This window comes from Leiobunum rupestre, chromosome 3 (assembly GCF_980474605.1).
Source record: "Leiobunum rupestre chromosome 3, qqLeiRupe1.1.hap1, whole genome shotgun sequence".
In the NCBI taxonomy this organism is placed as follows: domain Eukaryota; kingdom Metazoa; phylum Arthropoda; class Arachnida; order Opiliones; family Sclerosomatidae; genus Leiobunum; species Leiobunum rupestre.
Window position 1 is genome coordinate 39,260,114 of NC_143386.1, and position 288,358 is coordinate 39,548,471.

Genomic DNA, 288,358 nt, shown 5'->3' on the forward strand with positions numbered 1-288,358 from the left:
GGAGCACTACGCAGTAGGTAGGAGAGCTTCGGTATAGCCAAGGAGTTCTTAAGCAGGAAGAACCTATGAGGAGCCGACACCTGTTGGAGGTTTCTAGCCATGACCGAAAGGGCGTTGGTTTTCTGGGCAAGACAGGCAGAAATCGCCTCATCCGAAAGTGGCGCTCCCAGAAGTATGTCATTAGCTGCCAAGTCAAACGTGTATCGAAAGTGATCATCGTCGTGATCGCCCGAATGGAGGACGTGAAGCTCACATTTTGACGGGTTCAATGACAGGCCGGCATCGAGTGAAAGCTCTTGTAGAAGGATTAAGTCATTAAGAACTATCGTCTAGGTACCAGATATTTAATTCCGACCTCATACTGGATGCCACGCGCTGGACTAGGAGGCAAAAGAGTGCTGGTCCGAATTTGTCACCTTGCTGAACCCCACGCTCCGAAGGTATTAAAGATTCTCCGTAGGAGAGATGCGAAGGAGTTTTGTAGCATTGGCGAAGAAACAAGTACAAATCGGGAAACTCGTTGTACACGCGTTCCCAGAGGCGATCGCGACGAACCATGTTGAAAGCATTTAGGAAGTCGATTTTGAGTAAGACTCTCGCGTTCTGATGAGGGTGATTAACATATTGGCGAGCGGCGTGGGCTGCGGCTTCTGCTCCCCCACGGGCACCGAAACCAAGCTGCGTCGTGCGAAGAAAGGGAACCGAAAATATGCCAAGCAAAAGAAAGTAGTACTGGAGACTAACGAGAAAATTAACAATTGAAAGAAGAAACTGGCAGTAAGTCTCGAAAAACTAACACACGCTACCTCGAGAGTCCCGCGGCACGCGTAAAATGTACGTGAGCCAGAAAAGCTGACGGACAAGCGATGAAGCGTCGCACATATAGCACCTTATCGTAGAAGTTTCACAAAGAGACAAAAGAAAGCGGATACCGGACATAAGAAAACCATATTAAAGCGGAAATAATTAAGGGAACGCGGCACACGAAAGGGTGGGAAATAAGGATTTTTTTGAAAGTGGACAGGTGACCAGTGGCCCCCCTGGCCACTGCGCTATCCGGTAATCTCAAGAGAAAAGAGAAAGATAGAAGGCTTCCATGAGAGTGCGCCATTTATTATAAAAAAAATTTAAACTTTAGTTTTTTTAAATAGATTTCGTGCTCCCCCAAAGAATACTAGTGATTCCACTCTCATGGCAGCTTTCTTACTCGTACATCTCACCACAGTTTAATCTTGCTTCTAGTCTCAATTCTATTTCTATGGTGCGAGTTCTCGAACATCATCGATTACTCGGCATTTTTGAAATCGAGTACCCGAACTGAACCTCGTATAAGTAATTGGAAAACACTCGTCGATTATCGAGTACCAAAAAATAGAATAGTCGGGTATCCGATTACTCGAATGAGCTATTGTAAGTTCAAAGACGGGTTTTTGCAACTTTTTGGGGTGAAAATAATAAACGGTACCTACACGACGGACAAACAACAAATGCTTTGAATGACCTTCGGGATGGATCACGGTTTTTAATACGTAGTGCGCCTGCGCTGTTTTTCTTCGACAAAATTATTAAGTTTTGGTTTTGGTTTGGAGTGTCACTTCACGAATTCGGATGTCCGCTGGCGTTAGAACTTAGGAGTCTTAACTTCTTAAGCAATATACGGATTTAAAAAAATGTATTGCTATTTTACTATTAATTACTATAATTAGGCTAGTAGCCTAGTATACTAGTCTTTTTATATCCCACTAGTCACTATAAGGTTATTAATAGAGGTGTGCAAATACCATTTTTTGGGGATCGAATCGAATATCAAATATTTTTTTCAAAGCATGGCAAATACCAAATCGAATATTTAACACGTCAAATAATTTGGTCGAATATTTTTAGGGCAAAAATTTAGGCCAGTTAACTGATCAAATACCAAATAGTATTTCGAATATCAAATTATTCGATGTATTTGGTTTTCAAATAGCCAAATAGTTTGCATGTTTGTCAAAAACGTAATTGAAATCACTGTTCGTTTTACTTGAAAATAGTAAAATATTAAACCAAATACAGTATAGCCCAGGGAACTTTGTTCTAAGCAATCAAAAATTCGAAACAGAAAAATCCATAAAATTACTTACTTCAACTTTCCTCCCGGTTTTTATTTTTTATTTTTTGGACTTGGCTTACGTTTTAGACTCAATTTTAGTTTTACTTGGTTATTCTAGAAAATTCCATGACGAAAGAGAACACGCGAGTAATCTAGCCAATAGGCGCTAGAATAAACAGCTTCTTACCAGTGCTTCCACTTCCAAAAGATAATTTTACAAAGACATTTGCTGAAAAATACCCACTTTTACCCATTCCAAATTTTAAAAATAACCTTAAAATTCCCACAAGAATCAAACAATAAAATACCCACTTTTACCCATTTTAAATTTAAAAATACTCTGAAAATACCCATAAAAAACAACGATTTAAAAAATGTAGTTAAATTATCACAGTTTTTTCTTTAATTTTTACAAAGAAAAAGACATTCATATTAATGGTAGGTATGCAATTCGTTTACTAAGGGACAAAAATAATATTTTTGTCTGCTCCAATCAGCAAAGCTGACAACAGAGAAAAACCTAAAAAGGTCTCGACATAAGCAAAACCAGTTTTACACTTACGGCCAGCTTAGTTACACTTTGTAAAAAAGGGATATTATATTTCCTGGTAGATTATTTTAAAATTTTTTAAATACACTCAAATTTCCCATAAAATGTTCAAAATACCCTCATTTTACCCATTACCCTCAATCTCGAAAAAAAATCCCTCTAAATTATAGAGGTCAATTTTACGCGAAATAGGGTAAAATACCTTCAAAGTGGAAGCACTGCTTCTTACTTTCGTTAAGAAGTTTTAATACAAACGGTATGGGTAATGGACGTGCAAGCTACTCTTTATATGGTCCTTGGCGCTGCGGCCTAAATAGAGGTGCCAGAAATAAGGACTAGTTCGGAGATTTCACTGCGCTCTCCTGGGATGGCCTTGAAACTCAACAAGTTAGAAAAAGACCCACGGTTATTCGACCAGTTTGCAAACTATTTGAAAATACCAAATACTTTTTCCTTATCTTTTCGAATATTCGACTATTTGATAAAAATTCAATTATTCGCGAACTTTTCCAAGCGCTATTCGATTTGGTATTCGATCGAATTATTTGGTCTGACCAAATATTTTGAACACCCCTAGTTATTAACCACTGGAAATTGTGGTGAATTAAAATTAAAGGAATATTTTTCAGCATTGAAAGTTAGTTTATACTCATTTTAAATTTAATTTCCAAATTACTCGAATAATACCAGCTCCTAATCAAGTATACTCGATAACCCTACTCGTTACAAATTTTACTCGAGGTTTTTCTGATTTACTTGACTTGAATAAGAGAAAATTTCCCCTTAATCAAGTACTCGAATACTCGATGAAAAAAATTTCGAACTCGATACCCGACTCGATTGCCTAAAGCCACTACTCCCACAGTCCTAGTGAATTCGCATTGGAGTGTACAAACATGCCACAGCCGTCGTTACACCGACCTTCAAATCCAAAGACTAATAATATAACATTGGACCTACAAATTGCAAAATATTCAAGCAGAATCACTAAAAAAATTAAAACACCTCGAATTAATTTAGTGGTCCCGTGGACCAGTAACCCCCCCTCCAATTTAATTAATAAACTGGTCCGGGCAATATTTAAACTGGTCATTTGCCCACTGCCACCGCCTTATTTCCCACGCTGGCACACGATACTTCTATAGATAGACCCGGATATGATAAAAACGATATGATGAAAATAAACACGGGGAAATACCGGAAACCCCCACTAAAGACGCGAAAAACCGGGGCGAAATGAACACGTAGCAGCTAGTTTGGATAAATATATTTAAATTGGGTATATTTAGTTAAATATATGTAAATTGGTTAACTAATTGGGTAATTAATTTTAGATACACGTAAACTGGAGATATATACAGGTAAATCTACCTAAATTAGTATTTTTGGTAGTTATAATTGAATAAATTAGGTATTATGCTGCTGCAAGTAAATCTGGATAAATATAAGTAAACTGGGTAAATTTGGGTAGATAAATGTAAGCTTTGCTAGGATAAAGAAACAAATCCTTGAAATGCAATTACCTAGAGTTAATTCAATAATGACAAAGAAATAAATTACAATAACTTTTGTATCTCACAAGTTAAGATTAATTTTTAATTTCTCAAGTCCCGTGTTGTCTTAGTTTAAACAATATTTACATAAGATGGTACTTCAGATATTGGCATATCACGATGAATGTGAATCCCGTAAACGATGTCTATTGTTTTACTGAAATAGAAGAATTTAAATTTCCTTCAATAATTTTTTTAATTGGTTATAAGGAAAATGAAACACTTTTTGCCAGAGAAAATTTTAATAGTATGTGCACTATATCCATGGAATGCTTATCGTGGCAAATTTTCGTCTCGATGTGGCTGAGGGTTTTGTTTGACGTCACTATGTTAATTTAACAAACTAAGTCAGAGGGTCGCGCGCAGAGGGGATTTTTTCTCTCGTAGGCGGGGCCAAAGACGTCAGAGTGATCATTTATATTTTTTTCTGCTATTGCTGTAACACGTATCTGTTAAAAGTAATCAAATTTATAAAAGTTTGGATATTAATTAATTGTTTTATTATATTCACGAGGATAATTCAAAATTTACGCTTTAGGAATTCTATTTCATCTACTATGGCGTCATCGGTTTTAGTTTTCAATGATTTTTTTATTGCATATGTCTATTGGTGTGCTTTTGTTTGTTAAAATCCATAATTACCATCATATTTAGTCGATTAGAAAATTATTTCCGTTTTTACTGTCGAAAGACAAATTTTAATGTTTGGTTGTTTAGGTACGTCCATATATAACAATTGCTTTTTCACGTAGCCTACTGTATCCTACAATGTTATTTTTACAACTTTTGGAATTTTGGTATATTGACCATGTAGTTGGTCGCTTGTTAGCTTATAAAGATAATTACTCCTAATTCTACAAATAATTCCTCTTCTAATACAAAGTATTATCAACCTAATTCAATTAAGGTAAGCAAGATTATTATTTAAAATTTTATGGATCAATTCAAAAGATATGTATGGAAATTACCAATATTTAAAAAAAAACTTGTAGCCAACCCTTGGTCACGAATATCGTTTTTACACACAATCCTAAGGATTTGTGTGTATTAGTCTCACCACGGCCAACTTTGATGTCTAGCGCATCTCTCGCGCTACAGCGGCCATCTCATTCGTTTACGTTTCTGTGTTAACCTATGAGCAAAAGATGTGTTCGACGTCAGCGCCCCTAGCCAGTGGCGTAGCTGAGAACTCAGAGGCTCCCCCGCAAAAATATCTTTGAGGCCCCTCTTATTAATTTTTTTATGGTTAGCGGGGCCCCTCCCCGAAGCTCGAGGCCCCCCCGCACCGCGGGCCCTGCGGACCATCAGCTACGCCACTGCCCCTAGCGGATTATTATTTTTAGTATAGTTTTTACTTTGAAGACAATATAACCAAAGAGTATAAAAACTACGTAACCTAGAGATATAATGACGGTCGAAAGCAGTAAAGGAAGTTGTAGCAACCGGGGGGGAAGGCACTCAGTGAATTTGCACTTCAAATTTCGGTACCGCAGCGCCACTACGGCAGTATTTAGTACAATAAATAATAAAACCGGAGTAAAATGGCAGTTACGGTGTTGCGGAGGTGCTAAATTTGGCATTTTGGATATTTAATTGTCTAATATCTGTCAATTCAAAAAAGTGACAGTAATTGGTTACTGTTTCGTGATTTTTATAGTTAGAATTTGTGGATTCGTTGTTTCGGTGTTTATTTTCAAAAAGTGAAGAATAAGGCGTTTGTTCTCTAACGTTGTCAAGTCCTAAAGGTAACCAATTCCTTAAGGAATTTTCAAGAATGTTGAACTAAATCAAAATGATTGCCACTTAAAACTGCCGTAGTGGCGCTGCGGTACCGAAATTTGAAGTGCAAATTCACTGAGTGACTCCCCCCCTCCCCCCCGGTTGCTACAACTTCCTTTACTGCTTTCGACCGTCATTATATCTCTAGGTTACGTAGTTTTTATACTCTTTGATATAACAACCAAGCGTGGCGCTGACCTCCTACACATTATAGTAGAGTTTATAGGGGGAAAATCCTTGCTCGCGGAATTTCGACGAATGTGTTGGCCGCTGAAGCGTGAACAGCGCGTGATCAAAGTTGGCCGTGGTCTCACGTACAGTGTAGCCGTTGCCGATGCGGATGGCGCCGTGTCGCGCATATCTCTTCAACGGTTAGGGCTAGAAGAGTAAATAATATCTCGTTCGAGTGTACATGCATCGCCATTGATAGCCTTTCATAAATTTTTGAAATCGAAGCCCAAGAAGTTGGGCATTTGCCCAATTTACCGTTTCCGGTGGTTGATATTTTCTTTAAATTTAAGTCCGATAACGTTAAAAAATATTATTGGATAGATTAGGATCCAACGGACCTACAACTTCGGTTATATCAGTAAATATTAATGTTTAGTATGGTTTTCGGGGTAATTTAAGGGACCCCAATGTTCGTGGTTTTATATTTCCGCCTGAAAGTCGACATAACGTTCCTTAATTTAAGTCCGATTTTCATGAAAGTTATATTTTTGAATAGCTGTGGTTTCCATATAACCTAGAATTTGCATTTTCCAAGGCCGTTCTAATATGACCCAAAGTAACAAATAAGTGTGACACTTATCGGAGTAATACGCGAAGCTTACAACGTATGACCTGAAGTAACAAAGAAGTGTGACACTTTTCGGAGCAGTACGCGATGCTTGCAACGTATGACCAGAAGTAACAAATCAGTGTAAATACAATTATGTGTGGCCGTGGATATATATTGGTTGTGATACGGGCGTTGGAGGTTACTGTGAATAGCTCAAACAAACTTAACACATTAGAAGGATTGTGTGTATTCTGACCGTCGTACGTTGTAACGAAATGTGTACCTTTAACTATTAAACTAATTAATAATTAGCTACGTTCTCAACCTTCGCTACATTAATCGAACTAAAAACGACTGGCCCGGGGGCTCGCGTCACTTTCACTATTGGGGTGAGCGAGGTTGTTAAAATAGTCTAGGGGTATTTGTAATTAGGGTTAGTCTGTCTAGGGGTATGCTTAAATCTAGAAAAATGTAAGAGGTAATGAGGTTTGCCATTAATGATTTAATAAAAACCATTGCATCATGAAATTAGTGGGAACAACTTTACGTACGTACGGGTGTAATATAAGGGCAAACTTAAATATTAAATTGAAAGGTTACTTATATACAGACATTGAAAAGGTAATACAGACAAGAAAAATATATAAATAAATTTACGACATCGTTTGGAGTCCTCCTGAAGTTCAGATACGGCGATGCCCGTTAATCGTTGATTGCGGTTCCGCGCAAGAGTTCACAACACACCAGTCCTGGTGAAGCACGTTCATAGAAAACGTTGGAATTTTCCACACATTGACTTATTTGTGACGGACGAACCCGGTCACCAAGCAGGGACTATGTCCCGGTTAAATCGCGGAACTCGACCCGATCGTGAAATCTATCGCACGTCTTGTTTGGTTTTGATGTATTTCAGGTCTCCTACCGTCTCCAGCAACTCCTCGTCCAACTCTCTTAGAAAATTTGCTGAGTCCCGTTTTTAAACTGGCACAGATCACGTGGCCGTCCAAGCGTCATAGCTTTTTGACCAATCGTGACCCGTGTCCCGGAAACTCTAGATGGTCACTCTCCAAGGGAGATCGTGAGAACCAAAACCATGGTCCGAACACTTCAAACGTTTGCCGCACTTCTCGCGGAAATAAAACTGACAAATTATTTTTGACGAAGGTCGCCGACGTGGCTAGCACTATAAATCACCACATATGAACAATACACAAAAATACTTTGACAGGGCAATACCAATTTGGAAATTGCCCTGGGAAAAATACAGAGCCATTCCCACGAAAATATATTTCCGTGGAAACACAAGTTAATGGCTTCAAGAATATGGCAAACCTCAACTTATGGGGATAAATTTAGAATATGGGTTTTTACTCTTAAAACATCAATGGAAGGGATAGGAAGATACCAAGCTAAGCCCAACAACTACGGTGCCGTGAGTCGGCATAGATAAAGGACTCGAAGGGGGACCATGGCCCGTGTTCCCAGGACGACCCTCTATTAAACAAGGGGGAGACCCATCAACTGTCACTCGGGCACCAGTGTCCAGGTAGTTTCATGGGTTTCCACGAATTGGAAATGACTAAAAGAAATTGTATGGTACAATATTTCACGGACTTGCGAAACTGCAGAATTTATAGAAATATAATATTTATATTTTTAAAATAAACGATTTAATTAGGACTTAGGCTTACTAAGGCTTATTTTGCGTTACAACGTCTTGTTATTCTAAAGATGCCGTATCAATACGGTGTTTTCATTTTTAACGGGAAAAGATTGGCGAGTTATCTGACAGGGTTCGTACACGACCTGGAGTACCTGAAAAACCTGGAAAAGTCAGGGAATTTGAAAATGTTTCCAAAAGGTCAGGGAAAAGTCAGGGAATTTGAAATAGATTCCAAATGGTCAGGGAATAGTCAGGGAAATTTTAAAATGGTCCAAAATAGTAAGAGAATTGTAAAATGATCCCAAAAAAATCCGACCTATAAATTTTTGAAAGATGTATTAAATTGTGTAATCAATATTTTCCAAGATTTTACCCTTAAAACATTAATTTATTATACAAAAAATGGTCAGGGAAATTTGGCCATTTGGTCAGGGAAAACCTGGAAATGTCAGGGAATTTAATTTCGGAAATTTTGTACTAACCCTGTGCTGGGTTAAAAATATTTCCGTTCCCCACAGTTAGTCCTAAAGCTTTGAATTTTCCGATAAAATTAAATGTGGAATTGGAAAATACAAAAATAGAAACGTTTATTTCCAATTAAGTGTTCTTATTCTAGACTAGTCTAGAGGCTTAGATTTACTTTTGGATTCGAAAAAATGTGGCGAAAATGTCACGAAATTAAAATTTGCGAACAATATTAGGCTAATCATGAAATGAAAACCTTTCTTCTTTTCGGAAAAATACGGAAATATTCCATTAAAATGATAAAACCTACCAAAGGAGTTATCCTGTAAAAATTATAAATTTTTGGGAATTTACGCTGTGGAACAGAAACGTATCTATGCGGTTTCTGACTCGTGTTAGCCAAAAACATCGATTGTTACAAATGTTGGCTCGCCTGAGTTGAACATAAATGTTTTCATTGAAATCTTACTCTTACGAGAGCTGGCCGCCCAAACAAAATATTTTATAATTCCTTTTTATTTAAATTTTACTGTATTTCAGGGATTTCTAGAATTGGTTTTATCGATAACGAACAATACAAGACTTTCTGGTTGTATTTGCGAATCAAGTTCAAAATTCCAAAAGAAAATTTGAACCAAACTTGTAAATCGTGATTGTGGCAAAATGAGTGGCCGAGAAGACAAGAAGTTCCAGTGCACAGAGTGCGATTACGCTACGAGCCACGAGTGTGCTTTGATTCGCCACCAAAGAACTCACTCCGGTGAAAAGCCATTTCAGTGTGACCAGTGTAGGTACGCGTCTGCACAGGTGGGTGCTTTGATCCTCCACAAAAGAACTCATTCGGGTGATAAATCATTTCAGTGTGACCAGTGTGAGTACGCTTCTGCACAGAAGTGTAATCTGATTGCCCACCAAAGAACTCATTCGGGTGATAAACCATTTCATTGTGACCAATGTAGGTACACGTCTGCACAGAAGGGTGCTTTGATTGCCCACAAAAGAACTCATTCGGGTGATAAACCATTTCAGTGTGACCATTGTGAGTACGCGTCTACAGAGAAGAGTAATTTGATTGCCCACAAAAGAACTCATTCTGGTGATAAACCATTTCAGTGCGACCAGTGTAGGTACGCGTCTGCACAGAAGGGTGATTTGATTGCGCACAAAAGAACTCATTCTGGTGATAAACCATTTCAGTGTGGCCAATGTAGGTACGCGTCTGCACAGAAGAGTTTGATTGCCCACAAAAGAACTCATTCTGGTGATAAACCATTTCAGTGTGACCAGTGTAGCTACGCGTCTGCAACGAAGGGTGATTTGAATCGCCACAGAAGAACTCACTCTGAAGAAAACCCATTTCATTGTGACCAGTGTAGCTATGCGTCTGCAAGTAATATTGGTTTGATTCGCCACAGAAGAACACACTCCGGCGAAAAACCATTTCAGTGTGATCAGTGTAGCTACGCGTCTGCGACTAAGGGTAATTTGATCCGCCACAAAAGAAGACACTCGGACGAGAAGCCCTTTGGATGTTCAAAGTGCCTATATCGAACCAAACATAAATACATTGTACTTCGCCACAAAAGAGCCCGTCACTCTCAAGTGGAAAAGACCCACAAATGCCCCTGTGGCGACCGGAACTGCGCTACCAATAAAACCCTCCAAGGTCCCCTTCGAGTTCATGGTCCATCTGGAAACCAAATTGGCGCATCGAACAGTCACCAGCCAGAACTAGCCTGCCAATCACAACCACGTCAATTTGACTCCTCTGGTCGTCAAAAGGGGGGCAGGTATTGTTTGGTGCTTATGCGACGTGTGACGAAGGAACAGATTGAATCTCTCACTGAAAAGACCCACCGCGTCCATGCCGTGAAAGCGGAAGTAGGTGAACCTAATGCTGACACCGCAACCATAAAGAAAGAAATGGTTTCCGGCTCTGAATGTCTCGACATCGATGTCAGCAGCGTCAAACGAGAGCCTTTTTTTGGCTTCATCGACCAATTTCCGGTTCCTTCAGTCGTAAAGAGACAAGAGTTGGAATATTGCCCAGTTGGGGACATTAACGAGGGGGTCCCAAGGAACCCAGACATCAAGATCGAGGCTCCTCCCGAAGACGAAAATTTGTGATTTTTTCGGACGAAACTAACGAAAGTCAATTATTCTTTTTCATTCCGGGTATTTGTTTCCAACTGATTTACTTTTCAAAGTATATTTGATCAACTTAGAAAATTCCTTCAAAACGACTCTTTGGTGGACGTTTTCATAGAACTATTTTCCATTTATTTACTCTTTCAGATATTGTACTATTTGATTGATAAAGTATTTTTGCTAATAAAATCAGTATTTTGTTCAAAATACAAAAAAATTATTTAAAATATAATACTAAATACATTTCTTTAAAGTATATGAAATAAAATGTGAAACACTGAAAAAGTATTTTAAATATAATACAAAATACTGAAAAAGTATTTTAAATATAATACAAAATACTGAAAAAGTATTTTAAATACTACCCAACACTTACAATATAAATTAATGTTTAATTTAATCTTCCTTTCGCACTAGAAACAAGGCTAATAGAAGTGTAACAGAAGCCCGGGATTCAGAAATGATTTTACATAATAAGAGAAATTCAGATGAATCTTTGGGTTTTTAGATAGTTTCTATAAAATTAAACAACCAATTGTCATTGAGAGTTCAGCAAACTTTGTTACTAGAAAAAATGCTAAAACACGAATTTGAAGATGGATCAGGTAGATTTATTTCTAAATGTAACCCCAAATATATTTAAGTAAAAGTTATTTACCAATTATTGTCTAGGAAAGCTTTAAATTATAAAGCGATAATACAGAAAAGATTTGATACATTATGTAAAACACTATCTATTAAATGCAAGGAAGTTGTTGATCGTTTTCCTGCAACAATGCTACCAATGAATCGTATTTTTGGGAAATGTCGTATCAACCATGCACAAATATGATGGATGAAAAACCACTTGTAATTGATGTTAAAGGACGAGTACATAACATACTTCCTCTATAGGCCAGGACAGATAAAATAAAAATGGGCCGTATACGGGGAATTTTAGGTAAAAGCTGGATTTTGGAGTAGAAATAGTACTTACCATTAGAAACAATATACTGAAAGTCCCAAGCTGAAGGACGCTTGCGTTCCAAGATGGCCGACGCGCGATTTACTATATTGCCTATAACTTCGGTTCTAATTGTCACAATATATCAATTAAAAGCTACAACCATGCACTACATTTCATTTGGTATAATGTTATTAGCTATATGTAGCCATTCTTTAAAATCCACGCTTTTTAAATTTACCCACCCACTTTTCTTTTGACAATTTTGAATATTATTCAAAACGCACATATAAATTAAAATATTCGTGTCCATTGACATATATAACTAAAACATATCTTTGATTCGAGATATTGTGTAAGAAAATCCAACTAACAGGAGGAAAGATATTTTAAATATCATTTTTCGAAATTTCAAAAACAAGATGGTCAAGACCTAATTAATAAAGCCGGTTGATTAATTAATTAACGAGTTAATCCTCCTAGAGATAACAATGACGAAATAAATGCCAAAATTGATACTTTTATGTTAAGTCTTTAGCATTCAAGTTCGCGTCGTCGACATTTTCCAATATGGACGCTAATTTACGCTAATATTTTGGAAGCGAAAGTCGCTAAAAATACAATTTCAGTTGCAAAATTACTATCGAATCGTTTTTTCGACGCCTTTTTCACTTTTGGTTACCTAGCTGGGTATCTTTTACCAAGGTTTTGCGATTTTTAAGGGGAATGAATTTTAAAAGGAATAGCCCGGCACGGTAGTGACGTCTGGCGCTCAGAACCTCATTTAAATTTAACGGCCATCGAAAGGGGGGTAGGAGCGCAAGAGGACGCCGACTAACTTATTGGGGTTACTGCAATTAGCGAAGTGCAAAAAAAAATAATATTCCTGTCACCAAAGTCTGGCCCTAAATGGGTTAGAGTGTGCAATAACGGGTGGCTTTACAGTGGAGTCGGGCTCTTGTAACCCATAAGGCCGGTGGTGCGCTTGGAGATGATAGCTCTGATCAAATGGTCCTATCGGTCAGGTTTGGGCTGGAGAGGGTCCAGGCAAACTGGCCGCCTCGGCGGATTGGGTAGCCTGCTGTGGGGCTGCGAGCCTCCATATGAGGGCACGGCGGTCCTGTTTCCCGGCCTTTTGGGGTCCCACCGGGATCTCCGGTCCCAGCTGTGCCGGGTTACTTGGACTGCTATGCCCGTCATTCCCCTTTAGGAGCTCTTTCCAAAGGGTTTGACTCCTTACCTACGTAGGTAGGGTGTCGGCTGGAGTTGCTACAGCATCCACTCTTACTACCTCTGCTGTGTGCGAAGTGGGAATTGATCCGTCCATTGCTGCACCTTCTGCTGGGTTGAGTGGCTTGCGTCTAAGGTGCGACCATTAGTAGTAGGGTTCTGCTACCACTGCTGGATTTGTCACCTGTCCGGGCTAGGGGGACGCTGGCGTAGGGCACTATGATGATGGTCTTTGTTACTAGGTACACCGGGCTATAAATTCAGCCACACTGGTTCTGACTTCATCGAGCGTGTTGCGGGCCCCGTTGATAATAGAGATTCGATACTGGTCCTAGACATCACCGGGTTTCATTGCGGGCCCTATTAATAATTGAGCTTCTTTAAGGCCCTGTACATCATTGGGCTTCGCTGTGGGCCCTATTAATACCGATATCATGGGAACTCGTTACGAGCCGGTATCATCAGAACGTTTTATAGGCCCCTGATATCATCCAACCTCGTTACGGGCCCTAGAAAGCTTGGAGCATCGTTGCAGGCCCCAGATTTCATCAAACCTTGTTATCGGGCCCCAGATACCATTAAACCTCATTACGCGCCCCAGATAGTATTAAACCTCATTACAGGTATTTCGATGTAAAATGATCTGGTTCACACTTCTCTAATTGTAACTAATCTAATTGTTCTAGTAATAATTTATACTGACCTCCCTGTAAGCGAGCTATGCCACATGAATAGTTAAGGTTTTTCGTGAATTTCAATATCGCTTGTGGTAGTGCCCTAAAGTTAAACAAAGACCAAATATTCTACAGAGCGGTCGTTATCTGGGAGAATTCCCCCCTCTGACGTCGGAAAATGTCCTCCCCCCTTATTTAACTTTCTTTAATGAATCGATTTCCGTTTATGTTCCCTTGTTTATAATTTTTTATGTTAAATCCTTATTTCCCTGAACTAATAGACATGATAGATGTCTGACAGACAATCCGAAAATTAGTATAAGACGTGTCCGATAATAGGGTTTTAATTACAATACGTAATCGAATTGTTTCTTTGCAATAAGAAAACGCAAAGCCATTTTTACTATAACAATTTATAGTGAAATATTCGGTATTTTCATTGATACCCAGAATGTATAATTAACAACTACTAAAGTACTTGAAAATAATATCCAAAAACCGGAGGGAAAGTAATTTCCTCTCTTCCTTCTTAATTTCACACAAAGAAAACTTAGTGACCATAGTTCGATGCTGATTTCTTCTTGCCACAGCCTACAGGGGTCCGCACCCCTGTTAACTATTCTGAAATATAAATGGAGATAGCACCTATTTAAAAATGTATTTTGTTTGGTTTTTCTTTCGCGGGAGTTTTTTGTATAATATTAAAACGAATTCTGTCCGATAATAGGGGGACTGACCCTAATAATCTCGCTTACGTGGAACGTATTTCTAATTACATTTTGAGTGACCTTGAAGACCTGGTTCAAGGTCATTGACATTATCATTGTCATTTGTCCTCCTGAATGCTCAATGCAACCTAAAAATTTCAAATTCTTACATAAAACTCAATTTGAGTAATTGGCTCTGTATGGTTTTCTAGTTAACACCCTGTATATTAATTTTTCCCGCCAAACCGTTAGAGATACGGTTTTTTCATACAGTAATAAATGGTAGCTTTGGCTATGACCTTTAAAACGAATGATCATTTATCTCTCTATCTAGTGCCGTTCCGAAATTAGTGTATATACATAAAAAACGATGATTTCCCAACTTGAGGGGGGCGTAAAAGGGGGAGCGGTGCTCGGAATCATGGGGACTTTTCAGGTTTTGCTTAAATCGTAAATACAGCAACTTCAAACAGTTCTGGCGAACATTGGATTGTTTTGTACTTTTCGAGTGATAAGAACACGGAACATTTCGACTCCTTCGGAAACAGTTCTGATATATTTCGCTTCAATGACTTTGTCGAAAGAAATAGCAAAACTGTCATTTTCAATTCATTGCAACTACAGGGAAATCTCAGTGCAACGTGCGGGGGCTTCTGCGTGTAAAAATGTTTGATATTGTGATTAGATTTTCAAGAAAGTAAAATGTTAACGATACAATGATCAAAGAATTTATGTATTCCAAATATTCAATAAATATACAATAATTTTTATAAGTTTGTTTATTTCACAACATTTAATAATATTTTAATATCAATCAAACATTTATTTTATTAATTTTATCCACTTATGACTGTAGGACAGAGCACTCACACCATCGCCTAAAATGTACTTTTTGTCATCGCAAGGGTTTAGCGCTATTTTATTTTGCGAGATAGTAAATAGTTTGTTTGGAACTGGCAATTCTTAACATGGTGCTGGTAGTAACTACATTTTGAAATAACGAATCACAATAATTGGCGTTTGCAAATTCCTTTCGCGGTTTTCTTTTCGCCTTTTTCAGATAAGATAGAATACATCTTCGGCCGGAGAACGCAAAATAGGGACACCATCCATTTCGTCCTTCATTTTTCCGATGACTTTTTTGTTGACGTTGCTGAAGAGAGGGTGATCAACAGGGTAGCCCGAAAAATCAAACAGTTGGGAATCTTTCTGAGAATCCGTGTAGACATCTTTAGTTTGTATGTCGTACGTGAGGCTATCCGTGTCGGTGAAAAGGAGTCGTGCCCTGTTGCCGTAGGTTTTTCGGATGTACTGATACATAAATAATTTTGAGACACCGAGAATAGTGAAACCGGTATAGATGGGCCTATTCAACGTCAGCGACTTCTTCATTTGAATGCCCACCAGATCGTTATGAAAAATTGTGAACTTTTCAAATGCCGGAGAAGACGCTTTTTTGATGGCCCGTTCCGGTGTTTGAAAATTCTCCATCGTTTTACCTAAAAAATAAAAATAAAAAATTAAGTTTTTTTTAATTTTTTTTTAATTTAATCAAATTAATTACCAAACACGCTGTTATTTTGGAGCTTGAATAGGTCTTTTTCAAAATCATTCTTAGCTAGTTTTCTTTTTTTCCGTGTTGAAATTTATGAAAGGTTGGAGCCAGGGTTCTTGGTTGAAAGATAGAATTTTCTGAACGACCGTTAATTTCATACCCTTAGACATGTAATACTTCAGATTCCGATAGTGGAGTACATATCTTTGTTTTTTAGATAAACTTGGGACGGGTTTAGGAGGGGTTTCTTTCAAAGGAAGGTTTAGTTCTTTAAGCATTAACTTGTAGTAGTTGGAAAACATATCGATAGTAATTGTTTTAGATTGGGGGGCAAGTGGGTAGCAGTTGTGATCTTCATGCAGTTCCTCTGGATATTCCAAGTCAACCTCCAAAATGAATCCGTAAGACGACTCGTCTGATAACGGAATGACGTGGTTTACGGCGTTGGATAGTAGGTCTTTCACAGGTACCCAGACAAAGTTGCTGCTTGGAAGATAATCAACCATGGCGAAACCGTAGAGATTGTTCATGTCGAGATACATATTATAGTTAGAAGGCTGATCGGGATTGAATGTTTCGGGTATGTATTGATTATTGGCTTCTGCATAACGGTGGCTGATTATAGACACACCCCCTCTTATTCCACGTTCAATAAAAAGGTGCATGTCTATGTCTTGAAGAAGCTCAAAGCTTACTTTCGTCATGTGTAAAGCCGATTCCCAAGCGAACCCGGGCCCTGTAAAGGCGTGCGCGCAATCTAGCTTGTAGTATTCGAAACACATTTTACGAAATTTTTCGAACACGTCGGCTATTTGTAAACATCTGTCTGAACATATAAATCGTGCAATTCACCTGAAGGTAATAACAACGTTGACAAATATGTATTTCTCCACAAGCTATAGAAATTACCAAGATTTTTCAATTGAAAAGAATCCCACAAGTTTTGTACATTCTTATAGTTTTCATCGAAAATATGTTCGTCGGTTTCTCTTCGAATTGGCTCAAACTGATCATATAATCATATGGGTACGTAAGTTTCTTCAGCAAATGCCTCACTTGGTGGGAATGATAGAAAGTGTTGAGAATTGGGAATTTTCCGGCACCTCCTTTGGCTAAGTTGGAAATAAGAGTTTCGAGGGACGCCGGCATGAAACGAATTGAGTCAAGAAATCGGAGTCGGCCGAAGCTGAAACTTATGTATGTTTCGGTGTTTGAAGGAATAGTGGAAATGTTTTCTTCTTTTAGAAGACCGATCCTTTGCATGATGAGATGGGCATCGTAACTGCACATTAAAAAAAACTAATTCAGTTGATTACCAAATATAGTCGAATAAATTATAATAACGTACCGTGATAAGTTGTGCATATTTATTGGAATGAATTTCCCAACTCTTAGATTCAAATTACAACTATTATGGGCGACTCTACGAAACCGTTCTGAAAAGTAAATTGTTAAAGCACGGATACCAACTGATAGGATGAAATTAAAAATACCTGTAAAATGACAATGGTCTTTTACAGGCGGATCCTTCAAACTAAAACTGTCCAAACAAACGTAGCAGTGAGTTTCTGTTCGACACTTTTCTATTTCAGCCGCGGTTAAATCCATCGCAATAAGTCCGATATGACTTCTTCTTCCATCATAAAACTTTCCAGAAAAACGTCAATAGCGTCAGTTCCACGGTATGTGACTGGCGCGTTAGGCGTACCTAATTACGATAACAATATCGGAATCAAATGACTAACAGTATTTTAAAAGATAATCACTTTACCGTCTGGACCGACCACTACGTAGCTAAAGCCACACGCTATATGCTCTGATAATTTAGTGGTAGATGAGAGAGAAGAATCAGGCAAACACGTCTTAATTTTATCGATAATAGATTCGAAATCTGCGTAAATCACATAGGGGACCTATAATAATAAATTGCAAATTGATATCGGAAATTTAATAAGTTATACAAAAAAAAACCACCTTTTGCATCCAATCGTGTTTGCTGAATTTCAAAATTTTCTCATCCTCTTTGGGGATTTTGATTAATTGCGGATCGTGAATACTACAATTTTTTACGTGTTCCCGGTGATTTATTTCAGCGCGTGCACCTGAATGTAAACAAAACTGGCAGACGTAATTTTTGCCGTTATGTCTCGTGAAATTACATAACAGACGACTTAAATCTCGAATAAGGCAGAAATGTTGACTTTTTTCCGACACGAGCAAGAGAAGATCAATTAGTCGTTCTTCGGGCGCTTTGTTTTCCTAGCAGATATGCAAAGGGGGAATTTCATTATCAAACCCGAAAACGTTAATAGAGAGTTTGTTCTTTTTTTTCGAACTTTTTTAGGGTCAAAGTATTTAGAACAAAAGGGAAAGAAATCGCGGAACAATCTAGTTCAGAATCAAACCGCAAATATTGTTCGACCCTCGATCGGTTCAATTCAGTCGGGTGAAGTTTGGCCAAAATACACCAAATAAAACACTTTTCATCGTCTGATTTAAAAAAGTAACCCGCTTCCCACCGGTATTTTCCGGCGTTTCTATTGGCTATGGCGGGGGGTGGAGCTTATAAAAAAGGCGAAAGATATGAGAGCGGTAGTTAACGAATTCTTGAAAAGTTGTCTCTGGAACGCGTTTAAGATTCGAGAGTTCTCTTCCATATTATACTGGGGGCCTTCATTTCGCTGTTCAATCTCATTTTTTTCTTCCGTTTCCGAATTTCCTGGGGGCTTAGGGTTGTTTATGTGTATTCGAGAACGTCGTGATAGTCCTTGTCTACGCGCAAAACTATATCCACAGATAGTCCACTTATATTTTACACCTTCGTGTTGTTCTCGAACATGACGATTTAAATTGAACTTTTTCGGCCGTATTCTGCATGACCCCGCAAGTAAGAAGGGAACCGCCTACTTGCTTCGGCCCTACCATTCGACGAGAGCTCACCGATTTCCCTCTTCTTTCCCCTCTTGCTTGGCCAATTGAAGGGTTGCTTTAGTGTGACGTATTACTTGTTTTTAATTCCCAACTTCCGGTTAAAATTTTCCGACATTTTTAATATCATTTGTCAAGTGAATTTTGCCGAAACTGCAATGGGAGTTATTGCTGCTGTCGTGGGAATTGAAACGATAGGCTTAGCGGAAGAAGTAAATTTTTTTAACGAAGGTAGCATGGAATTGAGAATGTTTAGCTAAGCGCATCATTGAAGAAGCAGGTATTTAATATGTACTTTACAATCGTTGAACATAAGGTTATAATTAATTGGCGTTATTTTTTACAGATAAGGCTCTTTTCAACGTGTTTTGTCTAGTAACCACGAAACTGGGCTACGTTCAGTAACGCTCATCAACACAAGCGGCTTTCAGGTACAAAATGATAAAATTGAAGAGCCAATGGTACAATACTCTTTGTAAATTACGATTACATTATAAATTTGGAAATACAAATATTTTTATTTGCAGATGCATCCTACCGAATGAACATAATTAAAAATGCTGAATGTAACAATTATCTCCTCGCATATTACCACTCTTTATATATTCCAGATTTTTCACAGAAAGCCCCTATTCAGATGTAAATACTACAAGGTACTCCTCCGTACGACACTTATTCAATAATATGTACAAGTGTTTTATTTTAAGTGGTTCATTTTTAAGTATGTCTGGATATTATCCGTTACCAGTATTGTTATTTCTTGCATCAGTTTTTAGGTTGTTCCATTATTTTCATATCAGATGAGGAAATTTTGGGAGCTAGCAAAGCAGATTAACCACGAGTGCAACTGTGTCCCATCGATTATTCTGCTTATAGTTATGAGCACTGCTTTTATGCCGCTGAAGCTCTTCACATTTGGGTTCATTAAGATGGGGAATAGAGGCTTCCACTTCCTCCACAGTATATGAAGGGTCTTCATCACTCATTTTTAAACAATTGCTTAGTGCTTAACAAAATATTTCACAAAATCGAATTGAGTCAAATATTTATTTCACAAATTTCTACACATTTTCCAAACAATATACTAAAAACCTTTATTTATTTTTGTGATTGGGAGAAAAAAACCTGTAGGGATGGCGAATGGTTGAGCAGTTATTTTCATAGGTGGATTTAAGAGCCATCCCTATTTAAATACAGCCAATTATAGCAACATAAAAGGTGTAATTATCACCACTGCCTACATTTGGCTGTTGGAACAGAGCTCCAGCCGCTTAGTAGCTACTGATAATACAATCACTAATTCGCTACTCCTACAGGTTCCTATTTCGATATGGCTTATAGGTGCCTAATTTTATATAGCCTACAGGTTCATATTTCTTGTTAGAATTTAATTCCATAAAGTAAACAAACTAAAGAATATTCGTCACTTGTTGGAAACTTCACGAAGTTCTTCCGTTTTTCACGCGCAACTGAGTGGTCAAAGTTGGCTGTACTTTTATGTAAATTTTATTCAATAAATTGTTCACTAAAGCTGAATATGTAATAAAAATATTGTAAAAAATAATTATTTTTATTCTGTTTTAATTTCAAACAAGATTCAGATTACTATGGAAGGTTATTTTTAATTATTGTTATTATCATAAAAGATGTTGTTCTAAAGTTAATGAAATTTAAAGTAGATGGCATTGTTTTAGGGCTATTACTTTTTTGTGTGTAAGAAGATGGCATTACAAAAGTTTTGAATAAAAAATGAAAAATAGATGGCATTGCAAATTATCTTCCCTAAAATAACACTAGATGACACTGTACGCTTAATTTTGGTGTAGGGGGCGTTTTAACGTTATTTCCGGAACATTGGTCGTCAAGAGTCACGTCACACTAGTGACGTCGCTGCAGCCCTTCAATTGGCCAAGCAAGAGGGGAAGAAGAGGGAAATCAGTGAGCTCTCGTCGAATGGTAGCGCCGAAGTAAGTAGGCGTTTCCCTTCTTACTTGCGGGGTCATGCAGAATACGGCCGTTTATTAAACTCTTTCGAGCATACGTCACACGAAAATATGACAAACTCTCCGCTTAGGGGCTCACGATGAGAGACAAAGTGAAAGTCGAACTTATATACGCAATATCACGACCTTGTCTCCCGTATTAAATTTCAATCTCATTCCATCTGTCAGTCTGCTACGTAATTTTACACCTCCAAACCAATATCACGGTGATGTAGAGTGAGCTTATTATTAAATTTTTATTTTCAGAATGATATGAGTGAATAAGCTTACGGTAATTTAGTATAAGTTACTTATTGATACGAAATAAATATAAGGAATTTATATTTTATTTTAAATCATTCTGGTTATACAATTTTATTTACATGTCATAGCTTCCCTCCCTTGCGTCTTTTACTATTTGTTCGAAATCTATTATGTCTTCTAAATCATTAGTTAAGACTACTTTCTTCGGCTTCTTCTGGTGACCTGTCACTGTAGACGAGTTCTTTTTCTTACGCTTTTCGGTTTTGGAAGCTGCTGGTCTCGACGAAGATGAGCTTGAGGTGGAAGCCGTCGATACAGAGGATGGTGAAGTGGTGGAGAGGGCGAACGGATGATAACGTCAAAGTGTGTCAGAATTTATAGCCCGGTGTACCTAGTAACAGAGACTATACCACCGGAGGCCTATCATCATAGTGCCCTACGCCAGCGTCCACCTAGCCCGGACAGGTGACAAATCCAGCATGGGTAGCAGAACCCTACTACTGATGGTCGCACCTTTGACGCGAGCCACTCAACCCAGCAGAAGGTGAGGCAATGGGTGGACCAATCCCCACTTCGCACACAGCAGTGGGATTTAGAATGGATGCTATAGCAACTCCAGCCGACACCCCACCTATGGAGGCAGGGAGTCAAGCCCTTTGGAGAGAGCTCCTAAAGGGGAACGACGAGCACACAGCAGTCCAAGTAACCTGGCACAGCTGGCACCGGAGAACCCGGTGGGCTCCAAAAGGCCGGGAAACAGGACCACCGTGCCCGCATATGGAGGCTCGCCGCTCCACAGCAGGCTACCCAATCCGCCGAGGCGGCCAGTTTGCCTGGACCCTCTCCGTTAGCCTGGACCGAAGTTCAGTATCAAGCCCAAACCTGACAGAAGTCGGAGGTGGAGATAGGATCATTTGATCAGAGCTAACATCTCCCAGTGCGCCACCGCCCTAATGGGTTACAAGAGCCGGACCCCGACTCCCCGGTAAAGCCATCAGTTTTTGCACACCCTAACCCATTTAGGGCCGAGGACGTCAAAGTAGGAGCGACTGATTGCCGAAGCTGCGACGGATGATACCGATCCGAGAGATACCGACGTCGATGCGGAAGCGAAGGTTGAGGCGGCCGGTGCGTCATTGAGGGAAGAGAGGAGCATTGAAGCCATCAGGTCCTCCTCGTGGGAGATAGAAAGATCCCGCTTCTCTATCTGTTTAAGACAGATTTCATTTATACAGGATCTGATATGCAAAAACCAAAATTGTAAACCATGGACATTACTTACTGTTATTAATTGCATTAGGGAGGGTCCAAGTGCATTTCGAATATTCCCTATATTTGGGTGATACGCCAGGTGTACGTCAACGGTACACTTCGCTTCGTCCTGGTGAAAATTAACCCAGAACCCCTTGTAATGCTTTCCTAGAATCACCTTGAACATGCGAAAAGAAACATCGAGAAGTTCGGGTCTTCCGGGAATAGGTCTGGTGTAGCGAAGAACTGCGACGGCTACTTTTCTGTCGACATTGCGAATATAATTTTCCATATCTTGGCACGGGGCTTTATACTCTTCGAAATACATTTCGTACCAAAGGGCATAATGTGTTATCCTAGTTAATTATTTACCTATGAACAAAACGTCGATGTATTTATTTTATGACGACAAATGATCTCGGAATTATAAAAGCTTTTAATTTAGGTTGATTATTTTCTTATTAAACAATTTGTAATAGAACCCTCGAGACTAAGCACTCTCTTCCCTGGCGACATTAAAGCCTCGGTCACACTTACACCATGAAAACCCTTCAAAGCGCTTTGAAGCGCTACGTTACTGGTTTTCAACACTCGCTAAAAATCGGAGGTGGTTACGAAGGTGTAAGTGTAATCGAGGCTTAAGTGGTAGCATTAGAAAGAATCAAAGTTATTGATACTATATATAATTTGCTTTTTATGTCTAGTGAGATACTCCAATGTTTTTTTTAATTCTAATTTCATATATAAGTATTGGTGATTTAGGAATAAAGAAATAGTTTCTGATCAAAAAAATTATTCGCTGAAAACAATGTTTTTTCCATACAGATAATTTACAGGCTTTGAACAATGCACAATTTGAATTGTTGAAATGATATTTAAAAGGTCAGAGGGCATGAGTCCAACAATTGATCTAACCTTGGTCAGCTCAAGTTCTCAATATTGATAATTTTTTTATTGAAATATTTCGCTAGAATTGAGGACTTTTGCTCGACTTTAGTGTAGAACTTCGAGGCTTTCCCCGGGATGAGAGAGATAATGTCTTTTAATTCACGCGTGTGATGGTCACCGTCGTTCCACAGTAAACCGCAGATACTGCGAGATATCCAGGAACATGGTTTTTTGTCTTGACTCTCCAGCTCGTGATATGGGAACGGGGGCTTGAAAGTGTATACGCCATTTTCTTCCGTCTCCACAATAACGTAAGCGAGTTCTTTTAAGATGTATTCGCCGCGTGCTCTAAGAAAGTTAACTTCAAGAATACACGACTTCTCTCCCGACCTTCGATAAATAATAAAAAAGCTAAATAATTAAAACAAATTCCAATACAATTTATAACATAACCCAATACTTACATTATTTTTTATTCGTGTTTCACGTAGCGAAAGACAATCAAGGACACTTAGTGGGAAGAAATTTTGCTTTATATAGTACTTTCCCACACTTTGCTCCCGTATTGATTAATTGGCCGTACCTTTATTGAGTTACATTTTTATTAAATGAATTATTCCCCACCATTCTCTCAAATTTAATTTTAAATTAATCAAATCGACCATATTCCTATTTACGCCAAGCGGTGAAAAGGGGGAAGCTCATCGGGGGACAATGGAGTTTTTGTGCGGGCCTAATAGGTTCAGAGGGCTCTGGCCGATTATTGAGTAGTCTCTGATCGTAGATTGTTAAAATGGCGGCGTAGTTACACTCGGCGTTTGTTTTGACAGTTTTTTCGACGGTTTCCATTACGAATGTTTGTCGTACGATAAAGATAAGTTATTTATTTTATTCTTTTATACTTGCACTTCACTTGGAAAAAATTCTAGAGTAAAATTTGATTTATATCGTTTTTTCCCCCGAGATATTTCCCCTAAGCCTTGGCATATAATGCATTAAATAATTTAAATTAAATTATTTAATGCATTATATGCCAAGGCTTAGGGGAAATATCTCGGGGGAAAAAACGATATAAATCAAATTTTACTCTTTAACTATTCAGAAAAATATCTTAAGATTTAAATATTTCAAAGATCTTAAGCCCAAAACAGCTTTATTAATTCTATTTCATAATTTAAATTAAATTATGAAATAGAATTATTAAAGCCACTATAAAACCCTTTTCGTTTTATTCAAAATCGCACATTAAGTTTTTTTTTAAACTAAGCTATTTTGGGCTTAAGATCTTTGAAATATTTAAATCTTAGATATTTTTCTGAATAGTTAAAGAATGCTGTGTAACAAAATTATTAAATTTATTTCAGTTTCTAAGTGATGATGATGTTAGGATGAAATGGGCAAAAGCTGTCAAAAACAGTCTTAGGATATAAAGAACTACAAAATAGTTTGTTTGATACATTTTGAAGAAAACTCGTGTTTGATCATTTGGTGTTGGAAAGATACCCATTCTGAAACACTATGCTACACTACCGATATTTCCCTGGTCAACTGAAAATACTGAAACTGAGCAACATTCAGACCACACTTATTCTCTGGCAGCCGAACACTACAGCAAAGCTTTGAAAGAACATTCTTATGTGTATACTAGCATGACCGATAAGTATATTTTACAAACGGGCAGTAGTGATGATCAAGGACTTGGAAAATCCCATCCCACAAGCTGAAGAACCAATTATTGATTCCCAATAAGTAGTATTGGATCTGACTATAGTACTATATCACTGACAACTTAAAGTACCAATTTGTTTTTCAAACTGAGTTAAAAAGGGGAAATTGACTTAAAATAAATTTCTATGCAGCGATAAAACAATTACATTTTATATTGGATTTCCATCCTATGAACAATTTTGTGCTTTCTACCAATTTTCGTTGCCCGAGGCAGCCTCCGTATCATACATTGGCCAGGAGGGTAAAACTAAAGAAGTGCTTGATGAGATAGCGAATGTTAAATGTGGTCCAACAAGATAATTACTCCTATGGAGGAATTTTTCATTGTAATTTATTAAAGTAAATTAAATATACATTTGGAAAATTAAATATTTTATTTTGCTTCATTTTGTACATAGTATCACAATATTTGAAAATAGTAAAAAAATCGAAACTTAAATTCTGATTTCTCAAATTTTTTTAAATATCTCTCTACCACATTAACTTTTTAATAAAATATGTATTGTGCAAAACACCAGTTGTTGTATGGCTACATTATCACGCTTCTGCCCATTTCATTCTAACATCTTCGTCAGTTGGAAACTGAAAGAAATAATGATTTTGTGGACTGTTCCCTGGTGTCGCCATGACATCCTACCACACAGCATACTTTAACCATTCTGCAACATTGCAAAATACCTTAGACAAGTTTGCAATTTTTAATAAGACAAAAAGGGTTTTATAATAATAGTAGTCCTATTAAAAATCCAAGCTTAAATAACCCTTTAGTTCATGCAATATTTGCCTAGGCTTAAGGAAAATACCTTGGGGAAAACGATAGAAATCGAATTTCACCCTAGAATCTTATTCCAAGTAAAGTGCAAGTATAAAAGAATAAAATAAATAACTTATCTTTATCGTACGACAAAAATTTGTAATGGAAACAGTCGAAAATACTGTCAAAACAAACGTCGAGTGTAACTACGCCGCCATTTTAACAATCTACGATCAGAGACTACTCAATAATCGGTCAGAGCCCTCTGAACCTACTAGGCCCGCACAAAAACTCCATTGTCCCCCGATAAGCTTCCCCCTTTTCACCGCTTGGCGTAAATAGGAATATGGTCGATTGCTATGGTATTTTTCTGCGGGCAAAATTTATCATATATTCACACACCCTTTATTCGAGAAAAATGGTTTACGAAATAGAAGCAAGGCGCGCCCTGGCAAGTTGAAAAAAAGAGGCAGGGCGCGCCCTGGAAAAATGGAAAAACCAAGGTGGGGCGGGACCCTGCTTTTGAAAAATGCACCGGGGCGACGCCCTGCCCCGCCCTGGCCCGACTACACCACTGTATATAACTCTAAGACTAACTGTGGGAAGCGGAAATATTTTTAAGCCAGCAGATAACTCGTCAATCTTTTCACGCTAACAATGACAACACAGTGATCCTACTGCATCTTTAGAATAAAACGATATTCGTTACCAAGTGTAAGCTACAATATTATTTAAATATTGTTTATTTCCATTCATATCTTTTGAATTGATCCCAACAAATTATAAATATTAATCTTGCTTACCTTTATCACAGAAATTGATAATACTTTGTTTTAGTAGATGTAATGTTTTTAGAATTAAGAGTAGTTATCTTTGAAAGTTAACGCGCGAGTCACCAGTATCAAACTATCAATATACAAGAATTCCAAAATTTGTAGAGAAAAATTGAAGGATACAGTAAGCTACGCGAAAACCCAAATGTTATATATGGACGTAAGTAAACAACCAAACAGTTAACAAATAACGGAAATAATTGTATAATTGACAAAGTATTATTTTAACTTTTGATTATAACAATATAAAAAGCACACCAATAGACAAATACAATAAAAATAAATAATAATTTTAGAAAACTAAAACCGATGGTGCTATAGTTGTTTTATGAAATAGGGTTCCAAAAGCGTAAATTTGGAATTTTCCTTGAGAAAATAAAATAAAGATCACAAATCCAAACTTTAATATAAATTAAATCAAGTTTAACAGGTAGGCCTATGTGTGACAGCATTAGCAGAAACAAATATAAATGATTAAATCTTACCCCTCTACCGACGTAATAACGCTATAATTAAGCTACACTAACCCTAATATGTCTATTTTTCCTCGTGGGTTCAGTTGTCACAATTAGTTTTTAATAATGAATTTCATGACATCATGAGGATTCAAATAAATAAAATAGTAAATTTAAAGTTCAGTAAGATACGCGAAACGTATATATGTGCGCATAAAGAAAACGTAATCCAGTTTGGGGAATATAGCCGTCTGATAACTTCGGTTTATTTACGTCTGATTACGTAATGATTACGTCTGATGAATTAAATACGTGTTAGAATACATAAATGGCTAAAATTAAAACATTTTTACATTATAAAATTTCAAAATTAAAAGTCTAATTTGGTTGTATACTATTGGACCGAATCCCGTTCGATCGAATCCCATTGAACCGACACGTATTTTCGTTTATAGCCCAACATAGCGGGATTCGGTTGAACGGGAAATTTAAATCTGGTTCGTTTTCACTTCGGGTAGGTTAGTTCAGGTTGGGTTAGGTTAGGTTAGGTTAGATTAGGTTGGATTAGGTTAGATATGGTAGGCAACTATTTCACGTCGGGTCTTATCAAGGTTATTTTCAAAAATTAAACCCGGAAAATATCGAATTTCAAGGGAAAAAGCTCTAAAAATACAAATCGGTACGAAATAATAAATAATGCAAAATTTGCCTCGTCCAAAGTGTTAATTGACATGGAATAATATCTATTTAACGGTACCTGCGAATTACTAAGTTCCAGACGGGGAAAATTTTCTTTTGGAGGTTATTTTAGCAAAAAGTATAATTTATCTGTGAAAATTTGTGACAAAAAAAATACAAGTTAATTTAAAAATTATTTTTAAAATAAATTTAAAAATTATTTTTAAAATAAATTTAAAAATTATTTTTAAAATAAATTTAAAAATTATTTTTAAAATAAATTTAAAAATTATTTTTAAAATAAATTTGAAAATTATTTTTAAAATAAATTTAAAAATTATTTTTAAAATAAATTTAAAAATTATTTTTAAAATAAATTTAAAAATTATTTTTAAAATAAATTTAAAAATTATTTTTAAAATAAATTTAAAAATTATTTTTAAAATAAATTTAAAAATTATTTTTAAAATAAATTTAAAAATTATTTTTAAAATAAATTTAAAAATTATTTTTAAAATAAATTTAAAAATTATTTTTAAAATAAATTTGAAAATTATTTTTAAAATAAATTTAAAAATTATTTTTAAAATAAATTTAAAAATTATTTTTAAAATAAATTTAAAAATTATTTTTAAAATAAATTTAAAAATTATTTTTAAAATAAATTTAAAAATTATTTTTAAAGTAAATTTAAAAATTATTTTTAAAATAAATTTAAAAATTATTTTTAAAATAAATTTAAAAATTATTTTTAAAATAAATTTAAAAATTATTTTTAAAATAAATTTAAAAATTATTTTTAAAATAAATTTAAAAATTATTTTTAAAATAAATTTAAAAATTATTTTTAAAATAAATTTAAAAATTATTTTTAAAATAAATTTAAAAATTATTTTTAAAATAAATTTAAAAATTATTTTTAAAATAAATTTAAAAATTATTTTTAAAATAAATTTAAAAATTATTTTTAAAATAAATTTAAAAATTATTTTTAAAATAAATTTAAAAATTATTTTTAAAATAAATTTAAAAATTATTTTTAAAATAAATTTAAAAATTATTTTTAAAATAAATTTAAAAATTATTTTTAAAATAAATTTAAAAATTATTTTTAAAATAAATTTAAAAATTATTTTTAAAATAAATTTAAAAATTATTTTTAAAATAAATTTAAAAATTATTTTTAAAATAAATTTAAAAATTATTTTTAAAATAAATTTAAAAATTATTTTTAAAATAAATTTAAAAATTATTTTTAAAATAAATTTAAAAATTATTTTTAAAATAAATTTAAAAATTATTTTTAAAATAAATTTAAAAATTATTTTTAAAATAAATTTAAAAATTATTTTTAAAATAAATTTAAAAATTATTTTTAAAATAAATTTAAAAATTATTTTTAAAATAAATTTAAAAATTATTTTTAAAATAAATTTAAAAATTATTTTTAAAATAAATTTAAAAATTATTTTTAAAATAAATTTAAAAATTATTTTTAAAATAAATTTAAAAATTATTTTTAAAATAAATTTAAAAATTATTTTTAAAATAAATTTAAAAATTATTTTTAAAATAAATTTAAAAATTATTTTTAAAATAAATTTAAAAATTATTTTTAAAATAAATTTAAAAATTATTTTTAAAATAAATTTAAAAATTATTTTTAAAATAAATTTAAAAATTATTTTTAAAATAAATTTAAAAATTATTTTTAAAATAAATTTGAAAATTATTTTTAAAATAAATTTAAAAATTATTTTTAAAATAAATTTAAAAATTATTTTTAAAATAAATTTAAAAATTATTTTTAAAATAAATTTAAAAATTATTTTTAAAATAAATTTAAAAATTATTTTTAAAGTAAATTTAAAAATTATTTTTAAAATAAATTTAAAAATTATTTTTAAAATAAATTTAAAAATTATTTTTAAAATAAATTTAAAAATTATTTTTAAAATAAATTTAAAAATTATTTTTAAAATAAATTTAAAAATTATTTTTAAAATAAATTTAAAAATTATTTTTAAAATAAATTTAAAAATTATTTTTAAAATAAATTTAAAAATTATTTTTAAAATAAATTTAAAAATTATTTTTAAAATAAATTTAAAAATTATTTTTAAAATAAATTTAAAAATTATTTTTAAAATAAATTTAAAAATTATTTTTAAAATAAATTTAAAAATTATTTTTAAAATAAATTTAAAAATTATTTTTAAAATAAATATAAAAAATTATTTTTAAAATAAATTTATGGATATTAGTGCTAAAACCTTACTCATTTATCGGTGAAATCTTTAAACGTTGTATACAGTGAAATAATTATCTCGTTGACTGTGTTACATTTATTATTGATTGCACAAATTTTACATTTATAATATTTTAAATATGATGTCTGAATCAAAGTAACTTTAGCTATGTACAAAAATATTTATGAACATAAGCCAAATTTTTAATTAGACCGTGATAATAACCAAGGCAGCACTTGAAAGCGAGTGTCGGCTCGAAGTGTACTAGCCCTCTCTAGCTAGCGTCGAAATCTAAACAAGATACTTAAGTACCCCTCGCGTTGATTGCCTCGTTTGTAAAATTGACAGTAACTTAAATTATAGTAAAATTGGAAGTCGAGCCGTATAAGAGCTCACAATCTAATTCTTTACCATTAGTTAGTTACGTCAGAGTTGCTCAACATATTGAAAATTGGAAACGATTATGAATGCGGTTACCGATATATTACGCTTTAAATATTCCCCCGTATTTTACAGCGTAATGCCGAGATTGGTACACGGAGAAAATTTTTAATTTGACACTACGAAAACGAAATCTTAATCCGAACTTTAATGTAAATTTAAATAATTTTAATACATACGTGTGACCGAAATAGCAGAAACAAATATAAAATATTTAAACTTACCCTTCTATCGACGTAACTGTCTTATAATCAAGCGTTCATTGCCAAACCTATGTTCAATTTACACAAATGTGTCGCGTCAAAGGTATTGGAAGTTAACCCTTATTATATTGTTATTGTACATGTTCTATCGAAGAGTGAAGTAAATTAATTTGGGGTGGTTATAGCAGAATTATTTTTGATGATCTACATTGATCCCAATAAAACGGTATTTATAGCAAAAAAAATAAAAATAATTTTATCTCGATATAACGGAGTTATAACAAGGACGTGCGTTCCATATTTTAGTAAATTGTTTTCAAATTTGACACGGTCAAAGTTAATGAAAACATAAATGTGTGTTCTTACGAAGGCCGCGAAGTCGGATTTAGCGTGTTGCACTGACTGTTAAGCTATTTCTAGCATTCACGCTGACGTTCTTCATCGTGTGACAAGTACCGCAATGAAAAACTGGTTTCTTTAAAAACCACAGTTGCTTCCCCTTTATATATCGTTTAAGATCTGGACCAATCATCGCTCAGATCCTCCCTATTCGACGGCTTTAACACATAATTAATTAACACTAAACTTATGTAGCGCGCAATAACTGAGGATTTTTATCATTTTTTCACATCCTTCGGGCTTCAATAAAGTTATCGATAAAGTTAAAAAGGATATGTTCGTGTTGATCGTTAGTCACGAGTTCAGCGAGTGGAAGTGGTGATCAAATGGTCTTACCAATGCGGGTTGAATCGCCACAATAGCGCAATACATAAACTACTTGCCATTTACCTTTTGAGCTACGGAACCTGCCGCCTTGATTCATTCCACAAATAAATTACTCAATAAGGTTTGATTGCCACGTGCTGAACGTATCGTTTCAGCTCTGAAAGGTCGGCTATTAAGCTCGAGTAATCCCGCAAAGCTTCGTGCCTAGCCAGTTTTAAAACTTAAGGTAAAATCGATGAAACGGGAAATAAACGCGCTTCTTGTAAGAGGGCGACCAGCGCCTGTGACACAATGTCATTCATCTGTTTACATTTTACTGTTTTCTTTATTTTTTTTATTCAGTGTATTTTACCATATTGTACCGGTAGATTCATTGACTCCTCCCTGTTAAAAAAGGGACCATTGTAATTTATGGACGGTATTAAAGTCATTCATTCATTCATTCATTCACTACTAGCAAAGAGCAACAAACACAAGGGGAACGCGTCTACTCTTTAAACACGCAAGCGCAGTGTTGTGTACAAATTTCATTGGACGAGCCTTTACCTTGAACGTTTTACGGATAGGAGGAAGACAATTTCAGAATTTTCCCCTTCCGACGGCAGCAGGCGCTAAAGCGGCTAACCAATGAAAATTGTAAGCGATAAAATGCGCGACTTTTGACGGGTTGCGTTTTCCTTGTGTGGGGTACTGTGTTTGTTGCTCCTAGCTACCAGCAAGAGGGAGAATATCGATGGAAACAATCAAAAGTCGGGGTAAGCATTTAAGTACGAGTAATTTTAATTCTACAGTTTCCCGTTTTATTCGGAAACAACGAAATTAAAAATTAATGTATATTTAATGGGATGTATAGAGTGCATACTGACGAAGAAGTCAACCTTTTGTTGACGCTACGGGGAAAACATCCAAATTTAAATGCCTCGTCAACATCACTGACCAAGATTGGGTCCTGACGCACTTCAATCTCATCGGAGGAGATCGGCTGTTCCTTGACTTCGAACCAACAATGACGGAAAATATGGCGCTGATCAAAATAAATGGACCATATCGAAATATTTCCCGAAGCCAAGTTGCCTCCGGAAATGACGGCTTGACGCACAGCTTTTCCAGCCAGACCGTGGACGCCTCTACTGAAAGAAATTTGTTAATTTGTTTCCATATTGCCAATGCCGAGTCCAGCTTCGTACTCATAATAAATACGATTTCATCGGAGAGCATCAAGACAATGAGCCCGCGACCGGGGGAAAGAGAACCTTTGACGTCAATCTCTCAGGGGTAAAAGACTGTTCTTCCTTCGCCACAGAGATTTGAAATTCAATAAATCGACAAACCTTCAACCAAGAACTCTACAACTGGAACGCCGATCACTCTTATCGATGCACTTCCCAACAAATAAATTTTGGTTTCACTCAATAACAAAATCTACAGCTTCAAGTGCCTAAATTAATTTGACTTTTAGAACAATTATAAATAAAAATAAAGCGGAAGTTATTAAACTTTAAAAAATCGAGTATTAAATTATTTTCAACAAAATCCCCAATTTATATCTTACATAATAAAAAGATATCAGATAAAACAAACTTTTCATTAAACGTAAAACAAACTACCCCAAAAAGAATAAATATGCACTGATCAAGAATATACCCTTCAATCTGGTAAACAGTACTTTAGGGTTTACACTTCAAAATATTTCCTCATTCGATAGAACAAGTCTTTATGTTTAAGGGTACTTTCAATCACTTTGACCATGTAAAATTTGAGTAATTTTAAGTATAAATAGGGCAGTAGTGTTCTTTTTCGATATCACCATATTAGGGTCAGTTTAGAACGTCAATAATTCTTCTGAAATAGCCGCCCCCACGTAAATTATTTCATTCTAGAACACGTATTTATAATTTATGTTTAATTAAGGGTTTTTTCAATCACTTTGACCGTGTCAAATTTAAGTAAAATTAACTTACTTTTCTGAAAATAATTCTGCTATAACCACCCCTCCTATTCGATAGAACACGTATAATAAAGTGTATTTTCCAATAACATTGTGCATGTCAATTTTTAGTAAATTGAACTTTGGCAATGAGCGCTTAATTATGGCAATATTACGTAGATAGAGGGGTAAGATTTAATCATGTACATTCGTTTTTTCTATTGCGGTCACACGTATCTGTTCAACTTGATTGAATTTAAATTAAAGTTTGGATTTTTATCCTTTTTCATTTTCACGAGAAAAATTAACGCTTTTGAAACCCTATATCATAAGACCACTATAGCGCCATCTATTTTTAGTGTCATTATAATTGGACTTTTTTCATTATATTTATCTATTGGTGTGCTTTTTTTTGGTATAATAAATAGATAGCATAATATTTAGTCGATTAGAAATGGATTTCTGTTATTTTGTTACTGTCGACAACCAATTTAAAATGTTCGGTTGTGTGATACGTCCATATATAAAAATTAGTTTTTCGCGTTGTCTACTGTATCATACAATGTTTTCTTTACAACTTTTGGAATTTTAGCAGATTTACCATGTTGTCGCTCGTTAGCTTTCAAAGATAATTAATCCTAATTCTAAAAATAATTCCTCTACTAACTACCAAGTATCATCAATTTAATTTAATAAAGGTAAGCAAGATTAATATTTCCAATTTGTTGGGATCAATTCAAAAGATATGTATGGAAATTACCAATATTTAAATAAACTATTAGCCAATCCTGGGTAAACGAATATCGTTTTTATTCAAAAGGATGCCCGAATATTAGTAATACTGTGTTATCATTTTATCGGGAAAGGATAGACGAGTTATATAGTGGTATAACATATTTTCGCTTTCCCAATTAGTTCTAGAGTTGTTAAGTTCCGATAAAAAGCCGGATACTTTCCGCAAATCGGAAAAATATATTGATATTTAAACCGGCGTCGTTCCGGAGGGGTGGTTTTCCCAAAATGAAGTTTTGAGATACAGGAGACTCGCGCCGAAGTAACCAAATGTAACAAAAATTATAAACATGACTAAACAATTCGTAACGCTGCAATAAGAGAGCGAAAATAAACGAAATCATCAAACTAATTCTTAAAATTAAGAGCATCTAATAATATTTACTCAGTCAAAATGTAATTAAAATTAGTCTTTATAAATATTAGTCCCAATTGCAAAATAAGCAAAGTGTTTGATATTAATTTGATTATTATTTATTTCAATTATTTAAAACCTATCTATAATTACATACAACAATCTACATTGATAAGCGTAGTTAAAATAATTTAAGTAATTTTTTTACCATATTTCGAAAAGATTAAAAGATTTTAAGTATTGGATAAAAGATAGAGGATCAAATTAAATACGTCATTTTTCAAAACCGCCAGGTGAAACATATCAAGAATTTAACAACTTAATCTACATTAACAAACCAAATTAATAAGACAAGAATTGGCTGTGGGGCAGTGATATTTATGGAAATATTGGCATTTTAATATCTGGACTAATTTCTTTTCTCGATATAACGAGAAAAGAGGAGTCACATTTGACACGCTTTTGACGCCGCGCCGGTGATATTACCGGGTTTTTATTCTTGACTAGTCTAGACTCTAGAGGTTTAGTTTTACTTTTGGATTCGACAAAATGAGGCGAAAATGTCGCGAAATTAAAATTTGCGAACAATATTAGGCTAATTATGAAATTAAAACCTTATTAAAAATACGAAAATTTTACAATAAAATGATAAAACCTACCAAAGGAGTTATCCTGTAAATGGACGTATAAATAAGAAATTTTTGGCAATTTACTCTGTGAAACAGAAACGTATCTACGCGGTTTCTGACTCGTGTTAGCCAACATTGATTTTTAAAAATGTTGTCTCGTCTGAGTTGAACATAAATGTTTTCATTGAAATCTTACTCTTACGAGGGCTTGCCGCCGAATCCGTTTTTACCGAAATATTTTAAAATTTATTTTTATTTAAATTTTACTGTTTTTCAGGGATTTCTAGAAGTGGTTTTATCGATAACGAACATTACAATACTTTTTGGTTGTATTTGCGAGAAAAATTCAAAATTCAACTTGTAAAGCGTGATTGTGGCAAAATGAGTGGCCTTGAAGAAAATAAATTCAGTGTGACCAGTGTAGGTACGCGTCTGTACGTAAGACTGATTTGATTAGCCACCAAAGAACCCACTCCGGCGAAAAACCATTTCAGTGTGACCAGTGTAGGTATGCGTCTAGACATAAGAGTAATTTGATTAGTCACCAAAGAACTCACTCCAGCGTAAAACCATTTCAGTGCGACCAGTGTAGGTACGCGTCTAGACATAAGAGTAATTTGATTAGTCACCAAAGAACTCACTCCAGCGTAAAACCATTTCAGTGCGACCAGTGTAGGTACGCGTCTGCACAGAAGGGTGCTTTGATCCTCCACAAAAAAAATCACTCCGGTGAAAAACCATTTCAGTGTGACCAGTGTAGGTACGCGTCTGCACGTAAGACTGATTTGATTGTCCACAGAAGAACTCACACCGGCGAAAAACCATTTCAGTGTGACCAGTGTAGGTATGCGTCTAGACATAAGAGTAATTTGATTGTCCACCAAAGAACTCACTCTGTCGAAAAACCATTTCAGTGTGACCAGTGTAGGTATGCGTCTAGACATAAGAGTAATTTGATTGTCCACCAAAGAACTCACTCTGTCGAAAAACCATTTCAGTGCGACCAGTGTGAGTACGCGTCTGCAAAGAAGGATCATTTGATTCGGCACAGGAGAACGCACTCTGGCGAAAAACCATTTCCGTGCGACCAGTGTAGCTACGCGTCTGCAAAGAAGGATCATTTGATTCGGCACAGGAGAACGCACTCTGGCGAAAAACCATTTCCGTGCGATCAGTGTAGCTACGCGTCTGCACGCAAGGGTGGTTTGATTGTCCACAAAAGAACTCACACCGGCGAAAAACCATTTCAGTGTGACCAGTGTGTGTATGCGTCTAGACATAACAGTAATTTGATTGTCCACCTTAGAACTCACTCCTGCGAAAAACAATTTCATTGCGACCAGTGTAGCTACGCATCTGCAACGAAGGGTAATTTGATCAGCCACAAAAGTAGACACTCGAACGAGAAACCCTTTGGATGTTCAAAGTGCCTTTATCGGGCCAAACATAAATACATTGTACTTCGCCACGAAAGAGCACGTCATCCTGAAGGGGTAAAGGTCCACAAGTGCCCCAGTTGCGACTGGTTCTTTGCTACCAGCAAAACCCTCGAAGGTCACCTTCGAAGTCATGGTACTTCTGGTAACCAAATTGTCGCTTCGCACAGTCACCGCCAAAAACCAGGGCATCAATCACAACAACGTCGTCAAATGGGCGGGAGGTATTGTTTTGTGCAATTGCGACGTTTGACGAAGGAGAAGTTGGAATCTCTATCTGAAAAGCCCCACATCCACGCCGTAAAAGCGGAAGTTGGCGAACCTGACGCAGTCCCCACAACCATAAAGAGAGAAATGGTTTCTGGCTCTGAATGCCCCAACATCGATGTGAGCAGCGTTAAACGAGAGCCTTTCTATGATTTCATCGACCAATTTCCGATTTCGTCAGTCTTTAAGAGAGAAGAGTTGGATTAGGGTGTCCTTAGGAACCCATACACCCCGACCAAGGTAAAGGCTCCTCCCCATGAAGAAAACTTGTGCATTTTTTTGAAACCAACGAAAGCTACTGTTCATTTAAATTTCCTGTTTTTATTTCTTTCCAATTAATTTACTTTTCAAATTATATTTCATAAACTTCAAAACAACTCATTTGATTGATGTATTCATAGAGTTATTTTGCATTTGTAAACTCTTTCAGATATGGTTTTTAAATTGATGGAGATTGTTTGGGTTTTTCATGTTCAATTTCAGTTTAAACTTGTCTCAATAAAGGGTTTTTCCTGTAGAATTGTTCTATTCAAAGCTTTTACTTTCAAAACCGGAGTTATTATGTAGTGACTCATTGCTCAACCGCCATCTCAAGATTTTTTGCTTAGCATTTATATATATTTATACAATTACTTTTGGGTGTTCAGCCCTCGGTTCAGCCTTATTGCCCCCTTTTTATTATGACCTTTTCTACCATTTCGCGTAATTTAACTGCAATATAGTTGTAGGAAATTGCAAAATGTATAACTGTATATTGTATATTTAATATAAAATCCATTTAAATTTATTGTAATTGAATTTCATTTTTTTTTGTATTGTAAAAAAATACTTTGTAAACCTGTTAAACGAAAACAACGAAAAAACCCTTGATTTCAAATAGAATTGTTACGACTTTGTTGGGACGTTTCTGGAAAATTTCTCCCAGAGAGGAATTTCGAGACTTGCATAGGCGAGTATTTCTCTGACCAATTTTCTGGGAATTCTTCCCAAGGTCGAGGTTTTTTGTTAGCCCAAGCCCATATACTAAGAAAAGAGTCCCCACCGAGGTTCGAAGCGACCCTTGGGCCTAAGGTGGTGCCTTGGGTATTAGCCTAGCTGATTATTATTATTATTTTTATTATATTAAGCGGAACAAAATTCGAAACCAGCGAAATTGGTAACGGAAAGGTTAGCGGCTGACGAAAACAGCCAAATCGAAGTAACAATAAATGTTGTCTTGTTTATTTGTTAAAGGGACGAATCCATTTTAATTTAATTATACAAAAAGATTGCGACCGAAAAATAATAATTCCCAATTTGATCAGTTAAATAGCGTGCAAAACGAACCACGCTGTCCCAGTTTTGTAGACCCTGGAAAACGCAAAAATTCTACAATAGTCGATAGGTGGTTTTTATTAACTTTAACTTATATTTAAAAACACTCGATTTGTTCGGAATTGTCATACAAGTCTGAAAACTGATACACACACGTACCCTAAACCTTACTATAAAACAGTTTAAAATATTTTACAAAATACCTATTGGTTGTCTTTTTACGAGCAATTTAACCAAATTGGTGCCAAGATCGTGTCAGTATGAGAATTATTCTCCATTTCAAAAAAACCCTTTAAGATACCCCGCATCTCGACAACTCATCGCCAACTTAATGGTAAAACGCTTCTAACTCGGGTGGTAAAGGGGGTAAAGTTAAAAAAAATTCAGGAATGATACTTCGAACAGTAAGAGGGGATATGTTCTATCATAGTGATAAATTATATTTGTTTGTGCTATTGGGGTCTGTTTATTGTCTATGGTTAAATGTGATTAAATTTATTAGAGTTTGGATTGTGATTCTTGTTTTTATTATTTTCGCGAAAAAAATTCAAAATTTAGGCTTTTGGAACCCTATTTCATCTGATAAGGTTTAATTAAATTACGGAGGACTCATGAGGCACATGAATTTTAATTGAAATTTATTAAAACCATTAAAACATATATACAACTTAGATATTACAAAGCCGGACACAACGTTTCGGGTCTTAACGAGCTCCTTTGTCAAGTGTTGTGAACATCTTTGTAATATCTAAGTTGTATATATGTTTTTAATGGTTTTAATAATTTTCAATTAAAATTCATGAGCCTCATGAGTCCTCCGTAATTTAATTAAACCTTATTACTGTAAAACCATGAAAAAAATCAGTGCCTCTATTCCTATTTAATCTGTTTTAGTTTTCAATATTTTTTTGTATTTGTCTATTGATGTGCTTTTGTTTATTATAATCAATAGTTAGCATAATATTTAATCGATTTGAAAAACATTTCTGTTATTTTATTAAAATGTTTGGCTGTTTAGATACATCCATATATAAAAATTGTTTTTTCGCGTTGCCTATTGTATCCTACAATGTTTTCTTTACAACTTTTGGTTTTTTGGCAGATTGAACATGTTGTCGCTTAACGAGCCGATAATTCCTCGACGACACCGGACTCTTTTCGTCCTATGGGAAAGCGCGTTTCAAAGGGAGGCGTGTTTTTATATTCTATTTCACCCAGGGGTACGTTCAGTAACGCGAATCTGGGAAAAATTGGTTTTTACTTGATGTTTGCCTGATGACCGCTCATCGTCATAGTGACGTAGGAAGTTACTGAACGGTGTTATTTTAGTCAGCGCTGTTTTTAAAGATGGCGGCTATAAATGTTAACACCGACGCGTTTGACGTCAAGTCATCAAAAAAACCTTCTCGCCGAGATGGTTTTTTTGATGAGCATCGGATGCCTATCGTGACGTCAAATCGGAAACGTGAAAAATCGTACAGTAACAAAATGTTGGCATCGATTACTCAGCGATGTTTTTGATGAGCGTTACTGAACGTACCCCGGTTTCAGCATGCTGAAGCCTACGCTCTCCTTACGTCTAAGTATACAAGTCATACTGATATTCGAAGCTTAGCTTCGTATGTGTTGAAAACAAGGGTGAAATAGATGTTGTACGTGTTTTGGCGGGGAAACATTGCTGTTTGAATTAAGCAAAATATTAAAATGGTATATCTCTTCGCTTTTTCGCGGTGTTATATGCGCCATATATTAAAAGTTCTAAATTTTGATAAAAATATATAATCCTAGTCTTTCGAATTATATAAAATTTCTGTTAGAAAAAATATAAATTTGCCAAAAATAAAATTTCTGTTAGAAAAAATATAAATTTGCCAAAAATAAAATTTCTGTTAGAAAAAATATAAATTTGCCAAAAATAAAATTTCTGTTAGAAAAAATATAAATTTGCCAAAAATAAAATTTCTGTTAGAAAAAATATAAATTTGCCAAAAATAAAATTTGTTAGAAAAAATATAAATTTGCCAAAAATAAAATTTGTTAGAAAAAATATAAATTTGCCAAAAATAAAATTTCTGTTAGAAAAAATATAAATTTGCCAAAAATATAAATTTCTGTTCGAAAAAATATAAATTTGCCAAAAATAAAATTTCTGTTAGAAAAAATATAAATTTGCCAAAAATAAAATTTCTGTTAGAAAAAATATAAATTTGCCAAAAATAAAATTTCTGTTAGAAAATATATAAATTTGTCAAAAATAAAATTTCTGTTAGAAAAAATATAAATTTGCCAAAAATAAAATTTCTGTTAGAAAAAATATAAATTTGCCAAAAATAAAATTTCTGTTAGAAAAAATATAAATTTGCCAAAAATAAAATTTCTGTTAGAAAAAATATAAATTTGTCAAAAATAAAATTTCTGTTAGAAAAAATTTAAATTTGTCAAAAATAAAATTTCTGTTAGAAAAAATATAAATTTGCCAAAAATAAAATTTCTGTTAGAAAAAATATAAATTTGCCAAAAATAAAATTTCTGTTAGAAAAAATATAAATTTGCCAAAAATAAAATTTCTGTTAGAAAAAATATAAATTTGCCAAAAATAAAATTTCTGTTAGAAAATATATAAATTTGTCAAAAATAAAATTTCTGTTAGAAAAAATATAAATTTGCCAAAAATAAAATTTCTGTTAGAAAAAATATAAATTTGCCAAAAATAAAATTTCTGTTAGAAAAAATATAAATTTGCCAAAAATAAAATTTCTGTTAGAAAAAATATAAATTTGCCAAAAATAAAATTTCTGTTAGAAAATATATAAATTTGTCAAAAATAAAATTTCTGTTAGAAAAAATATAAATTTGCCAAAAATAAAATTTCTGTTAGAAAAAATATAAATTTGGCCAAAAATAAAATCTGTTAGAAAAAATATAAATTTGTCCAAAAAATTATTTTCGTTGGGAAAAAATGTTTTCGTTGGGAAAAAATATTTTCGTTGGGAAAAAATATTTTCGTTGGGAAAAAATATTTTCGTTGGGAAAAAATATTTTCGTTGGGAAAAAATATTTTCGTTGAGAAAAATTAGTTTTTTGTGATTTTTTTTCTAAATTCCAATGATCTAATTGCTAGTGATTTTCACGGCAATATACCAGTGCTACCGAATAACCGAACCCAACCTAACCTATACTACGCGCGAAAGCCAAGATATCCATAAGTAACCTTATCGAAACGGTATTATACGAAAGTATTGGCGCCTTACGGCGCGGCACCACCGCAACCCCATTCATGCTAATCAAGCTGGGCCGTCTACACTGCGACCTAAAGGACCGTACCTAGCCAAATCGTACCGAGTATTGTCCAATTCAAATATTTTCTCAACACAAAATATTTTTTATCAACACAAAATATTTTTTATCAACACAAAATATTTTTTATCAACACAAAATATTTTTTATCAACACAAAATATTTTTTATCAACACAAAATATTTTTTATCAACAAAAAATATTATTTTTCAACACTAAATATTTTTTATTTTAAAATGAAAGGCGTTAAAAATAATAATTTTTGCATTGTAATATAAAAATTTTCGATATTTTTTATTTTTATTGCAAAATGTGTGGAAAAAGTCCATATTTTTTTATTTGTAATTTTGAACTGGATGGCGTTCCATACCTACCCCAATCATTTCAGTCAAATTGGAATGAACTTGAATTTGATATATTTAATTGGATGAACTATAACTCATTTTCGATAGGTTAAAACTGTGAAATATAGTTACTTTATTTATTGGCTTACTATCAAAATTGTGTTATAAAGAGAAACATGGTTTTAATTGATTTTCAAAGAGAATAGGTTTGGTGACGAATAAAGGATCTAGATGCAGAAACAGTTGAAAGTTATTTGAACCCACAACACGACATTAACTGGATCCCCATCCGAAATTTCGAGGTAGTTTTATGCACCGGGCGCAAGTGATTCCGTGAAATTGGCCTGAATAGCGGGTAATTTGATTTCAATATTTTATTAACATGGTTTCGGGTCCAAGTAGGTCCTCTATAGGTATCTAGCTCAAAACAGGGTCATTGTCGTATTTAATGGGCCTGTTTTAATCTTGAAAGGGAAGTCTCTGTTTCGGATGCCAACTTCGTACGTATCGTCAAGTGCTGGTTGTAGGCTGCCAATGGTACATTTCCTCGGACGGGTCTGCGTACCTAATGCCTTCGAGATGTTGCTCTAAATAGAGGTGCATTCAATTTCATTGTTTTTGAACATTCGGACAAGGTCTTTGGTCTGGTCCTTTTATTGGTATTATTGATAATTGAATTGTATTTTCCAAAGAAAATAGATTTTTTTATCAAAAACAAATGATGGTTTTACCAGAAGAAAATGAACTTTCTCGTTTTACGCGCTATTTCGGTCGCGATTATACTAATTTAATTGTGTTTATCTGGAATTTTACTGTAAGTGAATTAACTTTTTTTACCGAAAGTAAATGAACATCTTTTACCGGCTTTGATTCTTATGGCTTGCCAAATAATCAGATTCCAATTCAACTTCTACATAACATGTATTGCTACAAAGGCTTAGCGCGTTTTGAGTGGTATTTCGTAGCTTCCCTCAAAGGGGTTTGATATAACTTAAAATATGCTGTCGTTTGATTGATAACGCTAGTGCAGTCCCTATGTTAGTTTATGAAGGAGGTTTTCCATCCAAAAATGATTATGATGCATCGATCGATTAGTAAATATTGTACTCTCGAGTTTTAAATAATTTTTTGCACTAATGGGCCCCACAAAATTAGGTATTCTATATATCTCCACAATTTAAATTTTATATCTTTACTTTCTGCGCGCATTACGTGCATTTTTATTAAACTTTGCAAGTAAAAGCGTTAGAAAATTGGGTAAAAAAAGGTAAAACCTAACAAATTTAAAGCAATGAAAAAACATTTGAAATACTAGGACCAATAGGTCAGCTAGGTTTGTACCCAAGGCACCACCCTAGGCCCAAGTCATCCAACGACTTATAATGCCTTAAAAATTAAAACGCGAAACTCGCACCAAATAGATCTTCGAGTTGGAGCTCATCAGGTAGCGCGCAGGGAATTTGGCACGCGACTAACTAAACCGGAAAGAGAAGCTAACCCTAAGCATTAAAAATTTCAACAGGCGTTGAGTATCAACGGGTAACCAAATAGTGGGATATTGGTGGAGAATGAAATGAACTACCACAGTGGGAGTGCATGTTGATAAATTGTTCGGAATTGTCATACAGCTCTGAAAACTGATACACACTTACCCGGAACTATTCTATAAAATAGTTAATAATATTTTAAGAATATTTTAAGAAAATTCTTATTGGTTTGGTTTTTATAAGCAATTTAACCTATTGGTACCGAGATCGTGTTAGTATGAGATTAGCTTACGATTTCTAATGAAACGTTATAAGATTCATAAGAAAGGGAAGCGTACAAATAAGGTCAACTATCGTCCAATAAACCTAACTAGTCAAGTTTGTTTGAAAGAGGACAAGTGCATTCACCCGGCCCAGCACGGGTTTTTTCGTGGGAGTACTTTTACCTCTAAACTTCTTCATGCTACCTCCGACTGAGATGACTGTTTTTGTATCTGGATTTGGCAAAGGCCTTTGATACCATACCCGGCAATGGTCTTGAGGAGACTATTCACCGTTCTGGTATTTGTGGTCAAGCTGTGGACTGGCTTGTGAGTTTTTCACCGATCGAAGCCAATGAGTTGTGTATTTAAAAACCAAATGAAATTTTGTTTGTTTTGATGACGACTCAAAACTGTCAAATGAAAGGGATAATCAGCACCACCTTAGGCCTAAGTCATCGAGCAACCTTTAAGGCCATTTAAAAGTTTCCTGGTTGATTTGGATGCGGTATTCAAACGGACAAAGAGCAAGGTATGCATTCCAACGTTTCTAAATGCGAAGTACATCACCTTGGCTCTAAAAATCCCAATTATAAATACAAAATTGATCGCCGATAAATCTCATACTGACACGATCTCTGCACAATTGTTTAAATTGCTCATAAAAAGCCAACCAACATATTTTTCTCTAGGGGCCGTGTGTATCAAATTTCCGAGCTGTATGACAATTTCGAAAAAATTTTAACTATAAGGTTAGGTTAATAAAAATCACTAATGGACTAAAAAGCAGTTAAATTACGCAAAACAGTAGAAAAGCCCATACTAAAAAGGCGGCAATAAAGCTAAACCCTAACAAATATAAAGTAATTATATACATACATTTAGACGCTAAGTAATGATTCTTGAGATGGCGGTTCAGAAACTACAGATCTCCTCCTTTGAAAGTTAAATTTTATTGACTTTAGTTTAAACTTCATCTGAACATGAAAAAACCAAAGAATCTCCATCAATTTAAGAACAATATCTGAAACAGTTAACAAATGCAAAATTCGTCTATGAATGCGTCCATGAGTGGTTTTGAAGACAGTTTATGAAATATACTTTGAAAAGAAAATAAATCGGAAATAAATAAAAAACAATTAAAATGAACATTGGCTTTCGTTGGTTTCTTCTTCATGAGAGAACTCGATCTTGATGGGAGGGGCAGGGATCCTAGGGACACCCTCGTTGTTGTCCCCAACAGGGCGACATTCCAACTCTTCTCTCTCTACGACTGACGGAACCGGAAATTGGTCGAGGAAGTCAAAAAAAGGCTCTCGTTTGACGCTGCTGATGTTGAGACATTCAGAGCCGGAAACCATTTCTTTCTTTATGTTTGCAGTGTCAGCATCAGGTTCGCCAACTTCCGCTTTCCCAACGAGGACGCGGTCGATCTTTACAGTGAGAGATTCAATCTGTTCCTTCGTCACACGTCGCAGTTGCACCAAGCAATACCTACCACCGTTATGACGACCATAGGAGTCAAATTGACATGGTTGTGATTGAAAGGCTGGTTCTTGCTCGTGAATCTTCGATGCACCAATTTGGTTTCCAGATGGACCATGAACTCGAAGGTGACCTTTGAGGGTTTTATTGGTAGCGCAGTTACGGTCGCCATTGGGGCATTTGTGGGTCTTTTCCCCTTCACAGAGACGTGCTCTTTTGTGGCGATTTAAATAACGCTTTGTTGCAGACACGTAACTACACTGTTCACACTGAAATGGTTTTTCGCCGGAGTGAGTTCTTCTGTGGCGATTCAAAGCACCCTTCGTTGCAGACGCGTAGCTACACTGGTCACACTGAAATGGTTTTTCACCCGAGTGAGTTCTTTTGTGGGCAATCAAATGACTATTCTGTGCAGACGCGTACCTACATTGGTCACAATGAAATGGTTTATCACCCGAATGAGTTCTTATGTGGGCAATCAAATGACCCTTCTGTGCAGACGCGTACCTACATTGGTCACACTGAAATGGTTTATCACCCGAATGAAATCTTTTGTGGGTAATCAAATGACTCTTCTGTGCAGACGCATACCTACATTGGTCACACTGAAATGGTTTATCACCCGAATGAAATCTTTTGTGGGCAATCAAATACCTCTTCTGTGCAGACGCGTACTTACATTGGTCACAATGAAATGGTTTATCACCCGAATGAGTTATTTTGTGGGCAATCAAAGCACCCTTCTGTGTAGACGCGTAGCTACACTGGTCACAATGAAATGGTTTATCACCCGAATGAGTTATTTTGTGGGCAATCAAAGCACCCTTCTGTGCAGACGCGTACCTACATTGGTCACACTGAAATGGCTTTTCGCAGGAGTGAGTTCTTTCGTGGACAATCAAATGACACTTCTGTGCAGACGCGTACCTACACTGATCACACTGAAATGGTTTCTCGCCCGAGTGAGTTCTTCTGTGGCTAACGAAATTACTCTTGCGGCTCGTTGCGTAATCGCACTCTGTGCACTGGAACTTCTTATCTTCTCGGCCACTCATTTGGCACAATCACGCTTTATAAGTTTAATTGAAAAGTTTCTTTTGGAATTTTGAATTTGTCTCACAAATACAACCAGAAAGTCTTATATTGTTCGTTATCGATAAAACCACTTCTAGAAATCCCTAAAATAAAGTTAAATTTAAATAAAAAGGAATTTTAAAATATTACGTTAAAAACCGATTCGGCGCCAGCCCTCGTAAGAGTAAGATTTTGGTACAATTATAGTATAAGGTATCCGTCGCCATTTTCTTTTTTATTCAATTTTTTTTTAAACAATCAATGGTCAAACCAATTTTATTTAAAATAAACCCCCGCTTTTCAAGAAACATTGAGAATTTATGGTATATTTTGAAAATTAAAAAATACGTTATTCTATCCAATATAGGTAGAATATACAGAGCAAATTTGGTGGTATTTATTCATTTTGATAGATTGATAGATAGTAGGGTACACGTCGGTATTCTTACTACTTTTGGACTTAACTACGATTTAATATTTTTGCTATTCAAATAATGATTAATATTATTTTTATTTAATTTAAGGTCTTTTTTCCCAGTTTTGTCTTTTAATTCTTAGTTTAGGTTAAATTAGGGTTACGGTTAGAGATAGGTTAGGTTTGGTTAGGTTGATGTACGCGCGCCGAAGGCGCGTAGGCACCGTAGGTTAGGTTAGGTTGGGTTGGGTTAGGTTAGGTTAGGTTGATGTACGCGCGCCGTAGGCGTTTAAGCACTGTTGTATACGAGGGGTCCGACACTCAGTTAATAAGTAAAACTACCCAGAAAAAAGCTTAAACCCACCCGAAAATAAGCTAAAACGTATCCGAAAATAAAATAAAAAATACGCCTTTTTCCAAAATATTGCTAGTTAATTTTAATTTAGTAAGTCGTATTGCCCACGGCACCAAGAATTTTGGAAATTTTGTAATATAGGTGCTTATTTATGATTTACTACTATTTCTGCGACGTTTCGTCGGCCAATAAAAATGAGGTGCATTACTCCGGCTATCGTCAAGTCCAAAATGGCTCTTTATATTCTACCTATATGGGATGGAATAACGTAATTTATGATTTTGAAAATATACCATAAATTCTCAATGTTTCTCGAAAAGCGGGGTTTTATTTGAAAAAAATTGTATTGTCCATTGAGTGTTCAAAAAAAAGTTAAAAAAACAAAATGGCGACTGATACCTTATACTATAATTCTACCAAGATTTCAATGAAAACATTTACGTTCAACTCACGCGTACCAACATTTTTAACAATCGATGTTGGCTAACACGAGTCAGAAAGTGCATAGATACGTTTCTGTTTCACAGCGTAAATTCCCAAAACTTTATAATTTTTACGTCCATTTACAGGTTTAATCATTTTATTGGAATATTTCCGTATCTTTCCGAAAAAAAGCATAAAGGTTTTCATTTCATGATTAGCCTAATATTGTTCGCAAATTTTAATTTCGCGACATTTTCGCCTCAGTTTTTCGAATCCAAAAGTAAATCTAAACCTCTAGACTAGTCTAGAATAAGAACACTTAATTAGAAATAAACGTTACAATTTTTGAATTTTCCAATTCCACATTTAATTTTTTCGGAAAATTCACAACTCTAGGACTAACTGTGGGAAACGGAAATATTTTTAACCCAGCAGATAACTCGCCTATCTTTTCCCGCTAAAAATGAAAACACCGTATTCCTACGGCACCTTTTAGAATAAAAACGATATTCGTGACCAAGGCTTAGCTACAAGTTTTTTTAAATATTGGTAATTTACATACATATCTTTTGAATTGACCCATAAAATTTTAAATAATCATCTTACTTACCTTAATTGAATTAAGTTGATAATAATTTGTATTAGAAGAGGAATTATTTGTAGAATTAGAAGTAATTATCTTTATAAGCTAACAAGCGACAACATGGTCAATATGCCAAAATTCCAAGTTTTTAAGATAACATTGTTGGATACAGTAAGGTACATGAAAGAGCAATTGTTATATATGGACGTATCTAAACAATCAAACATTAAAATTTGTCGCGATAAGCATTCCATGTATATAGTGCACATACTATTAAAATTTACTTTAGCAAAACGTTTTTCATTTTCCTTATAACCAATAAAAAAAAAATTATTGATGGAAATTAAGTATTTAGTAGAACACCTATCCGAGCACTTGCTATATTATCTCGAGTCAGAATGAAGCCGATTTTACCCCCTCGTATCTCAAAAACTATAGGACGTATCAAAACAAGTGATGTATCGTTTGAAAGGTTACAGGCACGCGACAAACATATACGAATTCCATCGAACAGGGCTGAGGCGACGTTTCGTAGTAATGGGGCAAAGTAAGGCTTAATTTTTCTTCTTCTTCTTCTTCCTATTCTTCCATCTTCTCCTCGCAGACCGCTCTACAGCAAAAACTACTGAACCGATTTAAATGAAATTTCGTATACAGTTTCAAATTAAGCTCCCATTGTCTCCTGCCGAAGGAGAAGTTCATATCTAGTATAGTTCTTGAGCTATGGTGACAAATGTACAATTCAGCGAATCGATAACGAAACCATGGAGTAATAAACACATAAGAAGTACTAAACCGGAGCGATCAGCGATTTTAAAAAATTAATGCAAAAGGTTTGATGGTTGATTCTAGGTGAAAATTGGCGCTGTGTTCGAAAAAATAGTCTTAAAGGTTGAAATGCCCGCTAAGACGGATATACTTGGAAACTATGTACGCAACATTTTTACTGTGGATTGTAGGTAAAAAGGGGCGCTGAGTTCGACAACAATAGTCTGGCGAGTGTCAGGGTGGGGGTTGTCCGCCATAGGGCTTGTCGATAAATAAGTCCAGTTTATGACGTTTATAGGAATATAATTACAGATCTTGCCCTAGGGAAATATATTAAACATTCGAATGGTACTGATTTATAGGTTGTTTCTAAGTGAAAGAGGTGCAGTGAGTTCGAAGTGTCTCCAGTGCCGTCGCCAGCCCCAAATCTTTGGTAGGGTCAGGGTAAGGCACGATTTTTCAATTATAATCGGAGTTTTAATAACATTGTTTAAAATTATTTTGTTTGACTTAACAAAACCAAGAATGTATTTATTTACATATACTTAAGGATAATAATTATATAATGAAGGATTTTCAATTGATAACGCCACACTAACTCGATTCTTCTCCTGTCTTGTGCGGGGGGAGTAGGGGTCGTGGCGGAATAGTTAGCGCTTACGCCTTGCAGCAAGTGAAGCCGGGTTCGATCTAAGCTTGCTGTGAAAATCCGGAAGTAGTCCTTCTGCTTATTTTGCAAGGTCTCTCCTCACTGGTTAAAGGTGTTTTCTCCGAGATCTTCGATTTTTTCTTCGCGTAAACACTTTCTCAGGTTAACGGTAATAGTATTGAGCTGTCGGTTAGCTCGCGTGGCCTGAAGAGCCTACCACCACCCACCTATGTTATATAAACCGGCCACTGATTAAAAGGCAAGTTGACTTACATCTGTAGTGGTGACTTTGGTATTAGCATAGCTGATTATTTCAAAGCGTAACCCACGTCTGTTTTAAGGAGCCAATGATATACCGGGACGATTTGATTTATTTCAAAAAGGCGGAGCATACGGAGAGAAGAAAGGTGATAAGGTTGGAAAAAATGCTAAAAATCGTCTAAATTTATTCATTTACCCTGGGTATAACTTTTTTTTTGCAAAACTTAGTCAAAATAAAAGTAACAGTTAAATCGAACTCGAGAGGTTTGCAAATACGTTATCAAAAATGTATATTTTAGCCACTACGTCAGCGCCGCCGAGTGTGGCGTTTGAGAACGTTTGTATACGGGCCATGCAAGGGACATAATCGTACCTGGCAGTCGTAGAAATCAGAAAGTAACTAGAACGATTTTCGAAATGGTAGATCACACCCTGATTTGAAATTGGTAGATTAGTCAGTAACGCCATCTTTCAACCATATCCTTTATTCCTAACGAAGGTAGACTTTTTAAAATACAAAATTAGCGAGAGAGGCCGCTAGCGGCAGATTTTTCTTTGAAATTAATAGGGTGGGCCAATCGAATATCAGGGCGGGCCTGGTCCAGTTTCAATAGTCGCCCCGCCACCTATCGATAATGTACAGAAATGTTCGAGTACCACTAGTACGGACAGAATCGTTACAGCTAAGCTAAGAAAACTTGTCTCGGCCATCGCGCCGAAAATTCGTTCTAGCGCATGAGCGAGAGATAGCATTTTCAGCCAATAGTATGTTTCTTTCTTTCCCACAATGCTTTGCGAACATCCCAAGAACCGTTGAAAATTTTCAAACCAATTTATTTAACGGTGTATTTGATACAATGCGATTCTAATATTAGCCATTCTATTTGAAATGTTTTATGGTTGTACAAAGGATTTTAACTCAGTAAAATACTTAGGACGCGCGAGGTTTAGCATATTACTTCAGAGCACATCACTTGTCGATAAATAAGTCCAGTTTATGAGGTTTATGGAAATATAATTACAGATCTTGCTTCATGAAAAATCGGGCCACAAATGTGAACAACCAAGAAAGTAATAATTTATAGAATAGTTTATTGTGATCGAGTGCACGATATCGAAATGGGTGATAGGGCAATTAAAAAGAAGCGTACAAATCTTCGTTCACTCAAGCTTTGCTTCACAGTCGGAGCAATGCAACTCGAAACGAAAAGGGCCCCCTAACTTCGAGCCCCCTTCTCCCTCAGTTGCGGGGTCTTCTGCACCACCGCTAAACCATTGCCTCGGTGACTGTTTATCTGGGTCCGCAACACGTTTGGTAAATTAAAAATCCAGCCAAAAACCATTCGGTTAAAAATTGCAAGGTCCTTTAAACAAAAACGTCACGTCCTATATTACTCTAGGCCATAAAAGTAGTGAAATCAAATAACGGGCAAGATCTGTAATTATATTTCCATAAACCTCATAAACTGGACTTATTTATCGACAAGTGATGTGCTCTGAAGTAATATGCTAAACCTCGCGCGTCCTAAGTATTTTACTGAGTTAAAATCCTTTGTACAACCATAAAACATTTCAAATAGAATGGCTAATATTAGAATCGCATTGTATCAAATACACCGTTAAATAAATTGGTTTGAAAATTTTCAACGGTTCTTGGGATGTTCGCAAAGCATTGTGGGAAAGAAAGAAACATACTATTGGCTGAAAATGCTATCTCTCGCTCATGCGCTAGAACGAATTTTCGGCGCGATGGCCGAGACAAGTTTTCTTAGCTTAGCTGTAACGATTCTGTCCGTACTAGTGGTACTCGAACATTTCTGTACATTATCGATAGGTGGCGGGGCGACTATTGAAACTGGACCAGGCCCGCCCTGATATTCGATTGGCCCACCCTATTAATTTCAAAGAAAAATCTGCCGCTAGCGGCCTCTCTCGCTAATTTTGTATTTTAAAAAGTCTACCTTCGTTAGGAATAAAGGATATGGTTGAAAGATGGCGTTACTGACTAATCTACCAATTTCAAATCAGGGTGTGATCTACCATTTCGAAAATCGTTCTAGTTACTTTCTGATTTCTACGACTGCCAGGTACGATTATGTCCCTTGCATGGCCCGTATACAAACGTTCTCAAACGCCACACTCGGCGGCGCTGACGTAGTGGCTAAAATATACATTTTTGATAACGTATTTGCAAACCTCTCGAGTTCGATTTAACTGTTACTTTTATTTTGACTAAGTTTTGCAAAAAAAAAGTTATACCCAGGGTAAATGAATAAATTTAGACGATTTTTAGCATTTTTTCCAACCTTATCACCTTTCTTCTCTCCGTATGCTCCGCCTTTTTGAAATAATTCAAATCGTCCCGGTATATCATTGGCTCCTTAAAACAGACGTGGGTTACGCTTTGAAATAATCAGCTATGCTAATACCAAAGTCACCACTACAGATGTAAGTCAACTTGCCTTTTAATCAGTGGCCGGTTTATATAACATAGGTGGGTGGTGGTAGGCTCTTCAGGCCACGCGAGCTAACCGACAGCTCAATACTATTACCGTTAACCTGAGAAAGTGTTTACGCGAAGAAAAAATCGAAGATCTCGGAGAAAACACCTTTAACCAGTGAGGAGAGACCTTGCAAAATAAGCAGAAGGACTACTTCCGGATTTTCACAGCAAGCTTAGATCGAACCCGGCTTCACTTGCTGCAAGGCGTAAGCGCTAACTATTCCGCCACGACCCCTACTCCCCCCGCACAAGACAGGAGAAGAATCGAGTTAGTGTGGCGTTATCAATTGAAAATCCTTCATTATATAATTATTATCCTTAAGTATATGTAAATAAATACATTCTTGGTTTTGTTAAGTCAAACAAAATAATTTTAAACAATGTTATTAAAACTCCGATTATAATTGAAAAATCGTGCCTTACCCTGACCCTACCAAAGATTTTCGGCTGGCGACGGCACTGGAGACACTTCGAACTCACTGCACCTCTTTCACTTAGAAACAACCTATAAATCAGTACCATTCGAATGTTTAATAAATTTCCCTAGGGCAAGATCTGTAATTATATTCCCATAAACGTCATAAACTGGACTTATTTATCGACAAGCCCTATGGCGGACAACCCCCACCCTGACACTCGCCAGACTATTGTTGTCGAACTCAGCGCCCCTTTTTACCTACAATCCACAGTAAAAATGTTGCGTACATAGTTTCCAAGTATATCCGTCTTAGCGGGCATTTCAACCTTTAAGACTATTTTTTCGAACACAGCGCCAATTTTCACCTAGAATCAACCATCAAACCTTTTGCATTAATTTTTTAAAATCGCTGATCGCTCCGGTTTAGTACTTCTTATGTGTTTATTACTCCATGGTTTCGTTATCGATTCGCTGAATTGTACATTTGTCACCATAGCTCAAGAACTATACTAGATATGAACTTCTCCTTCGGCAGGAGACAATGGGAGCTTAATTTGAAACTGTATACGAAATTTCATTTAAATCGGTTCAGTAGTTTTTGCTGTAGAGCGGTCTGCGAGGAGAAGATGGAAGAATAGGAAGAAGAAGAAGAAGAAAAATTAAGCCTTACTTTGCCCCATTACTACGAAACGTCGCCTCAGCCCTGTTCGATGGAATTCGTATATGTTTGTCGCGTGCCTGTAACCTTTCAAACGATACATCACTTGTTTTGATACGTCCTATAGTTTTTGAGATACGAGGGGGTAAAATCGGCTTCATTCTGACTCGAGATAATATAGCAAGTGCTCGGATAGGTGTTCTACTAAATACTTAATTTCCATCAATAATTTTTTTTTTATTGGTTATAAGGAAAATGAAAAACGTTTTGCCAAAGTAAATTTTAATAGTATGTGCACTATATACATGGAATGCTTATCGCGACAAATTTTAATGTTTGATTGTTTAGATACGTCCATATATAACAATTGCTCTTTCATGTACCTTACTGTATCCAACAATGTTATCTTAAAAACTTGGAATTTTGGCATATTGACCATGTTGTCGCTTGTTAGCTTATAAAGATAATTACTTCTAATTCTACAAATAATTCCTCTTCTAATACAAATTATTATCAACTTAATTCAATTAAGGTAAGTAAAATGATTATTTAAAATTTTATGGGTCAATTCAAAAGATATGTATGTAAATTACCAATATTTAAAAAAACTTGTAGCTAAGCCTTGGTCACGAATATCGTTTTTATTCTAAAAGGTGCCGTAGGAATACGGTGTTTTCATTTTTAGCGGGAAAAGATAGGCGAGTTATCTGCTGGGATAAAAATATTTCCGTTTCCCACAGTTAGTCCTAGAGTTGTGAATTTTCCGAAAAAATTAAATGTGGAATTGGAAAATTCAAAAATTGTAACGTTTATTTCTAATTAAGTGTTCTTATTCTAGACTAGTCTAGAGGTTTAGATTTACTTTTGGATTCGAAAAACTGAGGCGAAAATGTCGCGAAATTAAAATTTGCGAACAATATTAGGCTAATCATGAAATGAAAACCTTTATGCTTTTTTTCGGAAAGATACGGAAATATTCCAATAAAATGATTAAACCTGTAAATGGACGTAAAAATTATAAAGTTTTGGGAATTTACGCTGTGAAACAGAAACGTATCTATGCACTTTCTGACTCGTGTTAGCCAACATCGATTGTTAAAAATGTTGGTTCGCGTGAGTTGAACGTAAATGTTTTCATTGAAATCTTGGTAGAATTATAGTATAAGGTATCAGTCGCCATTTTGTTTTTTTAACTTTTTTTTGAACAATCAATGGACAATACAATTTTTTTCAAATAAAACCCCGCTTTTCGAGAAACATTGAGAATTTATGGTATATTTTCAAAATCATAAATTACGTTATTCCATCCCATATAGGTAGAATATAAAGAGCCATTTTGGACTTGACGATAGCCGGAGTAATGCACCTCATTTTTATTGGCCGACGAAACGTCGCAGAAATAGTAGTAAATCATAAATAAGCACCTATATTACAAAATTTTAAAAATTCTTGGTGCCGTGGGCAATACGACTTACTAAATTAAAATTAACCAGCAATATTTTGGAAAAAGGCGTATTTTTTATTTTATTTTCGGATACGTTTTAGCTTATTTTCGGGTGGGTTTAAGCTTTTTTCTGGGTAGTTTTACTTATTAACTGAGTGTCGGACCCCTCGTATACAACAGTGCTTAAACGCCTACGGCGCACGTACATCAACCTAACCTAACCTAACCTAACCCAACCCAACCTAACCTAACCTAACCCAACCTAACCTAACCTAACCTAACCTACGGTGCCTACGCGCCTTCGGCGCGCGTACATCAACCTAACCAAACCTAACCTAACCTAACCTATCTCTAACCGTAACCCTAATTTAACCTAAACTAAGAATTAAAAGACAAAACTGGGAAAAAAGACGTTAAATTAAATAAAAATAATATTAATCATTATTTGAATAGCAAAAATATTAAATCGTAGTTAAGTCCAAAAGTAGTAAGAATACCGACGTGTACCCTACTATCTATCAATCTATCAAAATGAATAAATACCACCAAATTTGCTCTGTATATTCTACCTATATTGGATAGAATAACGTATTTTTTAATTTTCAAAATATACCATAAATTCTCAATGTTTCTTGAAAAGCGGGGGTTTATTTTAAATAAAATTGGTTTGACCATTGATTGTTTAAAAAAAAATTGAATAAGAAAGAAAATGGCGACGGATACCTTATACTATAATTGTACCAAAATCTTACTCTTACGAGGGCTGGCGCCGAATCGGTTTTTAACGTTATATTTTAAAATTCCTTTTTATTTAAATTTAACTTTATTTTAGGGATTTCTAGAAGTGGTTTTATCGATAACGAACAATATAAGACTTTCTGGTTGTATTTGTGAGACAAATTCAAAATTCCAAAAGAAACTTTTCAATTAAACTTATAAAGCGTGATTGTGCCAAATGAGTGGCCGAGAAGATAAGAAGTTCCAGTGCACAGAGTGCGATTACGCAACGAGCCGCAAGAGTAATTTCGTTAGCCACAGAAGAACTCACTCGGGCGAGAAACCATTTCAGTGTGATCAGTGTAGGTACGCGTCTGCACAGAAGTGTCATTTGATTACCCACAAAAGATTTCATTCGGGTGATAAACCATTTCAGTGTGACCAATGTAGGTACGCGTCTGCACAGAAGGGTCATTTGATTGCCCACATAAGAACTCATTCGGGTGATAAACCATTTCAGTGTGACCAATGTAGGTATGCGTCTGCACAGAAGAGTCATTTGATTACCCACAAAAGATTTCATTCGGGTGATAAACCATTTCAGTGTGACCAATGTAGGTACGCGTCTGCACAGAAGGGTCATTTGATTGCCCACATAAGAACTCATTCGGGTGATAAACCATTTCAGTGTGACCAATGTAGGTATGCGTCTGCACAGAAGAGTCATTTGATTACCCACAAAAGATTTCATTCGGGTGATAAACCATTTCAGTGTGACCAATGTAGGTACGCGTCTGCACAGAAGGGTCATTTGATTGCCCACATAAGAACTCATTCGGGTGATAAACCATTTCATTGTGACCAATGTAGGTACGCGTCTGCACAGAATAGTCATTTGATTGCCCACAAAAGAACTCACTCGGGTGAAAAACCATTTCAGTGTGACCAGTGTAGCTACGCGTCTGCAACGAAGGGTGCTTTGAATCGCCACAGAAGAACTCACTCCGGCGAAAAACCATTTCAGTGTGAACAGTGTAGTTACGTGTCTGCAACAAAGCGTTATTTAAATCGCCACAAAAGAGCACGTCTCTGTGAAGGGGAAAAGACCCACAAATGCCCCAATGGCGACCGTAACTGCGCTACCAATAAAACCCTCAAAGGTCACCTTCGAGTTCATGGTCCATCTGGAAACCAAATTGGTGCATCGAAGATTCACGAGCAAGAACCAGCCTTTCAATCACAACCATGTCAATTTGACTCCTATGGTCGTCATAACGGTGGTAGGTATTGCTTGGTGCAACTGCGACGTGTGACGAAGGAACAGATTGAATCTCTCACTGTAAAGATCGACCGCGTCCTCGTTGGGAAAGCGGAAGTTGGCGAACCTGATGCTGACACTGCAAACATAAAGAAAGAAATGGTTTCCGGCTCTGAATGTCTCAACATCAGCAGCGTCAAACGAGAGCCTTTTTTTGACTTCCTCGACCAATTTCCGGTTCCGTCAGTCGTAGAGAGAGAAGAGTTGGAATGTCGCCCTGTTGGGGACAACAACGAGGGTGTCCCTAGGATCCCTGCCCCTCCCATCAAGATCGAGTTCTCTCATGAAGAAGAAACCAACGAAAGCCAATGTTCATTTTAATTGTTTTTTATTTATTTCCGATTTATTTTCTTTTCAAAGTATATTTCATAAACTGTCTTCAAAACCACTCATGGACGCATTCATAGACGAATTTTGCATTTGTTAACTGTTTCAGATATTGTTCTTAAATTGATGGAGATTCTTTGGTTTTTTCATGTTCAGATGAAGTTTAAACTAAAGTCAATAAAATTTAACTTTCAAAGGAGGAGATCTGTAGTTTCTGAACCGCCATCTCAAGAATCATTACTTAGCGTCTAAATGTATGTATATAATTACTTTATATTTGTTAGGGTTTAGCTTTATTGCCGCCTTTTTAGTATGGGCTTTTCTACTGTTTTGCGTAATTTAACTGCTTTTTAGTCCATTAGTGATTTTTATTAACCTAACCTTATAGTTAAAATTTTTTCGAAATTGTCATACAGCTCGGAAATTTGATACACACGGCCCCTAGAGAAAAATATGTTGGTTGGCTTTTTATGAGCAATTTAAACAATTGTGCAGAGATCGTGTCAGTATGAGATTTATCGGCGATCAATTTTGTATTTATAATTGGGATTTTTAGAGCCAAGGTGATGTACTTCGCATTTAGAAACGTTGGAATGCATACCTTGCTCTTTGTCCGTTTGAATACCGCATCCAAATCAACCAGGAGACTTTTAAATGGCCTTAAAGGTTGCTCGATGACTTAGGCCTAAGGTGGTGCTGATTATCCCTTTCATTTGACAGTTTTGAGTCGTCATCAAAACAAACAAAATTTCATTTGGTTTTTAAATACACAACTCATTGGCTTCGATCGGTGAAAAACTCACAAGCCAGTCCACAGCTTGACCACAAATACCAGAACGGTGAATAGTCTCCTCAAGACCATTGCCGGGTATGGTATCAAAGGCCTTTGCCAAATCCAGATACAAAAACAGTCATCTCAGTCGGAGGTAGCATGAAGAAGTTTAGAGGTAAAAGTACTCCCACGAAAAAACCCGTGCTGGGCCGGGTGAATGCACTTGTCCTCTTTCAAACAAACTTGACTAGTTAGGTTTATTGGACGATAGTTGACCTTATTTGTACGCTTCCCTTTCTTATGAATCTTATAACGTTTCATTAGAAATCGCCAGCTAATCTCATACTAACACGATCTCGGTACCAATAGGTTAAATTGCTTATAAAAACCAAACCAATAAGAATTTTCTTAAAATATTCTTAAAATATTATTAACTATTTTATAGAATAGTTCCGGGTAAGTGTGTATCAGTTTTCAGAGCTGTATGACAATTCCGAACAATTTATCAACATGCACTCCCACTGTGGTAGTTCATTTCATTCTCCACCAATATCCCACTATTTGGTTACCCGTTGATACTCAACGCCTGTTGAAATTTTTAATGCTTAGGGTTAGCTTCTCTTTCCGGTTTAGTTAGTCGCGTGCCAAATTCCCTGCGCGCTACCTGATGAGCTCCAACTCGAAGATCTATTTGGTGCGAGTTTCGCGTTTAAATTTTTAAGGCATTATAAGTCGTTGGATGACTTGGGCCTAGGGTGGTGCCTTGGGTACAAACCTAGCTGACCTATTGGTCCTAGTATTTCGAATGTTTTTTCATTGCTTTAAATTTGTTAGGTTTTACCTTTTTTTGCCCAATTTTCTAACGCTTTTACTTGCAAAGTTTAATAAAAATGCACGTAATGCGCGCAGAAAGTAAAGATATAAAATTTAAATTGTGGAGATATATAGAATACCTAATTTTGTGGGGCCCATTAGTGCAAAAATTTATTTAAAACTCGAGAGTACAATATTTACTAATCGATCGATGCATCATAATCATTTTTGGATGGAAAACCTCCTTCATAAACTAACATAGGGACTGCACTAGCGTTATCAATCAAACGACAGCATATTTTAAGTTATATCAAACCCCTTTGAGGGAAGCTACGAAATACCACTCAAAACGCGCTAAGCCTTTGTAGCAATACATGTTATGTAGAAGTTGAATTGGAATCTGATTATTTGGCAAGCCATAAGAATCAAAGCCGGTAAAAGATGTTCATTTACTTTCGGTAAAAAAAGTTAATTCACTTACAGTTAAATTCCAGATAAACACAATTAAATTAGTATAATCGCGACCGAAATAGCGCGTAAAACGAGAAAGTTCATTTTCTTCTGGTAAAACCATCATTTGTTTTTGATAAAAAAATCTATTTTCTTTGGAAAATACAATTCAATTATCAATAATACCAATAAAAGGACCAGACAAAAGACCTTGTCCGAATGTTCAAAAACAATGAAATTGAATGCACCTCTATTTAGAGCAACATCTCGAAGGCATTAGGTACGCAGACCCGTCCGAGGAAATGTACCATTGGCAGCCTACAACCAGCACTTGACGATACGTACGAAGTTGGCATCCGAAACAGAGACTTCCCTTTCAAGATTAAAACAGGCCCATTAAATACGACAATGACCCTGTTTTGAGCTAGATACCTATAGAGGACCTACTTGGACCCGAAACCATGTTAATAAAATATTGAAATCAAATTACCCGCTATTCAGGCCAATTTCACGGAATCACTTGCGCCCGGTGCATAAAACTACCTCGAAATTTCGGATGGGGATCCAGTTAATGTCGTGTTGTGGGTTCAAATAACTTTCAACTGTTTCTGCATCTAGATCCTTTATTCGTCACCAAACCTATTCTCTTTGAAAATCAATTAAAACCATGTTTCTCTTTATAACACAATTTTGATAGTAAGCCAATAAATAAAGTAACTATATTTCACAGTTTTAACCTATCGAAAATGAGTTATAGTTCATCCAATTAAATATATCAAATTCAAGTTCATTCCGATTTGACTGAAATGATTGGGGTAGGTATGGAACGCCATCCAGTTCAAAATTACAAATAAAAAAATATGGACTTTTTCCACACATTTTGCAATAAAAATAAAAAATATCGAAAATTTTTATATTACAATGCAAAAATTATTATTTTTAACGCCTTTCATTTTAAAATAAAAAATATTTAGTGTTGAAAAATAATATTTTTTGTTGATAAAAAATATTTTGTGTTGATAAAAAATATTTTGTGTTGTTAAAAAATATTTTGTGTTGATAAAAAATATTTTGTGTTGATAAAAAATATTTTGTGTTGATAAAAAATATTTTGTGTTGATAAAAAGTATTTTGTGTTGAGAAAATATTTGAATTGGACAATACTCGGTACGATTTGGCTAGGTACGGTCCTTTAGGTCGCAGTGTAGACGGCCCAGCTTGATTAGCATGAATGGGGTTGCGGTGGTGCCGCGCCGTAAGGCGCCAATACTTTCGTATAATACCGTTTCGATAAGGTTACTTATGGATATCTTGGCTTTCGCGCGTAGTATAGGTTAGGTTGGGTTCGGTTATTCGGTAGCACTGGTATATTGCCGTGAAAATCACTAGCAATTAGATCATTGGAATTTAGAAAAAAAATCACAAAAAACTAATTTTTCTCAACGAAAATATTTTTTCCCAACGAAAATATTTTTTCCCAACGAAAATATTTTTTCCCAACGAAAATATTTTTTCCCAACGAAAATATTTTTTCCCAACGAAAATATTTTTTCCCAACGAAAATATTTTTTCCCAACGAAAACATTTTTTCCCAACGAAAATAATTTTTTGGACAAATTTATATTTTTTCTAACAGATTTTATTTTTGGCCAAATTTATATTTTTTCTAACAAATTTTATTTTTGGCAAATTTATATTTTTTCTAACAGAAATTTTATTTTTGGCAAATTTATATTTTTTCTAACAGAAATTTTATTTTTGGCAAATTTATATTTTTTCTAACAGAAATTTTATTTTTGGCAAATTTATATTTTTTCTAACAGAAATTTTATTTTTGGCAAATTTATATTTTTTCTAACAGAAATTTTATTTTTGGCAAATTTATATTTTTTCTAACAGAAATTTTATTTTTGGCAAATTTATATTTTTTCTAACAGAAATTTTATTTTTGGCAAATTTATATTTTTTCTAACAGAAATTTTATTTTTGGCAAATTTATATTTTTTCTAACAGAAATTTTATTTTTGGCAAATTTATATTTTTCCCTACAGTTTGTTTTTTTATTCATAATTTTGACCTGGATGGCGTTCCATAGGTTTCAGTCGTCCGAACGGTGGAACAAATGTTCAAATTTCATTCGTCCGAACCGCCGAAATAAAAAAAATTTCAATTTTTCGAATTGGACTACTTGTTTGTTTCATTCGTCCGAATCGGTAGCATCACTTGTCCGAATTCTGTCGCTTAATTAGTATATCTTATTGCTGTCCTATTATGTCAATTTTTCCTTTGGCCGATATAGTAAGTGGGAATTGCGTTGAATATTGTGGATATTTTAGGTTAGGTTTGGTTCACGTTAATGTTACTATTACTATATTAACAATATTTAAAAAACAACCAATTCCTAGTGTTCGAAAAACGGACAAACGATTATTCGAACAAATGAAATTCGCCAGTTAAGTTACCATAAATTGAACGACTAAATCACCAACAAAAGTTGTGACCAATTTTTCGGGCAAATGAAATACGTTTTCGGACATACGAACCTGTTTTCCGGCATTCGGACAAATGATCATTCGGACATTTGTACCACCGTTCGGACGAATGAAATTCGAACAAATGTACGCAAATCAAATAATTTGATCCAAACAGAACTGAAATCAAACTAGGAATATCTCGACTAAAGTTGGATCCAAATTTGGACATTGGATCAACTGATTTTCCTAAAGGTTGAGTTTAAATTTTGTTTTAGGAAACTAAAAAAATATTATGTATTCGTAATATTTATTTATTCAACAACAACTGCGAAGCCAAATGTTCTGGGGATTTCGAGGTAGGATAATTAGTGTAGCCTTTAGACGTCATTTTACTCCGATTCTGAGTAGGAGTGTCCACAATCTTTGAGGGTTTTCCATGTAGAGGTACACGTGGGGGTCGGCACCGGAAGTCCCCGCTTCCTTCCCCCCCTGTGTGTAAACTAGGTCACTTCCGGCAGGTGGCGACATTGTGGGCGTGGCCACGGGTGTCAGGTTACTCCCGCCAGGTGGCGCGCGCGCTGATTGGCTGGCGCGGGGACCACGTGGTAACTACGCGGCGCGGGAACCACGTGGTTACTACGCGACGCGGATACTGCGCGCTTATTGGCTGTCGCGAAATTATTCAAAATGGCGCCGATTGGTTGGCGTTTTGGCGCGAAAAGGGGTCAGTACTCCTTTAAAGGAATTCCCAGGCTCGCTATACTCGGGCATTGTTAAAGTGGTGACAGGTTTGATTGATTGAGCAGGTGTTTATCGAGGAATGCGCCGTTGCTAGGTTACCCCGCTCGTTGTTAGAGTATCAACAAATAAAATACCTTTAGTGACAATACCAAGAGAATCTCATACACATATTAATTATGTCATATTTCTCGAATTATTACGTCGAAAATTCACGTGATTTGGCCTCCATCTTTAATGTTTCATATTCAAACGGGTTCTGTAGGGTGACCATCTTTATATTTTTAGGAAATTTACCATATTTACGTCAATTTTTTTTAACGCTTTTAAACAAGTTATTCCTAACGGATTTTTTATATCGTTACGTACCTAGATGACTTTGACTTGGTTATTATTATGACATATGCATCATATATTACCGTGAAGTAATTAGGGATTAGATATTTCAAGTTTTTTAAACATAGTCAATACGTTAATAACGGGGTAAAGATATTTGATAGGGGTTAATCAACAAGTGGTCTTAAAAAGGAAATATTAATCAGTTTTATAAGCTATGTTTTATTAACCGTTAGGAAGCCCGATAAAAATGACAAAGGCTTAACATAAGTTTGTAACTCTCTTTTAACGGTTATTATATGAACTCTTAGTAATTTGTAAAATTCACGTGATTTGGCCGCCATCTTTAATGTCGCATATTCAAACGGGTTCTGTAGGGTGGCCATCTATATATTTTTAGGAAATTTACCATATTTACGTCAATTTTTTAACGCTTTTTAAACAAGTTGTTCCTAACGGATTTTTATATCGTTACGTACCTAGATGACTTGAACTTGATTATTATGACATTTGCATCATATATTACCGTCACTTAACCTTTAATAACGACGCAAGGGAAAGCTTTCTAATTTATATTCAATACATTGCCACTATACGAAATATTTACATAAATTAAACAAGGTCGCTTCGCGCTCATGAAATTTAAATAAACGTAATAAGTAATTACATTGGTATAATAACAAACAAAACGTGTTTTAGTTCTTTAACAATTAAACTACTTTACATCTAAAAAACCAACTTATACCGTCAATGCGTTGCTTATTTGAATTGATAATAAACCTTTTTTTACAAAACTCAAAAATGAATAATACAATGTTATAAAATAGTTTTCAACTCTGAACCTGAAATTAAATATGTTTGTCAAATTGTTACCATTTTTTTTTAAATTATCTTACATCCTTCTATGTTTAAAATAAAAAACTCTGATTTAAATTTAAACTTTATTTTACAACATTTGTTGTTGACACAAAGGAACTATCGTTAATAACATTTAACACGCTATCAATAAAAACCACTAACTCGTCTATCGCCTTTAAGAATCCAGTTTTTGGGGGTCGTTCCAAATGCATTTCGTGAGAATTATGCTCTTTTTGAAAATATATCATTCTTTGTGCAATCAAATCCATTTCAAGTTGACGATTAATTTTTTTCAATTCTTTATTTATATGTTTAATCAGTTCATAGTCCTTGTTTTCTTTATAAGTCATTATTCCACAACAAAAACAAAGCGAAACTAGTTTGTATAAAACGCGATGTGGTTAGTTCAGTACAGGTCGAACACAAAGGAATCTGATTACCGCTAACTATCTCTCTACGCCGTTAGAGCTCCTCTGATTACCGCGAACTATATCTCTCTCCGCGTTTATCTCCATTGTTGATTTATTTAGAACAGGTGTTGAGCGGAGAATCCCCCGTTGCTATGGTGATATGTACTTTTAAATTTTAACAGATTTGACATACATTATAAAGTCTAGCACCTTATATCCTATGAACAATATTTTTGGAAAAAGTACAGCTAGATAAATGGCCAAAAAAAATTTTACATAACCGAAATACTACATTATTATAGATAATAAATAATACTATAAATATAGAACTCAGTTAATCAAGTTATTTTTTAACGAAACATGCAAACAATTACCAGCCTATCAATTTGATATTTTAATTATTGTTGTTGGCAATTAAACTTTGGGGTAATTTCACCGAAAATCATGTTTTGTTATCACAACAACTTGAACACAGGTTTTTAACTAATGTTTGATACCTATTTAATGTAAAAGTAGCTTCATGATTTGTGGCGCTTTGGGTTTAATTTAATAGACTAGTTTCTTAATCTTTCAGGACTCTTTTGTTAGTAGATTTCTGTAGTTATTTGTCATAATATCGCGGTAAAGAATACGTTTCTCAGTATAATAAGCGAATAAGAAAAAAATCGTTGTGTTTTACGACTACCTATCGCGGACTAAAGGAGTAGAATCTACAAAGTATAGCAACCTTGTAAATTAATCCTATAATTCTTCTCTCCTACTTCAGTCTTCTGAATTGAAACGTCGTTGTCCTGTTTCTCCAACAGATAGCTATCGGGATCGGCCAGACCAGACACGACCGACTTCGAAGAACGATAAAGAAAACCATATATAAATAATGTAAAAAACTTGAAATATTCCCTAGGCTGGTTTATTTTTCCAAGACAGAAAGGGCTCTAAATATAGTTTATATGAAACTTAAGGAAAATTTATTAACACTCAACATAAATAAAACTAATTACATTTGTTTCTCCTCGAGAACGACTATAGATTTGTTACATGAATAAAAAATTCACGAAAATAATAATTGTAGAAACTGCACTGGAAAATGTTTAAAGTTAGAAAGAGTAAATAAACTAAAATATCTGGGGGTAATAATAGACAGTAATCTAAAGTGGAATGAACATGTGACCTATATCACTAATAAAATTCGACTATGTATAAATTCCGTGAAATTAAAAACTTTCTAGAAATACCGTGGTTAAAAACAGTATATTACGCCCTAATTCAATCAATTATATCATACGGAATAATCGGCTGGGGTCGTACTTATGAATCTACATGCGTATCATTAGAAATATTACAAAGAAAAATTCTACGCATATGTACGAAATTATTATTACCCAAATCAATTACTATATGATGAATTTAAAGTTTTTTCTGTTAAACATTTATATGTTAAAGAAATTTTACTATACACTTTCAAACACAAACAACTTATCGACTTGACTAAAACTTACCACAACAGATATGTAGAAGTAGGAAATTTATTTACGCCAAGATCCTATAAAACGATCGGTCAAAAACATGCTCGCTATCTAGGCCCTAAAATATATATAAGGCAAAAAGGTTTGATAAAGTGTAACACAAGATGATAAATTTGACTATTGAATAAACTGGCTGTATTCAATTGATTGCTATTTCAACATTTTTAAATTTTCATGGTTACCTTCTCTGGTTTTATTTAAGAAAATAAGATGTTAAATGGTTGCAGATTGTTAAAATGTTAAGGTGTTGGTTGCACGAAAAATCTTTAGCGATAAAAACGAATGAATGCCCTAGACGTTCATGTACACTGTTTGAAAATGTATTTCTTAGTTTTTGAATAAATCTTGGTAATATTTTAAACAATTTTATATCCCTATTACAAATTGCATATCAAATAATTGTTATTAATTTTTTTTATTTTCATGTAATAACATTTTCTTGCCATTACACATCACATGGGATAATATTTTTTCACAGAAATCAACACCTAAAAATGTGTTATTAATGATTGTAGAAGTGATATCGGAATAACTTAAATTATTAGCTGCATTTAGGAAATTAAGTTCCACTCGTTCATCCCACGTTAACATTAAACAATCGTGTTGGATTTGGGATGGATGATCAATTTCGCAACCGTTACACTTTTTTCGTATATAACCCTCAATTTGACTAATTGCGGCAAGTTTTATTTCACCGTAAACACGTTTAACCTCATTGAGGCACGCTATAACCTCATCGTACTTGTTGACAAACGCTTTCCATGTATAAACGGAGATGGCGAACCCAACCTTGGTGGGGGAAAACGTTCCGTAATTCACCCCCACCCCTCGTACCATTTCTCGGATGTTCAATATTCTTCGACCTTGATAAATACTTAAGTCAATTTTCCTGGTATTCGACCCCTCTAAAAACCACGAGGACGGTGGTGTGGATTCGCTTTCGAAAAATGTTGTAATTCGCTCTCGATCCATCCACACTTGTTTAAGTTCAAATTCCGATAGTGTAATACCAGAATCACCGTCAACCCGCCCGAGACGTATTGAGCAATCGGGGGTAACAGCGACCGCCTTTATCGGGGAAATTAGGAAAACTTTCATCCCTTCCCTGAAAACAAACACCAAGATATAAACACATTTAATTTATATTAGCTTAACCATACTCGCATTTTTAGTTGTGTTGCACCACCGTTAGTGAAGTCGCAAATAGATTTTATAGTTCGCGTCTGGGGTTTTAATCATTTTCTTTGAAGGTTCTTTGTGGCTTTTATAGCCGGAATGTGTCGACCTTTGAGTCTTTCAGATCTAATGAAAGTCACATGTCGAAATGTTGGACTGACGTTTGATACGGGTCTTTCAGATTTACTTATCATTGTGCTATTAAAATAGTTTAGGTAACGTTACTGCAATCGCAATAATGTGGTAGTCGTACACCTTCTCAGAGGGTATACATTTTCAAACAGTGTACATGAAAATCCCCAAAGGGTAAAACATTACATTTCCGTTATAATAGTTTAATGTATACGTAACCGATTTATGTACGTGAGGCATTGTTAGATTAACTTTACACCTTATCGGAGTAATACGCGATGCTTACAACGTATGACCTGAAATAACAAATAGGTGTGACACTTATCGGTGTAATACGCGATGCTTACAACGTATGACCTGAAATAACAAATAGGTGTGACACTTATCGGTGTAATACGCGATGCTTAAAACGTATGATCTGAAGTAACAAATAAGTGTGACACTTACTAGTACACTTAGACTTGAAATTTGTTTCGACAATGACATTTTTTTAAAGAGAACGTCTAGGGCATTCATTCGTTTTTATCGCTAAAGATTTTTCGTGCAACCAACACCTTAACATTTTAACAATCTGCAACCATTTAACATCTTATTTTCTTAAATAAAACCAGAGAAGGTAACCATGAAAATTTAAAAATGTTGAAATAGCAATCAATTGAATACAGCCAGTTTATTCAATAGTCAAATTTATCATCTTGTGTTACACTTTATCAAACCTTTTTGCCTTATATATATTTTAGGGCCTAGATAGCGAGCATGTTTTTGACCGATCGTTTTATAGGATCTTGGCGTAAATAAATTTCCTACTTCTACATATCTGTTGTGGTAAGTTTTAGTCAAGTCGATAAGTTGTTTGTGTTTGAAAGTGTATAGTAAAATTTCTTTAACATATAAATGTTTAACAGAAAAAACTTTAAATTCATCATATAGTAATTGATTTGGGTAATAATAATTTCGTACATATGCGTAGAATTTTTCTTTGTAATATTTCTAATGATACGCATGTAGATTCATAAGTACGACCCCAGCCGATTATTCCGTATGATATAATTGATTGAATTAGGGCGTAATATACTGTTTTTAACCACGGTATTTCTAGAAAGTTTTTAATTTCACGGAATTTATACATAGTCGAATTTTATTAGTGATATAGGTCACATGTTCATTCCACTTTAGATTACTGTCTATTATTACCCCCAGATATTTTAGTTTATTTACTCTTTCTAACTTTAAACATTTTCCAGTGCAGTTTCTACAATTATTATTTTCGTGAATTTTTTATTCATGTAACAAATCTATAGTCGTTCTCGAGGAGAAACAAATGTAATTAGTTTTATTTATTTGGGATGGATGATCAATTTCGCAACCGTTACACTTTTTTCGTATATAACCCTCAATTTGACTAATTGCGGCAAGTTTTATTTCACCGTAAACACGTTTAACCTCATTGAGGCACGCTATAACCTCATCGTACTTGTTGACAAACGCTTTCCATGTATAAACGGAGATGGCGAACCCAACCTTGGTGGGGGAAAACGTTCCGTAATTCACCCCCACCCCTCGTACCATTTCTCGGATGTTCAATATTCTTCGACCTTGATAAATACTTAAGTCAATTTTCCTGGTATTCGACCCCTCTAAAAACCACGAGGACGGTGGTGTGGATTCGCTTTCGAAAAATGTTGTAATTCGCTCTCGATCCATCCACACTTGTTTAAGTTCAAATTCCGATAGTGTAATACCAGAATCACCGTCAACCCGCCCGAGACGTATTGAGCAATCGGGGGTAACAGCGACCGCCTTTATCGGGGAAATTAGGAAAACTTTCATCCCTTCCCTGAAAACAAACACCAAGATATAAACACATTTAATTTATATTAGCTTAACCATACTCGCATTTTTAGTTGTGTTGCACCACCGTTAGTGAAGTCGCAAATAGATTTTATAGTTCGCGTCTGGGGTTTTAATCATTTTCTTTGAAGGTTCTTTGTGGCTTTTATAGCCGGAATGTGTCGACCTTTGAGTCTTTCAGATCTAATGAAAGTCACATGTCGAAATGTTGGACTGACGTTTGATACGGGTCTTTCAGATTTACTTATCATTGTGCTATTAAAATAGTTTAGGTAACGTTACTGCAATCGCAATAATGTGGTAGTCGTACACCTTCTCAGAGGGTATACATTTTCAAACAGTGTACATGAAAATCCCCAAAGGGTAAAACATTACATTTCCGTTATAATAGTTTAATGTATACGTAACCGATTTATGTACGTGAGGCATTGTTAGATTAACTTTACACCTTATCGGAGTAATACGCGATGCTTACAACGTATGACCTGAAATAACAAATAGGTGTGACACTTATCGGTGTAATACGCGATGCTTACAACGTATGACCTGAAATAACAAATAGGTGTGACACTTATCGGTGTAATACGCGATGCTTAAAACGTATGATCTGAAGTAACAAATAAGTGTGACACTTACTAGTACACTTAGACTTGAAATTTGTTTCGACAATGACATTTTTTTAAAGAGAACGTCTAGGGCATTCATTCGTTTTTATCGCTAAAGATTTTTCGTGCAACCAACACCTTAACATTTTAACAATCTGCAACCATTTAACATCTTATTTTCTTAAATAAAACCAGAGAAGGTAACCATGAAAATTTAAAAATGTTGAAATAGCAATCAATTGAATACAGCCAGTTTATTCAATAGTCAAATTTATCATCTTGTGTTACACTTTATCAAACCTTTTTGCCTTATATATATTTTAGGGCCTAGATAGCGAGCATGTTTTTGACCGATCGTTTTATAGGATCTTGGCGTAAATAAATTTCCTACTTCTACATATCTGTTGTGGTAAGTTTTAGTCAAGTCGATAAGTTGTTTGTGTTTGAAAGTGTATAGTAAAATTTCTTTAACATATAAATGTTTAACAGAAAAAACTTTAAATTCATCATATAGTAATTGATTTGGGTAATAATAATTTCGTACATATGCGTAGAATTTTTCTTTGTAATATTTCTAATGATACGCATGTAGATTCATAAGTACGACCCCAGCCGATTATTCCGTATGATATAATTGATTGAATTAGGGCGTAATATACTGTTTTTAACCACGGTATTTCTAGAAAGTTTTTAATTTCACGGAATTTATACATAGTCGAATTTTATTAGTGATATAGGTCACATGTTCATTCCACTTTAGATTACTGTCTATTATTACCCCCAGATATTTTAGTTTATTTACTCTTTCTAACTTTAAACATTTTCCAGTGCAGTTTCTACAATTATTATTTTCGTGAATTTTTTATTCATGTAACAAATCTATAGTCGTTCTCGAGGAGAAACAAATGTAATTAGTTTTATTTATGTTGAGTGTTAATAAATTTTCCTTAAGTTTCATATAAACTATATTTAGAGCCCTTTCTGTCTTGGAAAAATAAACCAGCCTAGGGAATATTTCAAGTTTTTTACATTATTTATATATGGTTTTCTTTATCGTTCTTCGAAGTCGGTCGTGTCTGGTCTGGCCGATCCCGATAGCTATCTGTTGGAGAAACAGGACAACGACGTTTCAATTCAGAAGACTGAAGTAGGAGAGAAGAATTATAGGATTAATTTACAAGGTTGCTATACTTTGTAGATTCTACTCCTTTAGTCCGCGATAGGTAGTCGTAAAACACAACGATTTTTTTCTTATTCGCTTATTATACTGAGAAACATATTCTTTACCGCGATATTATGACAAATAACTACAGAAATCTACTAACAAAAGAGTCCTGAAAGATTAAGAAACTAGTCTATTAAATTAAACCCAAAGCGCCACAAATCATGAAGCTACTTTTACATTAAATAGGTATCAAACATTAGTTAAAAACCTGTGTTCAAGTTGTTGTGATAACAAAACATGATTTTCGGTGAAATTACCCCAAAGTTTAATTGCCAACAACAATAATTAAAATATCAAATTGATAGGCTGGTAATTGTTTGCATGTTTCGTTAAAAAATAACTTGATTAACTGAGTTCTATATTTATAGTATTATTTATTATCTATAATAATGTAGTATTTCGGTTATGTAAAATTTTTTTTGGCCATTTATCTAGCTGTACTTTTTCCAAAAATATTGTTCATAGGATATAAGGTGCTAGACTTTATAATGTATGTCAAATCTGTTAAAATTTAAAAGTACATATCGCCGGAATAAATTGCAACTCTATTTTCATTCTTATTATAACTGACAATAGCGATCAATAATAATTCCCATTGAACCGTATAGGAGTGAAACGCTCAATAACTGACCATAAAAATAACCTAAAAATGGTTAACCAAGTAACTTCTAGCTCTGTATTTGACGGTAATTAGAATGTCATACTTATCGACTGCTGCTTTTTGAAAAAGTTATAGTAGCAATGTACACGTTTAACACGAATAACCGTTTAAAAGTTCATATAGGGGCGACTTGTTTAGGTAATCCGAATCCATAGATACCTGCGTGTTAAACTTTTTATAATCAATCTTTATGGACATATCTTTTAGCGACGAAAATTCAGACGTTGTTAATTATACCGTCATTGATCTATTAAAATGATGAACGGTTATTGAAATATCCATTACAAAGTCAAGTAATTTACCCTACAAAGTTTACTATTATATAAATTTCATGAGCGCGAACCAACCTTGTTTAATGTATGTAAATATTTCGTATATTGGCAAGGTATTCAATTTAATTAGAAAGTTCTGAATACTATTATGTGTTCAACACGCGAACTTATAAATGCATTATATTTACCTAACCATGGTCGATTGGTATAACTAAAAGGTTACGGTTATACGTAAACTAATATTACTAAATGTACACAATGTGGGTAAAGACATTGTATACAGTGAAACATTTATAAGGCCAGAGCTGCAAATTGTATACCAAGCTGATTCTTAATATAGGGACAACTTGTTTCAAACTGCGAGGTTAACGAATTTAACATTGAAACAATCTATAGGTATTTGTTAAGTTTGTTGATACTCAAATAAACGTCGCGCCGAGGTCACCATAGCAACGGGGAATTCTCCGCTCAACACCTGTTCTAAATAAATCAACAATGGAGATAAACGCGGAGAGAGATATAGTTCGCGGTAATCAGAGGAGCTCTAACGGCGTAGAGAGATAGTTAGCGGTAATCAGATTCCTTTGTGTTCGACCTGTACTGAACTAACCACATCGCGTTTTATACAAACTAGTTTCGCTTTGTTTTTGTTGTGGAATAATGACTTATAAAGAAAACAAGGACTATGAACTGATTAAACATATAAATAAAGAATTGAAAAAAATTAATCGTCAACTTGAAATGGATTTGATTGCACAAAGAATGATATATTTTCAAAAAGAGTATAATTCTCACGAAATGCATTTGGAACGACCCCCAAAAACTGGATTCTTAAAGGCGATAGACGAGTTAGTGGTTTTTATTGATAGCGTGTTAAATGTTATTAACGATAGTTCCTTTGTGTCAACAACAAATGTTGTAAAATAAAGTTTAAATTTAAATCAGAGTTTTTTATTTTAAACATAGAAGGATGTAAGATAATTTTAAAAAAAATGGTAACAATTTGACAAATATATTTAATTTCAGGTTCAGAGTTGAAAACTATTTTATAACATTGTATTATTCATTTTTGAGTTTTGTAAAAAAAGGTTTATTATCAATTCAAATAAGCAACGCATTGACGGTATAAGTTGGTTTTTTAGATGTAAAGTAGTTTAATTGTTAAAGAACTAAAACACGTTTTGTTTGTTATTATACCAATGTAATTACTTATTACGTTTATTTAAATTTCATGAGCGCGAAGCGACCTTGTTTAATTTATGTAAATATTTCGTATAGTGGCCATGTATTGAATATAAATTAGAAAGCTTTCCCTTGCGTCGTTATTAAAGGTTAAGTGACGGTAATATATGATGCATATGTCATAATAATCAAGTTCAAGTCATCTAGGTACGTAACGATATAAAAATCCGTTAGGAACAACTTGTTTAAAAAGCGTTAAAAATTGACGTAAATATGGTAAATTTCCTAAAAATATATAGATGGCCACCCTACAGAACCCGTTTGAATATGCGACATTTAAGATGGCGGCCAAATCACGTGAATTTTACAAATTACTAAGAGTTCATATAATAACCGTTAAAAGAGAGTTACAAACTTATGTTAAGCCTTTGTCATTTTTATCGGGCTTCCTAACGGTTAATAAAACATAGCTTATAAAACTGATTAATATTTCCTTTTTAAGACCACTTGTTGATTAACCCCTATCAAATATCTTTACCCCGTTATTAACGTATTGACTATGTTTAAAAAACTTGAAATATCCAATCCCTAATTACTTCACGGTAATATATGATGCATATGTCATAATAATAACCAAGTCAAAGTCATCTAGGTACGTAACGATATAAAAAATCCGTTAGGAATAACTTGTTTAAAAGCGTTAAAAAAAATTGACGTAAATATGGTAAATTTCCTAAAAATATAAAGATGGTCACCCTACAGAACCCGTTTGAATATGAAACATTAAAGATGGAGGCCAAATCACGTGAATTTTCGACGTAATAATTCGAGAAATATGACATAATTAATATGTGTATGAGATTCTCTCGGTATTGTCACTAAAGGTATTTTATTTGTTGATACTCTAACAGCGAGCGGGGTAACCTAGCAACGGCGCATTCCTCGATAAACACCTGCTCAATCAATCAAACCTGTCACCACTTTAACAATGCCCGAGTATAGCGAGCCTGGGAATTCCTTTAAAGGAGTACTGACCCCTTTTCGCGCCAAAACGCCAACCAATCGGCGCCATTTTGAATAATTTCGCGACAGCCAATAAGCGCGCAGTATCCGCGTCGCGTAGTAACCACGTGGTTCCCGCGCCGCGTAGTTACCACGTGGTCCCCGCGCCAGCCAATCAGCGCGCGCGCCACCTGGCGGGAGTAACCTGACACCCGTGGCCACGCCCACAATGTCGCCACCTGCCGGAAGTGACCTAGTTTACACACAGGGGGGGAAGGAAGCGGGGATTTCCGGTGCCGACCCCCTTTCTACCTGTACATTGAAAACCCTCAAAGATTGTGGACACTCCTACTATTCTGTCGTTTGGAAAAATTCGGGTTTGTGTGGCAAAGCCGGGGTTAAAAGATATCCAAAGAGAAAGTTAATACTAAATACTTTCGACGGTTCTGGTTCCAATGCAAAAACCAATAGCGCAACTGTAAACTGGACTTTCAAGCACATGGACAAATTACATTACTTTTCTTTAATATCTAATAGTGTAGAGTAATTCCCACCCTTGGAATAGTTAGAACATGCGAATGGTTTGATTTCGGGTAAAAAATTTAAATTTTTAGATCTAAAACAAGGGATAAGTTTGATTTAGTACAAAAAGTATACACTTTTAGTTCCAGGACAAGTGAATAGTTTGATTGAGGGTAAAAAGTGTACACTTTTAGTTCCAGGAAAAGCGAATAGTTTGATTTATTGCAAAAAGTGTATACTTTTAGTTCCAGGACAAGTAAACTTGTACTTACACTTCATTTAAAAAAATTGTTAATTGAAAACAATAATTGCAATAGTAAATGATGGTTACGAAGTCTATTGGATATCTCACGGGCTGTGGCAGCATGGACATGGAGGCTATGTGAGGATGTAAAAAAATATACAAAACTATCCAACAGCCAAAGGCGGTTTTACCTAGAGCATAGCGCCGAACCAATTTTCAACGGCGGCGGCGGGAACGATAATTAGTTCGGCGGCGGCGTGGCGCGCCGATTTTCAGAAAATAATCGGCGGCGGCGGCGCCTAAGGGGAAAAACTGCCCCCCCCCCTCAGAAATAGCGCCAGCCTTTTAATAGACCGCTAGAACTTAAATTGTTAAATACATTTAAAAAAATACATGTTTAATAGAATGTATTTTATTAAAATAGGAACCACTTGTTTCCAAAACAAAGAAGAGGTAACTTTGGTTACATACTATCAGATGTAACTTATTTAATCATAAGTGTGCCTGAAATAATTTTTTCATAATGATACCTTGTTGCAAGGATATGACGTTATTGACGTCACTTCCCAGTCGATGACGGTTTTATCGTCATCAAAACTAGTTCTCGCGTAGGGGGGGGGGGAGTTAAAACCAGTTTTACGCGACGTTAGTGCTGTATTTTCTTTGGTGGCTGTCAAAGACTATATAAAGTTACGCGTAGCTTTATATAGTCTTTGGTGGCTGTGAAACAAGGTCTCATTTAAATTTTTAATACAGATATGTTAAACAGAGGCACACTTATGAGTAACTATGTCACATATGATACTATTAAACTAAAACATTTACGCTAGTAATAACAATACTGTACTAATTTACTACCATTTCACTAGTATTATTATCTATACACTCTTTTTAGAAACTTTTGCTGGGCGCCGCCATTATCGTACAGACAACCAACGAGCCAGCCCTCTACCGCAGAAATTTCATCCCCCCAAATCCGGTTTTTCCCCGCGCATTTAAGTCTATTATCACAAATTACTTTATCTTTGTATCAAAGGAATTTTTAAAATGTAATAGAATAGTTATATCTGAATGCCGCCAATGCAGCTGATACGTTTCTGTACTTATTACAAAATACGAGGCGAGGCAACTCCAAAGCCGTTTTCGTTTCTCTCTCTCCTATCCCAGCTATCTGCTGCACAAAATCTTGGTGCGCGCGGTGCAGTGGTGCCAGATCTTTTGGAAATTATTAATTATTTTTAATTTTATAACGCTAGTACGGTGCACCCAACAGCCTAGGAATCGTAGCACTACCAAAAGAAAAATCTATGTAGTTTAGATCTCAAAACGTTATTATTATACTTTAATAATGGAAATTAATTCGGCGGCGAAATTAAATTTATCGTTGGCGGCGTTTCGGCGTTATCTAAATAATCGGCGGCGGCGGCGTTTGATCGGCGGCGCTATCCTCTAGTTTTACCCATATGATATCATTAGGGTTGTAGCAGTGCGGTCAGACCAAAATTGATATCGTTAAATGAACAATTTTACAAACCGCTTTTAAATAAATTCTTAATTGATGTTTTTAGTTAAATATAATAAAAATTATAATTTATCTGTTAAGAGTCTTATGTTAAAGTATTCCTTTAAGTTAAAATTACATGTTAATACAAAATGCACTTAATTTTCTTTATTATTTTTCACGGGGTTCTTATATTGTTTAAAACAGGGGCGGATCCATAGGGGGGCGATGGGGGCGATCGCCCCCCCCCCCCTTAGAATACATGAAAAAACATAACAATTTTTGAAGTTATTGTAATATATTTATTTGGTGAAAGACAATTTATAACATAAATTCTAGTTTGTGATTTCCCAAAACGCTCCATATAGGCTTCGAGCTTAGAAACGATAGCGCCATCTACTTTAATACCTGCCAACTAAATTTGTGAAGAAATAGCAGACGACTTTTGAATGCCCATGATCGCCCCTCCTTACTTGATGGCCTGGATCCGCTCCTGGTTTAAAATCAAACTATTGGTGTTATCACGACTTTCGAAAGTGTCAAAGTGTTAGATTGTTTTTTAATTACCAAAAAAAGAAAATGTATTTAACTATGTTAAAGGGCGAGAGCAAATCTGACACCATCATAGTTTCTATATTAACTAACTTATAATATTTTTAATTTCAAAATAAACTAAAGTACGATTAAAAAGTTTGGCAGTTTTTCTATTCCGTTTATAATAACATTGGACTAAACATCTTTATATTAGAGTTGTCAAACCGTTTTGAATTTTGGTATTTTCCCGTGCGAGCTCCAACAATAGGATTAAAAAATCCTAGAATTTAATTGGCAGGATCTGCTACTACGAGGCTCAGATGAAAATTTAATATAAATGTAAATTATTTTATAAATCATTTTTAAATAAATTTGAAATATAATTCTTAAACAAATATAGCTTTTTTTGGTATTTTTGGTTGTAGGTTTTTGTTAACAATTTTGACAGATAAATTATCCTTTTTGCTAAAATAACCTTAAAAAGAATTTTTTTCCCCGCCTGGAACTTAGTATTTCGCTGGTAGAAATTATTCAATGTCAATTAACACTTTGGACGAGGCAAATTTAGCATGTTTAAGAGAAAATGTCGCCAAATAAGGAGGCGAAATGCCAAGAATTATTATAAATGCTATCAAATTATACTTTTCATTTTGAAATTTTATAATACAATATTTTTTTAATTTTACCTATTTATGTAATCTAACACGTATTTAATTCAATGCGTGTAATCAGACGTAAATGAACTGAAGTTATCAGACGGCCATATTCTCCAAATTGGATTCGTTTTCCTTATGCGCACATATCTATCAATCAAATTTTACGCTTCGTGTACCTCACTGAACTTTAAATTTACTAATATCAAGAATGCATTTATTTATACTCAGGGATAATGAATATGTTAAGATTATTTTTAGCGTTTCTCCAATTCCACCCGTTGGGGCCCCCGGTATGCTTCTCCGCTTTAATAAAATCAAATAATACTGAAATTACGTTTTTCGATGCGATTAACGCTGCTGCGAGGACGCAAAAAATAAGACCACCTCCTTCCCCCTTAAGGCCTCAGTATAAATAAATAAATTCTTGCTAATATATACCAAATTTTATTTTAATCCTCATACTGTCATGAATTTCATTATATAAACTAATTTCGACAACTGAACCCACGAGGAAAGCTAGACATATTAGGGGTAGTGTAGCTTATTTACAGCGCGATTACGTCGATAGAGGTGTAAGATTTAATCATTTATATTTGTTTCTTCTAATGCGGTTACACATATCTCTTAAACTTGATTAAATTTAAATTAAAGTTTGGTTTGTGATCCTTTTTTTTAATTTCGTGAGGAAAATTCAAAATTTACGCTTTTGGAACCCTATTTCATAAGATAACTATGGCGCTATCTGTTTTAATTTAAAAATATATATATTTAACTATTAGTGTGATTTTTATGTTATGATAATCAATGGTTAGAATAATATGTAGTCAATTATAAAATTATTTCCGTTATTTTATTACTGTGAAACACCAATTTCAATGTTTGGTGGCTTAGCTACGTCCATATATAAAGTTTGGTTTTTCGCGTAGCCTACTACAATATTTATTTTCAACTTTTGGAATTGTGGAAGATTGATAGTGTAATACCGGTGATTATCGCATTAACTAAATATTATGCTTACTATTGATTATAAGATACAAAAACAAAATCGACAAACACAATAAAAAAACCCGAAATTTTATTGATTACTAAAACAGATGGCGTTTAGTAAATTTTGAATATTCGTCGGGAAAACGAAAAAAAATGATCACTATCCAAACTTAAATTCCATCAAGTTGAACAGATACGTGTGCCCGCAATAGCAGAAATAAATATATATGATTTAATCTTCCCCCTCTATCGACGTAAAAGCGCTATAATTACGCGGTCATTGTCAAAGTTATGTTAAATTTTTTTAAATTTGACACGCTCAAAGTTTTTGAATTATTTTATTATACGTGTTCAATCGAATATTGAAGTAATTTAAATAAGGGTGTTAATAGCAGAATAATTTTTCATGATCTACGCTAAACCTAATATGTCTAGCTTTCATCGTGGGTTGTTTGTCACAATTAGCTTAAATAATGAAATTCCTGACTCGTTGGTGGTCAAATTTAATGCACTGTGGAAGCTAGCAAATTATAAACTTAAGCAGACGCTTGACGTATTTAGACTCCATATACAGTTCGGCACTATGGCGCCATCTAGATCCGTTTCGTTCGCGAATAGTTACACATCAATCAATTATGCGTTGTCGTAGGTCTTCAATGTTGCAGACTAAAAAATTCATTTCTTTGTTTCATGGTTTCGCAGAGGCTACATGTACTGTTACCTAACAACATTACATTTATCATTGTATTTACAAAAGTTGTTCTAAATGGTCCCCATTGGCTTGTTGGCAAGCTTGGACGCGTCTCCGGAAAGATTCTCGAACATGACGAAAATTTCTGGCATGTTTCGGGTTGTGTCGCAGGCGTCATTTATACGTTGACGTAGGTCTTGAACGTCTCGAACTTCAGTCTTGTATACCAAGTCCTTGATATGGCCCCAAAGATAGAAATAACATGGGTTTAAATCAGGAGATCTGGCTGGTCAAGCAACAGTTCCGCCTCGACCTATCCACCTCTGAGGAAACTCGGCATCAAGATGAGCTCTAACCCGAAGGCTAAAATGAGAGGTGCTCCGAAGAGCCGTAACTAGGTGTTCTGGAGCCCTGGCAAATTGAAGATTTGCCACCCTCTCAGTGGTGTAGAAAAGGGGGGATTTTGACCCCCGAGGGCTTTGACCAGCGCGCCCCCTCTGGTAATTTCGGGTGCTAACGACCTTCACCAGCAACTGCCCGGTGTGCCCACAGGGGCGGAAAAGGCTGTGCGACCATGATAGTGCCCCTTTGTTTTCCCGTCCGGTCTGGGCCTGTCCATTAACGGCGTCGATCCAACGTTTGGAATATTATATGTAACCCTTCAGGTTCACTTTCCCCCGCAAACTTAAATTTTTTCTCCACTACACTCTTGACCATCTATAGTAATTGTTAAGTATTCGTAAAGCCCCATATATCAAATGTCTTAGAATTCAAAGACCTATTTAACAAAAAACTAATCCCAATGTTAAATATAATTAAAATTAATGTAAAACTAGAGAACTTAAATAACTTTGGAACGCCACATACGAATTAAATATAGTTAATACAAGTGATAGAACTCGATCAACTTCCGCTATAAAATATAAAATTAAGCTATTTAATTAAACTAAATTTATCTCACAATAAATTATAAACTAAAAATCCCTGCCTTCAGCAAGGCTAAAATTAAAATCCCTCGCTAATGAAAGTGTTTTCCCTCGGTCACAAAACAATGGTGCCAGACATTCCAAGCCGTCACCACTCAGGTATTTCCCAAAAACTTTCCCAACTAGACCAGTAATATCCCCTCAGCTCACAGCGATCCTATAAAATCATTAACATATTCGCTGGCCTCTAGCTCACCATCAGGTAGCAAAATCCCAAGTCCGTCGCCACCGGGTCTAAAAAGGGCGCCTGGACATTTCCGCTTGGAGTCAAAAATGAAGGTAACGTCGAGACTCCCTGAACATTTGGGCATCCGTAGTACATCTAATAGGTCACAGTTAGGGTTTTTTGGTCATCTTAGGGATATCCGAATATCTTAACCTGATATTTCTTGGATATCCATGGGGCTATTTTGTGTTTGCTGGATTCTGATCCTCAAGTGTCAGGAGAATTCTGCGTCTCGGACAAGAGAAAGACCATGTCGAAATAAATAGAAAATAACGCGCGATGAAGTCGCGCTTAAATATTAATTAAGCCTCGCTGCAACCCTCATGATCGAAATAACCGTCAATGAATACCTAGATGACCTACATCCAGGGCATTCCGACCGGAAGAGCATAATCCAAGCAACCATGAATCTGGGAAATTTGATGCCCTCAACACCCTCAAGTCACCCGTTGATCAGCCAATATCTAGCCGTTCCGAGAGAAGAAACCCAGATGGAAGAGACCGATTCCCTCGCCTAGCCGGACATTTCAGACCGAAATTCGAAGTACCTACCCCCTCGTCAGCTTGAAAGAAGTCAGGATAAAGAGAAAAAGAGGATAAGAAACCCGCAATCCGGCCGCCAAACCGTAGACGAGTAATAAAGAGAAAAATAGATTAATGAAAAGTGTGAAATGAAACGCGTATACAAGCAACCCTTCAAGACGTCCCGTTCTGTGAAGTGCGTATGTCGGGCATCTTGCGTGAACCGAGGACCGCGAAAACCCGTAAACGAAGAGACGACAACGTAGCGGAGGACATCGAGATAAAGTGTTATGTAGAAAATTACCACTCCCCCCCATTGTAGAGTACCCAGGGTCAAAATCTGAAGTAGCTAGTGAAAACGAAGATAATCATTCTTTGAAAGAAAGGATCATCTCTCACTATTGCTCGAGAAAAGGGTTCTAGACAAGTCCCCTCGAGTTGAGAGCTCATTCCGTTTCGTGTACTTATACAGTTAGGATTACTTTTTTCGTTCATGTTTTACCCTCACCTTTTTCATTTTTGAGTTAATTATTTGTCATTGTTTAATTGTAGAACCTTTAATTGAAGTATTTTAATTGTAGTGTTTATTATTAGTGTAAGTGTATATTTATTTCTGCACCCTAAGTATTTTAAACCCAAGACTCCTGAGGTTAGGAACATTGGCACCGATCCCATGGAGAATAGTAAGAGATAGTTTCATTAACAAATTTAAGGTCAAAGAGTGTATTTTATGTTTAAAGGGAATAGAACCTCCAACGCGTTCTTTATGGAAGACCGCATTAATTTCCTTTATTCCCTTCACAATCGGCGATTATCAGCGCCGCAAGTGTGAAAAGCCATGGGAGGCAGCGGATAATATTGGAACCGTCGGAGGGCGACAGAAATACCAAAGGTAATATTCCCTTTAAATTCCCCTCTTATGTTGTAAAGCAAAAAGAACCATAGTGGAGATGGCCTAACCATAACTATTTTCAAGTCAGAATTATTTACTCAATTTCACCCCTCATTTCGTTTATTTTGTATTTAGTGTTTAATAAATAAGTGTTAAATAAAGATTTTGCCATTCTGAATATCCAATTTATGTAACCCCCTCTTTCAGATTTAATTCACATCACGATAAGCCACGACTCGCATTGTGTCACCATATTTCCCCGCCTGTCGCACACTCTTAAAATAAAAAGTGAAAGTTGACGCTGCCATCAAATTATAATTTTAATTTTGAATGTTTTCCACATCTGCGTCAAAAACCAATTGACACCGCTACCGGCATAAACGGTATTGTTTATATCCATTTCGTATTATGAAGTGCGGATTCAATTTCCAATAGGTTTAAAAATCAATACCAGTGGCGTAGACAAGCGTATTTCAGTGGGTATAGCGTTGACTATAATATAGTTTTACCTTCTCCACCCCCGTAAAGAAATTTTCGTTACGCCACTGTTCTTTTCTATTTTATTTTATATATTTATTATGTAATATAATATATTTCATTTTATTATAGATGTAATGCCCAAATATTAAGTTTTTGAATATATTGCTCTTTCGTTAAGTTTTCTTAGTAACAATTATCCCTCTCACGCTTCTCCCTCCTTAAGTTTCGTTTAAAATATCTTTCCTGAGTTTGAATGCTGGCCATTCTTTCCTACGATTGTTATATTCTCAATTGGCCTCCGCGAAGGTGCCCCCAGGCATGCAGAGTCATCCCTAAATTGGTTTAGAAGACTAGTGCGCATAGTCTCTATTCCCCGACCCTTTTTTTGTCCTTGGTCCGATATTTCTTCCCCTGTTTTTCTTTTGAGGCATTGTCATAAGCCACCCGTTCCCAAATGTTAGTCCCATAAAGTTTCTTAGTTTCATTATTCATTTCGAACTCTTATTCCAGGAATTGAGAATTGACATAAAACCAGTAATGTGTGCATCGGTATCGATGCTTTCATGTTAAAGTATTTTTTTGTTATATTGCTTTTAAAAATGAATGTGTCAAAATTAAAGTGCTTATTAATTTTTATTTATGGTCTTTGACCTTGGATCTTGCGCGAGGTGTGCGGGCCTTACCGACTTCCAGCGAAAGTGTCCCGACCTCTGACCCTGGGGGTAATCAAGACTAAGAGCCCCCTTGGTCATTAGACTTGGTACATCCCACCTCGGCCTATTGGGCAATTCAAATATGGATGCCAAGAGGTTATTGGGTCCAAGTGACACTATATCCGACCCGGATGAAATAGGTCACGGCCCCCTTTTGATTAAAACCAGAAAACAGTGATTTACAGAAGCAGAACTGAAGTTGGAGTTTCTCTCTGTCTCTCTCTCTCTCTCCAAGAGAGACTGACCAACCGCTTCAAAATAGAGTTAAAATAAAGACATCGAAGTGTTCACCGGTGCTTCTCGGTAGCGGTTCCTCGACGCCAACTTTGACTATGTGCGGTCCGCGATAGCCGGAGGCAGCGATCCTCCATCTCGACGGACTACCTCGTTGGACACTGCCTTTAATTTCACTTGAGTATAATTTTAACTCATAATGGCGATTCGTCGCTACTTCCGCGTTAACCACAAACTATGGTTAGCGATGTGTAATCGGGGTATAAGCCGATAATACGGCTCCCAAAAACTTTCAATGGCCTTCGGGCGTAGAACATTGTTAGTGTAGCAATTATGCTATTTTATGCCATTTTAGTATATTGGTCAAGTTACCATTTTTTTTTATATGCCTCTTACATTAACCCTACGGGTTAATTTGTTATGTATCTCAGTGTATAACCTTTTCACGGCCTTTGCGCCATTTCTTGTTTTGTTGTTGAATGAAATTAATTTCTGAAGTCACAATTAAATTTTACCTATGGCAATTCTCAATGAATAGTTTTATTACCTTCATAGTTAAGCCGAAACACGTCCCTAAGATTTTTGAGCCAAGTAAAAGTTATTATCTCGCTAACCCCAATAGTGTCAGTTATGCGAGTACCCGGAGTAACAATAAAGTGTTAATGGGATAAGAATAATTCCCGTTACAAAATGGGGGCCCGTCCGGGATCGTGTTTTAATTATCTAGTCCCTAATTAATAATTTAATTTCTTTAAAAATAAAAAATAAAATAAAATAAAAATTAACGAGGTAATTCTCAAATCAGCGTTTTTGATTTTGAATGTTTCAGGAACTTTTGTGGAGTATTTTGGTGCTTTTACTGTTCTCAACGCTTGATAGGTTCATTTTAAATTATATTTGTTTTCATATTTTTTTTAAATATACTTTTGGTTTGTGTCTTTATGAGTAGTTCTGGGGCGCCGTTATATTCTCGATTTGATGATTTGATATATTTAGAGTACAGTCGTAAAAGCCGTAACGAACGGTACGAAAGACGTTCGGCACGTAGAAATCAGGCGGAAGAATTAGCCCTAGAAAACACAACCATGAATAGCGCAGAAGTAGGTCAGAGAAGTCGCAGGTCCAACTATCACTTATATGAAAGTTATTCAAAAGTGGTATGACATTCACAATGTAGCCACTATGAGTCTTGGATACAGGTCCAGAAATCAGAACAAGTGTCCATTCTTCTCTGTTAATGACGAGATACTGGCTTGGCTAGAAAATGATTTTCCTCAATATCTAGAAAATGTTCAAACGGACTGCGAGAAGAAAATATTGACCAAAGAAACATATGAGTCTATTAGAATAATAATAATAATAATAATCAGCTAGGCTAATACCCAAGGCACCACCTTAGGCCTAAGCCGTCAAGCGACTTTTGAATCCTTTAATTCAGGTGGACGGGTTACAACGCGTAGGAGGGTGGTGGCATTGTCTACAATATCTTGCGTGTCATACCTCCTTAAATCTGGTTTCCAATTTGTCTTAACAAGAAATTTAACGAGTGATGCTATTGAAATGTTTTTCAGCATTCTCAGGCAAATGGCTGGAGGGAATGACATGCTGGTTTCAAGAGCCACTATATTCAGTTTGGAATCCATCCTTAAGAGAGGCACTAAATCATTAACAAAACCTAAAACCTCTAACGTTCCCAAAGACAGCTTCACAGATCTATCAGATGAATTTTCAACTATTTTTAACGGAAATGAAGTGACGTTACCATATGAAGTTACTGACATACTAAATGCTTTGGATGAGTACCCAGATACACAGACTAGCAAGTATCGCATTCTTGACTGGTTATGTAGTACAAATCCTAGAAGAAAAACATTTTTGCAAATTGTGCCTTGAAAACGTATCACAGCCTAATTCTGACTCACCATAAGTGGGATTGATAAAATTATCAGACAGAGGAAACCTGAGGTATCCCCAACAAAGCTTTATCATGTTAATGGCTATAGTAACAACATTCATAGAGAGAGCTGTACTCTATCTCCGGGATTCACCTGCAATTTTAAAAAAACATTGAAATCCACTTGTGGCCAAAAATTGCTCTAAGCCCTTACATCCTATGTGATTTGAATAATAATCACCCGAATGAAATTGCTGATTTAATTTGTAGAAAGGTCGTACTTCCAATTATCACAAATATTACCAAAACTCTGTCCGCAAAATTTGAGAAAGTGAAAGTTCTTGTGCATAAGCCTCTTTCTCGAAAAGTACTCAAGTTGTAAATTGTAGTTTTCTTAATTATTCCCAACTATTATTATATTTATCAGATTTAAATACCTTCCAAGTTTCCATCACTATTTTCATTCATAGTGATCTTCCAAGTGACAATTAGTTAATTAATCCATGCCAGTATAAATTACCATTATATGTTAACTCATATTCCACCAAGTCAATACCTGTATAAATATATATATATATGTTAACCCATATTCCAACTTGTAAATACTTGTTTAAATTACCATTATAAGTTAACTCATATTCCACCTAGTCAATATCTAAATAAATTATCATACTATGTTAACCTATATTCCACATAGTCAACACATGTTCTGTATAAATTATTACACGTTAACCCATATTTCAACTAGACAATATTTGAATAATGACAATGAGCCCGCGAACTGGGCGAAACAGAACCTTTGACGTCAATCTCTCTGGGAGTAAAAAGACAGTTTTTCCTTCGCCACAGAGATTTGAAATTAAATAAATCGACACACTTTCAACCAAGAAGTCTACATCTGGAAGGCGGATCACTCTTATCGATGCAGTTCCCAACAAATAAATTTTGTTTTAATTAATTATTTGACTTAACAATTATAAATAAAAATAAAGCAGAAATTACTTAACTTTAGAAAAATTGAGTATTAAATTATTTTCAACAAAATCACTAATTTATATCACACATATAAGTAAAAGATATCAGGTATAACATATTTTTCATTAAACGTAAAAGAATTAAACTTCCCGCAAAAAGAATAAATAAGCACTGATTCAATCTAATAAACAGTATTTTAGGGTTAACTATAAGCTACTTCAATCATTTCATCACTCTATAGAGCACTTCTTTATGTTTAAGGGTACTCTCAATCAAATTTGAGTAGTTTAAGTATAAATAAGGCTGTGGCGTTCTTTTTCAAGGTCGATATCAGTACCATATTAGGGTCAGTTTAGAACATCAATAATTCTTCTGCTATAGCCACCCCCACGTAAATTATTTCATTCTAGAACACGTATTTATAATTTATGTTTAATTAGGGTTATTTCAATCACTTTGACCGTGTCCAATTTGAGTAAAATTAACTTGCTTTTCTGAAAATAATTATGCTATAACCAGCCCTATTTAAATTAATTCCCTATTCAATAGAGCACGTATAATAAAGTGTATTTTCCAATAACTTTGTGCATGTCAATTTTTAGTAAATTGAACATAACTTTGCCAATGACCGCTTAATTATAGCAATATTACGTCGCTAGAAGGGTAAGATTTAATCATTTACATTCGTTTTTGATATTGCGGTCACACGTATCTGTTCAACTTAATTGAGTTTAAATTAAATTTTAACGAGAAAAATTAACGCTTTGGAAACCCTATATCATAAGACCACTATAGCGCCATCTATTTTTAGTGTCATTATAATTTGACTTTTTTCATTCTATTTATCTATTAATGTGCTTTTTTGGTTATAATAAATAGATAGCATAATATTTAGTCGATTAGAAAATGATTTCTGTTATTTTGTTACTGTCGACAACCAATTTAAAATGTTCGGTTGTTTAGAGACCTAAATATATAAAAATTGGTGTTTCGCGTTGTCTACTGTATCTTACTATGTTTTCTTTACAACTTTTGGAATTTTGGCAGATTGACCATGTTGTCGCTCGTCAGCTTTTGAAGATAATTACTCCTAATTCTAAAAATAATTCCTCTACTACTACCAAGTGTCATCAATTTAATTTAATAAAGGTAAGCAAGATTAATTTTTCAAATTTGTTGAGATCAATTCAAAAGATATGTATGGAAATTACTATTATTTAAATAAACAATTAGCCAATCCTGGGTAAACGAATATCGTTTTTATTCAAAAGATGCCCGAGTATTAGTAATACTGTGTTATCATTTTATCGGGAAAAGATAGACAAGTTATATAGTGGGTTAAAAATATTTTCGCTCTCCCAATTATATCGAGCGATGTTAATTTCCGATATAAAGCCGGAAACTTTCCACAAATCGGAAAAATTGAAAAATATATTGATATTTAAACCGGCGTCAATCCGGTTGGAATGGTTTTCCAAAAATTAAGTTTTGAGAAACGGGAGAACTCGCGACGAAGTAACCCAATATAACAAAAATTATAAACAATACTAAATTCGTAAAGCTGCAATAAGAGAGCGAAAATAAACGAAATCATCAAACTTCTTCTTCAAATTAAGAGCATCTAATAATATTTATTCAGTCAAAATGAAATTAAGATTAGTCTTTATAAATATTAGTCCAAAATGCAAAACAAGCAAAGTGTTTGATATTAATTTGATTATTATTCATTTAAATTATTTAAAACCTATCTATAATTACATACAAAAATCTATATTGATAAGCGTAGTTAAAATAATTTAAGTTATTTTTTACGATATTTCGCAAACATTAATAGATTTTAAGTATTGGATAAAAGATGGAGGATCAAATTAAATAGGTCTATTTCAAAAACCGCCTGGTGAAACATATCACGAATTTCATAACTTAATCTACATTAACAAACCAAATTAATAAGGCAAGATTTGGCCTGGGGGCAGTGATATTTCTGGAAATATAGGCATTTCAATATCTGGAATATATCGATATAACGAGAAAAGAGGAGTCACATTTGGCACGCTTTTGACGCCGCGCCGGTGATATTACCGGGCTTTTATTCTTGACTAGTCTAGCGGTTTAGTTTTATTTTTGGATTCGACAAAATGAGGCGAAAATGTCGCGAAATTAAAATTTGCGAACAATATTAGGCTAATCGTGATATGAAAACCTTTTATTTTTCGGAAAAATACGGAAATTTTTACGGAAAAAAGGTCTCTAGTTAGTCCGTTCATACTCCGAAAAAAATCTTTTTCGATCTCTGGCTATTAAGATGATAAAACCTTTCAAAGGAGGTTTCCTGTAAATGGACAAACAAATTATAATTTTTCGGGATTTTACGCTGTGGAACAGAAACGTATCTATGCGGTTTCTGACTCGTGTTAGCCAACATCGATTGTTAAAAATGTTGGCTCGCCTGAGTTGAACATAAATATTTTCATTGAAATTTTACACCTACGAGGGCTGGCCGCCGAATCGGTTTTTAACGAAATATTTTAAAATTCCTTTTTAGTTCCACACGATATATATATACATCGAGTGGAACTATTGTTTTCGTTAAAATGTTGTGAATTGTCGTCGTCGTCGTCACATTTGCAACACCTTCCACATCTTTTTAACGGGGTGACATAACCACGCCGGTTTTTCTAAGAATACTTAATAGGGTTGCCACAGTCTACACAAGCAAGTTCCGCGGCTTAAAAGTAGATAACGGCGATTTGCCAGCCCCTTCTTTCCGACCCCCATTAAATACCTTTTTTTTTAAAATACGCAGTCTTATAATTTTGGATAAGATTGACTTTTAAATGTCGTTTCTCATTTAATCCATATTACTGCTATACACGGTATGCAAGTTTCAACTCTGTAATTTAAACGGGGGGCGCTACATCCCCCCGTTTCTGATTTTGAGCATTGATTTACGTACTCTAATTATTACCGAACTAACGACGGTGACATAAAAAATTTATTTAATTTTTAAAATACGTATTTATCTTACTTTTTATGGTGTGCCAGATTATGGCGCCCTAGAAAAATTAGGGGCCCTTGGGCGCCACTTAAACCACATTTCCGCTGGCGTTCGGTTTTGCCTTACGCAGAGTGCGTAACTTACTTCTCGAAGCCGCGTATGGCCAGAAGAAATAAATAAGTGTGACACTTACGCAGAGTGCGTAACTTACTTCTCGAGGCCGCGTATGGCCAGAAGATATAAATAAGTGTGACACTTACGCAGAGTGCGTAACTTACTTCTCGAAGCCGCGTATGGCCAGAAGATATAAATAAGTGTGACACTTTCGCAGAGTGCGTAACTTACTTCTCGAAGCCGCGTATGGCCAGAAGATATTAATAAGTGTGACACTTACGCAGAGTGCGTAACTTACTTCTCGAAGCCGCGTATGGCCAGAAGATATAAATAAGTGTGACACTTACGCAGAGTGCGTAACTTACTTCTCGAAGCCGCGTATGGCCAGAAGATATAAATAAGTGTGACACTTACGCAGAGTGCGTAACTTACTTCTCGAAGACGCGTATGGCCAGAAGATATAAATAAGTGGGACACTTTCGCAGAGTGCGTAACTTACTTCTCGAAGCCGCGTATGGCCAGAAGATATTAATAAGTGTGACACTTACGCAGAGTGCGTAACTTACTTCTCGAAGCCGCGTATGGCCAGAAGATATAAATAAGTGTGACACTTACGCAGAGTGCGTAACTAATTTCTCGAAGCCGCGTATTTCCAGAAGAAATAAATAAGTGTGACACTTACGCAGAGTGCGTAACTTACTTCTCGAAGCTGCGTATGGCCAGAAGATATAAATAAGTGTGACACTTACGCAGAGTGCGTAACTTACTTCTTGAAGCCGCGTATGGCCAGAAGATATTAATAAGTGTGACACTTACGCAGAGTGCGTAACTTACTTCTCGAAGCCGCGTATGGCCAGAAGATATAAATAAGTGTGACACTTACGCAGAGTGCGTAACTTACTTCTCGAAGGCTCGTATGGCCAGAAGATATAAATAAGTGTGACACTTACGCAGAGTGCGTAACTTACTTCTCGAAGCCGCGTTTGGCCAGAAGATATAAATAAGTGTGACACTTTCGCAGAGTGCGTAACTTACTTCTCGAAGCCGCGTATGGCCAGAAGATATTAATAAGTGTGACACTTACGCAGAGTGCGTAACTTACTTCTCGAAGCCGCGTATGGCCAGAAGATATAAATAAGTGTGACACTTACGCAGAGTGCGTAACTAATTTCTCGAAGCCGCGTATTTCCAGAAGAAATAAATAAGTGTGACACTTACGCAGAGTGCGTAACTTACTTCTCGAAGCTGCGTATGACCAGAAGATATAAATAAGTGTGACACTTACGCAGAGTGCGTAACTTACTTCTCGAAGCCAGGGGTTAGAGAAAAATTAATAATCTTCGTAGTTCCTATTGGATTTAAAATACGGGGCTCAAACTTTTAATACAGTTAAGAAGCTGAAGTCTGACCCTATGTTTATCTCTTTTAACCCGCGCCAAGGGCTAGTGAGCTTATGCGAATTTTCTTCGTAGTTCCTATCGGATTTGAGATACGGAGCTCAAACTTAGAATATAGATAAATAAGCTTACGTCTGACGTTATGCTTAAACCTTATGACACGCGCCAAGGCTTAGATAATAATTAGTTAATTCATCCATGTGGCCGACTTGTTATTTAAAATTTACTGTATTTCAGGGATTTCTAGAAGTGGTTTTGTCGATAACGAACAATACAAGACTTTCTGGTTGTATTTGTGAGACAAATTCAAAATTCCAAAAGAAAATTTGAACCAAAGCGTGATTGTGGCAAAATGAGTGACCGAGAAGACAAGAAGTTCCAGTGCACAGAGTGCGATTACGCAACGAGCCACAAGAGTGCTTTGATCCTCCACAAAAGAACTCACTCCGGCGAAAAACCATTTCAATGCGACCAGTGTAGGTATGCGTCTGCACAGAAGAGTCATTTGATTGCCCACAAAAGTTCTCACTCGGGCGAGAAACCCTTTAAGTGTGACCAGTGTAGCTTCGCATATGCCAGGAAGAGTAATTTGATTCGGCACAGAAGAACCCACTCTGGCGAAAAACCATTTCAATGCGACCAGTGTAGGTTCGCGTCTGCATATAAGTCTAATTTGATTGTCCACAAAATAACTCACTCGGGCGAGAAACCCTTTCAGTGTGACCAGTGTAGGTACGCGTCTGCACGTAAGGCTGATTTGATTTCCCACAAAAGAACTCACTCCAGCGAAAAACCATTTCAATGCGACCAGTGTAGGTACGCGTCTGCACGTAAAACTGATTTGATTGCCCACAAAATAACTCACTCGGGCGAGAAACCCTTTCAGTGTGACCAGTGTAGGTACGCGTCTGCACGTAAGGCTGATTTGATTTCCCACAAAAGAACTCACTCCAGCGAAAAACCATTTCAATGCGACCAGTGTAGGTACGCGTCTGCACGTAAAACTGATTTGATTGCCCACAAAAGAACTCACTATGGCGAAAAACCATTTCAGAGTGATCAGTGTAGCTATACGTCTGTAAGTAATACTGGTTTGATTCGCCACAGAAGAACACACTCCGGCGAAAAACCATTTCAGTGTGATCAGTGTAGCTACGCGTCTGCGAGTAAGGGTAATTTGATAAGACACTCGAACTGTCACCAGCCAGAACTAGCTTCCCAATCACAACCACGTCAATTTAACTCCTATGGTCGTCCAAATGGAGGTAGGTATTGCTTGGTGCTACTGCGACGTTTGACGAAGGAACAGATTGAACCTCTTACTGAAAATACCCACCGCGACCACGCCGAGAAAGCGGAAGTTGGTGAACCTGATGCTGTCATCGCAACCATCGACAGAGAAAGTGTTTCCTGCTCTAAATGCCTCAACATCGATGTCAGCAGCGTCAAACTCGAGCTTTTTATGACTTTATCGCCCAATTTCCGGTTCCTTCAGTCGTAAAGAGACAAGAGATGGAATATTGCCCAGTTGGGGACATTAACGAGGGGGTCCAAAGGAACCCAGACATCAAGATCGAGGCTCCTCCCGAAGACGAAAATTTGTGATTTTGTCGGACGAAACTAACGAAAGGATAATTTTTATTCCGGGTATTTGTTTCCTACTGATTTACTTTTCAAAGTATATTTGATAAACTAAGAAAATTCCTACAAAACGACGTTTTCATAGAAGTATTTTCCATTTATTTACTCTTTCAGATATTGTACTAAAATTGAAGGAGATTAGTAGTAGGAAAGTGCCGGTTCAAACAGTTGTGTCCTCCATGAGGATATGAGGATAGGAGGATATGAGGATAGGAGGATATGAGGATATGAGGATAGAGGATATGAGGATAGGAGGGAGGATAGTACGTCAACTAGAAGGATACAATGACGCAATTAAATAGTATATATATATATAACCGACATCCTAAATCAAATGACCATAAAAAGTAAAAATAACATCAAATAACCCTCAGGGAAAAAAAGACAACTATCAATGTAAGTACATTTTTATTTAATACTTTTCTTATAAGGGTTGAAATTAGATGATATTTGCCTTAGGGATAAAAAATCAATAGTCATTGACTTTGAGCTGCTGAGTGGATGAATGACGAGAGAGGGAGCGATGAAAATTGTGAAGGAACTGGCAGCTTGCTCTGCGTAATCTACACCGCGGGTAGCGTCCTGGGTTTTTTGCCTCCGTCCGCAGAGAGTGAGATCCCACTAAATACTCAGCGTCAAAACAACTTTGTAGTACAAAATATACACGGACTTCCCTGGAATTACGGATTCACCCCATACACTAATTTGAACGAGTGCGTCACTATGGCTGTTCGGGGTTATGAGAGAATATTTTGCAAGGGTCGTGAGAAGTGTTTATTTTTTATGGATATTGTAAACCGTGAGGTTATTGATTTGAATAGAGTTAACTGTCCAAAAGTGACGGAGTTCGATGAGGAACCTATGTTTTCGTGCTTGTATGAGCATAGGACAGAGTATTTAAATAAAAAATACTCGTCACTCGTGTGCACTAGAAAAAGCTACTCTATTTTCTGAATGGTTGTATAAAAATAATGAGTATGTAAATTCTAAACTAGTTGATGAATAAAAAACAAATTGAAACACAGAATTTTTTAATTTCTATCAGTTAAAAAAGTATATTTTTTGTTTTTCAAAATTTGACTTAAAACTATATTATTTACATTTTTAATTATTTCGTTTTCGAAATTATTTAAAACACTTTCTTCCACTTCCGCAATATCACGTTTTTTATGCAAATACATATATATCGCGTCTTGCACACTAAAAAGAAAATAAAAAGTTGAAACATATTTTTAAATATAATTTATAAAATGTTATACATACACATTTCCACTACAATTTATGGAAGCATATGATCCTTCCGTTGGTATTACAAGTTCTCCATTTTCGTCTCTACTAACTACAGTGATGATGTTTTTTTCAACTACATTCTCTATCCCCCTTCTTAGTTGGGTCAGGGGTGACCCGACTGGGTATTTTAAAGATTTCAGATATTCGAGAATAATATACCCATTACAATTCATTAGTTTTGGAGATATTATCTCAATATCAGAACCACCCGAAACTACCCAGTCGAGAATTTGGGATTCCGTTTCATCACTTGATTCATCACTTTCTGTTTCGTCTTCATTTCCACCATCCACCGCCTCGTATATTTCTGCCGCTTCAGCGTCTAAAGCTACCTCTCCATCTATGATAAAATTTAAACTAAAAAAAATACAAATAAAATTATATATTTGTTTTAATAAAAAAAATAATAAAACGCGTAACATTAATAAAAAAAACATACATATCATCTATTTCATATCGCGGTGGAGAAAACTCTATATTATCCTCGAACATTTCTTGTTCATTCGCCTCGTTTATCATATTTTCGCTATAAAATTTTAATTTTACTATGTATCCGAAAAATAAAATAAAAAATAAAAATATCATAACTTACATTTCTTCGATATCCATTTCTGAAAGTATGGGACTCAGCGGAACCGATTCCATTTCAACCAGGTATAGCACGTAAAGCTGCGACACTGTGTTTGGTTTTTTCGGTAGGTCATTTTATATACTGTAGATGTGAATGCGTATAACCCTACATAAAGGTAAAAATAAAAAAAGAGGGGTCTGAAAGGTTAAGTAGTAAGATATATCCTATCGACGACATCTATTCGGGTTTTTATTGGTTCGAAAGATGTTGCAAAAACACCCAGTTCTTCTAAATTTAGTCTTTAACGTACTATAGTGATGGGTTTAAGCTCTTAATTGTACGTGTTGTACGTTTCTCCCTCGCTATTGTAGTTACTAAAAGCTTACAGGTACGCGAGTGCAGGTGGGGCTTTCCTAAGCCGTACAATAGCTGAAAGGAATTAGAACTCGGATTAAACGGACAAGAAGTTTCTATTCTTGACATAACCGCCCCCTGACTTGTACGTATAGTGCAATGATATTTCAACCCGTTGTCGAAAGAGTAAAAATGACGCTTTTAGAGCTAGGGTTAAATGGACGGATCGGGACAGGTCACGGTTGGGGGCTCGGTCAAGTTTCTCTACTTGAAGTTATCGCCCAGCGTTTATTCCGCAATGATATTTCAACCCGTTGCTGAAAGTGTAAAAATGACGCTTTTTGACTGAACAAAAAAAAACGAAATTGAATTTCCAAAATCTATGAACACTTATAGGTATACTGGGTGCCTATATTTCCCAACATGGGCATCAGAAAATAAATGGTGAGGATATATCCTCCCAAAGAAAAAAAAACATGAAATCACCAAAAAACCGCTTAGGTATACGTCATTTTAAACCATTGAGAGTTTGGGGAAATTGGTTCGCTGTATGCAATTACTACAGAACCCTATATAAATAGAGGGATGATTGAACTGTTAATGTCACATTCGGACTCACTCGGATTAAACGGACAAGAAGTTTCTATTCTTGACACCACCACCCCGGACTTACACGTATAGTGCAATGATATTTCCACCCGTTATGAAAACACTGCCAAGAAAATAAAAATGGCTCTTCTTGGCTGGGAAAAAACAACGTCATCACGTTTCTAAACCAATATAGACATACTGGGTACCTATAGTTCCCAACATGGGCATCAGAAAATAAATGGTGAGGATATATCCTCCCAAAGAAAAAAAAACATGAAATCACCAAAAAACCGCTTAGGTATACGTCATTTTAAACCAATGAGAGTTTGGGGAAATTGGTTCGCTGTATGCAATTACTACAGAACCCTGTATAAATAGAGGGATGATTGAACTGTTAGGGTCAAATTCGGACTCAAGATGTTTCCATGTACAACATGCTCCGCGTCTTTTGTTCATAGAGAAAATTTAATTCGCCACATTAATACGAAACATAAAAATGTTTCATTTAAATGTCCCGTTTGCGGAAAATCATTTTCACGTAGTGATAATTTAGTACGTCATCAACGTTTTACTCACCGCGTTAATTTTGACCCAGTGGTACCGGTACAAGAAGAGGAATCTAGCTCCGCGGTACCCACTCGGTCATTTTCTCCACAACCGGGACCTTCCAACCGAATATTCCAACCCAGTACCTCCGTAAAGAGGGTTGCATCATCGAACTCTCAACTTCAAAAAAAATGAGAGTGGAAAATGGTAAATATTTTTTATTTTGAAATAAATTTGATGTAAATTTAAAAAAATAGAAAAATATAAATTATATGTTAATTTTATATTTGAATAGAAGAGCACGCAGTTCAATTCATTCCCACTACCTTTTCGATCGTTCAATCCGCTGGTCTTGAAAATCAGAATAACAAAGTCAACTTGGATATGGATAACATGCTAAGTGATGCTTATGACGAAGGGTTAAATGACTATTTAAATGAAATACAAAAGACGAACTCTACACCTACTGTTAGTGAAGTAATTGACGCCGCGTATGACCAGGCCCTGAAGGACTTGCATAACGATGTAGTTCTTAACGAAGACTATTCCTTGGGCTTTCTGGATGAACCAGTTGACAACCACGTGGAAATTTCAACACCGAGTCTGAAAATAACGGACTCTGAACACGACCGTGCTGTTGACGCCATAGAAGATATATTATTTACACAAGACAATGTGGGTCTAAAGGAGTTTATGGAGAACTTTGAAAAACAAAATATCCAACCAACAGTTTTGCTAGAAAACCCACCAGCAGTGCAGCCAGAAAACCCTCCAGCAGTACAACCAGAAAACCCTCCAGCAGTACAACCAGAAAACCTTCCAGCAGTGCAGCCAGAAAAGCCACCAGCAGTACAGCCAGAAAAGCCACCAGCAGTACAGTCAGAAAACCCACCAGCAGTGCAGCCAGAAAACCCACCAGCAGTACAGCCAGAAAACCCACCAGCAGTACAGCCAGAAAACCCACCAGCAGTACAGCCAGAAAACCCACCAGCAGTACAGCCAGAAAACCCACCAGCAGTGCCACCAGAAAACCCACCAGCAGTACCGCCAGTCAACCCACCAGCAGTGGTACCAGCTGGACAAATAGAAGAAATAAACGCACTTGACGATGCTGTATTCTCAGCCCGTATTACAGCCCCCGACGGTGTTACGGACCCAATTTTGTTCGTAAATGACCACAGAGCAACATTGGAAATGTACCTTAGAAATAAACTATCGTCAAAAAAAGGTATTAAATGGTATCTAGTAATAGGGGTCAGTACTCCCGCGGACTCGCGAATTCGGACAACGAAGTTGAAACAATGCCGTATTTTCGTGGGTATACGCACTCGACGTTATCACCGGAAACAATACCCAGACAAATTGATTCCAGCCGCGACAAAATAGCGGAAAGTATGCAACAATTTGAATCAATGGGAAGTGGTTGGGTGTTAGATAGAATTCTGTTCCTACAACTGAACATAATTCAATATCTACCACTGGTTGGTGGAACGTACTTTGACTTACCACCTGTTTTAAAAAAAGCACGCGCTAGTTAATGTAAAATCGACCGATCAAAAGTGTTTTCTATGGGCCATTTTAGCGAAACTTTACCCAGCCCAAAACAATCCCGATTGCTTATACCACTACAAACAGTATGAAAACGAACTCAACTTAAGAGGAATTACATTTCCGTTTGAGTTAGACTCGTTCAAGCTTAAAAAATTCGAAACGGATAATAACCTTTCCGTAAATATTTTTGCCTATGAGAAGGGTGTGTTTCCACGCTATGTTAGCGAGAAAACTGATGTACCCGAGGAAAGGCAGGTCGATCTATTACTTATATCGAATGGACAAACGAAACATTATTGCCTAATTCGACACCTTAGCCGTCTTCTCGGAGACATGACCGGAAGGCAACACAAGACTTATTACTGTCGTCGCTGTTTAAAACGAAACTCTGGAGTACGAGGGAAGGAAAATCACGATGAACACGTTAGAGACTGTAACGTACACGATCCTCAACGTGTATTTATGCCGAAAAAAGAGCCAATTTTAAAATTCAAGAATTTCGCGTGGCGTCAAATGGTAATTATCATTATACAATATATAATTAATAGCAAGTTATATAATTTTTTTATTGTAGGTGCCATACATAATAGTGGCTGATTTCGAATCAATTTTAAGTAATACTGTAACATGTATGCCAGACCCGTCCTTATCATCAACTACGACGCTCGCGTTACACGTGGCATGTGGGTTTTCATACGTTGTCATAGATCCTAATGGTGAGTTGGACATTTAACTTTATATGCAATTTTATCTAACGTTTTAATTTTATTTAAGGTAACCCTTCTAAACCGACTTTATACCGGGGGAAAGACGCACCCACAAAGTTTCTACAGTTTCTTATGAATGAGGAGGCTACTATACTACAGAAGTTAAAAGAAAACATTACGATGAAATTATCTATGTCTCAAGAAGCGTCATTTCAAGCAGCAACGGTTTGTTACATTTGTGGGGAAAGTTTCACTGTGTCGTCTGTTAAAGTAAAGACCACGTTCACTATAGTGGCTCGTACAGAGGAGCCGCTTGTCAGGGGTGTAATTTACAACTAAAAGCACCGAAATACATCCCATGCGTCCTTCATAATCTTAGCAGGTAATTTAGAAATTTATTTATTTAAATAAATTAAATTAATAAATTCTAAAAATATTTTTCAGGTACGATGCACACTTAATTCTTCAGTATATCGGACAAATTAAAAATAAAAATATTGACTGTATCCCAACCAACTCGGAAACGTACATCTCATTCTCCCTCGGTAAAATACGATTCATCGACAGTTTTCGCTTTCTCCCCGCCTCTTTGGAGACGTTAGTGAACAATTTGGCAAAGGGTGGCCATGATAAGTTTCCAATTTTGAACTCTGTGTTCAAACCTGATGAAATCCAATTGCTTGTAAGAAAAGGTGTATATCCGTACACGTACATGGATTCGGAAGAGCCATTTAAAGAGACGCGATTACCATCCATTGAGTGTTTCTATAATGACCTATCCGACGAATCCCTAAGCCAATCAGATTATGATCACGCCCTGAACGTATGGAACACTTTCAACGTACAAAATTTAGGTATGTTTTTCCGAGATAATATACTTAAACAAAAATGTAAATAACAATTATGGTTTCCAATATAGGCCAATATCATGATATTTACGTCGTTTCTGACACTTTACTTCTCGCTGATGTGTTTCAAAATTTCCGTAAGATGTGTCTAGAATATTATAACCTAGACTGTGCACATGCGTTTACGGGACCAGGGTTCGCCTGGGAGGCAGCACTATCCATGACAAAAGTCCGTTTGGAATTGCTTCTGGATGAGAATATGCATCTCTTTATAGAAAAAGGGATTCGCGGTGGTGTATCGATGATTAGCCATCGATTTGCGGAAGCTAACAATAAATACATTGAATCACACAACCCGAACATTCAAGACAGTTACATATGCTATTTGGGTAGGGTTGATTTTTTTTTAACTTTAATAATAATTAACCGTAATTCGTAGATTGTAACAATCTGTATGGAACAGTAATGTGCGAACCCCTACCAGATGGCTTGAACCAAAACCTAACATCGAACAGGAAATTCTAAGTTGTCCCGACGATGGTCCAGTTGGATACATCGTTGAGGTTGACTTGGAATACCCAAGTACATTACACGATACTCACAATTGCTACCCTCTAGCACCTGAATCAACAACTATAAAACCAGAAGAGCTTTCTGAGTATTCCAAAGAACAATTAAAATATCTCGGAATACCAATTAAGGAAAGTTTCCCAAAACTCACCCCCAACTTAAAGAACAAAATACGATATGTATTACATTATCGGAACTTGAAGTATTACATCTCAAAAGGACTCATCATCACCAATATTCACCGAATAATGAAGTTTGAACAAGGGGCGTGGTTAAAATCATATATTGATTTTAACACGGAGAAAAGAAAGGCAGCGGTAAATGCGTTTGAAAAGATTATTTTAAACTAATGAACAACGCGGTGTTTGGTAAGTAATTAAATTTAATTTTAATTTTTTAGTTTTAATTTTCAATTTAAGTTTTTTAATTTTAATTTTTTTTTAATTTTTTGTTTAATTTTTCTAGGAAAGACTATGGAAAACCTCCGTAGTCGAATCGATTTCAATTTGGTAACTTCAGCAGAAAAAGCTGTGAAAAAAGCCAGTTCGCCGGCGTTTGAAAAGTTTACCATTTTTCAAAATGATTTAGTAGGAATTCATTCCGTAAAAAGGAAGCTCATCCTAAACCGTCCAATTTATACAGGACTTACAATCTTGGACTTGTCCAAGATTTTAATGTATAGGTTCTACTACGACGTGATAAAACCTCAGTACGGTGAAAAAGCTAAGCTCCTGTTCACCGATACAGGTGTGTATTTTTTATATTCATATTTTATATTCACCCGGTCTAACTTGATTTGCTTACAGACAGCTTAACATATCACATCGAAACACCCGACCTATACGCCGACTTCGCCAACAATAAGGAGAAATACGACTTTTCGGGGTATCCAACTAACCACTTCTTGTTTGACGAGACGAACAAAAAACGTCTTGGTAAATTCAAAGACGAATTAGACGGTGTACCGATAGAAGAGTTTTGTGGTCTTCGTCCAAAGATGTATAGTATCCTATCATCAAAAGGGGAAAAGAAAACGTGTAAGGGCGTCAGCAAACACGTTGTGGCCAAGCGCGTCCGACACGAGCCTCCTCAACCGTAAAGTCACCGTCGAGCAAATAAAACGTATTACTAGCAATAAACACATTGTGACGACTGTCTCGCAAAATAAAATGTGTTTAAATCCACGTGACGATAAACGCTATGTTTTAGGCGACGGTATTTCAACACTTGCCCATGGTCATTACAGAATAAAGAAATAAAAAAAATATTTTATGACAAATTTATTGAGTATTTCTTATACATGAAATCAGAAATTTTACGATCATTTATATTTTTATTTTTAGAAAATCTTTTTAATATTTGAAATAATTTAACTCCGCGGCACATATTAATAGCAAAGTAAATACAATATCCACCACAGGTTTTGCTAGAATTCCCTTGTAATTGAACGGAATTGAACGTTACAGTTAAGCTATTCCGTTCTATAAAATAGTTAAATTTAAACAAATCCGGACTGTTCCCAAAACTCTCGAAGAATGTACAATGAAATTTTCTTGATATATATATCAGACACCAGTGTATTCCTTCACCGCTTGACGTATCTGTGTTTGAAATGTATAGTGATGGGTACGTTTTCACATTCGTGTTAAGTTTATCCGCGGGAAAAATGCCTCTGAACAGATATTTGGTATATGGATCGTTCTTCAGAATTTTTTCAAGTTGCCGTGAGTCCATTATGCGCTTTGATCGAACAACACCGCTCTGTTTTTGTCAATTTCGATTAACGACTGATACTCGGAATAATAAATCACGCTGACTGTGATTCTATATATTCTCCAAATATTAATTCTAATCGAACGCTTCCGTTCTTTATAAGGTTAAAACTTTGAGTTGAGCTACCGTTTAAGTCCGGGGTTAAATCAAACACCAAGAGGACATTCCCATTAGCAAATTCGTCTCTCCCAATGAAGTTTCCCTCATCAATATTCCATTGTCCAGTTTGAAGAAACAGGTTGGTGTAGGCTCGCATATACAAATTATCTTTAAAGTTTGGGGTTAAAGGCTTATGTGGTATACTTGACCCGTCGATGTATAATGCGATTTGATTTAGCGAAAAAATTTTAAAGTTGAAAGGTGACATTTTATAGTCCCCTAAAAAGGCGTTTTGGTCTACGAAACCTATAACTACCTTATTTGGTAACTGTCCACTAAATAAATTGTCTTTTACACATATCAGTAGAGGGAAAGTAAGGGCGAGACATCGATCCCAGGTTCAGGTTTAGGTTCGGGATCGAGATCCGGGATTTAAGGGGTGAAATGGGGGTAAAATCGTCGAAAAGTCAATGTATTTATGATATTTCTCGCGACGATTTGTTTTTTCGTATATCAACATATTGTGTCCAGGCCAACTTGTTCATTTATCTACGCTTATCTCGAAAGATACTTGAACGTATATCTTATCAAGTTTTATCGTACGGAATAAGTTGAAATGATGTAAAAATTGATAACCTAGGCGACGCGTGCGCAGATTACCCCGGGGGACGCGGTTAATTTGAATTTAAGAGTGTTTTGACGTCATGGAATATTCGTTGTTAAAGTAGAATGGAAATATTTTTAAACTTCATTTTAATATCATTGCAGTACTTAAATATGCTTGACACTTGAACCAATCTCACGAGTATTTCTTAAAACGAATATCTCGATCACGTTTTATCGTACGAAATAAGTGGAAATTATGTAAGTTGTAAGATACTTGATAACCTAGGCAGGAAGATAGCGCGCGCGTGCGCGGATTACCTGGGAGGCGCGGATTGCCCGGGCGCGCGGTTAATTTGAATTTAAAACATGGATTCCCTCTCCGAAATAATTCATGTACCCAAAATTGGACCGCAAGTTTTTTTTCTTTTTAGGGGAATCTCTATGGGAGTTAAACATTACAATAAAGCTAATAGCTCCAGTTTGGGGTACTTTTGGTCCGAAATGGGGTACATAGGGCCGAAAATGGTGACTTTGGTCGTTTTTAGGGTACTTTTGGTCTAATTTGGTTCATTTTTGGGTACATCAGAAAAGCAGTTGGAAAAACGAAGAGCCTTATTTTTTTTCCCACCCATCTCTAAACTCTAAAAATTTATTGCTTTAATTTATTTATCGCTTCCGTAGGTATAAAATAAGATAAAAACCACTCACCTATATTTTAATTACGGTAAATTAAAAATACTTAATAAGTTACGTTTAAAAGAACCTTTTGTAACAATTCCAATATGTAAATATAGGTAAAAGGATTGAAAAAATACTTAAAGTAAGTGGTTTTACTGATAAACTCTAAAGGAATTTAACTTTGAAGGGTATCTTAGATTATTGTTTTTAATTTTATTCAAGTTGAAAACGTATTATGAGTCCTTCAAAGTACTATAAAAGGATTTTATTTACGAACTAAATTAATATTTTCTTCAAACTTTCAATTCGCTTTTATTACTATTTAAATACGGTAAAATATAATTCTTATACACAAATATAGTCAGAAAGATACTATAAAACACTAAAATTAAATTAAATTTGTGTGGATAAGATTTGTAAATATTATTTTGAAACTAATAACTTTCATGTGAGCTCTGTTATTGAGATTGTTATTCCAATAAAGCAATTCTTTGGGTAGTGGGGAGGTTTTCCGGGAATTTTCCCGCATACGAGTGCGTTTACCGCGTATATTTCCGTATAAGGGCGTTTTCCGCGTAGTTTTTCCGCGAATGAGCACGTTTTTCGACACACCAGCGCGTTTTCCGCGTAGTTTTCCGAATTAGGGATCTCTTTTCTTGGTATGTTGATGAAAACTGAGAAATATTTGGGATATACTGATAAAATATTACTCTTATTGACGGGAATTCTCGTCACTGCTTATCGAATGTATAACACCTTTTAAGGAAAATAAATTTTTGAGACAAGGCTGCCATCTATAGAAGCGTTTTACAGTTCATTTAAAAATCTATTTTTTTAAATCATCATCTCGTTCGTAATTGCCTTTCTATCTCTCCAATTTTAAAAGTATCCTAATTAATTCTATATTTTTAACATTAACAAGTCTCCAAATTATACCAACTTTTAACCAATTTTCCCCAATTGTACTAATTTTTAACAGAATTTCCTAAATTATTCTAATTTTACCATAAGCCAACTTAATTTCAAAACTATTGTCTATTTATGAAAATTGAGTTTTGTACGTATTTTGAATCGTTTCATTTTTATCCCTAAAATGGGTGATTTGTAGGAAATTTATACTATTTTTATTGGCTTTACGATATTTCAAGTTAATTTAAAAAATTTATAAATGAGTTTAATTAAATTAATAATTAAGTTTCGTTCGTATATTGAATCGGTATTTATTTATAAAAAATTTTTCACCTAGATTATTTTTTTATCCCCCACACTCTCGATCCAGCTCCCTACTATACGTATCCATTTATAATATCAAAATTGAACCGTCATGAATAATCCATATAAACGTAAAAGACGCGGGCGTCTTGAAGTCCAAGTTTCGTTTCCACTGAATTAGAAACAACAAGAGGAAAGGGTCTTTCTGGTGACCTAACTTTTAACATTGCTGGACGTTTCATATTTATTGTGTTCTGTTACTTATAGTCATATGGATTTCCATTCATTCGAGGAAGTTAGTGAAATAGTGGAAGAGTATAATAGGACGTGGTTAGATATGCAAGAAATAAAAGAGCATTTGGACGAAATAGAAAAGCATTTAAAAAAAGTGGGAATTGAAGTTAGAAGAAGCTTGTCAAAGGGAAATTGTACTGAGAAATAAAGTTAAAGATATAAAACCAAATACAATTGGATTGAAAATATTGCAAATAGTTGGACGGGAGCAGATAAGTAAAGGTAATAATATTGTATGTCATTGATTGGCTTAAGACCTGTTATATAAAATATAAAATAAAATATGAAATAAAATAAAATATAAAATAAAATATGAAATAAAATAAAATATAACATAAAATGAAATAAAATAAAAAATATAAAAATATTAAAATTACTAATTTTTAACAGAATTTCCTAAATTATTCTAATTTTTACCATAAGCCAACTTAATTTTAAAACTATTGTCTATTTACGAAAATTGAGTTTTGTAGATATTTTGAATAGTTTCATTTTTATCCCTGGTTAAAATTTATTATAATTGGGGATATTTTGTTAAAAGTTAGTATAATTTGTGAGATTCTTTTAAAAAAAACTGCATAGTTTTGGTTATTTTCAAACAAAAATAGAAAATTAAAGCCTGCTTTTTGATTTTGGATACCTCGGAGCTTAATAACAACGCTAATCACTTGCATCTTGTAAAAAACAGTAACCTGAGATTAGAATTAAAATTTGCCAAACCGTTACCGGAGCCGATTTCCATTCTAATTTACGCTGAGTTTCTTTAAGTATTTTTTCAATCCTTATACCTATATTTACATATTGGAATTGTTACAAAAGGTTCTTTTAAACGTAACTTAGTACTTTAATTTATTTTGGAAGTTCAAAACGTATTAAGAGCCCTTCAAAGTACTATAAAAGGATTTAATTTACAAACTAAATTAATATTTTCTTCAAACTTTCAATTCGTTATAATTTGAATTTAAATGAAAACATCATGGATTATAGGTGCGTAATCTACTTTTAGACCGAACGGATTAAAAATACTTAAAGTAAGTGGTTTTACTGATAAACTCTAAAGGAATTTAACTTTAAAGGGTATCTTAGATTATTGTTTTTAATTTTATTCAAGTTCAAAACGTATAAAGAGTCCTTCAAAGTACTATAAAAGGATTTAATTTACAAACTAAATTAATATTTTCTTCAAACTTTCAATTCGTTATAATTTGAATTTAAATGTAAACATCATGGATTATAGGTGCGTAATCTACTATTAGACCGAACGGATTAAAAAATACTTAAAGTAAGTGGTTTTACTGATAAACTCTAAAGGAATCTAACTTTAAAGGGTATCTTAGATTATTGTTTTTAATTTTATTCAAGTTCAAAACGTATAAAGAGTCCTTCAAAGTACTTTAAAAGGATTTTATTTACGCACTAAATCCATATTTTTTTTTCAAACTTAGAAGTTAGTTTGTATGAAATACTTACTAATACCTGAAAATGGACTTTAGAGTGGATAAGATTTGTAAATATCATTTGAAACTAATAATTTTCACGCTTTATTTAAGTCGAGCAATTACATTTTTAAAAATGAAAGAAGTTAAACAATATATCAAGGTATTACACTCAGTTAAAAAAAATAGTTGCATTATGTTATTATATTTCTTTCTTAATTACAGTGATGCTTAAAAGCAAAGCTCTAGAAAACAAAGTTTTTTTTAACAAGGGATAAATTTATTTAAATAGATGCTTTGGTGACATCTAACGGCGGCAATGGAAAATAATAAACGAAATACTAAAAGTATCATGTGTTATTAAAATTTTAATTGCTATATTATATTTATGGTATGTACTTGAACCCATTATGGTATTTGAAATAGCTTAATATATGGAGAAAGTAAACATATTTCTTAAAGCATAGGAAGCGTTATTATTTTTATAATTTATTAATTAACTATTAATATGGTTACATTATTTACATAGGGTTCTTGGTTAAAAAGATCCAAGTACCTTTAAAGCTCACCAATACATAAATGTAATATTTAGTTGCATAATGTTATCGGTATTTATATTATCAATAAACACAAAATACAAAACCTGATACATTAAATTATGCATTTGTACTTTAAACAATACCTGCATTTGAAATTATATAGCATAAAAACCCACAACTTATAAATAAAATTACATCAAGGTTTTCAAATCAGTATTATCAGTTAAAAGAATTAAATTATTTGCATTGTGTTTTATATTCTTCAATTGTGTTGAAATCCATTCGGTAATAAGGATAAAACCGCGATAATATAAAAAGTTCTGCAAAACTAATCCTTTATCGAAGAGTCATCTTAGTATTGTTGCTATTACAGTATGAACAAAACGATAACCAAAACTAAATCCTATTCCCCATTTTTCTTTCTTATGGTGAAGGACGAGGTTTTTCTTGTAGCATTTACGGATGGAGGTTCAAAAGAAATCTGGAAAATTCGTTCGCTATGTCATTTTCTGTTCAGCTGTAGAACGAATAATCGTAATCTTATCATTTCAGGGTAATTAAAGCAAATTTAAGCTGTACCACACGATCTTCGCTCCGATAAACGAAGGTATGCTCTATCCAAATGCATACAGATGGAAATTAAATTAAAAAAAATTAGATACGCAGACAGAATAATATAGGCACGCTACTTAAATCGTTTATAATATTTGATAAAAAGTACACTGGTTGTTTGGGAAAACATCTGCCACCTTTAATTACTATAAATATTATTTATTATACAGATATTAAAAACATAATTATTTATTTTAATTTTCTATTCAGAACTGTTTTATATACAACTTACTTATCTCTTAATCATAGTTTCGTACCTTTGGAAAAATTATAAATATTGTAAATTTGTGCAGAAATTATCTCCAAATGGCTATGGACAGATTAATTTACAAACTAAATTAATATTTTCTTCAATAAATTAACTTGAAATATCGTAAAGCCGATAAAAATAATATAAATTTCCTACAAATCGCCCATTTTAGGGATAAAAATGAAACGATTCAAAATACGTACAAAACTCAATTTTCATAAATAGACAATAGTTTTGAAATTAAGTTGGCTTATGGTAAAATTAGAATAATTTAGGAAATTCTGTTAAAAATTAGTATAATTGGGAAAATTGGTTAAAAGTTGGTATAATTTGGAGACTTGTTAATGTGAAAAATATAGAATTAATTAGGATACTTTTAAAATTGAAGAGATAGAAAGGCAATTACGAACGAGATGATGATTTAAAAAAAAATAGATTTTTAAATGAACTGTAAAACGCTTCTATAGATGGCAGCCTTGTCTCAAAAATTTATTTTCCTTAAAAGGTGTTATACATTCGATAAGCAGTGACGAGAATTCCCGTCAATAAGAGTAATATTTTATCAGTATATCCCAAATATTTCTCAGTTTTCATCAACATACCAAGAAAAGAGATCCCTAATTCGGAAAACTACGCGGAAAACGCGCTGGTGTGTCGAAAAACGTGCTCATTCGCGGAAAAACTACGCGGAAAACGCCCTTATACGGAAATATACGCGGTAAACGCACTCGTATGCGGGAAAATTCCCGGAAAACCTCCCCACTACCCAAAGAATTGCTTTATTGGAATAACAATCTCAATAACAGAGCTCACATGAAAGTTATTAGTTTCAAAATAATATTTACAAATCTTATCCACACAAATTTAATTTAATTTTAATTTTAGTGTTTTATAGTATCTTTCTGACTATATTTGTGTATAAGAATTATATTTTACCGTATTTAAATAGTAATAAAAGCGAATTGAAAGTTTGAAGAAAATATTAATTTAGTTCGTAAATAAAATCCTTTTATAGTACTTTGAAGGACTCTTAATACGTTTTCAACTTGAATAAAATTAAAAACAATAATCTAAGATACCCTTCAAAGTTAAATTCCTTTAGAGTTTATCAGTAAAACCACTTACTTTAAGTATTTTTTCAATCCTTTTACCTATATTTACATATTGGAATTGTTACAAAAGGTTCTTTTAAACGTAACTTAGTACACTAATTAAGTATTTTTAATTTACCGTAATTAAAATATAGGTAAGTGGTTTTTATATTATTTTATACCTACGGAAGCGATAAATAAATTAAAGCAATAAATTTTTAGAGTTTGGAGATGGGTGGAAAAAAAAAGGCTCTTCGTTTTTCCAACTGCTTTTCTGATGTACCCAAAAATGGACCAAATTAGACCAAAAGTACCCTAAAAACGACCAAAGTCACCATTTTCGGCCCTATGTACCCCATTTCGGACCAAAAGTACCCCAAACTGGACCTATTAGCTTTATTGTAATGTTAAACTCCCATAGAGATTCCCCTAAAAAGAAAAAAAAACTTGCGGTCCAATTTTGGGTACATGAATTATTTCGGAGAGGGAATCCATGTTTTAAATTCATATTAACCGCGCGCCCGGGCAATCCCCGCCTCCCAGGTAATCCACGCACGCGCGCGCTATCTTCCTGCCTAGGTTATCAAGTATCATACAACTTACATAATTTCCACTTATTTCGTACGATAAAACGCGATCGAGATATTCGTTTTAAGAAATACTCGTGAGATTGGTTCAAGTGTCAAGCATATTTAAGTACTACAATGATATTAAAATGAAGTTTAAAAATATTTCCATTCTACTTTAACAACGAATATTCCATGACGTCAAAACACTCTTAAATTCAAATTAACCGCGTCCCCCGGGGTAATCTGCGCACGCGTCGCCTAGGTTATAAATTTTTACATCATTTCAACTTATTCCGTACGATAAAACTTGATAAGATATACGTTCAAGTATCTTTCGAGATAAGCGTAGATAAATGAACAAGTTGGCCTGGACACAATATGTTGATATACGAAAAAACAAATCGTCGCGAGAAATATCATAAATACATTGACTTTTCGACGATTTTACCCCCATTTCACCCCTTAAATCCCGGATCTCGATCCCGAACCTAAACCTGAACCTGGGATCGATGTCTCGCCCTTACTTTCCCTCTACTCATATCTTATTACCAGCTGATATAGAGAAAGAATTACACTCGGTTCTGGTAATGGGGAATTTCATTGTTGCCATTTCCAAGGTTTTAGCGTGAGATATCATAATTTCCGGAGTCAATTTCACCTTTCTGACGAATAATGAAGCGTGGTTAAAAATTACTTTACATTTTGTTCCATCGGAATGTATACAAAATTCGTTGGGGCTTTTGATAAACTTGAAGTTGACGTCAATCAAACTAGGTAAAAATCGGTTTTGTTGGCAAATGTCCGCGTGAACAACTCCAATCATATCAATAACGCCTTCTTGGGCGAATTTAGCTCGTTTCTTGAATCCATCGTTATCAAAAAAGCCGTCGAATTTCCCAGCTTGATCCTTGTAGAATAGTGAAGCTGTTAAGAAGCTCTTTTTTGCGGGTCCACCAAATGTCAAAAGTGTTTGAATCATGCTCTTGTAGGGGTATTGTTGAGCACATGACGTAACTGATCTATCACCCAGCGATACGTGAGCTTCTCCAAAAAGGCTGTGCAAAAATAGGTTTTCGGGTGCAACATTATCTGCAGGTGTTTTTGTTGTCCCGTTAGTGGTTTCAGCATTAGGGGAAGTTCCGTCAGGTTTAACAATCTTCACTTAAACTTGAAGGAGCGTGTTTTTCAAATCAATGTACGTTTCCGAGTTACCAGCAATATTGAAGATAATTGCTTGATTTTCATTTACGTTCGATGTTGGGTTATATTCAACCCATTGACTCCCGATTATTCCAGTCTGGGTATACGGCACGTGGAATAAATCGAGGTCCGAGCTGATACTATTTTGTGAACTCGGGTGTTGCAGCGACATTATTACGAGAATATATCAGAGTGAAGGAGTGAACGTCTACTCTTTCTCTTGGCTCGTACTGAACTGATGATTTTTGACGCTTTACGTTTCCTTTTACCGTTCCCGGTTAATTTCGTTACGTGTTCGGCGGCTGTTCTTAAGGCATCTTTCCCCGCTTCTCTCCCCCTCGTTTTCAACGCCTCTTTCAGGGAAACCCCGCTCGAGACATCTGATGCAACTTTGGCTCCAGCATTTAAAAATTTTCGTCCAAGGAATGTAGCTCCTTTTTTAAGTATGGGCATGGCTGATCGAAACGCCGAAGCCAATATACTTCCGAGACCGTAGCCTCTTTGAATGGCTACACCCCGATATATCGGAATTGATCCGTGTCCAATTTGATTTAAGTAGTAGTTTTGATAATCGGTTACGGAAACTCTGTCTAAATTATGCGGAGACATGTTGTACCTTCGACTCGCTTGTCGCAAATGAAACAGCGGTTTATTTTTGACTTAGTTTTATAGTAAAGTCCATGTTCTTCGTGGTCTAAAATGGAGAGTGACGTGAACCTTTCCTCGTTCAAAATGTACTGGTTGACCCATTTCGTTCATAATATTCATTTCAATAGTTTGGAAGTTGTTGTTCGCTGTAGGCATATAATGTGGTCGTGAAAACTCTTTCTCCACTGTGTCTCCATCTTTTCCTTGAATGCTTATAATTCGTAACAGCGGTACGTCAGAGTCGCCAACAGATCGACTTTGTATTATATCTGAGTATATAAACAGGGAGTGTAAACCAGCGTCCATATCGCAACTGAAAGGGGCCGTCGTTGACGTAACCACATTAACATCTTTGTATAGTATTCTCGTGAACCCTAATATGATGGCGATCTCACGGGGAAAATAAATTTGGTTCATTTCATAAAGTTCAACAACTACACGACGGTTTGGTTTGTTGTAATAGAGTTTGACTCGAGAGCTTATATTTTCTCCAACGTCATCAGTAGTCATAATTTCCAGTAAATCTTCAACCCCGTAATATCCTGGTTGTATTACTATATTAACGAAATCCATTACATCATTGAAATTTCCCGTGTCGGTGTGTTTTCCCTGTGTCTTAGATTTTTTAGACTTTGATTCTTCTAAAGGATCAGGATTGAATATAGTTTTCCAAATTCTAACTATACACTCTTCTTTAACGTTGTTCCAAGTTCTTGGGTAACTGATTTCTGCAAGTCCAACTTCATAAGCACCCTCTAGCTTAATTGGTTCCGGTAAATACGTTCTAAACTGGCTTATAGTATTGTTTTTGAAATAGCGCATAGAGGAGTCGGACGGTAAAGTAATATAGAAACTCATAATGTGACAATTTCTTGCACCCAAGAGTCAAAATCCGGACTGTAACTACGCCAACGTACTAGTAGTTCTTTAGTTCCGTCTGGCTTTGTTCTCTTCCCTAGAACCTTTTCGATTTTAAATAAACAGTTTTCGAGGTCTTTCCCGATTTTTTGTATTTCCTCCTTGTAGAACACTCCTGAAATGGGTTCAAATTTCAAATCCTCGAGTTTATATACTGGTGGGTCTCTCGCTATGCAAGGCACTACTTTGAACAATTCTTCAGTAAAGTTTGCTAAGAACCCCTTTTCGAAAGTTTTTTTATTCTTGCTAATTCGAACCAGATCTCCGACTTCAAAGGGGAATGAAACGGGAGGGGAAAAATTCACTTTCCCGTATAAATTTTGCCATATTTTTTTTGAATTTTCACTCGTTACTTCAACTGGTTTACATTTAATAGAGTTGTGATAGTTATTGTTATAAGCATCTAACAAATCCGGTAATACGTCAATGTATTTATGCGTATTGTTTTGTGTAAAATAGCGGTACATACGACTTTTTAAGGTGCGGTTAAACCGTTCTATAAGGCTACTTTTTACCTCCGAATGAGTGGCGAAAAACTTGATACCTCGACGTTTCAATTCCCGTTGTACCTCTTTGCAAAGGAACTCGTTGCCATGGTCTGATTGTACAATCTTTGGTTTTCGACCTGATTCTAAGATTGATTTAAAAGCCTTAAGTATTGTCGCACCTTTCTTATCCTTGGTTGCTACAGCGAAAGCGTATACGTGTCCTGCCGTTTTAGAAATTCCTGAACGTCATTAATGGAAACTTTAAACCCTTTTGCTCTGGCAACCCTGTAAAGATCGCGTACTCCACCATAACATCCGGGGTCCTTTACACTAAAGTATATTTCTTCGAGCTTATCCATTCCTCGTACAGTTCAGTTTCCGTTCGTGGTACCAGTACGCGAAATCAAATAACTCAAAAACGATAATAATAAATAATAATAAAAACGCCGTAACAACTTTAGGTGATTTTAAATATGAAAGAGATAAAGAGGTTGCCAGTCCAGTGGGAGTGGGGTCGATGCCTCCTTCCATGTTGAAGTCGAAAACGTAAGTGAAAGAAAATGACACGCGATATTAGTTTTTATTTTTTATTACAATTTTATCCAATTCAATAACCCGTTTCCATGCATAGATTCAGGAGTTTGGGGTAAATCAAAATAATCCTCCGAATCATTAGGTTTCACGGTATGTATAACAGGTTCATTTGGTTTGTCCGCATGATCAATAGCGGTTGTAAAAGGAATTTTATTTTTAAGGAGAGTTTTGGGTACATTTTCATTTTTAAGCATTTCGTAAAATTTTACTATCCCGACAGTATCGTATTTTGGTTTGGTTTTATGTCCTTTAACTGATTCGTGTAAAATGTCCATAATGTTAGAGCCGGCGATTGGTCGCTCTTTATATATAAGTTCGCCATTAGAAGCCCATTCAATCTTGGTATTATTATCAATCCACCTGTACAACGCAATGGCGGGTTTGAGATGTGAATCTGGAATCGCAATGGCAATTTCAGGGTACCAATCCTTCTTTTTCGGTTTTTCTACGATTTTCTTTTTAGTTCTTTTGTTGATATTTTGTTGTAGAACGTGGTTGTACAAGTCCATTTTTTGGGATTGATTGAGTTTCTGATTATTCAAAACAGTGTTGGTATCCAAGTTTTCGTTAAGCTTCGGTGGGAATTCAACCGTCGATAAACTTCCTCGGGAACTAGAATCATCTTTCTAGCCATTTTTGATGGCTCTACTTATAGCTGCGCCAGCTGCACTGCTTACAATAGATAGAAGAGGTGCTAACAGTAAAGGGAGAAAACCACCTTTTTGTATAAGAATCTTTTTTTCGTTTTGTAAGCGAATTGGGTTTAGATATTTTCCGCAAAGTTTGACGGTGTCTCTTCAATCGTTTCTTTTGAGTGTCTGACAGTTTCACGTTCCCACGTAGAACATTTATACAACATTCTACAATAGCCTTGATTGCATCATTATTTGCATACTTGATAGCTGCAGCCCTTTGTCATGTATTACACTTTGTGAGATACCTTAAAAATTCTTTGTGATTGTGAACTCTCTTCATTTTGGGACAAAAACCGCAGCTTCCTCTCCTGGTATAAGTCCGGTTCGTAGTCGATGATCGTCTGACGTTGTTGGTTTCAAATCTACCCATAAATACCCAAAGTCTCTAACACTAGCTTGATTGAATGCGTTTATGACGTATTTACTGTTCGTGGGGGAAATCTGTCGAGCCAAATGAAATATCGCCGATTTGTCACGTGGTGATTTGAAAATAATCAAATAATGTGCATTTAAATTTAATGTTCTTATTTCCTTTCCCAGATAATATAAATTTTGCATGAGTACAAAGACTGACGTATTTTTATGATGAGACCCTCGTATAAACAAATTAGTGATATCCTTGTTGTTCGATATCTCGCATAGTAAATCATCTAGAATGACAAAATTCTTGACGTCAGGGTCTAAATTTTTCACATCCAGTAACCCTTCGTGAAACTCGACTGATGGTGTGTGGTTTAACACTGAATTAAACAGTTTCGGTTGGTATTCTGTATAGCACCAAATTATTCTCTCGGGAGGGGGTGAAATGCACGTGTCTTTGTGTTTGATAAGATTAGCTACGAAGAACGATTTTCCCGACTGAGTCGCACCCGCTACGAGACCATTGAAAGGATGTTGCAAGTTGAATTCCATTTTATAGAATAACATATTTTATTCAAATCATGGGGCATTTATATACAAATGTTGTTTCGCGTTACAGACAATTCGGGCCACCAAACATTTACAAAATTCGTCGCTCAAAAATGTTTTTAAGGTAAAAATTTGATAGATACTAACGTAATCTAAATGTTTTATAACAGTATCAAAGTTCATATTAACACGTATTTCCCAGTCTTCCAGACAGTTGTGCTGCGTCTGCGAAGCGTGTTCTATTTGACACCCGTAACAACATTTACGTACACCATCCGTCAATTGAGTCAGAATATCGTCTTTTAAAAGTGAGTATACACGTCTCGCTTCATTAATGTACGTCACAACATCATTACAGTTATCCATTAAGACCTTCGTTAGATTGTATCCAACGGTAATGCCTTTCTTTGTTGGGTGAACCATACCATATAGTTCCCCGTGGCCTGGATACACTTCTCTAATATCTAAAATCTTAATGTCCTTATAGGTTCGCAGCTCAACACGCTTCGTATCGGAACCCGTGAAATACCATGTCGTTACCGAGGAATTGTCGTTCTCAAAAAAAGCTAGAATTTCGTCCTTCTTTCGGTAAAGCTCGTGGAAATCAGCTTCTTCTAAAACGATCCCAGTAGTGACGTCCCTTAAGCCTAGTCGTACTTCAAATTTTGGAGTAACTTCAATGAACTTCTCCGAGGATAAAGGAAACAAAATTTGCTCGGCCATTCTGTATGAGATAATTTATGTGGTAGATACATAGGGTATTTTCAAAAGCAAATAAAAAGTTTTACTTACATAAATCTTGTGGTTTTTTCTTTAAGTCCCTTTGATTTCCAATGTTCTCCTTCTCTGCGATTTTGATACCCTTCCCGGTGTGCTCGACTATATTTATACTTTCACTACAATGGTAATTTCATAACTATCCTCATATCCTCCATCCTCATATCCTCATATCCTCATATCCTCCTATCCTCAGGGAGGATACACCTGTTTGAACCGGCACTTTCCTACTACTGAGATTGTTTGTTTTAATTTTAACCAAGTCGAAATAATCGTTTTTCCATGTAGTTTTGTTATTAGACAGACTAGTCGAGACGTTGCTTAATTACGGTAAGGCCGTTTACCCTACGAGTTTTCTAGCGCGGGTTTAACCTATCTTTTAGTTCAGCAAGGAATCTAGAGATGGCGCCATGTTAGCCGCTTCCGCGCGTTAGTGGCCAACTCTCCATGACAACGTGGGATCGACTTACAATTGGGGAGTTTGCTACCAAAAGAAGTTTTAATTATATGTTAACATTAGTAACGAAATAAGTGTATCTTTGTCCGTGGTGATGTGATCCCAATAATCCATTCTTCTATTTGTAGTAGAGTTATAATTTATAACTCTACTACTAATTTGATTATAAATTCTAATCAAGTCCGGATGTTTCAAGTAGGACCAGCGGAAATATGAGTTCTCCATCGAGGTAACAGGGTAAAATCCGTGTATTTCGCGCTCTATTGGCCCTAGCTCCGAAAGTTTTTTCTATCATTTGTACTCTAAAGGCAAAGTTTATTAACAATTTACTTAATGCGCGCAGAAAGTAAAGATATAGAATTTAAATTCCAGATATATCTTATGCCGAATTTGGTGGGCCCCTGGTGCCAAATATATTTCCAACTAGAGTATAATACTTACAAATCAAACGATTTATCATAATCACTTGTTGCTCTAGCGGTTCCAGAGATATCGAAACTCAATTTTGTTGTCCCAAATTTATATTTCAAACGTTAGAGTACGATAATTGCAACCGATTGATGTATCATAATCATTTGTGGACCAAAAACCGCCTTCGTATAATTAAAATTTAAAATATGGGGGAAAAAAAGCCGTTCATAGAATAACTGTGGGACTGCACTGACAAGGAGCTTGATGCCCTGAAAGGGTGGACGAAAGGGGCTTCCATTTTTCCATGGCAACCGAACGTTTTTAACAACTTAACATGGGAAAATTGAAGATTGAATATTTTTCCAATATTAATAAGATTTATTAAAAAAAAAGGATTGGGAAAATTTGTGCAAATATCTGTCAATTATGTAAATTGGGTAGTTATGTAAATTATTTAAATTGGGTATATTTGGATAAATATTTGTAAATTGGCTAACTAAGTTTAGAAAGTAAATTGGGTAATTAATTTTAGATACACGTAAATTGGGGATATATAGGTAAATATACTTAAATTAGTATTTTGGTAGTTATAATAGAATAAATTTGGTATTATGCTGCTGCTAGTAAATCTGGATAAATATAAGTAATCTGGGTAAATTTGGGTAGATAAATGTAAACTTTGCTAGGATAAAGAAACAAATCCTTGAAATGCAATTACCTAGAGTTAATTCAATAATGACAAAGAAATAAATTACAATAACCTTGGTCTCTTACAAGTTAAGATTTATTTTTAATTTCTCAGGTTCCGTGTTATCTTAGTTTAAACAATATTTACATAAGATGGTACTTCAGATATTGGCATATCACGATGAATGTGAATCCCGTAAACGGTGTCTATTGTTTTACTGAAATAGAAGAGTTTTAATTTCCTTCAATAATTGTTTTTTTTATTGGTTATAAGGAAAATGAAAAACTTTTTCGCAAAGAAAATTTTAATATTATGTGCACTATTGCACTTGGAATGCTTATCGCGGCAGATTTTCGTTTCGATGTGGCTGAGGGTTTTTTTGACGTCACTATTTTAATTTAACCAACTACGTGAGAGCGTCGCGCGCGCAGATGGGATTTTTTTCTCTCGTAGGCCGTCAGAGTGATAATTTATATTTGTTTCTGCTATTGCTGTCACACGTATCTGTTAAAAATAATCAAGTTTATAAACGTTGGGATAGTAATTAATTGTTTTATTATTTTCACGAGGAAAATTCAAAATTTACGCTCCAGGAACCCTATTTCATAAGACAACTATGGCGTTATCTGTATTAGTTTTCAATAATTTTTTATATTGTTTTTGTCTATTGATGTGCTTTTGTTTGTTATAAACCATAATTAGCATAATATTTAGTCAATTAGAAAATTATTTCCGTTATTTTATTACTGACGCAAACCAATATAAAATGTTTGACTGTTTAGTTTCATCCATATTTAAAAAATTAATGTTTAATGTAGCCTACTGTATTCTACAATGTTATCTTTACAACTTTTTGAATTTTGGCATATGGACAATGGGGGGGTGCAAAGGGGCCCGCCCCCCCCCCCCCCCCCCATTGTCTAAAGACGTACTATATCATTGCCCCCTGGATTAAGAGAAGGCCTAGAAATCGTTTTTCTTCAGGGGGCGGCAAACATTTTTTACACGTTAGCGAAACACTCAGTAGATGGCGCGATTTCCAACCTTTATATCGAGACGATCAAGGCGGGAATTTTAAATATTATCGCATAAGCCAATGCCCTTAAACAATAGCAGCCGATCTTTTGCTGTCAGCCTGACTTGATGACGTCAAAATGGAAAGATCTAGGGCCATCGTTTGGCCAACAGAAGCATAAAACTAAAATTGGTTTTGCTAGTTTGAAAAATTCAATACCTGCCCATTTCTAGGCCTTCTCTTAATCCAGGGGGCAATGACTATATAAAAAGTAGTTAAAATATTTTCTTTATGTTATATTAGTAGTCAAATAAGAAACTTGAGAGTCAATTTGTTGAGAATATTTAATCCTTTTATCTCATCATGTACCGGTAACATTTGAAAATAGGCTTTGAATCTCAGTTGCTTGCTTCAAATATTCCTTTCAGTTTTCTTAGTCAATAGACATAGTAACAGACGGTGAGCCCAAAATATTTTAAATAAAACAACAATAACCGTGAAATCGTCGCATAAATATCCAAACAACGTGCATAGTAAAAGTAACATAGCGTAGGGAGTCCTACTTTACTGGTTCTTGAAAAGAATCGACACATGTGTTTTATAGCAGATCGTTATTCGTTAATCGCGGTAAATTAATAACTAAGTTGTCTTTGTATTAGTTTCAAATTTCAAGGCTGTAAGGTAAGGTTAATTCGTTTGCATAATTTAATTTCTGGACTGGGTAATTTTGTTTATAAAATTTAAAATAGTCATAGAAATCTCGCCGGTATATTTATAATATTTTTCAAGAAAATGAAGACCGGAAGGGAAGACTATGTCTTTCCAAAACTTGAAAGTTCATCACTTTCAAGTTAACCTCCTATCTTTAAACGGTTCGTTACGATAGAATAGTAACCATTTTTTTTAATTAATTTACAATGAGTCATCGAGATCGTGTTTCTATTCGAACTTGGGAGTCTGAACTCCAGACTAAGAAGTTCTACCAGAATCTTTGCTTTAAATGCTCCAGACGATGATTGTCATCATTTATGTTATTTCTTTATCTTAGGCTTTGCGAGGTGACTTAACATGTGGCCTCACAAATCTTAAGACCAGAACTGATATTGTATGTCTCGTATAAATTCGTTTTTAAGCGTTTATCTAAATAAGATGGAGGTACGTGTTAACTCTAACTGTAGATGGTGATACATGTTAGTTCTAACTGTAGATGGCGATACAGGTTAGTTCTAACTCTCTATAGCGATAGTCGCAACTCGCAATACTAGTGTCCCCCTTGAAAAACCTTTTATTTATTTCCGCCTTAAATCGAATTTAAACTACCCCTAAAAATGCTTTAGCGTCAAGATAAAATAACGAATTTCGTGTCGATCTTCCATAGAAGCGATTAAATTTAATTTTTTATCTACATTTCATATTACGTGTGCCCAACAATTAACTCTATTCTTGTCAATTAAACCAAACTTGGTGAAAATAAAATAACAAATGGCAAGCAAATATAATCTTTTGATAAAATCAATTGTTTCAAATAAGTTTTTTTTGCGGATATATTGATTTATTTAAGGCTTTTTTTAAATTTTTTCCGTTAAAATAATCCGAAAAAAAAATTAAATATTTGAGGTAAAAAATATTCGTTTTCTAAAGAAAGTTTAATTCTATGCCTATATGCTCTTTCCATGAGTGCACCCAGAGCGACCTTTCGGTGTCGACGCATCTGAACGGTCATGGAACTTACGCAACGCCATATCGCCGCCTGTTTCCATTGTCGAATCGAACCCCCGCTGATGAGTAGATCGTTCCATTTGTAGCGCTACTAACTGGCACTTTGAAGCATTTATCCTAATATCTTTTTTCTAGCCCAATGCGGTGGCTTAAGTCAAACTCGACTTTCACCCGAACTAATTTGACTTACGCTAAAGGCGGGTTTATAAGCGAGCGAAAAGCCGAAGCTTTTTGTAGAATCTGAAACTTTATCGTCGGCGCCGGCTCTCGCGTAAAGCCCCATTTTCATGCTCGCTGGTAGCGGGTAAAAATCAACAAAATCCGCTTCAGCTATACACTTTTTCACTTTCCGCGTCGATCTGTTTCAAACAGATATTTTAGCTTTATTTTCACGCTTGCGAGTGGCGGATGCGAATTTTGATTATTTTTATCCGCTACCAGCGAGCATGAAAATGGGCCTTAAGCGTTTACAAAGAAGCGAGAGCCGATTTCCTACTTGCTGCAGCAGACAGCTTACGCCGAATTCCGACGCTGGCGGCATCAAACTCCGTTTGATATTCTCGCGTGTTTTTCAGAGGTCTCGGCTCTCGCTTGAAATCACGTGGTCGTATTTAACCAATAATAAGGCAACCCTTTCTATGACCTACGTGGATTTCTTTAATTTTTTTATTTAATTTATTTATCTTTTTTAAAATTAGCAATTTTCGTTTTTGAAGCCATAATACAAAAATTGCATTCAGCACGACAATATTTTAACTTTCTTTCGTAGCCGCCATTAACTCTAAACCAACCACGTGATCACGTCAAGTTGAGCAACGTGCTCAGCACGACAAGCGCTTTTGTAAACAATAGCTTACTGCGCAGAGGCAGATTCCGAAAGCTTTTTCCGATAGCGTCGATCAGCTTTCGGCTTCATGCACAAGCTTCTTTGGATTTTCTCGCTCCTTTATAAACCCGCCTTAACGCCACAAATTTATACGTTTATATAAATGTAAATTTGACGGTGAAATTAGTGAAGCAGTTTGGATATATAATTCAGATTGTACCTGATCATGTAAATTCAGGAGCAGGTAACCAGATATATACATTTATATGTCCGATTATCATTTCATGTGAGAAAAAGATAATGGATTGATCTATTCAGATAGAAAATAGAAGCACTAGATTTACCAGTTGTTTTTGAATTCGGAAATTGGCTAAGAGGCACACCGAGAAAAGAAGGAATAAAGAGAGAAACAACCAAAATGTAGTGAGAATGATGCGATGACCTTTTCCAAGAAACAAAAAGGAGCGATCTTTGGTCCCCGGAACACCTCTTTTGTCGTGCCAAGAAGGTCGACCACTTCTATCGCACTAACCCGTTTCCATGATCGCGCAGGTGCGTCGATACCGAAAGATCGCTCGGGGTGAAAGTTACCCTTAACACATCTATCAGGGAATTGAAAAGCACCCACTCGTCAGCAACCAAATGTAAGTGAACCAAATCCTTGTCGGTACTTGAAATCGATTCAATGCCTGAAAATACACATCGGTTAACAACGGCAAAAAATTCGCCTGGGATTGGGGAATATACGGCTCTATGAGTCATTCCCCTTTTCAACATGGCGTACGTCGATCCCCATCTTGTCTTAACGTCTAAAATCAACTTGTTATCAGGTAGACCATAGATTAGGTTGAATTCTGAAAATCTGTCAGATGGCCTAATTGAAGTTACGAGCTTTATCACCTGGAAATACGAAATAATAACGTTATATATTCGTAATTAGATACAAATCTTAAATTCAGTACTTTGGCCACGGCCCCTCCAATACTTATTTCGGAATTTTCATAGCCTTCATTATATTCATTTGACTCTGTTAACTTGGAATCATATATGTTCTCATGTTTGGCATCTGACTTCAAAAATTGTATCTTGCACGACTATATTCAAGATGTGAGCGAATCATCGAACGCGGTTATCGGAAGTAAAGCGGAAACCTAACTCAACGGCACGAGTGGCTAATACTAGAGTAAATGTGTCATTGTTCCCAGCATTGTCCATGGTCACGGCTAAGACTTATATGGGGATACAGAAACAATAAGCGAGTATCTACTTAAAAAGATTAGCTATTTTTATGCATTTTTATGTCGATGTTTGCGGTGTCAGCATCAAGTTCGCCAACTTCCGCTTTCGCGGCGTTGTCACGGGGGGCTTTTCAGTGACAGATTCCATCTTTTCCTTCGTCACACGTCGCAGTTGAACCAAGCAATACCTACTTCTCGTTGAAGAATCAAATTGACGTGGTTGCGTTTGGCGCGCTGGTTCTTGGGGGTGACTGTTCGAAGCAATTTGGTTTCCAGGTGAACCATGAATTCTAAGGTGATCTTGCAGAGTTTTATGGGTAACTAAATTTCTGTCGCAAATGGGGCATTTATGGGCCTTATCCTCTTCAGAGTGACGTGCTCTTTGGTAGCGAAGTACACTTTTCTTATGTTTGGCCCGATATCGGTACTTTGTACAAACAAAGGGCTTCTCGTCGAAGTGTCTTCTTTTGTTGCGAATCAAAGTATCCTTGTTTTTTTTTTAAACCAATGTTTGCTAACACGAGTCAGAAACCGTCATTTTCACCTCATTTTGTCGAATCCAAAGTAAAACTATACCTATAGACTAGTTAAGCGTTGCCTCCGTTATTATCAAGGCCCAGGTTCGCCCTCTTTTCCACCCCCCCCCCCCGCGTAGGATGAGTACTCCGCGTTCCTCCGCTAGAGGCGCTCACTGTTCAGGGAAATTCATTTGAATTTAAAGGGAATATAACCTTCAATATTCCAAATTTCCCTGCACAGTGGCGCCAAACATTTCTAATGCCAAAGGCAAGAGCGGCCAAAGCTGCAAGCGTTGGTGTTCCACACCAAATACCTGAGGTTATATTCCCTTTAAAGGGAAAAGTCCTGCGTGTCAGAAATTGTAGTTTTAACGTGGCTGATATCCACTGGGTACTAAATGGATTTTTTCCCCACCAGTAAGCAATTTAATATTGCTTTTTTGATATGCAAATATAATTGACTTTTCAAGGTTTAGGTTAAAGGGAATATAACCTGCAAAGCCATCTTTATGAAAGACCCCTTCAATATTCCAAATTTCCCTGCACAGTGGCGCCAAACATTTCTAATGCCAAAGGCAAGAGCGGCCAAAGCTGCAAGCGTTGGTGTTCCATACCAAATACCTGAGGTTATATTCCCTTTAATTGAAATTTCCTTTTAAATTCAATATTTTTCCTTTCAAGTAAAGAAACGCTTACATGACCAAAAATAAAATATAAGTTTTCATTTGTTCCCTAATTAGGAACCATTATTGATCTTCATTGTCCCTTAGTGACAATGAAGATCAAACATTCTATGAAGAACTTATAACTAGTAAAGGAAATGCTAAGATTTGTAGCAAACAATTCAAACCATCAGATTTTAGTGTATCAACACGTCGTAAAAGATTATTAGTCTATGCTGTACTTCATCTTTCACCTAATGAATTTGATACTTCCATTATACAACCTCCAAAAACTCTTAAGGACTCTTTCGACAATTTGAAAATGTTTAAAAAAATATTAATATTTTTTAAACATTTTCAAATTGTCGGTTAGTCTTAATTAAGTTTTTCGCCTTGAAGGCCTATCGGCCGGAAGTACCGCATATTTTCCCCCAATAAAACTTAGTTTTCTCGCCCACTTCTTGGTCTCTTTACTTGTTCGCGTTTTTACTCCTAACACGATAGTAGACTCTCGCCCAATCTTACAAACAAGTGTTTTCTCGACTGTCAGGGCGATTAGGGTAAATATCATCGACTAGTTGTTCCATAAAAATATCTATGCTTTCGGACTCATTCTCTTTCAAAGATAGCAAATCTTTATATCGCTTTAGTAAGCGCTTTTTGTGTTCTTTGGAGCAGTATTCACGAATACGAAACTATCCGACTTTCCATACAAATGCTGATGTGTTAAACGATCAACTGCCGATTTCTCGATGCGATATACCTTTTAGGCTTAAAGCCCAAAGACGACTACGAACATCTTTATTCGCTAAATCATTCCACAAATTATCTTGGTCAGATTTATCTTTTTTCGTAATGTACGAAGTAATACAATGTGCAATAGCCATTTTATCATCCGCTACAAACCTATTGTCCATGTTACCTTTGAAAGCCAAAAGTAATACAGGGTTATAGTCATTAATTTGTATTTCAACCTTTGTTCTAGCCAGCGAATAGATTTTCCGGAGACATGATGTCTTACAGTGGTATATCAACTTTATTCAGTTTACCTATATTAATAAATTATCTGGGAAGATTGAAACGGCAATGCGTTATAAACATATCACCAGTTTTTTTCTCTTCAAACAAGTTCGATTGCATTTGTGCCATTGATACTTGGATACTAAATCGTTCAACATTGAGCTTTTAGTCTTGTTTGGCAACGCGCAAGTAGCCTGTTTTTGGATAAAGTCCATAACGACCTTATTAGGCGCTTCGCCAATTTTCGTTGCGTTTTTTATCCATAAAATAATATGAATGTGAGGAGCATCTCGACTTTGATATCCTACTCGCCAAAAAAAACATGTTCAACTTCCCACAAGACTGGGTTTTCTTTACTCATAATAAGTTTTTGCCAAACAGCTTGAAACCTGTTATGAAAATGTCGTGTTACGGCAACTGGGTCATTAACTGGAATTTTGGAACCTTTTTCATTTGACGGGTAAAAAGATCTCAAATGATCATATAGCAGCCGTATTTAGAGTTATAAGACACGTAGGTTGACCAGAATAAAAACACATGGTTTTCACTTCACCGCATCGCTTATACCAATTATTCTTGAGTGCCGCGCACATTTTGCATGTAAGCTGTCAAACTAGCTTCCAACTCTTTATCATGGCTTTCCATTTGATTAACTAACGAACTAACCAACGGGAAGATTTTTGTTTGCATTCATACGTGAAAAATGCTAGATACTATATGACAAACGTTGCATTTCATTGTCAAAAAGAAGATGAAAGAGGTATAGTTCATTTTTAGAGAACCTTCTATCCTTGTTTAAAATTCTCTGAAGACGAAAATCTGATTCAGACAGCTTAGCAAATTGTCTTTCAGAGTATTTTCCGTAATTACGAGTTACAAATAAGTCCGGAAAGCGCATAAAATCCAGATTTGATTCCCAAATGCTCATTCCACTTTCTTCACTTGGAAAAATATTTAAAATACCCTCCGCATTTTTGCTATTTACAGAGTGAATTGAATAATGGTCAAATAATTATTTCTGTTCAACTGAAAAGATTCTGCGAAGCAATGACTTCTCGTTAGAAGAAATTTTTATATCCTTAGCTCATTACCAAAAAGCAAATCTTCAGTGAAATCGCTAATATTTATATTATTATAGAGTGGGTGAATGGTTTTAAATTTTAGTAAAGCATTCTTAACTAAATGTATATCCACCACTGATTACCAAACAGTTTTATTCTTGGTAGGCAGCCCATTCTCTAAAATAGATAATTGATGATCAGTAGGTAAATGTGTAGGAATCATTTCCACATTTTCAGTTAAGGGAAGAGGCAAATAAACTGCAAAACTTCTAACGGCTCTCGTTAATACAGAATGGTTAACAATATTTTCCCCCTATAGTGTATGTAGACGAATAATAGTTTGAAACACTTTTACTTTCTGTATTAGCATTTTCTCAATAAAATTTAGTTTATAAATATCATTTGGCACGGGATCTACTTGAAGGCCATTAAGAAAACAGTGCGGCGGCATTTTACCTGATTTAAGATATTGCGTACATAACATGCATAATCGGTTTTCGTCAAACATAAAACGAACTCCAACGTTACCTTCCAATTCTGCCATATCATCATCTGCAATATTCACCTTTATAATATCTGCCACCATAATTTGAGGATCTTTGAATTTCCAGGCAGCAATTAAAAGCATTAAACCTTCGTTGCTATCTAAATTATGTGTCAAACCAATTTCCCACAGATTTGAGCTTGCTATTCTTAAAAAAACTTTTCACAACAATCGCAAGGCGAATCATGAAACTCGTACATCTCTTTATAGCAACTTACTAGCTGCTTGCCATACTTAGATAGCAGATCAGACTCGTCTAATGAAGGTTGCACTACGTTAGAGTCAGATTCAATATTCGATTTCCGTAAACCTATCATGAACGCCACAATGTACTTTATTAGACACTGTAGCTTATCAAAATTACCTATTTTAATAGCCAAACACAGTTTTTGATAAGGTCAGACCAAGCTTTAACCTTGTAAATATCTTTTAGAAGAGCTAATACCCTCAGAGTTCTCAAATAATTCGTACATTTCTTAGAATCAAGGCAGTAGAGTGCGTGACCCATTCTAACTTGGTATGAGAACCAGTACACTTGTCAATTGTGCTAAATATTTCCAACCAAAAACCCTTTTTGGAATTACCTATTGTCTTGAAAATTTCTACAATTCTTTCTACAGACATAGACTTAATATAACAAACAGCGCCACAATCCCAAGAATGTTTGTCATCTTTTAGTTTTTCACCATTCCCTTCATCAGCATTTACAATTAGAGGAAGTATGTTATGTACTCGTCCTTTAACATCAATTACAAGTGGTTTTTCATCCATCATATTTGTGCATGGTTGATACGACGTTTCTCAAAAATACGATTCATTGGTAGCATTGTGATATTTTTTACCACCAAAGTAGTCAACCAAATTATCAGCATTTAGAGTTGCAGGAAAACGATCAACAACTTCCTGGCATTTAATAGATAGTGTTTTACCAAGAATGTATTTATTTCTACTCAGGGAGAATGAATATGTCGAGACTATCGACGGGCACGTTGAGGCCCTAACCCCGTCACGCTAAGGGGTGGGGGAGGAAAAAAGGAGGCGGTCTTATTATTTGCGTTAAGTTCAGTTAGAAGAAACCACCTATGGACTGTCCATAGGTGGTTTCTTCTAACTTAACTTATCGTATATACTATTCTCCACCACACTCCCCCCTTTTCGGCTTTCCGTTGCTATATGCAACGCGTTTTGAAATTTTTAATGTTTAGGCTTAGTTTCTCTTTTCGATTTGATAGTCGCCAGCCAGATTTCCCGCACGGTACTGACGAGTTCCAAATAGAACGAAACCGGTCTACCGTTGGAATTTCTGGCTATTTTATTTTATTTGTTTTTAATTTAGTTTATTACTCGAAGATCTATTTGATCCGAGTTTCGCGTTGCTCGAAGACCTATCGGTACGAGTTATTAGTAAGTTTTTAAATTTCTTCAAATTTGTTTAGGATTTAGCTATATTATCCCTTTTAATTATGGACTTATCTACTTTTTCGCGTATTTTTTCATCATTATTATTTGCGTCCTCGCAGCAGCGTTAATCGCGTCGAAAAACGTAATTTTTAAGAACCAATGAGATTGCAGTATTATTTGATTTTATTAAAGCGGAGGAGCATACCGGGGGGCCCAACGGCTGGAATTGGAGAAACGCTAAAAATAATCTCCCTGAGTATAAATAAATACATTCTTGGTTTTACATAATGTATCAAATCTTTTCTGTATTATCGCTTTATAATTTAAAGCTTTCCTAGACAATAATTGGTAAATAATTTTTAATTCAATATATTTGGGGTTACATTTAGACATAAATCTAGGTGGGGTGGCGGAGTGGTTAGCACTTTCGCCTCGCAGCAAGAGGAGCCGGGTTCGATCCTAGCTTGTGGCACTGGGTGAAAACTCGGAACAACTCCTTCTGCGTTGAGTTTGCAAGTTCTCTCCTCACTGGTTTAAGGGGTTTTCCCCCGAGCTCTTCGGTTTCCCCTTCCATAAAAAACTTGTCGAGGTTAACGGTAATAGTTAGTGTAGGGAGCTGCTGGCTCGCGTGGCATGCAGGGCTTGCCACCACCCTCCTACGCATTGTAACCCGGCCACCGGAATTAAAGGCTTCAAAAGTCGCTTGATGACTTAGGCCTAAGGTGGTGCCTTGGGTATTAGCCTAGCTGATTATTATTATCTTCAAATTCGTGTTTTGGCATTTTTTCTAGTAACAAAGTTTGCTGAACTCTCAATGACAATTGTTTGTTTTTTTATAGGAACTATCTAAAAACCCAAAGATTCATCTGAATTTCTCTTATTATGTAAAATCATTTATAAATCCCGGGCTTCTGTTACACTTTTATTAGCTTTAGTTATAGGACACTGACCACACTCAATCGATAATTGGTTTTCTAATGTCAGTTTCCTTTTTTTAAGGGGTGGAAGGTTAATTTTTTTGTATGTTTTCTTTTCATTTGTGAAATTTGTTGCTGAACAAATTTACGGCCCTGGTTCATTGTATTCCCACTATAATTGCGAACAACTAGCCGTTCAAAATTCCTATTATTATTATAATCAGAATTTAAACTACTGAGGTCATTTCTCGTATGACCAGTGTGGTTATTGTTCTTACCACCAGCGTGGATTTTTCTCATACCACTAGTGTGGTCAATTTCCAAATCATAGCCATGGTAAGGTTTTATGTCGTTATACCGTAACTACTACCAAATTAGGCAGATACTAAAAAACCATTATATTTTCCATGGGGAATGTATCATATGTACAGGGATGTCATTCGGGTGGGGCAAGGGGGGCATTGGTACCTCTGATTTTTAGCAGTTAAAAACGTTAATATATATGCATTTAACTGCTAGTGCGAAAGGAAGATTAAATTAAACATTAACTTATATTGTAAGTGTTGGGTAGTATTTCAAATACTTTTTCAGTGTTTTGTATTTTATTTCATATACTTTAAAGAAATGTATTTAGTATTATATTTTAAATATTTTTTTTATTTTGAACAAAATATTGAATTATATTAGGAAAAATACTTTATCAATCAAATAGTACAATATCTTAAAGAGTAAATAAATGAAAAATAGTTCTATGAAAACGTCCACCAAAGAGTCGTTTTTCTAAGTTTATCAAATATACTTTGAAAAGTAAATCAGTTGGAAACAAATGCCGGGAATGAATATGATCATTAACTTTCGTTAGTTTCGTCCGACAAAAATCACAAATTTTCGTCTTCGGGAGGAGCCTCTATCTTGATGTCTGGGTTAATGTCCCCAACTGGGCGACATTCCAACTCTTCTCTCTTTATGACTGACGGAACCGGAAATTGGTCGATGAAGTCAAAAAAAGGCTCGAGTTTGACGCTGCTGACATCGATGTCGAGACATTCAGAGCCGGAAACCCTTTCTCTGTCGATGGTTGCGGTGTCAGCATCAGGTTCGCCAACTTCCAATTTGGTGGCGTGGTGACGGTGGGGCTTTCCAGTGAGAGATTTAATCTGTGCCGTCGTCAAACGTCGCAGTAGCACCAAGCAATACCTACCTCCGTTTTGACGACCAGAGGGGTCAAATTGACGTGGTTGTGATTGGCAGGCTAGTTCTGGCTGGTGACTATTCCATGCGCTAGTTTGATTTCCAGATGGACCATGAACTCGAATGGTGACCTTGGTGGGTTTTTTTGGTAGCGCAGTTCCGGTCGCCACAGGGGCATTTGTGGGTCTTTTCCACTTGAGAGTGACGTGCTCTTTTGTGGCGAATTAAATAACGCTTTGATGCAGACACGTAACTACACTGGTCGCACTGAAATGGTTTTTCACCCGAATGAGTACTTTCGTGGCGAATCAAATGACCCTTCTGTGCAGACGCGTACTCACACTGGTCGCACTGAAATGGTTTATCACCCGAATGAGTTCTTTCGTGGACAATCAAATTACTCTTCGTTGCAGACGCGTACCTACACTTATCACACCGAAATGGTTTTTCACCCGAATGAGTTCTTTTGTGGCGAATCATAGCACTCTTGTGGCTGGCTGCGTAATCACACTTTGTGCACTGGAAGTTCTTGTCTTCCTGGACACTCATTTTGCCACAATCACGCTTTACAAGTTTGGTTCAAAGTTTCTTTCGGAATTTTGAATTTGTCTCACAAATAAAACCAGAAAGTCTTGTATTGTTCGTTATCGACAAAACCACTTCTAGAAATCCCTGAAAAACAGTAAATTTTAAATAACAAGTTGGCCAAAGCCGTAATATTAGTTCCACGTGGATGAATTAATTAATTATTCTCTAAGCTTTGGTGCGTGTCAAAAGGTTTAAGCATAACATCAGACGTAAGCTTCTTTATCTGTTTTCTAAGTTTGAGCTCCGTATCTCAAATCCAATAGGAACTACGAAGAAAATTCGCATACGCTCACTAACCCTTGGCGCGGGTTAAAAGAGTTAAACATAGGGTCAGACTTCAGCTTCTTAACTGTATTAAAAGTTTGAGCACCGTATCTCAAATCCAGTCATAACTACGAAGAAAACTCGTGTAGGATCTATAAGCCTTGGCGCGTGTTAATATGGTTAAGCAGTGCCAAACGTAACCACTTTTACCTATATTCAAAGTTTAAGCCCCATATTTTAAATCCATTAGGAACTACGACGATTATTAATTTTTCTCTAAGCCTTGGCATTTGTCAAAACGGTTAGGCATAGACTACAGATAAAGAAGCTTACGTCTGACGCTAAGTTTGGGTTCAGTATCTCAAATCCTATCGAATATAATCTATATAATAAAACTCTAAGCCCCTTTCGTCTTATCTACATTATAAAACTCTAAGCCCCTTTCGTCGCATTTTTTTCTGACTCTCATTCGCGACTCTAACGTGGCATCGCCGCAGGTACACGGAGGTACACACCGAAGGTATGCCTAGCACTTCGCCTTAATACTAGGTCGTTGAGCATATTACAGAAATCGGGTCTAACGTGACATCGCCGAAGGTAATTTCTCTGTGTAAAACCCGCGGTCCTTGCGATTTGCCTTAATACTCAGTCAAGTATACGTTTGGTCATTAAGTTTGTTTTTGGAATTTCGGATCGGATTTCGCACTGGCTCGAATTTCGCACTGTCAATCGGGACTCAAGGACGAGCGTATTTTAATTTGTTCGTCATGAGAGTAAATCAGCCTGTGGATACAGGGGGTTTCAAGGAGTACAGATGGGTTTTTCGACGCCTGCAAGTTTTCTCGCATGGGAAAAGGGGAGGGGAGTACCACGGTAACTATCACATGGGAAAGGGGGGGGAGTACCACGGTAACTATCACAGGGGAAAGGGGGAAGGGGGAACCACGGTAATTATCGTATGGCACGTAGAGGGAGGGAGTCCCGCGGTTATTTTCACATGGGAAAAGAGTGGAGGGGACACCACGGTAGTTATCACACGGGAAAAGGGGGAGGGAGTACCAAGGTAATTATCGCATGCGAAAAGGGGGGAGGGGTACCACGGTAGTTATCACATGGGAAAAGGGGGGAGGGGGTACTACGGTAATTATCACATGGGGAAAAAGGAGAGGAAGGGCCTTACTGGGGTGGTTCTACTATGGGGAAAAGAGTACCATGGAATTTATCGCCTAGGGGAAAGGGGGAGGAGGCCTTATTGGGGGGGCGACTATGGGGTAAAGGATACCACGGCAATTATCGCGTGGAAAAAAGGGTCGGGGGGCCTTACTACGGTGGTTCGACTATGGGGTAAAGGGTGCCACGGTAATTCTCGCATGGGAAACAGGGGGAGGTGGCCTTACTGCGGTGGTTTGAATATGTGTAAAATGTTCAATTGTGGAAATTGATCAATTTGTAGTTAAATACGATCGTCGTCAGGAATCGAACCAGGGGCACATTCTTAGAACGCGGACGTTTTACCGATGAGTCATTGAAGTTTACGTTTCTAAAGTTTAGATACTAGTAAAACCGGGATAAAAATAAACGTAATATTTGTTGGGGTGGGAAGATTATAAACACCTTACGTAGATGTTTATTTTGTTTTTAAAGTCTACATTTTTTACGTATGGAAATTTAAAGGTCAAAACTTGTTTTAGCGCAGTCAGCAGATAAGATAAAGGGTAGAACCCGTTAGTTTTTTGTAATTTATTTAGTTTTTTCAGTCGTATATTTTTATCTATTGGGTTTAGCGTATTTGTTTTCAAGCTTAATAATTCATTTATTAACAAAATATCGAGTCTGGCTTTGAACTCGGTCGTAATTTATTTGAAACGTTTTCTCGACTGATTAAGATGTTTAATGCAGTTCATCAATTGGGTTCGTTTGTGTTTATTTATAAAGAACCCTAACTATTCCCTCTACGGTCATTTATTGATATACGTTTAGTCAAGTGGCTTTCTGTGCTTTGTGAATGGTAAGTTTTTCGCTTCTTGTTAATAAGTTTTTTGTTGGTGTGGATATTTGGATATCTACGATTCCTAATGCAGTCATTGATATCCTGGGTGTGCGAGTCATTATATGATATTGGAAATTGGACGGTTTTGGTCTTTTTCATGCGGTATGTGTCACAACGTCAACAGGATGGCTACGACAGTCTAAGAGTCGTCCACTACCAGATATCTACGGTATCTTCATCGTTGAAATAAAATGAGCGTTAACTATGCGGCAAGTATTTCGTAAGCGAGAAAAATTACAAATACCCTCTGTAGATATTTCTTTCATTAAAATTGGCTTCGTATTATATTTAACTGCTAAACTTGTACCGTAAATAGGGTTAAATTCAATTGTGCGTTGTTCTAGTTCGTCTAACTCACTGTTGTAACTACTTTATTAATAATATTCTGAATAAATTAAACTCGGTTGTTTCGTCTCAATTATTTCAATTAAAAATAAATTGTATACCGTGCGGGATTGAACCGGGATTACGTTTTTAGTAAATAACTCTAAATTGCGGATATATATCTTTAAGGGTTAACTCGAGGGATTAATACTACTAGGTACAATGCTTCCGAGGAGAGGTATATTTTGGTTTGCCAACTTGTTAACAATCGATGTTGGCTAACACGAGTCAGGAACCGCATAGAAACGTTTCTGTTCCACAGCGTAAATTCCCAAAAAATTTAATTTTTACGTCCATTTACAAGATGAAGGTTTTATGATTTTATTGGCAAGAGATCGCCAAATATTATGTTCGGAGTAAGAGCGGACTAACTAAAGGGTTTTCATTCCATGACTAGCCTAATATTGTACGCAAATTAAAATTTAACGGCATTTTAACCTCATTTTGTCGAATCCAAAAATAAAATTTAACCTCTAGACTAGTCGAGAATAAAAACCCGGTAATACCACAGGCGCGGCGTCAAAAGCGTGTCAAATGTGACTCCTCTTTTCTCGTTATATCGAGAAAAGAAATTAGTCCAGATATTAAAATGCATATATTTCCAGAAATATCACTGCCCCCAGGCCAAATCTTGCCTTATTAATTTGGTTTGTTAATGAAGATTAAATTATTAAATTCTTGATATGTTTCACCAGGCGGTTGTTGAAAACTGACCTATTAATGTTTGCGAAAATAACTTAAATATTTCAACTACGCTTATCAATATAGATTTTTGTATGTAATTATAGATAAGTTTTAAATAATTTAAATGAATAATAATCAAATTAATATCAAACACTTTGCTTGTTTTGCATTTTGGACTAATATTTATAAACACTAATTTTAATTTCATTTTGACTAAATAAATATTATTAGATGCTCTTAATTTGAAAACGTAGTTTGATGATTTCGTAAATTTTCGCTCTCTTATTGCAGCTTTACGAATTGTTTAGTATTGTTTATAATTTTTATTACATTGGGTTACTTCGTCGCGAGTTCACCCGTTTCTCAAAACTGAATTTTTGGAAAATCATTCCTCCGGAATGGTTTAAATAACAATATATTTTTCAATTTTTCCGATTTGCGGAAAGTGTCTGCTTTGTATCGAAAATTAACATCGCTCGATATAATTGGTAGAGCGAAAATATTTTTAACCCACTATATAACTTGTCTATCTTTTCCCGATAAAATGATAACACAGTATTACTAATACTCGGGCATCTTTTGAATAAAAACGATATTCGTATACTCAGGATTGCCTAATTGTTTATTTAAATAATAGTAATTTCCATACATATCTTTTGAATTGATCCCAACAAATTGGAAATATTAATCTTGCTTACCTTTATTAAATTAAATTGATGACACTTGGTAGTAGTAGAAGAATTATTTTTAGAATTAGGAGTAATTATCTTCGAAAGCTAATGAGCGACAACCAGCGTCAATCTGCCAGAATGGAAATTCTAAAAGTACATTTTTAACTACAGTAGCGAACGCGACGAAAGAATAGGAATGTTGGTCTACACTACAGAAATATAAATTTAACAGTTTTATCCCATTTCTTATCGATTGATATAATTGCGCAAATACGACACGGCAGAACTAGTTGTAATTAACCGTAATAATGCTTCGTTAAAATATCTATCGATTGATATAACATATAGACGTGTACGTCATAAACAACCTTTATTATTAATTTTTAAACATTATCGTATTTCGAGTTTAAGGGCGTTATTTACCGTTCTCTAATGTTTACGTTCCGGCCGAATAGCGCAAATACGACAGGGCAGAACTAATTGTAATTAACCTAAATAATGCTACGTTAAATTATCTATTGATTAATATAACATATAGACGTGTACGTCCTAAAACACTTTAATTATTAATTTCTAAACATTACCGTATTTCGACTTTAATGCGTTATTTACCGTTCTCTAATGTTAAGGTTCCGGTCGAATTGCGGAAATATGACATAGCAAAACTAATTGTAATTAACCTTAATAATACTACGTTAAATTAGCTATCGAATGAAATAACATATAGACGTGTACGTCCTAAACAACGTTTATTATTAATTTCTAAACATTACCGCATTTCGACTTTAATGCGTTTTTTCTCGTTTTCTAATGTTAACGTTCCGGTCGAATTGCGGAAATATGACACGGCAGAACTAATTGTAATTAACCTTAATAATACTATGTTAAATTATCTATTGATTAATATATGATATAGACATGTACGTCCTAAAACACTTTAATTATTAATTTCTAAACATTACCGTATTTCGACTTTAATGCGTTATTTACCGTTCTCTAATGTTTACGTTCCGGCCGAATAGCGCAAATACGACAGGGCAGAACTAATTGTAATTAACCTAAATAATGCTACGTTAAATTATCTATTGATGACAAATGACAATGATAATTTCAATGACCTTGAACCAGGTCTTTAAGGTCACTCAAAATGTAATTAGAAATACGTTCCACGTAAGCGAGATTATTATGGTCAGTCCCCCTATTATCGGACAGAATTCGTTTTAATATTATACAAAAAACTCCCGCGAAAGAAAAACCAAACAAAATACATTTTTAAATAGGTGCTATCTCCATTTATATTTCAGAATAGTTAACAGGGGTGCGGACCCCTGTAGGCTGTGGCAAGAAGAAATCAGCATCGAACCATGGTCACTAAGTTTTCTTTGTGTGAAATTAAGAAGGAAGAGAGGAAATTACTTTCCCTCCGGTTTTTGGATATTATTTTCAAGTACTTTAGTAGTTGTTAATTATACATTCTGGGTATCAATGAAAATACTGAATATTTCACTATAAATTGTTATAGTAAAAATGGCTTTGCGTTTTCTTATTGCAAAGAAACAATTCGATTACGTATTGTAATTAAAACCCTATTATCGGACACGTCTTATACTAATTTTCGGATTGTCTGTCAGACATCTATCATGTCTATTAGTTCAGGGAAATAAGGATTTAACATAAAAAATTATAAACAAGGGAACATAAACGGAAATAGATTCATTAAAGAAAGTTAAATAAGGGGGGAGGACATTTTCCGACGTCAGAGGGGGGAATTCTCCCAGATAACGACCGCCCTCTAGAATATTTGGTCTTTGTTTAACTTTAGGGCACTACCACAAGCGATATTGAAATTCACGAAAAACCTTAACTATTCATGTGGCATAGCTCGCTTACAGGGAGGTCAGTATAAATTATTACTAGAACAATTAGATTAGTTACAATTAGAGAAGTGTGAACCAGATCATTTTACATCGAAATACCTGTAATGAGGTTTAATGCTATCTGGGGCCCGATAACAAGGTTGGATGATATCAGGGGGCAATAAAAAGTTCTGATGATACCGGCTCGTAACGAGTTCCCATGATATCGGTATTAATAGGGCCCACAGCGAAGCCCGGTGATGTCTAGGACCAGTATCGAATCTCTATTATCAACGGGGCCCGCAACACGCTCGATGAAGTCAGAACCAGTGTGGCAGAATTTATAGCCCGGTGTACCTAGTAACAAAGACCATCATCATAGTGCCCTACGCCAGCGTCCCCTCAGCCCGGACAGGTGACAAATCCAGCAGTGGTAGCAGAACCCTACTACTAATGGTCGCACCTTAGACGCAAGCCACTCAACCCAGCAGAAGGTGCAGCAATGGACGGATCAATTCCCACTTCGTACACAGCAGTGGTAGTAAGAGTGGATGCTGTAGCAACTCCAGCCGACACCCTACCTACGTAGGTAAGGAGTCAAACCCTTTGGAAAGAGCTCCTAAAGGGGAATGACGGGCACAGCAGTCGAAGTAACCCGGCACAGCTGGGACCGGAGATCCCGGTGGGACCCCAAAAGGCCGGGAAACAGGACCGCCGTGCCCTCATATGGAGGCTCGCAGCCCCACAGCAGGCTACCCAATCCGCCGAGGCGGCCAGTTTGCTTGGACCCTCTCCAGCCCAAACCTGACCGATAGGACCATTTGATCAGAGCTATCATCTCCAAGCGCACCACCGGCCTTATGGGTTACAAGAGCCCGACTCCACGGTAAAGCCACCCGTTATTGCACACTCTAACCCATTTAGGGCCAGACTTTGGTGACAGGAATATTATTATTTTTTGCACTTCGCTAATTGCAGTAACCCCAATAAGTCAGTCGGCGTCCTCTTGCGCTCCTACCCAACCCCCCCTTTCGATGGCCGTTAAATTTAAATGAGGTTCTGAGCGCCAGACGTCACTACCGTGCCGGGCTATTCCTTTTAAAATTCATTCCCCTTAAAAATCGCAAAACCTTGGTAAAAGATACCCAGCTAGGTAACCAAAAGTGAAAAAGGCGTCGAAAAAATAATTCGATAGTAATTTTGCAACTGAAATTGTATTTTTAGCGACTTTCGCTTCCAAAATATTAGCGTAAATTAGCGTCCATATTGGAAAATGTCGACGACGCGAACTTGAATGCTAAAGACTTAACATAAAAGTATCAATTTTGGCATTTATTTCGTCATTGTTATCTCTAAGAGGATTAACTCGTTAATTAATTAATCAACCGGCTTTATTAATTAGGTCTTGACCATCTTGTTTTTGAAATTTCGAAAAATGATTTTTAAAATATCTTTCCTCCTGTTAGTTGGATTTTCTTACACAATATCTCGAATCAAAGATATGTTTTAGTTATATATGCCAATGGACACGAATATTTTAATTTGTATGTGCGTTTTGAATAATATTCAAAATTGTCAAAAGAAAAGTGGGTGGGTAAATTTAAAAAGCGTGGAATTTAATAGCATTATACCAAATGAAATGTAGTGCATGGTTGTAGCTTTTAATTGATATATTGTGACAATTAGAACCGAAGTTATAGGCAATATAGTAAATCGCGCGTCGGCCATCTTGGAACGCAAGCGTCCTTCAGCTTGGGACTTTCAGTATATTGTTTCTAATGGTAAGTACTATTTCTACTCCAAAATCCAGCTTTTACCTAAAATTCCCCGTATACGGCCCATTTTTATTTTATCTGTCCTGGCCTATAGAGGAAGTATGTTATGTACTCGTCCTTTAACATCAATTACAAGTGGTTTTTCATCCATCATATTTGTGCATGGTTGATACGACATTTCCCAAAAATACGATTCATTGGTAGCATTGTGATATTTTTTACCACCAAAGTAGTCAACCAAATTATCAGCATTTAGAGTTGCAGGAAAACGATCAACAACTTCCTTGCATTTAATAGATAGTGTTTTACATAATGTATCAAATCTTTTCTGTATTATCGCTTTATAATTTAAAGCTTTCCTAGACAATAATTGGTAAATAACTTTTAATTAAATATATTTGGGGTTACATTTAGAAATAAATCTACCTGATCCATCTTCAAATTCGTGTTTTAGCATTTTTTCTAGTAACAAAGTTTGCTGAACTCTCAATGACAATTGTTTGTTTAATTTTATAGAAACTATCTAAAAACCCAAAGATTCATCTGAATTTCTCTTATTATGTAAAATCATTTCTGAATCCCGGGCTTCTGTTACACTTCTATTAGCCTTGTTTCTAGTGCGAAAGGAAGATTAAATTAAACATTAATTTATATTGTAAGTGTTGGGTAGTATTTTAAATACTTTTTCAGTATTTTGTATTATATTTCAAATACTTTTTCAGTGTTTCACATTTTATTTCATATACTTTAAAGAAATGTATTTAGTATTATATTTTAAATATTTTTTTGTATTTTGAACAAAATACTGATTTTATTAGCAAAAATACTTTATCAATCAAATAGTACAATATCTGAAAGAGTAAATAAATGGAAAATAGTTCTATGAAAACGTCCACCAAAGAGTCGTTTTGAAGGAATTTTCTAAGTTTATCAAATATACTTTGAAAAGTAAATCAGTTGGAAACAAATACCCGGAATGAAAATGATCAGTGACTTTCGTTAGTTTCGTCCGAAAAAATCACAAATTTTCGTCTTCGGGAGGAGCCTCGATCTTGATGTCTGGGTTCCTTGGGACCCCCTCGTTAATGTCCCCAACTGGGCGACATTCCAACTCTTCTCTCTTTACGACTGACGGAACCAGATATTGGTCGATGAAGTCAAAAAAAGGCTCGAGTTTGACGCTGCTGACATCGATGTTGAGACATTCAGAGCCGGAAACCATTTCTTTCTTTATGGTTGCGGGGTCACCATCAGGTTCGCCAACTTCCGCTTTCCCGACGAAGACGCGGTGGATCTTTTCAGTGAGAGATTCAATTTGTTCCTTCGTCGCAGTAGCACCAAACAATACCTACCTCCGTTATGACGACCAGAGGAGTCAAATTGACGTGGTTGTGATTGGCAGGCTAGTTCTGGCTGGTGACTATTCCATGCGCCAATTTGATTTCCAGATGGACCATGAACTCGAAGGTGACCTTGGAGGGTTTTTTTGGTAGAGCAGTTTCGGCGAATTAAATAACGCTTTGTTGCAGACACGTAACTACACTGGTCGCATTGAAATGGTTTTTCGCCGTAGTGAGTTCTTTTGTGGAAAATCAAATAAGACTTACATGCAGACGCGTACCTACACTGGTCGCATTGAAATGGTTTTTCGCCGGAGTGGGTTCTTCTGTGCCGAATCAAATGACTCTTCGTTGCAAATGTGAAGCTACACTGGTCACACTGAAACGGTTTTTCGCCGGAGTGAGTTCTTTTGTGGGAAATCAAATCAGCCTTACGTGCAGACCCGTATCTACACTGGTCGCATTTAAATGGTTTTTCGCCGGAGTGAGTTCTTTTGTGGGCAATCAAATCAGTTTTACGTGCAGACGCGTACCTACACTGGTCACACTGAAAGGGTTTTTCGCCAGAGTGGGTTCTTCTGTGCTGAATCAAATGACCCTTTTGTGCAGACGCGTACCTACACTGGTCACACTGAAAGGGTTTCTTACCCGAGTGAGTTCTTTTATGGACAATCAAATCAGTTTTACGTGCAGACGCGTACCTACACTGGTCACACTGAAAGGGTTTCTCGCCCGAGTGAGTTCTTTTGTGGGCAATCAAATCAGTTTTACGTGCAGACGCGTACCTACACTGGTCACACTGAAAGAGTTTCTCGCCCGAGTGGGTTCTTCTGTGCCGAATCAACTGACCCTTCGTTGCAAATGCGAAGCTACACTGGTCACACTTAAAGGGTTTTTCGCCGGAGTGAGTTCTTTGGTGGACAATCAAAGCACCCTTTTGTGCAGACGCGTACCCACAGTGGTCGCATTGAAATGGTTTTTCACCCGAATGAGTTCTTTTGTGGCGAATCAAATCACTCTTGCCGCTCGTTGCGTAATCGCCCTCTGTGCACTGGAAGTTCTTGTCTCTCTGGCCACTCATTTTGCCACAATCACGCTTTACAAGTTTGGTTCAAAGTTTCTTTCGGAATTTTGAATTTGTCTCACAAATACAACCAGAAAGTCTTGTATTGTTCGTTATCGACAAAACCACTTCTAGAAATCCCTGAAATACAGTAAATTTTAAATAACAAGTTGGCCAAAGCCGTAATATTAGTTCCACATGGATGAATTAATTAATTATTCTCTAAGCCTTGGCGCGTGTCAAAAGGTTTAAGCATAACGTCAGACGTAAGCTTCTTTATCTGTTTTCTAAGTTTGAGCTCCGTATCTCAAATCCAATAGGAACTACGAAGAAAATTCGCATACGCTCACTAACCCTTGGCGCGGGTTAAAAGAGTTAAACATAGGGTCAGACTTCAGCTTCTCAACTGTATTAAAAGTTTGAGCCCCGTATCTCAAATCCAGTCATAACTACGAAGAAAATTCGTGTAGGATCTATAAGCCTTGGCGCGTGTTAATATGGTTAAGCATAGTGCCAAACGTAACCACTTTTACCTATATTCAAAGTTTAAGCCCCATATTTTAAATCCAATAGGAACTACGAAGATTATTAATTTTTCTCTAAGCCTTGGCATTTGTCAAAACGGTTAAGCATAGACTACAGATAAAGAAGCTTACGCCTGACGCAAAGTTTGTGTTCAGTTTCTCAAATCCTATCGAAAATAATCTATTAATAACGCTTTATATAGATTAAAAATGAAACCGAATTTAAAAGTCAATCGGATCCAAAATGATAAGACTGCGTAAAAATGCTGAGCCTTCGTTAATTAAAATTAAGTTTGGTAAAATGTCCGCACTACCCGTCCTAATAACTGCATCAAGTTTCAAAGTTTTACCTCAAATCGCACGCAAATAGCGTTGGCGGCTTCGATAAATAAGTGTCACACTTATTTGTTACTTCAGGCCATACACGGCTTCGATATGTAAGTCTCGCACTCTGCGTAAGTGTCACACTTATTTAAGTTTCAGAGTTATACCTGAAATCGCACGCGAACAGCGTTAAAATTTGGCCAAAACAAGCGAAGCCTTGGTTAAATTAAAATTAAGTTTGGTTAAATATCCGCAATACCCATACTAATAACTACATCAAGTTTCAAAGTTATACCTCAAATCGCACGCGAATAGCGTTGGCCATACACGGCTTCGATAAATAAGTGTCACACTTATTTGTTACTTCTGGCCATACACGGCTTCGATAAATAAGTGTCACACTTACTTGTTACTTCTGGCCATACGCGGCTTCGAGAAGTAAGTTACGCACTCTGCGTAAGTGTCACACTTATTTATTTCTTCTGGCCATACGCGGCTTCGAGATGTTAGTTACGCACTCTGCGTAAGTGTCACACTTATTAGTATCTTCTGGCCATACGCGGCTTCGAGAAGTAAGTTACGCACTCTGCGTAAGTGTCACACTTATTTATTTCTTCTGGCCATACGCAGCTTCATGAAGTAAGTTACGCACTCTGCGTAAGTATCACACTTATTAATTTCTTCTGGCCATACGCGGCTTCGAGAAGTAAGTTACGCACTCTGCGTAAGTGTCACATTTATTTATTTCTTCTGGCCATACGCAGCTTCGTGAAGTAAGTTACGCACTGTGCGTAAGTGTCACACTTATTTATATCTTCTGGCCATATACGGCTTCGATAAATAAGCGTCACACTTACTTGTTACTTCTGGCCATACACGGCTTCGACAAATAAGTGTCACACTTACTTGTTACTTCTGGCCATACACGGCTTCGATAAATAAGTGTCACACTTACTTGTTACTTCTGGCCATACACGGCTTCGATATGTAAGTCACGCACTCTGAGTAAGTGTCACACTTATTTATTTCTTCAGGCCATACGCGGCTTCGAGATGTAAGTTACAAACTCTGCGTAAGTGTCACACTTATTAATATCTTCTGGCCATACGCGGCTTCGAGAAGTAAGTTACGCACTCTGCGTAAGTGTCACACTTATTTATTTCTTCTGGCCATACGCCGCTTCATGAAGTAAGTTACGCTCTCTGCGTAAGTGTCACATTTATTTATTTCTTCTGGCCATACGCAGCTTCGTGAAGTAAGTTACGCACTCTGCGTAAGTGTCACACTTATTAATATGTACTGGCCATACGCGGCTTCGCGAAGTAAGTTACGCACTCTGCGTAAGTATCACACTTATTTATTTCTTCTGGCCATACGCGGCTTCGAGAAGTAAGTTACGCACTCTGCGTAAGGCAAAAACGAACGCCAGCGGAAATGTGGTTTAAGTGGCGCCCAAGGGCCCCTAATTTTTCTAGGGCGCCATAATCTGGCACACCATTAAAAGTAAGATAAATACGTATTTTAAAAATTAAATAAATTTTTTATGTCACCGTCGTTAGTTCGGTAATAATTAGAGTGCGTAAATCAACGCTCAAAATCAGAAAAAGGGGGATTTAGCACCCCCCGTTTAAATTACAGAGTTGAAACTTGCATACCGTGTATAGCAGTAATATGGATTAAATGAGAAACGGCATTTAAAACTCAATCTTATCCAAAATTATAAGACTGCGTATTTGAAAAAAAAAATGTTTAATGGGGGTCGGAAAGAAGGGGCTGGCAAATCGCCATTATCTACTTTTAAGAACTTGCTTGTGCAGACTGTGGCAACCCTATTAAGTATTCTTAGAAAAAACGGCGTGGTTATGTCACCCAGTTAAAAAGATATGGAGGGTGTTGCAAATGTGGACAACGACAATTCACAACATTTTAACGAAAACAATAGTTCCACTCGATGTATATATATATCATGTGAAACTAAAAAGGAATTATAAAATATTTCGTTAAAAACCGATTCGGCGGTCAGCCCTCGTAGATGTAAAATTTCAATGAAAACATGTATGTTCAACTCAGGCGAACCAACATTTTTAACAATCGATGTTGGCTAAAATGAGTCAGGAACCGCATAGATACGTATCTGTTCCACAGCGAAAATTCCCGAAAAATGTCCATTTACAAGAAAGCTCCTTTGGCCAGAGATCGAAAAATATTTTTTTCGGAGTAAGAACGGACTAACTAAAGACCCTTTTTTCCGGAAAGAAGAAAAAAAAAGGTTTTCATTCCATGACTAGCATTTTCGCCTCATTTTGTCGAATCCAAAAATAAAATTTAACCTCTAGACTAGTCAAGAATAAAAACCCGGAAATACCACAGGCGCGGCGTCAAAAGCGTGTCAAATGTGACTCCTCTTTTCTCGTTATATCGAGAAAAAAAATTATTCCAGATATTAAAATGCATATATTTCCAGAAAGATCACTGCCCCCAGGCCAAATCTTGCCTTATTAATTTGGTTTGTTAATGTAGATTAAGTTATGAAATTCTTGATATGTTTCACCAGGCGGTTTTTGAAAAATGACCTATTTAATTTGATCCTCCATCTTTTATCCAATACTTAAAATCTATTAATGTTTTCGAAATATCGTAAAAAATAACTTAAATTATTTTAACTACGCTTATCAATATAGATTTTTGTATGTAATTATGGATAGGTTTTAAATAATTTAAATGAATAATAATCAAATTAATATCAAACACTTTGCTTGTTTTGCATTTTGGACTAATATTTATAAACACTAATTTTAATTTCATTTTGACTAAATAAATATTATTAGATGCTCTTAATTTGAAGAAGTAGTTTGATGATTTCGTATATTTTCGCTCTCATATTGCAACTTTACGAATTGTTTAGTATTGTTTATAATTTTTGTTACATTGGGTTACTTCGTCGCGAGTTCTCCCGTTTCTCAAAACTGAATTTTTGGAAAACCATTCCTCCGGAATGAAGCCGGTTTAAATATCAATATATTATTCAATTTTTCCGATTTGCGGAAAGTTTCCGGCTTTTTATCGGAAATTAGCATCGCTAGATATAATTGGTAGAGCGAAAATATTTTTAACCCACTATATAACTCGTCTATCTTTTCCCGATAAAATGATAACACAGTATTACTAATACTCGGGCATCTTTTGAATAAAAACGATATCCGTTTACCCAGGATTGGCTAATTGTTTATTTAAATAATAGTAATTTCCATACATATCTTTTGAATTGATCCCAACAAATTGGAAATAATAATCTTGCTTACCTTTATTAAATTAAATTGATGACACTTGGTAGTAGTAGAGGAATTATTTTTAGAATTAGGAGTAATTATCTTCGAAAGCTAACGAGCGACAACATGGTCAATCTGCAAAAATTCCAAAAGTTGTAAAGAAAACATAGTAAGATACAGTAGACAACGCGAAACACCAATTTTTATATATGGAGGTATCTAAACAACCGAACATTTTAAATTGGTTGTCGACAGTAACAAAATAACAGAAATCATTTTCTAATCGACTAAATATTATGCTATCTATTTATTATACCCAAAAAAAGCACTTAAATAGATAAATAGAATGAAAAAAGTCAAATTATAATGACACTAAAAATAGATGGCGCTATAGTGGTCTTATGATATAGGGTTTCCAAAGCGTTAATTTTTCTCGTGAAAATTTAATTTAAACTCAATCAAGTTGATCAGATACGTGTGACCGCAATAGCAAAAACGAATGTAAAAGATTAAATCTTACCCCTCTAGCGACGTAATATTGCTATAATTAAGCGGTCATTGCCAAAGTTATGTTCAATTTACTAAAATTTGACATGCACAAAGTTATTGGAAAATACACTTTATTATACGTGCTCTATCGAATAGGGAATTAATTTAAATAGGGGTGGTTATAGCAGAATTATTTTCAGAAAAGCAAGTTAATTTTACTTAAATTTGACACGGTCAAAGTGATTGAAATAACCCTAATTAAACTTAAATTATAAATACGTGTTCTAGAATGAAATAATTTACGTGGGGGTGGCTATAGCAGAAGAATTATTGATGTTCTAAACTGACCCTAATATGGTACTGATATCGACCTTGAAAAAGAACGCCACAGCCTTATTTATACTTAAACTACTCAAATTTGATTGAGAGTACCCTTAAACATAAAGAAGTGCTCTATAGAGTGATGAAATGATTGAAGTAGCTTATAGTTAACCCTAAAATACTGTTTATAGGATTGAATCAGTGCTTATTTATTCTTTTTGTGGGAAGTTTAATTCTTTTACGTTTAATGAAAAATATGTTATACCTGATATCTTTTACTTATATGTGTGATATACATTAGTGATTTTGTTGAAAATAATTTAATACTCAATTTTTCTAAAGTTAAATAATTTCTGCTTTATTTTTATTTATAATTGTTAAGTCAAATAATTAATTAAAACAAAATTTATTTGTTGGGAACTGCATCGATAAGAGTGATCCGCCTTCCAGATGTAGACTTCTTGGTTGAAAGTGTGTCGATTTATTGAATTTCAAATCTCTGTGGCGAAGGAAAAACTGTCTTTTTACTCCCAGAGAGATTGACGTCAAAGGTTCTCTTTCGCCCAGTTCGCGGGCTCATTGTCATTATTCAAATATTGACTAGTTGAAATATGGGTTAACGTGTGATAATTTATACAGAATATATGGAATATGTGGAATATAGGTTAACATAGTATGATAATTTATTTAGATATTGACTAGGTGGAATATGAGTTAACTTATAATGGTAATTTAAACAAGTATTTACAAGTTGGAATATGGGTTAACATATATATATATATTTATACAGGTATTGACTTGGTGGAATATGAGATAACATATAATGGTAATTTATACTGGCATGGATTAATTAACTAATTGCCACTTGGAAGATCACTATGAATGAAAAAAGTGATGGAAACTTGGAAGGTATTTAAATCTGATAAATATAATAATAGTTGGGAATAATTAAGAAAACTACAATTTACAACTTGAGTACTTTTCGAGAAAGAGGCTTATGCACAAGAACTTTCACTTTCTCAAATTTTGCGGACAGAGTTTTGGTAATATTTGTGATAATTGGAAGTACGACCTTTCTACAAATTAAATCAGCAATTTCATTCGAGTGATTATTATTCAAATCACATTGGATGTAAGGGCTTAGAGCAATTTTTGGCCACAAGTGGATTTCAATGTTTTTTAAAATTGCAGGTGAATCCCGGAGATAGGGTACAGCTCTCTCTATGAATGTTGTTACTATACCCATTAACATGATAAAGCTTTGTTTATACAGGTACATGTGTTGACTATGTGGAACATAGTATGATAATTTATTTAGATATTGACTAGGTGGAATATGAGTTAACTTATAATGATAATTTATACAAGTATTTACAATAGTAGTAAATAGTAGTAAATAAGTATTTACATGTTGGAATATGGGTTAACATATATATATATTTATACAGTTATTGACTAGGTGGAATATGAGTTAACATATAATGGTAATTTATACTGGCATGGATTATAGGGATGCAACGGATAACCGGAACCGGCACCGGAACCAAGAAGAACCGCGTTAATTCTAGGAACCGATAATATAAAAATTTTAAAACCGTATCCGGAACCGGAACCGATATTTGTAAAAAAAGTGATAACCGAAAACAGAACCGGAACCGAGTTTTTCATTGTTTTAAACGGTTTTTAAACGGTTCTTTAACTTTATTTACCAACATTTAGCGCATGTTGAAATTCAGTAATTAATCTTCCTAATTTACTATTAGTGTTTCATATAAGCTCATCTTTATCCTATCTCAGATAACTCTATGTGGGTTTCAACGTAACTGTTAACTGACACACCCTTACGCATTCTCAATTGAAAATGGGCTTGTCCTCCAAATGTTTGCTTTAAAAACTGGCATAATCCGGAAATCCGTGATAGTTTTAGTTTTATTTTCTGCAGTCGAAAAACTCGACACAATTTCACAACTGTAGCAAAGGCCACAAAAAATATTTGTCGTCTACTGCTACTAGTGTGCCGTCCGAGCAATTATTTAGTGGGGCAATGGGCAAGCATAATTTTTGATCCCCTTCGAAACCGACTTAGAGGAGAAACAGCAGAAAAGACAGTGGCGAAAATAACGCCCAGGCAGACTGCGCAGTGCGGGGGGGGGGGGGAGTTCTGCCATTGTGGGTCTCCCAAATTGCCTATGGGACTGTGTACAGTCTAACCACGCGAGGCCTCGTCTATTTTTTTCTCCTATCGTCTCAAGTTATGTTTTACTTGCTTGAAATATTTCTTTATAAAACTTTATAAATACAACCACATTAACCATCGCATAAATAACCAAACAACGTACATTTAATTTAAACTTATGCATTTGCTTACATTTCACAAATGGCAATGCTTATTGAAATCCCGTCTTTATATTTTTCAATGAAATGAGGCCGGGGCGTAGGAACCAGGGGGGCAATGCCCCTCCCTAGAATTTTGCTGGGGGGAACAAATAATGTTATTGCCCCTTCATCTTTTTGGTCAGTTGAAATCTTCAAAAGCTTATAGAAACTCAACTGTGTCTTTTCCCGCCAATTTACATAGTTGTCAACCAGTAACACGTGCATTCGGTGAAGCTACACTCCTTTAAAAATTCAAAACCATTCTCATTTTATTATTGTGGATTTGTGTATTTAAAATTCATAAACGACTCTAAAGACTAATATACACTTCGTATGATAACTGTTGTTACTGTTAATGCCTTAATGACATTCGCGACCGATTACTCACTCTACATCGGGGGCTAAGTTCCTAGACCAACGTTTCGTTTCTCTTTGCCCCCTCCAACTTCTAAAACGTTCCTACACCCCTGAAATGAGGAGCGGAAGGGAAGGCAATGTCTCCCCAAAACTTGAAAGTACACCATCTTGAAACAATGAAACCGTGGGAATTTTCAAACAGAAGATTTTATTTTTACCCTACTTTATTGAATAAACAAATAAAGCGCTTACATGAGTTCCCTACGAGAGCATAGTAGCAATAATTTTTTTAATCATTTTACATTAAATCATCTAGATCGTGATTCTAGTCGGACTTGGGAGTCTGAACTCCAGACTTCCAAGTTCTACCAGAACCTTTGTTTTTAATGCTCCTGACGAGGATTGCCGTGATTTATCTTAATCGTATCACTTAGGGCTTAAAGCCATTTTTAAGCGTTTTATATATTTAACACGCAAGTACGTGTTAAATCTAATTGTAGAAGGCGATACATGTTAGCCCTAACTCTAGATGGCGATAATCGCGACTCGGCCTTAATGAATATAAGGGACCCCAAACCCCGAAACCATCGCTACGTCACCAAGGAAGCTACTATTTTTATAATATAATTTATCAAAAACAAATTTTATATTCTATATAAATAACTGTGGTGGATTTTATTTACCTTTGACTTCATTTGAATTGCTTGTGTATTTAACTTTAATTAATACTAAACACACTGGAACCGTATAGGAACCGGAACCGAAACCGGAACCGAAACCGGAACCGTTAAATTAAAATTTTAAGAACCGAAACCATAACCGGAACCGATAAAGCAAAAATTTAGGAACCGGAACCTGATCCGGAACCGAGATAGTCCAAAAAAGTGGAACCGTTGCATCCCTAGCCATTAGTCAAAACCATATTACCAGCAAATAAGGATCTATAATTTAACCAAGGCTTAAAATACACCCAAAGTAGTAATGTATGAGATTCCCTATTATAATTTATTCTTACCGGTAAAGTTGCGGAGAGTGGCTCGCTTATTTTATTTAGTGTTTCGTAATCGTAAATCTTGAATTGTGGTTAGGCCTTGGCTCTCACAATAATTTGACAAACATTTTTCGGAAAGCGATAACAAGCTAGAAATTCAGATTCCAATAATTTAAAAGAAACTGAAATATCACTGGGAGATGTTAGCTCTGATCAGATGGTCCTATCTCCATCTCCGACTTCGGTCAAGTTTGGGCTGGAAACTGAGCTTCGGCTCAGGCTAACGAAGAGGGTCCGTGCAAACTGGCCGCCTCGGCGGATTGGGTAGCCTGCTGTGGGGCAGCGGGCCTCGGTATGAAGGCAGGGTGGTCCCGTTTCCCGGCCTTTTAAAGCACACCGGGATTTCCGTTGCCAGCTGTGCTCAGTGGCGTCGCTAGGGGGGGGCGGTGCGCACCGGGTGCCACCCATTTGGGCGTGGTTTGGGGGTGACACCCGACCGTGAAAACACAAACTATAGAGACTAGTAAGTAGCCCACCATGATATCCGCCCCGGGTGTCACCCATGCTAGCTACGCCACTGGCTGTGCTTGGTTATGGTAACTGCTAAGTGCCCGTCGTTCTCTCCCCAAAGGGTTTGAATTTTTACCTACGTAGGTAGGGTGTCGGGTGGAGTTGCTATAACATCCACTTTTACTCCCATTGCTGTATGCGAAGTGGGGATTAGTCCAGCCGTTGCTGCACCTTACCCATACTGGATTTCTCACCTGTTCGGGCTTGGGGACGCTGGCGTAGGGCACTATGATGATAGGCCTCCGGGGGTATAGCCCTGTTGCTAGGTACACCGTGCTATAAATTCTGACACACTGACCTGTTATATTATTTATAGCGTTTATTTCTCGAGCTCTTTGCATACCACAATCCGCCATTGTTTTGGCGAGATTTTAGGCGGCTAGCGACTGCCCTAGACCTCTCACCAAATATTTTGGCGAAGTGAGCGATTTTCTGGAACCACATCCCCTTTCTGTTGATTTAGCGAGAAATCGCTAATTTGAAATTCTAAAAAACGACTCTGCACGGGGCCCTAAATCGCTGGCCTTGTTCGTAGGAATTTCTGCTTCTACAGTAAAACATTTATGAACACTGTCTACACGTCCCTTATCCACCAGTCGTTGATTGTGGCTCTATTATATGGTCGCCGTTGTTTTTAACCCCAATGACTCAAATTGCGAAAGCGCATAACCGTTGTACCAAATTAACACGGAAATATTTTTCCTCAACAACGTAATCATAGCTTGGGACATTTAACGCCGTCGGTACGTCTCAGAATCAATGATTGAGTGTGTCTGGTTTTTTATAAAATATATAACGTTTAAATCCCTTTTTTGGTTTATTGATAAATTTAGTTTAACGATAACTTCCGGTATGGAAGGTTCTATCCCCGCCTCTCCCGTTAGTCGGCTTATCGCGAACAATCCTAAAAACGCATTACTAATCGCGTTGATTTTACTTTTAATGGGACTTGTAGAATTTCTATCTCTTTGGTTTACCAATATGGCCGTCGCTATACACATAACACCGCAAAATTTGACTAATCGCGTGAGTCATTGAGTCAACCCATTACATCATCCTGATTACGTCATCAAATTATTATCGCTATATAAGGGATTCATCCCCGTCATCCATCGGCAGTACACTACAAACCGTTTCTCGAGCATCATGTCTAAACGAAGCTGTGTAGATAACGTTCCTGGGCCCACTAAAATGTCTAAATTTGATCCTACTCAGCGGAAAGTTAACCCTCGGTATTCACTTTCATCCGAGCTTTTCGTTACTACGGGTTTTACGTCTGAGCTCGATATATCTGTAGCTCTATGCAATAAAATCACACACCAGGCCTTTGAAATGTCTTCGCGCGCCTGGGATGATTTATACGGCCACTGGGAACAAATAAATGATCCACAAAGGCTGCCCTTTCGATCACCGTTCCCGTTATCAGACGCGCTAGTGACCGCCGCCATGTCTGACCAAAAAGAATTAACCTTGCAAAGTACGATATCCGAAGCGTCGGTCGTAATCAAAGCGCCGGAAACTCGAGAATTGGACAGACTCAAATATTTCATTAATTCGCACATTCAACTCCTTAAAGTGAACCAAAAACTCTTTGAATTAATGGGTTACGTTATAACCGATAATTATCGTAAAATTTACGAAATATTGTATAAAGAACCATGTGCACCCAACAATTTATTTCTATCGGATGAACATGAAAGGTATGATACCGTTGTCCGCTATGCGTCCAATTACGTAACAGCATTTAAAATTATTGACGATTTTAAAGAAACAGTGGCCAACCAAAATATGTTTTGGGTATTTAACTTTTACAATTTGTTTACTATGGTATCTACACACCATAAATATATTAAAAATAAATTGTTTTATCTTTAAACGTTTTCATCCGCTTAATGTACTGTAACTTTGAATATCTAAATAAAACCTTATAATATGTATACACTCTGCTCTTTTTTTCCAAAACACTTTTACCGATGACCGCCCGCTATTTTACGCTACCCTTAGGGGCCCGAAAGTGTTTGTCGGCGAAAACCAACTCGAATTGTGCCCGACATTAACTATGACGGGTAGGCTGTTTGCATAACATCGTGTCACCGCCATAGGGGCAGATAACCTATTGACCTAAAATGGGTTAACACCTGGGTTTTATAACATCGTAAATCAACCTCGTAAATCAGCTAACCTTTTGACCTAAAATGGGGTGCCTCCAGATATTAACTATGACGGGCCGGCTGTTTGCATAACATCGTGTCACCACCATAGGGGCAGATAACCTATTGACCTAACATCGTAAATCAGCTAACCTATTGACCTGCCGAATATTGCCGCAAAATGGGGGCCCTACAGGGGCCTGTTTCACCCTTATTTAACGGCTGTTTGCATCGTGTCCATAGGGGCAGATAACCTATTGACCCAGGGTTTATGAGGGTAAAATCGTAAATTAGCTAACCTTTTGACCTAACCTTTTGACCTGCCGAAAATGTACGCAAAATGGGGCCCGTTTCACCCCCGTTTCCCCCGCCCGCAGGTGCCCCCTTATCGGTATACACACTCCCTTATCTCTACTGTCTACACGTCCCTTATCCACCAGTCGTTGATTGTGGCTCTATTATATGGTCGCCGTTGTTTTTAACCCCAATGACTCAAACTGCGAAAGCGCATAACCGTTGTACCAAATTAACACGGAAATATTTTTCCTCAACAACGTAATCATAGCTTGGGACATTTAACGCCGTCGGTACGTCTCAGAATCAATGATTGAGTGTGTCTGCGTGACATTTATCACGGACGAATTGATTGCGCACTTTGAGCCTTCCTCGGTTACTTAGACTCGTGGTCATCATGCGAAACTACGAAAACCTTTTGTTAAATTGTCAGTAAAACAACCTCATTCTTCTGCGCGCGTTGTCAATGATTGGAATAGTCTTCCAGGAGATCTTGGTTACCACAAAAGCCTTTCGTACTGCAGTTAGGATGCATGTCCTGTATCCAAGTACTAAGATATTTATTACTTTTTTCCTGCTGTCATTTGATTTATATACATATCCGATATAACAATTTTTACCTCTACAAAGTCCCCTAGGAGGGGTTATACAATTAACGTTTCTGTCTGAGTGTCTGTCCTGCGAACGCGTTCGCATTATCCGTGCAAAGGTTAATCATTGCGTACGCAGTTTCTCGAAGGGTTGGCAAAACCACCGTGTGACGGTGAGCGTTAACGGATTTATTTGCGGTCGGGTTGGGTTTGTATTATTTTTTCGTCAAAGTTCACCGTCGCGACAGTTTTAATTCAGTTTCATTGGATATTTCGTTATTGTAATGTTTAGGTGTAGGTTGTGAATGTTGACTTCGTGTTATGACAGTTGTGGGTGTTGAGTTTGTGGTGTTTGTGTTAAGATGGTTGTGGATGTTGAATTTGTTGTGTTTGTACGGGCGTTTCCTCTCCAACTTCTCCTTAATGACTTTGGGACGGACCGAATGCTGAGGGTTATGCAACCTCTCAACGTCCAATGGAAGGTTTCCACCAATTTTTACGGTATTCGTCTTAGTATCAATTTGCTATCGCATCAGGCGGGATTTGAACCCGAGACCTCCTACTTGACAGGCGGACGTTCTACCACAGAACCACCGACACTTGTTACGCTTCATTGAAAATTAGATCTTCAGCTTTATCGGAAGCGTATTTAATAGAGTACGAAATTTTGGTTTAATTGAAATTGAAATTATTGCATCGAAGAAATTATAATTTAGCGTTTTCTCTATAGATTAATAACAAATGCGCCACCCAGGTTTCGAACCCAGGCCATTCGGCTTGGCAGTCGAGCGCTCTATCACAAACTACCGAAAGCTGCTTAGCTTCACTGAAAATAAGACACTCATCGTAAGCATAATAGGTAATAAAGTCTTGAATTTTTTTATGAATGAATTTATGAAGGCCTAATCTGGTTTTTTTTACGAATGAAATTATGTTGTTTTAATCATGTTTGTTGTTTTTTTTAACTGATCGAGATTACGTTCTTTTTTGTCGCAGTTTTTCGTAGTGTTGGCAAAACCACCGTGTGCCGGTGAGCGTTAACGGATTATTTTGCGGTTTGGTTTGGATGGTGTTTTTTCGCTCACCGCCGTGACGGTTTGGTGTATTACGTTTTTGTAATGTTTATGCGTCGGTTGTGAATGTTGGGTTCGTGTTATGACGGTTGTGAGTGTTGAGTGTGTTGAGTTTGTTGTGTTTGTGATTTGATGATTGTGCATGTTGAGTTCGTGTTATGTCGGTTGTGAGTGTAGAGATGGTGTCGGTCTGTGTTATGATGGTTGTGGTTGTTTAGTTTGTCGTGTTTGTACAGGCGTTTTATCTTCAACTTCTTCTTAATGACTTTGGGACGGACCGAGTGCTGAGTGAAATGCTACCTCTTAACGTCCAATGGCAGGGTTTCCACCAATTGCACACGGTTTTCGTCTTAGTATCAATTTGTGATTTATTAGCGCCGGCCGAGAATCGAACCCGGGTTTGCCTTGTGCAAGAGACTTACTCTAACCACTCAGCCACCAACGCTTGTTAAGTTACGGTGTTTTTCTAAAAAACAGCTTTGGCGAATGTCATTTACAAAGTTATAACGTTAGGTACTATAATTTATTCTACATCATTTTAAATATTTATAAATTATATTCATCTTATATTTAATGAAATATTTATAAATTATATTAATCTTATATTTAATGAAATATTTATAAATTATATTAATCTTATATTTAATTAAATATTAATAAATTATATTAATCTTATATTTAATTAAATATTTATAAATTATATTCATCTTATATTTAATGAAATATTTATAAATTATATTAATCTTATATTTAATGAAATATTTATAAATTATATTAATCTTATATTTAATTAAATATTAATAAATTATATTAATCTTATATTTAATTAAATATTTATAAATTATATTAATATTATATTTAATTAAATATCTGAGTATTTTACTTTATTTGATCGTGTTCAGGAATTGAACTCGGGTCGCATCGTTACAATGCAGATAGTTTACCGCCAAGCCATTGACTTCCTTTAGGAATTTTAAAGTAAAGAAACCATTATGATAAGGCGGGTTTTTTACCTTTTAATAACGCTTAGAAAAAGGATAATTATTCAAAACTCCCGCGGAAACTATATAAAAGTAATAATATAGCGCCACCGTGTGGAGAACTATAAATCAAACCGGGTAAAAAATATAATCTCTTCAATTTTTCGAACTGTAGTCAAATCTTGACGGGTCTAAAAAACATGAAATAAACGTTTATAAAGCCGTTGCCGTCAATTTGGAGATTAGTATTTCTTAGTTCTTGGCGGTCAGACGAACTACTACAGGACGGGGTCCTGGTGTCGGTCAAAAGTTATGAGGTAATTTTGCGGTTTTAATTAGTATGTTCGGTCTTCGGTCAAGAAAAGAGTTAAATTGTGTTTCGCGTTTGGAATAGATATATAGATAGAAATATATATAGATGCTAAGCAAAGAATCTTGAGATGGTGGTTGCGCAATGAGTTATTGCGTAATATCTCCGGCTTTTAAAGTAAACGCGTTGAATAGAACAATTCTACAGGAAAAACCTTTATTGAAACTGAAACTGAACATGGACAACCCAAACAATCTACATCAATTTAAAAACCATATCTGAAAGAGTTAACAAATGCACAATAACTCTATGCATACGTCAATCAAATGAGTTGTTTTGAAATTTATGAAATATATTTTAATAAGTAAATTGAAAAAAATAAAAACAGGAAATTTAAATGAACAGTGGCTTTCTTTGGTTTCGTCCAAAAATTCACAAGTTTTGTTCATGGGGTGGAGCCTCTACATTGATCGTAACTGGGCGACATTTTTCCAACTCCATCAATTTAAGAAAAATGTCTGAAAGAGTTAACAAATGCAAAATACGTACATAAATACGTTCACCAAATGAGTTGTTTTGAAGACATTTTAAGTTTATGAAATATACTTAAATTAACATTTCTTTCGTTGGTTTAGATTAAAAAGGTTGGTTTTCTTTTTCGGGACGAAACTCGATCTTGATCGTGATGTCTGGGTTCGTTGGGTCACCCTCGTTATGGTCCGCAACTGGGCGAATTTCCAACTCTTCACTCCTGAAGACTGACGAAATCGAAAATTGGTCGATGAAGTTATAAAAAGGCTCTCGTTTGACGATGCTGGCCTCGATGTTGAGACATTCAAAGTCTGAAACCATTTCTCTCTTTATGGTTGTGGGAATTGCGTCAGGTTCGCCGACTTCCGCTTTTACGGCGTGGATGTGATGGGGCTTTTCAGACAGAGATTCCAACTGCTCCTTCGTCAAACGTCGCAGTTGCACCAAACAATATCTACCGCCCATTTGACGACGTTGGTGTGATTGGTGCACTGGTTTTTGGCGGTGACTGTGCGAAGCAACAATTTGGTTTCCAGAAGTACCATGACTTCGAAGGTGACTTTCGAGGGTTTGGCTGGTAGCGAAGACCCGGTCGCAACTACGGCATTTGTGAGCCTTTTCTCCCTCAGAGTGACGTGCTTTTTCGTGTGCAAGTACATTGCTATTACGTTCGGCCCAATATAGGCACTTTGAACATCCAAAGGGCTTCTCGTTCGAGTGTCTACTTTTGTGGCTCATCAAATTACCCTTCGTTGCAGATGCGAAGCTACACTGGTCGCATTGAAATGGTTTTTCGCCGGAATGAATTCTTTTGTGGGTAATCAAATGACTCTTCTGTGCAGACGCGTACCTACATTGGTCACACTGAAATGGTTTTTCGCCGGAGTGAGTTCTTTTGTGGAGGATCAAAGCACCCTTCTGTGCAGACGCGTACCTACACTGGTCGCACTGAAATGGTTTTTCGCCCGAGTGAGTTCTTTCGTGGACAATCAAATGACACTTCTGTGCAGACGCGTACCCACACTGGTCGCATTGAAAAGGTTTTTCGCTGGAGTGAGTTCTTTTGTGGGCAACCAAATCAGTTTTACGTGCAGACGCGTACCTACACTGGTCACACTGAAATGGATTTTCACCTGAGTGAGTTCTTTTGTGGACAATCAAACTACCCTTAAGTGCAGACGCGTAGCTACACTGGTCGCACGGAAATGGTTTTTCGCCGGAGTGAGTTCTCCTGTGCCGAATCAAATGATCCTTCTTTGCAGACGCGTAGCTACACTGGTCACACTTAAAGGGTTTTTCGCCCGAGTGAGTTCTTTTGTGGACAATCAAATGACCCTTCTGTGCAGACGCGTACCTACACTGGTCGCATTGAAATGGTTTTTCGCCCGAGTGGGTTCTTCTGTGGCGAATTAAAGTACCCTTGTGGCTAGTGGCGTAAACGCACTCTGTGCACTGGAACTTCTTATCTTCTCGGCCACTCATTTGGCACAATCACGCTTTACAAGTTTGGTTCAAAGTTTCTTTTGGAATTATGAATTTGTCTCACAAATACAACCAGAAAGTCTTCTATTGTTCATTATTGAGGAAACCACTTCTAAAAATCCCTGAAATACAGAAATACAGTTAAATTTAAATAAAAAGCCATAAGAAAATAGTGATTCGGCGGCCAGCTATCGTAAGAGTAAGATTTCTATGACAACATTTATGTTCGACTCACGCGAGCCAAAATTTTTAACAATATGTTGGCTAACACGAGACAGAAACCGCATAGATTCGTTTCTGTTCCACAGCGTAAATTCCCAAAAATTTATAATTTTTACGTCCATCTACAGGATGACTCCTTTGGTAGGTTTTATCATTTTATTGGCAAGATATCTCAAAATATTTTGTTGGGAGTAAAAGCGGACAAACTAGAGTTGTAAGTCAGGATATTTTCCACAGAAAATTACCGAGGGCTTTTTTCCGGATTATTTCCGAAAAAAAGAAAAAAAAAAGGTTTTCATTCCATGTTTAGCCTATATTGTTCGCAAATATAAATTTCGCGGCATTTTCGACTTACGAGGAGACGACCCGAGGTGGTTCTCACCGATTTCGTTCAAAGTTGGAGGATTCTTAGACCTAGATGTAACATGAAACCCGTTAAAAGGAAAAGTTACGCTGGACTTCCGTTTTGCCATGGCAACCAAAAATGGTTTTGACAACATAACATGAGAAAAAGTCTATGTCAAATAACATGCGAAAATTACAAATTCTAAGGGGTCCCCCCCCCCCCTTTGCAAAACTCCAATAATTAAAAAAAAAAACAATTTTTAAAAAAATTGCAAATTTTACATTTTTGGATTACTTTGGACAAATAGGGGGGAATAAAACCCATTTAGGGTGAGCTCGAGCTAATTTGAATAAATACGTCGAAATTTTAGATATAATACAAAATATTTGTAAAACTTATGCCATGATAACTGCCATATAATTTCGCCGATAAATCTTAAAATTTCTAAATTACATTATCTGAACGATGTAGACAGATTTTTAGATTTCGATAGAAAAACGACGCCATTTTATAAAATGGCGGATACAAATATAAATCATGGTGCAATAAGTTAGGTAGTTTAAATCCGATTAACTTAAGATTTTACGTTACATTATCTGCCCGAATGAATTTGTACTATAGATTTTTATAGTAATCCGACACCATTTTGGAAAATGGCGGATATCAATAAAACTCATCGTGCGATAAGTTCCGTAAATATTCGTCGATTAATCAGAAATTTTCTACGTTTCATTATCTGCCCGAGTTAATTAGAGCTATGGGTTTTCCAATAATAATCCGACGCCATTTTGAAATATGGTGGATATAAATATACCTTATGATGCGATAACTGCCGAAATTATTTGTCGATTTACGTGAAATTTTCTACATTACATTATCTGACCGAATAAATAAGCCCCTTACATTGTGATAGAAATCTGACGCCATTTTACAAAATGGCAGATATCAATATCTCATAATGCGATAACTGCCGAAATTATTTGTCCAATTACTTGAAATTTTCTACTTTACATTACCTATTAAAGATAATCCTATTAATTTTAATAAAATTCGAGGCCATTTTGGAAAATGGCGGATGTCATATAAGTTCCGTAATTATTCGACGATAAATCAGAATTTTTCTGTTTCATTAAATGATCGAATAAAAAAGTTCTTTCTATTTTGAAAGAATTCCGAAGCCATTTTGCAAAATGGCGCATGTCTGAGAAGTTCCGTAATTATTCGTCAACTATTCTGAAATTTTCTGTTTCTGACCGAGTAAATTAGTCCTATTTCTTTTGAGAGAAATAGTCCGTTTTTCAAAATAACGCACATCAATGTAACCCTTGGTGCGATAAATTCTGTATTGTTATTGTTAAAAAAATTATAGGAAACTTCATATAAAATGGGTAAATTTTAATACATTTCGGCAAAATCCAATAATATTGGGTAAGTTCTTATATCATTGGATTAATAGAAAATAATTATGGTTAAATATATCATTTAGGCATAATTTGGGTAAATTGAAATATTATTAAATTAGTTCAATTGGCATTGTAGAATTATTGGTAATTCGGCAAATTATTGGTAAAGCAGAAAATGGTTGTAATTCCGGAAATTTTGGGTAATTTGGAAAATTATTAATAATTTGGGAAATAATTTGTAATTTGGAAAATTATTAGTTATTTGGGAAATAATTGGTAATTTGGGAAATATTTTGTTATTCTGGAAATTATTGGTAATTCTTGAAACTAATAGTAATTCTTGAAACTAATACACCTTTTTGGTTTTAATTACGCGCATGCGCTTACGGCCCAATGTTTCTTAGAAGCAGACGACGCCATCTCTCCGTATGTTAACCATGGATAACGAATGTTTAGTGAAACTTATAATAAAACGTTGAAAGTGTTATAACAAATTTAGGAATTAAATTTAAATGAAAAAAAGTGATTATATTACTGAATTTAAGAAAAAAAGAGCGAACACGAGAAAATATTACATGTAAGTGGTAACAGGTACGGTTTGCCGGACTTAGATCATGATGAAAATCTAGGCCTTGACGAAAACGTGGATGTTGCTCGGCCTTCTATTTCTACAGAAGTTGGAAAGCAGTAGCACATTAAACTATTTAGTATTTTGTTAAAATTTGAGGAAGCTCTACAATTTTTGTGTGGTGAGTTGATAGTGATATCGATTAATTTATTCCTGCTTTAATTCGTGACTAATTTTTCAATCTAAATAAATAAATTAATGGGCAGTTTCTTTACATCAAATCAAGATGTTACCCATCTATGAGATCCGTCAGTTACCTTGTGGTTATGGTACTTGACCCAGAGGCGTACTGTGGGTAAATGGTGACCGGTTCTAGACAAAACAAATTATAATTAGCTTTGATATTCTAAAGATAGGAGTGTTTTTGGCGCATGGTTCAAAATGTACTCCTGAACCCAGGCTGGTACGCCTCGGACTTGACAATTTTTATAGAACTATTTGTGGTGGGGCTTGCGATTTGGTTATTGGGTATAATTGTGTCTTATATTTTCTGTAACTTATTAGCAAGTTCTAAAATTTTTCTAATGGTTTATATATTTTTTGTATATTATAACATCAGAGTCATGCAGGTTCACTACTCTTTTACATGGAAAGGTACACCGGAGTGGAACAATAACTGATATGGTTTACTCTAACCACTTCATTAGGATTACTAAGGATTTAAGTTTTAAGAGATTGAAAATTCTAAACTCCTGTATCTTTATTTTTATAGGAAATTTAAAAATAATTTCAATGTGGTATAAAATTATACAGCTAACTAAAACAAAGTTCCTTTCTAAGCTCTTTTAGGTTTTTTTATACATTAATATTTGACTCAGATTAGAATTGTGAGATTTCTAACATTGATTTTGTGAAATGGAAATGTAAAATATATTCTATTTTTCTATGGTATATTGCTGACCTGCGTGTGAATATTAAACAACTCCTGTTGTAAGTTAGAAACCAACAAATCTAGAAATTTAAAAAACATTTTTAAAGAAAATTAGTTAATTACTTCGTAATATTTAAAAATGTTTAACTACATTGGTACTAATTTTAAATTTTAATTACCGATTTAATTTTTGGAATGATTCTGACTAATATAAGGCTCAGATTGGGCTCAACTGCAAATTGTAGACTCGGAATAAATTTAAGACTCGAATTGGACTTTCAGTCTCATCATGACAGTGATAAATTGATCCACAATAGAGTAATATCGCTCTGTAGCTTTGGGATATGGCCGCCATTTTGAGGGCAATTTTTTATCTATAGGAAAAAGCATGGGTGGTGTTTCCTCTTTCAGTGCTCTAATGCTCTCTCGTAAAGTTCGGTTCTCAAATTCAGGTTGAATCATCTGTAGTCTGTCTGGGTTCCTTTATAACAAAACTTTAATCGAAAAGACTCGGGTAATAGGTTAACTTCCGTAGGCACATTTCCATTCATTTCTGGATAAAATTTTCATGCAAATTATCTATTGGTGATATGGTTGTCTTTTTAATACTATCTTGTGGTGGTGTACGGTGGGACGAGTTTTCAACTTCTTTAGAATAGTTTTCCATATTATCTTCTATGGTTATATCTCTACAAGTGACATGTAATTATTATGAAAATTTTGTGATATACCAAATCTTTGCTGCTGAACCAATTCATTCATAAAAACTTTATACTCTTCCTAGAAAGAAGGCATAATCGAATTATCTCTAGAAATTTAAGTTACTAAAAACTTAAAAAGGCTTAAGTTAAGAAACCAATTTCATTTAATATTTCGTAACTATCCAATTTCATATTTATTTATTCTTATCTAGCTGACTTTCTTCCCCACTAATTCACGTTTTGATTGGAGTATTATTATACTAGATGGTAAATTTAGCGTTGGAATCCAGTCCTTGGGCTCCGAAAATGTCTGCTACAAACCCTCAAACTCGGCGTTGGGCTCCAATTTTTTCCGTGTTTTTTTCTTGCCTAAAGGCGAGTTATCTTCTTTGGAAAGCGATTAAATATAATTAATTGAGCTCCATAAATACTTTTACAACCAAAGATACTGCATCAAACCATATTTAATTTAATAACTTGTGTTTCGAAGTTACCCCTGAATTTTCCCATACAAAATAGCTGGCGCGATTTCAAATATGGCGTCTAAAAGAAACAAGAATATGTTTGGCGCATGCTCACGTCCCTTCCCCTTTCCCGCCCCATTTTCTGGCCAAAAAGGAGTATGGTAATTCTGGAAATTATTGGTAACTCGGGAAATTATTGGTAACTCGGGAAATTATTATCGCATTATGAGATATTGATATCTGCCATTTTGTAAAATGGCGTCATATTTCTATCACAGTGTAAGGAACTTATTTATTCGATCAGATAATGTAATGTAGAAAATTTCACGTAAATCGACAAATAATTTCGGCAGTTATCGCATCATAAGGTATATTTAAATCCACCATATTTCAAAATGGCGTCGGATTATTATTGGAAAACCCATAGGTCTAATTAACTCGGGCAGATAATGAAACGTAGAAAATTTCTGATTAATCGACGAATATTTACGGAACTTATCGCACGATGAGTTTTATTGATATCCGCCATTTTCCAAAATGGTGTCGGATTTCTATAAAAATCTATAGTACGAATTCATTCGGGTAGATAATGTAACGTAGAAAATCTTAAGTTAATCGGATTTAAACTACCTAACTTATTGCACCATGATTTATATTTGTATCCGCCATTTTATAAAATGGCGTCGTTTTTCTATCGAAATCTAAAAATCTGTATACATCGTTCAGATAATGTAATGTAGCAATTTTAAGATTTATCGGCGAAAATATATGGCAGTTATCACGGTATAAGTTTTACAAATATTTTGTATTATACCTAAAATTTCGACGTATTTATTCAAATTAGCTCGAGCTCACCCTAAATGGTTTTTATTCCCCCCTATTTGTCCAAAGTAATACAAAAATGTAAAATTTACAATTTTTTTAAAAATATTTTTTTTTGAATTATTGGAGTTTTAGAATTTGTAATTTTCGCATGTTATTTGACATAGACTTTTTCTCATATTATGTTGTCAAAAACATTTTTGGTTGCCATGGCAAAACGGAAGCCCAGCGTAACTTTTCCCTTTAACGGTTTTCATGTTACATCTAGGTCTAACAATCCTCCAACTTTGAACCAAATCGGTGAGAACCACCTCGGGTCGTCTCCTCGTTAGTTTGTCGAACCCAAAAGTAAAACTATAACTATGAACTATTCTAGAATATAAACCCTTAAATAAAATTAAAAAATATGGGTATTAATTTTTTATTTTTCCGATTTGGGCCAAATTTTCTGCATTTAATTTTTCCGGAAAATTAACCACTTTAAGACTGCGGGAAACATTTTTAACCAAAGAGATAACTCCTCTATCTTTTCCGGCTATAATGTCAACACAGTATTCCTACGGCAACTTTGGAAAACGGTATTCGTGACCAAGGGTTAGCTATAAATTTATTTAAATTTTGGTAATTTCCATACATATCTTTTGAATTGATTCCAACAAATTTGAAATAATAATCTTGCTTACCTTTATTAAAATAAATTGATAATACTTTATATTAGTAGAGTGATTATTATTGAAATTAGATGAGTAATTATCTTTATAACCTAACAACTAACAAGCGACAACATGTTCAATCTCCTAAAATTCCAAAAGTTGTAAATAATACATTGTAGGATAGAGTAGGCTACGCGATATAACAATTTTTATATATGGACGTATCTAAACAACCATTTTAAATTTGTTTTCGACCGCAATAAAATAACGGAATCAATTTTCTAATCAACCAATTATTATGCTATCTATTAATTAAATCAAACATAGGCACACCAATAGACAAATACAATAAAAAAAATTAATGGTAATTGAAACAAATAGCGCTTTAGTTGTCTTATGATACAGGGTACCAAAAGGGTAAATTTTCTTCGCGAAAAAGGATAACATTCCAAATTTTAATTTTAATTTAATCAAGTTTAACAGATACGTGTGGCCGCAAAAGCAGAAAAAAATATATAAATGATTAAATCTTACCCTTCTATCGACGTAATAGCCAAAGTTATGTTTAATTTACTAAAAATTGACACGCTCAACCTTATTGGAAATGAAACTTTATTATACGAGTTCTATCGAATAGTGAATTGATTTAAATATGGTGGTTATAGCAGAATTATTTTTAGAAAAGGAAGTTAATTTTACTTAATTTTGACACGGTTAAAGTGATTGGAATAACCCATAATTAAATATAAATTATAAATACGTGTTATACCGAATGGTGAAATAATCGGCTATAGCAGAAGAAATATTGATGTTCTAAACTGACCCTAATATGGTGATACACATAAACTTGGTAGAAGTAACCGTTTTTTAATAAGAGAAAACCGAGGTACTTCGGCAATATATGCCTTCAAGGCGGGTACAAGATTTAACACTAATATTTGAAAGAATAAATAAATAAAAGCACGCGCCAGAAAACGCGCCAGAAGGAACGCGCAAAAAAATGAGAGAAACCGCTAAAATTAAATTTACAAGTGGAGAGGAATAAGCTAAAATTACCGAAAACAAAATGACAAAACCTTAAACAATTTTTCAAAGGGGAACAAATACAATTTGAAAATATATACATACACACATACATATATATATATATATATATATATATATAAATAGACCAAAATTAAACGCGACAAAACTAACGGAACGAGAGTTTTTCGTTCAATCCGAATGGGTGTTCAGTTCCCAATTTAAAAATTAGACGGTTCTCTTCGGTAACTCTGAAGGGACGATCTCCATTAAGGGACTTGAGGACACGAACAGAGATAGCGTTGATAGTGTGGACATTGTTGTAATATCGACCATGGGATATAAACGCTACAGCCATATTTATATTTAAAATTACTCAAATTTGACTTCGTCAAAGTGATTGAAAGTACCCTTTAAGTTTTTAACATAAAGAAGTGTTCTATAGAGTGATGAATAAATTGAAGTAGGTTTGAGTAAACCCTAAAGTACTGTTTACTAGGGATGCAACGGTTCCACTTTTTTGGACTATCTCGGTTCCGGATCCGGTTCCGGTTCCTAAATTTTTGCTTTATCGGTTCCGGTTCCGGTTCTTAAAATTTTAATTTAACGGTTCCGGTTTCGGTTCCGGTTCTCAAATTTAGAACCGATCGGTTCCGGTTCCTATACGGTTCCAGTGTGTTTAGTATTAATTAAAGTTAAATACACAAGCAATTCAAATGAAGTCAAAGGTAAATAAAATCCACCACATTTATTTATATAGAATATAAAATTTGTTTTTGATAAATTATATTATAAAAATAGTAGCTTCCTTAGTGACGTAGCGATGGTTTAGGGGTTTGGGGTCCCTTATATTCATTAAGGCCGAGTCGCGATTATCGCCATCTAGAGTTAGGGCTAACATGTATCGCCTTCTACAATTATATTTAACACGTACTTGCGTGTTAAATATATAAAACGCTTAAAAATGGCTTTAAGCCCTAAGTGATACGATTAAGATAAATCACGGCAATCCTCGTCAGGAGCATTAAAAACAAAGGTTCTGGTAGAACTTGGAAGTCTGGAGTTCAGACTCCCAAGTCCGACTAGAATCACGATCTAGATGATTTAATGTAAAATGATTAAAAAAAATTATTGCTACTATGCTCTCGTAGGGAACTCATGTAAGCGCTTTATTTGTTTATTCAATAAAGTAGGGTAAAAATAAAATCTTCTGTTTGAAAATTCCCACGGTTTCATTGTTTCAAGATGGTGTACTTTCAAGTTTTGGGGAGACATTGCCTTCCCTTCCGCTCCTCATTTCAGGGGTGTAGGAACGTTTTAGAAGTTGGAGGGGGCAAAGAGAAACGAAACGTTGGTCTAGGAACTTAGCCCCCGATGTAGAGTGAGTAATCGGTCGCGAATGTCATTAAGGCATTAACAGTAACAACAGTTATCATACGAAGTGTATATTAGTCTTTAGAGTCGTTTATGAATTTTAAATACAAAAATCCACAATAATAAAATGAGAATGGTTTTGAATTTTTAAAGGAGTGTAGCTTCACCGAATGCACGTGTTACTGGTTGACAACTATGTAAATTGGCGGGAAAAAACACAGTTGAGTTTCTATAAGCTGTATATGCTTTTAAATTGAGAATATGAGCTTTTGAAGATTTCAACTGACCAAAAAGATGAAGGGGAAATAACATTATTTGTTCCTCCTAGCAAAATTCTAGGGAGGGGCATTGTCCCCCTGGTTCCTACGCCCCTGCCTCATTTCATTGAAAAATATAAAGACGGGATTTCAATAAGCATTGTCATTTGTGAAATGTAAGCAAATGCATAAGTTTAAATTTTAGATTTTCTAGACAAAAACTACCCAGGCCAACGATTATATTATATTATAAATAATAAATTATCAATGTTATGACTACATGCTATCAAGGTCCTGTTATAAATTAGTTGACGTAAAATGCTACGGCACCGTCAACAACGGGTTAAATGTATCCCGTCAATAATGTGAACCAGATCGAGTCATTCTTAAATTGGATGTCCGAGCCCTGATTATTCGTGGCCTCGGTAGTCCAATAGTAGTGGCGTTGGGACGGTAACCCACAGGTCGTAGGTTCGATTCCTGCCCGAGGTGAAATGATTTTTCTCAGTCACTCTGGTATGGAACAATACGCAGAGGTATTCCTTGATTTGAAATGAAACTTCTATATGAATTAGCCTTACCTTAAAAACTTAAAATTCAGAAACACAACTTACTTAGTTATTAATTTACAAGGTTTAACGATCTGCTATAAAACACTTGTCTCGATACTTTTCAAACTTCAGTATGTCACTTTCATAATGTACGTTGTTTGGTTATTTATGCGACGGTTATTGTGGTTGTATTTATAAAGTTTTATAAAGAAATATTTCAAGCAAGTAAAACATTAACTTGAGACGACAGGAGAAAAAACTAGACGAGGCCTCGCGTGGTTAGACTGTACACAGTCCCATAGGCAATTTGGGGGACCCTCGATGGCAGAACTCCCGCCCCCCCGCACTGCGCAGTCTGCCTGGGCGTTATTTTCGCCACTGTCTTTTCGGCTGTTTCTCCTCTAAGTCGGTTTCGAAGGGGATCAAAAATTATGCTTGCCCATTGCCCCACTAGGCACACTAGTAGCAGTAGACGACAAATATTTTTTGTGGCCTTTGCTACAGTTGTGAAATTGTGTCGAGTTTTTCGACTGCGGAAAATAAAACTAAATCTATCGCGGATTTCCGGATTATGCCAGTTTTTAAAGCAAACATTTGGAGGACAAGCCTATTTTCAATTGAGAATACGTAAAAGTGTGTCAGTTGACAGTTACGTAGAAACCCACATAGAGTTATCTGAGATAGGATAAAGATGAGCTTATATGAAACACTAATAGTAAATTAGGAAGATTAATTACTGAATTTCAACATGCGCTAAATGTTGGTAAATAAAGTTAAAGAACCGTTTAAAAACCGTTTAAAACAATGAAAAACTCGGTTCCGGTTCTGTTTTCGGTTATCACTTTTTTTTACAAATATCGGTTCCGGTTCCGGATACGGTTGGGTCATTCCATGACAAAACGACCTAGTTTTTTTTAATTTTAACACCCGACCCCTTTCGATTTCGCCAAAATTTTGTATACAAGGTTGTTTGGGCCTAGGAAAACGATTTTGACAGTTTCATAACGATCGGTTCAGCCGTTTACGAGATACAGCATACGCGTTTTTTCAAAAGTTCGCCTTGACCCCCTAAATGTTTTCTAGTATATCTTATGACATAATTATCGCAAAATCACATGTAATACCTCATTTTAAAGACAATGCGCACCCTAATATGAATATTTAATCAGAGTTGTCATTTGACGTAAATGTCATAAAAATCTGGGCCTTTAAATAATTTGACCTTTGACCTTGCCCAGACACCTCAGTCGTAGGTCAACGATTTTAGCATTTTTAAAATTCCCACTATCGAATACATAATAATCACTCAAAATCTCAAAGTAGTATTTGTAGTTTTCGAGATATTAATTTTTGAAATTTACCCCACCACACACAAAATGAAATACCAAAACCATTTATTTTTATAGTTTACACACCAATTAATTTTTTATTTACACAAAACAGCTTAAACTTCTTTATACATGGAAAAGGCTTTGGTAATTTTATTTTTATCGTGTTCTTTGATTTGATAGCCTTTCGAATTTGGTAAACCTACAAGAATTTCAATTGCACATAGAACATTTTCACTTGACACCCAACTGCTATCGATCCTTCTGGGCCATGTGTATTTGTCCGAAATACCAGGGGGACGCAAAAAGTTTACAAAGAAGTCTCCAAACTCTTCTGATACTTCCTCAATTAATCCAACGTAAAGTTGGCCTTTGTAGACGCTGGCTACCAAATTTCCCACTTTAAAGTTTTCAGCCTCTTGATTTCGAGTATCTGACAATTCTAAAGTCGAAACCTTAACTGTGGTTAGCGAATCGTCATTAGATAACGGAGAAACCATGATTTCATTTAACGATTTCGGAACGAATTTATGAAACCCTCGAGTTCCTTTTACTGTTATGGCTTTAGAAAACCTTTCTTTTAAAAGTTCCTTTTGTCGCTCAATTTCTTCGTTTTTAACATAGATGAACTTGATATTTCCGAAGTTTGATAGGCAGAAATTAAACATATCTGTTGGAGTCAAAATCTGTCCAGTCACTGGTCGCTGAAGACTGACTCTTGCTGTTTTACGCTTCACTGTTCCGCCAATTCCGTCACAAGGTCCCTTGCCATGAGATGTGGCAAAAAAATGCCATTCAGCGTCCAAACCAAAATCTTGTTTGTGGCAACAGAGATTAGAAAAGTTGTATTTGTTTTTATACTGTCCAGCACATCCATCCGTAAAATAAATTAGCTTTCTAACATTAGGAACATGTGTTTTTATATTTGGAATTAGATAAGTTAAAAAACTGTGAACAGTATTGGTTGTATGTGTTCTGGTATCACTGATAATACAAAAATTTAAGTGGTTAAGTTCTCCGTTTTCGACTACCCTGAAGTAGATTACGAAGGGATGCACTGTCGCTTGAGAATTGTCCCAATGGAACCCTTGTGCTTCGTCTTGAATTACGAAGGAATAGTTCTCCGCAAAATCACCGAGAACAATTACGTCACCAGGTTTTAGAGTTTTTTTGAGGTTTTTAAGATAATTAGATTGCGACTTAGATGTGTAATGATGACGCGTTAGTTCAAGTAGTTTAATGGCCAAAGAGTCGAAAAAGTTTTCAACACTCTCGCTCAAGGTCATGAGCTTTGTGCTGTCAGTTGTCACCCATTGCATGAACTTTATATTTTCAAAATCTTCTAAAAGGTTCGTTAAATATTCATTTTCAAGTAGACCATTTTTCCCAGGACAGTCCTTGCACACCCTCATCATACAATTCCTGTTTTGAGTGTCACACACGGTGAGCGCCATGAAATCGATATCACATTTTAAAGGACAAGGAGACGGTAGAGCTGATATCATTAGCTTGACATTTTGGTGATAGGTGCAGACACACACTGAATGTGTACCTGACGAACCTGCTAATACACACCAAGGTGGTCGTAGATAACAAAATGACGAAAATCCTAACGTCAAATCATGCTCTTCCTTGAATTTGTTATAGAGCTCTCTCAGGTTCAGCAGTACAAGCCTCTTTTGATGATGTTCTTTTTGACCTGTCTCGTGGTTTCTAACTGACACAAACTCCTTTTGTCCAGGTGTCATACGACTGTTATCGTCATTTTCGTAAAATTCAACGACCTTTGATTTAACGTCTTCGGTCAATATTAATCCCTTCGATTGTTTCTCTGGTAGCGAAAGAATTCCTTGACTAGATTTAAGATTCCTGCTTCGTTTGACCATGTATTCTGGTGCTCCAAATTCCTCCATTGTGCGTTGTATTCCAAATGGTGACAAGGTCAGGATCTGAAGCTTTTCGCCGTATGATGTCTTGGAGTTATTGAATTTCTCTCTCAGTTCGTTCAAAATATTCTCATATAATCGATGTTCTTCGAGCTTTCTAAAAACATCGTCCGTAACCATATTATCGTCTGTTTCATCAAGAGAAATTTCCATTGACTCTTCTAATTTGCGTTTCAATGAATTGTTCACAGCGTTTAACTTAGTCCTGCTTAGAATTGTTTTTTGGCGAGATGACAAACCTTCTGTACAAAAGTAAAAAAATATATGTATTTATATATGTATACATATATAAATTCTTTCAAATTGAATATATTTCTTACTTCTTTTAACAGGAGATTCTCCCAAGTTTATTAGAGTTTCGTTAACTGCCACTAAAGCTATAGCTTTGTCGTCTTGCGTCGCATCTCCCGATGAACAAGGTTGACTAAATGAAAAAGAATCGCTTTCTTGTGATTCTTGTGCAGTGTGAACTTCTGAAACGTCCAACTGTATTTGGAGTTCATCCTTTACTTCAATTCCTCGTAACTTTAATTTTTTGAATAAATCCAATGAAATAGTTTTTAGTCCACTCTTTCTTTCAGCGTCGTGAGTCCCAAAAGGATTCATACACTTCTTTTGACTCGTTGAATACCTTTTCATAAAAAGTTCTTCATGGTGACGACACATGTTTCTTATTTTGGACATAGGTATAGCTGTTCGGCTGCTAAGAACTAATTTGTCATCCTCGGACAGTTGGTTGTTGATACCAACTGTTTTCGAAAGTGTTTGCAAATGACATTTACTACTGTCTCTCCAAAACGAACAATTTCGATCCATTTCAGGGCTTTGTTCGAGAATATACAGTTAAATAAATTCTATTTCGCTACTCAATTATCGCTGTTAATATATTTAACTACTCAATTATAACTATTATATATTAAAAAGATATTAAAACATTTTTACGTTATTAAAAACGTAATCGATATGACTAAGAGCAATATTGGGTTTTCTTGAGATATCTAGCACATTTCCATTTTAGGGTGCAGTAAGATACGCTACAATAATATTGAACGCCAGACTATACTAAGGACAAGCAATTTAGTGATGTCTTCTGTCTACAGATAACATGCAAAACTAAAAATAATATGTAAATAACTCAACTTAATTTAAGAATTAGTGTATTTGATATTCTAAACTCAAAATTACCAAAATAATAATATTTTTAATTTATTTAGTAGGTCAACTAGTTTCGTGTATAAAATAGCATTTTCATTAATTTGACGGGTAAATTTCAAAAATTAATATCTCGAAAACTACAAATATTACTTTGAGATTTTGAGTGATTATTATGTATTCGATAGTGGGAATTTTAAAAATGCTAAAATCGTTGACCTACGACTGAGGTGTCTGGGCAAGGTCAAAGGTCAAATTATTTAAAGGCCCAGATTTTAATGACATTTACGTCAAATGACAACTCTGATTAAATATTCATATTAGGGTGCGCATTGTCTTTAAAATGAGGTATTACATGTGATTTTTCGATAATTATGTCTTAAGATATAGTAGAAAACATTTAGGGGGTCAAGGCGTACTTTTGAAAAAACGCGTACGCTGTATCTCGTAAACGGCTGAACCGATCGTTATGAAACTGTCAAAATCGTTTTCCTAGGCCCAAAAAACCCTGTATACAAAATTTGGGCAAAATCGAAAGGGGTCGGGTGTTCTGTGGCAGGCGTTTTGTCATGGAATGACCCGGTTATCAAATTTTTATATTATCGGTTCCTAGAATTTACGCGGTTCTTCTTGGTTCCGGTTATCCGTTGCATCCCTATAATCCATGCCAGTATAAATTACCATTATATGTTAACTCATATTCCACCTAGTCAATAACTGTATAAATATATATATATGTTAACCCATATTCCAACATGTAAATACTTATTTACTACTATTTACTACTATTGTAAATACTTGTATAAATTATCATTAAAAGTTAACTCATATTCCACCTAGTCAATATCTAAATAAATTATCATACTATGTTAACCTGTATAAATTATTACACGTTAACCCATATTTCAACTAGACAATATTTGAATAATGACAATGAGCCCGCGAACTGGGCGAAAGAGAACCTATGGCGTCAATCTCTCTGGGAGTAAAAAGACTGTTTTTCCTTCGCCACAGAGATTTGAAATTCAATAAATCGACAAACCTTCAACCAAGAACTCTACAACTGAAACGCCGATCACTCTTATCGATGCACTTCCCAACAAATAAATTTTGTTTTAATTAATTATTTGACTTAACAATTATAAATAAAAATAAAGCAGAAATTACTTAACTTTAGAAATATTGAGTATTAAATTATTTTCAACAAAATCACTAATTTATATCACACATATAAGTAAAAGATATCAGGTATAACATATTTTTCATTAAACGTAAAAGAATTAAACTTCCCACAAAAAGAATAAATAAGCACTGATTCAATCCTATAAACCGTATTTAAGGTTAACTATAAGCTACTTCAATCATTTCATCACTCTATAGAGCACTTCTTTATGTTTAAGGGAACTTTCAATCACATTGACCATGTCAAATTTGAGTAATTTAAGTATAAATAAGGCTGTGGCGTTCTTTTTCAAGGTCGATATCAGTACCATATTAGGCTCAGTTTAGAACATCAATAATTCTTCTGCTATAGCCACCCCCACGTAAATTATTTCATTCTAGAACACGTATTTATAATTTAAGTTTAATTAGGGTTATTTCAATCACTTTGACCGTGTCAAATTTAAGTAAAATTAACTTGCTTTTCTGAAAATAATTCTGCTATAACCACCCCTATTTAAATTAATTCCCTATTCGATAGAGCACGTATAATAAAGTGTATTTTCCAATAACTTTATGCATGTCAAATTTTAGTAAATTGAACATAACTTTGGCAATGACCGCTTAATTATAGCAATATTACGTCGCTAGAGGGGTAAGATTTAATCTTTTACATTCGTTTTTGCTATTGCGGTCACACGTATCTGATCAACTTGATTGAGTTTAAATTAAATTTTCACGAGAAAAATTAACGCTTTGGAAACCCTATATCATAAGACCACTATAGCGCCATCTATTTTTAGTGTCATTATAATTTGACTTCTTTCATTCTATTTATCTATTTAAGTGCTTTTTTGGGTATAATAAATAGATAGCATAATATTTAGTCGATTAGAAAATGATTTCTGTTATTTTGTTACTGTCGACAACCAATTTAAAATGTTCGGTTGTTTAGATACCTCCATATATAAAAATTGGTGTTTCGCGTTGTCTACGGTATCTTACTATGTTTTCTTTACAACTTTTGGAATTTTTGCAGATTGACCATGTTGTCGCTCGTTAGCTTTCGAAGATAATTACTCCTAATTCTAAAAATAATTCCTCTACTACTACCAAGTGTCATCAATTTAATTTAATAAAGGTAAGCAAGATTAATATTTCCAATTTGTTGGGATCAATTCAAAAGATATGTATGCAAATTACTATTATTTAAATAAACAATTAGCCATTCCTGGGTAAACGGATATCGTTTTTATTCAAAAGATGCCCTAGTATTAGTAATACTGTGTTATCATTTTATCGGGAAAAGATAGACGAGTTATATAGTGGGTTAAAAATATTTTCGCTCTACCAATTATATCTAGCGATGCTAATTTCCGATAAAAAGCCGGAAACTTTCCGCAAATCGGAAAAATTGAATAATATATTGATATTTAAACCGGCGTCATTCCGGAGGAATGGTTTTCCAAAAATTCAGTTTTGAGAAACGGGAGAACTCGCGACGAAGTAACCCAATGTAACAAAAATTATAAACAATACTAAACAATTCGTAAAGTTGCAATATGAGAGCGAAAATATACGAAATCATCAAACTACTTCTTCAAATTAAGAGCATCTAATAATATTTATTTAGTCAAAATGAAATTAAAATTAGTGTTTATAAATATTAGTCCAAAATGCAAAACAAGCAAAGTGTTTGATATTAATTTGATTATTATTCATTTAAATTATTTAAAACCTATCTATAATTACATACAAAAATCTATATTGATAAGCGTAGTTAAAATAATTTAAGTTATTTTTTACGATATTTCGAAAACATTAATAGATTTTAAGTATTGGATAAAAGATGGAGGATCAAATTAAATAGGTCATTTTTCAAAAACCGCCTGGTGAAACATATCAAGAATTTCGTAACTTAATCTACATTAACAAACCAAATTAATTAGACAAGAATTGGCTGGGGGGCAGTGATATTTATGGAAATATTGGCATTTTAATATCTGGAATAATTTTTTTCTCGATATAACGAGAAAAGAGGAGTCAAATTTGACACGCTTTTGACGCCGCGCCTGTGGTAGTACCGGGTTTTTATTCTTGACTAGTCTAGAGGTTTATTTTATTTTTGGATTCGACAAAATGAGGCGAAAATGCCGTTAAATTTTAATTTGCGTACAATATTAGGCTAGTCATGGAATGAAAACCTTTTTTTTTCTTCTTTCCGAAATAAAAGGTCTTTAGTTAGTCCGTTCTTACTCCGAAAAAAATCTTTTTCGATCTCTGGCCATTATGATAATAAAACCTTCCAAAGGAGCTTTCTTGTAAATGGACATTTTTCGGGAATTTTCGCTGTGGAACAGATACGTATCTATGCGGTTCCTGACTCATGTTAGCCAACATCGATTGTTAAAAATGTTGGTTCGCCTGAGTTGAACATACATGTTTTCATTGAAATTTTACACCTACGAGGGCTGACCGCCGAATCGGTTTTTAACGAAATATTTTATAATTCCTTTTTAGTTTCACATGATATATATATGCATCGAGTGGAACTATTGTTTTCGTTAAAATGTTGTGAATTGTCGTTGTCCACATTTGCAACACCCTCCATATCTTTTTAACTGGGTGACATAACCACGCCGTTTTTTCTAAGAATACTTAATAGGGTTGCCACAGTCTGCACAAGCAAGTTCCGCGGCTTAAAAGTAGATAATGGCGATTTGCCAGCCCCTTCTTTCCGACCCCCATTAAACACTTTTTTTTTTCAAATACGCAGTCTTATAATTTTGGATAAGATTGACTTTTAAATGCCGTTTCTCTTTTAATCCATATTACTGCTATCGTTGCCTCCGTTATATCAAGGCCTGGGTACGCTTAGATTTTCGCCCCCCCCCCCCCACCGTGGATTTCTAATACGCCGCAATTTCTCGCTAGAGGCACTCTGAACCATTGTGAAATTTGAAATTTAGAGCGTGCGCATTTCGTTTTTTGCAAAGTTGTACTTTGGATCTTTCTTCCAATGATTCGCCGTGGTGGTCATTAATAAGTAAGTATTTAACTAATTGTATTTTATTCCACATATTAACAAACGTTTAATTACATTTGTAGTAATATAAAATGGTTGTCTGCTCAGTTCCTAATTGCAAACAAAGTGATTGGAAGAGAGTAAAGAAACGCCAAATTGGTCAAGAGGAAAATATAAGTTTCCATTCATTTCCTAAGGAAATGTCAATGAGAAAAAAATGGATTTGTGCAATTTTTAACGTCTAACAGGATGACGATCTTTCATTTCATGAGGAACTTATATCAAATAAAGGAGATGCTAAAATCTGTAGCAAACATTTTAACAAGTCTGATTTTAGTATATCAACTAGTCGAAAACGTCTTTTAAACTACGTTGTGCCCCATATTTCGCTAAATGAATTTGAAATTTCTGATTCTCATCCCCAAAAGATGTTTAAGAACTCTTGCGAAAGAAGAATCCCTCTTTCTCCAGTGGGAAATATTCCAAGGACTGATGTACAAACCACACCTGTTATTTCAGCTCGAGAAAAGCTAAAAAAGGCTTTGTTCAGAGTATCAGATATTATTCATTCCAAAGTGGAAAAAAAAACAGTGCAATGACAACACATCACATATTCGAACCATGGATATGCAACCTGTGATGAATAAAACTTACGAATACACTTCCAGCCCTCAAGTCATTTGTCAAGAGAAAGCTAGTCGTCGAGAAATAATAGTTCCTCAAGACGTAGTTGTTCCTCGAGACATAATAGTTCCTCAAGTCGTAGTTTTTCCTCGAGACATAATAGTTCCTCGAGACATAATAGTTCCTCGAGACATAATAGTTCCTCGAGACATAATAGTTCCTCGAGACATAATAGTTCCTCAAGACATAATAGTTCCTCAAGACATAATAGTTCCTCAAGACATAATAGTTCCTCAAGACGTAATTGTTCCTCAAGACGTAATAGTTCCTCAAGACATAATAGTTCCTCAAGACGTAGTTGTTCCTCGAGACATTATAGTTCCTCACAACAAAGTCGTTCTTCAAATAGAAACAACGTCTCTAGTCAAAACTACATCCCTAGTCCAAGCTAAATCTGTGATTCCAGAAAAATCTACTCTAGCTGAAGTTGTCCCTTTAATTTCATGTAGAGATGCCACTACTCAAGCGTCTCCTGTTGTACGAAAGACACCATACGTAACTTCTAAACGTAAATATGTAAGAGACAATTATAAATTGAGAAAGCAAGTTGTAGCTCAAAGGAAAATAATTGCAAGCTTAAAAGAAACAATCAAGGAACAAAAAGAAGAGAACCAAAGAAAGGAATATACCCAACTGCGAAAGATTATGGGCGAGAGTATGAGTGGAGATGTAAGAGCCAATTTTTTAATTGAACAATGGTTTTCCCAACGAGCTTTGAAAAAATGAATGTAAGAAGAGCAGTACTATTATTCTCTCATCCGATGACAGCAGCTTTAAAAACAACTCTAAGGCTCAATACGTGCAAACCTGAAGAACGAGCTGATTTGGAATGTACAATCTACTTTATGGAGATGGTCCGCAAATGGTTTGAAGTACATGACATTCACAACAAGACTTATGCCATACATATGAGAAATGAGAATAAACTCCCCTTCGAATCTATTGATGATGAAAGGCTTGTTTGGCTCGCTGAAGAAATTCTACCTTTTATCGAAGCTATTCAAACTAATGCACAAGCGTATGACAAATCAGACTGTTTCACAGATGAGACGTATGAAGCTCTAGTCGTTACCACCAAATCCACTATTTCACTTGTAAAATATTTATTGGAAAATGGTTTTCATTACATTTTCACTAGAAAATTTTCAAGTGATACCATTGAAGAGACGTTTAGTCATATAAGGAGTAGTGGAGGATTCAACGATCAAATGGATGCCCGTGCCTGCACCCTCAGCATAGAACACCATTTGAAAATTGGAATCTTGAAGGCATCCAGTTCATCAAATTGTGGAAATGGTTCTAAATCAATTGCTAATGGTATATTAGTTTTTATTCAATTTAATATGATAATGTGATTGAGCGTCCTCAAATTTCAAAATTTGTTTCTAGTTGCGTCTGATCACGAAATAAGTCTTGGAGATAGTCATCCAACTGCCACATCAATAGTGTTAATCAAATTGCCTCCTCACCTAACAACCATATTACATGAAATGGAGAAAACAAGTCCAAATGGTAATATTATGATTTTAAAACTCCATAAGTTCAAAAGCAAATGACTTCATTTTAAATTTCAGAAAGCCCTGTTGTCTCAATAAGAAATTGCTCCATTGCTATGGTTGGTGGGTACATAATAAAATGTGCCGAAGAAAGGACTGACTGTGAGTTTTGTCTGGACAAAATGATGCAGCCGCAAAGTAAATCTCCGTTATTTGCTTTAATTAATGCTCAAGATAGAGGAGGCTTGAAATATCCCTCACGAATGATAATTAAATTATTGGCCCTTGTAACGGAATTTGTGCAATCCTCACTCCATTTGTTTCCTCGGGTACAAGTGCTTCAATCATATGTAAGAGAAATTCTACCTTACTTCGAAAAACCCCTAATGTGCAACGAATGCAAGAATTTCTCATCACGGGAAAGTCAAGATTTACGGAAAATCCTTCTAGAGAAGTTCTTGAGAGCTCTTTTAGATAATCACGCTAAAGATGCCTCAGGTCGAAAAGAAAAGAAAAAAAAATTAAACACCAAGCCCTTATCTAGAAAAGTTCTCAAAGTTTGAAATACTAGGAAAAAACTTATATGTATGTGGGTGGTAGGTATGGAATATATCTTTCTACTCCCATTAGTGATATTTTGGAAAACAAGTATCTGATTTCATGTTCCTGTATTAAAAATGTTGATTTTAAAATTTTAATAAACCAATTGAATCAATTATTTGACCATCATGAAACTATCAACTACACATAAACTATATTATATTTAACATAAGCCTTAATAAGAGTAATACATTTATTAATTCACAAATTGTTAAAATTCATAAACTGAAGTTGGCTAATATTGGCCGTGTAGATGAACTAATACATTTTCAGGACCAATGCGAACGAAACTTAAAATTTAAACGCAATGGAAACGAACGCCATCTATTGGGAAAAATAGGAAACTTCAAACAGGGGGGGAATAACTCGTAGTACAATGCTCAGGAAAGAGGGAACCCAGGCCTTGATATAACGGAGGCAACGCTGCTATACACGGTGTGCAAGTTTCAACTCTGTAATTTAAACGGGGGGTGCTAAATCCCCCTTTTTCTGATTTTGAGCGTTGATTTACGCACTCTAATTATTACCGAACTAACGACGGTGACATAAAAATTTATTTAATTTTTAAAATACGTATTTATCTTACTTTTAATGGTGTGACAGATTATGGCGCCCTAGAAAAATTAGGGGCCCTTGGGCGCCACTTAAACCACATTTCCGCTGGCGTTCGTTTTTGCCTTACGCAGAGTGCGTAACTTACTTCTCGAAGCTGCGTATGGCCAGAAGAAATAAATAAGTGTGACACTTACGCAGAATGCGTAACTTACTTCACGAAGCTGCGTATGGCCAGAAGAAATAAATAAATGTGACACTTACGCAGAGTGCGTAACTTACTTCATGAAGCTGCGTATGGCCAGAAGAAATAAATAAGTGTGACACTTACGCAGAGTGCGTAATTTACTTCTCGAAGCCGCGTATGGCCAGAAGATATTAATAAGTGTGACACTTACGCAGAGTTTGTAACTTACATCTCGAAGCCGCGTATGGCCAGAAGAAATAAATAAGTGTGACACTTACTCAGAGAGCGTGACTTACATATCGAAGCCGTGTATGGCCAGAAGTAACAAGTAAGTGTGACACTTATTTATCGAAGCCGTGTATGGCCAGAAGTAACAAGTAAGTGTGACACTTATTTGTCGAAGCCGTGTATGGCCAGAAGTAACAAGTAAGTGTGACACTTATTTATCGAAGCCGTGTATGGCCAGAAGATATAAATAAGTGTGACACTTACGCACAGTGCGTAACTTACTTCATGAAGCTGCGTATGGCCAGAGGAAATAAATAAGTGTGACACTTACGCAGAGTGCGTAACTTACTTCTCGAAGCCGCGTATGGCCAGAAGATATTAATAAGTGTGACACTTACGCAGAGTTTGTAACTTACATCTCGAAGCCGCGTATGGCCAGAAGAAATAAATAAGTGTGACACTTACTCAGAGAGCGTGACTTACATATCGAAGCCGTGTATGGCCAGAAGTAACAAGTAAGTGTGACACTTATTTATCGAAGCCGTGTATGGCCAGAAGTAACAAGTAAGTGTGACACTTATTTGTCGAAGCCGTGTATTGCCAGAAGTAACAAGTAAGTGTGACACTTATTTATCGAAGCCGTGTATGGCCAGAAGATATAAATAAGTGTGACACTTACGCACAGTGCGTAACTTACTTCACGAAGCCGCGTATGGCCAGAAGAAATTAATAAGTGTGATACTTACGCAGAGTGCGTAACTTACTTCTCGAAGCCGCGTATGGCCAGAAGATATTAATAAGTGTGACACTTACGCAGAGTGCGTAACTTACTTCTCGAAGCCGCGTATGGCCAGAAGTAACAAGTAAGTGTGACACTTATTTATCGAAGCCGTGTATGGCCAGAAGTAACAAATAAGTGTGACACTTATTTATCGAAGCCGCCAACGCTATTTGCGTGCGATTTGAGGTATAACTTTGAAACTTGATGTAGTTATTAGTATGGGTATTGCGGATATTTAACCAAACTTAATTTTAATTTAACCAAGGCTACGCTTGTTTTGGCCAAATTTTAACGCTGTTCGCGTGCGATTTCAGGTATAACTCTGAAACTTAAATAAGTGTGACACTTACGCAGAGTGCGAGACTTACATATCGAAGCCGTGTATGGCCTGAAGTAACAAATAAGTGTGACACTTATTTATCGAAGCCGCCAACGCTATTTGCGTGCGATTTGAGGTATAACTTTGAAACTTGATGCAGTTATTAGGACGGGTAGTGCGGACATTTTACCTAACTTAATTTTAAATTAACGAAGGCTCAGCATTTTTACGCAGTCTTATCATTTTGGATCCGATTGACTTTTAAATTCCGTTTCATTTTTAATCTATACAGGGTCTTTTTTTTTGCTCGGAAAAGTGTTTTTTTTTTCAAAAACTATTTATAGTACCGATTTCAAATTTGGAAGGTCAATTCTCTATACCGGGGGACATCAGTTTGAGAAATTTGAGCGTTTTTGGTAATGTTTTTCACCAATTTTGAAAAATTATTTTTCGACCACTAGGTGCGAGATAAAAAATTTCTATTATAAAGTTGTAGGCCGTCATCGAAAACCCTTAAAAATTGTTCACTCGACGAAAAACAACTTATTTATCAGTGAAAATTCGAGCTTGAAAAATTTACAAGTTGGAGAAGCCAAATTACGATTGTTTGAAACAATTAAGTTCTCAAACGCTTTCTCTACCATTTCTGGTGTGACGTCTCGGCAAGCACTGATTATTCGTCTAATGAGTTCCTCCCTAGTTTCAATGGGCGTGGCGTATACCTTTGCTTTAACGAATCCCCAGAGAAAATAATCCAGCGGTGTTAGGTCAGGTGACCTTGCTGGCCAATGCACTGGACCATTTCTCCCTATCCACCTTTCAGGAAACTCGTTGTTGAGGTGCTCGGTTACTTGCCGGGAAAAATGCGGAGGGGCGCCATCTTGCTGAAACCACAACTGACGTCTTTCAGCCAATGGAAGGTCGTCGATTGCGTCACTCAGTTCGTTCTGTAGAAAATGTAAATACCTTTGGCCGTTGAGGTTCGTCGGCAGGAAAAAGGGACCAATCAAACGGTTTCCAACAAGTCCAACCCAAACATTGACCCGTTCAAATTGAACCTGGTGATGATATTCAAAACCCCAATGTGGGTTGATGTCAGACCAAAGATGGCTGTTTTGATGATTAAAGGGCCCATCTCTAGAAAATGACGCTTCGTCGGAGAACAAAACATGGCGCAAAAATTGTCTATCTTCTTGGACAGCATTTAGTAACCAGTTGCTAAATTCATAACGTCTTTGATGGTCTCCGTCAATTAGTCCTTGGTGGAGCGTAGCTCTGTATGGGTGATAGCGATTCTTACGAAGAATTTTCCACACACGATTTGCAGAACAACCCAAATCAGCAGCGGCGTTAGCGCAACTGTGACGAGGATATGCCACAAAGTACGCGAGTACATTGTTCTCGAAGTCTAAATCCGGTTGACCCAATCCGCGAAACCTAGGTTGCAAGTTACCAAATTGATTGAAATCGTGAATTGCTCGTCTTACTGTATTTACAGATGGTGCTCCATTTGGATGTCTTTCTGCGAAGATTTCAGTCACTCTTCTAAGGTTTTGCGCTGTAAATGGCAACTATCTCGGTACGCTCAGCTACTGAATAACGAGGCATTGTTCGAAATATTATCAAACACTGATAATAATCTCCCAAAGTTTTCCTTTAAATACCCAATGCATGTTTAGGATTGACCTATAGCCTCGTGTTTTTTAAATCCGGTCGTTTTTTTAACCAAAGTTTCAACTGGATTAGGTAATTCGGTTTCAATTATCGTTTCAAACAATCGTAATTTGGCTTCACCAACTTGTAAATTTTTCAAGCTCGAATTTTCACTGATAAATAAATTGTTTTTCGTCGAGTGAACAATTTTTAAGGGTTTTCGATGACGGCCTACAACTTTATAATAGAAATTTTTTATCTCGCACCTAGTGGTCGAAAAATAATTTTTCAAAATTGGTGAAAATCATTACCGAAAACGCTCAAATTTCTCAAACTGATGTCCCCCGGTATAGAGAATTGACCTTCCAAATTTGAAATCGGTACTATAAATAGTTTTTGAAAAAAAACACTTTTCCGAGCAAAAAAAAAGACCCTGTATAAAGCGTTATTAATAGATTATTTTCGATAGGATTTGAGAAACTGAACACAAACTTTGCGTCAGGCGTAAGCTTCTTTATCTGTAGTCTATGCTTAACCGTTTTGACAAACGCCAAGGCTTAGAGAAAAATTAATAATCTTCGTAGTTCCTATTGGATTTAAAATATGGGGCTTAAACTTTGAATATAGGTAAAGGTGGTTACGTTTGGCACTATGCTTAACCATATTAACATGCGCCAAGGCTTATAGATCCTACACGAATTTTCTTCGTAGTTATGACTGGATTTGAGATACGGTGCTCAAACTTTTAAATTCATGAGTTTTATTGATATCCGCCATTTTCCAAAATGGTGTCGGATTACTATAAAAATCTATAGTACAAATTCATTCGGGCAGATAATGTAACGTAAAATCTTAAGTTAATCGGATTTAAACTACCTAACTTATTGCACCATGATTTATATTTGTATCCGCCATTTTATAAAATGGCGTCGTTTTTCTATCGAAATCTAAAAATCTGTCTACATCGTTCAGATAATGTAATGTAGCAATTTTAAGATTTATCGGCGAAAATATATGGCAGTTATCACGGTATAAGTTTTACAAATATTTTGTATTATACCTAAAATTTCGACGTATTTATTCAAATTAGCTCGAGCTCACCCTAAATGGTTTTTATTCCCCCCTATTTGTCCAAAGTAATACAAAAATGTAAAATTTACAATTTTTTTTAAAAATTGTTTTTTTTTTAATTACTGGAGTTTTGCAAAGGGGGGGACCCCTTAGAATTTGTAATTTTCGCATGTTATTTGACATAGACTTTTTCTCATGTTATGTTGTCAAAAACATTTTTGGTTGCCATGGCAAAACGGAAGCCCAGCGTAACTTTTCCTTTTAACGGGTTTCATGTTACATCTAGGTCTAACAATCCTCCAACTTTGAACGAAATCGGTGAGAACCACCTCGGGTCGTCTCCTCGTAAGTCGAAAATGCCGCGAAATTTATATTTGCGAACAATATAGGCTAAACATGGAATGAAAACTTTTTTTTTCTTTTTTTCGGAAATAATCCGGAAAAAGGCCTCGGTAATTTTCTGTGGAAAATATCCTGACTTACAACTCTAGTTTGTCCGCTTTTACTCCCAACAAAATATTTTGAGATATCTTGCCAATAAAATGATAAAACCTACCAAAGGAGTTATCCTGTAGATGGACGTAAAAATTATAAATTTTTGGGAATTTACGCTGTGGAACAGAAACGAATCTATGCGGTTTCTGTCTCGTGTTAGCCAACATATTGTTAAAAATGTTGGCTCGCGTGAGTCGAACATAAATGTTGTCATAGAAATCTTACTCTTACGATAGCTGGCCGCCGAATCACTATTTTCTTATGGCTTTTTATTTAAATTTAACTGTATTTCTGTATTTCAGGGATTTTTAGAAGTGGTTTCCTCAATAATGAACAATAGAAGACTTTCTGGTTGTATTTGTGAGACAAATTCATAATTCCAAAAGAAACTTTGAACCAAACTTGTAAAGCGTGATTGTGCCAAATGAGTGGCCGAGAAGATAAGAAGTTCCAGTGCACAGAGTGCGTTTACGCCACTAGCCACAAGGGTACTTTAATTCGCCACAGAAGAACTCACTCGGGCGAAAAACCATTTCAATGCGACCAGTGTAGGTACACGTCTGCACAGAAGGGTCATTTGATTGTCCACAAAAGAACTCACTCGGGCGAAAAACCCTTTCAGTGTGACCAGTGTAGCTACGCGTCTGCACGTATGGGTGGTTTGATTGTCCACAAAAGAACTCACTCAGGTGAAAATCCATTTCAGTGTGACCAGTGTAGGTACGCGTCTGCACGTAAAACTGATTTGGTTGCCCACAAAAGAACTCACTCCGGCGAAAAACCTTTTCAATGCGACCAGTGTGGGTACGCGTCTGCACAGAAGTGTCATTTGATTGTCCACGAAAGAACTCACTCGGGCGAAAAACCATTTCAGTGCGACCAGTGTAGGTACGCGTCTACACAGAAGGGTGCTTTGATCCTCCACAAAATAACTCACTCCGGCGAAAAACCATTTCAGTGTGACCAATGTAGGTACGCGTCTGCACAGAAGAGTCATTTGATTACCCACAAAAGAATTCATTCCGGCGAAAAACCATTTCAATGCGACCAGTGTAGCTTCGCATCTGCAACGAAGGGTAATTTGATGAGCCACAAAAGTAGACACTCGAACGAGAAGCCCTTTGGATGTTCAAAGTGCCTATATTGGGCCGAACGTAATAGCAATGTACTTGCACACGAAAAAGCACGTCACTCTGAGGGAGAAAAGGCTCACAAATGCCGCAGTTGCGACCGGGTCTTCGCTACCAGCCAAACCCTCGAAAGTCACCTTCGAAGTCATGGTACTTCTGGAAACCAAATTGTTGCTTCGCACAGTCACCGCCAAAAACCAGTGCACCAATCACACCAACGTCGTCAAATGGGCGGTAGATATTGTTTGGTGCAACTGCGACGTTTGACGAAGGAGAAGTTGGAATCTCTATCTGAAAAGCCCCATCACATCTACGCCGTAAAAGCGGAAGTCGGCGAACCTGACGCAGTCCCCACAACCATTAAGAGAGAAATGGTTTCAGACTTTGAATGTCTCAACATCGAGGCCAGCATCGTCAAACGAGAGCCTAATTATAACTTCATCGACCAATTTTCGATTTCGTCAGTCTTCAGGAGTGAAGAGTTGGAAATTCGCCCAGTTGCGGACCATAACGAGGGTGACCCAACGAACCCAGACATCACGATCAAGATCGAGTTTCGTCCCGAAAAAGAAAACCAACCTTTTTAATCTAAACCAACGAAAGAAATGTTAATTTAAGTATATTTCATAAACTTAAAATGTCTTCAAAACAACTCATTTGGTGAACGTATTTATGTACGTATTTTGCATTTGTTAACTCTTTCAGACATTTTTCTTAAATTGATGGAGTTGGACAAATGTCGCCCAGTTACGATCAATGTAAAGGTTCCACCCCATGAAAAATGTCGCCCAGTTACGATCAATGTAAAGGTTCCACCCCATGAAAAATGTCGCCCAGTTACGATCAATGTAAAGGTTCCACCCCATGAAAAATGTCGCCCAGTTACGATCAATGTAAAGGTTCCACCCCATGAAAAATGTCGCCCAGTTACGATCAATGTAAAGGTTCCACCCCATGAAAAATGTCGCCCAGTTACGATCAATGTAAAGGTTCCACCCCATGAAAAATGTCGCCCAGTTACGATCAATGTAAAGGTTCCACCCCATGAAAAATGTCGCCCAGTTACGATCAATGTAAAGGTTCCACCCCATGAAAAATGTCGCCCAGTTACGATCAATGTAAAGGTTCCACCCCATGAAAAATGTCGCCCAGTTACGATCAATGTAAAGGTTCCACCCCATGAAAAATGTCGCCCAGTTACGATCAATGTAAAGGTTCCACCCCATGAAAAATGTCGCCCAGTTACGATCAATGTAAAGGTTCCACCCCATGAAAAATGTCGCCCAGTTACGATCAATGTAAAGGTTCCACCCCATGAAAAATGTCGCCCAGTTACGATCAATGTAAAGGTTCCACCCCATGAAAAATGTCGCCCAGTTACGATCAATGTAAAGGTTCCACCCCATGAAAAATGTCGCCCAGTTACGATCAATGTAAAGGTTCCACCCCATGAAAAATGTCGCCCAGTTACGATCAATGTAAAGGTTCCACCCCATGAAAAATGTCGCCCAGTTACGATCAATGTAAAGGTTCCACCCCATGAAAAATGTCGCCCAGTTACGATCAATGTAAAGGTTCCACCCCATGAAAAGTGTCGCCCAGTTACGATCAATGTAAAGGTTCCACCCCATGAAAAATGTCGCCCAGTTACGATCAATGTAAAGGTTCCACCCCATGAAAAATGTCGCCCAGTTACGATCAATGTAAAGGTTCCACCCCATGAAAAATGTCGCCCAGTTACGATCAATGTAAAGGTTCCACCCCATGAAAAATGTCGCCCAGTTACGATCAATGTAAAGGTTCCACCCCATGAAAAATGTCGCCCAGTTACGATCAATGTAAAGGTTCCACCCCATGAAAAATGTCGCCCAGTTACGATCAATGTAAAGGTTCCACCCCATGAAAAATGTCGCCCAGTTACGATCAATGTAAAGGTTCCACCCCATGAAAAATGTCGCCCAGTTACGATCAATGTAAAGGTTCCACCCCATGAAAAATGTCGCCCAGTTACGATCAATGTAAAGGTTCCACCCCATGAAAAATGTCGCCCAGTTACGATCAATGTAAAGGTTCCACCCCATGAAAAATGTCGCCCAGTTACGATCAATGTAAAGGTTCCACCCCATGAAAAATGTCGCCCAGTTACGATCAATGTAAAGGTTCCACCCCATGAAAAATGTCGCCCAGTTACGATCAATGTAAAGGTTCCACCCCATGAAAAATGTCGCCCAGTTACGATCAATGTAAAGGTTCCACCCCATGAAAAATGTCGCCCAGTTACGATCAATGTAAAGGTTCCACCCCATGAAAAATGTCGCCCAGTTACGATCAATGTAAAGGTTCCACCCCATGAAAAATGTCGCCCAGTTACGATCAATGTAAAGGTTCCACCCCATGAAAAATGTCGCCCAGTTACGATCAATGTAAAGGTTCCACCCCATGAAAAATGTCGCCCAGTTACGATCAATGTAAAGGTTCCACCCCATGAAAAATGTCGCCCAGTTACGATCAATGTAAAGGTTCCACCCCATGAAAAATGTCGCCCAGTTACGATCAATGTAAAGGTTCCACCCCATGAAAAATGTCGCCCAGTTACGATCAATGTAAAGGTTCCACCCCATGAAAAATGTCGCCCAGTTACGATCAATGTAAAGGTTCCACCCCATGAAAAATGTCGCCCAGTTACGATCAATGTAAAGGTTCCACCCCATGAAAAATGTCGCCCAGTTACGATCAATGTAAAGGTTCCACCCCATGAAAAGTGTCGCCCAGTTACGATCAATGTAAAGGTTCCACCCCATGAAAAATGTCGCCCAGTTACGATCAATGTAAAGGTTCCACCCCATGAAAAATGTCGCCCAGTTACGATCAATGTAAAGGTTCCACCCCATGAAAAATGTCGCCCAGTTACGATCAATGTAAAGGTTCCACCCCATGAAAAATGTCGCCCAGTTACGATCAATGTAAAGGTTCCACCCCATGAAAAATGTCGCCCAGTTACGATCAATGTAAAGGTTCCACCCCATGAAAAATGTCGCCCAGTTACGATCAATGTAAAGGTTCCACCCCATGAAAAATGTCGCCCAGTTACGATCAATGTAAAGGTTCCACCCCATGAAAAATGTCGCCCAGTTACGATCAATGTAAAGGTTCCACCCCATGAAAAATGTCGCCCAGTTACGATCAATGTAAAGGTTCCACCCCATGAAAAATGTCGCCCAGTTACGATCAATGTAAAGGTTCCACCCCATGAAAAATGTCGCCCAGTTACGATCAATGTAAAGGTTCCACCCCATGAAAAATGTCGCCCAGTTACGATCAATGTAAAGGTTCCACCCCATGAAAAATGTCGCCCAGTTACGATCAATGTAAAGGTTCCACCCCATGAAAAATGTCGCCCAGTTACGATCAATGTAAAGGTTCCACCCCATGAAAAATGTCGCCCAGTTACGATCAATGTAAAGGTTCCACCCCATGAAAAATGTCGCCCAGTTACGATCAATGTAAAGGTTCCACCCCATGAAAAATGTCGCCCAGTTACGATCAATGTAAAGGTTCCACCCCATGAAAAATGTCGCCCAGTTACGATCAATGTAAAGGTTCCACCCCATGAAAAGTGTCGCCCAGTTACGATCAATGTAAAGGTTCCACCCCATGAAAAATGTCGCCCAGTTACGATCAATGTAAAGGTTCCACCCCATGAAAAATGTCGCCCAGTTACGATCAATGTAAAGGTTCCACCCCATGAAAAATGTCGCCCAGTTACGATCAATGTAAAGGTTCCACCCCATGAAAAATGTCGCCCAGTTACGATCAATGTAAAGGTTCCACCCCATGAAAAATGTCGCCCAGTTACGATCAATGTAAAGGTTTCACCCCATGAAAAATGTCGCCCAGTTACGATCAATGTAAAGGTTTCACCCCATGAAAAATGTCGCCCAGTTACGATCAATGTAAAGGTTCCACCCCATGAAAAATGTCGCCCAGTTACGATCAATGTAAAGGTTCCACCCCATGAAAAATGTCGCCCAGTTACGATCAATGTAAAGGTTCCACCCCATGAAAAATGTCGCCCAGTTACGATCAATGTAAAGGTTCCACCCCATGAAAAATGTCGCCCAGTTACGATCAATGTAAAGGTTCCACCCCATGAAAAATGTCGCCCAGTTACGATCAATGTAAAGGTTTCACCCCATGAAAAATGTCGCCCAGTTACGATCAATGTAAAGGTTTCACCCCATGAAAAATGTCGCCCAGTTACGATCAATGTAAAGGTTCCACCCCATGAAAAATGTCGCCCAGTTACGATCAATGTAGAGGCTCCACCCCATGAAAAATGTCGCCCAGTTACGATCAATGTAAAGGTTCCACCCCATGAAAAATGTCGCCCAGTTACGATCAATGTAAAGGTTTCACCCCATGAAAAATGTCGCCCAGTTACGATCAATGTAGAGGCTCCACCCCATGAAAAATGTCGCCCAGTTACGATCAATGTAAAGGTTCCACCCCATGAAAAATGTCGCCCAGTTACGATCAATGTAAAGGTTCCACCCCATGAAAAATGTCGCCCAGTTACGATCAATGTAGAGGCTCCACCCCATGAAAAATGTCGCCCAGTTACGATCAATGTAGAGGCTCCACCCCATGAAAAATGTCGCCCAGTTACGATCAATGTAAAGGTTCCACCCCATGAAAAATGTCGCCCAGTTACGATCAATGTAAAGGTTTCACCCCATGAAAAATGTCGCCCAGTTACGATCAATGTAAAGGTTCCACCCCATGAAAAATGTCGCCCAGTTACGATCAATGTAGAGGCTCCACCCCATGAAAAATGTCGCCCAGTTACGATCAATGTAAAGGTTCCACCCCATGAAAAATGTCGCCCAGTTACGATCAATGTAAAGGTTCCACCCCATGAAAAATGTCGCCCAGTTACGATCAATGTAAAGGTTCCACCCCATGAAAAATGTCGCCCAGTTACGATCAATGTAAAGGTTTCACCCCATGAAAAATGTCGCCCAGTTACGATCAATGTAAAGGTTTCACCCCATGAAAAATGTCGCCCAGTTACGATCAATGTAAAGGTTCCACCCCATGAAAAATGTCGCCCAGTTACGATCAATGTAAAGGTTCCACCCCATGAAAAATGTCGCCCAGTTACGATCAATGTAGAGGCTCCACCCCATGAAAAATGTCGCCCAGTTACGATCAATGTAGAGGCTCCACCCCATGAAAAATGTCGCCCAGTTACGATCAATGTAAAGGTTCCACCCCATGAAAAATGTCGCCCAGTTACGATCAATGTAAAGGTTTCACCCCATGAAAAATGTCGCCCAGTTACGATCAATGTAAAGGTTCCACCCCATGAAAAATGTCGCCCAGTTACGATCAATGTAAAGGTTCCACCCCATGAAAAATGTCGCCCAGTTACGATCAATGTAGAGGCTCCACCCCATGAAAAATGTCGCCCAGTTACGATCAATGTAAAGGTTCCACCCCATGAAAAATGTCGCCCAGTTACGATCAATGTAAAGGTTTCACCCCATGAAAAATGTCGCCCAGTTACGATCAATGTAAAGGTTCCACCCCATGAAAAATGTCGCCCAGTTACGATCAATGTAGAGGCTCCACCCCATGAAAAATGTCGCCCAGTTACGATCAATGTAAAGGTTCCACCCCATGAAAAATGTCGCCCAGTTACGATCAATGTAAAGGTTCCACCCCATGAAAAATGTCGCCCAGTTACGATCAATGTAAAGGTTCCACCCCATGAAAAATGTCGCCCAGTTACGATCAATGTAAAGGTTTCACCCCATGAAAAATGTCGCCCAGTTACGATCAATGTAAAGGTTTCACCCCATGAAAAATGTCGCCCAGTTACGATCAATGTAAAGGTTCCACCCCATGAAAAATGTCGCCCAGTTACGATCAATGTAAAGGTTCCACCCCATGAAAAATGTCGCCCAGTTACGATCAATGTAAAGGTTCCACCCCATGAAAAATGTCGCCCAGTTACGATCAATGTAAAGGTTTCACCCCATGAAAAATGTCGCCCAGTTACGATCAATGTAAAGGTTTCACCCCATGAAAAATGTCGCCCAGTTACGATCAATGTAAAGGTTCCACCCCATGAAAAATGTCGCCCAGTTACGATCAATGTAAAGGTTCCACCCCATGAAAAATGTCGCCCAGTTACGATCAATGTAAAGGTTTCACCCCATGAAAAATGTCGCCCAGTTACGATCAATGTAAAGGTTCCACCCCATGAAAAATGTCGCCCAGTTACGATCAATGTAGAGGCTCCACCCCATGAAAAATGTCGCCCAGTTACGATCAATGTAAAGGTTCCACCCCATGAAAAATGTCGCCCAGTTACGATCAATGTAGAGGCTCCACCCCATGAAAAATGTCGCCCAGTTACGATCAATGTAGAGGCTCCACCCCATGAAAAATGTCGCCCAGTTACGATCAATGTAAAGGTTCCACCCCATGAAAAATGTCGCCCAGTTACGATCAATGTAAAGGTTCCACCCCATGAAAAATGTCGCCCAGTTACGATCAATGTAAAGGTTCCACCCCATGAAAAATGTCGCCCAGTTACGATCAATGTAAAGGTTTCACCCCATGAAAAATGTCGCCCAGTTACGATCAATGTAAAGGTTTCACCCCATGAAAAATGTAGCCCAGTTACGATCAATGTAAAGGTTCCACCCCATGAAAAATGTCGCCCAGTTACGATCAATGTAAAGGTTCCACCCCATGAAAAATGTCGCCCAGTTACGATCAATGTAGAGGCTCCACCCCATGAAAAATGTCGCCCAGTTACGATCAATGTAGAGGCTCCACCCCATGAAAAATGTCGCCCAGTTACGATCAATGTAAAGGTTCCACCCCATGAAAAATGTCGCCCAGTTACGATCAATGTAAAGGTTTCACCCCATGAAAAATGTCGCCCAGTTACGATCAATGTAAAGGTTCCACCCCATGAAAAATGTCGCCCAGTTACGATCAATGTAAAGGTTCCACCCCATGAAAAATGTCGCCCAGTTACGATCAATGTAGAGGCTCCACCCCATGAAAAATGTCGCCCAGTTACGATCAATGTAAAGGTTCCACCCCATGAAAAATGTCGCCCAGTTACGATCAATGTAAAGGTTTCACCCCATGAAAAATGTCGCCCAGTTACGATCAATGTAAAGGTTCCACCCCATGAAAAATGTCGCCCAGTTACGATCAATGTAGAGGCTCCACCCCATGAAAAATGTCGCCCAGTTACGATCAATGTAAAGGTTCCACCCCATGAAAAATGTCGCCCAGTTACGATCAATGTAAAGGTTCCACCCCATGAAAAATGTCGCCCAGTTACGATCAATGTAAAGGTTCCACCCCATGAAAAATGTCGCCCAGTTACGATCAATGTAAAGGTTCCACCCCATGAAAAATGTCGCCCAGTTACGATCAATGTAAAGGTTTCACCCCATGAAAAATGTCGCCCAGTTACGATCAATGTAAAGGTTCCACCCCATGAAAAATGTCGCCCAGTTACGATCAATGTAAAGGTTCCACCCCATGAAAAATGTCGCCCAGTTACGATCAATGTAAAGGTTCCACCCCATGAAAAATGTCGCCCAGTTACGATCAATGTAAAGGTTTCACCCCATGAAAAATGTCGCCCAGTTACGATCAATGTAAAGGTTTCACCCCATGAAAAATGTCGCCCAGTTACGATCAATGTAAAGGTTCCACCCCATGAAAAATGTCGCCCAGTTACGATCAATGTAAAGGTTCCACCCCATGAAAAATGTCGCCCAGTTACGATCAATGTAAAGGTTCCACCCCATGAAAAATGTCGCCCAGTTACGATCAATGTAGAGGCTCCACCCCATGAAAAATGTCGCCCAGTTACGATCAATGTAAAGGTTCCACCCCATGAAAAATGTCGCCCAGTTACGATCAATGTAAAGGTTTCACCCCATGAAAAATGTCGCCCAGTTACGATCAATGTAAAGGTTCCACCCCATGAAAAATGTCGCCCAGTTACGATCAATGTAAAGGTTCCACCCCATGAAAAATGTCGCCCAGTTACGATCAATGTAAAGGTTCCACCCCATGAAAAATGTCGCCCAGTTACGATCAATGTAAAGGTTCCACCCCATGAAAAATGTCGCCCAGTTACGATCAATGTAAAGGTTCCACCCCATGAAAAATGTCGCCCAGTTACGATCAATGTAAAGGTTTCACCCCATGAAAAATGTCGCCCAGTTACGATCAATGTAAAGGTTCCACCCCATGAAAAATGTCGCCCAGTTACGATCAATGTAAAGGTTCCACCCCATGAAAAATGTCGCCCAGTTACGATCAATGTAAAGGTTCCACCCCATGAAAAATGTCGCCCAGTTACGATCAATGTAAAGGTTTCACCCCATGAAAAATGTCGCCCAGTTACGATCAATGTAAAGGTTTCACCCCATGAAAAATGTCGCCCAGTTACGATCAATGTAAAGGTTCCACCCCATGAAAAATGTCGCCCAGTTACGATCAATGTAGAGGCTCCACCCCATGAAAAATGTCGCCCAGTTACGATCAATGTAAAGGTTCCACCCCATGAAAAATGTCGCCCAGTTACGATCAATGTAAAGGTTTCACCCCATGAAAAATGTCGCCCAGTTACGATCAATGTAGAGGCTCCACCCCATGAAAAATGTCGCCCAGTTACGATCAATGTAAAGGTTCCACCCCATGAAAAATGTCGCCCAGTTACGATCAATGTAAAGGTTCCACCCCATGAAAAATGTCGCCCAGTTACGATCAATGTAGAGGCTCCACCCCATGAAAAATGTCGCCCAGTTACGATCAATGTAGAGGCTCCACCCCATGAAAAATGTCGCCCAGTTACGATCAATGTAAAGGTTCCACCCCATGAAAAATGTCGCCCAGTTACGATCAATGTAAAGGTTCCACCCCATGAAAAATGTCGCCCAGTTACGATCAATGTAAAGGTTTCACCCCATGAAAAATGTCGCCCAGTTACGATCAATGTAAAGGTTCCACCCCATGAAAAATGTCGCCCAGTTACGATCAATGTAAAGGTTCCACCCCATGAAAAATGTCGCCCAGTTACGATCAATGTAGAGGCTCCACCCCATGAAAAATGTCGCCCAGTTACGATCAATGTAAAGGTTCCACCCCATGAAAAATGTCGCCCAGTTACGATCAATGTAAAGGTTTCACCCCATGAAAAATGTCGCCCAGTTACGATCAATGTAAAGGTTCCACCCCATGAAAAATGTCGCCCAGTTACGATCAATGTAGAGGCTCCACCCCATGAAAAATGTCGCCCAGTTACGATCAATGTAAAGGTTCCACCCCATGAAAAATGTCGCCCAGTTACGATCAATGTAAAGGTTCCACCCCATGAAAAATGTCGCCCAGTTACGATCAATGTAAAGGTTCCACCCCATGAAAAATGTCGCCCAGTTACGATCAATGTAAAGGTTTCACCCCATGAAAAATGTCGCCCAGTTACGATCAATGTAAAGGTTTCACCCCATGAAAAATGTCGCCCAGTTACGATCAATGTAAAGGTTCCACCCCATGAAAAATGTCGCCCAGTTACGATCAATGTAAAGGTTCCACCCCATGAAAAATGTCGCCCAGTTACGATCAATGTAAAGGTTCCACCCCATGAAAAATGTCGCCCAGTTACGATCAATGTAAAGGTTTCACCCCATGAAAAATGTCGCCCAGTTACGATCAATGTAAAGGTTTCACCCCATGAAAAATGTCGCCCAGTTACGATCAATGTAAAGGTTCCACCCCATGAAAAATGTCGCCCAGTTACGATCAATGTAAAGGTTCCACCCCATGAAAAATGTCGCCCAGTTACGATCAATGTAAAGGTTTCACCCCATGAAAAATGTCGCCCAGTTACGATCAATGTAAAGGTTCCACCCCATGAAAAATGTCGCCCAGTTACGATCAATGTAGAGGCTCCACCCCATGAAAAATGTCGCCCAGTTACGATCAATGTAAAGGTTCCACCCCATGAAAAATGTCGCCCAGTTACGATCAATGTAGAGGCTCCACCCCATGAAAAATGTCGCCCAGTTACGATCAATGTAGAGGCTCCACCCCATGAAAAATGTCGCCCAGTTACGATCAATGTAAAGGTTCCACCCCATGAAAAATGTCGCCCAGTTACGATCAATGTAAAGGTTTCACCCCATGAAAAATGTCGCCCAGTTACGATCAATGTAAAGGTTCCACCCCATGAAAAATGTCGCCCAGTTACGATCAATGTAGAGGCTCCACCCCATGAAAAATGTCGCCCAGTTACGATCAATGTAAAGGTTCCACCCCATGAAAAATGTCGCCCAGTTACGATCAATGTAAAGGTTCCACCCCATGAAAAATGTCGCCCAGTTACGATCAATGTAAAGGTTCCACCCCATGAAAAATGTCGCCCAGTTACGATCAATGTAAAGGTTTCACCCCATGAAAAATGTCGCCCAGTTACGATCAATGTAAAGGTTTCACCCCATGAAAAATGTAGCCCAGTTACGATCAATGTAAAGGTTCCACCCCATGAAAAATGTCGCCCAGTTACGATCAATGTAAAGGTTCCACCCCATGAAAAATGTCGCCCAGTTACGATCAATGTAGAGGCTCCACCCCATGAAAAATGTCGCCCAGTTACGATCAATGTAGAGGCTCCACCCCATGAAAAATGTCGCCCAGTTACGATCAATGTAAAGGTTCCACCCCATGAAAAATGTCGCCCAGTTACGATCAATGTAAAGGTTTCACCCCATGAAAAATGTCGCCCAGTTACGATCAATGTAAAGGTTCCACCCCATGAAAAATGTCGCCCAGTTACGATCAATGTAAAGGTTCCACCCCATGAAAAATGTCGCCCAGTTACGATCAATGTAGAGGCTCCACCCCATGAAAAATGTCGCCCAGTTACGATCAATGTAAAGGTTCCACCCCATGAAAAATGTCGCCCAGTTACGATCAATGTAAAGGTTTCACCCCATGAAAAATGTCGCCCAGTTACGATCAATGTAAAGGTTCCACCCCATGAAAAATGTCGCCCAGTTACGATCAATGTAGAGGCTCCACCCCATGAAAAATGTCGCCCAGTTACGATCAATGTAAAGGTTCCACCCCATGAAAAATGTCGCCCAGTTACGATCAATGTAAAGGTTCCACCCCATGAAAAATGTCGCCCAGTTACGATCAATGTAAAGGTTCCACCCCATGAAAAATGTCGCCCAGTTACGATCAATGTAAAGGTTTCACCCCATGAAAAATGTCGCCCAGTTACGATCAATGTAAAGGTTTCACCCCATGAAAAATGTCGCCCAGTTACGATCAATGTAAAGGTTCCACCCCATGAAAAATGTCGCCCAGTTACGATCAATGTAAAGGTTCCACCCCATGAAAAATGTCGCCCAGTTACGATCAATGTAAAGGTTCCACCCCATGAAAAATGTCGCCCAGTTACGATCAATGTAAAGGTTTCACCCCATGAAAAATGTCGCCCAGTTACGATCAATGTAAAGGTTTCACCCCATGAAAAATGTCGCCCAGTTACGATCAATGTAAAGGTTCCACCCCATGAAAAATGTCGCCCAGTTACGATCAATGTAAAGGTTCCACCCCATGAAAAATGTCGCCCAGTTACGATCAATGTAAAGGTTTCACCCCATGAAAAATGTCGCCCAGTTACGATCAATGTAAAGGTTCCACCCCATGAAAAATGTCGCCCAGTTACGATCAATGTAGAGGCTCCACCCCATGAAAAATGTCGCCCAGTTACGATCAATGTAAAGGTTCCACCCCATGAAAAATGTCGCCCAGTTACGATCAATGTAGAGGCTCCACCCCATGAAAAATGTCGCCCAGTTACGATCAATGTAAAGGTTCCACCCCATGAAAAATGTCGCCCAGTTACGATCAATGTAAAGGTTTCACCCCATGAAAAATGTCGCCCAGTTACGATCAATGTAAAGGTTTCACCCCATGAAAAATGTCGCCCAGTTACGATCAATGTAAAGGTTCCACCCCATGAAAAATGTCGCCCAGTTACGATCAATGTAAAGGTTCCACCCCATGAAAAATGTCGCCCAGTTACGATCAATGTAAAGGTTCCACCCCATGAAAAATGTCGCCCAGTTACGATCAATGTAAAGGTTCCACCCCATGAAAAATGTCGCCCAGTTACGATCAATGTAAAGGTTCCACCCCATGAAAAATGTCGCCCAGTTACGATCAATGTAAAGGTTCCACCCCATGAAAAATGTCGCCCAGTTACGATCAATGTAAAGGTTCCACCCCATGAAAAATGTCGCCCAGTTACGATCAATGTAAAGGTTCCACCCCATGAAAAGTGTCGCCCAGTTACGATCAATGTAAAGGTTCCACCCCATGAAAAATGTCGCCCAGTTACGATCAATGTAAAGGTTCCACCCCATGAAAAATGTCGCCCAGTTACGATCAATGTAAAGGTTCCACCCCATGAAAAATGTCGCCCAGTTACGATCAATGTAAAGGTTCCACCCCATGAAAAATGTCGCCCAGTTACGATCAATGTAAAGGTTCCACCCCATGAAAAATGTCGCCCAGTTACGATCAATGTAAAGGTTCCACCCCATGAAAAATGTCGCCCAGTTACGATCAATGTAGAGGCTCCACCCCATGAAAAATGTCGCCCAGTTACGATCAATGTAAAGGTTCCACCCCATGAAAAATGTCGCCCAGTTACGATCAATGTAAAGGTTCCACCCCATGAAAAATGTCGCCCAGTTACGATCAATGTAAAGGTTCCACCCCATGAAAAATGTCGCCCAGTTACGATCAATGTAAAGGTTTCACCCCATGAAAAATGTCGCCCAGTTACGATCAATGTAAAGGTTCCACCCCATGAAAAATGTCGCCCAGTTACGATCAATGTAAAGGTTCCACCCCATGAAAAATGTCGCCCAGTTACGATCAATGTAAAGGTTCCACCCCATGAAAAATGTCGCCCAGTTACGATCAATGTAAAGGTTCCACCCCATGAAAAGTGTCGCCCAGTTACGATCAATGTAAAGGTTCCACCCCATGAAAAATGTCGCCCAGTTACGATCAATGTAAAGGTTCCACCCCATGAAAAATGTCGCCCAGTTACGATCAATGTAAAGGTTCCACCCCATGAAAAATGTCGCCCAGTTACGATCAATGTAAAGGTTCCACCCCATGAAAAATGTCGCCCAGTTACGATCAATGTAAAGGTTCCACCCCATGAAAAATGTCGCCCAGTTACGATCAATGTAAAGGTTCCACCCCATGAAAAATGTCGCCCAGTTACGATCAATGTAGAGGCTCCACCCCATGAAAAATGTCGCCCAGTTACGATCAATGTAAAGGTTCCACCCCATGAAAAATGTCGCCCAGTTACGATCAATGTAAAGGTTCCACCCCATGAAAAATGTCGCCCAGTTACGATCAATGTAAAGGTTCCACCCCATGAAAAATGTCGCCCAGTTACGATCAATGTAAAGGTTTCACCCCATGAAAAATGTCGCCCAGTTACGATCAATGTAAAGGTTTCACCCCATGAAAAATGTCGCCCAGTTACGATCAATGTAAAGGTTCCACCCCATGAAAAATGTCGCCCAGTTACGATCAATGTAAAGGTTCCACCCCATGAAAAATGTCGCCCAGTTACGATCAATGTAAAGGTTCCACCCCATGAAAAATGTCGCCCAGTTACGATCAATGTAAAGGTTTCACCCCATGAAAAATGTCGCCCAGTTACGATCAATGTAAAGGTTTCACCCCATGAAAAATGTCGCCCAGTTACGATCAATGTAAAGGTTCCACCCCATGAAAAATGTCGCCCAGTTACGATCAATGTAAAGGTTCCACCCCATGAAAAATGTCGCCCAGTTACGATCAATGTAAAGGTTTCACCCCATGAAAAATGTCGCCCAGTTACGATCAATGTAAAGGTTCCACCCCATGAAAAATGTCGCCCAGTTACGATCAATGTAGAGGCTCCACCCCATGAAAAATGTCGCCCAGTTACGATCAATGTAAAGGTTCCACCCCATGAAAAATGTCGCCCAGTTACGATCAATGTAGAGGCTCCACCCCATGAAAAATGTCGCCCAGTTACGATCAATGTAAAGGTTCCACCCCATGAAAAATGTCGCCCAGTTACGATCAATGTAAAGGTTTCACCCCATGAAAAATGTCGCCCAGTTACGATCAATGTAAAGGTTTCACCCCATGAAAAATGTCGCCCAGTTACGATCAATGTAAAGGTTCCACCCCATGAAAAATGTCGCCCAGTTACGATCAATGTAAAGGTTCCACCCCATGAAAAATGTCGCCCAGTTACGATCAATGTAAAGGTTTCACCCCATGAAAAATGTCGCCCAGTTACGATCAATGTAAAGGTTCCACCCCATGAAAAATGTCGCCCAGTTACGATCAATGTAGAGGCTCCACCCCATGAAAAATGTCGCCCAGTTACGATCAATGTAAAGGTTCCACCCCATGAAAAATGTCGCCCAGTTACGATCAATGTAAAGGTTTCACCCCATGAAAAATGTCGCCCAGTTACGATCAATGTAAAGGTTTCACCCCATGAAAAATGTCGCCCAGTTACGATCAATGTAAAGGTTCCACCCCATGAAAAATGTCGCCCAGTTACGATCAATGTAAAGGTTCCACCCCATGAAAAATGTCGCCCAGTTACGATCAATGTAAAGGTTTCACCCCATGAAAAATGTCGCCCAGTTACGATCAATGTAAAGGTTCCACCCCATGAAAAATGTCGCCCAGTTACGATCAATGTAGAGGCTCCACCCCATGAAAAATGTCGCCCAGTTACGATCAATGTAAAGGTTCCACCCCATGAAAAATGTCGCCCAGTTACGATCAATGTAGAGGCTCCACCCCATGAAAAATGTCGCCCAGTTACGATCAATGTAAAGGTTCCACCCCATGAAAAATGTCGCCCAGTTACGATCAATGTAAAGGTTTCACCCCATGAAAAATGTCGCCCAGTTACGATCAATGTAAAGGTTTCACCCCATGAAAAATGTCGCCCAGTTACGATCAATGTAAAGGTTCCACCCCATGAAAAATGTCGCCCAGTTACGATCAATGTAAAGGTTCCACCCCATGAAAAATGTCGCCCAGTTACGATCAATGTAAAGGTTTCACCCCATGAAAAATGTCGCCCAGTTACGATCAATGTAAAGGTTCCACCCCATGAAAAATGTCGCCCAGTTACGATCAATGTAGAGGCTCCACCCCATGAAAAATGTCGCCCAGTTACGATCAATGTAAAGGTTCCACCCCATGAAAAATGTCGCCCAGTTACGATCAATGTAAAGGTTTCACCCCATGAAAAATGTCGCCCAGTTACGATCAATGTAAAGGTTTCACCCCATGAAAAATGTCGCCCAGTTACGATCAATGTAAAGGTTCCACCCCATGAAAAATGTCGCCCAGTTACGATCAATGTAAAGGTTCCACCCCATGAAAAATGTCGCCCAGTTACGATCAATGTAAAGGTTTCACCCCATGAAAAATGTCGCCCAGTTACGATCAATGTAAAGGTTCCACCCCATGAAAAATGTCGCCCAGTTACGATCAATGTAGAGGCTCCACCCCATGAAAAATGTCGCCCAGTTACGATCAATGTAAAGGTTCCACCCCATGAAAAATGTCGCCCAGTTACGATCAATGTAGAGGCTCCACCCCATGAAAAATGTCGCCCAGTTACGATCAATGTAAAGGTTCCACCCCATGAAAAATGTCGCCCAGTTACGATCAATGTAAAGGTTTCACCCCATGAAAAATGTCGCCCAGTTACGATCAATGTAAAGGTTTCACCCCATGAAAAATGTCGCCCAGTTACGATCAATGTAAAGGTTCCACCCCATGAAAAATGTCGCCCAGTTACGATCAATGTAAAGGTTCCACCCCATGAAAAATGTCGCCCAGTTACGATCAATGTAAAGGTTTCACCCCATGAAAAATGTCGCCCAGTTACGATCAATGTAAAGGTTCCACCCCATGAAAAATGTCGCCCAGTTACGATCAATGTAGAGGCTCCACCCCATGAAAAATGTCGCCCAGTTACGATCAATGTAAAGGTTTCACCCCATGAAAAATGTCGCCCAGTTACGATCAATGTAAAGGTTCCACCCCATGAAAAATGTCGCCCAGTTACGATCAATGTAGAGGCTCCACCCCATGAAAAATGTCGCCCAGTTACGATCAATGTAAAGGTTCCACCCCATGAAAAATGTCGCCCAGTTACGATCAATGTAAAGGTTTCACCCCATGAAAAATGTCGCCCAGTTACGATCAATGTAAAGGTTCCACCCCATGAAAAATGTCGCCCAGTTACGATCAATGTAGAGGCTCCACCCCATGAAAAATGTCGCCCAGTTACGATCAATGTAAAGGTTTCACCCCATGAAAAATGTCGCCCAGTTACGATCAATGTAAAGGTTCCACCCCATGAAAAATGTCGCCCAGTTACGATCAATGTAGAGGCTCCACCCCATGAAAAATGTCGCCCAGTTACGATCAATGTAAAGGTTCCACCCCATGAAAAATGTCGCCCAGTTACGATCAATGTAAAGGTTTCACCCCATGAAAAATGTCGCCCAGTTACGATCAATGTAAAGGTTCCACCCCATGAAAAATGTCGCCCAGTTACGATCAATGTAGAGGCTCCACCCCATGAAAAATGTCGCCCAGTTACGATCAATGTAAAGGTTTCACCCCATGAAAAATGTCGCCCAGTTACGATCAATGTAAAGGTTCCACCCCATGAAAAATGTCGCCCAGTTACGATCAATGTAGAGGCTCCACCCCATGAAAAATGTCGCCCAGTTACGATCAATGTAAAGGTTTCACCCCATGAAAAATGTCGCCCAGTTACGATCAATGTAAAGGTTCCACCCCATGAAAAATGTCGCCCAGTTACGATCAATGTAGAGGCTCCACCCCATGAAAAATGTCGCCCAGTTACGATCAATGTAAAGGTTCCACCCCATGAAAAATGTCGCCCAGTTACGATCAATGTAGAGGCTCCACCCCATGAACAAAACTTGTGAATTTTTGGACGAAACCAAAGAAAGCCACTGTTCATTTAAATTTCCTGTTTTTATTTTTTTCAATTTACTTATTAAAATATATTTCATAAATTTCAAAACAACTCATTTGATTGACGTATGCATAGAGTTATTGTGCATTTGTTAACTCTTTCAGATATGGTTTTTAAATTGATGTAGATTGTTTGGGTTTTCTATGTTCAGTTTCAGTCTCAATAAAGGTTTTTCCTGTAGAATTGTTCTATTCAACGCGTTTACTTTAAAAGCCGGAGATCATTACGCAATAACTCATTGCTCAACCACCTCATGATTCTTTGCTTAGCATTTATATATATTTATATAATTACTTGTTGGGGTTTAGCCTTATTGTCCCCTTTTTATTATGGACTTTTCTACCATTCCGCATAATTTAACTGCATTATAGTCGATAGGTATACAGATACTATGTAAATTAATACTTGTTGTTGGCCACCGCAAACAAACACAAAAGAAGACAAGTTGGCAAGCCAAAATATCCCTCTCCTCGGAAGAATTGTCCCTTGCGGTATTAATTTTTCGAGAAGACTCTTAAAGATATATCTCCGGAATGCCGAGTTATTTACTAAATACGTAATCCCGGTTCAATCCCGCCCAGTATTAAAATTTTAATTATAATTAAAATAATTGAGAAGAAACAACAGAGTATAATTTATTCAGAATATTATAAATTAAGTAGTTACAACAGCGAGTTAGACGTACTAAAACAATGCACAATTGAATTTAACCCTATTTACGGTACAAGTTTATCAGTTAAATATAATACGAAGCCAATCTTAATGAAAGAAATATCTACAGAGGGTATTTGTATTTTTCACGCTTATGAAATACTTGCCGCATCTTTAACGCTCATTTTATTTCAAATTGACCAGCTTAATCGGTCGAGAAAACGTTTAAAATAAATTACGAAGTAATGACGACCCAATTAAAAACCAGATCAACATAAGTGTAAGCGCTCGATGTATACAACTCGATAAAAATGTACGACTGAAAAAACGAAATAAAATACAAATAAAACGAAAGATATTTAAAATTAAAACAAATTGGCTAACCAAAATATACCTCTCCTCGGAAGAATTGTCCCTAGTGGTAATAATTTATCGAGATAACCCTTAAAGATATATTTCCGCAATTTAGAGTTTTTTGTTAAAAATGTTATCCCAGTTCTATCCCGCCCGGTATAAAATTTAATTATAATTAGAATAATTGAGACGAAACGACCAATTTTAATTTATTCAGATTATCATAAGTTAAGTAGTTACAGTAGAAGGAAAGTGAGGGTCTGACGCCGATCCCGGGATCGGGATCGGCGGGATCGTCGGGATCCGGGATTTAAGGGGTGAAATGGGGGTAAAATCGTCGAAAAGTCAATGTATTTATGATATTTCTCGCGACGATTTGTTTTTGCTCATATCAACATATTGTGTCCAGGCCAACTTGTTCATTTATCTACGCTTATCTCGAAAGATACTGGAACGTATATCTTATCGCGTTTTACCGTACGGAAAAAGTTGAAATGATGTAAAAAGTGATAACCTAGACGGCGCGTGCGCGGATTACCCGGGGGACGCGGTTAATTTGAATTTAAGAGTGTTTTGACGTCATGGAATATTCGTTGTTAAAGTAGAATGGAAATATTTTTAAACTTCATTTTAATATCATTGTAGTACTTAAATACACTTGACACTTGAATCTATATCACGACTATTTCAAACGAATATTTTAAGTATGAGAAACGTATCGTTCTCAAATGATACTTGAATATACTATAAAAGGGGTTGTATAGGGTTGTGGGAGGTCATTCCACGGTTAACTGCGGTAGATATATTCAAGATGCCTAAAGCCCAACATATTTGCCCTACGTGCGCGAAAGGTTTTTCTATCAAATCAAATTTAAATCGGCATGTTAGAGAAGTGCACGGTGATAGACATAAGTTTGTCTGTGAAGTATGTGGTAAGAATGTGGCTAGATTGGAACATTTCAAGAGCCATCAACGAACTCATGACTTGAACGCACCCGGCCCTTCCGAACCCATGGACCTATCTCGCACACAATCACCAATGCAACGTTCGCCATCACCAACCTGTCCACCATCACCTAGTCTGCTTCAAGACATTTAACTGGAATCTATCCAACCATCTGCATCAGCTTTACCCAACAGCCCAACACCATCACCTGTTCCCGCCTCCCCAATACTTGATGAAACACCACCAGCATCTCCAAGTATGGTCCAGGCCTTGAATGATACGCTAGCGTCTATTCGTTATAATGCCGAGGACTATGATATTGATGTGGCTATGTTTATCGGACGTTACCGAGCCGCTTTCCGTAAATTTTTAATAGAAAGACTCGCCAGTAAACGTGGAATTAAATGGTTCTTACTCGTAAGATCTGTTTATATGAGACCTTTGGGGGGTGCGGAACAAAGTGCGGAAGTGAGACCCTATTTCCGGAGCATTATGCAGACAACATTAACGGCCGATGTAATTGAAAGACAGCTGAATGACTGCATTGAAACAATACAGTCAGCAGCGGAAAACTTTGAAGCGACAGGTATGTACTAAAATTTATAAGTTATATGTTGAACTAAAACATTATATTTTTGATAGGATCGGGTTGGGTAATTGACCGTGTTCTGTATGTAGAATTAAATGTAGCATCTTACCAACCGTTGCGAGGGTCATCGTATATGGAACTACCTGAAAAACTATCTCAACGTCGTGCGATTCTTAATATTAGAAACGAAAATGACGAGAAATGTTTTCTCTGGTCAATTCTCGCTAAACTTCATTCAGTTTCTATGCTTCATCACGCTAACAGGGTTTCCAAATATACACCTTATGAAAACGAACTTGATACCAGTGATATATCTTTTCCTTTCAAATTAAACGCTACGGAACTTAAAAAATTTGAATTAATGAATAATTTATCAATATCTGTGTTTGGCTTCTCGGGAGATATATTCCCCCTTTACGTAAGCGCTAACAAGTGTTGTAAGGAAAGGGAGGTTGATTTGCTATACATCACCGACGAAACTAAAGATATTGACGATGGGAATAGACATTACTGTCTTATACGAGACTTAGGAAAACTGTTACAGCATCTAACAAAACACAGAAGTACAAGTTATTATTGCAGGTAATTTAGTTTCCAATATATTAGTTTGCAATCTACTAATTATTTTCTTTATTAGAATGTGTCTTCACCGATTCAGTGGAAACAACGCGGAACAGCGACGTGATGCACATATCGAAGAATGCGCCACCCACGGCGTCCCTACCAAGAAGAAGACGCTTTATTTTGATAAATATGAGTGGACAGAAAAGGTAAAAATAAAAATCATTTAATTTAACTCTTAATGAAATTAAATTATTAGGTGCAGTATGTATTTTACGCCGATTTTGAAGCAATCCTACCGAGAGTTCAAGGATGTGATCTAGATCCCGATACAAATACCAGCAAAGTAAACATGCATATCAGTTGTGCGTATTCTTGGGTACTTGTAGGACCTAACGGTAAGTTATTTTGCAAAATTTTGTTTAACAGATAAATTATAATAGGATACTAATAGGTGTACCTGTTCGAACTGATTGCTATCGAGGACAAGATGCAACTCGAAGATTTCTAGTGTCTATTTTGGAATTAGAAAAGGAGTTGATGGAACTCATTGAGACAAATGTACCAATGATTATTACCCCGGTGGAGGAGGAACAGTTTCAAGCTGCTACACATTGCTACATTTGTCAGAAGCAGCTTAACCAGGGAAATATGCCCGCGGTTCGCGATCATTGTCATTTCACTGGGAAATACAGGGGACCAGCGCATAACCACTGTAATCTTCAAAAGAAAGTTCCAGAATTTATCCCTGTTTTCCTTCATAACCTTAGCAGGTAAATTTAGTAAAATAATTAACCAGGAATAATAATAATATCAATAATAAATCTGCATAGATACGATTTACATCTCATATGTCAGGAGATTGGTCATTTTAAGGAACAGACACTCGACTGTATTCCTTCCACTAGCGAAAATTATATTTCTCTGAAACTAGGTAAATATATTTTATTGTGAATTTAACCTTAACATAAATTTTATTGTTTTTTAGGGAGATTTCGGTTTTTAGACTCTTATTGATTTCTAAGCGATAGCCTCGATGCTCTAGTATCTAATCTCGTTTTGGAAGGAGCCAGTAAATTTCAGATTGTTAAGAAATATTTTGAAAGTGAGAAAGTTCAACTGCTTTTGCGGAAGGGAGTCTACCCGTACGAGTATATGGACGATGAAAAGAAATTTGACGAGACGATGCTGCCACCTAGAGAAGCGTTTTTCAGTTCATTGAAAAATCAAAATATTTTAGAATCTGATTATTTACACGCCCAAAATGTTTGGACAGCGTTTAATATTCAAACATTAGGTAAAATTACTATAGTATAAATATTTCAAATCTCTTAAACTCGGTTTTCGTAGGAGAATACACCGACCTCTATGTGAAAAGCGATTCGTTGCTCTTAGCCGACGTTTTTGAAAATTTTAGAACATTATCTATAACTCATTATAAACTAGATCCCGCTCACGCTTACACCGCACCAGGTTTAGCCTGGCAAGCAGCTTTGAAGATGACCGATGTTCGCCTCGATCTCATACTTGATATAGATCAACACTTATTTATTGAAAAGGGTAACGCTTTTGTGATATTTTAAATATTATTGTATTTACATTGAATTTTTAGGGATTCGAGGCGGTGTTTCAATGATCTCAACTCGTTATTCTGAAGCGAATAACAAATATATGGCCGGCACATATGATTCGTCTAAAGAGAGCAGTTATATATGCTATTTAGGTAATTTACATTTAAAAAAAAATAAATAATTTTTTTTTTATTATTTTAATTTTAATTATATTAATTAACTTAATTTAACTTAATTGAAGATGCTAATAATTTGTACGGTGCTGTTATGTGTGAACCACTACCGCTAGGCGACTTCCAGTGGGTTCAGGAGGATGATTTGCAAACACTCTGTGAAAATATTCTGAGTATTCCCAATAACGTTGAAAACGGATACATTTTAGAGGTAAATAACAAGTTTTATAATTATTGAATTATATTTTTAAAGAATTGTTTCCTTTGCAGGTGGATCTTGAATATCCTCCAGAGTTGCATGACTTACATAACGATCTCCCAGTAGCGGCGGAATCTAAAGTTATTACACATGATATGCTATCTCCATACTCCAAAGATCTCTTAGGAAAATTAAATATTAAGGAGAATCAAAGTCTACCAAAACTTCTTCCTAATTTAAATAATAAAGAGAAATACATAGTACATTACCGCAATTTAAAATATTATGTAGAATTAGGTTTGAAAATAACCAAGGTTCATCGAGCTCTAACCTTCACTCAAGGAAAATGGTTAGAAAAATATGTTAGATTCAACACTGAACAGAGGAAATTATCCAAGAGTTCATTTGAAAAGAATTTCTGGAAACTAATGGTTAACTCTGTTTTCGGGTAAATCAATTTTAATAATTTATTGCTGTTTTTTCCCTTACTTCATTTAATTCTTTAGAAAAACAATGGAAAATTTACGGAAGCATATAAATTTCGAGTTGATTCATAAACCAGAAAGAATGTTAAAAGTTACAAGTTCCCCGCAGTTTGAACACTTTACCATCTTTAATGAAGAGTTAGCCGGCGCTCATAAGAAGAGAGCTAAAATTGTTCTTAACCGGCCTATATTTACCGGATTCACCATTCTAGATTTATCCAAGGAGCTCATGTATCGGTTCCATTATGGATTCATAAAAAATACGTACGGGGACAAAGCATCACTATTATTTACAGACACTGGTAATTTAATTTAATATGCATTTTTTATTTAAATAGTACTAATATATAAAATATTTACAGACAGTTTAACGTACAACATTAAGACGGATGATGTTTATAAAGACTTTGAAGTTCATAAAAACCGCTTTGACTTCTCTGATTATCCACCTTCGCATTTCCTTCATTCTAATCAGAATAAAAAAGCTCTCGGTTATTTTAAAGACGAGACAAATTCGCAGTTAATTCAAAGCTTTGTAGGACTTCGTCCAAAGCTTTATTCTATTAAATTGTACGGGGAGTCTAAGACCGCTGAAGAGATAGAAAAGGAGTTGCGATTGGGGAAATCTTTAGAGTCAATTTTAAACCATAAAAAGGTTTGTAAGGGCGTTGCCATGAACGTTATTAGAAACGTCATCCGCCACGAAGACTATGAACGTTGTCTTTTTAATCAAGAAACCATGTCAGCCGAGATGATGCGTATAGCTAGTTTCAAGCATGAACTATTTACTTTAAATACTAGAAAACTTTGTTTATCACCAAATGATGATAAGAGATACATTCTACCCTGCGGGGTTCGTACATTAGCGCACGGTCATAAAGATATTGAAAAATTATAATGAATGCTTGTATTTATGTATATATATAAAAAAACTGCTATTGCTATAAATTGTAAAAAATTATTTTATTGGATACATTTTACACATAAACTCTTTAATCATTTTATCGTTTACATATTTATCTTTCTTAAACCTAGACACAATGTTATACATTTCTATTCCTTTACACCTGTTTATAGCAAAATAGATACAGAATGCTCCACACGTATTACTAGAATTACTCTGTAATTGATTAGAATTAAAAGTTACAGTTTTACTGTTTCGTTCAATAAAGTCATTAAATTTAAAATAATCTGGCGGGTTTCCAAAGGAATCCATGAATTCACAATTTTTATGTTTAGAAAAATATATTAGAACCCAGTGTTCTCCAGGTTCAGCACTCGTATCGGTATTTACAATAAATAGAGAAGGGAATATTTTTACGTATTTAGGTAGCTTGTCAGCCGCGAACACGCCTTGAAATATACTTTTAGTACTTAAATCTTTTTCAAGAATTTTAGTTATCTGTAGCGAATCCATTAATTACTGTAATCGAAAATCACGGTTCGATTTTTATCAATTTCAATCAAATTTTGAAACTCAGCGTAAATTAGAATGGAAATCGTCTCCGGTAACGGTTTTGCAAATTTTAATTCTAATCTCAGGTTACTGTTTTTTACAAGATGCAAGTGATTAGCGTTGTTATTAAGATCCGAGGTTAAATTGTACGCGAATAAACAATTTCCGTTAGGGTAATCTTCCCGACTTATCTGATTCCCTTCATCTACGTTCCACTGATTAGTTTGAATGAAAAGATTGCAATACGCTTGAATATATAGATTTTCCTCAAAGTTTAGAGATAACGCCTTATGAGGGACGCTGCTACCGTCAATGTACAATCCAATGCTTGATAAATCGAAATGTTGAAAGTTGTACGGGGATTTTTTCAAATCTCCTAGAAACGCTTTTTGTTCCACAAACCCGATAACAACTTTCTTAGGTGCTTGTCCGGTAAATAAATGATCTTGCACACTAGCCATAAGACCAGCGGGTATAGAAAATGAGGTGCACTCCGAACGAGTTACAGGATATTTAGCGGTTCCATATTGTAACGCCTTGGCTTGAGCGAGCGATAGTTCCGGTATCACTTTAACTTTCCTCAGATAAAGGGAAGCTGATAAAATCTCCACTTTACATTTTACGTCGGAATGAACGCAAAAAGCTGCTCTATTTTTATCGAATTTAAATTTCAAATCAACCATATTTAATAAAAAGCGTGGTTGTTGACATAAATCAGTATGGACTACGCCTAACAAGTCAATCGCCCCTTTTTGCGCTAAACTCGCTCGTTTAGAGAAACCATCGTTATCGAAAAATGAATCGAACTTTCCAGGCGTATCCCGATAGAAAAGTGAACTCGTTAAATAACTTTTTTTCGCAGAATCTCCGAACGTTAATAAAGTTTGTATCATACTTTTATAAGCGTAATTTTGACTGGAAGGTGTTACTGATCTTTCATTAAGAAATACGTGGACGTCGCTAAAAAGCGAATGAAGAAACAAATTCTCGGGGGCGATATTGTCGGCAGGAGTTCCGGCGGCCCCACCCGCAACACCTGGAACCGCGGGTTGCGGTAGTTGACCATTATCTTTAGTTACCTTAACTCGAACGTGCAGAAAAGTTTGTGAAAGGTCTATATACGTTTCAGAGTTACCGTTGATAGAAAATGTAATTGATGCGTTATCAACTATATTTGATATTGGATTATACTCAACCCATTCTCCACCAATAATCGAAGATTGTGTCATAGGTACTTGAAACAAATCTAGCTCGGAATTTATACACTCAACTGAGTGCGGGTGTAACAGAGACATTATGCTAATATATCGGAACGTTTAGGGAACCGTCCTTTCGCTATCCTGCCTGCTGTTGAAATGGCGCTTTTCGACTGAGTTCGTTTCCTTTTATTTCCGGAACCCGTCATTCTTTTAATATGATCCGTAGCTGAAGATGTTAGTCTCATGGCTTCATCAGCTGCTGACGCTAAAGTTTCCCTTCCAGCGTTAATAGAATGCGATTTAAGCGCTGTTTTAATTGGGACTCCGCTAACAACATCGGTCGCTACTTTCGCTCCGGTACTTAAAAGTTTTTTTCCCAAGTAAGTAGCGCCTTTCTTCAGTAAAGGTACCGCGAATCTAAACGCTGAAGATAATATATTTCCTAGTCCATGTCCTCTTTGCACGGCTAAACCTCTATATACAGGTATTCCACCGAAACCAACCTGGTTTAAATAGTAACTTTCATAATCAGTTCTTGAAGGTGAATATTCAGACCTCATGATGTTAACTGTTCGCTCTCTTAAGCTAGAATGAAGGTGTGTCCTGAATGATTAAAGGTTTATAGTGAAGTCCACATTTTACGGGGTTTAAAATGTAATACAACGTGAGCTTTTCCACTATGAAACTGTATTGGCTCACCTAAATCATCTGTTATATTAATCTCTATAGTCTTAATATTATTACACACGACTGGTAGGTAATGAGGTTGTGAAAATATTTTTGTAGTTGTTTTCCCATTAGACTCGGCTTTCTCTTCGACGCTTATGATTCTTAATAGAGGTGCTAAACTATCCCCAACAACGCTATTTTCAACCAGATCAGAATAAACGAATAAGGAATGTAACCCAGCGTTCATATCAACTGGGTAGGGGGTTATCATTGAATTTAAAATGGTGAAATCATTATCTCTTCTATCCTTAAAACCTAGTAAAATCGATAGATCGGGGCCAATTACAGCTCTGATTTTCGGTTGCAATTTAACTTTAATTCGATTAAAATAATTTAAATAAGCGAATGTAACTTGTTCTTCTTCTTGGTTGTGGACGTTCATAACATGTAATAGTTCTTCCGGAGTTTTATAAAAACCCGCGGGAACTTCAATTATTTTATCATATTCGAGAGGGTCTTTAACTAGAGGGTTATCAGTCATTTTATCATATTCGAGAGGGTCTTTAATAACCAATAGAGTAGGTTTTCGAACGTTATGCCATGTCCGAGGATAGCTTATTTCCGCTAACCCAACTTCGTACTGTTCCTCAAATCTTAACGGTTCAGCTAAATACGTTCGAAATTTACCAACGCTATTATCTTGGTAATATAATGACGAGGAATCTGAAGGTAGCGTTACGTAAAAACTCATTTTAAATCCACTTCTTGTATCCAAGAATTAAATGTAGGGTCGTAATCTTGCCACTTGACATACAGTTCTACGCGGCCGTCCGATTTTTTCCTCTTTTTTATTACTTTTTCGATTATGAAGTAACAGTCTTTTAAATCTCGACCAACAATCTGAACCTCCTCTCGATAGAATACTCCTAAAATGGGGTTAGAATTTAAATCCATCAGCTTATATACAGGTGGGTCACGTGGCAGTCTCTCAGCTATTTTAAACAATTCTGTAGTAAAATTCGGGTTATATTTCTTATCGAAAATTGATAAATTTCTACTTATTCTACAAATATCTCCAATTTCAAACGCGTATGTTAACGGAGGAGAAAAATTTACCGAACCGTAAAGATTTTTCCATATTTTAGCAGAGTTATCTAGAGTAACTTCCGCGGGTTTACATTTAATTGATCTGTGATAACTATTGTTATAAGCGTTTATAATATCATCTAAAACGTCGATATATTTAAGGGTGTTATTCTGCGTGAAATAGCGATATAAACGAGATTTAAAACTTCTAATGAATCTTTCAATAATGGACGCTTTCATTTCCGATCGGGTAGCGAAAAATTTAATGTTCCTTCTTTCTAATTCACTCTGCACTTCTTGACAGACAAATTCGTTTCCATGATCACTTTGAATTCTTTTCGGTTGACGGCCTTTTTCCAAAACGTTACGTAACGCTTCTAAAATTGTTACACCTTTCTTATTTTTAACCGCTACAGCCATAGCGTATTTGCTAAATATGTCGATAATACATAATACGTAGCGAGATCCTGAATTATATTTAGACAGCTTCTGAAAATCTGCCAAGTCCGCTTGCCACTGTTCGTCAATTCCATAAACAATAGTTCGATTTCGTTTGAATCGTCTTCTAGCAGGTTTATGCAGCGTATATGTATCCTGCTTTATTAGAAATTGTTTTACTTTTTCCAATGAAACCTTTAAACCTTTATGTCGAGCTGAATTATAGAGCGCTCGAACTCCAGCGAATGACCCTGGGTCTGCGGGGTTAGTATAGATCTGCTCAAGTTCTTTCTCCATATATGGTAATATTTTGATGTAATGGCATGTAACGCCAAAAAAGGAAATTAAATAATTATAATATTATAATAACTATGATAATTAATACAGCTGTGATAATTTTCGGTGATTTTGAAAATTATTGTGATAAATAGGCTAAAAGTCCTAAAGAGACCGTTTCTGTACAACCTTCCATTGTAGGCTTATACTATGAAATGAGAACAAAATTATCAGGTTAATATATTTTATTTAGTATGTATCCAAGGTCTTAGAGGACTAGGTGAAGATGATGATAACATTGAACTACTTGGTGGTGTATGAAATACAGCGAATGTTTTTAACAGTGTCAATCTTACAGGATTTTTAATTAAACGTTTTGAAATATTTGATTTATGAATGCCCTCGTAAACCTCAGTAACTCCTATAGGATCAATCGCTGTTCCAGGCGTTTTTCTCACAGCGTCATACAAAAGATCGATTATATTAGATCCTCCAATCACTTGTCCTCGAATAGAAAGCTCTCCTGAGTTAGCCCATCTAATATATCTCGGATCTTCCGTAGTCGCTCGGTATAATGAAATCGCATCACTAACATAAGTTGCAGGTAGATAATAAGATATTTGCGCGAACCAGGTTTTAGGCCGTTCAGAGTTTTCAATAACGGGAGAGATTTGCTCTTTACGTACGTAAGTTAACCGTCGTTGGAGAGTTTGATTGTATAATGCTAATTTCTCTGATTCGTTTAAATCTGGATTATCTAGAATAGATTTCATTTCATCATCGAGTGTCTTCTCTTTTTGAAGTTCAGGTGTTTCTTCTGTTTTGGAAGGTGGAGTGTTTTTTAATCTCTCCATTACATCTTCAGGTACTAGAAGCATTTTTCGAGCCATCATCGGTTTATAGCTCGGCTAATTGCACTTCCGGCGACTGAGCTAACGATAGATAGCAGTGGCGCTAATAAAAATGGAAGAAAACCACCTTTTTGTACCAGTATCTTTCGTCGTTTTGATATAGGGTTCTTCTTCGACACGTTTCGTATAACCGCGCTATGTTTCTTTAACCGCTTACGATGACGTTCTGACAGTTCAATTGTTCCGTGTAATACATTTATACAACATTCAACGAGAGCCAGTATAGCTTCCTTGCTAGCGTATTTAATAGCTGTCTTTCTTTGATTTAGATTACAGGATGTCAGGAAACGTAGAAAGTCTAGGTTTTCCTTTACTCGTTTTGAGACATCCATTTAGAGATTTTCTTAGCCTTTCTTAAAGCGCAATGAACAGTTTCGGAATGAAAAGGGCAGTTTAATTCAACGTCTTCTAGTTCTGATAATTTAGGACAGCCGATATCTTCGATGTTAGTTACTGGAACACCGAGGAGTGTCGATAATACTGCAGCTTTTTCTAAACCTTTGGTGAAAAACGAAGTAGCTTTTTCCGCTATCTGATTGCAAATGTCACGTCTCGTTCTGTAAGGACGTTCGCCGTCATTCCATCGAAGATGACAAATGTTATGAGATATCCATCTGCATTGTCTTTTATCTTCGTTTGAAAGCTCTTTGAAAGGGCAAGGAGATTTGAAAGTAAACACTTCCGATTCTTCAGTTTCTAATACTACGTAAGCTAATTCTTTAATAATCCACTCTCGATTAACCCTAAAAAAATTCCCTTCTATAATACACTTCATTTTGGAATAAAGACAGCCGATTCTTCACCCGGTATTAAACCTGTTCGTAGTAAATACTGATCTGGGGTGTGAGGTTTCAAGTCAACTAATAAATACCCAAATTTCCGTGACGTAGCTTGTTGAAACGCATCAATAACGTATTTGCTATTGGTTGGAGATATCTGCCTCGCGAGATGATAAATTGTTGATTTATCTCGTGGTGATTTAAAAATAAATAGATAATGCGCATTTAAATTTAAAGTTCTTATTTCTTTTCCGGGGTAATAAAGGTTTTGCATTAAAATTAGTACGGAGGTGTTTCTGTGATGAGATCCACGAATAAATAAATTAGTTACATTTTTATTATTAGATATCTCGCATAACAAAATAACTAAATTCCTAATTTGCGGGTTTAATATATTAACATCGAGTAACCCTTCGTGAAACTCGACTGAAGGTGTGTGTTCTAATATTGATTGAAATAGTTTCGGCTGATACTCGGTATAACACCATATTATCCTCTCCGGAGGAGGGGATATGCAGGTCTTCTTATGTTGAATCAACCGTCCCACCAGGAATGACTTTCCGCATTGGGTGGACCCGGCTACAAGCCCATTCATTGGATGTTGTAAGCTTAAATCCATAATGGTTAATGAGAATCGGAACATTAGTGCAATCAATTTTATTAGTTTTTTAACAAGTTTTTAGCATTGCATATTATCAGAAGAAAATAGGGGGAAGTACGCTTCTAGTCAGCTTTGGAAAGGCGTCACTTTTCACGAATTTTCGCGCCAAAACGGTTTGGCGGGAAATCGCGGATGAATACATCGTTTAAAAAGTCAATTTTTCTTAAATAGAACAATTGTAACATAATGTCCTTCTCATTCTCTGCTAATTGAGCTAAGGCGTATTTGCTTTCGTCGTTTATAGCCGAGTTGAATCAAAACAAAAGTGGAACTACTTTTTCAGTTTGGTTTATTATGCGTAAAAAGGCATTTTCGTGGGTCACACGACGACTTCTATGGCTCAAAGCTACAGATACGTACTTCCCCTATTTTCTTCTGATATTATTAGTGACATTATATTATTTAAAATTTCTTTCGACAATTCACAGCGAATAGTAAACATTTCAATAATATTTTCACAATCTACCGACATAATTATTTCATAAAAATGCAAATCTACACGCTTAGAATAATCCGTCATGATACAATCATGCTGGAGTTGAGATGGATGATCAATTTGGCAGCCATTGCACGCTTTCTTAAGAGCTCCGTGTAATTGTTTAATTACAACGTTAGTCATCGCCTCCTTTATTTCCTTGATTTGCTTTTAATACTTCTGAATAGACTCGTACTGGTCGAGGAAATTCAACCAAGAAGATTGAGCGAAAGCTACCCCCTCTTTAGTCGGTAACAGTTTTCCATAGTTTACCCCATAACCATGGTACATTTGTCTAACATCTAAAACCTTTTGTTCGGCAAATCTATGAACCGAAAACCGTTTGGTTTCAGAACCTGTGAAAACCCACGAAGTTTCAGCTTCGTTATTGAAATAAGCTTCAATGGCATCTTTCTTTGTCCATAGCTCTTGCAGTTCCGCTTCTGTTAGTTTAATGCCCTTTGTTAAATCTAATAGACCGCAGTAGATGGTTTCATCTGCATAAACGATTAACCCTTTATCACCAAACACAGGAAATGAACAATTCCTATAAAATAAATACATTAAGACAAGTTAAGAATTATCACTGAGTATTCTTACTTACATTTTAAGGTTCCTCGGAGTCACTTCCAATACAATTCAGATGGTGAACTTTCTAAATATGGTCTTACTATTATACGGTTTTCCCTTTTTATACTCTGAAATTATTTATCTTCGATATCTTATTTATTAAAATGGAGTTTAAAATTAATTCCATTCTACTTATACGCATTTTGAAATGTATCGCGTTACGTATATAGGGATTTACCCGGTCCTCATACGGAATCACGTGTACAATTACAATACTTGAGAACGATACGTTTCTCATACTTAAAATATTCGTTTGAAATAGTCGTGATATAGGTTCAAGTGTTAAGCATATTTAAGTACTACAATGATATTAAAATGAAGTTTAAAAATATTTCCATTCTACTTTAACAACAAATATTCCATGACGTCAAAACACTCAAATCCACTACAATTATATTAAAATAAAGTTAAAAAATATTCCCATTCTACTTTAACAACGAATATTCAATGACGTCAAAACACTCTTAAATTCAAATTAACCGCGTCCCCCGGGGTAATCTGCGCACGCGTCGCCTAGGTTATCAATTTTTACATCATATCAACTTATTCCGTACGATAAAGCTTGATAAGATATACGTTCAAGTATCTTTCGAGATAAGCGTAGATAAATGAACAAGTTGGCCTGGACACAATATGTTGATATGAGCAAAAACAAATCGTCGCGAGAAATATCATAAATACATTGACTTTTCGACGATTTTACCCCCATTTCACCCCTTAAATCCCGGATCCCGACGATCCCGACGATCCCGATCCCGGGATCGGCGTCAGACCCTCACTTTCCTTCTACTAGTTACAACAGTGAGTTAGACGTACTATAACAATGCACAATTGAATTAAACCCTTTTTACAGTACAAGTTTGTCAGTTGAATATAATGCAAAGCAAATTTTAATGAAAGAAATAGCTAAAGAGGGTATTATAACGACCGTTCACTTTTTCGTTTATAATTTTAACGGAATAGGGCCGATTTTAATTAAACGATAGTTTATCGAAATTTTGTTAAAATAATATTCTCCAAGGCCGCGCGATAAATGTACGAGAATAATTTCCCGTCGCCGTTATATCGCAAATTTAGTTGTTTCGGGATTGCCAGAAATTTAATGTTGTGGGCGAGTGATTAGAAATAAAATGGCAACCAGAATTATGCAAAATTATAAATGTTAATTTTTATTCAGAACAGTCTATGTAACGTTCTAGATTTAACTTTCATCAATAACCCAACAATATATATCCCTCCTACGTAATTGTGCAGAACTAGTACTCAAGTGTCCAAGACTAGATTTGTCTTAGTTCATCGTGATTGAAAAATAAACCAAAACACACTTAAGTAAATACCATAAATTATACTGAGTAATTTTAACTAAATTCAAACTACCTTACTATAAACTCTTGTCTTAATTAACAGTTGAGAGCTGATCGCTACTAATATCTTCCAATCTACTTAATTAGCCTCACAGGTTGAGTTGATAATTTCAAGGGTATAATTAGGTTATTCCAATTCAAAAAAACAATCAATTTTATCTTACAGCTGACTTGAGTTAGTTCACAATTACTTTAACACTTTCAGTCTTAAACACGCACTGTTCATACACTTAAGTCCATTCGCTCACGTTCCAAACGCGAAACACAATTTAACTCTTTTCTTGACCGAAGACCGAACATACTAATTAAAACCGCAAAGTTACCTCATAACTTTTGACCGACACCAGGACCCCGTCCTGTAGTAGTTCGTCTGACCGCCAAGAACTAAGAAAGACTAATCTCCAGATTGACGGCAACGGCTTTATAAACGTATATTTCATGTTTTTTAGACCCGTCAAGATTTGACTACAGTTCGAAAAATTTAAGAGATTATATTTTTTACCCGGTTTGATTGATAGTTCTCCACACGGTGGCGCTATATTATTACTTTTATATAGTTTCCGCGGGAGTTTTGAATAATTATCCTTTTTCTAAGCGTTATTAAAAGGTAAAAAACCCGCCTTATCATAATGGTTTCTTTACTTTTTACATTCCTAAAGGAAGTCAATGGCTTGGCGGTAAACTATCTGCATTGTAACGATGCGACTCGAGTTCAATTCCTGAACACGATCAAATAAAGTAAAATACTCAGATATTTAATTAAATATAATATTAATATAATTTATAAATATTTCATTAAATATAAGATTAATATAATTTATAAATATTTCATTAAATATGAGATTAATATAATTTATAAATATTTCATTAAATATAAGATTAATATAATTTATAAATATTTAAAATGATGTAGAATAAATTATATTACCTAACGTTATAACTTTGTAAATGACATTCGCCAAAGCTGTTTTTTAGAAACCCAATCAATCAGACTTCAGAAACAAAACTCATTGAAAAATATTATAACGCAGTCAAGCAATCAGACTTCAGAATCAAAATAATTAATAGAAAAATATTATAACGCAGTCAAGCAATAAATTAGTTCAAATACTTAGAAATCAAACAATATAAAATATAATATCAAGAAGCGCAACACATTACCATTCACAAATACGATTTTTCACGTTTTGGGCATGACTTACGCTCTTAAAGGTTCCTCAAAGACTGGACGATTTTGCGGGAAAAAAGAAATAAACTTAAAAAAATAGTAGATACAAATATAAGACAGAAAAAACCAACAATACCAAAGATTAGACATAAGTATATGTATTCGTACCCCGCTGCTCCGCCTTAAGCACTACAGCGGCCACCTAAAACAACCAGCCCCGGACAAAAGTGCGCTTTGCGAAACAACGTTCGGCCAGTGAGACAGCCATTTTGACCGCCTCACATATAGCAAACAAACGCCCTCATCACGGCCCAACAAAAGGCGACACCATGGGCTGCCCGAGACCCACCCTCGCACAGCTGAGGACTAGAGTGGCTTCCTCTTCCACTGCAAACTACCCTCCTTAGTAGGTCACAGAATGAAGAGTGTGGAACACCCATGGGGTTCCAGTGACCCAGCGCCCCGATCACATGACCTTGAGAGCCGGGTATGGAGCCCCCCACAGGCTCCAGTGACCCCATCACACCACTAGATAGGGACAGTGGGAACCAAAGATTAGACAAAAAAGAACGTAATCTCGATCAGTTAAAAAACACAACAAACAAGATTAAATCAACATAATTTCATTCGTAAAAAAACCAGATTAGGCCTTCATAAATTCATTCATAAAAAAATTCAAGACTTTATTACCTATAATGCTTACGATGAGTGTCTTATTTTCAGTGAAGCTAAGCAGCTATCGGTGGTTCTGTAATAGAGCGCTCGACTGCCAAGCCGAATGGCCTGGGTTCGAAACCTGGGTGGCGCATTTGTCTTTAATCTACAGAGAAAACGCTAAATTATAATTTCTTCGATGCAATAATTTCAATTCTATTTCAATTAAACCAAAATTTCGTACTCTATTAAATACGCTTCCGATAAAGCTGAAGGTCTAATTTTCAATGAAGCGTAACAAGTGTCGGTGGTCCTGTAGAACGTCCGCCTGTGAAGTAGGAGGTCTCGGGTTCAAATCCCGCCTGATGCGATCGCAAATTGATACTAAGACGAATACCGTAAACAATTGGTGGAAACCTTCCATTGGACGTTGAGAGGTTGCATAACCCTCAGCATTCGGTCCGTCCCAAAGTCATTAAGGAGAGGAAACGCCCGTACAAACACCACAAATTCAACATCCACAACCATCTTAACACAAACACCACAAACTCAACACCCACAACCGTCATAACACGAAGTCAACATTCACAACCTACACATAAACATTACAATAACGAAATATCCAATGAAACTGAATTAAAACTGTCGTGACGCTGAACTTTGACGAAAAAAAAATCCAAACCCAACCCGACCGCAAATAAATCCGTTAACGCTCACCGTCACACGGTGGTTTTGCCAAACCTTCGAGAAACTGCGAACGCAGAAATTTTGAGAAACTGCGTACGCAATGATTAACCTTTGCACGGATAATGCGAACACGTTCGCAGGACAGACACTCAGACAGACAGACACGGTAATTGTATAACCCCTCCTAGGGGACTTTTTAGAGGTAAAAATTGTTATATCGGATATGTATATAAATCAAATGACAGTAGGAAAAAAGTAATAAATATCTTAGTACTTGGATACAGGACATGCATCCTAACTGCAGTACGAAAGGCTTTTGTGGTAACCAAGATCTCCTGGAAGACTATTCCAATCATTGACAACGCGCGCAGAAGAATGAGGTTGTTTTACTGACAATTTAGCAAAAGGTTTTCGTAGTTTCGCATGATGACCACGAGTCTAAGTAACTGAGGAAGGCTCAAAGTGCGCAATCAATTCGTCCGTGATAAATGTCACGCAGACACACTCAATCATTGATTCTGAGACGTACCGACGGCGTTAAATGTCCCAAGCTATGATTACGTTGTTGAGGAAAAATATTTCCGTGTTAATTTGGTACAACGGTTATGCGCTTTCGCAGTTTGAGTCATTGGGGTTAAAAACAACGGCGACCATATAATAGAGCCACAATCAACGACTGGTGGATAAGGGACGTGTAGACAGTGTTCATAAATGTTTTACTGTAGAAGCAGAAATTCCTACGAACAAGGCCAGCGATTTAGGGCCCCGTGCAGAGTCGTTTTTTAGAATTTCAAAATAGCGATTTCTCGCTAAATCAACAGAAAGGGGATGTGGTTCCAGAAAATTGCCCACTTCGCCAAAATATTTGGTGAGAGGTCTAGGGCAGTCGCTAGCCGCCTAAAATCTCGCCAAAACAATGGCGGATTGTGGTATGCAAAGAGCTCGAGAAATAAATTGAGAAATAAACGCTATTTACCTTCTTTAATAAGATAAATAATATAACAGGTCAGTGTGTCAGAATTTATAGCACGGTGTACCTAGCAACAGGGCTATACCCCCGGAGGCCTATCATCATAGTGCCCTACGCCAGCGTCCCCAAGCCCGAACAGGTGACAAATCCAGTATGGGTAAGGTGCAGCAACGGCTAGATCAATCCCTATTTCGCATACAGCAATGGGAGTAAAAGTGGATGTTATAGCAACTCCACCCGACACCCTACCTACGTAGGTAAAAATTCAAACCCTTTGGGGAGAGAACGACGGGCACTTAGCAGTTACCACAACCAAGCACAGCCAGTGGCGTAGCTAGCATGGGTGACACCCGGGGCGGATATCATGGTGGGCTACTTACTAGTCTCTATAGTTTGTGTTTTCACGGTCGGTTGTCACCCCCAAACCACGCCCAAATGGGTGGCACCCGGGGCGGAGCGCCCCCCCCCCCCCGCCCCCCTAGCGACGCCACTGAACACAGCTGGCAACGTAAATCCCGGTGTGCTTTAAAAGGCCGGGAAACTGGACCACCCTGCCTTCATACGGAGGCCCACTACCCCACAGCAGGCTACCCAATCCGCCGAGGCGGCCAGTTTGCACGGACCCTCTTCGTTAGCCTGAGCCGAAGCTCAGTTTCCAGCCCAAACTTGACCGAAGTCGAAGTCGGAGATGGAGATAGGACCATCTGATCAGAGCTAACATCTCCCAGTGATATTTCAGTTTCTTTTAAATTATTGGAATCTGAGTTTCTAGCTCGTTATCGCTTTCCGAAAAATGTTTGTCAAATTATTGTGAGAGCCAAGGCCTAACCACAATTCACGATTTACGATTACGAAACATTAAAATAAGCGAGCCACTCTCCGCAACTTTACCGGTAAGAATAAATTATAATAGGGAATCTCATACATTACTACTTTGGGTGTATTTTAAGCCTTGGTTAAATTATAGATCCTTATTTGCTGGTAATATGGTTTTGACTAATGGCTAGGGATGCAACGGTTCCACTTTTTTGGACTATCTCGGTTCCGGATCCGGTTCCGGTTCCTAAATTTTTGTTTATCGGTTCCGGTTACGGTTTCGGTTCTTAAAATTTTAATTTAACGGTTCCGGTTTCGGTTCCGGTTCCTATACGGTTCCAGTGTGTTTAGTATTAATTAAAGTTAAATACACAAGCAATTCAAATGAAGTTAAAGGTAAATAAAATCCACCACATTTAATTATATAGAATATAAAATTTGTTTTTGATAAATTATATTATAAAAATAGTAGCTTTCTTAGTGACGTAGCGATGGTTTCGGAGTTTGGGGTCCCTTATATTCATTAAGGCCGAGTCGCGATTATCGCCATCTAGAGTTAGAGCTAACATGTATCGCCTTCTACAATTAGATTTAACACGTACTTGCATGTTAAATATATAAAACGCTTAAAAATGGCTTTAAGCCCTAAGTGATACGATTAAGATAAATCACGGCAATCCTCGTCAGGAGCATTAAAAACAAAGGTTCTGGTAGAACTTGGAAGTCTGGAGTTCAGACTCCCAAGTCCGACTAGAATCACGATCTAGATGATTTAATGTAAAATAATTAAAAAAAATTATTGCTACTATGCTCTCGTAGGGAACTCATGTAAGCGCTTCATTTGTTTATTCAATAAAGTAGGGTAAAAATGAAATCTTCTGTTTGAAAATTGCCACGGTTTCATTGTTTCAAGATGGTGTACTTTCAAGTTTTGGGGAGACATGCCTTCCCTTCCGCTCCTCATTTCAGGGGTGTAGGAACGTTTTAGAAGTTGGAGGGGGCAAAGAGAAACGAAACGTTGATCTAGGAACTTAGCCCCCGATGTAGAGTGAGTAATCGGTCGCGAATGTCATTAAGGCATTAACAGTAACAACAGTTATCATACGAAGTGTATATTAGTCTTTAGAGTCGTTTATGAATTTTAAATACACAAATCCACAATAATAAAATGAGAATGGTTTTGAATTTTTAAAGGAGTGTAGCTTCACCGAATGCACGTGTTACTGGTTGACAACTATGTAAATTGGCGGGAAAAAACACAGTTGAGTTTCTATAAGCTTTATATGCTTTTAAATTGAGAATATGAGCTTTTGAAGATTTCAACTGACCAAAAAGATGAAGGGGCAATAACATTCTAGGAAGGGGCCTTGCCCCCCTGGTTCCTACGCCCCGGCCTCATTTCATTGAAAAATATAAAGACGGGATTTCAATAAGCATTGTCATTTGTGAAATGTAAGCAAATGCATAAGTTTAAATTAAATGTACGTTGTTTGGTTATTTATGCGATGGTTAATGTGGTTGTATTTATAAAGTTTTATAAAGAAATATTTCAAGCAAGAAAAACATAACTTGAGACGATAGGAGAAAAAACTAGACGAGGGCTCGCGTGGTTAGACTGTACACAGTCCCATAGGCAATTTGGGGGACCCTCAATGGCAGAACTCCCCCCCCCCCCCCGCACTGCGCAGTCTGCCTGGGCGTTATTTTCGCCACTGTCTTTTCTGCTGTTTCTCCTCTAAGTCGGCTGCGAAGGGGATCAAAAATTATACTTGCCCATTGCCCCACTAAATAATTGCTCGGAAGGCACACTAGTAGCAGTAGACGACAAATATTTTTTGTGGCCTTTGCTACAGTTGTGAAATTGTGTCGAGTTTTTCGACTGCAGAAAATAAAACTAAATCTATCGCGGATTTCCGGATTATGCCAGTTTTTAAAGCAAACATTTGGAGGACGAGCCCATTTTCAATTGAGAATACGTAAAAGTGTGTCAGTTGACAGTTACGTAGGATAAAGATGAGCTTATATGAAAAACTAATAGTAAATTAGGAAGTTTAATTACTGAATTTCAACATGCGCTAAATGTTGGTAAATAAAGTTAAAGAACCGTTTAAACACCGTTTAAAACAATGAAAAACTCGGTTCCGGTTCGGTTTTCGGTTATCACTTTTTTTACAAATATCGGTTCCGGTTCCGGATACGGTTATAAAATTTTTATTTTATCGGTTCCTAGAATTAACGCGGTTCTTCTTGGTTCCGGTGCCGGTTCCGGTTATCCGTTGCATCCCTATAATCCATGCCAGTATAAATTACCATTATATGTTAACTCATATTCCACCTAGTCAATACCTGTATAAATATATATATATGTTAACTCATATTCCACCTAGTCAATACCTGTATAAATATATATATATATGTTAACCCATATTCCGACTTGTAAATACTTATTTACTACTATTTACTACTATTGTAAATACTTGTATAAATTATCATTATAAGTTAACTCATATTCCACCTAGTCAATATCTAAATAAATTATCATACTATGTTCCACATAGTCAACACATGTACCTGTATAAATTATCACACGTTAACCCATATTTCAACTAGTCAATATTTGAATAATGACAATGAGCCCGCGACCGGGGCGAAAGAGAACCTATGGAGTCCATCTCTCAGGGAGTAAAAAGACGGTTTTTCCTTCGCCACAGAGATTTGAAATTCAATAAATCGACACACTTTCAACCAAGAAGTCTACATCTGGAAGGCGGATCACTCTTATCGATGCAGTTTCCAACAAATAAATTTTGTTTTAATTAATTATTTGACTTAACAATTATAAATAAAAATAAAGCACAAATTACTTAACTTTAGAAAAATTGAGTATTAAATTATTTTCAACAAAATCACTAATTTATATCACACATATAAGTAAAAGATATCAGGTATAAGATAATTTTCATTAAACGTAAAAGAATTAAACTTCCCGCAAAAAGAATAAATAAGCACTGATTCAATCTAATAAACAGTATTTTAGGGTTAACTATAAGCTTCTTCAATCATTTCATCACTCTATAGAGCACTTCTTTATGTTTAAGGGTACTTTCAATCACATTGACCATGTCAAATTTGAGTAATTTAAGTATAAATAAGGCTGTGGCGTTCTTTTTCAAGGTCGATATCAGTACCATATTAGCAGAGATCCTGGCAGTTATAGAGATGCGAAACTCCGCCGAAAATCTGGCAAAAAAATGCCGGCATCAGCGCCGCCCTTCGGCCGGGAGGAAGCGCCCGTTTCAAGCCGAGAGACGCAAAAATTGTAAACGCGTTTTAATTTCGAAATAAAGTTTTAAAATGCCTGGAACCTATTGTTCAGCGATTTTTTGTAATTCTTGTAAAGAAAAACAGCGCATTTCTTTATTTAAGTTTCCAAAAGAAAAAGAACGGTGGGATATAACATAAGTTATTTTAATTAGAGTTATATTTTAATCTTTGTTTTTCAAAATACAGTTCAAAACAATGGCTAGAAAATGTAGGAAGAAGCGATCTTTTTGAAAAAGATACCAATTATCTACATAATAATAATAAAATATGTGCCCTGCATTTTGAGGAGTCTTGTTTTATGAACAATAAAACCAGAAATAGAATAACAACAACAGCTATTCCTACCCTATTTTCTAAGGATTATTACTATTTTTTTAAGTACAGCTAAATTACAGTGTTTTTTAAAGGAAATGACCATTGCGCTAATAATATTAGTAGCTCAAACAAACATAACAAAGACCAGTTAGAAATAAACAACCTCAGGAATTGTGATAAAAACTCTGGTATAATAATATAATACATTTATATAAGGTACTTGATTTAATAACAAATTCATATCAGAATCTAGGAAACGGGTACTAGAACAGCGTATCACCTGCGTAGAATATTTGGAAAACATAATCAAGTTTTTTGTACAATTTTCCATTCACAGCACTTTGGAAAAACATAACCTAAACCATAAATATAACAAGGCCCAGAAACGTTTAGATCGAAAGTTACTTAAAGTTAATCACTAAATATTAACAAACTTTAAAATATTAGCGTAAATCCTTGATTTAGTCCTAATTTCTCAAAAATCCTGTTTCTTATTTCTTTATTGTGGTTAAACAAGGCCTAAAATATTTTAAAATTATAAACAGTTAAAATATGAACTTTATTTCAAATAAATTTTAAATATATACTAATGTATAAAAAAAATACTTAAACTAATAAATTATAGTTCAATTCCAGTTTCAACTTGGTTTCTTCTTCGTTGGCGTTAGCCCAAAAAAATGTAAACAACGGTAACAATCCTAGGATATCTACGATAATGCGATTACTCCCCACGTACAGGCGTCGCTGCGATCGGCAAAAATTTGAAATAAAAACTGGTTTGCTTAGGGTATAGGGAGTTTCGCATCTCTATAACTGCCAGGATCTCTGATATTAGGGTCAGTTTAGAACATCAATAATTCTTCTGCTATAGCCACCCCCACGTAAATTATTTCGTTCTAGTGTTATTTCAATCACTTTGACCGTGTCAAATTTAAGTAAAATTAACTTGCTTTTCTGAAAATAATTCTGCTATAACCACCCCTATTTAAATTAATTCCCTATTCGATAGAGCACGTATAATAAAGTGTATTTTCCAATAACTTTATGCATGTCAAATTTTAGTAAATTGAACATAACTTTGGCAATGACCGCTTAATTATAGCAATATTACGTCGCTAGAGGGGTAAGATTTAATCATTTACATTCGTTTTTGCTATTGCGGTCACACGTATCTGTTCAACTTGATTGAGTTTAAATTAAATTTTAACGAGAAAAATTAACGCTTTGGAAACCCTATATCATAAGACCACTAGCTGATTATTATTATTATTATAGCGCCATTTATTTTTAGTGTCATTATAATTTGACTTTTTTCATTCTATTTATCTATTAAAGTGCTTTTTTTGGTATAATAAATAGATAGCATAATATTTAGTCGATTAGAAAATGATTTCTGTTATTTTGTTACTGTCGACAACCAATTTAAAATGTTCGGTTGTTTAAATACCTCCATATATAAAAATTGTTGTTTCGCGTTGTCTACTGTATCTTACTATGTTTTCTTTACAACTTTTGGAATTTTGTCAGATTGAACATGTTGTCGCTCGTTAGCTTTCAAAGATAATTACTCCTATTTCTAAAAATAATTCCTCTACTACTACCAAGTGTCATCAATTTAATTTAATAAAGGTAAGCAAGATTAATTTTTCAAATTTGTTGGGATCAATTCAAAAGATATGTATGGAAATTACTATTATTTAAATGAACAATTAGCCAATCCTGAGTAAACGAATATCGTTTTTATTCAAAAGATGCCCGAGTATTAGTAATATTGTGTTATCATTTTATCGGGAAAAGATAGACGAGTTATATAGTGGGTTAAAAATATTTTCGCTCTCCCAATTATATCTAGAGATGTTAATTTTCGATAAAAAGCCGGAAACTTTCCGCAAATCGGAAAAATTGAAAAATATATTGATATTTAAACCGCCGTCATTCCGGAGGAATGGTTTTCCAAAAATTCAGTTTTGAGAAACGGGTGAACTCGCGACGAAGTAACCCAATATAACAAAAATTATAAACAATACTAAACAATTCGTAAAGCTGCAATAAGAGAGCGAAAATATACGAAATGAAATAGTCAAAATGAAATTAAAATTAGTCTTTATAAATATTAGTCCAAAATGCAAAACAAGCAAAGTGTTTGATATTAATTTGATTATTATTCATTTAAATTATTTAAAACCTATCTATAATTACATACAAAAATCTATATTGATAAGCGTAGTTAAAATAATTTAAGTTATTTTTTACGATATTTCGCAAACATTAATAGATTTTAAGTATTGGATAAAAGATGGAGGATCAAATTAAATAGGTCAGTTTTCAACAACCGCCTGGTGAAACATATCAAGAATTTCATAACTTAATCTACTTTAACAAATCAAATTAATAAGGCAAGATTTGGCCTGGGGGCAGTGATATTTCTGGAAATATATGCATTTTAATATCTGGAATAATTTATTTTTTCTCGACACGCTTTTGACGCCGCGCCGGTGATATTACCTGGTTTTTATTCTTGACTAGTCTGGAGGTTAAATTTTATTTTTGTATTCGACAAAATGAGGTGAAAATGCCGTTAAATTTTAATTTGCGTACAATATTAGGCTAGTCATGGAATGAAAACCCTTTAGTTAGTCCGCTCTTACTCCGAACATAATATTTGGCGACCTCTTGTCAATAAAATCATAAAACCTTCATCCTGTAAATGGACGTAAAAAATTATAATTTTTTGGGAATTTACGCGGTGGAACAGAAACGTATCTATGCGGTTCCTGACTCGTGTTAGCCAACATCGATTGTTAACAAGTTGGCAAACCAAAATATACCTCTCCTCGGAAGCATTGTACCTAGTAGTATTAATCCCTCGAGTTAACCCTTAAAGATATATATCCGCAATTTAGAGTTATTTACTAAAAACGTAATCCCGGTTCAATCCCGCACGGTATACAATTTAATTATAATTAAAATAATTGAGACGAAACAATCGAGTTTAATTTATTCAGAATATTATTAATAAAGTAGTTACAACAGTGAGTTAGACGAACTAGAACAACGCACAATTGAATTTAACCCTATTTACGGTACAAGTTTAGCAGTTAAATATAATACGAAGCCAATTTTAATGAAGGAAATATCTACAGAGGGTATTTGTATTTTTCTCGCTTACGAAATACTTGCCGCATAGTTAACGCTCATTTTATTTCAACGATGAAGATACCGTAGATATCTGGTAGTGGACGACTCGTAGACTGTCGTAGCCATCCTGTTGACGTTGTGACACATACCGCATGAAAAAGACCAAAACCGTCCAATTTCCAATATCATATAATGACTCGCACACCCAGGATATCAATGACTGCATTAGGAATCGTAGATATCCAAATATCCACACCAACAAAAAACTTATTAACAAGAAGCGAAAAACTTACCATTCACAAAGCACAGAAAGCCACTTGACTAAACGTATATCAATAAATGACCGTAGAGGGAATAGTTAGGGTTATTTATAAATAAACACAAACGAACCCAATTGATGAACTGCATAAACATCTTAATCAGTCGAGAAAACGTTAAAAATAAATTACGACCGAGTTTAAGACCAGACCAACTCGATATTTTGTTAATAAATGAATTATTAAGCTTGAAAACAAATACGCTAAACCCAATAGATAAAAATATACGACTGAAAAAACTAAATAAATTACAAAAAACTAACGGGTTCTACCCTTTATCTTATCTGCTGACTGCGCTAAAACAAGTTTTGACCTTTAAATTTCCATACGTAAAAAATGTAGACTTTAAAAACAAAATAAACATCTACGTAAGGTGTTTATAATCTTCCCACCCAAACAAATATTACGTTTATTTTTATCCCGGTTTTACTAGTATCTAAACTTTAGAATCGTAAACTTCAATGGCTCATCGGTAAAACGTCCGCGTTCTAAGAATGTGCCCCGGGTTCGATTCCTTACGACGATCGTATTTAACTACAAATTGATCAATTTCCACAATTGAACATTTTACACATATTCAAGCCACCGCAGTAAGGCCACCTCCCCCTGTTTCCCATGCGAGAATTACCGTGGCACCCTTTACCCCATAGTCGAACCACCGTAGTAAGGCCCCCGACCCTTTTTCCACGCGATAATTGCCGTGGTATCCTTTACCCCATAGTCGCCCCCCCCCCAATACGGCCTCCTCCCCCTTTCCCCTAGGGGATAAATTCCATGGTACTCTTTTCCCCATAGTAGAACCACCCCAGTAAGGCCCTTCCTCTCCTTTTTCCCCATGTGATAATTAACGTAGTATCCCCTCCCCCCTTTTCCCATGTGATAACTACCGTGGTACCCCTCCAGTAGAAGGAAAGTGAGGGCGAGGCTCCGATCCCAGGTTCAGGTTTAGGTTCGGGATCGAAATCCGGGATTTAAGGGATGAAATGGGGGTAAAATCGTCGAAAAGTCAATGTATTTAGGGTATTTCTCGCGACGATTCGTTTTCCCGTATATCAACATATTGTGTCCAGGCCAACTTGTTCATTTATCTACGCTTATCTCGAAAGATACTTGAACGTATATCTTATCAAGTTTTATCGTACGGAATAAGTTGAAATGATGTAAAAATTGATAACCTAGGCGACGCGTGCGCAGATTACCCCGGGGGACGCGGTTAATTTGAATTGAAGTGTTTTGACGTCATGGAATATTCGTTGTTTAAGTAGAATGGAAATATTTTTAAACTTCATTTTAATATCATTGTAGTATGCTTGACACTTGAACCAATCTCACGAGTATTTCTTAAAACGAATATCTCGATCGCGTTTTATCGTACGAAATAAGTAGAAATTATGTAAGTTGTATGATTAATAACCTAGGCAGGAAGATAGCGCGCGCGTGCGTGGATTACCTGGGAGGCGTGGATTACCTGGGAGGCGTGGATTACCTGGGAGGCGCGGATTGCCCGGGCCCGCGGTTAATTTGAATTTAAAACATGGATTCCCTCTCCGAAATAATTCATGTACCCAAAATTGGACCGCAAGTTTTTTTTCTTTTAGGGGAATCTCTATGAGAGTTTAACATTACAATAAAGCTAATAGGTCCAGTTTGGGGTACTTTTGGTCCGAAATGGGGTACATAGGGCCGAAAATGGTGACTTTGGTCGTTTTAAGGGTACTTTTGTTCTATTTTGGTCCATTTTTGGGTACATCAGAAAAGCAGTTGGAAAAACGAAGAGCCTTATTTTCCACCCATCTCCAAACTCCAAAATTTATTGCTTTAATTTATTTATCGCTATCGTAGGTATAAAATAAGATAAAAACCACTTACCTATATTTTAATTACGGTAAATTAAAAATACTTAATTAGTGTACTAAGTTACGTTTAAAAGAACCTTTTGTAACAATTCCAATATGTAAATATAGGTATAAGGATTGAAAAAATACTTAAAGTGGTTTTACTGATAAACTCTAAAGAAATTTAACTTTAAAGGGTATCTTAGATTATTGTTTTTAATTTTATTCAAGTTGAAAACGTATTAAGAGTCCTTCAATAAAAGGATTTTATTTACGAACTTAATTCATATTTTCTTCAAACTTTCAATTCGCTTTTATTACTATTTAAATACGGTAAAATATAATTCTTATACACAAATATAGTCAGAAAGATACTATAAAACACTAAAACTAAAATTAAATTAAATTTGTGTGGATAAGATTTGTAAATATCATTTTGAAACTAATAACTTTCACGCTTTATTTAAGTCAAGCCAATAAAAACAATTACCTATATTTTAAATACGGTAAAATATAAATACATTTCCGATATGTAAATAGGTAGAATAACACTATGAAAAGTTCCTTTTTCTTCTTTTAATACGACAACACACAACTCTGATACGCAAATATATAAAGAAAATATAAAAAAAAATTTACTCTACGTTCGATACGTTAAAATACATTTCCGATACACAAATATAGATAAAGAAATACTATAAAATGTAAAAAGGTAGAAAAATACTACACATTAACCATTATGAATTTAAGCTTACAACATCCTTCACGTATAGAGCATAACATATATGTTCAGAGTTAACTTGTTTCCTCGTTATCTTTATCGCATGTGTTTTAAATAGCGTATGGAATAAGTTAAGAATGTACTGAAATGGTGTATGTTTAAACCTCGTAGAATAAAGAGTAAAACATATGTTCAGAGTCGGCTTGATTACTAAAGCGAATAACACAGAGACGTTTCCGGTGTAGTCACGTAGGAAGAAAAATACTACAACACTCTCTATACTCTACATTCAACACGTTAAAATATACTTCCGAAATGCCAATATAGGTAGTAAAATACTACAAAATCTCTATACTTTACCTTCAATACGTTAAATTACATTCCAATATGTAAATATAGGAGGAAAAATACTACAAAAGCCTCTTTTCTTGGCGTTCAATATGTTAAAATAGATTTCTGAAATGCAAATGTAGGTAGTAAATACTACAAAATCTCTATACTCTACCTTCAATACGTTAAATTACATTCAAATATGTAAATATAGGTAGTAAATACTACAAAAGCCTCTTTTCTTGGCGTTCAATATGTTAAAATAGATTTCTGAAATGCAAATATAGGTAGTAAATACTACAAAAGCCTCTTTTATTGGCGTTCAATATGTTAAAATAGATTTCTGAAATGCAAATATAGGTAGTAATTACTACAATTTAAAAAACGTTGGTAAAAAGAATATCATTTTAACTTATGTAATTGTGTTTTTTACCCAACCAAGCATTTATTTGAATAAAAGTGGTATTTATTTAAATAACCAATAGTTAAATAAAAATTGTTAAATGTTTAAATAATCGAAAGTGAACAAGCCTATTTTTTAAATAAAACAAACAGACTTTAGAGTTGATAAGATTTGTAAATATCATTTGAAACTAATAATTTTCACGCTTTATTTAAGTCAAGCAACTACATTTTTAAAAATGAAAGAAGTTAAACAATATAAAAATTTGTAAATATTGTAAATATTTTTAGGTAATAAAGAAATTAAGAAATGTTTTAATTAAAATATCTTTCATTTTCTACTACATTTTTAAAAATGAAAGAAGTTTAACAATATAATTATTCTAATATAATTTCAAAATCAGGTATTATTTAAAGTACAAATGCATAATTTAGTGAAGCAATTCTTATTTAAATACTTTTATTTAATTAATTTGTGTATCTGAAATGTATTTATTGAAAAATAAGTGGGTTTTACTATTTATCACGGTTTTATATATATATATATATATATATATATATATATATATATATTGGAATTGTTACAAAAGGTTCTTTTAAACGTAACTTAGTACATTAATTTATTTTGGAAGTTCAAAACGTATTAAGAGCCCTTCAGAGTACTATAAAAGGATTTCATTTACAAACTAAATTAATATTTTCTTCAAACTTTCAATTCGTTATAATTCGAATTTAAATGAAAACATCATGGATTATAGGTGCGTAATCTACTATTAGACCGAACGGATTAAAAAATACTTAAAGTAAGTGGTTTTACTGATAAACTAAAGGAATTTAACTTTAAAGGGTATCTTAGATTATTGTTTTTAATATTATTCAAATTCAAAAAGTATAAAGAGTCCTTCAAAGTAATTTAAAAGAATTTTATTTACGAACTAAATCCATATTTTAGAAGTTAGTTTGTATGAAATACTTACTAATACCTGAAAAATGGACTTTAGAGTTGATAAGATTTGTAAATATCATTTGAAACTAATAATTTTCACGCTTTATTTAAGTCAAGCAATTACATTTTTAAAAATGAAAGAAGTTAAACAATATAAAAATTTGTAAATATTGTAAATATTTTTAGGTAATAAAGAAATTAAGAAATGTTTTAATTAAAATATCTTTCATTTTCTACTACATTTTTAAAAATGAAAGAAGTTTAACAATATAATTATTCTAATATAATTTCAAAATCAGGTATTATTTAAAGTACAAATGCATAATTTAGTGAAGCAATTCTTATTTAAATACTTTTATTTAATTAATTTGTGTATCTGAAATGTATTAATTGAAAAATAAGTGGGTTTTACTATTTATCACGGTTTTTTATATATATACATATATATTGGAATTGTTACAAAAGGTTCTTTTAAACGTAACTTAGTACATTAATTTATTTTGGAAGTTCAAAACGTATTAAGAGCCCTTCAGAGTACTATAAAAGGATTTCATTTACAAACTAAATTAATATTTTCTTCAAACTTTCAATTCGTTATAATTTGAATTTAAATGAAAACATCATGGATTATAGGTGCGTAATCTACTATTAGACCGAACTAATTAAAAAAATACTTAAAGTAAGTGGTTTTACTGATAAACTCTAAAGGAATTTTAGAATTTTCTAGAAGTAAAACTAAAACGTAAACCAAGTTTAAAACGAAACTAATAACTGGGAGAAAGGTTGAAGTAAGTAATTTTTTTGATTTTTCGTTTTTTAATTTTTGAGTTCCCTATATTATTATAAACTAAATTAAATATAATTTATGAAAATTTGTGATAAAAGATCTGCTCCTTCGTGTTTTACATATATTTAAAAACTCGAGATTTTAATTAATTGTTTTCAAAGCATGAAAAATATAGCAGATCCTTTGATTTTAATTGTAGTTAGTAGTTACTTAAAAAAAAAGTCGCTAGCTGACTTGGAGCTGGTGTAGTTAAATTTTAAAAATGTGTATTTTAAATTTTGTTTGTAAAAGTTTTTTTTGAAAAAGTTTAGTATTATAGTTTAAATTTATTAAATAAAATAAAATATAAATTATACATTTGGTTTAGTATTTTACTATTGCAAGTAAAATTAATAGTAATTTCAATTACTTTTTTAGTTTTTTTTTGACAAATATGCAAACTATTTAGTTATTTCAAAAACAAATACGTCGAATTATTTGGTATTCGAAATACTATTGGTTAGTTTTTATATCTTTAATTTTATTTTTCAGAACAATTTCTCTTTGTCTAGCTTCTTCTAACTTTAATTTAGATGGCCTTAAAGCCAAGTATTTAACAAATTTTGTAACCAAGTAGATGGAGCTTTAAACAATTTTTCTGTCATGTAGTCAAGAAAATGTTCAAATATACGTGTATTTGGTCATTTTGATGGTCAAATAGCCCAGTATGGAACTGCGAGATGATAGTCAGACATTGAGACGCGGGTGGCGCCCGTGCCCCAGCGTCCACGCCCTCGCCCTGATGGTGCCCCGAGCCTCCGTCGACGTTTGAAATGTGAAATGGGGCACCGACCTGATTTTGAAATTATATTAGAATAATTATATTGTTAAACTTCTTTCATTTTTAAAAATGTAGTAGAAAATGAAAGATATTTTAATTAAAACATTTCTTAATTTCTTTATTACCTAAAAATATTTACAATATTTACAAATTTTTATATTGTTTAACTTCTTTCATTTTTAAAAATGTAGTTGCTTGACTTAAATAAAGCGTGAAAATTATTAGTTTTAAATGATATTTACAAATCTTATCAACTCTAAAGTCTGTTTGTTTTATTTAAAAAATAGGCTTGTTCACTTTCGATTATTTAAGCATTTAACAATTTTTATTTAACTATTGGTTATTTAAATAAATACCACTTTTATTCAAATAAATGCTTGGTTGGGTAAAAAACACAATTACATAAGTTAAAATGATATTCTTTTTACCAACGTTTTTTAAATTGTAGTAATTACTACCTATATTTGCATTTCAGAAATCTATTTTAACATATTGAACGCCAAGAAAAGAGGCTTTTGTAGTATTTACTACCTATATTTGCATTTCAGAAATCTATTTTAACATATTGAACGCCAAGAAAAGAGGCTTTTGTAGTATTTACTACCTATATTTACATATTGGAATGTAATTTAACGTATTGAAGGTAAAGTATAGAGATTTTGTAGTATTTTACTACCTATATTGGCATTTCGGAAGTATATTTTAACGTGTTGAATGTAGAGTATAGAGAGTGTTGTAGTATTTTTCTTCCTACGTGACTACACCGGAAACGTCTCTGTTATTCGCTTTAGTAATCAAGCCGACTCTGAACATATGTTTTACTCTTTATTCTACGAGGTTTAAACATACACCATTTCAGTACATTCTTAACTTATTCCATACGCTATTTAAAACACATGCGATAAAGATAACGAGGAAACAAGTTAACTCTGAACATATATGTTATGCTCTATACGTGAAGGATGTTGTAAGCTTAAATTCATAATGGTTAATGTGTAGTATTTTTCTACCTTTTTACATTTTATAGTATTTCTTTATCTATATTTGTGTATCGGAAATGTATTTTAACGTATCGAACGTAGAGTAAATTTTTTTTTTATATTTTCTTTATATATTTGCGTATCAGAGTTGTGTGTTGTCGTATTAAAGAAGAAAAAGGAACTTTTCATAGTGTTATTCTACCTATTTACATATCGGAAATGTATTTATATTTTACCGTATTTAAAATATAGGTAATTGTTTTTATTGGCTTGACTTAAATAAAGCGTGAAAGTTATTAGTTTCAAAATGATATTTACAAATCTTATCCACACAAATTTAATTTAATTTTAATTTTAGTGTTTTATAGTATCTTTCTGACTATATTTGTGTATAAGAATTATATTTTACCGTATTTAAATAGTAATAAAAGCGAATTGAAAGTTTGAAGAAAATATGAATTAAGTTCGTAAATAAAATCCTTTTATAGTACTTTGAAGGACTCTTAATACGTTTTCAACTTGAATAAAATTAAAAACAATAATCTAAGATACCCTTTAAAGTTAAATTCCTTTAGAGTTTATCAGTAAAACCACTTTAAGTATTTTTTCAATCCTTATACCTATATTTACATATTGGAATTGTTACAAAAGGTTCTTTTAAACGTAACTTAGTACACTAATTAATTATTTTTAATTTACCGTAATTAAAATATAGGTAAGTGGTTTTTATCTTATTTTATACCTACGGAAGCGATAAATAAATTAAAGCAATAAATTTTTGGAGTTTGGAGATGGGTGGGAAAAAAAAATAAGGCTCTTCGTTTTTCCAACTGCTTTTCTGATGTACCCAAAAATGGACCAAAATAGAACAAAAGTACCCTTAAAACGACCAAAGTCACCATTTTCGGCCCTATGTACCCCATTTCGGACCAAAAGTACCCCAAACTGGACCTATTAGCTTTATTGTAATGTTAAACTCCCATAGAGATTCCCCTAAAAGAAAAAAAACTTGCGGTCCAATTTTGGGTACATGAATTATTTCGGAGAGGGAATCCATGTTTTAAATTCAAATTAACCGCGCGCCCGGGCAATCCGCGCCTCCCAGGTAATCCACGCCTCCCAGGTAATCCACGCACGCGCGCGCTATCTCCCTGCCTAGGTTATTAATCATACAACTTACATAATTTCTACTTATTTCGTACGATAAAACGCGATCGAGATATTCGTTTTAAGAAATACTCGTGAGATTGGTTCAAGTGTCAAGCATACTACAATGATATTAAAATGAAGTTTAAAAATATTTCCATTCTACTTTAACAACGAATATTCCATGACGTCAAAACACTTCAATTCAAATTAACCGCGTCCCCCGGGGTAATCTGCGCACGCGTCGTCTAGGTTATCAATTTTTACATCATTTCAACTTATTCCGTACGATAAAACTTGATAAGATATACGTTCAAGTATCTTTCGAGATAAGCGTAGATAAATGAACAAGTTGGCCTGGACACAATATGTTGATATACGGGAAAACAAATCGTCGCGAGAAATACCCTAAATACATTGACTTTTCGACGATTTTACCCCCATTTCATCCCTTAAATCCCGGATTTCGATCCCGAACCTAAACCTGAACCTGGGATCGGAGCCTCGCCCTCACTTTCCTTCTACTCCCTCCCCGCTTTTCCCATGTGATAACTACCGTGGTACCCCTCCCCGCTTTTCCCATGTGATAACTACCGTGGTACCCCTCCCCGCTTTTCCCATGTGATAACTACCGTTGTACCCCTCCCCCCTTTTCGCATGCGATAATTATCTTGGTACTCCCTCCCCCTTTTCCCGTGTGATAATTACCGTATTGTCCCCTCCACCCTTTTCCCATGTGAAAATAACCGCGGGACTCCCTCCCTCTACGTGCCATACGATAATTACCGTGGTTCCCCCTTCCCCCTTTCCCATGTGATAGTTACCGTGGTACTCCCCCCCCTTTCCCATGTGATAGTTACCGTGGTACTCCCCTCCCCTTTTCCCATGCGAGAAAACTTGCAGGCGTCGAAAAACCCATCTGTACTCCTTGAAACCCCCTGTATCCAATGGCTGATTTACTCTCATGACGAACAAATTAAAATACGCTCGTCCTTGAGTCCCGATTGACAGTGCGAAATTCGAGCCAGTGCGAAATCCGATCCGAAATTTCAAAAACAAACTTAATGACCAACCGTATACTTGACTGAGTATTAAGGCAAAGCGCAAGGACCGCGGGTTTTACACAGAGAAATTACCTTCGGCGATGTCACGTTAGACCCGATTTCTGTAATATGCTCAACGACCTAGTATTAAGGCGAAGTGCTAGGCATACCTTCGGTGTGTACCTCCGTGTACCTGCGGCGATGCCACGTTAGAGTCGCGAATGTGAGTCAGAAAAAAATGCGACGAAAGGGGCTTAGAGTTTTATAATGTAGATAAGACGAAAGGGGCTTAGAGTTTTATTATATAGATTATATTCGATAGGATTTGAGATACTGAACCCAAACTTAGCGTCAGACGTAAGCCTAACCGTTTTGACAAATGCCAAGGCTTAGAGAAAAATTAATAATCTTCGTAGTTCCTATTGGATTTAAAATATGGGGCTTAAACTTTGAATATAGGTAAAAGTGGTTACGTTTGGCACTGCTTAACCATATTAACACGCGCCAAGGCTTATAGATCCTACACGAATTTTCTTCGTAGTTATGACTGGATTTGAGATACGGTGCTCAAACTTTTAATACAGTTAAGAAGCTGAAGTCTGACCCTATGTTTAACTCTTTTAACCCGCGCCAAGGGTTAGTGAGCGTATGCGAATTTTCTTAGTAGTTCCTATTGGATTTGAGATACGGAGCTCAAACTTAGAAAACAGATAAAGAAGCTCACGTCTGACGTTATGCTTAAACCTTTTGACACGCGCCAAAGCTTAGAGAATAATTAATTAATTCATCCACGTGGAACTAATATTACGGCTTTGGCCAACTTGTTATTTAAAATTTACTGTTTTTCAGGGATTTCTAGAAGTGGTTTTGTCGATAACGAACAATACAAGACTTTCTGGTTTTATTTGTGAGACAAATTCAAAATTCCGAAAGAAACTTTGAACCAAACTTGTAAAGCGTGATTGTGGCAAAATGAGTGGCCAGGAAGACAAGAACTTCCAGTGCACAGAGTGTGATTACGCAGCCAGCCACAAGAGTGCTATGATTCGCCACAAAAGAACTCATTCGGGTGAAAAACCATTTCGGTGTGATAAGTGTAGGTACGCGTCTGCAACGAAGAGTAATTTGGTTGTCCACGAAAGAACTCATTCGGGTGATAAACCATTTCAGTGCGACCAGTGTAGGTACGCGTCTGCACAGAAGAGTCATTTGATTGACCACAAAAGAACTCATTCGGGTGATAAACCATTTCAGTGTGACCAGTGTGAGTACGCGTCTGCACAGAAGGGTCATTTGATTCGCCACGAAAGTACTCATTCGGGTGAAAAACCATTTCAGTGCGACCAGTGTAGTTACGTGTCTGCATCAAAGCGTTATTTAATTCGCCACAAAAGAGCACGTCACTCTCAAGTGGAAAAGACCCACAAATGCCCCTGTGGCGACCGGAACTGCGCTACCAAAAAAACCCACCAAGGTCACCTTCGAGTTCATGGTCCATCTGGAAATCAAACTAGCGCATGGAATAGTCACCAGCCAGAACTAGCCTGCCAATCACAACCACGTCAATTTGACCCCTCTGGTCGTCAAAACGGAGGTAGGTATTGCTTGGTGCTACTGCGACGTTTGACGACGGAACAGATTAAATCTCTCACTGGAAAGCCCCACCGTCACCACGCCACCAAATTGGAAGTTGGCGAACCTGATGCTGACATCGCAACCATCGACAGAGAAAGGGTTTCCGGCTCTGAATGTCTCGACATCGATGTCAGCAGCGTCAAACTCGAGCCTTTTTTTGACTTCATCGACCAATTTCCGGTTCCGTCAGTCATAAAGAGAGAAGAGTTGGAATGTCGCCCAGTTGGGGACATTAACCCAGACATCAAGATAGAGGCTCCTCCCGAAGACGAAAATTTTTGATTTTTGTCGGACGAAACTAACGAAAGTTAATGATCATATTCATTCCCGGCATTTGTTTCCAACTGATTTACTTTTCAAAGTATATTTGATAAACTTAGAAAAACGACTCTTTGGTGGACGTTTTCATAGAACTATTTTTCATTTATTTACTCTTAAAGATATTGTACTATTTGATTGATAAAGTATTTTTCCTAATAAAATTCAATATTTTGTTCAAAATAAAAAAAATATTTAAAATATAATACTAAATACATTTCTTTAAAGTATATGAAATAAAATACAAAACACTGAAAAAGTATTTGAAATACTACCCAACACTTACAATATAAGTTAATGTTTAATTTAATCTTCCTTTCGCACTAGAAACAAGGCGTTTCTATTGCAGTTAAATGCATATATATTAACGTTTTTAACTGCTAAAAATCAGAGGTACCAATGCCCCCCTTGCCCCACCCGAATGACATCCCTGTACATATGATACATTCCCCATGGAAAATATATTGGTTTTTTAGTATCTGCCTAATTTGGTAGTAGTTACGGTATAACGACATAAAACCTTACCATGGCTATGATTTGGAAATTGACCACACTAGTGGTATGAGAAAAATCCACGCTGGTGGTAAGAACAATAACCACACTGGTCATACGAGAAATGACCTCAGTAGTTTAAATTCTGATAATAATAATAATAGGAATTTTGAACGGCTAGTTGTTCGCAATTATAGTGGTAATACAATGAACCAGGGCCGTAAATTTGTTCAGCAAAAAATTTCACAAATGAAAAGAAAACATACAAAAAAATTAACCTTCCACCCCTTAAAAAAAGGAAACTGACATTAGAAAACCAATTATCGATTGAGTGTGGTCAGTGTCCTATAACTAAAGCTAATAAAAGTGTAACAGAAGCCCGGGATTTATAAATGATTTTACATAATAAGAGAAATTCAGATGAATCTTTGGGTTTTTAGATAGTTCCTATAAAAAAACAAACAATTGTCATTGAGAGTTCAGCAAACTTTGTTACTAGAAAAAATGCCAAAACACGAATTTGAAGATGGATCAGCTAGATTTATTTCTAAATGTAACCCCAAATATATTGAATTAAAAATTATTTACCAATTATTGTCTAGGAAAGCTTCAAATTATAAAGCGATAATACAGAAAAGATTTGATACATTATGTAAAATCAAGAATGTATTTATTTATACTCAGGGAGAATGAATATGTCGAGATTATTTTTAGCGTTTCTCTAATTCCAGCCGTTGGGCCCCCCGGTATGCTCCTCCGCTTTAATAAAATCAAATAATACTGCAATCTCATTGGTTCTTAAAAATTACGTTTTTCGTCGCGATTAACGCTGCTGCGAGGACGAAAAAATAAGACCGCCTCCTTTTTTCTCCCCCCCCCCCCTTAGCGTGACGGGGTTAGGGCCGCAACGTGTTTGTCGATAGTCTCGACATATTCATTCTCCCTGAGTAGAAATAAATACATTCTTGGTAAAACACTATCTATTAAATGCCAGGAAGTTGTTGATCGTTTTCCTGCAACTCTAAATGCTGATAATTTGGTTGACTACTTTGGTGGTAAAAAATATCACAATGCTACCAATGAATCGTATTTTTGGGAAACGTCGTATCAACCATGCACAAATATGATGGATGAAAAACCACTTGTAATTGATGTTAAAGGACGAGTACATAACATACTTCCTCTAATTGTAAATGCTGATGTAGGTAATGGTGAAAAACTAAAAGAGAACAAACATTCTTGGGATTGTGGCGCTGTTTGTTATATTAAGTCTATGTCTGTAGAAAGAATTGTAGAAATTTTCAAGACAATAGGTAATTCCAAAAAGGGTTTTTGGCTTGAAATATTTAACACTATTGACAAGTGTACTGGTTCTCATACCAAGTTAGAATGGGTCACGCACTCTACTGCCTTGATTCTAAGAAATGTACGAATTATTTGAGAACTCCGAGGGTATTAGCTCTTCTAACAGATATTTACAAGGTTAAAGCTTGGTCTGACCTTATCAAAAACTGTGTTTGGCTATTAAAATAGGTAATTTTGATAAGCACCAGTGTCTAATAAAGTACTTTGTGGCGTTCATGATAGGTTTACGGAAATCGAATATTGAATCTGACTCTAACGTAGTGCAACCTTCATTAGACGAGTCTGATCTGCTATCTAAGTATGGCAAGCAGCTAGTAAGTTGCTAAAAAGAGATGTACGAGTTTCATGATTCGCCTTGCGATAGTTCTGAGAAGCTTTTTAAGAATAGCAAGCTCAAATCTGTGGGAAATTGGTTTGACACACATAATTTAGATAGCAACGAAAGTTTAATGCTTTTAATTGCTGCCTGGAAATTCAAAGATCCCCAAATTATGGTGGCAGATATTTTAAAGGTTAATATTGCAGATGATGATATGGCAGAATTGGAAGGTAACGTTGGAGTTCGTTTTATGTTTGACGATAACCGATTATGCATGTTATGTACGCAATATCTTAAATCAGGTAAAATGCCGCCGCACTGTTTTCTTAATGGCCTTCAAGTAGATCCCGTGCCAAATGATATTTATAAACTAAATTTTATTGAGAAAATGCTAATACAGAAAGTAAAAGTGTTTCAAACTATTATTCGTCTACATACACTATTGGGGGAAAATATTGTTAACCATTCTGTATTAACGAGAGCCGTTAGAAGTTTTGTAGTTTATTTGCCTCTTCCCTTAACTGAAAATGTGGAAATGATTCCTACACATTTACCTACTGATCATCAATTATCTATTTTAGAGAATGGGCTGCCTACCAAGAATAAAACTGTTTGGTAATCAGTGGTGGATATACATTTAGTTAAGAATGCTTTACTAAAATTTAAAACCATTCACCCACTCTATAATAATATAAATATTAGCGATTTCACTGAAGATTTGCTTTTTGGTAATGAGCTAAGGATATAAAAATTTCTTCTAACGAGAAGTCATTGCTTCGCAGAATCTTTTCAGTTGAACAGAAATAATTATTTGACCATTATTCAATTCACTCTGTAAATAGCAAAAATGCGGAGGGTATTTTAAATATTTTTCCAAGTGAAGAAAGTGGAATGAGCATTTGGGAATCAAATCTGGATTTTATGTGCTTTCCGGACTTATTTGTAACTCGTAATTACGGAAAATACTCTGAAAGACAATTTGCTAAGCTGTCTGAATCAGATTTTCGTCTTCAGAGAATTTTAAACAAGGATAGAAGGTTCTCTAAAAATGAACAATACCTCTTTCATCTTCTTTTTGACAATGAAATGCAAGGTTTGTCATATAGTATCTAGCATTTTAGTTGGTTAGTTCGTTAGTTAATCAAATGGAAAGCAATGATAAAGAGTTGGAAGCTAGTTTGACAGCTTACGTGCAAAAGGTGCGCGGCACTCAAGAATAATTGGTATAAGCGATGCGGTGAAGTGAAAACCATGTGTTTTTATTCTGGTCAACCTACGTGTTTTATAACTCTAAATACGGCTGCTATATGATCATTTGAGATCTTTTTACCCGTCAAATGAAAAAGGTTCCAAAATTCCAGTTAATGACCCAGTTGCCGTAACACGACATTTTCATAACAGGTTTCAAGCTGTTTGGCAAAAACTTATTATGAGTAAAGAAAACCCAGTCTTGTGGGAAGTTGAACATGTTTTTTTTGGCGAGTAGGATATCAAAGTCGAGATGCTCCTCACATTCATATTATTTTATGGATGAAAAACGCAACGAAAATTGCCGAAGCGCCTAATAAGGTCGTTATGGACTTTATCCAAAAACAGGCTACTTGCGCGTTGCCAAACAAGACTAAAAGCTCAATGTTGAACGATTTAGTATCCAAGTATCAATGGCACAAATGCAATCGAACTTGTTTGAAGAGAAAAAAACTGGTGATATGTTTATAACGCATTGCCGTTTCAATCTTCCCAGATAATTTATTAATATAGGTAAACTGAATAAAGTTGATACCACTGTAAGACATCATGTCTCCGGAAAATCTATTCACTGGCTAGAACAAAGGTTGAAATACAAATTAATGACTATAACCCTGTATTACTTTTGGCTTTCAAAGGTAACATGGACAATAGGTTTGTAGCGGATGATAAAATGGCTATTGCACATTATATTACTTCGTACATTACGAAAAAAGATAAATCTGACCAAGATAATTTGTGGAATGATTTAGCGAATAAAGATGTTCGTAGTCGTCTTTGGGCATCGAGAAATCGGCAGTTGATAGTTTAACACATCAGCATTTGTATGGAAAGTCGGATAGTTTCGTATTCGTGAATACTGTTCCAAAGAACACAGAAAGCGCTTACTAAAGCGATATAAAGATTTGCTATCTTTGAAAGAGAATGAGTCCGAAAGCATAGATATTTTATGGAACAACTAGTCGATGATATTTACCCTAATCGCCCTGACAGTCGAGAAAACACTTGTTTGTAAGATTGGGCGAGATTCTACTATCGTGTTAGGAGTAAAAACGCGAACAAGTAAAGAGACCAAGAAGTGGGCGAGAAAACTAAGTTTTATTGGGGGAAAATATGCGGTACTTCCGGCCGATAGGCCTTCAAGGCGAAAAACTTAATTAAGACTAACCGACAATTTGAAAATGTTTAAAAAAATATTACATTTTTTTTAAACATTTTCAAATTGTCGAAAAAGTCCTTAAGAGTTTTTGGAGGTTGTATAATGGAAGTATCAAATTCATTAGGTGAAAGATGAGGTACAGCATAGACTAATAATCTTTTTTGACGTGTTGATACACTAAAATCTGATGGTTTGAATTGTTTGCTACAAATCTTAGCATTTCCTTTACTAGTTATAAGTTCTTCATAGAATGTTTGATCTTCATTGTCACTAAGGGACAATGAAGATCAATAATGGTTCCTAATTAGGGAACAAATGAAAACTTATATTTCCTTTTTGGTCATGTAAGCGTTTCTTTACTTGAAAGGAAAAATATTGAATTTAGAAGGAAATTTCCAATAACCTAAACCTTGAAAAGTCAATTATATTTGCATATCAAAAAATTAATATTAAATTGCTTACTGGCGGGGAAAAAATCCATTTAGTACCCAGTGGATATCAGCCACGTTAAAACTACAATTTCTGACACGCAGGACTTTTCCCTTTAAATTCAAATGAATTTCCCTGAACAGTGAGCGCCTCTAGCGGAGGAACGCGGAGTACTCATCCTACGCGGGGGGGGGGGGGTATGGAAAAGAGGGCGAACCTGGGCCTTGATAATAACGGAGGCAACGCTTAACTAGTCTATAGGTATAGTTTTACTTTGGATTCGACAAAATGAGGCGAAAATGACGGTTTCTGACTCGTGTTAGCCAACATTGGTTTTTAAAAAAAAGTAGGATACTTTGATTCGCAACAAAAGAAGACACTCCGACGAGAAGCCCTTTGTTTGTACAAAGTACCGATATCGGGCCAAACATAAGAAAAGTGTACTTCGCTACCAAAGAGCACGTCACTCTGAAGAGGATAAGGCCCATACATGCCCCAGTTGCGACAGGAATTTCGTTACCCATAAAACTCTGCAAGATCACCTTAGAATTCATGGTTCACCTGGAAACCAAATTGCTTCGAACAGTCACCCTCAAGAACCAGCGCGCCAAACGTAACCACGTCAATTGGACTCTTCAACGGGAAGTAGGTATTGCTTGGTTCAACTGCGACGTGTGACGAAGGAAAAGATGGAATCCGTCACTGAAAAGCCCCCCGTGACGACGCCGCGAAAGCGGAAGTTGGCGAGCTTGATGCTGACACCGCAAACATCGACAAAAAAATGCATAAAAATTGCTAATCTTTTAAAGTAGATACTCGCTTATTGTTTCTGTATCCCCATATAAGTCTTAGCCGTGACCATGGACAATGCTGGGAACAATGACACATTTACTCTAGAATTAGCCACTCGTGCCGTTGAGTTAGGTTTCCGCTTTACTTCCGATAACCGCGTTCGATGATTCGCTCACATCTTGAATATAGTCGTGCAAGATACAATTTTTGAAGTCAGATGCCAAACATGAGAACATATATGATTCCAATTTAACAGAGTCAAATGAATATAATGAAGGCTATGAAAATTACGAAATAAGTATTGGAGGGGCCGTGGCCAAAGTACTGAATTTAAGATTTGTATCTAATTACGGATATATAACGTTATTATTTCGTATTTCCAGGTGATAAAGCTCGTAACTTCAATTAGGCCATCTGACAGATTTTCAGAATTCAACCTAATCTATGGTCTACCTGATAACAAGTTGATTTTAGACGTTAAGACAAGATGGGGATCGACGTACGCAATGTTGAAAAGGGGAATGACTCATAGAGCCGTATATTCCCCAATCCCAGGCGAATTTTTTGCCGTTGTTAACCGATGTGTATTTTCAGGCATTGAATCGATTTCAAGTACCGACAAGGATTTGGTTCACTTACATTTGGTTGCTGACGAGTGGGTGCTTTTCAATTCCCTGATAGATGTGTTAAGGGTAACTTTAACTCCGAGCGATCTTTCGGTATCGACGCACCTGCACGATCATGGAAACGGGTTAGTGCGATAGAAGTGGTCGACCTTCTTGGCACGACAAAAGAGGTGTTCCGGTGACAAAAGATCGCTCCTTTTTGTTTTTTGGAAAAGGTCATCGCATCATTCTCACTACATTTTGGTTGTTTCTCTCTTTATTCCTTCTTTTCTCGGTGTGCCTCTTAGCCAATTTCGGAATTCAAAAACAACTGGTAAATCTAGTGCTTCTATTTTCTATCTGAATAGATCAATCCATTATCTTTTTCTCACATGAAATGATAATCGGACATATAAATGTATATATCTGGTTACCTGCTCCTGAATTTACATGATCAGGTACAATCTGAATTATATATCCAAACTGCTTCACTAATTTCACCGTCAAATTTACATTTATATAAACGTATAAATTTGTGGCGTTAAAGGCGGGTTTATAAAGGAGCGAGAAAATCCAAAGAAGCTTGTGCATGAAGCCGAAAGCTGATCGACGCTATCGGAAAAAGCTTTCGGAATCTGCCTCTGCGCAGTAAGCTATTGTTTACAAAAGCGCTTGTCGTGCTGAGCACGTTGCTCAACTTGACGTGATCACGTGGTTGGTTTAGTGTTAATGGCGGCTACGAAAGAAAGTTAAAATATTGTTGTGCTGAATGCAATTTTTGTATTATGGCTTCAAAAACGAAAATTGCTAATTTTAAAAAAGATAAATATATTAAATACAAAAATTAAAGAAATCCACGTAGGTCATAGAAAGGGTTGCCTTATTATTGGTTAAATACGACCACGTGATTTCAAGCGAGAGCCGAGACCTCTGAAAAACACGCGAGAATATCAAACGGAGTTTGATGCCGCCAGCGTGCCGGGAGTAGTGGCTCACTCCTGTAATCCCAGGCGTCCGGGAGGCAGAGTTTGTGGATGGCCGTGTGAGGATGACCACCAATCCCCTAACGGGTGGTCGGAATACTTCCGCCAAGGGTGTCCCCACCCCTGTCCCCACGTATCCCCCCGTTGGCGTGGCCGTTACTCATATCTCGCCCTGATTAATCAGTTATTGTGTGTGTGTGCTGGTGTCTAAGGCCTCGGGTCGACACCGATGTGTGTGTATCTAAAAAAAAAAAAAAAATGCCGCCAGCGTCGGAATTCGGCGTAAGCTGTCTGCTGCAGCAAGTAGGAAATCGGCTCTCGCTTCTTTGTAAACGCTTACGCGAGAGCCGGCGCCGACGATAAAGTTTCAGATTCTACAAAAAGCTTCGGCTTTTCGCTCGCTTATAAACCCGCCTTTAGCGTAAGTCAAATTAGTTCGGGTGAAAGTCGAGTTTGACTTAAGCCACCGCATTGGGCTAGAAAAAAGATATTAGGATAAATGCTTCAAAGTGCCAGTTAGTAGCGCTACAAATGGAACGATCTACTCATCAGCGGGGGTTCGATTCGACAATGGAAACAGGCGGCGATATCGCGTTGCGTAAGTTCCATGACCGTTCAGATGCGTCGACACCGAAAGGTCGCTCTGGGTGCGCTCATGGAAAGAGCCTATAGGCATAGAATTAAACTTTCTTTAGAAAACGAATATTTTTTACCTCAAATATTTAATTTTTTTTCGGATTATTTTAACGGAAAAAATTTAAAAAAGCCTTAAATAAATCAATATATCCGCAAAAAAAAACTGTTATTTAAAACAATTGATTTTATCAAAAGATTATATTTTCTTGCCATTTGTTATTTTATTTTCACCAAGTTTGGTTTAATTGACAAGAATAGAGTTAATTGTTGGGCACACGTAATACGAAATGTAGATAAAAAATTAAATTTAATCGCTTCTAAGGAAGATCGACACGAAATTCGTTATTTTATCTTGACGCTAAAGCATTAGGGGTAGTTTAAATTCGATTTAAGGCGGAAATCATCTGAAGCTAAAACAAATTATTTGAGGTAAAAAATATCCTTTTTTTGTGGCAGAGTTTAATTTATTATCCGATTTCGAAAGTCAGGGGTGAAAGTTTTCGTACTCCCATGACCTGAAGACTCGATTCCTCTTCGCCATAATGTCGTCTGTTTCCAGCTTAAGTGAATCACGGGCAGACGACGGAACAGACTGGGTCATGACGTAGGGGAAGTGTGTCTTCGCTTCATAGGGGGACGGAAAATTCCACTGACTTTTGGAATCGACCTATTATAAAAGTTTAATTTTTTGTACCCTTTTCAAGAACTTCTATTTTGCCACAAATTGCATCTGCCAAGCCAGGTACCCTACAGCGTCTATAATAATGCCACTGTTCAAACTGCTTTTCGAAAATTTGGAGAAAAAAGGAAGGATAATAAACTGGAATCACGCAAGACGCTAGAACCAAGGCCTAATAGAAATTAACAACGTACTTCAAACAATCCGACACCTCGACTTTGTGGGTTGCCATGGGTATAATAACCTTCCAATAATGACAGTTCTAATGTAGTGAAGTTTAAATTGAGGGAAAATATACAGTGGCGTATTCTATGGGGTCCGTCAGCGGAACTCATTATGAGACACTTCCGGATTACGGGGACAATTTTTACGATCCTCTCTTTAGGCCCCCTTATGCTCCAGGTCGTGCCCGTTATTTACGTCACTTGAAATTTAGGTGAAGAGTAGGCTCATTTCTTTATTCTTATACTGAAGACGTTTATGCAAATAAAGTTACCATAAGTGGATCATTCTCTCTAAGTAGACAAAACGCTATGCTACCTATGACTAGAGTCTTTGTCGGGGTCGGTCTGGCAGCCCTTTACAACTGCCCTATACTGTGTATCACCTCAAATTCACTCTGAATTTATACTGCCGAATGTAACGTTTCTTACATCTCTTATGGTACGTTTCACGTCTGAAACGTGTCTCGAGCGCCCGAGAGATATAAATTTTGGGGGTTGGCTCTACGAATTTTTCCCCCCAAAAAACCTATACCGTATTTGTTCAAGGTCAGTTTCAGATAAAACGGTAGAGTTTTGTTCAATAAACGCCCCTTTATTTGCCGTCTTGACCACTCGGTGGCGCCTCCGCCGAAATATTTTCAAAAAATTTATCTCTGGAGTTTGCTCTCTATACAAGCTCTGACGTCACGAAACCCAGACTAAGATACCCGACCGAGACCCGGAATTTGTATACTTAGAGAGAATGATCCACTTATGAAGTTACTTATTTATAGCAATGAACCCAACACTCAAGCTCCAATGCCTAAAAGAACACTATGACGCAAAGTTCTGCAAAAAGGCAGGGCCGTAACCAGGGGGGGGGGGGTGGGCGGTCGGGCCGTGCCCACCCTGAACCGTAAGGTTGTATGTACAATTTTTTATTTTTTTTTATTTGTTTCCATTGCGTGCCCCCCTGAAATCAAATCCTGGTTACGGTGCTGCAAAAAGGTAAAAGATATTGTGTCAGTCTTTCTTTCTTACTACCATGGCACCAGTAGATGACACGCAGAACGGGTCAAGTAGTCAAGACCATAATTATCCTGGAGTACAACGTTTCGGTTCTTTATCGCAAGAGGGTTACAAGAAGTAGCAGGGCTAAAGCTTCCGAGCTTGGACTTCATTTAAAAGGAGATGTTGCGCCACCGAGTACAAATATCTCGCAATGCTGGCAGGTGAATCTACAACCGCCAGCCTAAGATAAGGTCTAATTTAATATTTATCTATTCCCACGAAGTAGCACGCAGCTAATTATAAGCGAGTATCACGAATGGCCCACGATTATCTCGGCGTTCCCGTGTCTTCGGTGGCTTCGGAACTGCAGTTCTCGCAAGGAATGGACATAGTGACGCCTAAACCCGGTTCTTTATGCCCGGAGACAATAACGGCAATTTTCTGCTTGAAAAACTGGTGGAATCGCTAGAGTTTTAATAATTACAAAAATAATTTTTCTGTAAAAACTATATGCAGTCAAATAAAGTATGATGTTAAAAATTAAGAAAATAGGCAGTGTCATACTTACGACGTTAGTGATATAATTTTACTTATGAATATGTTCTAAAATGGATTTGGCCAACTACAGATATCTGTTTTGCTTATCTTTATAATTGTGGGCTTTCAAAATCCGAAGCAGTTCGGATACATAATTCCGATAAACAAAACAGATTGTACCTGATCAGATAAAGTAAGGGACATGTAGACAGAATAATATATCCGAATATATGTATTATCATCCCTTTTCAGATAGATATTGCATTCAATTCCATTATTTATTGACATTTAAACAAAGTCTTTGGTCCGTATATTGGTATTATAAATGAATTGTTTTACCAGAAGTAAATGAACTTCTAAATTATTTTATTTTACCAGTAAAGTAACTTTCTGGTTTTACGCGCTATTTCGCTCGCGATTATACTATTTTAATTTCGTTGATCATTATTACCAAAAGTGAATTAACTTTTTGTACCGAAAGTAAATGAGGTCTTACCTGAAGCGTATGAACTTTTTTTCAGAAGTAACTGAACATCTTTTACCGGCTTTGATCCGTATGGCTTCCCTGAAAATCAGATTTCAATTCGACTTCTACATAACATGCATTACTACAAAGGCTTAGTGCGTTTTGCGCGGTATTTCGTAGCTTCATCGTCTGATTGCTGCAGAATTTATGGGTTGAATCCCTCAAAGGTGTTTGATAGAATTTACAATATGCGGTCGTTTGATTGGGCCCTTAATGGGTCAGAGTGTGCAATAACTGGCGGCTTTACCGGGGAGTCGGGGTCCGACTCTTGTAACCCATAAGGGCGGTGGCGCACTGGGAGATGTTAGCTCTGGTCAAATGGTCCTATCTCCACCTCCGACTTCGGTCAGGTAGGGTCTGGATACTGGGTTTCGGCCCAGGCAAACGGAGAGGGTCCGTGCAAACTGGCCGCCTCGGCGGATTTTGTAGCCTGCTGTGGGGCCTCCGTATGAGGACACGGCGGTCCGGTTTCCCGGCCTTTAGGAGTCACACCGGGACCTCCGGTGCCAGCTGTGCCGGGTTACTTGAACTGCGGTGTGCTCGTCGTTCCCCTTTAGGAGCTCTCTCCAAAGGGTTTGACTCTTTACCTACGTAGGTAGGGTGTCGGCTGGAGTTGCTACAGCATCCACTCTTACTCCCAGCGCTGTGTGCGAAGTGGGAAATGGTCCACCCATTGCTGCACCTTCTGCTGGGTTGAGTGGCTCGTGTCGAAGGTGTGACCATCAGTAGTAGGGTACTGCTACCCATGCTGGTTTGTCACCTGTCCGGGCTAGGTGGACGCTGGCGTAGGGCACTATGATGATAAGCCTCCGGTGGTACACTCTAATAAATATCTAAAAGGGTTGTCACTGAAACAGAAAATAATTGTTACCAGTATTGCACGAAATAAATATGTGCAAAATTGGATCCTTAGCAAACTGATAAATTCTACGATTTTATGACGGAAAACGTTAAGGTTTATATTCCATAGAGATTAGTTAAGTATTCAATATAAGCTGTTAAAATGGTCACAATTTAGGAATGTTCAATATTGAGATAAAGTAAATTCAATAAACGATATGAAGACGTTCAAAACTTGCCGGCTAAATGTTCAATATCGAGAGACATTCTGTTCAACAACGGATACGAAAACGTTAAAAACTAGCCTTTTAAATATTCAATATTGCGATAAATTAGGTTTAATAAAGGATTTGACAACGTTCAAAACTAGCCCTTTGAATGTTCAATATTGCGATAAATTAGGTTTAATTAAGGATTTGACAACGTTCAAAACTAGCCCTTCAAATGTACAATACTGTCAAAAATTACGTTCTATAACTGATATGAAAACATTCAAAACTTGCCGGCTAAATGTTCAATATCGAGAGACATTCTGTTCAACAACGGATACGAAAACGTTAAAAACTAGCCTTTTAAATATTCAATATTGCGATAAATTAGGTTTAATAAAGGATTTGACAACGTTCAAAACTAGCCCTTTGAATGTTCAATATTGCGATAAATTAGGTTTAATAAAGGATTTGACAACGTTCATATTTAGCCCTTCAAATGTACAATACTGTCCGATGGTATAATAAACTAAGCACAATTTGTGCCTACCCCTTTTTGCACCTAGCGGATTAACTAATTCTACTTCATCCGTATAGAAATGTAACCTTAAAATTTCGTCGTTTCACCAAATAATGGATGTGCTTTGCAAATGGCACAATCGACAATATATGCATTACTTCTGTTTTTGTCCTTTGAGTATTCAATCCAAGCATCTTCGTGGGACAAAAGATGCTTTAATACTTCAATAATAGGAATGTAGCCTATGGTTTCTTTATAAATCAATCGCCCAATTTTCCTAATTCTCAGGCAATACTCTACAGGCTCAATTAAATTCAAATTTTCTTTACAGTATTTGTGCAGACTGTATTCACTTTTTATAATAGAAGTTACCCCATTGGTAATTTTTTTGACGTGAAAGTTTTTCCCTATTTCGTTATTTATATCATTTTGTAAAAGGTTGTAAGAAACTTCTATCGAATTCTCCAATAGCTCAGAAATACTGTTCGCGATACTGGCGGCGGCGGAATTTGATAATTTATGTTTTTCTCTAATACCTAAAACCATTAAAGCCGCGCTCCGTTCAAGGTCATCGATATTTATTTAGTTTCGATCTATATTTACAGTTATGGGGGCTTCGGACTGTAATATATCTATATTTTCATCCAATTGCCCATTAGAGTTATAATTCATCAAACACTCAGCACCGCGTTGACTTTTCCCAAGGTGATTTCGGTAAACATGCCTTTTCAAAGATGTAAGCTTTTGAAATACGCTCTCGCAAGGTATAAAGGCACATTTAAAACTACAATTTGGTACATTTCCATGAAGAATCTGTAAATGTTTCAGCCACGCAAGATACGTTGTTTTCTTCACTCGTGGATTACGACAAATAGAACACGCGTAAAAAACAATGTTCAGTGATGTTCCAAAACTTCATAATTGATCAAAAAGCCAAAATTCCAGTATACCCTTTAAGAACATATGCATAAGACGTATTACCTAATTACAAAGGCACAATTTATTTCAAGGCTGTAGCTAGCAAAAATTGCGCCTACGGCGAGGGAAAATTTGGCCTTCTAATATAAGCGAAAATTTATAAATTATTAATTATTAATTATTATTTAAATACTAATATTTTGAAATATTATGTTTTGACGCCCCTAGTAGTGAGAGCGCATGGTGATAAATTGTTCGAAATTGGTATACAGCCCTGAAAATTAATATACACGTGGCTTGAACTATACTCTCGACTACCTAAATTTTATTTTTCAAAAAAACCGACTGGAAAAACTTTAATAAGCAAACAACGCCTTTGTTGCCGAGGCTACGCGCATCTTAGTTTATCTTGTTTTTAAAATACACTGTTCTACGTTGCACCGCATCTCCGCAATTTTAGGAATAAAAAATGGTAATTCACGTGTAGCTCGCGTGGTAAAGGTGGTAAAGTTATGAATTTTTTTATGGTAATACGTGTCACAGTGCTACTTAAAACCTGATATGGAACCACATCGAGGTATTTTTTTTACTTGACGTTTTTTACCATTTTTCATTTTTCTCCAAAATAGCAAATAAAATATTTAAATTGCCCTTGGATCAAACGCCGACTTCGCTAAGTTAGATTTTTTTTATTGAAACGGCGTTCTATCACTATGGCTTTCGAATCTCTTTCACTGTAGGATTGTCTTTAATAGGCTTAAACTATACTTAAAATATAAATAATTATGGGATAGGTTTTCTTGATTAATTCAATTCAACACTAAGATATTTTATCCAGTAAAACAGTAAGTGGGTAATACCGTCTAAATTTCTTCCGTATGTTATATATTAATATAATTGGGGTTTTTACTTTTAAAACATTACCTTAATTAAAGTAATTTACTTTAAAATATTATTTTAAATAAAGTAATTTTCGTCAAATTATTATCTTAAATCTTAAAGATTTATTATAATTAAATTAAATTAAATATCTTGCAATTATATTTCAATAAAGCATTCTGACCTGATAAATTTCGAGTAGAATCTTTAACCAATTACAAAATTGAGCCGATTTTACATCTACAGCACGTAAAACAAAGCAGCCACTAATGACGGTCCCTTCTATGCGAAAACCCAACGTGTAACCTTCCTTCAGTGGAATTTGATCCCTACTGGAGGAAAGTTGCGACACATTTTTAATTTTTTGTTCTATTGTTTCTTTCCTCAAAACGAGCCGCACGAGCGACGAAAATTTTCAAAATTGACCGTAAAGCTTTTCAACTGGCAACCCCGACCATTTTTTTGTCATTTTTAAGAGATACAGAGGTTAAAGATGAGTGAGTGAAAACATATTTTTTACTACATGCGCAACGCTTTCGGTCAAAACATTTTTTTTAGAAAAACAAAAATATAAGTTGGCCAGCCAAAATAAACCTTCTCGTAAGAGTTACCCTAGATATTGTTCATTTTCCACATAATCCGTGGGTCAGCGGTAAAACATCTGCCCGCTATAAATTTGACGCGGGTTCGATTCCTGGCTACGATCGAATTTTATATTAAAGTAAGTAATTACTTTTAATTTAACGTATAATTATTAAAAATATTATAAAATAAAAAAGTACTTTGGGCAAAGCTGTTTTCAAAATATCATCCGAATCTAACAAGCGTCGGTGGTTCTATGTTAGAAAACTCTGCTGTTGAGCTGGAGTAACCAGGTTCAAGTCCCACCCGACGGTTTAGTAAGTTGTCATTTGGTGGGAAACCTGCCAATCGAATGCTACATACGCCTTAACAAACATACGTCACGGAACACTTTTCCACATTTTGTCCGGGTACTGCGTACGAGTTCACAGCAAACCAAAAGACAGACACACAAACAAACAGACACGGTGATTGTAAAACCTCTACATTATCATATTTCACGTGGAGATATAATAAAAAGCATTGAGAAATAGTGCTCGGCTCCCCAATTAGGGGGGGAGGTGGACTAGGATAACGATTTTCGATCCAGAATTAGACGCTATTGTTCAAATTTGAACATAAAATTGTATAATCAAATAGATTTGGATCTTAGGTACCAAAATTGATCACATTTTCTAAATTTGTTCAAAATTGGAGGTATATGTGCAATTTTGGACATGGTTTGCACACTTTTTTCTTAGAGTGTATGGTCTCTGTTACTAGGTACACCGGGCTATAAATTCTGACACACTGTCGTTTGATTGATAACGCTAGTGCAGTCCCTAAGTTAGTATATGAAGCAGGTTTTCCATCCACAAATGATTATGATACATCGATCGATTAGTAAATATTGTACTCTCGAGTTTTAAATATATATTTTTGCACTCACAAAATTGGGTATTCTATGTCTCAGCAATTTAAATTCTATATCTTTACTTTCTGCGCGCATTAGGTGCATTTTTAAAAACCTTTGCAAGGAAAAGCGTTAGAAAATTGTGCATTTGGTATATCTGGTGGCTTAAGGGCAGAAATATCAAAGATAGAAAACCCTCTTGTAACTAGGGCCAATAGAGTGCGAATTACACGGATTTTCCCCTGCTACCTCGATGGGGAACTAATATTTGGACTGGTCCGACTTCCGGATTAGGGATTTGATTATAGCTCTACTACTTATTGAAACAGGTGGTATTGAGAAAACATAACCACGAACAAGAGTGCAAATTATATACTTATTACTTTACTTAAGCTACCGTATAAATAAAACTTATTTTGTAACAAACTACCGAAATGTAAGTCGATCCCACTCTGTCATAAAGTTGGCCGCTAATGTGGCGCCATCTCTAGATTAATTGCTGAACTAAAAGACAGGTTAAGCTATCGCTAGAAAACGCGTAGAGTAAACGGCCTTACCACAAATCATAAAAACAACATATGGACTGTAATGCAGCTAAATAACGCCAAAAATTCCATCATAAAAAGGGGGCAAAAAAGGTAAAACAAATTGAAAGCAATGAAAAAACATTCGAAATACTAGGACCAATAGGTCAGCTAGGCTTGTATTCAAGGCACCACCCTATCCCCAAGTCATCCAGTGACTTATAACGCCTTTAAAATTAAAACGCGAAACTCTGACCAAATAGATCTTCGAGTCACAATATTAAAGTACCTCTTTCGGATTTAACCTGTCACCTAAAAGGTACATTTTAATTCCGAGAACAGCTCAAATTAAAATCATGGGGTATACCGAAAAAACCACTAACAGTATGCCAAAAAACCTTTGGAAGTAATGCCAAACACCTACAAAGGTGTATTTTAATTCCAATAAAGTATCAAATCAATACCATATGATATTAAGCAATACCTAAAATAGTATAATAGAAAACCTTTCGTACTACGAATTTACACCTCAGAAGGTGTATTCTTACTTCGAATAAGTGACCAGAAAATACCTTAAGGTTTTAAGAAATACTTCTTAATTATGGTATTTTTTGATACCTCAATAAACAGGTATCTTTTAATACCTTTTAAGGTCGCTGTGTGGATGCAACAAAAAATCCTTTCTATGGTATAAAAAAGTCACTTTTTTTTTAACAGTGTATAGTCATGTACTTTGGCCTAAAATAAAGAAAAAGCTCAAAAACGGCACGTGCATCACGTGCTCAAAGTGCCGTTTGACTAGAAGGGTTATCATGATGGGCCGTCTATAACGCAACCTAGAGGACAGTACCTAGCCAAACGCACCATAATTAGCATACTCTATGTTATTTTAATTAATGATACAATCTAAGAATCATTCCGAGAGTAAGTTACTATGTACCCGAAAATGAGTTAGAATATACCCAAAACTGAACTAAAACCAATCCGAAAGTAAGCTATAATAGGCTTATAGCAGCGTAATGGACCAAGAAGATGTTCTGCAACGTAGCAGATACCACACTATTCACTCAACCGCACAACAGTTCAAAGGGTCGAGAGACGATGCAAAACTCCATGGAAAAAGTACTTATACATAACAAATCAACGATAAGGTACTATAATCAAAAGCTAATTTTTAGGCCAAACAACCTAGGAAACCTACGATATCTCCCGATAGTCGTCGAATTGGGCCTAAAATACAGAAAATTATCATAAAACGGCACGTGCATCAGGTGCTCCAAGAGCTTAAAACGCGTAAAACAAAATTAATTGAGGTACATAATTTAAATATAGATAATCATACATTTTAGTTTAGTCTTAACTATTTTAGCATTCTTCATGTAACCTGATCTACTTTAAATTTCCAAAACCATTATTTAAAAAATATGTGTCCAATTAACGGAAAATTTTTCGCATTTAATTTTTCCGCTAAATTAACAATTCGAAGATTAACAGTGGGAAGCAGAAATATTCTGGCCAAAATGACAACACAGTATTACCGACGTCAATCTGCCAGAACCAAAATTGGAAAAGTTCATTTTTGGCTAAGGTAGAGAACGCGAAGATAAAAAAAGAATGTTGGACTAAACTAAAGAAACATAAGTTTAACTATTATATCCCATTTCTACTAAGAAAATGACAAAGGGAGAATTATTTCAAAGAATGATACAAAGTAGAGACGTGTAATGGAACTATTAATTTCTAAACATTATCGTATTTCGCGTTCAACTTTTTTCATTCGTTTTTTGTAATGTCACCTTTCGGGCCGAATTGCGCAATTATGACAAGGCAGAATTATTTCAAATTTATACCATTAAGTCTAGGTTAAATTGCCTATCGAATGATTCAAACTATAGACGTGTATGTCCTAAATTACGTGAACTATTAATTTCTAAACATTATCGTATTTCGCGTTTTACTTTTTTCATTCGTTTCCTGTAATGTCACCTTTCGGGCCGAATTGCGCAAAAATGACAAGGCTGTCAAGTTTATACTTTTAAATCTAGGTTACATTGCCTATCGAATGATTTAAACTATAGACGTGTACGTCCTAAATTACGTGAACTATTAATTTCTAAACATTACCGTATTTCGCGTTTTACTTTTTTCATAATGTCACCTTTCGGGCCAAATTGCGCAAACATGACAAGGCAGAATTATTTCAAATTGATATCATTATATCTAGGTTAAATATCCTATCGAATGATACACACTATAGACGTGTACGTCCAACATTACTTGAACTATTAATTTCAAAACATTACCGTATTTCGCGTTTTACTTTTTTCATAATGTCACCTTTCGGGCCAAATTGCCGGAAGTTTGTTTTACGTTTAACGAAAGTATGTTATACCTGATATCTTTTAATTATGTGTGATATAAATTAGTGATTTGGTTGAAAATAATTTAATACCCGATTTTTTAAAGTTAAGTAATTTTTGCTTTATTTTTATTTATAATTTTTCTAAAAGTCAAGTTAATTCTTGGACTTGTGACTGTAGATTTTGGTATTGGGTGAGACCAAAATTTATTCGCTTGGAAGTGCATCACGTGATCCTTTTTCGTTTTCGTGGTTTTAAGAAATGATATGGAATAAATTTTAACCCCTAAATAATCGAAAATTTGTGAACGGCCCCTTTTTTAAAATCTTTATTGCGCATGACAGACCGTGCCCAATGCCCAACGGGGGCACATTCGAAAAAAAAGTTGCTCCTCTAGTGAAAACGCTCGTTCTTTCCTTCCTCCTCTTGCGCAGACGCGAGTGATGTCACTGGCTGTCGCTTTCTATTTAGGGGGACCTTTTCGGTTTACCGGTATTTGTCCGTTGTTTGGGAAAATTTTCAAAGTTTAATTTTTTAATTAGAATAGATTAAACATAGCATACATAAAATAATTAGCTTCGTCATAAAAATTCTGAGACCTATTGTAATTAGTTTGGACCCTATAATTAAAAATAAAAACATTATATGTTGCCAACACCATGTGTACGTTAGATTCCTTGCATTGCAAATTCTGCGATATTTAAGTAAAATAAACATATCTAATCAGCACCAAGTTTTAGCAACGCTTTGCATTAGTTATATTATTAGTTTCAAAATAACTTGAATTCTTAGCAATATTGACTTGATATACATAATTAATTGTAATTATTTTTAAAATAATATTAAATATTAAATATAAAAATAAAACACTATTAAGAATTAAATATATAAATAAAATACTATTAATTATTAAATATATAAATAAAATACTATTAAATATATAATTAAAACACTAATAATTATTAAATATAAAAATAAAACACTATTAATAATTAAATATATAAATAAAAGACTAATAATTATGAAATTTATGAATAAAACACTATTAATTATTAAATATAAGGAGGAAGAAGAAACGAAGACTTTTTTTTTTGCTCGGTATGAGCCATTGTAACGGGTGGGACAATACAGTCCGCTCGTCCATTTAATTAATCAGGTGCGAGATATGTGTTACGGCCACGCCAACGGGGGGATACTTGGGGATAGGGTTGGGACACCCGTGGCGGAAGTATGACAACCACCATAGTCTTCCAGCAGATCTTATTGACTTGGTTACCACAAAAACATTTCGTACTGCAGTTAGTACTTGATCAAAGGACAATGCATTCTAAGAAATTTATTAATTTTTTCATTCTGTCATTTCCTTTATATCCAGAATAATTCGTAACTTAACCCCTTTTACCACCCGAGTTAGAAGCGTTTTACCATTCGATTGGCGATGGGTTGTCGAGATGAGGGGTATCTTAAAACGTATCTTTTGAAATCGTAAGTAAATCTCGTTCTAACACGATCTCGGTACCAACTGGTAAAATTGCTCATAAAAAGCCAACCGCTAGGAATTCAGTAAAAATTTTAACTATAAGGTTAAGTTAATAAAAACCACTAATGGACTAAAAAGCAATTAAATTACGCAAAAAGGTAGAAAAGTTCATACTAAAAAGGTGGCAATAAAGCTAACCCTAACAAATATAAAGTAATTATATATATATACATTTAAATGCTAAGCAATTAATCTTGAGTTGGCGGTTGAGTAAATACATCATATCTCCTCCTTTGAAAGTAAACCTTTATTGAGACTAGTTTAAACTGAAACTGAACATCAAAAACCCAAAGAATCTCCATCAATTTAAGAACCATATCTGAAAGAGTTTACAAATGCGAAATACGTCTCGGAATACGTCCATCAAATGAGTTGTTTTGAAGACAGTTTATTAAATATACTTTGCAAAGAAAATAAATCGGAAAGAAATAAAAACACATAATTAAAATGAACATTGGCTTTCGATGGTTTCTTATTCATGAGGGAACTCGGTCTTGATCGAGGTGTCTGGGTTCCTTGGGACCTCCTCGTTAATGTCTCCAACTGGGCAATATTCCAACTCTTCTCTCTTTACGACTGAGGGAACCGGAAATTGGTCGATGAAGTCAAAAAAAGGCTCGAGTTTGACGCTGCTGACATCGAAGTTGAGACATTCAGAGCCGGAAACCCTTTCTCTGTCGGTGGTTGCGGTGTCAGCATTAGGTTCGCCAACTTCCGCTTTCGTGGCGTGGTCGTGGTGGGTCTTTTCAGTGAGAGATTCAATCTGTTCCTTCGTCACACGTCGCAATTGAACCAAGCAATAACTACTTCCCGTTTGATGACCGGAGGAGTCAAATTGACGTGGTTGTGCTTGGCGCGCTGGTTCTTGGTGAAGAATGTTCGAAGCGCCCAATTGGTTTCCAGATGGACCATGAACTCGAAGGTGACCTTGGAGGGTTTTATTGGTAGCGAAGTTCCGGTCGCAACTGGGGCATTTGTGGGCCTTTTCCACTTCAGAGTGAAGTGCTCTTTCGTGGCGAAGTACAATGTATTTGCGTTTGGCTCGATATAGGCCCTTTGAACATCCAAAGGGCTTCTCGTTCGAGTGTCTTCTTTTGTGGCTGATCAAATTACCCTTATTCGCAGACGCGTAGCTACACTGATCACACTGAAATGGTTTTTCGCCGGAGTGAGTTCTTTTGTGGGCAAACAAATGACCCTTCTGTGCAGACGCGTACCCACACTGGTCGCATTGAAATGGTTTTTCGCCGGAGTGAGTTCTTTTGTGGGCAATCAAATCAGTCTTACGTGCAGACGCGTAGCTACACTGGTCGCATTGAAATGGTTTTTCGCCAGAGTGAGTTCTTTTGTGGATGATCAAAGCACCCGCCTGTGCCGATGCGTACCTACACTGATCACACTTAAATGGTTTTTCGCCGGAGTGAGTTCTTCTGTGGCGATTCAAATCACTGTTACTTGCAGATGCGTAGTTACACTGGTCACACTGAAATGGTCTTTCGCCGGAGTGAGTTCTTTTGTGGGCAAACAAATGACCATTCTGTGCAGACGCGTACCCACACTGGTCGCATTGAAATGGTTTTTAATTTAACGTAGCATTATTACGGTTAATTCAAATTAGTTTTGCCGTGTCATATTGCCGCAATTCGACCGGAACGTTAACATTATAGAACGGTAAATAACGCCCTTAAACTCGAAATACGGTAATGTTTAGAAATTAATAATTAAAGTGTTTTAGGACATACACGTCTATATGTTATATCAATCGATAGATAATTTAACGTAGCATTATTAAGGATAAGTACAATTAGTTTTGCCGTGTCATATTTCCGCAATTCGACCGGAACGTCAATATTAGAGAACGGTAAATAACGCCCTTAAACTCGAAATACGGTAATGTTTAGATATTAATAATGAAAGTTGTTTAGGACTTGAAAAGTACGTTTGTGCCATTGAAATTGGTTTGATTATGTTTATTACTGAGTTTTCGTTTAATTTTTTAATTTTTCTTAGTAGAAATGGGATAAAACTTATTTCGTATTTCTTTAGTCTAGACCAACATTCCTATTCTCTCGTCGCGTTCCCTACTGTAGTCTTAAATGTACTTTTCGAATTTTCGTTCTGGCAGATTGACGCTGGTCCACGAACTACCTCAAAATATTAACTAATATTTACAAGTAATTTACAACTGCACGTCACTAAAAATCTATTTCTTTGTCTAATTAATCATTGTGTTGTCTGCCACGTCGTCTGTACTCCCACATAAATACCGTAAGTAGGACGCAGGTACTATTACTACATAAACAAAATATTCAACACTTTTGGAATTTAGTGTACTAATTATTAACTAAAGTTTTACTCGTAAAAAGTAAAGAAAGTAATCGTTTATTTTAAGTGAACTGTAGGAGTGTTCACGCGGATTCTAAATCGAAATATAATATTTAAGTTCACAGACGGACAGCCAAAGCCGTTCGCAAATTTAGTCAACAACTTCAAACCGTATGCGTACAACTTCTTAGTGGTTGAAACAAGCGCTAATTGCTCTAGGTGTGTACGATTTGCTCGTGAGTCGTGCGGTAGTAAAATACTCGCTAATCTAGGTAGCATTTCGTACCACACCAGGTAGAAGTTTAGAAGATTCAAAAGAATCAGTGATGAACATTTGTTGACTAAATAAGCCACGGGCTTCTCCTTTCCGCCGTGATCGTGTAATTCTACTTTGTACCCATAGAAATTAAATGCACAAATCTTCTTGAAATGAAATATTTGGCGGGTTAGCCGAGTAAATCTATGCTATGTGCCTTTACCAGGTAAAGGTACATTTTAAGGATGTAGATAGGGTGTCAGGTAAAGTTTACCTGACACCCTATCTACATCGTTAAAATGTCGTACTTACAAGCTCAATTAACCTTAACCTTAGCTTAATGAAACTGTAATCAGTGGTTATCTAGAATGTTTTCTAATATTTGAATTTTTTTAAACAAATTATTATACAACGTAAAGTAATGAAAATGAAATGATTTCATAACTGGAGGGGCTGGAGCCCCTCCTGCCCCCCCCCCCGTTCCGACGCCCCTGGATAAATCTACCATTTTTAGGCCTAGGCTTAAATCTCCACTATCAGTCTCAGACGAAAACCGACGAACTCGCTGCCAGAAAATAAAACGCTTTATTTCCGCCAAGTGAAAATGATAAAATGCCGACAGTGAGCGAAACGTCGAAAACCATATCGCCGACGTCGAACATTCTGTCGGTGATTTTCCGCCAAGTGAAAACCACGCTTAATAAAGAAATTATGGTTTTTGGTTTTTTTAACTGAAATTAGAATTTAAAGTATAAATAGGGTCAGGTTCGGTAACAAACTAATAAATCCAATTAAAAGTTTAATAATTTCGATTAAACGTTTACCACCTGATCTGAGAGGTGTATAGTAGTATAATGTTTCACTAGTCCAAGCAGTTAATTTTATTCGACTTTGATTCATCATCACCATAAATCTAACATATTGAACCTGATTCATAATTCATTTATAGATTATTTTCTACAAACTAAAGTACTAAATTATAAATAGGTAAATCCTTTTCATGGTGTATATTAATTAAGGTAACTTTTTTTCAAAATATTTACCGTAAAGTATTAATTTTAATTTTAATAAATGTGATTACCTTCGTTCTCGAAGTTGGGGTCACTGTCAGCAGTGTCACAGTGACTGTCAGTTGTTTGCTTCGGTGACTGCTGTGACACCGACACGTCATCTTCCAAATTAATATGTTCATTCAATGGTGTTGAACTTGAACCTGTTGAAGATACTGTATTTTCTTCTCACTCTGGTTGAAGCCATTTGGTCCATGCTTTGGCAAGATTTTCATCTTATATCCGTTTTTGCTTCGCTTTTGCTTTGTAATAGCTCCCAGACTTCTTCGATGCCATAATTTTTCAACATCCAATGCCGACTTAAAGTTTAAACTCAAAAATGAAGGGAAAACCGCGCGAACACGAAGAGTTAAATTAACTATTCAACCTAAGTTACCCTACGACCGCTAGAACTTTCCAAAGAATCCAAAGGAAGTAATAATTACCAAAGTAAAAAGCGTTTTTACTTTTAGTTTTGTTTTGAGAGAGAGAAGCTAGTATTCCACCAGGAGGTTCCAAGGTTACGTCATCATACCGTCTCCATATCGTTCTGGCGTGACGTCTGCTAAAATGCCTTCGGCAGCTGTAGAAAATCACGATACGGAGACGATACCTGAAATAGTGGCCAGAAAGTGTGTCCTTGAGTGGAATTCCCCCTTTAACTTGATTCGCTGTGGGGTTTCTCAGTGTCAGTACTCGGATGCAGATATTTTTTCGTTGATCGCGTCTAGCCCAAATGGACCAATTTTGGCGCCCCTATACCCTATCGAGCGCACGGCGACCGCCCCGCCCTAGCTACGCCGCTGCACACAGCAAAAATTGGTCGGACCGACAGTCGGCGAAGAGTGTTGTTTTCGAATAGCGATGGTGTGGTTTTTACATTTATTTGAGTATAAACTTACTTTTTTATCCAGATATTGTACATTATCTTCAGGCCACCTTGTTTATTTCACGCCTCGAAAACAAGACGCTGGGTACAAAAATTGTTAAAAAGTTTCGCTGATAGCCAAAGACTATATATACGCTTCGCTTTCTAGACAGGCGGGTTCCTAGGAAAAACCTGTTAACACCTCTGTAAAAGCTGGGGTAATATTTTGACCCACGGCTAGAGGCGCCACTAGTAACACAGCTCAAGCTAGGGGAAAATTTTGACCAGCGTCGAGATGGAGCCACAATCGGTATGCAAGTTGCAAGGTTCCTAGAAAAATCTCTTATATAGGTTGGCGCATAAAGCCTTTTTTCATACCAAAAAAACCAAACACTCCCGTTAAAAAAAAACGGGGTAAGTTATCCCCTAAAAACACGTCACTGGATGTCAGGCAACAAGTCGTCGCTATCCCTTTTGTCGTGAGAATCGAGTATAAAAAATTATCTCACCGCGCAAACGCGAGTGACGTCGCTGGAGTTTTATTTTGTTTCACTTGTTTATTCAGTAAGGAATGAAGGCACACCGCGCTTAAAGGGCAACGCAAGTGGTCATGCATGGGGGGAACTATGTTTTTTTCAACAAGCCGTAAGTAGGTTTTCCAAGGATGATTTTATACAGCGCGAAAGTATTATTCTCCTTGGTGTAGCCACGTGGCGCAATTTCGCTCTCATTCGCGAATTTTTCGATTTTCTTCGCCGAGTTAGCTCGCAATCAACGAATCCAGGAATTTAGGCCTAGCTTAATTTATTTATTATGGAGAAAAGAACTGGGTTAGTTTCCGAGAGTTGGACTTTGATATTTTCGATTTAACAATGTTTTGGAATAAAATTATTTGTGAATTGAATATTTTTAATAATGGAAGTTGAAACATTAGGCCTTGGACGCGGTAAATCTCTGCCGCTAGCCTCACCGGCCTCACATAGGATTAAGAAAATTCAACACCACACACACTCCTATATCCCGTCTCCCTTAACAATTTCCCTATCATTATACCCCGACAAAATATTTATCTTTTTTTATTACATTTATTTTGTAGAAGTTTAGGATCCGATTTGTTGGTAAGCACGGAGACTTCACTCTCCTCGGCCATTTTCGCGACTAAAGAATGCATGGATTTTGCGTAAAAACCGCGAGAGGCGCATTTATACAAAAAAAATTCGGCAAATATGGTTCTGCTTTTTTTAAGAGGGAAAGGCTATGGCAGATAGCGCATGCGCAGTCGTTCTTTTTATCTATAAGATAATTTACCCCCCTGCATGGTCACTTGCGTTGCCCTTTAATATCTATTATCAGGTGGGATACTCTTGTGTTGCGTTTTAGGAAACCTCTAGCAGAAGTCACCTGACAGTAATATTTCTTCTAACTGGTCGCGATAAAAAATAACGGCAAATGTAAATTGTGGCCGTTAAGAAATAAAAAAAAACAACAAACAAACGAGAAATAATTGATGTTTTTGTAAGTATTAATTTTCCTAATAACAATTTTTAGGTATTGATAACTTTCTACATATTTACCAATAATTGAAGATTGATTTTTAAATTTATTTAAAATGAATACTTAAAACGAAAGGACCCCCTATTTAGTGAACATTTTACGCCCCCCCCCCCCACACTCGCGGGGTCTGCGGATCTTTAGATACGCTACTGGATACTTTTCCAAACATTAAATTTAAATAATCCAATAAATCGGATAGTTTTGAATTAAAATTGCATTAATGGTTGTCATTCTATTTCATAATTTAAAATATGACTCAAAATAGATGTTTTTTAAATTATATAATTAATTTATCAATTATCTTTTTGAACAATTAACTTTTTTTTTAAATTGGCAATATTTTAAACAAATCAGAATGGGGCATAAAGAAAAAAGAAACGACAAACAAATGGAAGTAAACTATAAGCCCCCTCTAATTCGATCTCCCGAAAACACGAACTCCAGAGACGTCACTCGCGACTGCGCATGAGGAGAAAGAGAAAAAGATACGTTTTCAAGAGAGGAGCAACATTTTTTCCCGAATGCGCCCCCGTTGTGCAAGTTGAGCCATAGAACACGCCTGTCTAGTAAGTGAAGCGTATATATACTCTTTGCTGATAGCCTTCCACTCTATGTGAGTGGGTTACTCTATGAATCAATAGTTAGAATAATATTTAGTCGAATAGAAAATGGTTTCCGTTTTTTATTACTGACGAAAACTATTTTAAATGTTTGGCTGTTTAGATAAAAATTGCTTTTTCGCATAGCCTACTGTATCCTAAAAATTTTACTTTAAATTTTTTGAAATTTTGGCAGATTAACCATGTTGTCGTTTGTTAGCTTACAAAGATAATAACTCATAATTCTACAAACAATTCCTCTTCTAATACAAAGTTTTATCCATTTACTTCAATTAAGGTAAGTAAGATTATTATTTAATTTTTTTTGGGATCAATTCAAAAGATTTGTATGGAAATTACCAATTGAAATAAACTTTTAGCTAACTCTTGGTCACGAATATCGTTTTTATTCAAAAGATGCCGTAGGAATACTGTGTTTTCATTTTTTAGCGGGAAAAGATAGACGAGAGTTGTCCGCTGGGTAAAACATATTTCCGTTTCCCACAGTTAGAGAAAAAATTAGAGGGGCATTGGAAAAATAAAAAAATTCAACCTTTATTTCTTAAGGGTTTTTATTCTAGACTAGTCTAGAGGCTTAGATTTACTTTTGGATTAAAAAAAATGAGGTGAAAATGTCGAGTAATTTAAATTTGCCAACAATATTAGGCTAATCATGGAATGAAAACCTTTTATTCGGAAAAATACGGAAATATTCCGGAAAAAAAGGCCTCGGAAATTTTCCGTGGAAAGTTTCCCGACTTACAACTCTAGTTAGTCCGCTCTTACTCCGAACAGAATATTTTGCGATATCTTTCCAATAAAATGATAATACCTACCAAAGGATTTATCCTGTAAATAGACGTAGAAATTATAAATTTTTGAGAATTTACGCTGTGAAACAGAAACGTATCTATGCGGTTTCTGTCTCGTGTTAGCCAACATCGATTGTTAAAAATGTTGGCTCGCCTGAGTTGAACATTGAAATGTTACTCTTACGAGGGTTGGCTGCCAAATCTGTTTTTAACGACGTATTTTAAAATTCCTTTTTATTTAAATTTTACTGTATTTAAGGGATTTCTAAAAGTGGTTTTATCTATAACGAACAATACAAGACTTTCTGGTTGTATTTGTGAGACAAATTCCAAATTCCAAAAGAAACTTTGAACCAAACTTGTAAAGCGTGATAGTGGCAAAATGAGTGGCCAGGAAGAAGAGTGCGCTTACGCAACGGCCCACAAGAGTAATTTGATTCGCCACAAAAGAACTCACTCGGGCGAAAAACCATTTCAATGCGACCAGTGTGGGTACGCGTCTGCAGACAAGGGTAATTTGATTGTCCACGAAAGAACTCACTCCGGCCAAAAACTATTTCAGTGTGATCAGTGTAGGTACGCGTCTGCACAGAAGGGTGCTTTGATCCTCCACAAAAAATCTCACTCCGGCGAAAAACCATTTAATAATAAAATAATAATAAATAATAATCAGCTAGGCTAATACCCAAGGCACCACCTTAGGCCTAAGTCATCATGCGACTTTTGAAGCCCTTAAATCAGGTGGCCGGGTTACAATGCGTAGGAGGGTGGTGGCAAGCCCTGCATGCCACGAGATCGAGCCAACAGCTCCCTACACTAACTATTACCGTTAACCTAGACAAGTTTTTATGTGAGGGGAAACCGAAGAACTCGGGGGAAACCCCTTAAACCAGTGGGGAGAGAACTTGCAAATTCAACGCAGAAGGAGTTGTTCCGAGTTTTCACCCAGTGCCACAAGCTGGGATCGAACCCGGCTCCTCTTGCTGCGAGGCGAAAGTGCTAACCACTCCGCCACCCCACGGGTCACTCAGTGTGATCAGTGTAGGTACGCGTCTGCACACAAGGGTCATTTGATTGTCCATGAAAGAACTTACTCTGGCGAAAAACCATTTCAGTGTGATCAGTTTAGGTACGCGTCTGCACAGAAGGGTGCTTTGATCATCCATAAAAGAACTGACTCCGGCGAAAAACCATTTCAGTGTGATCAGTGTAGCTACGCGTCTGTGAGTAAGGGTTATTTGATCAATCACAAAAGAAGACACTCGGACGAGAAGCCCTTTAGATGTACGAAGTGCCTATATCGGGCGAAACATAAATACATTGTACTTCGCCACGAAAGAGCACTTCACTCTGAAGTGGAAAAGGCCCACAAATGCCCCAGTTGCGACCGGAACTTCGCTACCAAAAAAACCCTCCAAGGTCACCTTCGAGTTCATGGTCCATCTGGAAACCAAATTGGCGTATCGAACAGTCACCAGCCAGAACTAGCCTGCCAATCAAAACCACGTTAATTTGACCCCTCTGGTCGCCATAACGGAGCTAGGTATTGTTTGGTTCAACTGCGACGTGTGACGAAGGAGCAGTTTAAATATCTCACTGGGAAGACCCACCGCGTACACGCCGTGAAAGCGGAAATTGGCGAACCTGACACAGACACCGTAACCATCGACAGAGAAAGGGTTTCCGACTCTGAATGCCTCAACATCGATTTGAGCAGCGTCAAACTCGAGCCTTTCTATGACTATCGACCAATTTCCGATTTCGACAGTCGTAAAGAGAGAAGTGTGGGAATGTCACCCAGCTGGGGACAACAACGAGGGTGTCCAAACGAACCCAGACACCACGATCAAGATCGAGTTCCCTCCCGAAGAAGAAAACGTTTTTGAACGAACGCACCGAATTGTAATTTAGTATTTTTATTTCTTTCCAATTAATTTACTTTTAGAAGTATATTTCAAATTGAAACTAACGAACGACTGAAGAAGAGCCTCGGCTCGAAACGTCTTGTATAAAATAAGTTTTATCTTCTAATACCATGCCGTTTTCTCTGAATTAAACATAATTTCTACTATATTTCATAAACTTAGAAAACGTCTTAAAACAAATCATTTGGTGGACGTATTTATTACAGACGTATTTTGTATTTATGAACTTCGTTAGATATTGTTCTTAAATTGATGGAGATTGTTTGGGTTTTTCGTGTTCAGTTTCAGTTTAAACTAGTCTCAATAAAGGTTTTTCTTCCTGTAGATTTGTTCTATTTAACGCGTTTCCTTTGAAAGCGGGAGATATTATTTAGTTCTTAACCGCCATCTCAAGATTCTTTGCTTAGCATCTATACAGGGTGGCTCGATATCATTTTGTAATTTTCAGGGTCAATAGTAAATAATGGTTATGAAATGTTGGAAATCTCACTGTGGTGGCAGCATGGACATGGAGGCTATGTGAGGATGTAAACAAAATGTATAAAATTATCCAAAAGTCAAAGGCGGTTTTACCCATATGATGTCATTAGGGTGGCAGCAGTGCGGTCAGACCAAAATTGATTTCATTAAATGAGCAATTTTAAAAACCGCTTTTTGTTAAAACATAATTTAGAATTTAAGAAAAACTATAAGTTCTGTGTAAAGAGTCTTATGTTAAAGTATTCCTTTAAGTTAAACATTACATTTTTATACAAAATGCGCTTAATTTTCTTTATTGTTTTTCATAGTGTTCTAATATTGCTGGTGTTATTTCAACTTTCGAAAGTGTCAAATTGTTAGATTGTTTTTACCTTTACAATCACCGTGTCTGTCCGTCTGTCCTGCGTTTCCGTGCAAAGGTTAATCATTGCGTACGCAGTTTCTCGAAATTTCTGCGTTCGCAGTTTCTCGAAGGGTTGGCAAAACCGCCGAGTGACGGTGAGCGTTAAAGGATTGATTTGCGGTTGGGTTTGGTTTGGTTAGTCTTTTTTTCGTCAACGCGCATCGTCGCGACAGTTTTAATTCAGTTTGATTGGATATTTCGTTATTGTAAAGTTTATGTGTAGGTTGTGAATGTTGAGTTCGTGTTGTGCCGGTTGTGGGTGTGGAGTTTGTGTTATGATTGTTGTGGGTGTTGGGTTGGTTGTGTTTGTATGTGCGTTTTCTCTCCAACTTATTCTTAATGACTTTGGGACGGACCGAGTGCTGAGTGTTATGCAACCTCTCAACGTCCAATGGCAGGGTTTCCACCAATTGTACACGGTATTCGTCTTAGTATCAATTTGCGACTTATTGGAGCCGGCCGGGAATCGAACCCGGGTCTGCCTCGTGTAAGAGATGTACTCTAGCCACTCAGCCACCAACGCTTGTTGATGTACGGTGTTTTTCTAAAAAACAGCTTTGGCGAATGTCCTTTACAAAGTTATAACGTTAGGTACTATAATTTATCCTACATCATTTTAAATGTTTATAAATTATATTAATCTTATATTTATAAATTATAATAATCTTATATTTAATTAAATATTTATAAATTATAATAATCTTATATTTAATTAAATATTTATAAATTATATTAATCTTATATTTAATTAAATATTTACAAATTATATTAATCTTATATTTAATTAAATATTTATAAATTATATTAATCTTATTTAATTAAATATTTTTAAATTATATTAATCTTATATTTAATTAAATATTTACAAATTATATTAATCTTATATTTAATTAAATATTTATAAATTATATTAATCTTATTTAATTAAATATTTTTAAATTATATTAATCTTATATTTAATTAAATATTTATAAATTATATTAATCTTATATTTAATTAAATATTTATAAATTGTATTAATCTAATAATAATTTATAAATATTGAATTAAATATAAGATTAATACAATTTATAAATATTTAATTAAATATAAGATTAATATAATTTATAAATATTTAATTAAATATAAGATTAATATAATTTATAAATATTTAATTAAATATAAGATTAATATAATTTAAAAATATTTAATTAAATATAAGATTAATAATTTATAAATATTTAATTAAATATAAGATTAATATAATTTTTAAATATTTAATTAAATATAAGATTAATATAATCTATAAATATTTAATTCAATATTAGATATAATAATTTATAAATATTTAATTAAATATAAGATATAATAATTTATAAAGATATAATAATTTATAAATATTTAATTAAATATATCTTTATAAATTATTATATCTTATATTTAATTAAATATTTATAAATATATCTAATATTTAATTAAATATTTATAGATTATATTAATCTTATATTTAATTAAATATTTATAGATTATATTAATCTTATATTTAATTAAATATTTATAGATTATATTAATCTTATATTTAATTAAATATTTATAGATTATATTAATCTTATATTTAATTAAATATTTATAGATTATATTAATCTTATATTTAAATAAATATTTATAGATTATATTAATCTTATATTTAATTAAATATTTATAGATTATATTAATCTTATATTTAATTAAATATTTATAGATTATATTAATCTTATATATAATTAAATATTTATAGATTATATTAATCTTATATTTAATTAAATATTTGAGTAATAATGTAAAATTTGATCGTGATCAGGAATTGAACTCGGGTCGCATTGTCACAATGCGGATAGTTCACCGCCGAGCCATTGACTTCCTTAGGAAATATATTAAAGTAAAGGAACAATTATGATAAGGCGGTTTTTTTTACTAAATTGATTAATACAATATCTGTATACAGGGTCTTTTTTTTTGCTCGGAAAAGTGTTTTTTTTTCAAAAACTATTTATAGTACCGATTTCAAATTTGGAAGGTCAATTCTCTATACCGGGGGACATCAGTTTGAGAAATTTGGGCGTTTTCGGTAATGTTTTTCACCAATTTTGAAAAATTATTTTTCGACCACTAGGTGCGAGATAAAAAATTTCTATTATAAAGTTGTAGGCCGTCATCGAAAACCCTTAAAAATTGTTCACTCGACGAAAAACAATTTATTTATCAGTGAAAATTCGAGCTTGAAAAATTTACAAGTTGGTGAAGCCAAATTACGATTGTTTGAAACGATAATTGAAACCGAATTACCTAATCCAGTTGAAACTTTGGTTAAAAAAACGACCGGATTTAAAAAACACGGGGCTATAGGTCAATCCTAAACATGCATTGGGTATTTAAAGGAAAACTTTGGGAGATTATTATCAGTGTTTGATAATATTTCGAACAATGCCTCGTTATTCAGTAGCTGAGCGTACCGAGATAGTTGCCATTTACTATGGAGAAGCAGCGCAAAACCTTAGAAGAGTGACTGAAATCTTCGCAGAAAGACATCCAAATGGAGCACCATCTGTAAATACAGTAAGACGAGCAATTCACGATTTCAATCAATTTGGTAACTTGCAACCTAGGTTTCGCGGATTGGGTCAACCGGATTTAGACTTCGAGAACAATGTACTCGCGTACTTTGTGGCATATCCTCGTCACAGTTGCGCTAACGCCGCTGCTGATTTGGGTTGTTCTGCAAATCGTGTGTGGAAAATTCTTCGTAAGAATCGCTATCACCCATACAGAGCTACGCTCCACCAAGGACTAATTGACGGAGACCATCAAAGACGTTATGAATTTAGCAACTGGTTACTAAATGCTGTCCAAGAAGATAGACAATTTTTGCGCCATGTTTTGTTCTCCGACGAAGCGTCATTTTCTAGAGATGGGCCCTTTAATCATCAAAACAGCCATCTTTGGTCTGACATCAACCCACATTGGGGTTTTGAATATCATCACCAGGTTCAATTTGAACGGGTCAATGTTTGGGTTGGACTTGTTGGAAACCGTTTGATTGGTCCCTTTTTCCTGCCGACGAACCTCAACGGCCAAAGGTATTTACATTTTCTACAGAACGAACTGAGTGACGCAATCGACGACCTTCCATTGGCTGAAAGACGTCAGTTGTGGTTTCAGCAAGATGGCGCCCCTCCGCATTTTTCCCGGCAAGTAACTGAGCACCTCAACAACGAGTTTCCTGAAAGGTGGATAGGGAGAAATGGTCCAGTGCATTGGCCAGCAAGGTCACCTGACCTAACACCGCTGGATTATTTTCTCTGGGGATTCGTTAAAGCAAAGGTATACGCCACGCCCATTGAAACTAGGGAGGAACTCATTGGACGAATAATCAGTGCTTGCCGAGACGTCACACCAGAAATGGTAGAGAAAGCGTTTGAGAACTTAATTGTCCGCGCACAAACCTGTGTTGCAGCCAATGGTGATATTATTGAAAATGTTTTGTAAAAATTTATGTGAATAAAATATCTGCATTTAAAAACCAAACGTGTACATTTTTTCAAGTGTGAAAACTCTACTACGTTTGTATTAGACTTGTTCCCTTTTCAATTATCGTTTCAAACAATCGTAATTTGGCTTCACCAACTTGTAAATTTTTCAAGCTCGAATTTTCACTGATAAATAAATTGTTTTTCGTCGAGTGAACAATTTTTAAGGGTTTTCGATGACGGCCTACAACTTTATAATAGAAATTTTTTATCTCGCACCTAGTGGTCGAAAAATAATTTTTCAAAATTGGTGAAAAACATTACCGAAAACGCTCAAATTTCTCAAACTGATGTCCCCCGGTATAGAGAATTGACCTTCCAAATTTGAAATCGGTACTATAAATAGTTTTAAAAAAAAACACTTTTCCGAGCAAAAAAAAAGACCCTGTATATTGTTTATTGAACTTTGTTTGTTTATTCTTTGGTACGGTTTTTTTGTTTTGTTTTAAATTTTTGTTAAATTCTCAACAAAATTTCGTTAAAACTCAAAAAGTAGTTCATTGTTACCTTTTAATAACGCCTAGAAAAAGGATAATTATTCAAAACTCCCGCGGAAACTATATCAAAGTAATAATATAATCAATCAAATCGGGTAAAAAATATAATCTCTTCAATTTTTCGACCTTTAGTAAAATCTCGACGGGTCAAAAAAACACAAAATAATGGTATATAAGGCCGTTGCCGTCAACATAGAAGATTTAATCTTTCTTAGTTCTTGGCTGTCAGACGAACTAATACAGGACGGGGTACTGGTGTCGGTCAAACGTTATGAGGTAACTTTGCGGTTTTAATTAGTATGTTCAGTCTTCGGTCAAGAAAAGAGTTAAATTCTGTTTCGCGTTTGGAACGTGAGTGAATGGACTTAAGTGTATGAACAGTGCGTGTTTAAGACTGAAAGTGTTAAAGTAATTGTTAACTAACTCAAGTCAGCTGTAAGATAAAATTGATTGTTATTATTTGTTGAATTGGAATAACCTAATTATACCCTTGAAATTATCAACTCAACCTTTGAGGCTAATTAAGTAGATTGGAAGTAATTAGTAGTGAACAGCTCTCAGCTGTTAATTAAGACAGAGTTTATAGTTAGGTAGTTTGAATTTAGTTAAAATTACTCAGCATAATTTATGATATTTACTTAAGTGTAAGTGTGTTTTGGTTTATTTTTCAATCACGAAGAAACAAAGACAAATCTAGTCTTAGACACTTGAGTACCAGTTCTGTACAATTACATAGAAGGGATATATATTGTTGGGTTATTGATGAAAGTTAAATCTAGAACGTTCCATAGACTGTTCTGAATAAAAATAAACATTTATAATTTTGCATAATTCTGGTTGCCATTTTATTTTCTAATCACTCGCCCACAACATTACAGTTCTGGCAATCCCGAATCAAATTAATTTTCGATATAACGGTTACGGGAAATTATTCTCGTAAATTTATCGCGCGGCCTTAGGGAATACTATTTTAACAAAATTTCGATAATCTATCGTTTAATTAAAATCGGCCCGATTCCGTTAAAATTATAAACCAAAAAGCGAACGGTCGTTATAATACCCTCTGTAGATATTTCTTTCATTAAAATTTGCTTTGTATTATATTCAACTGATAAACTTGTACTGTAAAAAGGGTTCAATTCAATTGTGCATTATTATAGTACGTCTAACTCACTGTTGTAACTAATTAACTTATGATATTCTGAATAAATTAAAATTGGTCGTTTCGTCTCAATTATTTTAATTATAATTAAAATTTTATACCGGGCGGGATAGAACTGGGATAACATTTTTAGCAAATAGCAAATAACTCTAAATTGCGGAGATATATCTTTAAGGGTTATCTCGAGAAATTAATACCACTAAGGACAATTCTTCGGAGGAGAGGTATATTTTGGCTTGCCAACTTGTTTATATACCGAAATTAGAAACAAATATAAATGATTAAATTGTACCCATCAATCGACGCAAAAGCGCTATAATTAAGCTACACTAACCCTAATGTCTAGCTTTCCTCGTTAGTTTCAATTGTTAGTAGATGCTTATTATCAGCCCATGATAATATTCAATTCTTTTCATAGTCTGGCAAAGTTAGCAGACCACACTTCAGAATGACATGGCATTAAAATAAGACGTGATAATTTGATCTTTGTACTTTAATTATTTTTATATTACAAATAAATAGTTTTGATATGTTATTAAAGTTGGAATTCATTGTTAGAGTTAGAACCCACTAAAAGAGTGTAGTTTAAAATACAAGTAAACAAACATGGTGTCAGTCTTTAAGAGCGTAACTTTGAAAGGGAGATCTTTGTCTTAAGCCTTTATTCTGCATGTCACCCACTTTCGAAAAAAGGGCGGGAGGTAGCACCAAAGAAAAGGAATCAAACAACCACGAGTCTGACGATTCTCAAAGCATAGGAGATTGCTCAAAGATATTGGACGGTTTCAAAAAACCTTTACCCTTACGTTTAGAAGGGAATGTCTCAGAAAATTGGCGTCGTTTTAAAAGCAGATTTTTGACGTATTTTAAGGCTTCTGGTTACAATGAACTGGACGATGGGCGTCAAACGTCAATTTTTCTGCATGTTGTGGGTGAAGAAGCCGCCGACATTTTTTATACTTTCACTTTTGAAGAAGAGGAGCATCGTGATTCCTTGGATGTGGTCTTACAGAAGGAAGACGAGTATTGCATGCCAAAGAAGAATATAAATTTTGAGAGGCATCGTTTGTTTTCTTATAAACAAGGTTCGCAAACTACTGATCAATATGTCACGGAGTTAAAGCGCCGAGCAAAATCATGTGAACTTGGTACACTGGAGTCATCACTTCTTACGACTTGTCTTATTTTGGGAATAAGCAAAGAAAAGTTAAAAGATAAGCTCCTCCAGATTAGCGATTTGGATTTAGATAAAGCCATCCAAATTTGTCGATTGGATGAAACTTCGTGTCAACAGCTAAAGGATATTAAAGGTGATGATACTTCTAGGCCAATGGGTGCGATTCAGAAACAAGTTCGGAAACCCAGTAATGACGCGGCTAAGGCACATCCTCCGAAGACTGTACCAGGCCCTAGTGCACCACAATTCAATAACATAAAATGTACGAGGTGTGGAAACTATCATAAGCCAAAAAATGTCCAGCATACAACAAAACTTTGCTCAAAGTGTCAACGAAAGGGTCACTATGCCAAATTATGCAATAGCCAAGTTCTGCGAATAGGTTTGTTGGAACAAACTCCAGACTCTACTTCTATTTTGGAAATTGGAACTGTTGAAGCGAATAATAAAGTTTCTACAGAGAAGGCTTGGTATGAAGACATACATATTGACGGCATAGCAGTTAGATTCAAGTTGGACTCTGGAGCGGAAGCAAGCACGTTACCTTTGAAGCTGTACAAAGATAAGTTTTGCCATTTTCCGCTGTACAACTCTCAAACTACCCAGGTAGCAAAATCTCGTTGATAAACCGTTTGTGAATCGTTGAAACTATGTTGAGAGGTAAACGTTATGAAATGGTTGACGATGTCCCCAAAATAGACGGTTTATAAAACGGTTGATATTAAGTCTTTCAATACTAATAGAAACCCAAGTATAAACGTTATTTGATTAACGTCTATTAAACGTCAATATGAAATGTTAATAAAACTATTAAACGATGCATAATGAACCTAATATAAACGTTATAGGACTAAAGTCGATTAAACGACGTTTATAAACATTTTGTAAATTACTTAACTAGATGGAATACCCGATATTTCCCGGGAATATACAGCACAACAGCATTTTTTCCCTTAGGTATATATCGTTCATCAAACAGTGCAGGCAATTACCTATTAAGTAGCGGCAGTGACAAACATCGTCATAATCAATACGAAAGTACAACGGTGTGGTAACTCTCTCCACGCATGGCACCGTACCCCATATAACCAACTGATTTATCCAAATTTAAACAATTATACGTTGATAACACAATAATTTCCATTTTATCATAAGGCCTTGTGTCTATAGAAGAATGCTTTTAAAAAACATTACTATATTTTAATCGTTTTTCCTGTGTAGGGCCAAAGAATGAAGAAATTCGGTCTTTTGGCTAAGACCAAAGTGTAGTATCTTGTGTATAGCGGATATACCTAATTTTTAAATTAATCCAATTAATTAAAGATGTTTTGCCGACCGTAACCGTTGAAAACCACAGTCAGGGTACCATGAGATAGTATACCAAATTTGGTCGACCTAAGTTGAAAACTGTAGATTCCTATAGCGGACAAACAAACATATAAATACAGTTTATATTTAGTTAAATATTAACCACTTCTATAACATGTTTTAATTAGAATATTTTTATTAAAACATGTTTAAGAAGTGGTTAATATTTAACTAAATATGAACTTTTATTATTAGTTAGATTAAAAAATTAGTTGATAGCAAAAAACATAACGTCTCATGTTTGTCAAAAGATATATCCTTAAAAAGTTAAATAATATAACGTTATTTTAACCTTAATATCCACATTAAAAGTGACGTTTTTGAATGTGATAAATATAATGTAAATAACGTGGTTTATTCAACCTAACTATTTTGATGAAAACATGAGTTCTAAAAGAGGTCAATATTTTACTAAATATAAACGTTTATAATTAGTGGGATAATAACCATTAAACGTTATTTTGACCAAAAACCAAATATTGACCATTTTACAAACGTTATTTTGCTACCTGGGTAAGCTTACATTTGCAATATTTTTGCCATCAAGACAGTTTGCAGGAAAACTGAAGGTTTGGGTCGTTGAAACGGATGCACCACCTCTTTTGGCACTCTCGGATTGCATACGCCTTAACTTAATGAAGCGCCTTCACGAAGTGTCAGTTGCAAAAGACAAAAGTACTGAAGAAATTTTAAACTCCTATGCCGATACTTTCTCAGGCCTAGGTTGTTTAAAAGGAAGAAGCCATACCATTGTTTTGAGGCCAGATGCCAACCCAGTCATACATTCTGCAAGAAGAGTTCCATTAGCGCTTCACGATAAATTGAAAGCTGACCTAAAAAGAATGGAGGATTTAGGTGTTATTGAAAAAGTTCAAGAACCAACTGATTGGGTTCACCCAATGCTTTTAGTTGAAAAACCCAATGGCGATTTGCGTGTGTGCTTGGATCCTAAGGATTTAAATAGAGCCATAAAGCGAGAGCATTACCCTATTCCAACGTTGGAAGACTTATTAGTGAAGTTTTGAATATTGGAATTGAAGGCCGCTATGAAAAACCCTCCTACATAGCAGTATTTTGATGTAACGAAGCCTGTAAAACTATCTGTTGATTCTTCACAATCTGGAGTTGGTGGAGTTTTACTCCAAGATGATAGGCCAGTTGCATACATGTCCCGCTCTCTTACTGAAACTGAGATGCGTTATTCTCAGATAGAGAAAGAACTGCTTGCTATTGTTCTTGGATTGGAGAAATTTCATCAGTTTGTCTATGGTCGAGAAGTACTTGTTGAATCTGATCACAAGCCTTTGGAGGCTATATTTAAGAAGCCGTTAGTAAATGTGCCTCCTCGCCTCCAACGCTTATTTCTCCGTACACAAAAGTATTCTGTTCAAGTAATTTTTACTGCGGGTTAATATCTGAAGATCGCTGATACATTGTCTCGTGCGTATTCTACATCATCGACGACTGACGCTGAGGACATCACGGACGTAGTTGAACTTCATGTTCACGCCGTGCTGGCACAATTACCATTGTCTCCTGCTAAAAAAGCTCAATTCCAGGAAGAAAAAACAAAGGATGACATATTGCCCGGGTAGCAAAATTTCGTTGATTAACGGTTGTAAAACGGTTACAAACTTGTTGTTAAAAAAACGTTATGAAATCGTCAACAATGTCCGGCAATAAAACGACAGATAAAACGGGTGAAAAAACGTTATGAACAACTTTATACTCACCAAATATCCACGATATTAATTTTAACGTCTTTAGAACGTCTCTATTAAAACGTTTTTGTAACGTGATACCAATTTAAACAAAAACGTTATGAATCCGTTGAAAATGTCTGGCAATAAAACGATGTTTAAAACGGTTGAAGAAACGTCACACTCACAGAATAACGACGATATTTTACTTGTATAACGTTTTAAATACAATAAAAAAACATAAAATGAAATTTACAAAAACTTTTTTTTTACTTTAAACAATAAAATATTTTTTTTTGCTAGTTATATCACTTAACCACAGCTGACCCTGTGGTAGATTTTAACATCAAATGCTAGTTAATAAAATCAAATGATTGCTTTTAACACTAGGCGTATTTTAAAGAAGGCACTTTTGTTTCAATTTACATCAGGTACCTTGTCTCTTTTAACATTAGCTACTTATTTGTTTATTTAAGTATCAGATCCTTTTTATGAAGATTTTAATATCAGGTTACTTTTTATATAACTTTTAAAACGAGGTAGTTTCTATTTAGTCGACAAAACTTCTTTCTAGGTTGAGGTCAATATGGTACTCGTTATCACAGCATGCACATTTTAACCATAACAAAACACTTTACCAAAATCAATCTTAGATAAATGGAATCGTTAGTCTAAATGCAGAAAAAACTAAACGATTAGCTAGTTGAGATCAAATTTTGAATTTCTTAAAAAAATATATTTTTGCAGAACAAATATTCTCAAAACAATTATATATTAAAACAAACTTTTATAAAAAAAAATTACTTAGACATTGTCCATTAACGTGGTGTTTCAAAAAGTTTTGGTATGATTTAATAAAAATACTAAAAAAATTAGCGACAGACTTGTACGCCTAATTAAACATTTTAAAAAAACACATTACCAAAACAAGAATCTTGCAATAAGCCTGGTTTTATCTAGCCCATGTTTAATAAGAGCTTGAGAGCTTCAGTATTAGCTGTCTTTGCTGCATTTTCAGTAGGATCTGTTGGTTCTTTCGATTCAGTCAAAGATGATTCTGAAGTTACTGTAGAGCTCACGGGGGTACTAGAAAGCTATTTTCGGCTCTTCAAACGAGTCTTGGAATATTTTAATCGCAGCTGCAATTACAAACTCATCCGCTTTGTTAAAACAAAAAATTTACTTGCAAAAATATTTAATTTAAGAAATACAGTTAATTAAAATTACCAATAACAACATCTTTCAGAAGTAGGGTTATAAAACCCATTTTGTTATGACCAGCCCAGTTTAACTGACCAACCTCATTATCTAACCACTTCAAAGCTTTAAATATCACCTTAAAATATCAATTGGGAAAACTATACTTTTGAAAACTAGACTAGCCCCTTCTGTTTTGAAAGAAATTACTTGAATGTCACAAATCAAAAACATAAAATATGGGTTAATCCATTTAACTAATATTTTATAATAAATTTAACTGACCAACCTCATTATCTAACCCCTTCAAAGCTCTAAATTTCACCTTAAAATATCAATTGGGAAAACTGTACTTTTGAAAACTTGACTAACCCCTGCTGTTTTGAAAGAAATTACTTGAATGTCGCAAATCAAAAACATCAAATATCGGTCTATTCAACTCATATTTTATAATAAATTTAACCAATGATACCAAGAAGCTAGTTTTTTCTACAGAAGTCTGGCCCAGTAAAAAAATAGTGCAAAATATGGTAAAAATGGCTAATAGCTGCTAATAAAGAAATATCGCATGTAAAAAAGTTAAAAATCAGTATTTTTACAAGTTAAAAACTCGATATTTTAGTGCAGTAATGTTATAATGTTACTTAGTTGTAACACAAAATTTTAGCCCAATAATACCTTTATACTCTGGTAAAATTACAATTTTCATGAGTTTCTCCAGTAAAAAAAGTATTATAAATTATTTCCCACATTGGTCTAAAATCTCATTTTTCTTCAGTCCCTAAAAATTTACAATTTTCCATGGAATTTCCCCTTGGATCAAAATCATCAAACATGTAATAATATATTTAATTTGATATTTTGTAATAATTTTCACCAATTATCCTCCTTATACAACCACTTAGCAGACTTAAATTTCACTTTAAAATATCAATTGGAAACATTTTGCTCATGAACATTAGACACTAGAATTAAGTAGCGGTTGATTTTCATAGTATAATACCAATAATTATAAAATAGATAGATTCTAAATAGATAGAAAGATCTTCCACTCACCATTTTGTTTGGCAAATTTCTATGAAACCAAAAATTTTGCGTATTAAGCCTTTGCATATTAATTAGTGTTGAGCAACTTGAGCTTACCTTTAAGCAGTGATGCACAAAAAAAATTATATCTATCTTTTTCGTATCTTTTTACATAGATGGCAGCAGCTATACTATACTATCAATTTTTTCCCTCTGAAATTTCTATAGAATATCATTTAATTTTTGATATTTTTGAGCAAAGATGGCGACAAAATCATTCACAATCTATCATTTTATTTAGTTTTGGCCCTTTGATTTTTTCCCGATCTTTCAAATTTCTTTAAAGATATGAGAGTTTCAATTCATTTCAATTCTTTTTTGCCCTTGCCTGAAAAAAATCAATAGAAATCTTTAAAGATTTGGATAAGTATCATTTCAAATACTTCTTTAGTTTTCATTATTATGAAAAGTATATTTAAAAATATTTCAAATACGTTTCACGAGAAAGTAGAATCAAATTTTTTCATATCAAAAGTTCTAAGTATTAAAATGAATATTTCAATTTTTATCTTTTGATTATTGATTCAGAAGTAAATCCTTCAACATTTGATTTTGATTTTATGGATTAGAATCGATTTTAATTTTAGTATTTTGAAAAACTAAATAATGGAAAATAAATAAAGCTATTGCATCGCCACAGCCCACAACGCCAGTTTGCAACACATGACTCTCTAACTGCGTCTGCGTGGGACCTTGGAGCAAAGAAGTGGACTTCTCTACTCCAAGGTGGGACGGTGGGAAAAATAACTTTTGGGAGTTTTGGTATTAATTTTCGAAATCGCCTTTCGGCTGCGCGGCGCAGAATCAAAGTCTCTGCTTTCCGTCCCCCCTCCCTCCGCCTGTTTGCCCCCCCCCCCCCCCCCACCGTTAGGCAACGGCGACCTTTGACCGCTCCTCTCCCTTCAATCACTTAACAGTGTTTCGGGTTTGGCTATATTTCAGTATCACGTGAGATAGGTTCGCCGCTCAAATAGTGTATATTGGCATATCTACATGGCGCTAAAATATTTCCTCTCAAATACAAACAAAATTGGAGAGAAACCAGAAAAAATCTATCGTGTAATTTCTAATACAAAAAATGGAAGCACTAGCTCTATTCCCGCTCTTTCTTTTCGCTAGGCTAGGTAAGAGAAGAATCTTTTCAAATATAGATCGCTTCCGATTTATTATCTTCAAAATTCTATCGCGATCATTTTGCAATGTAGAAGATCATATCAAAATCGTATAATTTTATTTTTATTTTTCGGATAAAGTATCATCTCGTATCCTAAAAGTATCCAAAGATACGAGCGCGCCCATCACTGCCTTTAAGTACCTTTCCGGTTTTCGGTAATAAGGAAATGAATCACCGGGCAGAAAATAAACTTAAAATACCAAAAAATTGAATTCTTGTACTAACAAATTTCTCATTACGTGCAAACCATATTAAAATATTTAGAGAATACCAGGAACTGAGGAAAGCTTTTTGCGCCGTTAGAAATTTCAATTCCGGATAAAAACCGTTAGCAGGGTTGTCATACGTAAAACTCAATTTTTATTGGATGGCAGTTAAGTCGGCTGTACTTAAGTAATATGGTGGGAATATTCAATTTATTATTAAATAAGTAAATGATTTATTTAAATTAATTAAATAATATTTGATTTATTTTAATAACAAGAATTTCCTGAATAATCTGCTACTTTAAGGTGGACATTTAGGCAAGTTCAGTTGGCTGCTGGCAACTCTATTAAGTACATTTGTGGGTAATTTTTGTCAAAAGTACGGTCACAATAATATCAATATAGTTCATATTTACACTAAAAGATTAAGAATGTAGCATTGTTGTTGCCTGCAGGTTCGGCTCATAAGGCGGCCAAATTTATGCCCCCCCCCCCCCCCCCAGCATTTGAGCTATGCTAAATGTTTTGGTATATTTTTTTAACGAAGACCCTTTCGCCTCCCCTACGATTGTCTGTAGGAAAAACGTTAGCAAAACGTTTTGATTTTAATATGAAATAACGAAAACGTTACGATCTATGTAAAACGATAATATGACGTTACATGGACGTTAACATTTATGCAGTGGATAAGTTGTGAAATATTCACTTATTTTCAACGTAGAATGTTAAGTTATTAAAAACGAGAAAACGTCAATTTGACCATAAAACCACAAATCCACGAACGTGAAACGTTTCGTTGCTACCCGGGTGACTCTCGTTAAATCTTGTATAAGAAATGGTCTTCCTGATAAGACCATGCCGTTACCTGAGGATGTGAAAAAGTTCATTTCTGTGTTACCTGAATTGACGGAAGTCGAAGGATTGTTACTGAAAGGTGATCAACTTGTCGTGCCTCAATCTTTGCGCCCTGAACTTTTGAAACGTGTCCATCAAAGTCATTTAGGAGCAGACCGCACAGTGAGTCTCGCCAAGACATCAACTTATTGGCCAGGGATGGTTCAGGACATTCAAAGGCTTGTTTCAACATGTCCAACATGTCTACGTTTCCGAAATGCACACCAGAAAGAACCGCTAGAGTCGCATGACATTCCATCACAACCTTGGTCCAAAGTAGGCTCTGACTTGTTTCAGTTGAACCAAAAGGATTTCCTCTTATATACCGATTACAACTCGAAATTTTCGGAGGTATTGCATCTGACAGACACGACCAGCAATGGAGTGATAGTCAAGCTTAAAGAACTTTTTGCCCGTTATGGCGTGCCTGATACCCTGATCTCCGATAACGGTCCACAATTTTCGTCATTTGCATTTGCGAAGTTTGCTAAGGAATGGGGTTTTCACCACGTGACTTCCAGTCCCCGTTATCACAAATCTAACGGATTAGCTGAAAGGAATGTTCAGACTGTCAAGAAACTTCTTAAAAAGGCAAGCCATGGAGATGACGATGCGTATCTTGCTCTTTTAGATTTTCGAAACGCTACATTACCACATTTAGGTGTGTCCCCAGCTCAACTTATGGTGGGTCGCCAGCTTCGCTCGTCTTTGCCTGTGACTGAAGCCGCTTTACAACCAAAAACCATACCTTCTGATCATATTCTTCTCACCATGGAGGCACAACGTGGTAAAGTTAAAGCAAATTATGATAAAGGAGCTAAGCCGTTAGCTGTTCTTCAAAAGGGGGATGAGGTATTTATATATGACACAGACGAACATTTATGGAAACCAGCAACTGTGTTGGAACAGAAACAAGAACCACGCTCATACTTGATCAGAACCGAATGCGGTAAAGACTTAAGAAGAAATAGAGCTCACATTATGAAACCAAAATTAGCACACGTTCTACCAGACGACGACGCCGCGATCAAACAGAATGGATTTGGAAATAATAAAGCTTTCCAATGTCAAGAAGTCACGGCACAGACAGTTCCAGCCCAACCACCGACCGTCCCTGAAGTCCCTATTCAGACTGTTCCAGATAAGTCAACTGAAAGTGCTTTTCCAAACAATTCTACTGAAGAACCTACCCCAGTCAAGAAGACGAGATCCGGTCGCGTTTCGCAGTTACCAAATAAGTTTAAAGACTTACTTTTAAACTAGAAAAAAGGGGAGATGTTAGTAGATGCTTATTATCAGCCCATGTTAATATTCAATTCTTTTCATAGTCTGGCAAAGTTAGCAGACCACACTTCAGAATGACATGGCATTAAAATAAGACGTGATAATTTGATCTTTGTACTTTAATTATTTTTATATTACAAATAAATAGTTTTGATATGTTATTAAAGTTGGAATTCATTGTTAGAGTTAGAACCCACTAAAAGAGTGTAGTTTAAAATACTAACACAATAATGAAATTCATGACATCATGAGGATTCAAATAAATAAATTAGTAAATATAAAGTGCAGTAAGATACGGGAAGCGTAAAAAAAATTATAGAATTAAAACTTTTGGTATGAGAAAATTTGAAAATTAAAAGTGTAATTTGATAGCTTACCTTCTTGGCATCTCGCTTCTTTGTTAGGCGACATTTTCTCTAAAACATGCGAAATAAGCCTCGACCAAAGTGTTAATTGACATAATTTCTGTTTACCGGTACCCATGAATTATTTTTAAAGTAATTTTAGCAAAAAAAAGAAAATTTATCTGTCAAAATTTGTAACAAAAAACCTACAAGTAAAATTACCAAAAAAAGTTATACTTGTTTAAAAATTATTTTTAAAATTAATTTACATTTATATTATTTTTTTGAATAAATACAATTTATACTATTATTCAATTACAATTTTTCATATAGTAAAATTATTTTTAATAATAATCAGACCAAGGCACCACCTTTGGCCAAAGTCATCGAGCGATTTTTTTAAAGCCATTAATGCAGGTGGCCGGGTTACAGTGTAAAAATAATATAAAACCGTCTAATATCTTACCACTATTTCATGCAACGGTGATGTTTCTTTAAATTATTTTCATCATCCCTTTAATATAGAAATAATAATAATCAGCTAGGCTAATACCCTTGGCCTCACCTTAGGCCAAGCCACCTAGCGACATTTAATGCAGTAAAAAGGTGGCCTGGTTACAATGCGTAGGAGGTTGGTGACCGAGGGGGTAGCCACTCGGAAAAAAATTGTACACCAGATTTCTGATTTCCAAATATTTCCGATATTTCAAAAATATTTCCGCTATTTCTCTAATATTTCCAGTATTTCTCAATTATTTCCAGTATTTCTCAATTATTTCGGGTATATCTCAAATATTTCCGATAATTTTAATATTTCAGATGTTTTTCGAATATTTCCGATATTTCTCAAATATTTCCGTTATTTCTCAAATATTTCAGATATTTCTCAAATATTTCAGATATTTCTCAAATATTTCAGATATTTCTCAAATATTTTCGTTATTTCTCAAATATTTCAGATTTTTCTCAAATATTTCCGTTATTTCTCAAATATTTCCGATATTTCTTTGGATTTCTCGAGATTTCTAATATTTCTTGTGGATTTCTAGATTTCCGGAAATAATTATTTGGATTTCTCGCTATTTGTACACCATATTTCTTAAGTGGCTACCCCTCATGCCACGCGAGCCAACAGCTCCCTACACTAACTATTACCGTTAACCTCGAGTAGTTCCGAGTTTTCACTCAGTGGCTTAAGATGAGATTGAACCCGGCCCCTCTAGCTGCGAGGCTAAAGTGCTAAACAGGGTTTAAAATGCTTTGGTAATTTAAAATGCTATGCTATTGCCATCAGAAACATTTGGCCTAAAATTTGCTAAACAACTGTGCTACATGCTCTAAGAGACGACTCAAAATACTAAACTGTGCTATGCTTTCAAAAATCCAAAAACCCAAATTGCTTAACTGTAGGAAGCTGTTAAAAAAGATCGGAAATTCTAAACTTGTGTTTTGCTATTGGAACAAAAAATGCTAAACTGTACAATGCTTTTTAAAAATGAAATGACCGTATACTAAAATGTAAGGATAGAGATGCTTAATTATGCTATGCTGGAAAAAATTGAAGGGCGTAAATGCTATCTTTGCTAAGCTATTTTGAAATGAGTAGCTTGAAAAGCTAATATTTGCTAGGCTTTGCTATATATCGTCTGCTAAGCAGACTTGTTGTCGTTTACACAACAACAACCGCCATTGTGTCGTGGAAAAAATTTGCTGAAATCAAGAATTTTCATCTGAGCCTCCTAGTAGCAGGTCCTTCCAATTATATACTAGGATTTTGCAATCCTATTTTTGGAGGTCGCACGGGAAAATACAAAAATTAAAATTAAGGTGTGGCTCTTTAAGGAGGGATGACAACTCTAATATACAGAGGTTTTTTTCAGTGTTATTATAATCGGAATACAAATACTGCGAAGTTTTTTAATCATACGATAGTTTATTTTGAAATAAAAAAAAATACAAGTTAGTTAATATCGAAACCATGATGGTGTCAGATTTGATACTTGCCTTTAAACATAGTTCAATCCATTTTCATGTTTTGGAATTTAAAAACCGATCTAACACTTTGACACTTTCCTAAGTCCAAACACCGATAGTTTAATTTTAATTAATATTAAAACACCATGAATAATAATAAAGAAAATTAAGTACATTTTGTATAGAAAGCTAATGTTTAACTTAAAGGAATGCTTTAACATAAGACTCTTTACACAGAACTTATAATTTTTCTTAAATTTAATAAAAAACAACAATTAAAAATTTATTTAAAAGCGGTTTATAAAATTGTTCATTTAACGATATCAATTTTGGTCTGACCACACTGCTGCCACCCTAATGATATAATATGGGTAAAACTGCCTTTGGCTGTTGAATAATTTTGTATTTTTTGTTTACATCCTCACATAGCCTCCATGTCCATGCTTACACCACAGTGAGATATCTAATAGACTTCGTTATCATTATTTACTATCTCAATTATGATTTTCAATTAACAATTTTTTTAAATATGAACTGTAATTACAAGTTCACTTGTCCTGGAACTAAAAATGTACACTTTTTACCCTAAATCAAACTATTCGCTTGTTGTGAAACTAAAAGTGTACACTTTATACCCTAAATCTAACTAACCCAAGGGTGTGAATTACTCTACACTATTAGAGATTAAAGAGAAGTAATGTCATTGGTCCATCTGCTTGAAAGTCCAGTTTACAGCTGCGCTATTGGTTCTGCATTTAGACCCAGAACCGTCGAAAGTATTTAGTATTAACTTTATGACAATCAGTTGATGAAATGTTCAAATTTGGATCCAGCTGGAATCGAGACATTCCCAGTTTGAATTCAGTTCTGTTTGGATCAAACCATTTCTGTCAAATTGGAAAGAAGTTGAATTTTATATCTATTAATTGGATGAAATATAACTCATTTTCGATAACCCATTTCGATTAGTTAAAACTGTAAAATATTGTTACGTTATTTATTGGCTTAATATCAAAATTGTGTTATAAAGAGAAACATGGTTATCGCAGATTTGAATATGGCCGAGATGAGGTTCGAGAAACAAGGTTATGTTTAGAACAGGCGCATATTCGGTTTTTATTTTCAAAGATAATAGTTCGTTTTAGTGACGAATAAAGAATCTGGATGAAGAAACAGGTTAAAGTTATTTGAACCAACAACGCGATAATTTTACAAAACTAATTTCCTGCCAGTTAGTGCTACGTTTACTGAATGTTGCGGTTTGGGAGAGCTAATTGTCTTTGAGAACATGTATATATATCTCCACCGGACTGAAACAGTGGGTATATACAGGTAGGTGATGGGGTCTTGAAGTGAAGGAAACGGTCTTGAAGTTAGGTGATGGTAATTGGTGATTGGTAACGTGTTAGTAGGTTAAATAATGCGTTGGAATTAGAAAATATGAAAACTGCATTTATTTACACGAAAAAATCAAAGTTTAATTTTGGAAGGAGAACTTCACTTCTCTGGTTAGTGGGCTCAAGAGATCTGCTCAGTGTAGGACCCTGGGAACCGTCGAAAGCTTTGTTCCGCCCCCCTTTTTACACCCCAGGTAGATCCCCCTTATAACCATCCTTTGGCACGCGGCATCCCAAAGAAGTCAAATTGCTTGAGAAGTGATTTTTTACGACTCTCGGGGATGGCGACGATGGGACGGTGGACAATCAGAGAGACTTACCATCTCTCGCAAATTGGCGAGTTTCTTGGAAATTCGACCGTTCCCCTGTCCTACACTTTATTGGCAATGGATCATCGGTAAAGGCTCCCAAAGGTTGACAGTTTATTTCAGGAGGAAAGTTGGGAGAAATACCTTTAAAAGCTTGGAATACAATAATACAATACAATGAAATTTCTATTTCATTGTATTGTTATTTTTGGCGCGAAAACAGGTAGTTATATTTTTTAGAGTTAAGCTATACATTATTTAAGGTACGAAATGAAAATTACAAGAAGTTTAAATTTATGTTAAATATTAAATAGATTTTAACGGAAAGCGCTTTATTTGTAATACGCTTTCGCAACACTGAACACCCATCAGTAATTTCGGCACAGTTTTACGCACCAGGCTTAAGGGACTCCGCGAAATTGGCCCAAATAGCGGGTAATTTGATTTCAATATTTTATTAACATGGTTTTGGGTAGGGCTTCTAACGATTATCAGAATAAAGCAAACTGATTACTATATCTCATATCAGATATATTTCCGATAAACAACCTGATTTCTCTGGCTACTTGTACCCATTTTAACTGATCCGCGGCTATCGGCGGGTTTTTTATTTGGTTTCGGTAACCGACGAGACCACAGATATAGTAAGATAAGCGAGTCGATATCGGTCTTCATGTTGTGTACCTTTAGACATCTAGTTAAATGTTTTTATCCTTTAAAATTTTTGTATGGCAACAAAAAATTGGCTTAGTTCCAGCAAGCCAATATAAAGATACACTAAAATAGTATATCCGCAGTTATGGCTGATTGAAGATACAATTTAACAAGTTGGCAAGACAAAATATATATCTCCTCGGAAAAATTGTCCCTAGTGGTATTCATTTCTAGAGATGACCCTTAAAGATATCTCCGCAATTCAGAGTTATTTACTAAAAACGTATTCTGGGTTCAATCACTGCCCGGTATAGAATTTTAATTTTAATTGAAATAATTGAGCCGAAACAACCGAGTTAAATTAAGTAGTTACAACAGCGAGTTAGACTTACTAAAACAATGCACAATGGAATTTAACCCTATTTACAGAACACGTTTATCAGTTAAATATAATACAAAGCAAATTTTAATGAAAGAAATATCTACAGAGGTTATTTGTATATTTCTCGCTTACGAAATACTTGCCGCATCTTTAACGCTCATTTTTACCTCTCCGAGGGCACTTTGTACCCTAGGAGGGGCTATACAACCACCGTGTCTGTCTGTCTGTGGGTCTGTCTGTCAGGCCTGCGTACGCGTTCG

At 36.0% G+C, this 288,358-nt stretch overlaps 9 protein-coding genes and 1 long non-coding RNA gene across 12 annotated transcripts; 5 read left to right on the top strand and 5 right to left on the bottom strand.

Annotated features, from left to right (window-relative positions):
• Nucleotides 1-4,911: 4,911 nt before the first annotated feature.
• Nucleotides 4,912-57,138, top strand: LOC149951735 (uncharacterized). Of its 3 annotated transcripts, none has more exons than XM_090168188.1 (3): nucleotides 4,912-5,102; nucleotides 55,507-55,747; nucleotides 56,168-57,138. In XM_090168188.1, the coding sequence occupies exons 2-3, from the start codon at nucleotides 55,620-55,622 to the stop codon at nucleotides 57,018-57,020; spliced, it is 981 nt and encodes a 326-aa protein (XP_090024314.1). In that variant the 5' UTR covers nucleotides 4,912-5,102; nucleotides 55,507-55,619; the 3' UTR covers nucleotides 57,021-57,138. The 3 variants fall into 3 exon arrangements, with proteins under 3 accessions (XP_090024314.1, XP_090024312.1, XP_090024313.1); XM_090168186.1 differs by lacking the exon at nucleotides 4,912-5,102 and adding an exon at nucleotides 9,226-9,277 and having other exon boundaries at nucleotides 55,497-55,747; XM_090168187.1 differs by lacking the exon at nucleotides 4,912-5,102 and adding an exon at nucleotides 9,559-9,584 and having other exon boundaries at nucleotides 55,497-55,747.
• LOC149951736 (uncharacterized) lies at nucleotides 15,642-17,748 on the bottom strand. The gene is made up of 5 exons (XM_090169654.1): nucleotides 17,634-17,748; nucleotides 17,489-17,576; nucleotides 17,079-17,422; nucleotides 16,301-16,966; nucleotides 15,642-16,084 (listed from the first exon to the last, which is right to left on the bottom strand). Exons 1-5 carry the CDS (start codon nucleotides 17,746-17,748, stop codon nucleotides 15,642-15,644), a joined length of 1,656 nt encoding a protein of 551 aa, XP_090025780.1.
• Nucleotides 23,106-37,435, top strand: LOC149951737 (uncharacterized). Its single transcript, XM_090169655.1, has 2 exons — nucleotides 23,106-23,186; nucleotides 35,634-37,435. The coding sequence occupies exons 1-2, from the start codon at nucleotides 23,106-23,108 to the stop codon at nucleotides 37,131-37,133; spliced, it is 1,581 nt and encodes a 526-aa protein (XP_090025781.1). The 3' UTR covers nucleotides 37,134-37,435.
• On the bottom strand, nucleotides 44,768-131,361 carry LOC149951738 (uncharacterized). Its single transcript, XM_090169656.1, has 2 exons — nucleotides 131,310-131,361; nucleotides 44,768-46,291 (listed from the first exon to the last, which is right to left on the bottom strand). The coding sequence occupies exon 2, from the start codon at nucleotides 46,166-46,168 to the stop codon at nucleotides 44,768-44,770; it is 1,401 nt and encodes a 466-aa protein (XP_090025782.1). The 5' UTR covers nucleotides 46,169-46,291; nucleotides 131,310-131,361.
• On the bottom strand, nucleotides 108,439-109,275 carry LOC149951739 (uncharacterized). Its single transcript, XM_090169657.1, has 2 exons — nucleotides 109,116-109,275; nucleotides 108,439-109,064 (listed from the first exon to the last, which is right to left on the bottom strand). The coding sequence occupies exons 1-2, from the start codon at nucleotides 109,273-109,275 to the stop codon at nucleotides 108,439-108,441; spliced, it is 786 nt and encodes a 261-aa protein (XP_090025783.1).
• Nucleotides 131,362-153,557: 22,196 nt separating the features above from the next.
• Nucleotides 153,558-161,768, bottom strand: LOC149951740 (uncharacterized). Its single transcript, XM_090168179.1, has 2 exons — nucleotides 161,751-161,768; nucleotides 153,558-155,228 (listed from the first exon to the last, which is right to left on the bottom strand). The coding sequence occupies exon 2, from the start codon at nucleotides 155,104-155,106 to the stop codon at nucleotides 153,730-153,732; it is 1,377 nt and encodes a 458-aa protein (XP_090024305.1). The 5' UTR covers nucleotides 155,107-155,228; nucleotides 161,751-161,768; the 3' UTR covers nucleotides 153,558-153,729.
• A 12,671-nt stretch (nucleotides 161,769-174,439) lies between these two features.
• Nucleotides 174,440-175,776, top strand: LOC149951741 (uncharacterized). The gene is made up of 3 exons (XM_090169659.1): nucleotides 174,440-175,034; nucleotides 175,107-175,229; nucleotides 175,292-175,776. Exons 1-3 carry the CDS (start codon nucleotides 174,440-174,442, stop codon nucleotides 175,774-175,776), a joined length of 1,203 nt encoding a protein of 400 aa, XP_090025785.1.
• Nucleotides 175,777-181,421: 5,645 nt separating this feature from the next.
• LOC149951742 (uncharacterized) lies at nucleotides 181,422-182,924 on the top strand. Its single transcript, XM_090168183.1, has one exon. It carries the CDS (start codon nucleotides 181,524-181,526, stop codon nucleotides 182,814-182,816), a length of 1,293 nt encoding a protein of 430 aa, XP_090024309.1. The 5' UTR covers nucleotides 181,422-181,523; the 3' UTR covers nucleotides 182,817-182,924.
• Nucleotides 182,925-203,644: 20,720 nt separating this feature from the next.
• Nucleotides 203,645-223,234, top strand: LOC149951743 (uncharacterized). Its single transcript, XM_090169660.1, has 5 exons — nucleotides 203,645-203,803; nucleotides 203,857-204,066; nucleotides 204,119-204,229; nucleotides 222,905-223,000; nucleotides 223,059-223,234. Exons 1-5 carry the CDS (start codon nucleotides 203,662-203,664, stop codon nucleotides 223,232-223,234), a joined length of 735 nt encoding a protein of 244 aa, XP_090025786.1. The 5' UTR covers nucleotides 203,645-203,661.
• A 2,683-nt stretch (nucleotides 223,235-225,917) lies between these two features.
• Nucleotides 225,918-226,344, bottom strand: LOC149951744 (uncharacterized). Its single transcript, XR_016480037.1, has 2 exons — nucleotides 226,244-226,344; nucleotides 225,918-226,170 (listed from the first exon to the last, which is right to left on the bottom strand). It is a non-coding gene; the product is annotated as an uncharacterized LOC149951744 (long non-coding RNA).
• Nucleotides 226,345-288,358: the final 62,014 nt, after the last annotated feature.

Excerpts from the sequence above, each read along its gene's own strand:
- LOC149951739 (XM_090169657.1), bottom strand. The coding sequence starts at position 109,275 with ATGTCGCTGCAACACCCGAGTTCACAAAATAGTATCAGCTCGGACCTC. Across the intron at positions 109,065-109,115 it reads AATTATCTTCAATATTGCTG|TGAAGATTGTTAAACCTGAC; the intron begins GTAACTCGGAAA and ends TTCAAGTTTAAG.
- LOC149951737 (XM_090169655.1), top strand. The coding sequence starts at position 23,106 with ATGAAAACCCTTCAAAGCGCTTTGAAGCGCTACGTTACTGGTTTTCAA. Across the intron at positions 23,187-35,633 it reads TCGGAGGTGGTTACGAAGGT|TGTGACCAGTGTAGGTACGC; the intron begins GTAAGTGTAATC and ends AAATAAATTCAG.
- LOC149951736 (XM_090169654.1), bottom strand. The coding sequence starts at position 17,748 with ATGGATTTAACCGCGGCTGAAATAGAAAAGTGTCGAACAGAAACTCAC. Across the intron at positions 17,577-17,633 it reads AGACCATTGTCATTTTACAG|AACGGTTTCGTAGAGTCGCC; the intron begins GTATTTTTAATT and ends TTTACTTTTCAG. Across the intron at positions 17,423-17,488 it reads AATATGCACAACTTATCACG|TTACGATGCCCATCTCATCA; the intron begins GTACGTTATTAT and ends TTTAATGTGCAG.
- LOC149951740 (XM_090168179.1), bottom strand. The coding sequence starts at position 155,106 with ATGAGTGGCCGAGAAGATAAGAAGTTCCAGTGCACAGAGTGCGTTTAC.
- LOC149951738 (XM_090169656.1), bottom strand. The coding sequence starts at position 46,168 with ATGAGTGGCCGAGAAGATAAGAAGTTCCAGTGCACAGAGTGCGATTAC.
- LOC149951742 (XM_090168183.1), top strand. The coding sequence starts at position 181,524 with ATGAGTGGCCGAGAAGATAAGAAGTTCCAGTGCACAGAGTGCGTTTAC.
- LOC149951743 (XM_090169660.1), top strand. The coding sequence starts at position 203,662 with ATGGACGATGAAAAGAAATTTGACGAGACGATGCTGCCACCTAGAGAA. Across the intron at positions 204,067-204,118 it reads ACACTTATTTATTGAAAAGG|GGATTCGAGGCGGTGTTTCA; the intron begins GTAACGCTTTTG and ends TTGAATTTTTAG. Across the intron at positions 223,001-223,058 it reads GAATTGTGATAAAAACTCTG|AATCTAGGAAACGGGTACTA; the intron begins GTATAATAATAT and ends AATTCATATCAG.
- LOC149951735 (XM_090168188.1), top strand. The coding sequence starts at position 55,620 with ATGAGTGGCCGAGAAGATAAGAAGTTCCAGTGCACAGAGTGCGATTAC. Across the intron at positions 55,748-56,167 it reads TTTCAGTGTGATCAGTGTAG|GTACGCGTCTGCACAGAAGG; the intron begins GTACGCGTCTGC and ends TGACCAATGTAG.
- LOC149951741 (XM_090169659.1), top strand. The coding sequence starts at position 174,440 with ATGAATGTAAGAAGAGCAGTACTATTATTCTCTCATCCGATGACAGCA. Across the intron at positions 175,035-175,106 it reads TTCTAAATCAATTGCTAATG|TTGCGTCTGATCACGAAATA; the intron begins GTATATTAGTTT and ends ATTTGTTTCTAG. Across the intron at positions 175,230-175,291 it reads GGAGAAAACAAGTCCAAATG|AAAGCCCTGTTGTCTCAATA; the intron begins GTAATATTATGA and ends TTTAAATTTCAG.